Source organism: Canis lupus, chromosome 2 (assembly GCF_048164855.1).
Source record: "Canis lupus baileyi chromosome 2, mCanLup2.hap1, whole genome shotgun sequence".
Taxonomy (NCBI): Eukaryota; Metazoa; Chordata; class Mammalia; order Carnivora; family Canidae; genus Canis; species Canis lupus.
Genome location: NC_132839.1, coordinates 73505081 through 73793438, shown reverse-complemented (window position 1 = coordinate 73793438; position 288358 = coordinate 73505081). Strand labels below are relative to the sequence as shown.

The window sequence follows — 288358 nt, the reverse complement described above, 5'->3', positions numbered from 1 at the left end:
ATGTGGTTGATGGGGGGTAGGGGGGACAGGGAGGGAGACCGGGAGGGAGAGGAACAGGTAAATTTTTCAGGGCTTCCAAGAACCATCAAAACAGAGTTTAAAGCTCTGTAGAAGAGGCCAGGGGAGAACTAAGTGAGGCCTAGCAAAATCGGGCTTGGACCGGATCCCCTGTGGCTTTACCATGACCCTCTGCTCTCCTAGCTGCAGTGTCTTCAATTATAAAAGGAGGTGACTCGTCTCTATATATCTCTTCGGGTGCTCTGAGCTGGTATAGTACCACTGCAAGGTCTGTGGGTTGAAAACAATTTTTTTTTTTAAAAGCCTTTGTTTTTTTCTCCACAAGTAGGAAAGAATGTTTTGGAAATGAAGTTTATTTTGGAGCTCAATACTACATCCAAAGGATAATAACATGAAACTGTGTTTTCATTACTCTTCTAATGTCTCATCCAAGCTTTTTGAATATTTAATGTGATTTTCTATGATTTAAAAAATGTATTATTGAAATATAGTTGATATCCAATGTTTCAGGTGTATAATATTGATTGGACAATTCTATACATGACTTAAAGCTCACTACGATAAGTATAGCCACCATCTGTCACCATATGATGTTATTACCATATTTTTGACTATACTCTTTGTGTTGTACTTGCTGTCCTTGTGATGGACATATTCTATAACTGGAAGCTTATACCTCTTAATCCCTCTCATTGGGACACCTGGGTGGCTCAGTGGTTGAGTGTCTGCCTTAGGCTCAGATCGTGATCCCTGGGTCCTGGGATTGTGTTCTGCATTGGGCTCCCCACAGGGAGCCTGCTTCAGCCTCTGCCTATGTCTACCTCTCTCTCTCTGTGTTTCATGAATAAATAAAATCTTTAAAAAAGAAATCGCTCTCACCTATGTCTCTGGTCCCCCACCCACCACCTCTCTGGCAATTACCAGTTTGTTCTCTGTGTTATGAGTTCGAGGTCTTATAAATTTGCATCAAGGATATGTGGTACAGAGGTTAAAAGCCAGGTTTTAGCATCAGCAGATGATTCTGAGTTTATGTTCTTTCATCATAGCCATTTGTTAGCTGTGTGACCAAAGGCAAATTATGTGGCTTCTCAGGATCCTTGTTTTTTTTTTTTTTTTCCCCAGTATCAACTGGGGATAATGCAAATATCTTTCTTACAAGTTTTTGTGGGGATTAAGTGAGATAAATGCGTGTTAAGAGCTTAGCATAGGGTCTGGGACATAGCAGGCATTCATTAGCTGCTCTCCCCACCATCACCCCGCCACCTGTGAAGTAGGAAAGGGCAAAAAGAATCAACCTACTTTACAGAAGGGAAACCAGAGTCCATATGCAACTGGCAAGGTATAGGAAGCTCATCAGTGAGGCTGTCTTGAGTTAGTAGCTCCTCCTTCCATTGTTAACGTAAATCACAAATGCATTCTAGTCCTCCTCTGAAAGAATTTCAGGGTGGATGGAGGGGCTTGCACTCAGTGGTAGCATCCAGAAAGAGGAAGATCTTCCTTTTCATAGGAGTGGGATATGCTGGAAGTTTATTCAAAGCACTGTGCCCCTCCACAAATCACAGCTGCAGTCACTCCCCTGTGTCATAAATTGGATTTTTTTGAAAGGCCTTTTGGTCCTTGGTTAGTTGAGTTACTGCTGTTCTAGATCTCAGGTTCTCCATAAGTTTAGGTGGAGAAAATTACATTATTAAAGGGTTGATCCTTTCTGCTTGATGAGGAGCAAGTTTGACAGGCCTAATTCATTTTTAAAAGCTTAGTTTCCAGAACTAAAACTTCTCCAAGATAAAATCAATGAGCCTCCAAGTGTGATCCTGACTGCTTGTAAAAGTTACTTGGAAGAATTACGAGGATCTGAAGGTGGAGGGTAGGGTATTAAGAGAGGTTGCCTCCCACAGTGCTAAGTGATTCTTAGGCATAAAGAAGTGTTCTTTTTTTAACAACAACAACAAAAAAAATGATTTAAAATGCATAGAATGAAATACATAGGACTACAAAGGAAACCCATTATACTGCAATGCTAAGTGGAACTGAGACACGATGACAGTGGATGTTCTATCAGACAACTCCCAACTAGGAGAACTGGGGTCAGCCTGTCCTACCTGGTTGGCTGAGGCTGAACACCCTGACCTGTCCTCACTACAGAGTAAGTGACAAGAATGACACCTGTGCTCACTTCCCCTCATACCATCTGGTCTGGAGCTAGAAGTGTTGGAATTTGGTTTTGTTCCGTTTGGTTTTTTAATGATAAGGAGGGGTGGATGTGGGTTTGGGAGTGGGAGTGGGAGTGAGGGAGAGATCCTGAGTATAAGCATTCAGATTGCAGGTTTTAAGAAAACAAAATTATTTGCTTATATAATAGCTTATTCTTATGTCTACTGATAATCATTTAATTTTATTGACAAATACAAATATAAAATAGACTATGCTCCATTTTGAGTAACGGCTTATTAATACTTACACTTTTTATAATAATATAGTATAATGATCTACATTTTCCAAAATTTATAGTTACAGTATATTTGCTAATTTTTAACAAGTAATTAAAATTATTATTATTAAAATCTTATGAACTTAGAACACTTGTATTATACAATATTCTTTTCCAATCATTTTCAATGTGTAGTTATATTTTTGTAGAATTGCAATTGACATATTTATGCTATTTTGTATACATATGTTTTTTACTTAACATTATTTTCTGAACAAATTTCTATGTTTTTTCGTGGTGATATTTATTCTGTAGCTGAATATTCCATGGCCTAAGTGGATGCTGTAAATATCTAAGTGTTTTTGCCTTTACATTATTTCTCTGGGGTATTTTCAGAAGGTATTTATCCTTTGATCACAGACATAAATATTTCATAATTCTTATAAAATTATTTAATTCTCAGCAAATTGACATTGTTTTGGTCCCTATTAGTTCTCAGGGTAGTTCTAAAGTAATAGTCTTTACCATTGGCTTTGATAGGAATTTACTAGAACAAGGTACAGATTAGAAGTAATTTTTACAGATGAAAGAGGCTAAAGTAGCTTTATTATTCATCTATCAGAAGCAGTTTGCATCCATCTGGCACCATGCAAAGATTTAGTTAGTGGGAAATCTGGGATTTAAACCCTGGCAGTCTAGTTCCAGAGCATATTGCTAAACCACTATGCTATTCTGCTAAACTGAACTCAATTCTTAAAGAATCCTCTGAGGCATGTGTCCTTAACTTCATTTTACAGACAACACTGAAGCTGGGAGGTGTTGAATCAAGGGCTCACACTGAGAGGTTCATATACGGAGTTAGGGTAGTTAGCGTAAGAAGATATTTTGTCTTTCTCTCATTCTGCTTAGAATATGTAGCTCTCTTAATCTCTATTGATAGTCTTGATTATAAGAACTATTTTAGTTTGTTCTTAACACAATGATGAGGAAAACAACCACTCAACAATGGTAATTACTGTCCTCTATCACTCAGCTACTGGGTGAGAGAGATAATAGCGAACAGTGGTAGGAACAGTGGGGCGATGCAAAACTCATGCCTCATTCAAGGGGTTGCTCACCCCACCTAAGTATTGCCAAGAGGGACAGCTGGTCTGATGTGGCCAGGTATATCAGTCAGCTACTACTATGTAACAAATGGTAATTTGTTCAGTGGCTTGAAACAATAATCTTTTATTATTGTCCAAAATCTGTGGATCAGGTGGGTGGTTCTTCTGGTCTTGGATGGAGTCACTCATGCATGTGCTGTCAGCTGGTGGGTTGGCTGTGGGCTGGCTTTGCTCATCTCAGAAAGGCCCTCTCCCATGTCTCGGGCCTTGGCTGGCACAACTGAGACAACTTGTCTTTGTTCAGTACGATCTCTCATAGGCCAGTAGGCTAGTCCAAGCTTGTTCACATGGGGTCTTAGCAGGTTTCCAAAAAAAAGAGAGAAGTAAACAAGTCCTTGCAGGTCCAAACTCAGAACTGATTCACTGTCATTTCTGTCATATTCTATGACCAGGGTAAGTCACAAGGCTAAGCCAGAGAAAGAGCATGGAGATAGAGATTCCAACCCTTTATGGGAAGAACTATAAAGTGGCATTGCAAAGTGTATGGAAAAGAGGAAGGATGAAAAATTGAGGCTATTTTTGCAATCATCTACCAAATCAAGTCTTCCAAGCTTTGAGAAGAAGCCAGAAATCCAGATCTTTATATGAAATTTCCTGAGTTTTACGTATTATTAACTTATTTACAAACTTTTAAGACACTGGTGGACCAATACCCTGTGGGCCAAAGAAATCATGTCTGAGCTGGATGTAGTTTGTGGGCTATCCATTTGCAACTTCTGTGTAAAACACTGCTCAGTTTTCATAGTAATTGGCTAAGAAGATTTGAACATAAGGCTATTTAGACTCCAGGTCCATATTCATTCAGCAAACATTTGCATGCCTTCTAAGTACAAGGTTTCCACAAAGGAAGATAAATAAAACATAACTCCTTCCCTCAAGGGGCTTATGATCTTAAGAGGGAGACAGTATGTAAACAGACATTTAATTCAAATGATCAAGTGCTACATTTGCATCTTAGTGGGGGACACTTCTTTCCCACTTCTGATGCTTCCTTCTTGTGAGGGAAGCTTGGTTAATATAACTTTGGGTCTCTCTTTCTTTTATCAGTAAATATGGGGAAAACAACCAGGTATAGTTGAAAAGAACTAATAGAGAAAAGAACTAATAAAGAAAAGAACTAATAAAAAATTTTTTTTATTCTTTTGGGGCCAGGCCTGGTCAGGGATGGCGTGTGTTCTCCTGTGATATTTCATGTTGAAAATCCTCATAGAGCAGGTCTCCCTGGGCTGCCCTCTCTCACCCCCTGACCCTGGAGAGCACTGTTGAGAACGGGTGGGAAATCTACCTGATTCTGGGGTTCAGGAAGCCAGCTTGTTTAACTCTTACACCAACCTATGCCTTCCTATCCAGCTTTATCAGTAATAAGGGTGACATCCTGGCCTCTGGCTTTTTTCTTCTATTTTACTTCTTAACTTGTTCAGAATCTGGATAGGGAAGAGAAATGTTATTTATTGGGGGATCACCTCAGAGGCCTCAACGGTGCTGTGATTATGATCAGAGTGTACATATATGCATATATACAGACTTAGACATACATATACACACATACATGTACAGCATAAGTATCTAAGCCAGGATGTAAGTCTCAGACTCAGGCAAAGGAAACAGAAAAGTTTTTAACCCAAATAAAAGCTGGGGTTGAAAACGTGGAACAACACTTTCTATCACATTGCAAAATTACCCATTATATTTTGACACATACTTTTCCTTTTAGGAGGTTCTCTAGATATCATCTGCTCTGATCTCACTGTAGCTTCTGTTCCCACATTGTGGCACCTGTACTTTCCTAAGCTGAGAGCTATGCTTCCCAGGAGAAAATGGGTTTGATTCCAAAGGACTCTGGAGGCAACCTCCAGAGGTTCTCAGAACCTGGTCTCAGGGAGAATTCTGGGTCTCAGAATTTCACGAATGTACTCACCAAAAGGGGTCTGAGCACCCACTATGTAGGGGGTGCTGTGTTGGTGCTGGGAAAGCAAGTGCACGAAGCTGCAGGCCTGCCGAGGGGGATGGGGAGCTGCCGTCTCTGAGGAAAACATGAGGCCCAGAGAGGGAAGTGAGCAGCCTATAGCCCAAGGCTGAGGAAGACTCCAGGTCCTGAGGTCCTTGGTGAGAGGCCGAGAGAGCAAACTCAGCGAGTGGTCCCCCCTTTTCTTCTGACAAATTTCTTAATTCACAGTGTTTTTGGTCTTTTTTTCCTCCTCCCTCTGGTAGGGCTCAGGGTCTGTTTTGTTGTGAAGACAGCTTGAGGGGAACCATTCACCTCAGGACACAGTTTCCATCTGTTGAGCACAGAGAGGCAGATTGTCAGGTTGTGCGGGTTGGGGAAGCCCAGCTTCCTTGCGAGCTACTGCTACAAGCTCACCCACTTGCTCTTTTTCATTTTCTTTGCTCTCTCCTCCCTATGTGCTGCAGCCAAGATGAGTAGGAACTTAGTCCCGTGGAATGAATTTTCTTTTTCTCTAGCAGTTTGGCATGATAAGTTTGAGAGGGAAGCCACATCAAAAGAGGAGCTTGCTGCCAGCATTAGGCATCTGCCGAACGCATGAGTCAGTCAGAGCCTCGTTTCCATGAGATACTGTGGCAAGCCAAGGGGCAGTTAATACTTTCCAGTCACAAAAATCTGTGACCATTTTACGGTATATGTGTTAAGAGTCCCCATGACACAACATTGCCCGTGTCATTTCATTTTGACAAATCAGTTCTAGGCCCAGAATTAACTCTGGCCTAATCACCATCTCACCATCCAGCCCCATCCTTTGACTGGGCAACAGTGTCTGGGGAAGTAAGAACCGTGGAGTCAGATGACCCAAGGTCAAAACCCCCAAGTGAACTGGGGCAAGGGATTAAACTTTCTAGATATCAGTTTCCTGTCCTGGACGAGGTCATAATAGTACCCACCTCAGAATTTTATTAAGTTTAAATGAGGTGAATGTGCTCAGCACATGGGTGGGCCATAGGAAGACTCAGTAGAAAGTTCACCTCTGTCATTTCTGGGGCACCCTCTGGCCTGCTGGTGACAGTGAAATAAAAGGGGTAGGAAGTGGGAAGATGCACCTCTTGGTAAACTAGACTGGTCATGGTGCATGGCCTGAGCTTTGCTCCTGGCCCCCCACAGGGCCCTGGTGTGTCCCCCAATCCAGTGAGGTCTTAGTGAATTGGATGGGGGCCACAGAGCTGCTGATGCTTTTTCTCATCCCTCTCATTTCTGCAGCAGGTGGAGGCAGGGCTCCTCCTGTCCAGACACACCTGGATGAAGCTGGAAGAACAGATTTTCCACACTCTTGAGGCCAAAGCACCAACCGAAGGACATCTCCAGAGGCATCGAGAGAGGAAGGCTCTGAGGTCAGGTTGTTGGAGAAATGGCAAAAGGCGGAGAAAAACAAGAGGGTGAAAACAGAGAAGGTTGGACCCAACCTCACCCTCTGCCTGGTTCTCTCTCTCAGCTCCTCCACATTGGACAGGAGACACTATCTGGCTGCATTTGGGCTGTTTTAGAAAAGTGAATATAGCATATGCCCGACCCCTTATCTGGACCCTTATCTGCTACGGGAGAGAAATGTCTCTCGGGAAGTGCTCATTGGAGCTTGTGCTCTTAGAAAAGGATGGGAGGCCCCCGGGGGGGGGGGGGGCGGGTTCCTCTGCAGGGAGGATGCTTTTAGCATCTCAGGGTGCTGAGGCTGATGGCAACCAGTGTGTGTGTGTAAAACACGGAGCACTTCTCCTCCTTCCATTGATTTAGGCTGATTTTCACAGTCAGATTCTTTAATAAAAGCCCTGGAGTGTGTTGCCATGGTTATGCTGGTTTTAACAGTAAGGAAATTAGGGCTAAGTGGCTTCCCTCAGTCCTGGCAGCGTTTAGTTGCAGCATTTGGATTTTTCATCTCTCCTCCTGGGAGATGCTGCTCTGTCAAGGGGGAAAGGATCACAGACAGGTTGTGTCCTGGGAACCACCAGAGAGCTGGGTGAGCTTGATATGAAAGAACTCGTGCTTTCTCCCTAGAGAAGAAAGAGAAAAGGGTCAGATAGCTTCGTCTGAATTCCGGCTTTGTCCTAAACCACCTATGTGACCTTAAGCAAATGATCTAACCAACCTCTCAGAGGAATGGGGACTCCAACTGTATACACCCATGGGGTTGAATGAGATGGGGTGGGATCTGTGGGAAACTTCCATAGTGTGCTTGTCTACCAGGCCTTTCACTCACATGATCTCAAGGGCTTCTATAGCAGCCCCCAGGTGCTGGTCTCAATGCCATCCTGATATTCAAGAGGAGGGAACTGAAGCAGGAGTTCAAGGTCTTCCTACTCTGGCCTTTTAAGACTGATGTGTATGTACTTCCCCGATTTCATATCCCTTGTCTGCCAGGCTGGGCCAGGCTCTCACTGTCCACTCCCTTTGTGGCACCTCTTGGTTGGCTTCTTCTCAGACCAGATCCTTCTCTTTGGGGTTCAGCTGAAAAAGAAGGCTTTTTCACATCACTCTCATCAGGCACCCTAGTTGCTGGTTAATCCCTATCACTTTATTGATTTTTTTTTTTTACTTTTTTTTCACTTTATTGATTTTTATTTTTTATTTGACAGAGAGAGCACAAGCAGGGGGAGCAGCAAGCTCTCCCCTGGGCAGTGAGCCAATGCAGGACTTGATCCCAGAACCCTGGGATCATGACCCGAGCTGAAGGTAGACACTTAATCGACTGAGCCACTCAGGTGCCCACTTTATTGATTTTTTTTCAACAATTCATTATAATCTGAAGTCATTTTATTGTCTTTAAACAACTCAGCACAATCTGAAGTTATTGGATTATCAGCCTCCCCCCACCCCCTGCCACTTGAACATAAGCTCCTGTGTTTCTTACTATATTCCCCAGGTTTAATCTGATCTAGGGGACTCTCTGGAGTCTGTGGATAGAACTGGGCTCTATGAATTTGGATAGGAAAAAAAATGACATCTTTATTTTTACTAACATCTAACTGAAATTTAGCATTTCATTCCATTGTGAATGTAGGCAACAAACCACAGTGGTATGAGCTGTCCTTGAGACTTTGTCACATACTACTGTTTCACAGATCTCTTAAAATACCATTTATACTGATCACTACTAGGAGATTATATTATTTAGACCCATTGCTAGATTTTGTTATTTAATGCAATCATAAAATAACAGATATACTACTATATCACAATTTAAAAAGATTTTGGTAACTATTTCAGTACATTTGGTTTCTTTTGTAATCCTCCATATTTATTTTATGTATTTAGAAAGCATTAGCCTGGGACACAATTCAACCATAACAGTTCTCTTCTCCATCTTCACCACCAGCAATGGTGGGTCAGGTCCTCCATGTTTCAAATTATCTTTTACCTTTTCTTCCTCTTACCTTCCTCTTCCCCCTTTTAGGACTCATGTGATTACATTGGACTCAGGATAATCTTCCTATAGGGATAATCTCCCTATATTTAAGTCCTTAATTCTATTTGTAAAGTCTTTTTGCCATATAACATAGCATATTTACAGGTTCTAGAGGTTAAAGCATGGACTTCTTTGTGGGGGGGTGGCATTAATCTGCCTATTACAGTGTTCACTGTAATATTCTTTTCAACTTTGTTTGTAATATGTTGGGGAAAAGAGGGGCACAATATCTAGTTTATCTAACCATAGGCTTATGGTGAGGTTCAAGTGAAATAAGAAAACAATGATAAAAATTGATACTTAAATAAAACATCATCATCCTTAAAAACAAACAAAAAACAAAACAAAAAACCATTAGTCTCAGAAAAGGGTCCATAGATTTCACCAGATTGCAGATAAGGTTCATAGGACAGAAGAGGTTATTTACCTCTATGGCTTACAGTAGGACTTAGCATATAGTAGGAGCTTGATAAAAATGTTTTTGGATGAATGAGTTAGTTAAATGAGGGGAGGGAGAGAAGAAAACTGCTCAGGTAGAGGAAACAGCATTCAAAGGCTGGGAGCTCTGCTCTATAAACAGAAAAACTGGTGGTGTGAGTTTCAAGAGAACTAGGCAGGGGACGGGCATATTATATGTTGACCCAAAGAAAGTGGGCTGCTTGGATTTCATCCTGGGGCAGCAGGAAGCCAATGGGAAGCAGGGCCAGGAGTAATTACATCTGGATTTTTAAAAATCTCTGTGGCTGCTGAGAGGAGAGGAAAATGAAGAATGCAAGTGTGGACAGCAATGAAGAAGCCACGGTGGGTGGTTTGAAGGAGGCTGCTGGCAGAGGCAGGACAAAGAAGTGGATGGATTTGAGAGAACTCTGGAGATGAAATAGTGAGGACTGATTAGTAGTAGGGGGTGAAGGAAAACAGGAAGTACAGAACTGTTGCTTTCCTGCCTGAGTTCCTTGAGGGGTGGTAGGTGGCTTACTGAAACGGGGACACAGTGGGAAGGAAGAGAGGGTAGGCTCCAGGGCAGTGGAAACTACAGGAGAAGTGTTCTTGTTTTCTCAGCCTGGCTTTGCAAAAATGCCTTTGAACTCAAATGAGACACCTTTCTCAACTTTATTTCTCATCCGCACAATGGAGCTACTGATACTTGGTCGGGTACACCTTGAATGCTGGAGTGACACCCTTCTCCCACCCACTTTCCTCAGGTCAAGTCAGAAACATTTGAGCCCCTGACTCCACCAAAGGATTCTCAAAGTTAATGATTTTCCTTGACTTGAATAATAGGATCTCATATTAATATTGTGAAAAAATTAATAGTAGTAGTAAAAGCTAGTATGTGTTGGCTTCTCATTATATGTCCCACAATCTGCTGAATGCTTTATGTACAATATTCCTTTCAATTCCTTATGATAACACTATGAGGCAGCTATTATTATATCTAATTTATAGATAAGGAAACTGAGGCTTAGATTTTAAGTGACTTCCTTGAAGTCACATAGTTATAGGCAGTAGAATAGACATTGAGACACATGCCATCTGACTCTAGAATTTATATTCCAGGCTTTTTCACATCACTCTCATCAGAGATATTCCTGCCTTTTTGGATTAATCACTGTTTTGGTCCAAGTGTTCATTGGACTTATCCTGATCCCTAAGATCTAGATTGCATTGAAACATCCTTCCATTCTATATCCAGGCCTTCCCTGAGATACCTGTGAATTCAGGTGAGCTCACATTTTCAGGTTGTCCTTTAGCTCCTACTTCTATGGGGTTATTTCAGTCTATAAACCATCTTGCACACATTCTCATTCTTGACTGTGCTCTGTCGGCCCAGATACGAGACCCTCTCCTTGATTTCTATACAAGCTTCTTACTTATATAGGCCTTTATGTAAGTAACACATTTTGCCAAAAGTCAAAAGATGAGGGGTTTAGAACACTGAAAAATGTAAATTAAAAAAATGAATGATTGTTATCTCTGTTTTTCAAAAGTCCCCTCGTGATTTTACCATTGTATCAGTTAAGATTTAGGCTAAGCTGCTGAAACAATGAGATTCTTCCTTTGGTCCAAAGGAATAGCCGTCCAGGATGAAGGGCATCATTGCTCTCTGCTGTCACTCAAACAAGAGCTCCTTCTATCTTTTTGCTTTGCCATCCTCTAGGAGTGGCTGTGTCCTCATCTGCATGGTCAAAGCTGAGTCAAACCATGTTTACAAATAGCCCATTGGGAGTAGAGAAGAAGAGGAAATGGAGGCCAAGGATTTCCTTCTAAGCAAGCAATTGCATACATCATTTCCATTCTCATGCCATTGGCAACACATAGTCATGTGATCACACTGGTTACAATGGAGCCTGGGAAGTGTAGTCTCTAGCGGGCAATCAAGTGCCCAGCTGGAACTCTATTACTACACAAAAAATAAAACACGTTTTTGGAGACTGCAGGTCTGTGCTTCAACCAATCTGGATTCCAGCCTCTTGATCTTTGCTTAATCTCCTCTCTCTCTTTCCACTTTCCTTCAATCTCTGCACTCTCTCTCTGCCTCCCACTTTTGCCCCAATTCTTATTTATTTCTAAAGCAGAACAGTTTTGCCATTTCATTTTCCCCACACCTGTTCTCCCATGTCTCAGGGTCTTATTTTCCATCTCGAAAGACCCATGACACTATCGTCCTAAAAAAAAAGACATTTTATATTCAATTAAGAGTTGATATCCACTGTTGAGGTATTTTTTCCTACCCTACTACACAGTAAAAGTAAAACAAGGCATAATTTTAAGAGATTTCCCCTCAAAAAACACTAAGATTCAAAGAAATCTATTGGTTTATAGTGTAAATATCCAGAATCATAAGTGATTTAATAAACCTTCAAGAAACAACAGGCTGCTCACTGCTTAGAGTGAAGCAATTTCACACTACATCAGAGTGTAAAATCTGGATTTCTGAGAAAGTTTTAGAAGGGGCAGCTGTTATTCTTCATACTTGAAAAGCAAAACGATCTTCGTGAGAGAGTTCTGCACTCTTCTTCCCCACCTTCCTAGGGGCCACCAGCCCTCAGTTCAGCCAAATCACACAAGCATTTAAAGTTATTGCTAGGATGGGTATTGTCTGGTCTGATTGCATTTCATTGGGCAAAACAAGTTATGTGGAGAAGCCCAGAAATCAGTGCAGCAGGAATCTACACTCCTCCTGTGGAGGGACTATAAGTCATAAGGCAAAGGATGTGGACATACAATCTTCTTACAGGGAAGTGAGTGAAATCTGGTGCACAATAATCAATTTAAGTTGTGAGAGGTAAGACAGGGAATGGAGGTTGAGTCCAGAGATCCTTGACCATTATTAGACCATGTAATTGGGACTTTATTGGCAGGCTACGGAGAATCGTTGAAAATTTTAAGCAGGCTGGTGATGTAATCAGAGGTCTGCTTTAGGAATGCTGAGTAAGAGCATCACCTGCCCCACCTTCTGAACTCATTGTTGTGGAAGGAAGGGTGGTGAAGCTGAATTAATAAGTTTTTTTTTGAATTAATAAGTTGTTACAAATCAGCATTTTATTCCTGCCTCTATCTGGTCAATGGGGTAAGCCACTGTATTTTTCAGGATTCTCCAGAGAAACAGAACCAATAGATATAGATAGATGATAGAGAGATAGATGGATAGATAGATAGAAAGATAGATAGATGATAAATGGATGGATATAGATATGAAAGAGATTTATTTTAAGGAATTGGCTCACACAATTGTGGAGTCTGGCATGTCCAAAATCTGCAGCATGGGCAGGCAAGTTGGGGACCCAGGAAAGACTGCAGACAGAATTCCCTCTTCCTTGGGGGAGTCATTCTTCTTTCTCTAAGGCCTTTAACTGATTGTACGAGGCCTGCCACATGATGAGGTGTAATCTGCTTTCCTCAAGACCACTGATTTAAAAGTTAATATCATCTAAAATATACCTCCCAGCAACGTCCAGGCTAGGGCTTGATTAAATATCGGGTGCCCCTAGATATTGGCCTGGCCAAGTTGACACAGAATTAACCACCACAGCTACATACCTCATTGCCCTTATGTTTAAAACAGGCATCTTGAGATACCTGGGTGGCTCAGTCAAGCGTTCAACTCTTGACTGAAATCAGGTCATGATCTCAGGGTTGTGAGATCGAGAGCCACCCATGGTGGGCTCTGTGCTGAGCTTCAAGTCTGCCGGAGAGTCTCTCTCTCCCTCTCTGTTTTTCCCTCTGCCCCTTCCTCATTCACTTGTATGCATTCTCTCAATCTTTCTCTCTAAGCACACACACACACACACACACACACACACTCACACACACACACTCACAAAACCAGGCATCTCTTTAGGTGGGCTATTGGGATTGGATGGGTAAATGGCTGCTGGAAAGAGGTTGGTATGAATGATGTGCCATGGGAGTGCCCATATGGGCTGACATCCATGTAGGTGGCCAGACCTCCTATGAAACTTCCTAGTGGAAAATAATCTTCTGAAAAATAGTGTTAGTGATGCTCCAACAACCTACCCTCTTCTTGACACAATCCCTGTCCTAGTTCAAGTCTCGATGGTCTTTTCCCCAGATTAAGGCACTTTCCTCACATATTGCCACTCCCTTTTCCAAAGTACAACCCTGAGCACACGCTCCTCAGAGAAAAACCCCTCGGTGCCCCACTGCATTTCTACAAAGATAGAGTAAATCAGGCCATCCAAGACCTGGCCCCCACCAGTTGCTCTGGCAGAGTCGATTTGTCCTACCTCCCACTCCCCTTGGAATCTTGGGCCTTGTGGGGACAGGTTTCATGGGCCTCCTCTGGGGAGAGATATTCATTACGGCCCTTATACAGCCAACCCAATTTTATGTATTTTAGCTTTTAAGCTCCCACATGGGATTTTTGTTTGTTTGTTTGAAGAAAGGATTCTGTGTGTGAGATGGGGCAGGGAGGGTTTGAAGAGTACTCTTCTTGTTTATTGCACACACCAATGTCCTTTCACTCTTCTATTCCAGCCTCTGCGAACACCCATCTTTCTATCCCTGGGATTGACTCTTCTCTTGCTATAGACAGAATGTCATGCCCACCCCCACCCCCCATTCATATATCTAAGCTATATTCCTCAATGTATTTGAAAGTGGGCCTTTGGATTAGATGAGGTCATGGGCTCCTATGATGGGATTAGAGCCCTTATTAGAAGAGAAACAGACCAGAGCCCTCTCTCTCTCCTTCATGTGAGGACACAGCAAGAAAGCAGCTATGTGCAAGCCAGGAAGAGGGGTGCTCATGGAACACCGAATCTGCTGGCACATTCACCCTGGACTTTCCCATTTTCAGAACTGTGAGAAATAAATGTCTGTTGTTGAAGACACCTGGTCTGTGACGTTTTGCTTTAACAGCCTGACCTAAGAGATTCCTCAAGACTTTGCTCAAGAAACTTCACTTCCAATAAGTTGTTCTGAACCCCAGGATGGGCTAATATGTTTTGCCTGCATTTCCATCAAAACCTGCACTCGTATTTATATTAGTATCTACTGCATTAAATGGAAAAATTACTTCTCTATGTGTATACCTTCTCCATTAGGCAGTAAACCTTTTTTTTTTTTTTTTTTTTTTGGCAGTAAACTCTTGAAAATAGGGATTGTTTCCCTCAGCACCTGGTGTAGTTAGAGCTAAAGTTGTGTGTGCGTATGCATGCATATGTGTTTGTATGTGTATGTGTATGAGACCTGAGTAGAACTAGTCCTCTGGAAAAGGCTCCCATTCTCCTGTTTCAACCTTGAACTCTACCATCTCCAAGAAGTTGACCATGACTGCAGAAATCCTCAGTAATCTCCATCTAACGAGATAATGAAACCATGAAATCTTGGATCTGTACCACATGGCTGAGCCTAAATTCATCCTCCATCTGTATTTTCCTAGACCTAAAAATCCCACTAAGTCAATTTGAGAAAATCGAAACACAAAATACATTTAAAACATTAAGAAAGTTATCCATAATCCTATCATCTAATAACCACCTTCATTTAAAAAAATAGTTTCTATCAAAATATTTTTTATTTATTTTTTTATCAAAATATTTTTTAAAAAAATAATGAAAAAATTAATGAAACATAGGATGTCTTCAAAATATATGATTATAAGAAAGGAAATAAAAAGCATCCATAGTCTTATGGCTCAGAGATAACTACAATAACTGTTTGGTGCAATTTCTCCCATCTCTTTTCTATATGTGTTATGTGTGTGAATTATTTTAATAACTAATATTCACTGAGCCTGGTCTGCTCTAGTCATTTACTTTACAATAATCCTATGAGGAAAGTATTATCTCCATTTTAGACACAAAAAACTGAGATTGTAAGGTTAACTAATTTGTTCAAGACTCACAATTGGTAAGATAGTGGGGCCCTGTGTATGTGTGTGCTTATATATATGTATTAATATTTATATAGATACTCATTTTTGTTGTAGGTGCTGAGGGTTGGAAGCTTTATATCCAGGAGTGTTGACAACAAAACTGAATCCTAGAAAACACTTCACAGTTGGCTGATGATTTACAGAAAACCTCTGCATTATTGTTTCACAGCCCAATATGCTGGGGCTGCCTGGGGAATCAGGGCTCTGCTTCTCTGTTGGCTTCAGTCCTTCTTCCAAGAGGGCTTCAAGGGTCAATTCATCCTAAAGCTTCCCTACTTGTGATGGCTTAGGGAGCTAAAAAAGTCATCTCAGGTTTATTCCAAGGAAAGGCTGCCTACCTGCTTCTTCCTCAGGGGAACATACAAAGTGACTCTAGTTCTTATTACAGAATTATTTTTAATTTTTTAAAATTTTTAAAAATTTATTTATGATAGTCACACACACACAGAGAGAGAGAGAGAGGCAGAGACACAGGCAGAGGGAGAAGCAAGCTCCATGCACCTGGAGCCCGATGTGGGATTCAATCCCGGGTCTCCAGGATCGCGCCCTGGGCCAAAGGCAGGCGCCAAACCGCTGCGCCACCAAGGGATCCCTCAGAATTATTTTTAAATAAATTGATAAAATGAGGGCACCTGGCTGGCTCAGTCAGCTAAGCATCTGGCTTCAGCTCAGATCACGATCTGAGGGTCCTGGGATCGAACCCCACATCAGGCTCTTTGCTCAGTAGGGAGCCTGCTTCTCCCTCTCCCTCTGCTTGCAGCTCTACCTGCTTATTCTCTTTATCTCTCTCTTATTCTCTATCAAATAAACAAATAAATAAATAAAATCTTAAAAAAATAAATTGATAAAAATGATCACTGTGGATTGTGAAACTATTTGATATGTACCTAACAAAAATTATTAGACCTCATGAAAGTAAGTGCTAAAATAATAGTTCCAAAGTAACTAAAATCAATAGTAACATAGAGCTCTCAGTAGCTAACAGTGACCTAGAGGCAGAACTTTGTGAAATAAATTGTAGTGTCCAGCTATTTACTGCAGTATAATGAATCGCTCCAAATTCAGTGGCATAATGCAACAATCATTTATGGTTATGGGCTCAGGAGGCAATTCTTACTGGGAATCTGTCACTAATTTGAAGAAAGATGGTGGACTGGGCTGGAGCCATCACAAAGGCTGTCTGTTCTTGGGGACTTCAACTGGAGCTGAGGCCCAGAACACCTATCCCTGGGCCCCCATTGTCACTGGGCTTCCTCCTGCCATGGCCGCTGGATTTGAAGACCAAGCATCCGGACAGAGAGCCACGGCAAAACACCCTTAATAATCCAGCCCTAGAAGTCACGCAGTTGTCACTAAATCCAGTCCATATTCAAGGGTAAGGGATTAGACTCCACCTCTTGATGTGCCAGGTGTCAAAGAATTCACAGACGTGTTTGAAAACCATTATATGTAGAGATTCTGCAAACTCTATGTTTCTCATCACAGAGTGATCTTCCTCTGTTCACTCCTCCAAGTCAACTCATTCTCTAAGATGTCCTGGGGCACACATACATCATGGGCGGCTTGTTTTACAGTGGCCCCTTTTGGGGTACATTACCTTTTGTGACAAACAACTCTATGATACCATCTATCTCCCAGATTTTGTCACTGCCCTTACAAATCCTTGATGGTGCTGGAAGTGCTTGATGGACTTGTCATGATCTCCTGCATGCAGCTCCAAAGGGGAGAGGCTGTATGAGGAGGATGCCTCAGATCAGCCAAATCACATCGAGTGAGCCAAAAAGGAAGCTCTGTTTAGGTAAACAGCAGGTGGTAACTAGAAAGAGGATAGCCATTATGGAAGGAAAGAGGAAGTGGATCAATCCTGAAGGCCACAATTCTGTTGCTAATTATACTTGGCATTTATTGAGCTCTTCCTGTATGCTAGGCACCATGCAAAGCCCATCACCTGAATAACCTCATTTAGCTGCTTTTCATACCATCCTTAAATGATAGTCACTATTTTTATCCTTACTCTACAGATAAGAAAACAGTGTTCAGAGTGGTCAAGTGACTTGCCCCAAGTAACACAGAGATAGAGTCTGGATTTAGAGGCAGGTGTGTCTGCCTGAAAAGACAGCATAGTGGATATAGGTTTGGTCATTGAGGTCAGACCGCTTGGGCTTGAGTCCTTCCTTTGGGTCACCTTTGGCAGTTAACCTCTTGTGTTTCAAATTTTCTCTTTGGCAGAGAGGAATACACACACACACACACACACACACACACACACACAACCCGTAGGGGTTTTAACATTAAACAGGATGAGGCACTTAGAGTGTTTTGCATTCAACAAATGTTACTTATTCCTCCCCCTCCTCCTCCTCTTCTTATGTCTGCTAGGATGAGGATTAATTCAAAAGAATAGTATACTAGAGATCCAGAGGCCTAAAGAGGTACAGAATGAGGAATCTGCCATAGACAGGCAGTCCCATCTCAGCATTCAAGCCACTCATTTCAGTCCCTAGTGACTCTGTGTTCCCATCTGCAAAGTGGGCACAAAGCTGGGATTCTGTGATGATGAACAGAGGGTCTGAAACACTTCTTCACAGTGGCATCCCAGTCTTGTCTCTGCTTCCAGGTCCAACTACATTTGCCAGCCAGTTACCAAACCAAATGCAAACAACACGTGACAAAAATTGATTGAGGAACTCAGAATCAGAAAGGAGGGCTGGTGACAAGCCCTCTCCTCACCTCCTTGATGGCTTCAAAGCTCTCTCCAACTCACAGTGTGGCCAGAGTGGGCTTGCGCTGCAACAACCTTGTGTGGCCCTGCGGCAGCAGGACTTCAACCATGAATGACATGGGGCTGTGGCTGAAAGGCCCAGCTCAGAGGTGGCAGGGGTTGTAGCCTGCCCTTTGCTCAGCTCTGGGTCAGTGCTGTCTTCCGTACGCAGGGAGGCTGGGAGCTTTTTACACAGGGCCCATGTTCTCGCTGTGTGGTTCAGCAACCCCACCACCACCGAGGCAGGCTGATTTCTGAATGTGTTGAACTCCAGTGTACTAGGCAGCCTAACCACAGAGCGATGTTTTGTTTCTCTACCGGATACACCTGCCCAAAAAGCAGGGTTCACTCATGCTGCAGGCTCTGGTTTGTTTTACTTTTGAAAAATTGAACTCTCCAGAAAAACCAGAGGGTACAATTGTGAGTGCTGAGAACCTGCAGAGGCTGGAAAGGAATTAAATTGATTTTTTCTTTTCTTTCAGGGGCATGGGGCCATTGTATAAAGTTGCTTTTCTGTCTAAATGAGCCTTCTTCCGTTTCCATCACTCATCATTTCCCAAATACAACCACCCAAGAGAATTTTTCAGGATACGTGGTTACAGCATTGAAGAGCACTGAGTCCCAGACTGGGAAAGTTAGTCCCTTTTTAGTTTTGTCAATCTTTCTGGTTTTGTCAAGAAAAAAAAAATGTTTTCATTTGATGCTTACCACCTAACACTTACTGATCTACCCTTAAAAAAAAAAACAACACACAAAATGAGTGCAGACCCCAAATTTTGAATCTTTAGTTGGATATAATGTCTCCTTAAATGGTATTATATTGTCTGGCTAAAATTTGATACTATTGTTTTGTTTTTATTGTGATTACTTTTAGGATTAATTTTTGGCAGGAATAGCAGATTACCATTTATTTCAGGGATATCATGTCACTTTTTAAAGATAAATATAGTCAAGTTTTAAAAATCAGTTAAAGAGAAATTTTTTTAAAATTTACTTTTTCATGGGAGACGCAGAGAGAGAGGCAGAGACACAGGAAGAGGGAGAAGCAGGCACCAGGCAGGGAGCCAGATGTGGGACTCGATCCCAGGACTTCAGGATCACGCCCTGGGCTGAAGGTAGACGCTTAACGGCTGAGCCACCCAGGTATCCCAGTTAAAGAGAAATATTAAGTAAATACTTGTGCAGGTGCTATTCATGAATCACTTAAGTCACGAGGGTAATATGTGGTGATATTTGGGTATGGAAGAAATTGGGAAGGAATACACAAATATCCGATGTATGAACAAATGGGCTTTGGAATCAGACCAACGTGGGTTTGTTTGAATCACTGTCTACTTCTGTTAGACATGTGACCTTATGCAGGTTATTTAACCTAGTTGCACATCTGTAGAATCAAGGGAAATGGTCGTTCACTATGGACCTCAGGATTTTTGTAAAGACAATACATGTGAGGCTGTAATGCATGGTCCTGGAACATACTCAGTAAAGTTAGCCATTGTCATTATTTTTTTCCTGGAAGTTTTTCCTCTCTTTTTTTTTTTTTTTAAGATTATATTTATTTAATCATGAGAGACACAGAGAGAGGCAGAGACACAGGCGGAGAGAGAGGCAGGCTCCATGCAGGAAGCCCAACATGAGACTCAGGTCCCCAGGATCAGGCCCTGGGCCAAAGGCAGATGCTCAACCGCTGAGCCACCCAGGTGTCCCAGAAGTTTGTACTTCTTAATCCCCTCCACCTATTTTGCCCACCCCTTCACCTTCCTGGCCTCTTACACACCGGGTAAGCACCATGCCGGGCACCTAGCACACAGTCAAGTATAACTGCTGTTGCTCTCATCGGCCTCATGTGTTAGTTCACCTGCTTTGAAGCAGTTGTCAAGGTGGGATTAGATGTGCAAGGGATTTCTGAGGGGGAGAGCCTGTGAAGGATAAAGGAAGTGGGGGCAGGTGACGGGGGGGCAGGGGGGGCCGCGGGGGTGAGGGGAGAGTTCTGACACCTGCGAAAGGAAGAAGGTTAGGGTAGGAGGAGCCTCAGACTGCAGAACAGTTACAAGAAAGGTTTGCCCAGGGGGCGCCTGGGGGGCTCAGTCAGTTAAGTTCCTGACACTTGATTTCGGCTCAGGTCATGATCTCAGGGCTGTGAGCTGGAACCCAAGGCAGCGGAGCCTGCTTGAGAGTCTCTCCTTCTGCCCTACCCCCTCAACCCTCCCAGCCCATGCACACGCATGTGCACGGGTGTGCTCTCTCTCTCTCTCTCAAAATATTTAAAGAGGAAAGAAAGAAAGAAGAAAGGAAAGAAAGAAGAAAGAAAGAAAGAAAGAAAGAAAGAAAGAAAGAAAGAAAGAAAGAAAGAAAGAAAGAAAGAAAGAAAGAAAGAAAGAAGAAAGAAAGAAAGAAAGGAAGGAAGGAAGGTTGGTTTGGCCAGGCTGCTGAGGAGTCTGGGAGCCAAAGTGGATCACTGGAGAAGTCCCCCTTCTGTCTGGATCACTGGTTGGGAGAAGCTCACGGGAGATGTGGTCCTCATGTGAAGCGGTGGCAGAGCCAGAAGGGCAGCACGGGGCCCACAGCCATGCTCCCCACAGCAGGAGATCTGAATGGCAGGTTCATGGCTGCTGTGCCTATCATTTCCATCTTGCACTGAAAAATGGAGCCTGAGTGTTTCTTCCAATTCATTTATCTAGTTAAAGTAACTACCTGGTCATTGCAAACCAGATCGAGAGTACAATTATTTCACATCTAAAGTGAAACATGGTATTTGAAGGATGAAAGAAATTCATGGCCAACTCCTGATTTTTTTGTTTCAGTGCCTGACCCACAAGCCAAGAAATTATTTACTTTGAGGAGTTTGTCTTGATCAAAAAAATAAATAAATAAATTTTTTTTTTTTTACTAAATCGATTTGCCTTTTAGTTCTAATTTTAGATTTCTAAAGTTTAGCATTTCAGGCAGAGAGTTAAGCACAGTTGACACTTTCATGCAAATTGAATCTAACACAGGCGCCCAAATGTCAGTCTACAGATATGTTCAGCCTATACCATGTTAAACTATTTTTGAGCCAATGTTTTAAAGTTGGGAGATATCATATTTTTAAAAAGAAACCATTTCTGGTTTCTCTTGAAAACCAGCAGCTCTGGAACACTGGACCTGAATTTCAGTGTAACAGTATTATCTAGGGTGAACAGGGCTGCCCCTCAAATTGGGGCTCTCCTCTTTGCTCCACCTATGTCGGCTTTACTACCCACAAAAAATATGTCCTCATACCCAGCAGGTTTTGCTGATTTAAACATCTCTTTGATCCTTTGGGCAGAATGCTAACTGTAACTGTCCCCCGATATCACATTCTATGTGTCTTCTGTAGCAATGCTTTAGCTGGACTCCTTACTGCCCATCTAGGACTAAATTTCCCAGCTTCCCTTGCAGCAGTGAGTGTGGTCATGTGGCTAAGTTCTGGGCAATGCTATGAAAGTGGAAGTGATATTTGGAACTTCCAGACTTTATCTTTTTAAGATTTATTTATTTATTTTAGAGAGAGAGAGAGATAAAGAGAGAGTGCACACGTGCTTGCCAGCAGAGGGAGGAGCAGAGAGAGAGAATCTCAAGCAGGCTCTCTGCTGAGCACTGAGCTCCATAGGGGCTCCATCCCACGCCTGGGATCAGGACCTGAGCCAAAATCAAGAGTCCCATGCTCAGCTGAATGAGCCATCCCAGCACCCATGAAATTCCAGACTTCTTTTGAAGGAAAGCAAGATGCTCTCCCTTGTTTCTTTTCTTCTTCTTGCCAGCTGGAATGTGGCTGTGATGGTGGGAGCCAGAGCAGCCATCTGACACCACAGATAGGAGTTATATGTTGAGAATAGCAAAGCAAAAAGATAGGAAGCTGGGTCTCCAACACCAAAGAGCATGTACCAGCTCTGGAAAGCTTATGCTCAGACTGTTACATCAGAAAAATAAATTTTCATTTTTGTGTCTCTTACACAGCAGCCTCAACTGTATCTTAACTAATACATCTCTGTTTGCAATGGAGTCTGGCCTCTGGCTTAGTCGGCATGGAGGTATAAAGGGGAGAAAATGAATGATTTTGCAAGTTTTTCGTCATCAAAGAAATCTGTGTGAGCAGCCTCAAATCAAATGGCACTAAGAGTTGAGATGCAGCACAATCCTCTCACGGTAAAAGCAATACTGGAAAACCCTGTCCCTCTCTTACAGGATTTGTTTGCGGGTGGTTCCATTTTCTGGTTGCTAACTGGTTTGTGCAAATGACTCCTTCCCGGCCACTGTTCCCCACAGCTATGTGTCTCGGGTTCACAGGCTACTGCACCACATTCTCACCTCGTTTTCATTTCCACCTTGTCTTTGAGGCCACACTTGAACAGGCAGCCCTCCCACCTGTTCTCAGCAGTGTCCCCTCAGAGGAAGAGAAGTAGAAACTTCTAGCTCCCAAGGGGCCAACAGAGGCTTCCCAGAGCTGGGTATGAAACCATTGAGGATCCTCACAGTTTCAAACTGAGCAGATTCTGATGTATTATGTGAAGGTAAAGAGCCAGTTATGAAAATGATCTACGACTAAAAAAAGATGTCACTACCTCCCCAGAGGCAGGTGCCAAAAATGACATGTTATTGTGTTCCTTAGAATGATGAATGAAAACATTGAATGAAACCTGAGTAATAATAATGCCAAACTATTTAGTGTAATTGCTGACAAATAATCCTTTAAATCAGGACTATTTGGGGGAATAGACAGGGGAAGAAAAAATCCTGATGTTTAACATGCACTTAAATGTGCCATAGATGTTACATACATCTTCTAATTTAATGGCCTCAGAATTCCTCTGAGGTAGTATTAGAACCACTTTTTCTTAAAGTGGAAATGTTAAGTAACTTGACAAAGATCATGCAGCTAGGAAGTAAAAAGCCAGAATTTGGGCAGCCCGAGTGGCTCAGCGGTTTAGTGCCGTCTTCAGCCTAGGGCGTGATCCTGGAGACCCGGGATCGAGTCCCACATTGGGCTCCCTGCACGGAGCCTGCTTCTCCCTCTGCCTGTGTCTCTGCCTCTCTCTCCTCTCTGTGTAGTCTCATGAATAAATAAATTTAATGAATGGAACAAATGACCTGGAACAAATGACCTATACTCATTCCATATCGTGAAGCCTCATGGATGCTCTAAGATTGGCCAAATCAGGAGGAGGCAAGCGAGATCAAAGACAAAACTGTTGGGGTTGGAAGGATCTGGGTGAGGAGAGTAGTCTAATGGATGTGGGAAAGCAAGAAAAGAAAGTGGAAGAGAGGGACACGTTGCGGAGACTATATACCTGCATCAGATCATCCTTAGGCGTTGCAGCTTACAGGAGAATTCAAGATGAGTGCTACTCTCTGGTCCCTGAGGGAGGAGGGATCGTGGAAGGGGCAGATGGCAGATATGCCCGGGAGGGCCACCCTGGCATCAAGGTGAGATAAATCTGAAACATAAATTTTACCATACTCTTTACATTTGAAGGGTACTGATGAATAATTGGTTGGTATGATATGGAGTGGAGAGGAGATTATAACTTAGTAGTCAGACAGGAGTTAATGTTTCTGCTTATTTATATATGTGTGCTTTTCCCATTCCTGGCAAATTCTTTTGTTCTGCCCTATGTACCCAGGTTGTCCTTTCATATAGATGGTCTCCGTGTCCATTCATACTGCAAGATCAAAAGGAAAAATTATTCCCAAAGCACTGTTCTGGGACACTGAATGTCATCAAACATCAAAACAGAATTGTATCAGCTTTTCTATTTTTTTTTATTCTCTCTTACTTCTGCCTTTTCTGAGAGGCAGTTCATCTTTCTTTTCGTTTAGAGGTAAAATATTTTCTAACGGCATCAATGAAACCACATTCAAAGTCGATGACCGGGATCCCTGGGTGGTGCAGCGGTTTGGCGCCTGCCTTTGGCCCAGGGCGTGATCCCGGAGACCTGGGATCGAATCCCACATCGGGCTCCCTGCATGGAGCCTGCTTCTCCCTCTGCCTGTCTCTCTGCCTCTCTCTCTGTGTGACTATCATAAATAATTAAAATTAAAAAAAAAAAAAAAGTCGATGACCAGCTTTTTAGACGGAAGACAAATGTGAGTTCTGCTTTGCACAAAGTGACTACTAACAAATCTTTTTATGTATTTCTTTCTCTTTTAGCCATTGGCGAGTGAGTGTCTGACTGCTCCAAACTCCCTCAACACTAAGCTGATTAGACAGATAAAACCCTCAGAATTTGAGAAGTTGTTTAAAACGTAGCTGTTTACATATCAGATGTGGGGTGGGGTGGGGAGACAGGCTGGGGTCCCAGATATCTACATTTAGGCTATAGTAAGAAGATTGTTCTCTCCCCTTGGTCAATCAAGCTCTACAGAATGAGTCTCTGGTGATTGAATACCATTCTCCAGAAGGATCAAGCTACAGTATGACAAAGAGAAGTTGATGAGATGAAGAGAACACTGCTCCCCAGGCCATCTGTTTGTGCTGGCATTAGAGCAGAGTGGGGTTGAGATGAGTCTAGCAGAGAGCTATGGGGGATGGTAGTCATCCTGAGAGGGACAGGAACATCTGGTTTTTGGAAGGCTCTTGGTGATTTCATCACGCAGAAGCTTTCCAGAGTTGGTATGTGGTTCCATGAAGTTGGGGACCCAGCTGCCTTCCAACTTTATTTCTCTGCTATTTGCACTACGTAGCTTCCATCTTGTGAAGCCAGATGGTAAATAAGTAGTAGACAAAGGTTGCCTCAGTCATCACAGGTGGTAATGCAACAGGTGGCTTTGTTAATGAGAACATGGATGCTTGCTACACTCCGGGGTTAGGAAGGAAGACAAAAAAATGTGATGAGGTTCTAGTGTCATTGGCAGCTGGAAAATTCATTGCATCACCGAGCTCTCTGACTTAAGTCCTCCCTGCCTTGCACTAAGAAAAACAGAAATGCCCTCAGCGCCATGGGAGGCAGCTCTCCATGGCTGTGACTGGCCTGGTTGGAGAAAGTGAAACTAATTTGGGCAAAGTCATGTCCTGTCTGTTCTTTCTGTGGGGCCCTGGGGCAGAGGCAAAAAGTCATGCATATTGGGCTAGAATATTCAGGAAAGAGGAAACAGTGTCTGAAGTGAGACTTTGGGGCCAGGGGTATTTCAAAATTTAACAGTTTTTGGGTTGCTTTAGGACATGTTCTCTTTCTTTCTTTTTTCTTTTCTTTTCTCTTCTCTTTTCTTTTTCTTTCTTTCTTCTTTTTTGTTTCCAGAAAGACAAGGCAATATTTCCCAAGTGCGACAACTTACTTTAAGCTAACTGGGTTTGAACATGAAAACCCTTCCTGCTTAAGCTGTGGACCTGATTATTATTATGGCAGGGCCACATCTGTCCTTTCACATTTTGCAATGTATATCGATACAACTCTGATATCTCAAAAAAAGAAAAGGAAAAATTGGTTTATAATCTACATAAAAAAAAGAACATCCTTTGTACTTTCACAGTAAGTTAACATAATAACAATGATAGTAGCATGTTTTAATACTAACTTACAGGCTCCCCCACTTACTGCTAAGATAACCCTCTGGGACAGAGATCCTTCTTTCTGATTGAGGGTGAAACTGAAGCCCAGGGAGGATAAGGGGCTTGCCCAAGGTCACGCAGCTGGTAAGAAGCAGAGTCTGGGGTTTTCTCTTCGACCACACCTCTCACCGTGATTCTCAGGTATGAGCAGTCGCTGCAGATAAATGTTGAGGTTTCTACTCCCCGCCGTTCTCCGGGCTCAATGTGACAAGTGCACACTCCACAGCCTCCCACGGGTATGTTGTGAGACTCCTCCAGAAAGTTTAGTTCTCCTTCCCTACTGGTTTATCCAGGACTACAGAGAGCTGAATTTTTTTATCGTCATTTTAGAGATGATAAAAAAATCCCAAAGGACATTTCATTCCTGATGAGGAGTTGGCAGCCTTTATTTAGGAGGGATGCATTCTGGAATGTTCTGTTTTGGTGCAAAGGAGACATTCTTAGAACCTGAAGGAAAAGAAGAAATGGCAGCAAGTGAGGGAGAGCTGAGGGGAGGATTTCTGGTGGGATTGGGAGTCTTCCCTCTCATTCCTCCTCTGCTTCAGCGTTAGAGGTCTTCGCCTTCCTTCTCCTGGGAGAAAGCAAGCACTAGGCCTTTCAACTCAAACAGACCTTGGCTCAAATCCCAGCTCTGGTGAAAAACTCCCGAGGAAGCTGTTTAATCTCACGGAGTCTCAACTTCCTCATCTGTAAAATGGGGATAATATTGTTTCTTTCTTCGTTGGGTCATTGGGGGCATTGATGAAATAATGCAGTGTTTCTCTAAGCATACCGCTACTGGTAGCTAGAGGATTTTCTGGTAATACAGACATTTTTTTTTTAATGTAATAATTATGCCACCCCAAACCTGCTACTTCACAGCTGTTATTGCTTAGGGCAAAGCCAAGTGAAGAAAAAAAAAAAAAAGCAACCCAATATAAAGTCTATTTTAATAAGATGTTGAATGTGTGATGTAGAGATGGCAAAAAGTGGTAGAAGGAGGGAACGATTATTGTCAGGGAACCCTAAGCTGATGACTATGAAAGCTGCTGGTTCGGCCTCCTCCGCTTAGGGAAGCGACTCCTTTCCCACTCCCTCTGGTAAGGAGGGCGACTTTGGACAAAGAGAAGCAGAGAGACCCGGGTTGGACCAGCAGGCTGGGTTCCACTGGGGACCTGGGGTGAGTGACCATGTGGAGGCCCCTGAGGTTCACCTCCCACTGCTGCCCTCTGGTGGTCATGTGCTGTCCCAGCCTCCCAAAGACGAGTCCAAGTAGACCCACTGTGATGGAGCCCCCACACCTGTGCACCTTCCTTCCTGGCTGTGCTACCTCCTGCACTCCCATCCCGTCAGTCCCACATGGCCTACCCTCCCCGAGGGTAGTCACTTCCTCCTGAAGCCACGACACGACAACACCTGTTCCCCAAGCTCCTAATCCATCAGTGGAGGATGTTCTGATTTGTAGGTATGAACAGATAGCTCAGCTTTTCCACAGAACTCTTGTTTTAAAGGAGGAACTGGTTTAAAAACCAAATGAAGTCAAATCATCAGAGAGTGGCTCTATTTTGTAGATGGGATCTTTCCTTGGCTCTCACCTTTCTCTATGAAATAGGCGCTTCTCTTTAAGTAGGCACCAGGTCCAGGAAACGAAATCCTCATATTTCTTTCTGGGAAACTCTACAGGAAACTTTCTTTCTTTCTTTCTTTCTTTCTTTCTTTCTTTCTTTCTTTCTTTCTTTCTTTCTTTCTTTCTTCTTTCTTTCTTTTCTTTCTTTCTTTCTTTCTTTCTTTCTTTCTTTCTTTCCTTTCTTTCTTTCTTTCTTTCTTTCTTTTCTTCTTTCTTTTCTTTTTCTTTCTTTCTTTTAAAAAGATTTTATTTATTTATTCACGAGACCCACAGAGAGAGAAAGAGAGAGAGGCAGAGACACAGGCAGAGGGAGAAGCAGGCTCCATGCAGGTGCCCGACGTGGGACTCCATCCCGGGTCTCCAGGATCAGGCCCCAGACTGAAGGCTGTGCCAAACCACTGAGCCACCCGGGCTGCCCTACAGGAAACTTTCAAAAGAGTTTTGCTGCTGACATTAGAGTTGCATTATTTTTCTTGAGGCTGAACTCCACCCCCCCCCCCAAATAGCAGTGGTTTTAAAAGGATTAAAAAATATTTATCTCTCATATAAACAGAGGCAACCTAGGGCTGGTGTGGTAGCACCCCGATCACCTGCTTTGTTCTGTCTTGTTGTTCCGTCCTCTTCAACATCGGGCTTCTACCTCGTGGCCCAAGATGGCTGCTCCAGCTCCAGACCTTGGGTCAGCTCTTCAGTCATTGGCCTGGAGGATAATGTATACATTTGTCCTTTAAAGCACTCCCTACTTTCCTTTACATCCTGCTGACCAGGACTCAGACATGAGTTCATTGTAAGGCATACAAGGAAGTGTAGCTTTCTTTTTTTCTTTTTTTTCCTGAGTAGCCCTGTGCCCTGTTAGCCTTTGGCATTTTATTACTGTAGGATGGGAGAATGGATTTGGACACAATTAGGATCTCCTCCACAAGCCTATTGCTGGAGTTATGAGATATGCTCAGACTCGAGTAGGATTGGATCCCAGAACTAGAATTACCTTCTTGTATATTTCTTCTGCTGCCAGGAAAATGCCACTTGCCATGTGCAAGGGTTAATATTTTAGACCTGTAGCAGGATATCGAGGTGCTAATTTTGGCTCTACTGCTGGACAATGTGATGGTCTTGAGAGAGAAACCTAATGTTCTAAGGCCTCAGTTTCTCTAAAATGGGTAACTTTATTTGGTCTCCAGGGCCCCTTCCTGCTCTAACATTATGACTTCCTATAACACTATCTTGGTGTCTATAATCAACCAGTTGAATAGAAAATGAACATATTGCTTTTCCTTTCCATTCTGACTACTAAATGCTATGGATAATCAAGAATATATAACCAAGGGATGCTTGGGTAGCTCAGTGGTTGATCCTCTGTCTGCCTTTGGGTCAGGGTGTGATCTCAGTCCAGAGATCGAGTCCTACATCGGGCTCCCTGTGAAGAGTCTGGTCTCCCTCTGCCTGTGTCTCTGCCTCTCTCTCTATGTCTCTCATGAATAAATGAATAAAATCTTAAAAAGCAAAAAAAAAAAAAAAAAAAAAAAAAAAAAAAAAAAAAAGAATACATAACCAAGGGCACCTTGGTTAAGCATCTGCCTTCAGCTTGGGTCATGATCCCAGGGCCCTGGGATTGAGCCCCGCATTGGGCTCCTTGCTTAGTGGAGAGTCTGCTTCTCCCTTTCTTTCTCCCTCTGCCTCTCCCCCTGCTTGTGCTTGCACTGTCTCTCTCTCTCTCTCTCTCAAATAAATAAATAAAATCTTAAAAAAAAAAAAGAATGGACAACCGATTGCTGGCCCTAAATGTCCTTTCAACCTTGTCATCCTTCACCAAGGCTCCTTTCTGGAAGAACTGGCTAGAAATGGAGCTGTGGGCCAAGAGACCCACTTTATTTTCCCGTTGAACTTTGGAAGCAGAAGGGCTACAGCAACAACAAGGAAGCTTGTGGTTGTAAAGTTTCTGCTTATATCCGGTAGTCGTGGCTGCAATTGCCCATCTCAAACCCCTGGGACAGGAAGCACATACAGCCAATTGATAAAGAGGGTATCTACTGTGAGCACTCTAATCTCAAGGAAATGGGGATCCCAAAGTCACCTGGATTAGCCACAGATCAGAAAGGAGCCCTTTTAGAGTTCCTTTCAGTTGCTAAGTGACATTACCCTTGAAAATCACCTCCCACTCCCAATCAGAGGTGGAAAACCTAAGTCACCACTGCTTGACTTCCTTGTAAATAGCTAGCAAACGCTAGCATCAGTCTCTTATTAAATGGTTCATCTGCAAACAAAAACGACGCTTTGTCTGCTTCTTGGGGCCACGTGGTGAACGCTTAATCACCAGGGCTATGAGATATTACTTGTCTAGCTCTATGTGACATAGTGGATGAGTTGCGTGGTGGCAGGAAGAGGACGAAATTAGACACCTAACTAGGAAATGAGGCAGTGGTCCAGGTGCCTGTTAGACCCTCAGCCCCAGCTGAGCATTGCTTCTGATTTGAGAGAGGCTCCCCAGAGATTGGCAGAGGCAGTGAATGAAGACAGGAGCTCCCAAGTGTGGCACCTGGGATAACATCTTCCTTTTTACTAGGATGATTCCTTAGGGTCAGGAAGACCAAGCCTAGAATCAAAGAGGAGAGGACCTAGAAACTTCTAGAGCGAGGCAGAGTATATCTGAAACTCAAGTAAAAAGTATCTGGCTTTAGCCAAATGACAGCAATTTCTTTCCTGGGGCTGGCCAACATTTATTTGACTACCTGACTAGTGGCTTAGATCCTTTATGTGAGTCCTCCAACACACCTCTTTTTTGAATGCTAGATAACTGACATTGAAAACTAATACTTGTTGGGTTCTTACTATGTGCTAGGTACTGTTCAAACCTGTCTTTTCTTATTTAATCTGGCAACTACTATTATCCCCACTGTATAAGTAAGGTGCCTGAAGCACAGAGAGTTTAAGTCACTTGCTCAAGACCACACAGACAGTTCACGGCATAGCCAAGACTCTAGCCCAATGCCATCTAGCTCTGAAGTTCATGCTTCTAATCATGCTGCTTCTTCATTCAGCAAATGTATATCGAGCACTTACTATGTACAGATACTGTGCTTGGTGCTGCATATGATCCTGGGTTGGACACCTAGTTTTCCTACTCTGACCTGATATGCAACTTGGAAGCCAGTTGGGTAGATCCAGAGTCTTGACTATGAATAGATTTATTTTGGACAGAGCAGAGCACACAGGGTAGCTCTGCACCATGGCAGGTTGTTGATGCCGTTCTCTGCTCTGATGACTGTCCATGTTGTACTAGTTGTTAATTACTTTTTTTGTGTGTGTTAATTACTTTTAATGTCACCCTTGCCCATACAGTATTCTCAAAAATGAACTTGAATGCTTGAGTTGGTTATGAGAGCACACTCCTCTTCACTCATTTTGGCTACCATCTTCCATTGGGTTCATAAGTACTGCCCCATCCCTTTCTCATCCCAAGCCAGGCCTTGCACTGGCTCCCTGGTTCCCTGATGGCTAGGTAAAAAGACTCAGGGCGGACCTGGGGAGGTCATTTAGAGCGTGTGGGGGTGCGGTTAGATGGGCAGGGAGTCAATCCTGACTGTGTTGAAGTCATATTTAATGTTGTGAAATGCTGTCAGCATGTCATGGGGTATGGTGTTTCTTGGTGAGTTTGTTCATTCCTTCATATAATAAGGAGAACCAGAAATCAGAGGGGAAGGGAGACACAGGGTAAATACAAAGTGTATAAACAAGGAATTGTCATTGCAGGAATGAGATGCCATCTCCCTGACCAGCGCCCTTAGGTCTACCTGGAAGTCCTTTTTCTTCTTCTGGTCTGGCTCACTTGCTACTTCCTTCGAAACTCCCAGAAAGGTTACATTTACATCCTTTTTACAGCACTTCTATTTACTATATTTTAACAACAGCCAGCACTGATTGAGAGCTAACTGTGGACCAGACATTGGTTTGAATACTTTAGTACTAAGTCACTTAATCATTGCAGCAGACAGATGCACCATAGTGGTGCTCAGTGTACAAGTGCCGTGACCAAAACACAGCCTCGTCAGGTAGCCTGCCAAAGTCACAGAGCTGCGAAGCCAGAGAACTGAGTTCTCCCAATTGCAGCCAGTCCGGCTGGGGGTCTGTGCTCTCCACCACTGTACCACACTGCCTCTCTTTGCTTTGTCTGTTCAGACATCAGTCTCTTGAGCTCCATTCTTACTTGAGTCTCCATGCTCAATGCATAGTACTTGCCCCTCTGGGGGATGGCTGGAGGTTCAGTAATTAAGCCAGCACATACCTAAGTACCATGTTACTTTATTCATTCATTCATTTATTCATTCATCCATCCATCCATCCATTCATTCATTTAGAGAGACAGTGGGGGCAGGCAGAGGGAGAGGGAAAGAGAGAATCTTAAGCAAGCTCCATGTCCAGTGCATAGCCTGATGTGGGGCTCAATCTGAAGCCCTGAAATCATGACCTGAGCTGAGAGTTGGACACTTAACTGCCTGAGCCACTGAGAAGCAGAGACTGCTCCACATTATTTTTAACAGAGACTTTCATTCAGAGATTTTTCATGATGAATCTTTCTTTATATCATAGGCCTGTCTTGGGCAGCATGTTATTCTTTGAGAGAAGGCTCTAAAACCAGGGCTAGAAATGGGTTCTTCCTTTGGAGAGGTTGCACGGCTACAACTCAGAGCAGGGAAGTTACAGATTTCCCCCACTATCCAAAAGTAGAACGTTCCTCTGAAACCTTTCATAAGCCAAAATGGCATAAAGCAAAGGAGCAATTACCATTAATTTATATGGAGCAATTTTGAGTGTCCCCAGACTCAAGAAATAACCTCTCATAGGCTTTCCTGCTGTCTGGCGACACATCTTGCTAACAAATGCACAGAATAAATTGCAATAAAGTGCAGATGCTTGTGACCCAATTCACAACTACGGTGGCTTGACACTAGGATGCTGAGCGTGGTTCCTGGGGAAGGAGCCTGGCGGGGCCCCTCTCTCGCCGCTGGGCGCTTGCTGTCAAACAAACACCAAATGTTGTTTTTGCATTTCACCTTTTTCCACAAAAACAAAAATTCTCTTGGATTTCTTTCAATTAGTGAAAACAGGTACTAATGTAGGTCTTTTGTAAAAGCCAAGTGGCATAATGTAAACTTTCAAAAAACGGGGCATACTGCTGTATGGGATCTCATTTTCAAAGAAGAGCACAGGCACCCAGGCGGCTTCCACCGGGTAAATGGGAGGCAGTTTGAGCATCGAAGTAATTAAAGACAGCAATGGGTCACAAACTAGTGAAAAGTTGCAATCCATGCATCCATGCTGATAATAAGTAGATAAGGAGAAGAAAGGGCTCTTGCTTAACAGTAGAATGTCATATGTTGTCTGGTACATGTGCTGGTTGTGTTGGAGTTTGATAGGTACCCTTTACAGTCATCCAATAAAAGATCAGCTTAGGCAAGAATCGTCAGTGGTTGCTAAATCCAAGTGGAAATTTTGATGAGGAATAAGATATTTGCAGGGTCTTAAAATACCCATGTAAAAATTGCTTATTCGTTGCAAGGGGAAAAAATAGTTGCTGTACAGTGGAGAAGTCAGACCACACCTTGGTCGGCTGATTAAAATTTATGCTGCTGGTAAGGAGCAGATGGACTTTGTGTGCCTCCAGATGTGATACCCTGCCAAGGACACAGCATCACTATAATGTTCTGGCCAGGAATTCATAACCTGAATTTAATGGTGAGGAATCATCAAAAAACCCCAAATGAAACTAGAGGGTATTATGCTGAGTGAAATAAGTCAATCGGAGAAAGACACTTATCAGATGGTTTCACTTGTATGTGGAATATAAGAAACAGTGAAAGGGACCCTAAGGGAAGGAGGGGAAACTGAATGGGGGAAAATTAGAGAGGAAGACCTCTCTAATAAGAAACTCCTGACTCTGGGAAACAAACAAAGGGTTTCAAAGGGATGGGGTAATTGGGTAACAGGCACTAAGGAGGGCATTTGATGGTATGGGCACTAGGTGTTTATACTATATGTTAGCAAATTGAATTTAAATTTAAAAAATCTCAAATGAGAAAATTCTTTTAAAAATAGGGGAGAGAAGGGCACCTGAGTGGCTCATCAGTTGAGAATCTATCTGCCTTTGGCTCAGGTAGTTTTCCTGGCATCCTGGTATCAAGTCCCATGTCCGGCTGCCCTCAGGGAGTCTGCTTCTCCCTCTGCCTATGTCTCTGCCTCTCTGTGTGTGTGTCTCATGAATAAATAAATAAAATCTTAAAAAAAAATAGGGGAGAGAGAACTAGTATTCTTCAAAAATGTCAGTATCATAAAAGACAAAGTAGAATGTTCCAAATGAAGCAGAGTAATGAGTTCCAGCAAGTAAATATCATACCTGACCCTGATCTCAGACTGGATCCTGTTCTAAACAAAATAAAATGTCTTACAGAACGTCAGTGGGCCAACTGACAAGCTAGGAAGACAGATGGTAGCTTAGATAAAATTACTGTGTTTATGTTATATTTACTAAGGTCGGTAACAGTACTATGGTCATGCAAGACAATATTCTTATTAGGAAATACACTAAAGTGTTTTAGAGTAAATGGTCTACATATATGCCTTTTAGATAGGTAGACAGACAGACAAACAGATGGGAGAAATACTAACTATAGAGGACTATGAGGTAAGGGAATAGTTTTCTTTGTACTATTCTTTTTCTTGCTATTCTGTAAGTTTGACATAAAAAAATTTTTTTAAGGCTTGTACATGCTGCTGCTGTGATGCAGAGATTATGGAGGGAAAGGACAGACATAGGAAGATGGTTAGGGTGCTGTTGCAAGAGCTGTGAGACAGAACAGTGGCTTAGACCAGGACAGTACTGGAGAAGGGACAGGAAGGGCTCAGGTTCTGGATATGACCTGAAGGTAGAGCTAATAGGTTTCCTAAGGGATTCCATGTAGTGCTGAGAGAAGGAAAGGAAGCTGACGGAGAGACACAAGGATTCTGGCCTGATCAGCTGAGGGGCTGGAGTTGTCAATAATTGAGTCATGGAAGATGTGGCAGAGAGCAGGCTTGAAGTGGAAGATCAGGGATCTGGTTTTGGACATGTGCCTGGGTAAATGGATTTATGGAATAATCTCACCTAATTTTAGTTAAGCTAAAGGTTATGACATGGGCAACTAGCTTTTTTAAAAAAATATTTTATTTATTTATTTATTCATGAGAGATACAGATAAAGAGGCAGAGACACAGGCAGAGGGAGAAGCAGGCTCCCTGCGGGGAGTCTGATGCGGGACTTGATCCCAGGACCCAAAGATCACAACCTGAGCCAAAGGCAGATGCTCAATCACTGAGCCACCTAGGCACCCCTGGTAGCTAGCATTAAAAGATTCTTCCAAAGTAGCCATGAATCAAAGATAAACTAAATAATGTGAGCACAAAGTGGATTTTCAAAACAAGTTTGTATTTTTGGTTGGCAGGACTCCAAGTAGGGCCAGCAAAAACAACCCTTAAAATCAACTATTGAAATAAGCTGAACTTAGAATCAAAGCCCAGAATAACTGTAATATAGGATGTTAAATCAATATTTTTAAGTATGATGAAGTATATGCAATCACATGATCAAAAAGAGTAAAATGATCTTATTACATATATATTTTTATATAATTTATTATTAAATAAATTTACTGTTGTCTATTTCATCTTTAATTCAACCCATTAAAATGTCCATCTTTAGTGTGTGTCCTGTCATGTAAACATCGGTATATTCATAAAGTAGTATATGTGTATAACTTATAAATAGATAAGTATACATAAGTGGCAGGGGGAAACATGCTCAAAAAACAACAGGTGTGGAGATAAGAAAAGTTCGTAGAGGTAAAAACAACAAAACTAGAAATACACAGGTGGGACCACATCAAACTAAAAAGCTTCTGCACAGCAAAGGAAACCATTAACAAAATTAAAAGGCAACTATGGAACGGGAGAAAATATTTGCAAACCACAAATCTGATAAGACTTAATATCTAAAATATGTAAGGAACTCATACAGCAAAAAACCAAATAACCCAATTAAAAGATGAGCAAAGGATCTGAATAGACGTTTTTCCAAAGAAGACATACAAATGGCCAACAGGTGCATGAGAAGGTGCTTTACATCACTAATCAGTGGGGCAATGCAAATGAAAACCACAAAGACTTATCACTTCACACCTGTTAGGATGGTTATTATCAAAAAGACAAGAGACAACAAATGCTGGCGAGGATGTGGAGGAAAGGAAACCCTTGTGCGCTACTGGTGGGAATGCCAACTGGTGCAGCTGCTGTGGAGAACAGTATGGAGATTCCTCAAGAAATTAAAAATAGAATTGCCACATGATACAGCAATCCCACTTTCGCGCTGTTATCCAAAAGACATGAACTCACTATCTTGAAGAGATATCTGTACTCTAGGGATGTTGCGGAATTGTTCATATAGTTAAGTCATGGAAACGACCTATGTGTCTGCTGATGGTTGAGTGGGAAAAGAAAATGAGATGTCTATATAATATTATATAAATATACAGTATAATATATATTTCATATATATTTCATATATATAATAATTGAATGATATTACTCAGCCTTAAAAAATAAGGAAATTATGCTATTGCCAGATTGATAGGGATGAATGTGGAGCGCATTATGCTAAATGAAATGAGGCAGACAGAGAAGGGCAAATACTCTACTTAAATAGAGAATCAATCAATCCGGGATCCCTGGGTGGCGCAGCGGTTTGGCGCCTGCCTTTGGCCCAGGGCGCGATCCCGGAGATCCGGGATCGAATCCCACGTCGGGCTCCCGGTGCATGGAGCCTGCTTCTCCCTCTGCCTGTGTCTCTGCCTCCCTCTCTCTCTCTCTCTCTGACTATCATAAATAAACCAAAAAAAAAAAAAAAGAGAATCAATCAATTAATCAGAATGCTGAACTCATAGAGATAGAAGTAGAATGGTGGTTCCCTGGGGCTGGGTAGGGGTGGAGGGAGTGTGGGCGAGGATTAGTAAGTAAACTTTTAGTTTGAAAACAACCATAACAAAAGAGCAAAAAAGGGAAAAATTTGGAGACCTCTATAGACTATAATGCTAATTCCAGAGGTAAGCTGTTACCTGTGCAACCATGTGTTCCCTTTTTCGGCAAAGGTGCAGTGTGGACAGAGAGAGCAGCGTAGATTCAGACCCTGTGCTGGGTTCCCAGCTCACGGAGTACGTATCATGCGCAGTAAGAAGTACTGTCCAGGCATTTGAGTTATAGCACATCATCTAATAGGATATTGTGCAACTTCTAAAAAGAACTGATCAACTTGGATTGGTGTAGAAAGATCTCCAAGATGCAGTAAGTAAAAAAAGTAAGTAAGTGGTAGAACAGAGTATAGTGTCAAATAAACAAACACAGGTATGTGCTTCTATATTCCTAGAAACCTTCTGGTAGCAGTGATTACCTATAGGAAGTGGTACTAGATAGAACAGTTCTCTTTTACTTTTACTTTTACTTTTCTTTTTAATGGTCTAAGTTTTTAAAAAATTATAAACATACATTAGTTCAATTTTTTAAAAAAAGTTTCTAAAACACTCAACCTTTTTGAAATTCCTTTTATGACTTTATAATGAGGAAATACATAGTATTTTGGACTAAGATGACCATGACTACATCGATTAAAATGGTGTAAGATTGGAAATAACTTAAATGTGTAGCATTAAGGGAATGGTCACGTAAATAATGGGAAATTGACTGTAATATAATGCAGTCTTTAAAAAAAAATCATTATGAGAATTTTAGCCAGATGGGAAAGGCTGGTAATATCCTATGTGAAAAAAGCAAGATCTATGTAAATTCAGTATTAATATCAACAATGCTAAAAATACATAGAAGCAGAGAGTCTGGAAGAAAATATCCCCAACTGACAACAGCAGTTGCCTCTGGTAGTGAGATTATGGGGGATTTTTCTCTTTCTGGACCTGTGTATTTTCATCTTCTTTTCCATTTTTGTGCAATGAGCATGCATAATTTTGTAATGTGAAAGAAAAAGAAAGTAAAATACTGAGAAAACCATTACATGCATTCCTGGCATGAGTCAGGAGCTGAATTTTCATGTTTAAATTAGTTTCAGAACCACAGGAGTGGTTTCTAGGCAACCTGCTTGGGAAATCATGCTCCTTTCCATTGTTGCTGGAGTGTGCGTGAGTGTCTCAAAGAAAATGTAAGAGGGGAACTCTTGTGAAAGCAGACTCCTGCTAAGGAAAAACAAGCTTTGCCACTCCGCTTTGGTCACGGAGACTTGAGTTATCGTGACCCCAGAGGCACACAGGGACCTGAATTTTGTGGGGGCTTTTTTTGTGGTGTGTGTGTGTGTGTGTGTGTGTTGGCAAATGAGTGGTTGATTTTAATGAGGATTGCTATAGGTAGATAAAATACAATAGCTATTCAAGTCTCTCCCTGTGGTGTGAGAAATTGGGGTAGGGGGTAGAGGTGGGGGGAGGTACAAGAACCAAACCTATAACCCCAGGTTGATGGCTTTCCTGAGAATCCAGGGCTGTGAATTCAGACAGTGGCAGGGCTTTACAAGAGGGATGGCAGCTCAAGATGTGAAAAGATTGCCTCATCCTCATGTGAACCATTTACTGTCATTAGAGACAATCCTGCTGAGCCAAAGGGCTTTAATCAGGAGGAAACACTGAAAAATGGAATCAGAGCTAAGAAACCCTTGGCCTAGCCTGATGGGCTGTGGAGGATGGGTTGAGTTAAGAATGCTTTTTAGCCTCAAGGGAGCCATGTTCTTTACCAAGAGATCGCAGAAGGTACAGCAGGTATTGTTTTCAGCTCCCAGTGGATGTTCTGTGGACCCTGACTACTAACATTTTTCAGCAAGCACGGCAGGCGTTCTGCCAATAAATAGGGTCCGAGCTCCTAGGCCCCTCTAGTGGTTGTCTTTTGCAATTAAAAAAAATTAAATGAATAGGTAAAAATTAAGTGAGCAGCAGGCGTTTGGGATAATGATAGCATCTGACTAAGGGTTATTTATTGCCTTTGACCTTGGCGACTCCCAGGCTTTGTCAAAGCACAAGGGAGTGGGGTGGTGGTGGCCGCAAATCAGGACGCCTGGCCTCAGGGAGGAAAGACCACTTCGTAATAGAAGGTGGGACAGGAGGGCAGAAAAGTGGATGGTAATGAGCTTATTGTGTCTCCACACTTTTTTTTTTTCCTGTCTCTCCTGCACCTTCTGGACCCACATCTTGCATTTCACTGAGGAATAGTCTGCTGGGTCTGGTCAACCCTCCTTTAAGAGGACAGCCGTGGAGGGTAAAGGAAGAAGAGGACTAATATTTACTGGCCCTCCTCACGTTAGGTCTTCCCGTTTCATCTTTGTACGCAGGCCTTAGCACATGTGTTTGTGCTAAATGCTTGTGGTCTTGGATGCTCTAGGGAGGCTTGCAGGAAAACCGAGGTACAGAGAGGTTAACGAGTGCCTGAGATCTCTAGCTAATAAATGGCAAAATAGAAACTTACACATCAAATTGGAAGCATCTACTCTATTCTTTCTACCAAAATGCCCGCCACTCCCACCCCCTACCCTCCAGCTCGATGGGCTTGCTGGTCCAATCACCCAGCTGGTCCGACCTGACCTGTTGGAGGAGAGCAAGCTGCCCTGTCTCTGTGCCCTCTGAGTCCGCCCACCCTGGGGGCCATCGTCATCTCCCTGCTTTGAACTTCTTTGGCAGTGAGTCACCTCTTTGAGGCATATTCTTCTTGTATTACTTGTTTAACTCGCTGCTTATTTATTATTCAGCTTTTCTTAGAAGTTTATCTTTTTTCTCTATAAGCTCCTTGAAGGAAGAAACAATGTACTAAATCTTCCATAATCTCTCTGCCCAGCGGTTAGTAAATATTTGTAGTGAGACTGAATTAAGTAGCAGAGTTTCTGGTCAGAACTTACCTCCTGGGGCCTGTTTGTATTAGGAAAGTAGCAAATGATTTTTTTTTCTTTAAAGATTTCATTTATTTATTTAAGAGAGAAAGAGAGATAGCACCAGCAGGGGTAGGGTAGGGGTAGAGGGAGAGGGAGAAGCAGACTCCCCACTGAGCAAGGAGCACCACATGGGGCTTGATCCCAGGACCCTGAGATCATGACCTGAGGAGAAGTCAGACACTCAGCCAACTGGGCCACCCAGGTGCCCCCAGTAGCAAACGATTTTAATTTTTATCTAAAAATATTTTCATTCATCAAAAATAGTTAAGTGACTTGTCCCCCCTTGCCAAGGGTCTTGCTACCTGAGATGAGTTCCATACAAATCTTTCTCTAAGTAGCATAGAATCTTGAGCATCTATGTGGCTTTGCGGCAACTGCATTGCATTTGGGTCAAAGGTGGAGTCTGGACTCACTTAGCTCCTTCCGTTCTGACTGGAATCTGTGGGCTCCTGGGCCAAACAGAGCACACCCTTTCGGAAACAGGTTCTGACAAGCTGGACCCTGATGGAGCTTGGCAATAGGTAGCTTGGCTTCTCCCCATTTATATCCGGGTTCCAGCTCCCTCTTCAGGAAGCCATGCTGGCACTGGCCCAGGCCAGGGAAGGTTAAGACCCGAAGCACTCAGCTCCCACCATCCTTTCACAGAGGACCAGTCCTGGAGGGAGGCTGACCCAGGCTGCCTGGGGAGGTGTGGCGTGGCAGGAGGAGGTGAGCTGGCAGCCAGGAGCCTTCCCGACAGGCTCTCACTCTTGCCACCACAATTATGTATTTCTCGAGTGTTTATTGGGCACCTCTCGAGTGCCAGGCACCGGGGATACCAAGACAAATAGAGCTGTTGGGAAGGTATTCGGGCTGGTCGGGGGAACACCCATGTAAGCAATTAAACAGTAGGCTGGGCCTCATAATAGAAGCATGTATGGGAAACCTCAAGAACACAGAGGAGGAAGTACAGCACTCTGCCCGGGGATGCTGGAAAAAAGTTTAATTGATTGGGCAACTCTCAAAATGAGTTCTTAAAAGAGAAGCAATTGTTCACTGGTCAGGCAAGGCACGATGAGTATTCCGGGCTGAGGGAGTAACTGGGGCAGCAGCACGGAACCTGCGGATGGGCTGCAAATCCTCCCCAGCACTAACACTATGTGGGGAAGGTGGGGCTGAGAACATGAAGGGCTGGGTCTCGGAGTAGAGCTTCATTCTATGGATGATGGGGGAACATGGAAAGATTTCACATGGGGAGGGGGTTGTGTCATGGTGAGATGTCAAAAGATCTATGTAATTGCGATGTGAAGGAGGGACTGGAAGAGGAAGAGGTTGATGGAGAGGGACCAGCCTTGAGGCAATTTGCAATAGTCCAGGCCACACTATCTTGTGTGTCCACGGAGATGAGAAAAGGGCCTTATGGCCTTAGGATATGGGACCAAGGGAGACTGGTGACAGATGGGATGTGGTGGTTTGTGAGGGCAGGCTAGGACAACGCACAGTTTTGGCACAGGGAGACGAGTTAAAATCTGGCCATGTCTACAATGCATGTGGGACATCCGAGCAGAGCTATCCAGTAAGTGGTTGGTATGTGGGCATCTGAGCTCAGGGAAGATGCTGGTTTCTGATGGAAGAAAGCTGGATCAGGCTTCTCTCTCCATAGACATTCAATAAACATTGTTTTGAGTAGCTAATTAATGATTACAGGGCACTGGGAAAACAGAATGATGTTGCAATGTAAATGTGGACGCTCTTACAGTAATGGACTGATGGTTGCGGAAAAGCTCAAGCTAAATAACGCTAATTTTTTCTCCGCTATAAATAAACCTTCTTCTGCAGTCGGGGTTTTCAAATTACACAGTGAAAAGAAAGGCACCAATGGAAATGAGGAAGGGGGGGATATGGAAGGTGTATCATGCCTGCAGAGTGAAAATGTGAGCAAGTTCAGCCAAAACGGATAAGGTAGTAATTGGATCTGGTGGAAAAGAGATGAGAATCTAATGTCCTGGGTTCAAGTTCTGGTTCCTCAACTGGCTGCTCAGGTTCTATAATATTAATAGACGTGTAGTAAATGTTTGCTATCTCCTTTTAGAGATTCACTCATGTTTTAAGCTCTTTATGTGCATCATTACCTCATTCAAGCCTCACAACAACCTCACGGTAGGTCCTTTATTATGCTTTCTTTGCTGATGAGTCAACTGAACATGGGAGAGTTTAAGTGACTTACCCAAAGCCTCTCAGCTGAAACAATGGCAGCCCTAAGATTCGATCCCAGACAGTCTGGGCCCAGAATCCTTTTAGAGGCAATTAACTACTGTGCTATTCTGTCAATGTAAAAAAGTTAGGAGAGTGCACTGCGCTGGGCCTTTGATCATAGCAGTGCATGGATTTTGTAAAGGGCAAGTAGCATAACTTATATTAAGGCCTAAATTATAGGTGTGCATTTTCATTGTGTTCTCCCATAATTAGTCCTTCGAGGAAGCAGTGTTTAAAGATTTGTCCCAAATCTCCTTTTTGGGGAAGCTCTGAGAGTTTCCTGTAATTATGCGACTCTGTGTTTGCAGACGACAGCACACCACCCGAGCAGCATTATCACCCAGCTTTAGAGATCGCTGTTTACAGAATTCAGCATAATAACATTGATCGTGGGCTCACGAGTAAGAGAGAACTTGCTTCCATCCCAGATCTGCCACTTGGATATATGTTGCTCTCCATGCTGGGTTCCCTGGGTGGTTCAGTTGGTTGAGGGTCTGACTCTTGATTTTGACTCATGTCATGATCTCGGGGTTGTGGGATCGAGCCCCACATCAGGCTCTGCACTCAGCTCAGAGTCTGCTTGAGATTCTCTTCCTCTGCCTCTCCCCACACTCCTTGCTCCTACTCATGTGCTCTCTCTCTCTATTTTTATTTTTTTAACATTTTTATTTATTTATTCATAAGAGACACAGAGGGAGAGGCAGAGACACAGGCAGAGGGAGAAGCAGGCTCCCTGCAGTGAGCCTGTTGCGGACTCCATCTCAGGACCCCAGGATCATGACCTGAGCCAAAGGCAGATGCTCAACCACTAACTTACCCAGGGGTCCCATGCTCTGTCTCTTTAAAATAAATAAATACAATCCTAAAAAAAAAAAAAATAAAAACCTCTCCATGCCTCCTTCCTCATCTGTATATGAGATAATACTAATAACTTTGTGGGACTATAAGGGCACAGTGGTAAGGAATTCATGATCCAGGGTAAGAGTCACTGAGTGCACTAGGTTTGAGGCAAAGAGGCATATGAAAATCGGGGGTGGTGCATTCTAGGAAAAAGGAACTTTGGAAGGCCTGCTTTGGCAGGGAACTCAGAGCATGTGATAGACTCCAAGAAGGTCAATGAGACCATCCCATATATTTATTAAGCAACTAGCATTTTTTCTATCCTCAAAGTCAGCATTTCTCTCTTTATATAGTTACATATATAACTAATAAAGCAAAAGTTATGGTTTTAAGGAAATAATCTTCTCTAAAGATTTACGTGTTGATTGTAAGCCTAAATTAAGTTCTTCTATCCATTTAACTAAAATCACAAAACAAACACATTGGATGTTCTTAAATGCATCCAACATCTTGAAAACCTGGTAAAACACACGCTAGTTTTGCAATGATTACAGAAATTATTATGCAAATCTTATTTTAAATTGTTAGTGTGGATTTAAGGTTGTTCATTCATCATCTCCATTGTTACCTACATTTTAATTCTTATTTTAATTTTCTGCTTTCCTGGGATTTCTATTTCTACATCAACTTATGGTTGCAACAATCATATAGATCATCCACACACAGACACCAAAACAAACAAACAAACAAACAAACAAAAAAACACCCCCCCTCAGACTAGCTCATTTTGCAGATTCTGTTATCAAGTGATTGATTCCTGGTAGGGGTACCCGGTCTAGCAGTTCCGGCCTGTGTAATTAATCTTGAGGTTAAGCCTTTTAGCCTTTTATCACCAAAATTTTAAGTTCCTTTTAAGTTCAAATCGATTTTGAGTTTTAGAAAACAGAAACAAATATTCTTTAAAGTTCTCACAATCTCAGGGCCCCTGGGTGGCTCAGTCAGTTAGGCATCTACCTTCAGCTCAGGTCATGATCCTGGGGTCCTGGGGGTCCTGGGATGGAGCCCCCACATCCCGCTCCCTGCTCAGCGGGAAACTTGCTTCTCCTTCTCCCTCTGCCATTCCCCCTCTTTGTGCTCTCTGCTGTCTCTATGTCTCTGTCAAATAAATAAATAAAATCCTAAAAAAAAAACAAAACAGTTCTCACAATCTCTATTCCCCATCCTATAATTCAGCCATTATTATGTATGGACTTGGTCTGTCAGTTTAACTGGCAACTTAGGTGTACTTTATCAGTACCTCATTATAATTATTAAGTCATCTAGAGCCTTGTTGCTCAGAGTGTGGTCTGGGGACCAGCAGCATTAGCATCATGTGGGACGAAGAAGCTCAGCTTCACCTCAGACAAACTCACTCAGAGCCTGCATTTTAACAAGACATCCACCCACCCTGTGATTTGACTGCACTTTAAAGGCAAGAAGCACTAATCCAAAGAATTCATTTCCCCCTGCGAGGATGAGGGGTCAAACCTGCAGTTGGCACTCCCTTTTCAGTGCATGCAATCAATTTATCCTCTTGCAACCCACTCTTTCTTCTTCTTTTCTGACAGTTTGAGATTGTATTTTAACAGCTAAGATTTTCTGCTACACTAACCAAGAGTAGAGGGCCTGGGACTGAATCTGAGAAATCCCCACATTGAAGAAGGGGTTAGATGAGAAGAAGTTGCCCAGAAAGCTGGGAGAAAACCAGGTGAGCTTGACTGTCACGGGAGCGCAGAGCAATGACCTTTCAAGGACATAGTATTTGTCAGTTTCTCTTATTGTGCTGACAAGCATGTAGTGAGCACTCCATAAATATTAGCGGCTGTTCCTGCCATGGTTCGTAGTAGTAATTTAAGAATGAAGAATGGATGCTGTCTTGGGCAAGCTGGAAAAACTCAAAGAGCATCATCACAGAGGTTTTCCGCAACAGCCTTTTACCCGGCCCCTCTCAGATATGGAATGAAGAAGGGCTAATTTGCAGAATGACCTCAGAAAAAAACAAGGTCAGGGGAAATAGTCTATTCACTGGACTGTTTACATTTCCTTTGGACAGCAGGGTGGAAAATAACGTGCGTAGGTAAACTTACTTTTTCAAGAATGCTACAACTTTTCTTCCATTCTGTTTACTGGACATTGACCATAGAACTCTTTTTCTTTTTTTTAAAGATTTTATTTATTTATTCATGAGAGACAGAGAGAGAGAGAGAGGCAGAGACACAGGCAGAGGGAGAAGCAGGCTCCATTCAGGGAGCCCGACATGGGACTCCATCCTGGGTCTCCAGGATCAGGCCCTGGGCTGACGGCGGCACCAAACCACTGGGCCACCCGGGCTGCCCTGACCATAGAACTCTATGCATTTACTCATTTTTTTTTTAAACAAAAGCAAATGGTTTGAATGCTGTTTTCAAAATCCCCTGCCCAAGAGGAGTGAGTGGGCTAGTCCCGAAAGCCTGGGTGAAGAGTTGATTTCTCTGAGACCCTCCTGAAATACTGTTATGGTCTTGCAGAATTGTGCTTTGTTGGACATTAATCTGGCTAAGGGATGAGGAAAGAATAATGCAGGGACCTTCTAGAAAGGATATTGATTAGGACAAACTGATTCTAACAATCTATTTCATAGCTTGTTAATAGATTGTATTATCATAAGCATTTAGCTAGTAGCCAGCAATCCCAGACAAATGGATGGATCTCTGTAGATTTAATATTTGAGCTGTTGCATTTCAAACTGTTCTCTGGGTGTATGCCATCTCTTTAGAGCTGGTTAAAAACCGCAGATTTTACTTATGACGTTATCTTGAGTGTCTTGTGTGGGGACCGGCAGGGAGTTTACAGAGACACCTGGTGGTTGGTAAGGTGAAGTACCCTGGCTTTGTTAGAAAAAGAAAGGATCTGAATTGTGTCTAAAATTTGGGCCATTTTTGTGGTTGAGACTTTCATTCTTTCTTCTAAATCTTTTTTTGTAGGATTGCAGTTACATATTTTTAAAAAATGGACTTTGATTTCTATAGCCTCCAGCTTCTCTTTCCTTAAAGAGACCAGTGACTTGACCAGCACATCAGCTGGGCTAAATCTAACCAAGGGTAAGGCAAGAGCAAATCCTAAGGAGGTGCCATTCAGTAATGAATATATACAGTGTTTTTATGCAATATTTTAAAAAGTGAAAATTGATGCAAAAAAGTCATTATCAACAGAAAATGATAAATAGTCAAAATCATAATTAGCAGGATCAGTATTTTTTTTATAAATTTATTTTTTATTGGTGTTGTTTGCCAATATATAGAATAACACCCAGTGCTCATCCCGTCAAGTCAGTGCCCGTCACCCAGTCACCCCCACCCCCCGCCCTCCTCCCCTTCCACCACCCCTAGTTCGTTTCCCAGAGTTAGGAGTCTGTATGTTCTGTCTCCCTTTCTGATAGCAGGATCAGTATTGTTGATTTTCTCTTTTATTCAGGCTCTAGTATGGCTATAAAAGGCTCTGAAAAGAGCGAAGGTCTGATGGTCTTCCCTGATGGCCTATTCCTGCCCTGGCTCATCCATGGTCAGTGGATGCATGTCTACTCCCTCCCCCACCCCGTGGTTTCCCTTGTCTTTCCAATGGCTCCGCTGGTCTCCTCCAACTCAGATCAATGGTAAGGAGCCAGGGTCAAGCCAGGGTCAATGGCAGTGATAGGTGAGAAGAAGAAAAGGAGAATAGAAAATTAACAAGTGGCCCTGAGGGGAAAAAATTGGGAATTCTGTCTTCCAGTTTTCCTGTCTTATTTGTCAGGACTCTCTTTTCCACACCCTCATCCCAAAGATGCTTCTCAGAAGCAGGCACGTAAGCCATTCATTCCCACTGAGTTGCTTTTTGCTAAGGATCTGAGCTCAGGAGGCTCAGGCACTGAGGGCAGTTGCCCAATGTTGCTAAAAAATTGTTGCTCTGGTGAGAAAGCCCCTTCTCACACCTTTTCTGTTTTGTTTTTTTTTTTAAGATTTTATTTATTTATTCATGAGAGACACACAGAGAGAGGCACAGACATGGGCAGAGCAAGAAGCAGGCTCCCCTCAGGGAACCCAATACAGGACTCGATCCCAGGACCTCGGGATCACAACCTGAGCCAAAGGCAGATGCTCAACCACTAAGTCACCCAGGCATCCCACATCTTTTCTGTTTTAATATGTCCTTTTGGTTCCCTCTGACCAGGACTAGGGTGGAGGTGGGGGATAAGTGAGGACCTGGGCCCATGGAGACATGCTGCTGCTTCTCAGGGAGCACACATTTGTATGAGCTGTTGGTAGCCCAAAGCTCCCAAAATACCCTGGGAAGAGTGTGACTTTGGTCTGCTTGGTGCTGCCTCTGCACTTCCCCTTCCCTTCCCCTTCATGAGGACCAGCAACTCAAAGTTATGGTTAACAGGAGAAGTGACCCTTCCCGCCTCCTCCCTGCCTGTCTGTCTCTCACCTAACCCTTGCCATCAGAGAGATGGTCACTGGAATTAGCAGGAAAATATGGTGTAATTGTAACCACATGAGCTGCTATGAAAGGAGAAGTAAAGCTAGTGGAGGGAGAACATACTGGGGCAGGAAGGGATCAGAAACTTAAGAACAAAAGAAATTTCAGAAAGTCCCAAGAAGGAAGGGGCCTTTGGGTCTCATAGATGGGGGGTCCTTAGCACATGGTGAAGAAAGACCCCAGAAATAAGAGGAAGCCAAGGGGTACTCATCCTAAATAACTGTGTAAAGTTTTATGGCTTTCAAATATATTCCCTGAGGAGGTTTCAGGGAGAATAGTGTGTGTCCTCTGACAAAGCATCGACACCAGAGCCTGCCATGATCCCCGGATCATTCACCTGGATGCATCGGATACCCTGTCTCATATATCAGCTGTTCTCCTGACCCAGAAAACTGCATATCCCTTATCACCTGCTCATGTCTCTTCATGAACTTGGCTCTTCTGTTGGCAACGTAATGGGTCTCTTTTTACCAATGGAGGCTTTGGTGTCTACTGGAGCCTGTGAGGTTCAGCGGGGGAATCATATTGACATTTATTGAGAGCCTGCCCTATGCTGAGTATGTGCCGGGCACTTTACCTGTTTCCTCTTTAATCCTCAAAATACCCTTTGAAGTAAATATTGTAATGATCATTTTTAACAAATGAGAAAACTGAGACTCAAAGAAATTATGGGACTTGCTCAAGCTCATATAACTAGTAAGTGGTGATCCCAAGACTTGAACCTGGGTCACAGGACTCCTCCTAATGTCTTCATGTTTCTCCTGTTGCGTTAGGTCAGCAGGGACATGGGAGAGATGCCATCACTCCCTCCTCCTGCATCCATGGCAGATGCAGCTATCTGAACTTGGCAGTTGCTCCCCTTGAGCTCGCGCTAGGTATTAGGCACAGGGTACATATACAGAAGTAGAAATTATGATCCATGTTCTCAAGGAATTTTGCTTTGACCTAGGTTAAAACACTACACAGCACTAGAGTAGTAACGTAAGGTTGTAAATAATCCCCTAGCCATAAGTGCTAAAAAGATTCTGGGAAGCTCATGAATCATAAAATCCACCATCCTTTGTCTGAGAGCTGGCCTTCTCCCTACTTTTTAATTCCTTGGATTCTGTTCTCATTTTAAATAATGCTTATTTATTTCATCAATAAATATCTCCTCTGAATCTGAGCATACGGCACAGAACAAGGCCCTGTCCCCACTCTCATGGAACTTAATTTCTAGTAGGGAGACAGACAACGAGCAAGCAGATACACACACACCTGCATGTACCTTAGCCGGTCATAAGTGCCATGAGAAAGGAAAACAAGGAATAGATATAGGAAGGATTGAAGTGTTACTTTGGGGAGGGTCCTCAGAGGAGGGCTTTCTGATAAGCGTTTGAGCTGAACCAAGAAGGAAGAGAGAGAGGAGGAGTTGAGAGGATATGTTCCAAGGGCGCCCCAGGCAGAGGGAACCAAAGGAGCAATGATCCTGAGCAGAAGTGGTATGTTTGTGAAATAGCGAGGACATCAGTGTGGTTGGGATGAAGGAAGCCAGGGGAACAGGGTTAAAGATGGGAAATCAGAGACCTTGCTGTCACTGGTAAGGATTTGGGCTTTTGTTCTGAGCACGATGAGAATCCCCTAGGAGGGCTGAGCCCAGGGGTGACATGGTCAGACTTATGCTGGCCTTGTGTGGAGAATGGAATGTGGGGCAAGGCTTGCTGTCAGGAGGCAAATCTGGTGGAACCAGAGCGGGGTCAGTTAGGGCTTGAACCAGGACCCTGATGGTGAGAGGAATAGAGATGGCTGGATTCCAGAAATGCTGTGAAGCTGGAACAGCCAGGATATGTTGACCGACTGGTTGTGGGGTATTATGGTCTGAATTGTGTCCCCCCCACCCTCACATTTGTATGTTGAAGTCTTAACCCCTGGTACCTTAGAATTTGGAGATAGGATCTCGAAAGAGGCGGTTAACGTTAAGTGAGGTCATCGAGGTGGCTCCTAATCCAGTATGACTGGTGTCTTTATAAGAAGTGGAGATTAGGACATGGATACACTCAGAGGAAAGGCTGTGTCAGGATACAGGGAGAAGACAGCCATCTGCAAGCCAAGGAGAGAGGCCTCAGAAGAAACCAACCCTCGGGGCACTCTGATCTTGGACTTCCAGCCTCTAGAATGGTGAGGAAAAAAATTTCTATTGTTTCAGCCACCTAGTCTGTGGTTTTTGTAATGGCAGCCCTGGCACCATGTGAGAGAGAGACAGGAGTCCCAGATGATGCCCAGGAGCGGGGTCTGTTTTATGTCATTTTGGGAGTTGGCCATTTTTTTCACAATGCTCAGAAGCACCAAGAGAGGTTGTCCTGCTGGCTTTTGGCGTGAAGAGTTTCCAGTCTACTACACCTCTAGCAGTGCCAGAAGGCCATGGGGAAGGAGACATGTGCATTTACAAAGGGAGGCATGGCCCCACAAGAGCTATTTTGATGCTAGCACCCTGCTGAGATGCATAGCCCACTGCTCCTGTTTCCTACAGGTCCTCCTTCCTGCCTTTCCTGAATCCTTTTTGTTGTGATTTCACCTGCATTTCCCCAAGCCAAATGGATTTGGGTACAGTTGAGGGATAGGGGTCACCATCCTAGAAACAGAACAGTGCTCTGGGACTCAGGGAAATTCCTACAGCCGTGCCACCAGGCTCTGCCTGTCTCATTCATGGGGACCTAAGAGGGACATGTACTTCTGAAACACTCCCCTGCTCTCAGCCCCTCACCTGGCTGTAGCCACACTTTCTATCATCATGTATGTCACCCCTATTTGGGGACTCTGATTTCCTGCCCATGATGCTCTAACGGTCACCATGTGGAAGTAAGGAAGCTTCCTTGGACTCCAGACATCAAACAGGACTGCTCTGTGCTCTCTAGTTCCCAAGTGTTTCTGATTCTTCAGTGGAAAAGCTCATTTTATGTGAGAGCTCCCTCTCTCTAGTAATTTATATAGGCCCTTGGGCACCTGCACTGGAAGACAGTTTGGATTTCACTGGATGAGTGGCATTTGGTGTCAGCCCTGGCCTCACCACCCATCTGCCCACAGCAAGCTTGTGTATCATGACTCCCTTTTCCTTTGAGGGTCCTTCTTCTGGGATACTGACCCCTATTGCAGTTTGCCTGAGCCTGGCTAAGTGGACTTAAGGATTTGATGATGTATATTAAAAGTAGCAAACTATAGCCGGCCATCTATTTTTGTAAATAAAGTTTTATTGGAACGCAGCCATGCTTATTCATTTACACCTTGCCTATGGCTGCGTTCACAGCACAGATGCAAAGAAGAGTAGTTGCTACAGAGACCATATGGCCTGCAAAGCCGAAAATATTTACTATCTGGCCCTTTACAGAAAGAGTTTGCCAGCTTCTGTGATCGATTTAGGTCGGCTAACTTTCACAAAGTGGGTAAGAGGATTAAAAAGAGTACTGCAAAAAATAAGTAAGAAAGTAAACAAATAAATCCACCATGGATCGACAATAATAGTAACATTGCAGTAAAAAAGGACAACAAGAAAATGACGGGGCTGTTATTCTCCCACCTATAGTATAATGACAATCCTCTAATTAGGCCCGTCAAGAGGTTGGGGATGGAGGAACCAAGAAATGGGTGAGAAGAATGATAGACAAGACACACACACACACACACACACACACACACACACACAGAATGGGAGGAATTGTGGCTACAGGTTACATGCCTAATTTTTAAAAATGCTGGGGTGCATTGCCCCTCTTTCATTATCACATATTTAACTCATTTTATGGCCAAGCACTGTTCTTAGGGATTCACATATCTTAACTCATTTAATTCTCAAAACAACCCAAGAGGCAGGCACTAGTATAATTGTCCTTATTTTATAAAAGAGGAAACTAGGGCATAGAGAGGTTAAATAATCTGCCCAAAGTTACACAGCTAGTAGGTGATGGGCAGGACTTGAATTCAAGCATTTGGGACCCCAGAGTGTATTGTCTTAAACTCTACACCATATTGTATTTCTTAATTATGAGAACCGAGACAGAAACAAACTCCAAAATGTTTGGAGAGCCCTGTCTTAGTGGGTAGCTCTTTGGGGGGAGACTTGGCATCCCAGCTGGCAGCCCTCACCCCAAACTCTGGTGCATAATGAAAGAATTTGGAGACCACTCCTTTAAAGGAACTTTGAGTTTTTAATTTTGAGATGCATGCCCTGGATGAATCCAACAAATGTAGAAAGTAGCAGTGAAATAGGTGTTGGATGCTGGGGCATCTCCTGAGAATTTAATGAGTTGAGAAGAATTGGTTAGCAGGTGTCACAGCTCCAGGACAGTAGAGAGGTCAGGCCCCTAGGGGAGAGAGACTAAAGACCTGGCATGGCTCTTGGTGGTGAGTTGGCATCCTTTCTATCTACCCTCTCCCTAGGCCTCAGATATTTCATCTGTAAAACAAAGGAGCTCAGCTAGATGGTCCGAATGAGCTTTTCAAAAATTAAAACTATTCTGATTTCATATTTAATGAAATGGAGAGAAAATATTCATGTCATATTGATTTACAGGGGAGAAACCCTTTATCAGATATTATTTTTGACTTTGGCAATTAAAAAAATGCAGCAGCAGAAGGAAAGTGTTTGTCTTCTCCCTTCCCTCCTCTTTTGTTTCAGCTAAAGAATTTACTAGGGTTCTCTGTCAGGCAGGAGTCTATTCCAAGGGATGGAAACACTGCCTTCATTCTTCTGGAGTGGAGCCAGAGATACATTGGCCTTGACCCCAATGGGCAAAGGGTTCTCAGCAGTTTCAACTGAAAAGGGTTGAATAAGGTTGAGGGTGAGGAGAGGGGCAGGAAAGGATGAGAGACCATTCAAGGTAAACTGTGTGTGAACTACATTGCAACTGCATCAGAACACGAAAAGAGTATTTAGAAGCATCCTCTGCACTTGTGTGTTCATGAGCAAGACAGAGTTCTGCTAATGGCCCATGTCCTTCCAGGTCTCAAAGACATGACAACATGTTCCATGGGCACTTAAAAAAGATGGCTGCCATGTGAACCCTATCTATTTCTGCCTGGTTGGATGCTTCTGGGTGATTTTTCTTTTCCTTCATTGCGTATTTCTATGCTTCTTAATTTTTCTGCAACAAATATGTATCACTTATGTAATAGGTTATGTTAAAACTATGATTTTATGGAATGTCTATAATATCTTACTATCATATTTGGGCTATAAATTAGTGCCTCAAAGTTGGTCTGTCAGGGAGGATTTGGCTCCTGGAAACTCTGAAATGGCTGGAATACTTTGTGAACTTGTGACAAGTGACTGCCACTTCTCAAAAGGTGCAGATTTTTGAAAAGATTATTGTGCTCTCCAGAAATTCTTTGAATGATGGGTCCCCTTTTTCTGACCAGAGTATACTCCACTGGGTGGTGGTTTTGCACAGACTATGTGAGATACTGTTCAGAATTAGTACCCATGAGCTGGGGAAAGGTAGCTGTTGGCATGAAAATCATGAACTTCCAAAGTTCAATATTTGAGTGCTCTGTTAACCTGAATTAATATGCCAATGGATATGTCTGGTCCTAAGTTAATGAGGCACTCAAAAAATGGTGTATTCATGGGGCACCTAGGTGACTCAGTCAGTTAAGCATCTGTCTTCAGCTCTAGTCATGATCCCAAGGGCGTGGGATACAGCCCCAAGTCAGGCTTCCTGCTCAGTAGGGAGCCTGCTTCTCCCTCTCCCTCTGCCCCTCTGCCAGTGTGTGCTCCCTCTCTCACTCAAACAAACAAAATCTTTTTTTTTTTTAAAGATTTTATTTATTTATTCATGAGAGACACACAGAGAGAGGCAGAGGCATAGGCAGAGGGAGAAGCAGGCTCCATGCAGGGAGCCTGAAGCAGGACTCGATCCCAGGTCTCTAGGATCACACACTGGGCCGAAGGCAGGCACTAAACTGCTGAGCCACCCAGGGATCCCCCAAACAAAATATGAAAGAAAGAAAGAAAGAAAAAAAAAGGTGTTTTCAGAGGGTCCACATTTCTGGTTGGATATTTTATTTAGATTATTTTCATTGTCTGAGCCCCATTTTAGAAAATCACCCTAAAGCATACCTGCCTGCTTCTCAGCCTTATTTAGCCTTAATCCTAAATAGTGAATTCAACAGATTTCTTCTTCCACTTAATGTCTTGTAAATTATTACCACTATATTACAGGTCCATTCTTCATATAGTTTGGAGCTGAGTGGTTGGGTAAAGATAAGCAGGTCCCTGGGAAAACACCTAGTAGTTGTTTCTAGAATAAGTTTTAAACATATTTTCTTCCTCTGTTGAAATTCTCACTTCGTTCATACGTTGTTCTTTTGAAATGAATTTGGGTGGAGTTTGCTTTTAGTCATAAGCGTCTTTGCCCTAAGAGGTAGACTTGCCCCCCTGAAAGTACTGATTTAACTTGATTACATTAACATTGGAAGGTTAGCATCAATGGTTAGCTATTTTTAAAAAGTTTTAAGTGACCCCAATGAATGAGCTGAGTTAGTCAAAAGCAATCAAAGATCACCAGGGATGGTCACTTTCCAAGCAGCAGCCGAAGTAGCCAGCGCCAAGTATTCAGACTAGGTAGTCATGCACCTGCCACCAGGGACTGCTCTGAGTGTCATGAGGAATTGAAGAAACATAGGTAGTCTCTAACCATGAGAAGTCATCACCCAGCAGCATCAAGTGCCATGTAGATGAATGACAACAAGGAAGAGAGGCGGTGTTAGCGTGGTGAGAACATTGGGTTGGGACAGGTGGCCTGGATTCTGTCTCTGGCCAAGCACTGCTAGAGGCAAACCACTCACAACTCTAGACCTCAGTTTCCTCATGTGAAAATGAGGTATTCAACTCAATTTCAGAAGAGCCTTCAGCCTCTGAAACGCCAGAGCAGATGGTTTGTTGAAGGAGGCCTGAGGGTTTTCAGCAAAAACCGTGTCATTTGACAGGTGAGTCAGACTGGGGGCATCAGGAAAATAATGTCTTCACAATCCACACCCAGGCAGAGGCAATGAGGAAACACACTTAGATGACGGCTTGAGTGTCTATTCCATTCGGAGGATAGATTCCTGAAGAGGGACAGGGTGACTCATCAGACGGCTGTAACCTGATGAAATAGAACTATCCAATTTCCTTGCTCTGATTCCAGGCAACCAAATGATCTTAATTTGGTTTTCCAAGGCAGTTTCCCCAGGCAAAAAGAGGGATAAGTTATGGCAATTGGAAATTGACATTCTTTAGTGGGAGCGAAATTAGATCACACGTGAGAAATGACTGTGAAATTAAATAAAGTGGCATTCAAATGCAAAGAAACAGCATCATTAGTTATGAATCATTTTCGTGCTGATTTTGGTTAGCCTTTGAACCATGGTTTTTTTTTTTGTTTGTTTGTTTGTTTTTTGTTTTTTTGTTTTTGTTTTTTTTTAGAGCTAGTGAACTCTGGGTGACTTGGTGATTATAGACATTCTGAATCTGCAAAATTAGAGGCAAAAATTACTAACACTTACATGGTACCTTTGCATGAAATGTCCCAGTAGCTGTGGGGGAGAGAGAATACTATGTTCCTGGTCTCTAGCTCAGGAAGGCTCAGTACTATAGGGCTGAGAAGGGTTCAGGCTTGCAGTCAAACCCAGGTCTTGGACTCCAAATCCTAGTCACAGTGCTGCTGCTTCCGAAGGCAGTGAATGCCCTTCTCCCATGTCCTCCCCCCACACTCACACACATTCCCACACGAGCTCTGTGCCCCATCTTGAAGGAATTGAAGCAGAAGGTACACTGTTCTGGAGATCATGGAATTGCTTTCTTTCCCTCTTCAAATGCCACTTGAAGCGCATTCATAGAGCCTTTCCAGAGGATGCCCCGTGGGAGGGTCTGTTTGGCTTCCCTTAGTCCTTAGACTCAGGCTAGGTCTCTTTGCTGCAGGTGTAGAAAGTGCATATCCTGCTTCGGCAATGTCTCAGAGGGTGTTGGGCTCCTACCTCCTTTCCTCTGAAACTTTGGTCTGGATGTTCCTGCTGAAGGTGGCTAGGGACCCTCAGCTGGGACAGCTTCCCCAGATCAGCACTGCCTGACTTAGCCCACCCAGGCTCCCGCAGGTCTGCTGACAGAGCTGCGGGTCTCGGATTACCAGAGGGGAGGGAGGGCGAGTCTGGATCTCAAGACTTCGGGCCCTATGTGCACAGTAAGCCTGAGCTCTCCATCTGTTTTGGTGAGACTGTGGCAGAGTGGGATCTTTGTACCCAGACCCTTCCCATTCACAGAGGGAACTGGAAGGCTGCTGCCTGCTGAGAATTTCTGGAGGCTCAGGAAAAAGATGAACTGGCCCCATTCCTGCATCTCCTTTTGCTGGATTTACTTTGCTGTCTCTAGGCTGAGAGGTAAGAGGCTGATGGGTGTGTAATCATCTCAGTTCACCTGGGGCCCCTTCTTTGGTGGGAGTGGGCCAGCAAACAGAACAAATGTTCTAACTGCAAGGAAGTGTTCTTGCCTCTTCTTGACTGGCCGGAAAAATGACTCTCATATACCCAAAGCTTGTCCCTAGCTGATGCCAGGTCATGCCCAGTTCTAGTCCTCAGTTTGTTGTTCTTTACCTTGAAATATGCATGACTTTGAATGTTGATCCAGGTCCCTCTTTTTGAGCAGCTGTAGAAACAGCAGATGGAAAATATGCTCAGAAGTTGTTTAATGACCTTTTTGAAGATTATTCCAATGCTCTTCGTCCAGTAGAAGATACAGATAAAGTTCTGAATGTCACCCTGCAGATTACACTTTCTCAGATTAAGGACATGGTGAGTAATATTAAGTGGTGACTCTTTGAAATGGTGCTTAGGATGAAACTAACCGTGCTTTACAAAGAGATATCTTACCTGGAATTTGAGAGGGAATGAGAACAGACAGCAACATGAGCGGGCTGGTGGGGGAAGAGAATACCAAGGAAGGAAGCTCTCAGCGAAAATAATTTCACTAAATGTTACCTAATCCTGGCTATTAACAGTAACAGTCTTGATCATCTAAAAAGAGATGGTATCACATATCATATGGTTCCCTTTCTATGAAATGTCCAAAACGGGCAGAACCATAGAGACTTGAAAGCAGAGTTGTGGTTGCCAGAGGCCGTGGGAAGAACAGGGGAACAGTGAGTGACAGCTTGATTGTCATAGGGTTCCTTTTTTGGGGCTGACAAAAATGTTCTGGAATTGGATAGTGGTGATGGTTGCACAATATCATGAATATACTGTAAGCCACTGAATTGTGTACTTTAAAATGGCTAAATGGTGAGTTTTGTTACATGAATTTTATTCCTATTTTTCAAAAAAGAAAGGTGGTGTTTTAAGATGGCATATCTTTTTCAGTGCTTATGTGGGTTTAATTGCATAAAGTTATGAAACTTGAAAGACTTTCTTCTGTATGTTGTAGATATTTCCTGACCTTCTCATTAAAGTGGATCATCAGTTGATCAATTTTCAGAGAAATTTGGGCTGTTGATCCATGCAAAGATCTGATGGCTTAAACATCTGTCCACTTTACATTCAGAAAACTAAATCAAGCAGAAAAAAAAATATGGCCTTGGCAGTCAGTCAAAATGATAGATTAGAAAAGTTCTCATTTATTTAATGAAAGTAGATTTGTGTTCTTGGAATTTCTGTTGTGAAGAACAAGTGTTCTAGAGATGGAAGGCATTTGATTGAGGTGTCTCCTGGACAGAGTTATATCATGGTTACTTGTACAGGATGAAAGAAACCAGATTCTGACTGCCTATTTATGGATCCGCCAAATTTGGCATGACGCATATCTCACGTGGGATCGAGACCAGTATGATGGACTGGACTCCATCAGGATCCCCAGTGACCTGGTATGGAGGCCGGATATTGTGCTATATAACAAGTAAGTACAAGTCAGTCGTTTCTCAAGAATGAACTTAATGATTTAACAGAATTTAAACATAACGAAAAAAGAATGTTTAAAACATACCTGAAATTAAGTACCAATTCATGTACCTAGGCCCTGAAATGATGATCATAAAATCTTAGATAATAAAATAATAGGTTGTAAAAGCTTAGAGCTACATTTCCCTTTTGGATGAGAAACTATATTATAAGCTGTACTAGTTTCCTAGGGCTGCTATAACACACAAATTGGGTGGCTCAAACAGCAGAAATGTATTCTCTTCCAGTTCTGGAGGCTAGAAGCGCAAAGTTGGTTCCTTCCGAGGCTGTGAGGGAGAACATGTTCCATCCCTCTCTTCTAGCTCCTAGTGGTTGCTGGCAGTCTTTGTTGTCCTTGGACTTGTAGAAGCATCACCTTGATCTCTGTTTTCCTTTTCACATGGCATTCTTCCTGTGTGTTGTCTGTGTCCATTTTTTTCCCTTTTATAAAAACAAAAGTCACGCTGAATTAGAGGCCCAGTCTACTTCAGTATGACCTTGTCTTAATTAATTACATCTACAATGATCCTATTCCAAATAAGATTACATTCTGAGGTACTGGGGGCTAGGATTTCAACATATAAATTTGGGGGACTGGGAGACACAATTCGATTAATAACAGTGATGCTCCCTTCTCCTAGATCATGTATCAATAACAATGATACTACTCAGATTCAATCAGAATGGGCCAGCTAGTGGCTGGCCTGTGGAGTTTGGACATTGGAGGGGAGGATGGATGAACTAGATCATAAGATTAGCAGTTGCCCTTTCCTGGTTTCAGAGCAAGGGGCCTAGAGTAAATGGGTAGAAGGTTTATGTTTCTCAAACTGTAAAGTGCACATGAATCACCTGAAGAGTTCATTAAAATACAGATTCTGATTCAGTAGGCCTGGGGTGGAGACTGACATTCTGCATTTCTATAAGCTCTGATGTCAGTGCTGCTGGTTCATGGAGGAACCACATGGCTCTATCACAATTCACTTTCAGTTGCTCTATCACAATTCACGTTCAGTCCTGTTGGGTGGGAATGGTTCATCTTTGACTTAGAACAGGGTTAATGAGGGGCAGTTCAAGAGGGCTTTCCTGAGAACTGAACCTCCTGTGGGCATGGGTTTCTCTTCAGGAAGAAATACTGTCAGGTTGTACCCTGGATTTTAGTCTTGTCCCTTATTCAGAGAGCTCATCCAAGGGTCATGACCTATTGAATCATAGCACTGATCCTGCTGACTATTCTCAACTCTGAGTGGCCAGAGGGACCTTCCATATTCCTTTCCATGCAAGACAGCATTTCAGTGCTAGTGCTTTACTATTCCAGTTCACCCTTCTTCTCTCTCCCTATCTCTCTCTCTCTCACACACACACACACACACACACACACACATACATACATACAGAAGGCATGAGAACAAGCCTTGTTGTCCATGAGCTCCTCTCATTCACAGGATGCAAGTAATCAGAGAATATAGTTGACATAGATAACAGTGTTCTATCCGTTGTAACATTTCTCTCTGGGAAACAAGCAGAATGCTGGTTCTTCTCTTCCTCCTGCTTTGGCTGGTTGAAGCAGTGACCAACTCTTACTAACATGCTTCTTTGCGGGGATCCCTGGGTGGCGCAGCGGTTTGGCGCCTGCCTTTGGCCCAGGGCGCGATCCTGGAGACCCGGGATCGAATCCCACGTCGGGCTCCCTGCATGGAGCCTGCTTCTCCCTCTGCCTATGTCTCTTCCTCTCTCTCTCTCTGTGTGACTGTCATGAATAAATAAATAAAATCTTTAAAAAAAAAAAAAAATAACATGCTTCTTTGCAAGCTTGTATGGTCACCTAAGTTAAGCCTACTCCAGCACCCCCTCATTCCAGAAGCCAGTAGTGTGTTCATGAGCTCACATAGACCTACTGTGGCTTGGGTAAATTCTGTCCCCATTGTCCTCCATTCCTCCCAGATCACTGGCCTTGAGGTGTGAGAGTTCTGTTCCCTGTCCTTTTCATGACACTGATTAATCAACTCTTTTCTGTTTCCCTGGCTTGACTCTTCAGTCTTCTGTTCCCTCCTGTCTCAGATTGTTCTGTTTCAGATCCCTTATTCTGCTTTGTATTCTCCTTCTCAGTAATGCCATAGTTTTATTACTTAGAGGAAATTCTAAATGTGACTATGGTTGGATGTCATTTGCCTTCCTATAACTAGCTAAAAGGAGACTAGAAGAGGGCTATAAGATCAGGCAAAGAAGGGACCTCGGTCATAGCCATTTCCCTGACCCTGGTCCTTCCAGCTGAACCCCTGGACCTTCAGATTCTTCCAATCCCACATATAATATCCTCATTATTTCTCAGAAGCTTGCCTAGAGCCTTGTAGACCACAAAATGGGTTTTCTGAATGGTGGTGGGGAGATGAAAGAAGGACATGTGGTAGTGATCCAGTAAGATGTGATAAAGATAGTTTGGGCAGGAAGATGACTCACCTCTAGATTCACCACTGGTGCCTGAATCCATGGGGCCGGGTTGGACTTGTTAGGGTGTGATCAGGATGATGATGGATCTGGAAGCTACTTACTTCATGTGAGGGGCAGTTGAATATGTTGAAGCTTAGTTTGGAAGTGAGAAGTCCTTGGGAAGACTTGATGGTGATGGTAGGCAATCAAGGAGAAAATAAGCTAGAGAAAAGAGAAAATTGCTCTAGAGGACAAAAACCAAGACAATGAAAAGTTAAGGGGAAGATAAACAATTTAAAAAATAATCGTAACAAATAACTTGAGCGATCAATATTCCCAAGAGGTGGTGAGCTCTTTAGCAATATAGTTGTTCAAGCAGATACTGGCTCTGTTACCAAATCAGTAAAGGGATAAATAAATTTGGGCTCAACATTCTGGTGAGGTTGTTTAAGTATATGGCCAATATAATGGTTAGTGCAAGAGGCTGCAAGGATTCCTGACATTAGATTGGGTAGAAACTGGACTACAGAAATTCCGAATATGTATTTATTATCAGAGAGTTCTACTGATTGGGTTTTTGTGTGCCACCTTAACACCTGGATTTTAGAGCTAGTGAGGAATTCGGTACCCTATTGTATTCAGAAAGATTTGTCTAGAATTTAGCATTAGGGTTCACTTAAGTCTTCTAGTGGTTGAGAAAATGGCAAACCAGTCAGATGAGATTTGAAGTAGAGGAGAGGAAGAGGAATAGGTATGAGGAAAATGATGATGAGTTTGGTGTAGGACCTACTCAGTTTGGGGGACCAAAGGAACACCCACATGGAGACAACCAATGAAGGGACTGAAAAGGCAATCCTCAAGTCTGGTAAGAGCATCAGGGAAGAGCTATCAAAAACCCTAAAAGCCCTAACAGAACTACTCAAGAAAGGAGAGAAAATGGCTTCCGATAAAATTGGTGAAACTCTTCACTGCAGACATTTACAGAAGGCACTTAAAATAAATGGTTAAAGGGGTAGAAGGAGAAGTGAGAGACAGTTGTGTCATAGAAAGCACAGGAAGAAAGGATGTTTAGAAGCAACCTACAGTATGAAATGCTTGGGAAGAGTTGAACAGGATGGACCCTTAGGACACGTTTTTAGATTTGCGTGTCTGCAAGTCATGAATGACTTTTGAAAGATCACATGTTGGGAAGAAGCCAAATTACAAGAATAAAAGCAAAAAGAGGAAGTGACAGCAGCGTGTATCACTTCCAGTGTGTGGAAAGAGAGGCGGGATGTGGGAAGTGCCTGAGAGGAAGGGAAGTTGGCAGAGGAGACTGAGGAACAGCATTGGGAATGGTCTAGATGAACCAGAGAGAAAAAGAGGAACCAAGAGATGCAAAATCCTGAAGCAAACATGAGAGGAAAGGAATCACAGTACCAGTAGGGAAGTAAGCCTTGGAAAGGAAGAGGGGGTGCTAATTTTTTATTTGGAAGTGTCCAAATAGATTTTCTCTGATGCTGAGATCTTTCCTCTTACACCAGGGAAGGTAGGATGAGTGAGTGATATTCTCAGTTCACCAGAGTGCTCACTACTATTACAGCTAAATATACATTTCTTATTGTTACAGAGGATGGGTTCAGGGATTTTTGAAAAATTTCATCTTTCTATCTTCACAAAGACCCATATTAAAGATCCTTCTATTTAAACCCTCATTAAAAGACCCTCATTAAAAACTGAGCGTTAACTGTAATAGTCTGATTTGGTTCACTTCAATCAGACCATTACAATTAATGTGGCATCCAATTTTTAATAAGTGGAAAAAGTAATTTAAAAATTATTGATCTAGCACATCTTCTGGCAGTCTAATGTAAGGAAAGAGAGGATAAATGCAAAGATTCAACTACAGGGATGTTCACCATAGCATTGTTTGTAAATGCAAAACCTGGAAATGACAATGCTGAACATCAATGGATTGGTTGGATAAATATGGCATCTCTTTATAATACAAAGGAAAACTATTAGCCATGAAAATGATGTTGCAGGAGAATGTGAATTAATAACTACATTTTAAATTTTGTATCATCCTTTTTTGGGGAAAATTAACTTTTTAATTTCAGGGTAATTTTAGATTTCCAGAAAAGTTGAAAAGATGGTACAAAGAGTTCCCATATATCCTTCACCTGGTTTCCTCCAATGTTACTATTAATGTTACATCAAAATAACACAGCACATTTGTCAAAACTAATACAATATTATTAATTAAACTATAGGCTTTATTTGGATTTCATCACTAATGTACTTTTTCTGTTGCAGAATCCAATCCAGGATACCTTACACATTATATCTAGACCTAATATATTTTGTAGGGGAAAAAATTATAAGGAAGATTGGAAAATATGCATTAAATATTAATAAAAACTTATTAGTTAAGATTGTAAGAATTAGAAACTGACGTTAGCTACCTTCTGAAAAAAGAAATTTGTTGTTAGGGTATGGTACAGCTCACTGAATTAAAGGGGAAAAAATCAATACCCAGTTCTTAGAAAGAACAGACTGGGACTGCTTTAGAGTTTGAGACAGCAGGGATTATTGAGCTGATTTGTTTGTTTGTTTGCTTGTTTTATAAGGAGGCATCACCAGGGTGACTGTTTTTGCTCTTTGGATCACTCTGTTTAAGATCTAAACTCCAGGAAGAGTGAATCAGTTGGATGTAGCTCAGGTCACATGCTAATCCTGGCCAGGGGAGGCTGAAACACCTTGATCAATATTTCATCTGCCTTGCAATGGTGGTGGAGAAAGTCATTTTCTAAAGGAAAATAGAAATTCTATACCCAGGCATAAATGTTGATTAAACAAAAAGAAGAAATATCTAGAATAAATTATAATCTCTTAGATTATGGGTCAATGAAAAAGATTTTATTTATTTATTTGAGAGAGAGAGAGAAAAAAAATGGGTGGGAGGGAGAAGGAGAGAGAATCTGAAGCAGACTCTACACTGAGCATGAAGCCCGGTGCAGAGCTGGGCCCCATGACCACAAGATCATGACCTGAGCCAAAACCAAGAGTCAGATGCTTAACCGACTGAGCCACCCAGGTGCCTCTGGGTAAATGAATTTTTCCTGCATTTTTCAAATGAACATGTACAATTCCAACAGCATCAAAAGGCTATTTTAATATTCTTGAGCCCAAAGTTAACAAAATCAGGTAAGCAGAGCCTCCCAGTTAGATTTTAGCATTGATGTGTTTATTTTTTATCTAGATGTTTGAATCATTATACCAGGACTAAGAGAGTGGCTTGGAAATGAAGAGAAAGGGATATAGAGCAGAGATGCTTTAAGAGAAGAATCCAAGAAAAGATGGCCTTGAGTAGTTACAGGAGATGGAGGAGAGGGGAAAATTGGAGTTGATTCCAACTTCTAGCCAGGGTGGCAGGGAGAGTGGGCATCCATTGCCAGAGACACTGAAAGGATGGGCACAGGTCAGTGAGCTGTCTGGAGTAAGGAAGTTGATGAATTGTCTTGAGAAGCAGCTTTCATTTTCCCCCTCTGACCTCCAGGGCTGATGATGAATCTTCCGAACCTGTGAACACCAATGTGGTCCTGCGGTATGATGGGCTGATCACCTGGGATGCACCAGCCATCACCAAAAGCTCCTGTGTGGTGGATGTCACCTATTTCCCTTTTGATAACCAACAGTGCAACTTAACCTTTGGCTCCTGGACCTATAATGGCAACCAGGTGGACATATTCAATGCCCTAGACAGTGGTGATCTCTCCGACTTCATCGAAGATGTGGAGTGGGAGGTCCATGGCATGCCTGCTGTGAAGAATGTGATCTCCTATGGCTGCTGCTCTGAGCCTTACCCAGATGTGACATTCACTCTCCTTCTGAAGAGGAGGTCCTCGTTCTATATCGTCAACCTCCTCATCCCATGTGTCCTCATATCTTTTCTGGCTCCCTTGAGTTTTTATCTCCCAGCAGCCTCTGGAGAAAAGGTCTCCTTGGGAGTGACCATCCTCTTGGCCATGACTGTATTTCAGCTCATGGTGGCAGAGATCATGCCAGCCTCAGAAAATGTCCCCCTGATAGGTGAGTTCAAGTGTCTTATACTTTGAGTCTAGGATTGTAGTGAGTGGGATTGTATCTGGTCCTTTAAACTCAGTTAAACCAATAGGTCAACTTCAGACTCAGTCATACTTCAGTTAGTGTCTTCAGCTGGCATCTTTGAATACAGATATGGCTGTTTTCCAAAACTGGTCTTATGGTCTCTGGGTTTACACAAAAGAGGAAGGAGGGGCAATATAGTTCAGAGCAGTGGTTCTCAAAGTGTGGTTCCCGGACACAAGGTGCAGCATCATTTTCGAAATGCAGACTTTCAGGGCCCACCCCAGACCTACAAAATTAGAAACTCTGGGGCGAGGCCTGGCAATCTGTTTTAACAAGACCTCTGGCTGATTTTGATGCACGTTCTGTTTCGCTGGCTTAGAAGTTAAGGCCCTGATTTTGAAGTTAAAGAAATCTGCATTTGAACTCTGATTTCACCTCTCATTTCTTAACGATCAATCTTAGGCAAGTTATTTAGTCTTTTAGTTCTGCTTTGTCACCTGGAAAGCATGTGTAATTACTACTCATTATGTCATTGCTTAGCGTAGAAGGTGGCATATGGTAAGTATGCCATAAGTAGTGACTGTTCTTATCTTTTCACAGCACGGGATCTCTTCTCAGGAAAGAGTGGTAAACATGATAGAAATGGTTGACTAGATTTTTCCGCCCATCATCTACCCTTAATAGAATAATCTTTAACCTTTATTGGGTGTGGAAGAAGTTGGGAAAAGTTGGTAAAATGCAGGTTCCTACACCCAAAGAGTTTGATTTAGCAATCTTGGGCAAGAATTGGGAATCTCAGCCGATTCTAGGATAGACCATATTTTCAAAAGTCTGCACTAATAAAATGTCCTTCTAAGGATAGGCAAGGAGACAGAGACTATGACACCTGCCTCTCACAGAGACTATGACACCTGCCTCCTCTTCCTTTCCTTACCTTATTTTTTAAAGATTTAATTTATTTATTTGATAGAGAGAAAGAGAGCACAAGTAGATGGAGAGGCAGAGGGAGAGGGAGAAATAGACTCCTGGCTGAACAGGGAGCCCAATGTAGTTCTTGATCCCAGGACTCTGGGATCATGACTTGATCTGAAGGCAGATACCTAACAGACTGAGCCACACAGGTGCCCCTCCCTACCTTATCTGAGACCCCTTCTCACACCTTTCATACCTGCAAGCTGCCACCAAGGACCTACTCAGCTCCAACATCTCTGTTTCAATGACTTGCTCTTATAATAGATGCTTACCAGAATCAGAAGCTAGACCTAATTTTTTATTTTGCGAAGTAAACATGAGGAGGAACTTCAGAACACACAGAGATTTAAAGACCAATATGAAAGGGATACTGTATTGCCCTTTTATCCTCTACGGAATCCAGTATTACTTGATATTCAGACATTACTACGTTGGTTTCCCTGTTTGGAGATTTCTTCCTTGTTATGTGCCTCCAAGCAAAAAACACAGACACACCAACACATGGACACAAATACACACAGACACACATCTTTTTGAGAAGTGAACACAGAAAGTTCTCTCCACCCCTCTCCCCACACCACTAATAAAGAGAAAGAGGTATCTTGGCATTTTTATTACCTCTATTGAGACAGAAATGATTGACAGTGATGACCTGTAATCATAATCCTACTTGAGGCAAGACAATTGGCAAATCTCTCTCTCTTCTTTAGCAGTGACATTCAAAAGCAGGCTGGCTGAAGTTATAAAGAGAGATGTCTTGGGATGTGTCTCAGGAATTTTGCAAACATTACTTGTTCTGCTCCTATGATAATACAAAATGTGTCTTTTCAGAAACAATGTACACAGGAGCGTATGTTGATAATCACAATTTGTTATTTGCAGCACCTCCAATCTTATAGAAATGTGTTTAAGTTTTCTGAGTAAGTATAGCATTTGATCTAAGCTTCTGGCCCATTGTCTTCATCATATTAAGACAGGTCTCATTGATTCTTGGTTTATTTTGACCTTTTAACAAATACTATGTGGATGGACAAACATTATCAAATGCATTGTTTTTATCTGTTAAGATCATCATCTTAGTTTTCTCTTTTACCTCATTAATATAGTGAATTAGGTTTTCTGATGTTGAGTTAAACCCTGCTTTATCATGATGAATTATTTTAAGACACTATTGGATTTAGTTAGTTAGTAATCTTTATAAGACTTTCTCAAATACATCCATAAGTAAAATGGCCCTAATACTTCCTTTCTTGTTACTTTTGGAATCAAGGCTAAACTGACTTCATAAAATAAGCTAGATAGTTTTCTCTCTTTTTATATTTCTACAACAACTTAACTTGCATGATATGAATTATCTGTCTTTTAAAAGTTTGGTAAAACTCTCCTATAAAACTAACTCTGGGGCTTTTCTATTCCAATGTTCTTTCTTCTCACACTAAATTTGGTGTTGTCTGTATTTCTAGAAATTTATTCTAGGTTCTCAAATATATGATCGTACAGCTATTTATAATATTATTTTATTGTATTTTAATTTCTATTGTTATTTCTTCTTTTACAGTCTCCCTTCTTCTCCCCCTCACCTTGCCTCTATTTTTTTCTTTTTAAACTTATTTTACTTAAATTCAATTCATTAACATATAGTGTGTCATTAGTTTCTAATATAGAGTTCTGTTATTCATCTGTTTCATATAACACCCAGTGTTCATTATATCATGCACCCCTCCTTGATGCCGTCACCCAGTTACCCCATTCCCCCACTCCCCTCCTCTCCCACAACCCCCAGTTAGTTTCCTATAGTTAAGAGTCTGTTATGGTTTATCTCTGATTTCATATTATTTTATTTTTCCCTGCCTACCTCTATGATCCTCTGCTTTGTTTCTTAAATTCCACATATGAGTGAAACCATATGATAATTGTTGTTCTCTGACTGACTAATTTCACTTAGCAAAGTACCCTCTAGTTCCATCCATGTTGATGTAAATGAGATTTCATCCTTTTTGATGGCTAATATTGCATAGTATATATACACCACATCTTCTTTATCCATTCATCTGTCGATGGACATCTGGGCTCTTTCCATATTTTGGCTGTTGTGGACATTGCTGCTAAAAACATTTGGGTGCATGTGCCCCTTTGTATCATTATGTTTGTATCCTTTGGGTAAATAGCTAGTAGTGCAATTGTTGGGTCATAGGGTAGCTCTATTTTTAACTTGTTGATGAACCTCCATACTGTTTTCCAGAGTGGCTGTACCAGCTTGTATTCCCACCAACAATGTAAGAGGGTTCCCTTTTCTCTGTATCCTTGCCAACACTTGTTATTTCCTGACTTGGTAATTTTAGCTATTTTGACTGATGTGAAGTGGTATTTCATTGTGGTTTTGATTTGTATTTCCCTGATGCTGAGTGACATGGGGCATTTTTTTCATATGTCTGTTGGCCATTTGTAGTTCTTCTTTGGAGAAATGTCTGTTCATGTCTTCTGCCCATTTCTTAACTAGATTATTATTATTATTATTATTTTGAGTGCTGAGTTTGATTAGGTTCTTTACAGATCTTAGATACTAGCTCTTTATCTGGTAAGACATTTGCAAATATCTTCTTTCATTCAGTAGGTTGTCTTTTGGTTTTGTCAACCTACTTACCTCTATTTTGTGAGTGACTTTATCAAAGGTTTATTAATCTTATTCTTTTTTCAAATAGCTTTTGTTCATCTTTTTTTTATAGGTTTGTGCCTTTACCTTTATTATTTCTTTTCTTAATTTTCATTTTTTCATGAATATTTGGTTTATGTAATCAAATGTTAAAGACTAATAGTGACACAGTGTCTACTTCCTTATCCAATAGTAATGAGGTCTGAAGACAATTCTGAGAGCTGCCTGAGATCATTATTTGTTGAAAGTGGAATTTTTTCACATCATGATCTCAGCAAACATTTAGAAACCTTTAACACAATGTAAAGGACAGTGAGGAGAACTTTACATGGACTGTTTCAATTAAGCTTCATCCTAGTCCCACGAATTAGATCCAATTATCATACCTATTTTACAGAGAAGGAAGCTGTAGCTTAGCAGGATGTTAAAACTTGCTCCAAGCCACAAGTCTAATGAGTGACAGGATTTGAATCTAGGAAGTCTGATTTAGAAATTTATACCAGTAACCATTAGTGTATACAGCTTCTCTAGAAAAGGTGTTTGTATATTTTTGAGCCAAATGTGAAGACAATTTTAAGCTAACTTGGTTTTGGTTATTTTCCAGGCAAATACTACATAGCCACAATGGCCTTGATCACAGCCTCCACCGCCTTGACCATTATGGTGATGAATATCCACTTCTGTGGGGCTGAGGCCCGGCCAGTGCCACACTGGGCCAGGGTAGTCATCCTAAAATACATGTCCAGGGTTTTATGTGTCTATGATGTGGGTGAGAGCTGCCTTAGCGCCCACCATGACAGGGAGCGAACTCACCTCACAAAGGTTTATGGAAAACTTCCAGAGCCAAATCTGAAAACAGACAGAAACAAAGACCTTCCCAGAAAGAAGGAAATAAATAAACTGTTAAAGAATGACTTGGGGTGCCATGGTGAGAACCCACAGGATGCTGACAGTTATTGTGCACAGTACAAGGTGCTGACAAGGAATATTGAGTATATTGCCAAGTGCCTCAAAGACCACAAGGCCACTAATTCCAAGGGAAGCGAGTGGAAGAAGGTTGCAAAAGTGATAGACCGATTCTTCATGTGGGTTTTCTTCATTATGGTGTTCGTGATGACTGTTTTGATCATCGCAAGAGCAGATTAGTGGGCATTTGTTGTGTGGAAATAAATCAATAAAATTCCCTGTGATCTACTCTACCACTTTTCCAGGTAAGATTTACACACATACACACATACATGCAAATGTATATATGTAATTCATATATAAATAAATACATAAATAAACATATATATAAAATTGAGGGGTTATGTTTACTTTAAAAAAAAAGATTTTATTTATTTATTCATGCGAGACACAGAGAGAGAGAGGCAGAGACACAGGCAGAGGGAGAAGCAGGCTCCATGCAGGGAGCCCGACTTAGGACTCGATCCTGGGTCTCAAGGATCAGGCCCTGGGCCAAAGGCAGCGCTAAACTGCCAAGCCACCGGGGCTGCCCTACTATTTTTTTTAAGTAGGCTTCATGCTGGGTGTGGAGCCCACTTAAATACTGGCCCAAACTCATGTTTAAGACTGGAACCAAGATCAAGAATTGGCCACCCAACTAACTGAGCCACCCAGGTGTCCCTGTTGTGTTACTTTTTAACTTCAAATCAATATTATAGCTACTTGTTAAGCAGAAAAAAAAGTTAAGCAAGAGTTCCAAAATATCAAGGGTAGGAAATATAAAAGGATTCCTTTTATAGCCTACCAGAGTGTAGGTGGCTGTCTTGTAGATCACACAATTATGTTCCCTTTTAACAGGGCAGATAACACAGTATCTTACATTACTGTTTAAAATTTAAAGCAAAACATACTCATTTTCCCCTTAGCCTCTATTTTTTTTTAAGATTTTATTATTTATTTATTTATTTATTTATTTATTTATTTATTTATTTAAGAAAGAGAGAGTTCTCTGTTGCATGTGTGTGCGTATGGGGTGGGGCAGAGGGAAAGAACTTCCAGCAGACTCCTGGTTGAGCAGGAACCAGATCGCACAACTCTGAGATCAGGACCGGAGCAGAAACCAAGAGTCTGAAGCTTATCCAACTGATCCACCCAGCTCCACACTCCCACATAGCCCCTATTAAAACACACTTTGGAAAAAGGAAAACAGTCATAGATTCCTTAGTGTGATTTAAGTTGCAGTGTTACCTTTCTCTGGGCTGGCACATTTCAAGTCATTTCTCAAATGACGGAATAAAAAGTTCTGTCCCATATAAAGAAAGTCTAAGAATCAACAACATAATAGTTAAGGGAAACTTCTTCATGATAATGATGTTATATATAGTGGTTATATTTTATATGAACCCTAAAGATGAATTTGTTTCTGCCTTTAGTCTTTGACTTAAACAAGCTAATCTGCTAAATGAGCTCATTCATTTGTTGATTCAATTCTTCAACATTTATTGGATTTCTCCTACATATAATAAAGCATCATGGTTCACAGTTGCCTTGGGTGTCAGAGCAAATCTTATGCATAAGTCTGATTCTTCTTGATCTTCACAAGTCTGTGAGTCATCCAGGCAGGTATTTCTAGTCCTTTTTCTCAGAGAAGGAAACCATGTCAGAGGAAGGTGGATGAAAGTGACCTATCTCCTCAGCAGTGGTAAGTGGAACTGGGATTCAGACTCTCAACACTGTGACTGAGTTTGGGCTAGGTCTGCTAAAGTCACTTTTCATCATGCTAGATAATGATTTAGAAGAGGAGAGACTGAGGGATTCTTATTTTTAACTCCCAATTTCTGCCCTAAATTACTTCCTAGGCTTCTCTACTTTTTTCCTACTTTCAATCAAATGTGTCATCAAATTCCTCCCACTCCCACCTTGATTATAACAATCCAAGTACTAATACCCATTCCCTAACTTCCAACTCCGCTATTCTTTTACCAGTAGAACAAACAAAGGAAAGGAACAGAAGTGGAGAGAAGATAGGCATTTACCTAGGAAAGAGAGGATGATATTTGGTTTAAACATATAGATGTTTTTAATTCTTATGTTTATGCATTTGAAAGGCATTTATTGTGTACCTACTGTATACTGAGTGCTATGTCAGCTTTGGAGGTAACAGATACAAAACATGGCTTTTCACCCTCCAGTTGCTCACATGTTGTTCACAGTTCAGCAGAGGACACAGTCAAGAAAATATACAAATACAATGTAGTGTCTAAAATGAGTAGAAGTATTGACAAAGTGCTGCAGAAATAATGGTGATGGATCTATTTGAGGGAAAGCTTGGGAAAAACTGTGGGGCTGTAACATTTGAGCTGGACTTTGAAGGATGAGCAGGAGTTTGCTAAACTCAGAAGGAAGTAGAGTACAAAATTAGAGGGCATTAGGAATTAGAAGGCATTAGGGAAAAGAAAAGAGTATGAGAAGAGCTTAGAACAGAGGCCTTGGCCTATTCATGGAATGGATGATGAGGAATTAGAGAAATAGAACTTGGAATCAGACCACTTTTTCTTCTTTGTTTTAATTATAGAAGTACTTTTATTAATTACAGTTGCATTTGACCACAAATAACAGAAAACTCAACATAGTATGACTTAAGCAGAGAAACGTTATTCATCCACACAGAGGTAAATCTAGAGATACAAAGAACAGGGATCTTTTCATCTTTCTTCTGTGTTGTTTTAAGCCACTAAATTTGTGGTAATTTGTTAGAGCAGCAACAAAAAGCTAATATCATACCCAATGAACAACTCTGCATATATAACTTTTTTCCACATTTTCGATTATTTGTTTGGGATACATTTGTCTATAGCCAGGGTGAGATGTTTCCATTGATCATGGTTTAAAGATTTGAGCTTTATCCCAAGAACCCTGGGGAGCTACAAAAGGATTTTAAGTAACAGAGTCATAGCCAGATTTGTGTTTCAGAAACAAGACTGTGGTAGCAAAGTACTGTGGTAGAAGATTGTAGAGAAAGGAGAGAACGGGCAGAGACATCTGTTGGCATGCTTTTTTTTTTTTTTTTTTACCACTTCAGGGAATTGATAGTGAAGGCTTGATCTAAGATGGTGGGGATAAGTAAATGAGTCATTTATGACCTAAAACAAAGTATTTATGGCCTAAATAGACAGGGCATGGTGATGGGTCAGAGAGAAAGTGACATTGAGAATGATTCTGAGTTTTCTATCCCAGAAAACTGAGGTAAAGAGTAAAGGAGTTTTGGAGGAGAGAATTCTGTTTAGGACATCTTGTTTTGGAAATGCCTATAGGATATCCTGGTGGAGACATCCAAGTAGTGAACATGCATTCGGAAATTTGGACAAAAGTTAAAGCTTAAAAAAGAAAGATTTTACACTCCAGTTAATTGTTAAAATATTTATTAAGTTATTTCAGTGGGTAAGACACAGCGCCACAAACTGGGAGACTGAAATGATTAGAAACACACTCTTTGCTTGAATTCCAGAAGATGATAATCATTATGTGGCATTAAAGCATTTACCTTGCTATACTGTCATTTCTTCATTTGTGTGTCTGCATCCCCAAGAATACGGAGATCCTCTCTGGGCCTCACGCCCAGAAGTTCTGTCATTATTCTCTTTTTATCCTCTGGAATAAGGACATTCTCTTTGTATGCAATTAAGGGCCTAGTACAGGGTCATCAGCCATGAAGTTATTGTTAGGGGATGAGGGAGTGAAAGGTAGAGCTATAAGAGGGTACATCCAAGTGCTTTAAAAGCACAGGCTGTGAAGGGGCTCCTACTCTAGATGATAGACCAAAAATAAATCCCAGATGAATTAAAGACTTAGAGGTAACAATAAACAGAAATGAAAGGTTTGTGAGAGAATCTAGAATTTCCAAATAAAATTCCGAATGTCCAAATAAAAGAAGAGCGACAAAGGGGACGGTTCAGATTGAGTGGTCAGCCAGCTAAGGAAGTGGCATTTAAGATGAAATCTGAGGATGAGAAGGAGTTAGCCAGGATAAGAGTTGGGGAAAGTGTCAGGTCACAGGCAATGGAAAAGTCAGAATCCAGGCTCAATGGCAGAACAGGGCTTATTATTATTTAAGAGAGTGAAAGGAGGCCAGTGAGGTTGAGCTGTACAATCAAATCAGGCAACCGACAAAAGAGCAAGAGAGGAGATTGGCAAGGTGAGGAGGCTGGTTTACACAGCGCCTTGCAAAGTTTAAAAAAACACCAATGACTTTGTTTATTGTCCCACTGCCTTGGTGGCATTGAGGTATGTACCTGGGTTTGTTAAGGTCCTGACCTTTGTTCTTTCTCCTTCTTTAGTCTCTGTTTCTACTTTTCCATGAGCTCATTGCTCAGACCAACACTTGCCAACACAGCCATGGGCAAACCTGGCAAATGGGCTGTCTTGGTCAAACTGGAAACACAGGTTCTAGAAATGTCTTGGAAACGGGTGAGGCCACCAATAAAGTCATCAACTCCAGAGGCTAGCATAAGAGCTCTCTGCCCATTTCTTCTTTTCTATCAGATCACATCATTGAAATAGGCTCTGGCTGTTGAAACTTCATGAGCTTGTCAATATAGCCAAACCTCTCTAACCCTTACAAAATAAACCCCATGACAAAACCTTCCTTGTCTTTGCGTATCTCTGTCTCTTCACTCTTCCCAGCCAGGGTTCCTCCTTGCATAATTCAGGATTCCAGCAGGATACAAATGGTGTGCCCAATTTAGAATAATTCATGGGAGGTTTAATAAAGGACTCTTTATAGAGCTGTAGGCAGGATGTAGAGAAAACAAAGGGTGGTAGAGAACACTAGGACTAGGAAAGCAGAGCTATTACTGCCTGAGAGGAGTCAGGAGAAAGTGGTTACCTGAACCCAGCTGGAGAAAATTGTGACTTTTGGTTGAGTGAGTGCAGCGGACTCTGGAAGGAGGGAATTGGGGGAATATATATCCCCATCTCACTCTTTCTTCCCTCCAGTGTCCTCTCAGGGCTCACTGCTGGCCAAACTCAATGGAGTCACTCAGTGGTATTCTCTTGATATTGCCGTTGACCTGGGACAGAGAGCAGAGTGTCAAAGGATAGAGCAGGGATCTGGAGGGACAAAGGGGAAGCATCTGGCACGTTCCCTCACTCTTTGACTTCACTCTACCTTAAAAACCTGACTTCTTTTTACCTCACTTGACTGAAACTGCTCTAACGAAGTTCACTGTTCGGTAGTTGCCAAATCCATGGGGCACCTCTGAGGCCTCTCTGCTGCCTTCAACACAACTAACCACTTCCTCCTTCTTATACCTCATCTCTCTTACCTTCTGTGTTACCACTTTCTGTTTCTTAAATGACTAATTCTCAGAAACCCTGGCTGGCTCCAATTCCTCTATCCTCTGGTACTGGCTGATGTCCCTACTGTGTTCCATCTTCAGCTCTCCTCCTCCTCCATGGTGTTTATTACCACATATACCCTGGTGGTTCCTAGAACTACTTATTCAGTCCTGCCACTCCCTTTAGTTCCAAACCCAATATCATCTCCGTGTCAGCTGAGTATCACCACTTAAATGTCTTACAGACCTTCAAATTCAACATGTTCCAAACTAAGCTCATTATCTACATTTCACCCAAGTCTCCTCCACCTCTGTGCTTCTGTGTCATTTAGCTGTACCACCAACTCCATCACCCAGGTTAGAAATCTGGCAGTTACTCTGGATTCTTATCTAACTCAACATCAAATCACTCACAGATCCTGTTAATTCTACCTACTAAGTGGTTTCAAAACTGTCCGTTTTTCTTTATATCTCTAGTGGTTTCCTTATTTAAAGTTTTTGTCATCTTTGCCTGGACTGTTGCAGTAGTACATTGACCGGGCTTCCTGTCTCCAGTTTCTTCCCCTTCTATTTAATCTTCTTTGCCACTGCCAACCTGATCTTGTGACTCTCCCACCTAAAACTTTTAAATGACTAACTATATATGCACAAGTTGGATAAAGTCCAACTTCCTTCATACAATATAGCAGCAATTAAAAAATGTGTGCATAGGTGTTTTCTTTTCTGCTAGTAAAAGGTGTTCCTTTGTTCACCCTGGGAATGTAAATTATCTTCTTGGCATAAAAAGTAATCCCTCTACTATCTCTTGAAAGAGAAGTAATTAGACCTTTTTTGTTGTGAGAGTCTGAGACCCCAGGAAAAATTAAGGTCTTCATTATGAGAGGGGTTTAGAAATAAGACCTTTGGTGTTTGATGGTTAAAAAAGGAGTTGGAGTTGCAAAGATGGCTTCCCACTCTGTGCATGTGACTGAGACTGAGCTAGACATATACCCTTACCTGAGGCCTTGAATTTTAAAATTTATATGGAGGAATGAATACTAAACACTGATAGTCAAGAAAAAATAGGCAAAAGAAGATTGTGAGGGGGTATTTGCTAAGGAGATATTGGAGGTCATGATAAACAATTCAAATTAGGATTATGCTAGAAATAGACAAAAGCAAATAAAAGCAGTGGAAATGAATTGAGAATCTCGAAATGGACCTCAGTGTATGTGAGAATTTAATATACATCCGTGAGGGTAGATCAAATCAATGAAGAAAGGCCTATCTATTTAAAAAAAAAATGCACCTCTATCTTAAATAAGATACAAATACTAATTTAAGATGGATTAAACAAATCAAACAACAGCAATCCTGTAAGAAAATCTAAGAGGACTTCAGCAAGATGGTGGACTAGAAGGTCCTCTAATATCCCCCACTCAGCAACAACACTTTAGTAGCCATTCATAGACAAAAGTGCCTTTGTGGGAATACTGTGAAATCCAGATAGGAGACTGTGAAACCCTAATGGAGCTCAAGACTGAGAAGAGCCATTTTGAGAAGGCAGGCACATGTCCAGGTAGCAGACTCATCAAATATGGTCCTGGCTACAGACTTGGAAACAGTCCCCATGAATTTAACTACAGCCCATTTAGCCTTGGCCCTGTACCACCACCATCTGCCAAAGGGCCCAGAAGGAGACATACCCATCCATGTCCCCAGAGGTAAGCCTACCAACCTCAGTTTGGCTCCATATCCTGAAATGGCCCTGCATCTGGCCTCCATCTCCTCTCAGCCATGGGACAGAAATATTCCTGTCCACGCAAGGACCCATGAGGAGACATAGCCAACCATGCTTCCAGAGGTAGGCCTGCTGACTTCAGTCTGACCATGATCTTAAAACAGACTTATGACTCAGTTCTACCTCATGTCAGTTGCAGTCCAGGAGCAGTATTGCCATCCAGGGACCCAGTAAGAGACATGCTTCTCATGTTTCCAAAGGCAGGTCCAACAACTTTGGTCCAATCGTAGATTCTAGTGCAGCCCTATGACTTGGCTCCAATTCCTTACCTATGGTCTGGGGCAAATTCTGTCTTCAGAGGGACTGCTCCTCTTCAGTGACAGTGCAGGAAGCCCTCCTAATGACAGCAGGAGCCATATTCATCTACATGCTAGTAACAGTTCTGTCATCTAAGGATCCTGAAGCAGATCCTTGTTCCAGTGACAGCCTACTGACCAAGGTTCTAGAGGCAGTCCTGTCCACTGAGGAACCAGATAGAACCCATACTTGCCCAAGGGATCAGACAATCCACATCTTCCCAAACTCCTGGTAATAGGCCTGCCAACTGTGGACTCCATGGTGGACGCAGGAGGAGCCATATGACCCAGCTCCAACTCCACTTAATTGCCACCCAGGAAACAATATTATCAATCCGCAGGGACCTGACACAGGACTCTACCCACCGAAACTAATCTGTAAAGCCTGGAAGAGGTATTTGTTCCTTCAAATAAATAGATACCAGGGACGCCTGGGTGGCTCAGTGGTTGAACGTCTGCCTTCGGCTCAGGGCGTGATCCCAATCCCAAGATCAAGTCCCACATCAGGCTCCCTGCATGGAGTGTGCTTCTCCCTCTGCCTGTGTCTCTGCCTCTCTCTCTTTGTGTCTCTCATTAATAAATAAATAAAATCTTAAAAAAAAAAAAAACCAAAACCCCCAAATACAACCAATGTAAGACTACATGGACCATAAAAATTCAGACAATGTGCCACCACTGAAGGAAAATAATAAAGTACCAGCAAATGACCCCTCCCCCAAATGAAGATCTACAAATTGCCTGACAAAGAATTCAAAATGATCATCTTACAGAAGCTCAAGGAAATGTAAGAGAACATAGGTAGACAATTAACAAAATCATGAAAATAATGCATGAACAGAATGAGAGGTTTCGTAAAGAAACAGAAGCCATAAAAAAAGCCCATACACACAAAAATGCATAAAACAAAAAACAACCCAAAATCCTGGAGTTAAAGAGTATAGTGACAGAACTTAAAAATTCAAAAGAAAGCTCAACACAGACTGGATTATGCTGAAGAAAGAATCCGCAAACTCAAAGATAAATCATTTGAAATTAGCCAGCTAGGGAGCAAGAAAGAAAAAAATGAAATAAAGTAAAGAAAGCATGCAGAACATATGAAATACCATCAAAAGAATGAATATATACATTGGAATACCAGAGGAAGAGAGAAAGGACAGGGCAGAAAGTTTATTTAGAGAAATAATGGTTGAAAATGTCCCAAATCTTGGGAGGGATATAGACATCCAGATACATGAACTCAAATACCTCAAGCAGGATCAACCTAAGGAACATTATGTCAAGACACATGATAATCAAGGTGTCAAAAGTGAAAGACAAAGAGAATTTTGGAAGCAGCAAAAGAAAAGGGACTTGGGACATATAAGGGACCACCCATAGGCTACTAGCAGGTTTCTCAATATGAACTTTATAAGCTAGAAGGTAGTGGGAAGTTATACTCAAGGTGGTAAAAGAAAAAGCCTGCCAACAAAGAATACCACACCTGAAAAGGCTGTCTTTCAGAACTGAAGGAGAGACAAATAAAAGCTGAAGGAGTCTATCATGACTAGACTTGCCTTATAAAAAATGTTAGATGGATTTTTTTCAAGTTGAAATGAAAGGAGGCTAAGTAACAGCATGAAAACATCTAAAAATATATAATTTACTTGTTAAGCTAAATACAGTCAAATTCATAATATTCAAATATTGTACTGATGGTGTGCAAAGCCCTAACTCCAGTATAAAAAGTAAAAGACAGAGATGCCTGGGTGGCTCAGTGGTTGAGCGTCTGCCTTTGTCTCAGGGTGTGATCCTGGTGTTTTGGGATGGAGTCCCACACTGGGCTTCCTGCATGGAGCCTGCTTCTCCCTCTGCCTCTTTCTCTCTGTGTGTCTCTCATGAATATATAAACAAAATCTTTAAAAAAAATTAAAAGGCAAAAGTATTTGAAATAACTATAGCTACAATAATTTGTTAATGGATATACAATATAAGAAAGATGTAAAGTGTGACATAATAGCATAAAATGTGGGGTTCAGAGGAGAAGTAAAAGTGCAGAGAATTTGTATGTGATTGAAGTTAAGTTGTTATCATCTTAAAATAGACCATTATAACTAAGATGATTCAGGTAAACCTCATGGTAAACATAAAGAAGAAATCTCTACTAGACACACAAAAGGTAAAGAAAAAGAAATGAAAGCACGTCAGTACAAAGAAAAAAATCAACAAATCACAAACTAAGACAGAGCGAGAGGAGGAAAGGAATAAAAGAATTACAAAACAGAAAACAATGAACAAAATAGCAATAGTAAGGTCTTAGCTATCAACAATTACTTTAAATGTAAATGGATTAAATTATGTAATCAAAGACACAAGAGAAGTTGGATAAATGTAAAAAACAGGATCTTATAATATACTGCTTAGAGACTCACCTTAACTTTTAAGACACATATTGACTGAAGTGAAATGATGGGAAAAGATACTCCATCAAATGGTAACCAAAGGAGAGCAGGAATGATTATATTTAGTTATATGTATTTCCTGAAATGTATTTAGTTATATATATTGACTGAAATAACTGAAATAGATTTTCAGTCAAAATCAGTCATGAGAGAGATGCCTGGGTGGCTCAACAGTTGAGCATCTGTCTTTGGCTCAGGAAGTGATCCTGGGATCTGGGATTGAGTCCCACATCCGGCTCCTTGCAGGGAGCCTGCTTCTCCCTTTGCCTGTGTCTCTGCCTTTCTCTTTCTCCCTCTCTGTCTCTCATGAATAAATAAATAAATCTTTTAAAAACATCAGTCATGAGAAATAAAGAAGGTCACTATATAATGATAAAGGGGTCAATTCATCAAGGGGGATAACAACTATAAACATATATGCACCCAATATTGGAGTACCTAAATATATAAGGCAAATCTTAATAGAACTGAAAGGAAAACTAGATAACAATACAATAATAGAAGGAGACTTCAAGATCCTCATTAGATTATCTAGACAAAATCAATAAGGAAACAGTAAATGGACTAACACTATAGATCAAATAGACCTAGCAGATATATACAGAGTATTTCATCCAACAGCAGTAGAAAACAAATTCTCCAAGTACGTAGGGAACATTCTTTAGGATAGAGCATATGGTGGGTACCCAAAACAAGTCTTAATAAATTTAAGAAGACTAAAATTAAATTAAGTATCTTCTATGATCACAATGGTGTGAACTAGAACTCAATAATAGGAGGAAAATTGGAAAATTTTAAAATACGTGGAAATCAGACAATAGTTTCCTAAAATCCCAACAGATCAAAGAATAAATCAAAAGAGAAATGGAAGTGTACCTTGAGACAAACTAAAATGGAAACACAACATATCAAACCTTATGGGATGCAGCAAAAGCAGTTTATAGCAATAAATGCCGACATTAAGAAAAAAAGAAAAAAGAAAGATCTTAAGTAAACAACTTAACTTTACACTTCAAGAAACTAGAAAAAAAATGGCATAAACAAAGCCCAGAGTTAGCAGAAGGAAGGAAATAACAAAGATTAGAGCAGAAACAAATGAAATAAAGACTAGAAAGACAATAGAAAAGATCATTGAAACCAAGAATTTTTGAGGGGAAACAAAATTGACAGAATTTTAGCTAGATTAACCAAGAAGAAAAAGAATGGACTCAAATAATAAACTTATGAATGAAAAAGACATTATAGCTGACACCACAGAGGTACAAAGGATAATAAGAGACTACTACAAACAAAGACACCAACAAATGGGACAACCTAGAAGAAATGGATAAATTCCTAGAAACATGCAACCTTCCAACTCCCATCTTGAAAAAATAGATAATCTGAAATGATCATTTATAAGTAAGGGGATTGATCAGTAATAAAAAACTTCCCAAGAAAGAAAAGCCTAGGACCAGTTGACTTCACTGGTGAATTTTATCAAACATTCAAAGAAGAATTAATACCAATCCTTCTCAGACATTTCCAAAAATTGAGAAGGAGAGAAAACTTCTAAATTCATTTTACAAGACCAACATTACCTTCATACCAAACCAGATAATGACACTAAGAGAAAAGAAAATTACAGGGCAATATCCCTGATGAACAAAGATGGAAACATCCTCAACAAAATACTAGCAAACTGCATTCAACAGCACATTGAAAGGATCATGTGCCATGATCAGGTGGGATTTATCCCTGAGATACAAATCAATAAACAAGATACACCACAATGAACAGAATGAAGGATTAAAATCTTAAAGTAAAAAGTTTATATGACAAACTATATAATATAGTCCATGAAAAAGTCAAATGATAAATGATAGATATACTGGTAGTACTGTTAATATTGAAAACACTCATACAAAATGATCAAAAGAGTATACCACCCAATCAAAATCAATGAACAAACAATATGAAAAGACAATTCACAGAAAAACAAATTGACATGGCTAAAAAGCATATTAAAAGTTGCTAAAGTAGAGGTGTCTGGGTAGCTCAGTTGGTTGTGTCTGACTCCTGCTTTTGGCTCAGGTTGTGATTTCAGGGTTGTGAGACCGAGTCCCCAGGAGGGCTCCACACTTGGCAAGGAGTCTGCTTGAGATTCCCTCTCCCTCTGCCTCTCCTCTGCTTGCACATACACACAAACACACACACACAAACATGCACACGCAGACACACACACACACACTCTCTCAAATAAATAAATAAATATTTAAAAAATATTTGCTAAGGCACACGAATAGTTCAGGAAATAAATTAATGCTATGCCTTTTTTTTTTTTTACCCAGCTTGTTGGCAAATATTTAAAAAGATCTTGACATCTATGGCTGCTGGGAATGGGTTGGGTGGAAGAAAGCCTACTCTCATATGCAAGTAAAAACGTGAAGTGTTGTAGTATTTTTTTTTTATTTTTTATTGGTGTTCAATTTACTAACATACAGAATAACCCCCAGTGCCCGTCACCCACTCACTCCCACCCCCCGCCCTTCTCCCCTTCTACCACCCCTAGTTCGTTTCCCAGAGTTAGCAGTCTTTACGTTCTGTCTCCCTTTCTGATATTTCCCACACATTTCTTCTCCCTTCCCTTATATTCCCTTTCACTATTATTTATATTCCCCAAATGAATGAGAACATATAATGTTTGTCCTTCTCCGACTGACTTACTTCACTCAGCATAATACCCTCCAGTTCCATCCACGTTGAAGCAAATGGTGGGTATTTGTCATTTCTATGTTGTAGTATTTTTGAAAAGCAAACTGACAACATTTTAAAATATGAAAAGTATGTCTTTTGGCACAAAAATCCCTCTCCTGGGAATCTAACTCATAGAAATAGAAGCAGCAGCAGGTAAGAATATTTGTCTGAAGATGTCCAAATATTGATCTAAATGTTTGTCATTGCAACAGTGTGTATAATATCCATCAACAGGGAAATGGTTGGATAAAATACGGCATACTTACAGGTGGAATATTATATAGTCAATAAAAGGAATAATTTAGAGCTACATTGATTGAAATGTAGGAGTTTCTACATGGTATTGCTAAAGAAAAGGAAGAAATAGAGAATATCTACAATATGATCACATCTTTGTAAAATGAGTAATGACAACATATACATGTATGTGAGTATGATTGATTACCTAAGCTTGGAGAAAAACATGGAAAAATAAAAAACATAGAATTAACAAGGTTAACTGGAGTGAAGTATGCTGATTGATATAAGTGGAAAGGGGAGAAGATCAGGAAAGAATCCAAACAAAAAAGGAGGAAGAATTCACTAAAAAAGGCCAGTGCTTATCTGTATAAAGTAAAAAAAATTAAGAATTCAAAAAATCCTTAAAAAAATCCTTATTATTTTGCAAAGCTTCTTTTGAACTTTTAGTTTGCTAATTCTCCTTTGTGGTGTCTCTATAGTGTGTACAGATTTATATATTCACATTTATAACACACTCAAAATTTGTAATTTAAAAATGTCACAGCTATGACTTCTCTTAGATTGTGAGGGCCCCTGATGACAAGATTCATCCTGTGTTTATCTTCAAATCTCATTGTCAAGTTGGGCATTGTATTCATGTCCTGCTGCAACAAAATCCTACAGATTGGGTGACTTAAAACAACTGAAATTTATTGTCCTTCAATTCAAAGGCTAGAAGTCCAAAATCAAGAAGTCCTACATATCTGTAGGGTCATGCTCTCTGACGTTTTTAGGGGAGAATCCTTTCTTGTCTCTTTCAGCTTCTGGTGGTTCCCAGTCTTTGGTATTCCCTGACTTGAAATTATAGCACTCCAATTTCTGGCTCTGTGTTCCCATGATGTTTTCCTTGTGTGTCTCTGTCTCTATATCAAAATTTCTCACTTCTCATAAGGACATCAGTCATTGAATTTAGGGCTCAGCCTACTCCAGTATGACCTTATCTTAACTTGATTATATCTGCAAAGATCCTGTTTCCAAATAAGGTCACATTCACAGGTTTGAGGGTTGGGATTTCAATATATCCTTTTGTGGGACATGAGTCAATCTAAAAGAAGCATATAGGAGACATTGATAAAGTGATTTTTTAATTTAATTGAAGTTATAGAATCTTCATATTGAAAGTAAAATTCGTAGAACAAGCAATTACGTTTTAGTGATCAAAGGGGAAGTGCAATAAAGTATACCCTGATTTGTAGCCAATAATTTATGCCAATTGGCAGGAGAGTAATAAAAATAAATATAAAAAAAGTAACAATGGGGATGGGGATAGTGAGAGATGCAATAAAAGATCTTTCTTTTGTACATGTTTCCTTATCCAGATCATTATAAACTTAACTATGATACAATTTCTACTTGACACAGTATGCACCTTAATCACATTTAGAAATAATGATTAAGGGGGCACCTGGGTGGTTCAGTGGTTGAGTGTCTGCCTTCAGCTCAGGTCATGATTCCAGGGTCCTGGGATTGAGTTCTGCATTGGGCTCCCTGCAGGGAGCCTGCTTCTCCCTCTGCCTATGTCTCTGCCTCTGTCTCTGTGTCTCTCATGAATAAATAAAATCTGAAAGAAAGAAAGAAAGAAAGAAAGAAAGAAAGAAAGAGAAAGAAAGAAAGAAAGAAAGAAAGAAAGAAAGAAAGAAAGAAAGAAAGAAAGAAAGAAAGAAAGAAAGAAAGAAAGAAAGAAAGAAAGACTCCGTCAGTTGAGCGTCCAACTCTTGGTTTGGTTTAGGTCATGAGATTGAGCCCTCGCTCTGCTCCTTTTCCTGCTCTTGCTCTCTTTCAAATAAATAAATAAAATATTATTTAAAAAATGAAAGAAAGAAATGATTCATCACAGGTTTAAAGTGCAAGGACTAAGACATAATGCACAAGACTAGGACACACATTCTTGAATTGGGGAAGATCCCTCCAGGAGACCCAGGAGAATGAAGTGTCTTTGGTTCAAACGCAATTTTTCCACAAAGCTGCTGTTTTCATTAATCAGACTACAGGAAGCAAAACTGACTAAATCTTGGCTGGTGGGGGTATAAAGAACTCTGAAAAAGCTTTGAAAGGGGCCTGAATTTTAAAAAAGGGGGGGGCGGTGAGGAACATTAGGTAAGAAGAAACAAGAAACATAATTCAGAAACATAAATTGCAAAACAATTCTGTATTTTTACAGGGACAATGAAAGTATGGTTCATTTTTGATTTTGGGGGGAACAGCACTTTTACAAACTCTGGCTGCAATATCTCCTTCCTGGCTATCAGCAAAGGAAAGGTTTCCATTGCCCTGTCTCTGTCAGGAAGACTGGGGCTGAAAGCTTGAGACTTCAATCATTTACAGACTAATAACTTCACTTGCAAGTCCCAGGTTAGATGATTCATATATATATACCCAAAGCCAAGTGAATTGCCTTGTTTCAAAATCTTAGAAATTTGAAGCAGGGTTCTTCCCCTACCCTTGAGAGTCTCGGGCTGTGTTGAAATCAATTCCAAGCCAAAATAGATGCCATAGTCCTTGATTTCTAATTAATTCAATTAATTTGTGGTGCAGGACTGTAGTAGCAACTGAACAGTTGTTAAGGATCTTGATGCAGCCCACAGATGTCCCTAAAATCTAGAAAACCAACCTATAGATACAGATTTGTCTTATTCTGCACCAGCTGTGCTGAATTCTTAGTGGCTGGTTCTGTGGGAAGTTACCTAAGCCATAAGATTATCTGAGCCTTCATATGTAATTTAACTGTAGAATATATAATAATTGGGATTATCAATTAGCTGAGCCAAGGTCCAGAGACCAGCTAGCAGACAGAGAGAGCTGGTGGACATCCAGGTGTTCTCTGTCCCTAGGAGTGGACTCTGAGCATTCCGATTCCTGCTCCATGTTGGGCAACTGCTATCAGGTCAAGGCTACAGAGACCAGCTCTACCATTTGGTCTAACTCTAGGAGAATTAGTAACTTACACTGTTCTAAAAAAAGTTCTGTAAACAGAGTGCTATAAAAAAGATTTGTAATGAGAAAGAATAAGAAGGGGAATAGCTTTCCCAATTTTTACCAGGGAGCAAAATTTTCCCCAGAGGCCTCATTGGTGTTCCTCGTATGTCTCATTGGCGAGAATGTGGTCACATGTACACCCTTAGACCAGTCGTTGACAACAGTTAGTCCACAGCTTTGCATGACTGGCTTTAGAACATCAGGTTTATTCTCTGGGGCTGTGTCGGTGCCCACTTTTCTTAGTACTTTGTTGTGCTCACAATTCCTGAACAATAGCAGGGAAGAAGACCCCACAAACTCTGAGAACGATCAGCTGATGATAATATAAAATTAGCTTCCAGAGCCAGCTGAAAGTCTGAAACTTAAACCCTTTACTAGATTTTCTCAGAATTTTTTCTGGTTTGATAAGTTGAAAAAGAACTTTAGAGATGAAAGAAATATCCCAATACAAAAATTAGAAAAGAAAAAAAGAAGTAAACTTAAATGTTGAACAAGACTTTAACACCACATCCATTGAATTATCCTTAATGACTATAAATGACCAAATACTATCCAGTTATGAGTGACACAAACAATATAAAATGAAAGACACTGCCACAGAGGGTAAAATGTCAGGAGACATTCAGGACGGGGAATTAATTGTATTTTTTTTTTAAAGCCGGCTTCCAGAATTTTTTTTTTTTAAGATTTTATTTATTTATTCATGAGAGACACAGAGGCAGAGACACAGGCAGGGGGAGAAGCAGGCTCCATGCAGGGAGCCCGATGCAGGACTCAATCCCAGGACCCCAGTATCACACCCTGGGCCGAAGGCAGGCGCCAAACCACTGAGCCACCCAGGGATCCCCTTAATTGTATTTTTTAACATAAATATGCGTGTGTGATGTGTAGGAATCTATTAACAGAAATCTATTTCTCTTGCCTCTACTAAATTAACCAGCAGACAAATATTTGCTGAACATTTCTTTGAAAAGCTGCCCAGATATTACCCTGTCAAAGCACCAAGTCACTTCTGTTAGTGAGGCAGTGGGATGTGAAGGACAGGAGTGATGGCATTCAGAAAGCTGGACTTGAACTCAGGCTGTGGCATTCCCAAAACCCTATGAACACCAGGAGGTCCTCCATCTTTTTGACTCATGAATGCTCAGTTGTAAAATGGTAACATCCTCTCCTAGTATTGCTGTTCTTCTTCTTCTTCTTTTTTTTTAAATCTATTTATTCATGAGAGATACAGAGACATAGGCTGAGGGAGATGCAGGTCTCCTGAGAGGAGTCTGATGCAGGACTCGATCCCAGAACCCTGCACTCATGACCTGAGCCAAAGGGAGATGCTCAACCACGGAGCCATCCAGGCGCCCCACTATTGCTATTCTTGTCAAGCACCTGATTCAAAGTAGATGCTTGTGACACGGTGACTACCTTCACCTCCTTGTTAGGTGTCAATGTGTGGTCCTCAGACCTGCAGCATAGAGTACTTAGGAGTGTATTTGAGAAGCAGATTCTGGGTTCTGTCCAAGAACTACTGAATCAGAGACTCAGGGATGGTCCCACCAATCAGTGTTTTAACAGCCACTCCTAGGATTTTGATGTGCATTCAACATCTGAGAGCCACTGGTAAAAAGCAAGGCCAGTAAACTTGTCTGCTGGTGTTGAAATGGCTTTGAGTTCCTTTTCAGCAAGTTACTCAACTTCCCCTATGCCTCAATTTCCTCATCTGCAAAATGATGATAATGGTGATATCCGTCTTCTCATAGAGCTGCTCTAAGGATTGAATGAGTTCATACATATAAAGTACTTAAAATGGGACCTAGCCCACAGTAAGTATTTAATAGATGGCAGCGGGTACAATTAATTATTAATAGTCCTATTGTAGTTGTTCTGCTATGGACATTTCCAGGTCAAGGGTCATTTGGGGTGATGTGGCAGGCTTACCGTGGTCATGCTTTGGCATCCCTAAATCTGCCCCCTGTTCTGCAGCTTCTGCTTCACTCCCACCCAAAGTGGTTTGAGCAAACTAGGGAATAGCAGAAATAGGCCAAAAAATATATCTTTGCCAAGGAATTGCTAAGTCTTGTCATGCTGAGACATCCAGTGAGCTGTTTAGCCACTTTTGGACTGTTTATTATGAATCATGGGGTTTCAACCAAGTTGAACTGGTTCTTACGAGTTTAATTTTATCTTAGTAAATGCATAATATTTTTTAATTTAAGAAGTAATTCACAAAAAGGACAGATACTGTGTGATTTCACTTGTATGGCCTACCTAGAGTAGTCATATTCATAGAGACAGAAAATAGAATGGCAGTTGTCAGGGGCTAGGGGAGAGGAGATGCAGTGTTTAATGGATTCAGAGTTTCAATTTGGAAAGACAAACAAGGTTCTAAAGATGAGTGACGATGATTGCACAACAATGTGAATGTATTTAATGCTACAGAACTGTACACTTAAAAATGGTTAAAATGGTAACTTGTATGCTATGTGTATTTTATCACAATAAAAAAATTTAAAAAAGAATGCTAGAAAAGGTAATACATGGATGGTGAGGGGATAATACAGAAAATAATGTTTTTATTTACTTTAAAAATTATTTATGTAAATTCAATTTAGTTAACATACAGTATATTAATATTTTTGGGGGTAAAATTTAGTGATTCATTCGTTGTGTATAAGAAAGTAATGTTTTTAAAAATAATCTCATAATTGTGGGGTGTAGACAAAGTTCTGTTCTTTCACCTGGTTACGTAGGTACTGATTTTGTAATATTCCATCAAGCTGTACGTTTATGCAATTTTATATCTTTGTGTTGTATTTCATAATAAACAGGTGGGACAAAGTATGAGAGTGGTAAATAATTAAAAATGATCACCCATGAGCCTACAAGTTTATCCAGAGGCAATCACTATCAATGATTTGGGGTATTTTCTTTCTTTTTCCTCTGCATATAGCTGTGTAGTTGTTATTCATTCATTTATTCAACCAGTATTTACAGAGCACTATTTTTAGTGCTGAGATGTGTTAGTCATCTATTGCTGAATGATAAATGATTCCAAAACATAGCAGCTTAAATCAAAAAGCATTATTTCACAATTTCTGTGAGCTAGGAATTTGGGCATGGCACACTTAAATACCTCTGATTTAAGTTCTTTCATGAGGATGTACTCTCCTTTTTTTTAAATTTATTTTATTTATTATTATTTTTTTATAAGGATGTACTCTCAATAGACCATAGTTTCATCTGAAGACTCAGAAAAGTATCTACATCTGAGCTCACTCATATGAGCCTCTATTCCTCATAATTGGACTGAGAGCCTCGGTTCCTAGTTGGCTGGAGGCCTCCTTCACTTCCTGGCTACTTGGATCTCTTCACCAGGAGGCGTCACAGTATGGCAGCTGGCTTCTCTCAGAGCAAGTGGTCCAAGAGACAGAAAGAGAAATATCCAAGATAGAAGTCACAGTGACACTTCTGCTATATTCTGCTTGTTAGAAGCAAGTCAATAGATCGAGTCCACACTCAAGGGATGGGATTACCAAGGGCAGAACATCAGAGTGTGTGGTCAATGGGGGACATTTTAGAATCTGCCTCCTATTTGTGGATGTAGCAGTGGACAAAATTGTGGTTCCATTCTTGTGGGGAAAGTCACATACCTGGTATGTTAGAAGGTAATAAGTATAATGGTAGTCGGAATTTCCTACAGCTTTATTATAGATTCTTGGGGTAGAATGACCACACAAAATACCTGATTAAAAAAAAAAAGACCTCTTATATCAGAGGTCTTAGTTGTAGCCAAAAACCCCAACTCTGATTCATTTATGCAAAATTAATTAATAAGATAAGTTTTACGTTTTAAAAAAATAATTTTACTTTCTAAATGGAGGTATGAATTGACCTACAATATTCTATTAGTTTCGTGTATACAGCATAATGATTTGACATTTGCATACATTGAAAATTGATCACCACGATAAGTCTTGTTACCATCTGTCACCACACAAAGTTAATACAATATTATTGACTCTAATCCCCATGCTGTACATTAAGTCCCCATGACTCAATTATTTTATAACTGGAAGTTTATATCTCTTGATACCTTCCATATATTTTGCCTCCACCCTCCCCACCAACCCCCTTAAGTAATTTTACTTTTTTGAAAGCTCAATGACTCCATACACAGAATCTCTGGGACAAGAGAACCAGGCTCAGAGTTCCCAGCTGGGAACAATGCCTCCAATTGTACTACAGGGCTGAAAATACAAGTTCATCATGGCCATTACTGCAGGGGTCAACCTCTGTAGTTTGTAGCACAGATGTCATAAAGCTTGGACAGTGGACACAGGCCCCAGAACTGACTTCTGTTGCTGCCATGTTTGCCACCAGGTGTTCCCTAAAGTCCTCACTTTTATACATTGGTGGCACTGGTTCCAGGTCTGGGCCAGTATAGCTGATAGGTGAAGCCTCCTTCACATGCCACAGGGGAGACTAGGAAAGGAAGTAATTATCAAGTTTGACTTCTGTGGTAGGAAGCAGATTTTATGTTATCAGGAAGGGGGTTCAGATGCTGAGTGGTCAGAGGAAGGAAGAACGCCAACCAAAACTATTTTTAAGACCCTGGATACATACTGCCAAGGTGCTTCTTTGTACTGTTGTGTCGATGTGTATGGCCACCAAACAGTGTGTTTGAATGCCCATGTCATTGCATCCCCACTGACAATGATAAATTTACTGTTGTCTGTCTACACTTACTTTCTTGGTGACCTCATGTAAAACTCGAGGCTTTAAAAATTATTAACTCTAAAAATGTTTATATGCACCTTGATCTTTCCCTTGAACTTTAGACTCATAGATCCAACTACCTTCACCACCTCTCTACTTGGATGTCTAATGGGTATTTCAAGCTTAACATGTCTAAATATCGGAGATTCTGATATTACCTCTGCCCCCTCTACTCACACCTATACCTTCTTCTCCCATCAATAACCAGGAACTCCATTTTCCTGGGTGTTCAAGCTAGAAACCTTGGAGTTATCCTTGATTCCTGTCTTTCTTCTCTCATCCAGGTTCCAATCCATCAATCAATCCAGTCAGCTCCATCTACCTTCAAGATGATCCAAATCCAATCCCTTTGCACCACCCCCACTACTCCTACTACTATTATGTCTCATGTAGGTTGTTGTGACAACTTCTTAAGTGTTCTCTTGGATTCTGCTCTTAGAATCTATTCTTAACCAGCAGTGAGAATGATGTTGTTAAAATGTAAATTAGTTGTTATGGGCCGAATTGTGTACCCCCTACCCCCAAATTCATATGTCCTAACCCCCAGCACCTCAGAATATAACTATATTTGGAGATAGAACATTTACAGTGGTGATTAAGTTGAAATGAGGATTGGGGTGATCCAGAACCCAATCTGATTGGTGTCCTTATAAGAAGAAGAAACTTGTGGAATGTCTGGGTGGCTCAGTCAGTTAAGCATCTGTCTTCCGCTCAGGTCATGATCCCGGAGTCCTGGGACAGAGCCCCACATCACATCACATCAGACTCCCTGCTTACCGGGGAGCCTGCTTCTCCCTCTGCCCACCCCCTGCTCATACTCTCCCTCTCTCTCTCTCTCAAATAAATAAACAAAAATAAAATCTTGAAAAAAAAAAGAAGAGGAAACTTGAACATTCAGAGAGACACTAGGGATGTGCCTACACAGAGGAAAGATTATGGGAAGACACAACAAGAAGACAGCCATCTGCAAACCAAAGAGAGAGCCCTCAGGAAAAACCCAAGCCCACACACACCTTGATCTTGGACCTCTAACCTCCCAGAACTGTGAGAAAATAAATTTCTGTCATGTAAGCCATTCAGTCTCTGGTATTTTCTTACAGCAGCTCTACTCTAGCAAACTGACATATCAGATTGCACCATCCTCTCCCCAACTCCTGCCTGGCTTCCTATTTTATTCCAAGGTAAAGCTGAAGTTCTTATTGTGCCACGCAGTTGCCCTACACCACCCGAGTGTCACCTCCTTTCTTTAATCTTACTCTTATTACTGTCTCTCTTGCTCATTCTCTTCCAGCCACTTAACTTTATTGCTGTTCCTTACACACAAGCAGTCACATTTTTGCCTCAGGGTCTTTGCACTTTCTGCCATCTCTGTGGACAAGTCCTTTCCCCAGATACCTGCATGGCTCACTCCCTCATTTCTTTCGGTTACTTATTCATTCCTGGCCACCGTATCTAAAAAAGCACTCCCTGTTCCCCATCCTTAAGGCCCTCCACTCCCTGGTTTTGTTCTCTTTTCTAGCACTTACAACCATCTAACATACTATATATTTTATTTATTTATTTATTTTGGTCTATCTCCCACACTAGCCTGGAATCTCCAAGACGGCGGGATTTGGGTTTGTTTTGTTCATTGCTGAAGCTCCAAGGTCTGAATAGGGTCTTGCATGTAGTACATGCTCAATATTTATTGTTGCATGAATGAGTAAATGATCTTCAATTGAGATATAATTGACATATAATATTACATTAGTTTCAGGTATACAACATACTGATTTGATATTTGCATAATTAAAATGCTCCCCACAAAAAATAAAATAAAATGCTCCCCACAATAAGTCTAGTTAACATCCCTCACCTCACACAGTTAAATTTTTTTTCTTGTGATGAGAACTTTGAAGACCTATTGTCTTACAACTTTCAAATATACAATGAATATGAATAAATTACTGACAAAGTGTTCTTTAAATGGAAATTTACTTAATTAGCAAAGATGGGGAATAGTTTTTCCAAAAGGTTTTTAGTCGTTTAATTTACTCCTCTGTGTTTCATCTATTCATGTTCTTTGGCCATTTTTATTTTTATTTTCTTTGGCCATTTTTAACAATTAAGGCCCAACAGACAATGTTTTTTCCATATTCCTAGACTACTACTCCTTCAAATGTCACTAACAGTTATATATATATTAAAGACATTAAATTCTTTGCCATGAGTTGTGACATATATTTTTAGTCTGTGGTTAGTCTTTTTATGATTTTTTAAACAAAATAATTTACATTTTTATGTAGTTAAATCTATTGTGAATTCTTCCTCCGATGCAAGCTTAGACTCAAAGCAACAGTTTTTCATAACTGTGGCAGTTACTCAGGAAATCTCTCCTTATCTTATTTCCAGAGACCCCTCTGAAGCTTATTATCTGAAACTTGCTCACCTGGGGCAGATGACAGTAAGTTGTTTTTCTGCAAGAAGACACAATAAGGAGTTTTTATAGCGAACCACAAGGGAGTTTTGACCTCATAAAATTGCAATGGTCAGCAAACAGTCATGCGGGCTTAGGATTTTTTTATGATGCCATCTAGGGCCCAGTCTTACTCCATATGCCTTGAGTTATACGGATGATGGCCTATGTCAGCACCACTGTGCAGAGATCTCTCATTTTCTAAGCTTCCTTCTAGCCATCTTTAGGTGCCAGTCACTGCAATAAGTAGCTTCCCCTATTCCATCTTTTGCCTCTGGCAATCAAAATGTTTAATGACCAGCCTGATGTTAATAGCAAATACTCAGAATGGACAGTCCCAGAAACAGGCCATTCAGAACAGGTGCCGGGATGAATTCCAACCCATCCGAACAGAGGCCACTGTGAACTGGGCTGTTGGCATCCCTGCTGAGAGCTCGCTTTCACTGCAGGGCCAGGACTTGGGCTCCAGATCCTCTACACCGGGATACACTCCACTGTGCTGTCTCATCACCAGACTTCTCAGCAATCAAGTCTGATAGCCAATTTCAATCCCTCCTGTTAGTTCAGTAATCACCTGCCCCCTGACCTGTCCGCCCCCGCCCCCCCCTCCCCCCGCAAGCCTTCAGTAAGGCTGTCTGTATTCAACTCTGGTTGTAGTGTTCTAACGGAGAAGGTGGAGAGAAAAGAAGTCGTGTTTTGGGTGAACCACTGCCTGGAGAAAAGTAATGAGAAGGCAGGAACAATGGATGAACCAGCCTGGAGCAGCCATCTACACTGAGGATGACAGTTATCCCCATCCTCCAAGATCTTGAGATCTTTGGAAGGGAAAGAGATTTCCTTTATATCTATGTGATTTGAAGATGTTGTTGTTGTTGTTATGATTATAATTATTATGTTATGAAAGGAATGGGTGAGTGAAAACATTGTGAATACTTGATGGGTATGTTGAAAACCCAGGGGACAGATTTAAGAACACCATCTCTGGAGTGAGATGGAACTCCAGTCATGGCTCTGCCATACAGATTAAGTCATCTAAATTGAACCCCTTTCCCTAAGTTTCCTTAACCTGTAGAACCTATAAAAGCTGTCATAATAGTGCCCACCCCATAGGGTAGCTGCGAGGATTAAGAAGACACGTGTATCTAGTTGCTGAGCAGTGAAGGGAGCATTCAGTCCATGCCAGGCATTGCTACAGAGAGCAGTGACCCTACCACCACCTTCATCATCACCGTGATCTCTGAAGTATTTTGAGTCCTTAAACACATGCACACATATACACACCCCACAGGAGAAACACCCAGGTTAAGGATGCCAGCTTATTTACCCCTAATCTCCAAATGGCAGGAAGAGAAGCAAGGCCACAAACCAGGAAGGGGAGAGGCGGAAGGGGAGAACTATTGATGAAGCGGCTGTGGGCAGGGCAGTGGGCTCTGAATTCAGATGATTCCTAGGTCATTAATTACAAAAAAAAAAAAAAAGTCCAGCTTAATATGACATTAGGGGAGAAGAGAAGCCCTAGAGGCAAGGATTTGATTGGCCAGAGATCTGACAAGAGAACTGAGAAGCAGTTAATTGTGGTTATAAAAGACTAAGGCAGGGGAGGATCAGCACTTTTTTTTTTTTTTTTTTTTTAAGACTAAGATGCACTTTAACCTGTCAGATTTTATCCCTTGCCTTTTCATTGCCTCTCTGGAAAGTCAGAAGGTAGTGCCAATTGGTAGCATCTTTTACACAGAGTCATGATTCAAACGTTTTCAAGCTGATTTTTTTGTCAGCACTGGTGAGGTGAGGCCAGGTGAGGCCAGGTGAGGTATGTATCCTCATTCTCTGCTAGAGGAAATGTAAATTAGCAAAACTCTTTGGAAAGCTATTAGGGCAATGCATCTCAAAATAACTTAAAAATGATCATCTGTTGGATAAAGAAGTGGTGTATATATACAATGTAATAATATGCAGCCAAAATAAAGGATTAAATCTTGCCATTTGCAAGAACATGGGTAGATGTAAAGGGTATAATGCTAAGTAAGTCACTCAGAAAAGACAGTATCATAGTTTCACTCATATGTGGACTTTAAAAAACAAAACAAAGAAAAAAAGAGACAAACAAACAAACAGTCTCTTAACTACAGAGAACAAAATGGTAGTTGCCAGAGGGGAGGTGAGTGGGGAGATGGGTAAAATAGGTGAAGGGGATTAAGAGTACACTTATCATGAGGCACACTGAGTAATGTATAGAATTACTGAATCATTCATTATATTGTATGCCTGAGACTAATATAACACTATATGTTAAATATACTTGAATAAAACATTTTAAAAATTATCATGTTTGGGTGTAAACTTTGGAGCAATATTCTATGGAAATAATCAGAAATTTGACCAATGAAAGGGAGGCCATTATGCGGTGACAAAATGCACATAGGAAAGAGACTGTAAAGAAACTCATAAAAATGTGAGCACTTGTTATATCTGGGTAGTGGGATAACGAAAATGTGTTATTTGCTTTATTTTACTTTCAAGATTTTCCTAGCTTTCTCCACTATTTGCTTATAAGAACGATGTGTTTAAAAGTAAATGCAGGGATCCCTGGGTGGCACAGCGGTTTAGCACCTGCCTTTGGCCCAGGGCGCAATCCTGGAGACCCAGGATCGAATCCCACATTGGGCTCCCGGTGCACGGAGCCTGCTTCTCCCTCTGCCTATGTCTCTGCCTCTCTCTGTGTGTGTGACTATCATAAATAAATAAAAATTTAAAAAAAAAGAAGTGCTTTTAAAAAATAAAAAATAAAAGTAAATGCATTCGACAAGAATCTATTCTCTCCTTCCCATTCTTCCTCTGCCTCCTACCCCTTGCAAACCAAAAACCTACCTATTCTGGTAATAACAGGTACAGGATGATCCATCGTGGATTCTGTTTTTGATCCTCCTTTCTTCCTTTGTTGATTTTGCTATTGGCTTTGGACTGAGATTGTTTGCTTCTTCCAATGTGGATGGAAGCTCTGCAGCTTGTCTTTCGATGGCCCTGATCCACAGACACTCTGCCACACTGCTTCTCTTCACAGCCAAACTGGGCAGGGCACCTTACCAGTGGGAACACTCAGGCTTAATCCAGCATACTTTGCTGAGAGTTCATCTTGTTTCAGAGATGCTGATAGGGTTGGGGAAATAAAAAGAAGAGAGAGAAGAGAGGGTATTTTTCCTATCCACTCATATTTTTCTTTAGCAAGTCAAAAGTCATACCTGGTATCCTCAGTTGGATATATCTTCGTTAATGGTAACTTGTTTGGTCACTCACTCGCTCATTCATTCATTCACAGTTATTTATTAAGGTTCCCCGCACTGTGTCATTCACCATTCTAGGTGCTGAGAATATATCTGTAAACAAACTAGGAGAAATCTCTGCCTTGACGGAGCATCCATTCTAGTGGAAGGAAGAGTCAACAGTGACATGAGGAAAAATTAAGCAGGGTGATGTAGACAGAGATTGATGGGGTGAAGTGTGTGTGTGTTAAGTATGTGTGTGTTTCTTTTAATTGAGTACTTGGAAAAGGGATCTTAATAAAGAGATATTTGAACAGAGACCTAAAGGAAGTGGAGTGAGAGGCATGTGGCTATCTTGAGAAAGGCTCTCTAGACAGTGAAAGGAGGAACAAGTGCAAAGACCCTCCGGGGAAGAGCTCACTCAGCATCCTTGAGGGTTAGATAGCAAGAAGGCCAGTGGTCTGGAGATGAACTTGGAGGGCTATAGGAAAGCCAGTCCATGACCGGCTTGTTTCTGGTTCTAATAGTCCTAAGCTTTCTTGTGACTCTGTGATCAGGCTTTGCTTTTATTTATTTTTTATTTTTTTATTTTTTATTTTTTCAGGCTTTGCTTTTAAAGGGTTTGGCTTTTTTACTCTGGGTGAAAAGGGAAATCATGTGGAGAATGGTGCGAGCAGAGGAATGACACATCTGACTATACTGGTTTTCAACCTTGGCTGCCCAGTGGATATCCTGAGAAGCTTTGCAAAATCACAATGCCCAGGTCTCACCCCCAACTCTGAATTAATTGGTGAGGATTGGGATCAAGACTCGCCCAGGTGATTTTAGTGTCAAGCTTAAGTTGAGAACTAATGACTTAAAAGGCTCACTCTGGGTGTTTTGATGAGAAAAGGAGTGTGGATGAGGGTGGAAATCCAGAGACAATTAGGAGACTACTGCAGGCAGGATTCCAGGGGAAAGATGATGATGGCCTGGACTAAGTGGTAGTGATTAAGATGGTGAGGAGTGGCTGGATTACAGAAATAATTGAGGCAGAGCCCTAGTCCAGTGCTGCTGCTGGAGGTGGATGGGTACTGGGACTTAGCACCTTGACCAACAGCCCTAATGCCTATCTTCTAATCTGGTCTTTATTCACAATAAAGCTGATGTTTGGCCTCCCCATTTACTTTGCATTATTTCTCAACTTGTTGATAATATGATGGGAAAGAGGGATGCTATTAATTGAAGGACAGCCTCAGAGATTGATAATGTATCTGTAGTATGCGTGTGTTCACATGTGTGTATGTTTGTGTGTGTCTTTGGCCACATTCAGCTGCCTGGGGGAATTGCCAACTTGGTGGCAAATTAGACTTGACCAGGAAAGAAATGGGAGCAAGCGAGCCAAAAGTGATGATGACAAAGATATACTGAAGAATCTGAGCAAGAAACGTGGGAAAGCAAGAATATAGGGTGAATAGACAGGACTAATGGGTTATAGGTCCTGGTGGGATCAAAGACATGTTGGGGTCGGTGTCAAGAGGGAAAGACCTGGAAAAATAAAAGTTGTTGGTGATTGCAGGGTGCTTGGGTGGCTCAGTCAGTTAAGCCTCAGACTCTTGGTTTCAGCTCAGGTCATGATCTCAGGGTCCTGGGATTGAGCCCTGCATCAAGCTCTACACTCAGTGGATGGTCTGCTTGAGATTCTCTCTCCCTTTCCCTCTGTCCCTCCCACTCATGCTCTCTCTCTAAAATAAATAAATCTTTTTTTAAAAAGTCAGTGGTAGTTGAGATGCTTAAAACTAACATTATGGCAGCCCGGATGGCTCAGCGGTTTAGCGCCGCCTTCAGTCCAGGGCCTGATCCTGGAGACCCCGGATCAAGTCCCGCATTGGGCTTCCTGAATGGAGCCTGCTTCTCCCTCTGCCTTTGTCTCTGCCTCTCTCTCTCTCTCTGTGTGTGTGTCTCTCTCACGAATAAATAAATAAAATCTTAAAAAAAAAACAACTAACATTATAAATCAGTTACTAGTAATGACAAAGTCTAAGGTATGACCCTGGCAGTGGCTGAGATAGAATGGAGAACAAAATTATTGAAGAAGAGGAGGAAACAATGAAAAGTGAAAAGAGAACTGAACTTGGAATCAGAAACTGGATTTGAGTCCTAGTTCAGTTGCTAACTAGCTGTCATCTTTAAAATGCTATTCTGGATTCTTGGGCTGTAGAATTCCAGTTTAGTGAGCAAATGAGAGGCCTTAAAATGCATGCTAGACATGGAAGTGTTTCATACCTGGAAAAATGCTCTCTGGATGTAAAGGATCTTATCCACAGATCAGACGATGCAAGATAACTTTTATATAGTTTGTGAACCCAAGTAAGAGTCAAGAGAACTCCAAACTTTCAGTTTCTGGGACACTGAATAATCTGAGTCAAATGGATGGCCCTTTGGGACTGTCCTATTGACAATCTCCATTCCTTTCCTATGATGAATAGATCTAGAAGTATGGCGTTTGATGACTTTATTCCCTTTTGCAGATGAATGCCTTTGATGGTAAGGAGTAGGCACAGAACTGGGAGGAGAAAGGTGGTTAAGTAATGCAATCTTTCAAAAAAGAGTAATTGCCAGATTTACATTGTGTTAGAAACTATTTTGTTCAATTGTTTTAAAGGAATTTGATTTACCCTCAAATACACCCATTAGAACAACAGAGATGGAAAAGACACAAATGCAGAGAGAAGAAAGCAATTTTTTCAGAATGTGTTGCTGGGAAAAGTCAGTTAGCCCATCTGCTAAAAAAAGTCCACATGATATTGGGATAGGGAATCATAAATGTAGATTTTTTTGTCTTTGCTTCTGAATCTTCTGAACCACCGGCTGAGCTTGTTCTGAGGAGGCATATAGTGTGTGCTTTGATTCTAAAGTGTACAGATTTTAGAATTGGAGATAAGAAGTGAGAGACTCTTAGATTGAATTGTTAAAATGATAACAAGAAAACATCCTCCTCCCCTTGATCCAGTAATGTGTTGTCTGCAGAGCCATATTAGAACTAAAAGGAAATGGAGAACTTGAAAATAAGGAATGGAAAAACATGTGCAAGGAAGCCAAAGGAAAGGTGGGGTAGTGATTTCAATAATGGCTAAAATAGAATCTACGTTGAAAATGATCATAAGGGACAAAGGAGGACATTATACGCTGATTATAAGACCTGTATCAACAATTATTAACAAGTATGCTATCTTTCTATACCTAAAGCAGCAACTTACGGAACCATAGCAGCTTCCCCATAACACATTCCCCTAAGAAAAGATCTGTCAAACAGGCTTTGGTGGTGACTAAGCTGACCTGAGCTCACATCTCTTTTTTTTCTTTTTTTTTTTTTTAAAGATTTTATTTATTCATTCATGAGAGACACAGGGAGAGAGAGGCAGAGACGCAGGCAGAGGGAGAAGCAGGCTCTATGCAGGGAGCCCGCTGTGGGACTTGATCCTGGGTCTCCAGGATCAGGCCCTGGGCTGAAGGTGGTGCTAAACCACTGAGCCACCTGGGCTGCCCTCATATCTCTTTTCCACCCCTTACTAGCTGTGTGACTTCATGAACTTACTTAGCTTCTGCAAAGTTCAGTGTTCTCACTTAAAAGACAGGAATAACACCAGCCTTCCAAGATTGTTATAAGCTCTAAATTAGATAATGCATATAAATGATCAAGTACAATGTCTAGCTCACGATCAGTACTTTATAAATGTCTGCAATAAAAAAAAAATGTCTGCAATAAAAATTAGCCTTTGGGTACCTTGCTTCTTATCACCTGCCCTGTTCGTGTTGGATTCTTCTGATTTTTTTTAAAAAAATTCTTTTTCTTTCTTTCTTTCTTTCTTTCTTTCTTCTTTCTTTCTTTCTTTCTTTCTTTCTTTCTTTCTTTCTTTTTTCTTTCTTTCTTTCTTTCTTCTTTCTTTCTTTCTTTCTTTCTTTCTTCTTTTCTTTCTTTCTTTTCTTTCTTTTCTTTCTTTCTTTCTTTCTTTCTTTCTTTCTTTCTTTCTTTCGAGAGGAAGAGAGAGAGAGCCCAAGTGGGAGAGGCAGAGGGAAGCCTGATGTGGGGCTCGATCCCAGGACTCTGAGATTATGACCTGAGCCAAAACCAAGAGTCTGACGTTTAATCAACTATGTCACCAAGGTGCCCCTGGATCCTTCTGATTTTTGAGAACAGGCTATATCCTGTATCCCAGGTTTTTCTACCATGCGATCTCTAGGGATACAGCAGAAAGCCAAAATAGATTCTAGAGAAATACAACATCTTTGCACAACTCAGGTTACTCACTTAAAGCAAACCAGTAAGTCTATACTGGTTGTTTACAGCTGGCATCCCCTCTGACTGGCCAGGGCCTGTGCCTTTTATCAAATTATTGTCTTTCTGTTTCAAGTTCAACCTTCTTCACACAGCTTTGTGATATCAGAGCCAGACCCTGTAAACATTTCTCCTTTGCCAGCTGGCAGAATGTTAGGTTCCTTCAATAGGACACTGCAGGGGACACAGCCACAGAAAGAGAGCTCCCTTCTAGCTGCTGTTGGTTCTAGTTCCCTCCATTGTTATCAGTTAACATGGTGGCCCAACAGCCCCTGTGGACACGTTGGTTCCCGGACACCTTGCTCTCCCTACTGTGACTTTCAGCAGCTTTGGTCTGCCTAAGACCTCGGACCTCTTCCAGGGACAGCTCTAGCCTGGGTCTCTCTTTGCCCTGTCAGGGAGGTTTTCTTACAGCAGCCATATCCTGTTTGAAGAGGTCTCCCAAGCCCTTAGTCCCTTCTTTGTTCAGGCTCTTTTGACCTAAAGGTGGAAGCTGCTTCTTCTTCTTTTAAGATTTATTTATTTTTAGACAGAGAGAGAGCATGAGTGAGCACAAGCGGGCGAGGGGCAGAGGGAGAGGGAAAGGAAGAGAAACCCAAGCAGATTCCCTAGTGAGAGCCAAGCCCAATATGGGGCTTGATCCCATGACCCTGAGATCAGGACCTGAGCCGAAACCAAGAGCTGAACACTCAACCAACTGAGCCACCCAAGCGGCCCTAGAAGCTTCTTTTTATTGCGCTGGCTACTGCTGAACCCCTTAGGGGCTTCTCTTACTCCTTTTAGTAGTTAATCACCTTTTACTAATCCACAGTTCTTTAAAGTTTCCTTATTCAAATAATTGATGTAATTTCTTGTTCCTTCTAGAGACATAGCTGATATGTTTCTCCACTAAACTGCAATTATTACCAAAGATGATTACTGTGTGGTGTACAAGGAAGTGCTTTATCAGCACATAAGAATTCCTTAAAATAGCCCCTCTCCTGCCACTAAAGAAGAATCATTGCCAGCTCAGTTTCCTAGATTCTAGAAGGAATAAAGAAATAGTTAGAATAGACAGGATCTATGAAGTGGGAAGAAAGCGTGGAAGACAGCATAAGAAGGTAAGTTGATCTGCATACTTGAGAGCTAGGGGAAAGGGAAAAAGATAGGGGAAGGAAGAAAAAATATGGACCAAATATTGGAGAGAATTTGGATTTGAGACATTTGCTGAGGCTTATGAGTTAAATTTCTGTTGCTATTCTTTGAAGGATATGAGTAGAGATTAATATTTAGTTTTTATTACTTTTGGTTGCAGTTCCTGATTTGTGGCTCTGTGCACAGACTTGCCCACATGGGCACCTGGCTCTTACTAGGATTATACCTAATTTCTATTTTATGTTGGGGATACTTCCAATTTGTTCACACTTTTGTTTCTGACTTCCAAACACTAATATTATTGCTGAGACACTTAAAAAAAAAACTGGGGGCATTTTAGGCAATGTTGGAAAATTTAGGTGTCTGTTTTCCACAGTCTAAAGAAACATTCACTTCCTCTTGTTCTCTTATTTGGCTCTGGAAAACCCTTTCCTTCTGATTAAATTGATTTCTTTTTTTTTTTTTTTGTAAATTGATTTTTTTGTTTTAAAGACACAGACAGAGAGCATGTGCATGTGCAAGTGGGAGGGGCAAGGGAGAGGGAGAGGGAGAGAGAATCTTAAGCAGGCTCCATGCCCAGTGTGGAGCCTGACGCCATCTCACAACCCTGAGATCATGACCTGAGCCGAAATCAAGAGTTGAATTCCTTACTGACTAAGCCACTTAAGTGCCCCTCAACTGATTTTTTAAAAAAATAGTAGGCATTCACCTGAGCATGGTATAAACAGTACCATCATTAATCTGTGTGTATGTTCACGTGTATATATGTATATTCTCAAAAAGAAACACTGAAACAAAAATAAAGAAAGATAAATCAGAAATTAACAGAAATAATTTATAAAGGGGAAGGGGGAAGAGATGAAGGGACAGGGATGGAAGTGAGTATTATAAAACTAAAATACAGATACAGAGTCAGACAGGCTTGGGTTCAAATTCCAATTCTAATGTTAATTACCAATTGACCTTGGAAAAGTTATTTAATCTCTGTCGGCTTCAGTCCCATTAACAACATGCAGAGTGTCGTTGGGACTATAAAGTGGGTTACACCTGCTGAAGCAGTCCAGTGCCTGGTAAATAAGAAGTGCCTGGTGCATGTTAGCTATGGTTAGTATGGTCTTAGCTCAGGGTGCAGTAACCAGTTCTATGGGAATCTTCTAAGATTCTTAAGCTTTGTAACAAACAAACTACCTATTTGTATTATTCTTGTCTGCTGTTTGTCCTGAATTCTTAGGAAGAAAATCCTTGAGAGAATCAGGGCTTGTATTTGTCTTTAGGGTTAGCTGGAATGAGATGTTCTTCCTCCGTAGCCATTTTGGGATGGAGGAGTGATGAGAAGTCCAGAGGACAGAGCAGGTGAGGAATGGAAACAGTCCCTGGGGCTAATTGCAAAGAAGGAAAAAGGATCCTGGGGCATGGACCTAGAAAATGAGAGCCCAGTGGAAGATCAGAGGGTATTTCCTCAAATCCAGCTTGGATCTCTCCCTCTTCCTCTTTTAGGAACAGCAAGGAAGAGCAGGGACACTGCAGCTACGTCACTTTCTCTGCATGGCTTACAAATTGTGGGGTTGTCTTCCTTGTTTCAATCAGGAAACAGTTCTCAACTCCCTTTCTCCCCCAATCAATGCCTCATTGTTTGTGGGGCTGAGGAAGTCCTTGGTGCAGATTATATAATCCAGGCCAGACCTTTAGCATCTAATGCCTCTTTCAAGAAGGAGTCAAAGCCTCTTTTCTTCCTGACATTTCAAAGTTCAGTTGAACCCAACGTTTTCCATGCATCCTATCACTTAACTACCTGTGTGACTCTGGGTAACTTTCTAAGCCTTGAACGTGAGTGTTGGGTCTGTCCCTAATGGAGAGCACCAGTGCCAGGACTGTCAGGCCAAGCACTATCTCAGCATTGTGGAAGTGGTTTTGGCAAGAATAACATATGGGCTTGCAAATGTGTTTCCATAGCATGTGTTCCACTGTGAAGCTTTTTTATCGTCCATCATGCTCTCACATCTGCCTTTGTAAGAGTCACAGTTGAGCTGGGTCCTAGCCTTTTAAAACTTCATGGCTTCTGCTGTTCCAAGTAAGGAATGGTGTCTGCGTAGGCCAGGTATCTGTAGTCAAATGCTGGCCAACAATGGTGGAAAGTGAACTCATGGAAGGCTGCTCACAGAATCTGTAAGAAGGTAGGAGAAGCAGGCCTGGAAGCCAGGGAGGCTGGGCGGCTGACACAATGTGGCTGGGATGCCACTACTATCACGGACTGTGGTCACTATCCTTGGACATGAATTTTAATGCTAGACCACCTCAGCTGACATCATGGACCCAACACCACTATTTCTGTGACTTCAAAGTCCTGGGTGGTGGTGTCCTACAACCTTGTGGTTCCTTTGGTGACCAAGAAAAAGAAAGGCAAGGATTTCTGCTTTTTCACTTTTGTACTACACATGCATTGGCTAGCAACCAGAAGTGACAGAGTAGTTACACTGGTTTCATGTTTTCTGGTTGACTCTCAAGATGCTGGTGCAAGGGCCCACCAGCTCTGACTCACAGTGGGGGCTTCCTCAAAATTGGAAGGGAGATTTAGTTGCTGGGCAGGAAAAGAAGGAAGGAAAGAAGGAAGGAAGGAAGGAAGGAAGGAAGGAAGGAAGGAAGGAAGGAAGAAAGGAAAGGAAGAAGGGAAGAAAGGAAAGGAAGAAGGGAAGAAAGAAGAAAGGCAAGCCGATGAAATGTAGAGTGTTGTAAATAAAGTGAATTTTTCAACCAGGCCCTTTGCTCTGCCCTCCTCTGGCTTCTCTCCTGTTGGGGTCAGGCCTGCCCAAGTCCTGTCATGCTTCGGTACCTGGACAGGTGCATGTGCTGCCTTCCGGGGCCTGGAGTCCTGCCATCCGTTGCTCAACTCAGACTTCTTGCTGTTTTAACATTGGGCCTCCATCCCCAGGGCTTTCTCCTGGCTGCAGTTCTTGGAGTCAAGTTTCTTTTCATGAAACTGCAACCTGCCAGCTAACCAATCATAGATCTTGGCACTCGGCTAGAAATGACCTGTTTTTTTCCTTCTAGGCTCTTCCCCTCTCAGGGTCTGTAATCCCTGGATGTGGAAAGAATGCTAGATTGAAGTCAAGAGACCCAGATCTGTTCACTGTGGACTTGGGCAAGTCATCTGACTTTGTGAGCCTCAGTTTCCTTATCTGGAAAATCACGAGGGTGGTGATTAGATAAAGATTCCCGGAGCTGCTGAATCATGGCGATTAGGATTCTAACTTGAGTATCTGGGTTTTTTTTTTTTTTTTCTTGCTTTTACGTCAGGGATCCCTGACTTCCTTGGTTCTCCCATCCCTAATTCTGGTCTGCATTATTTATATATTTTTTTGTTCATTTTTAACCCACTAGTTAATTACGAGGCACAATAAAAATGTGAATTTCCCATTCTCCACTCAACCCGGAGTCCTCCCACTCAGTATCATGCATACATTGCCCCAAATCACTCAGCCTGAGGATTCTGACTTTCCTGGGGTCACAAGAGAACAGTGGAGGGGCTGAGTTCTCAGCATTTGACCCTTCCCCTGCAGGGTGGGGTCAAATATTCTTGTCATTTTCTCAGTGAACACCCAGATGATCTGGGTTACATTAGGTTCCTTTTTGACAACATGGGCTGCAACTTCAGAATCATCTCTTTGCTCCTTGGGTTTATCCAGGAGGGAGGAAAAAGCTATAAAAAAGCAATCTTTTGCTTATTTTGTATACCAGAAGATCCTTGTGTAGGTTTTTCTACTCTGCCTTGCCTGTATTGTTTTTTTTTCAGTTTCCCTAAAAAGAATGGAAGTCACAAACCAGCTACCATTTACTGACAACTTGCGACGTGGGCTAAGGGCTGGGTCTATGTTATCTCATGTAACTTGCTCACTAAATAGAGGAGGCAGGCACCAATATCTTTTCTACGGATGAGGAAACGGGCTTGGAGAAATCAAGTGACATCTTTCTCAAGAACCCTGGTTAAGGGATCCCTGGGTGGCTTAGTGGCTTAGTGTCTGCCTTCAGCCCAGGGCGCGATCATGGAGTCCCAGGATCGAGTCCCATGTCAGGCTTCTGCATGGAGCCTGCTTCTCCCTCTGCCTGTGTCTCTGCCTCTCTCTCTCTCTGTCTCTGTCTCTCATAAATAAATAAAATCTTAAGAAAAAGAACCCTGGTTAAGCAGCCCTCATAGAATCACCAAGCAGGCCCTCTGGTGGGATTGGTTCACTCTCCCCAAAGTACCCTTCAGCTTCCCAGTATCTAGGGGTAAAGGAGTCTCTGTTGCCTTTCTGATGTGCTTCTTTCCAGAAGCCTCTGAGTCCCCTGAAGTTTACAGAGCTTCAGTCCCCTGGCTGGGAAGAATCTACAAACTCTGTAGAACCAGACTTGCTGGTACCATAATGGTCCTGTTCTCACAGAGGCTACCGTGCTGGGTGTGACCCCTTTGGCCATGCACACACATTGGACGACAGAAAAGATGGCTCTAACATCAACTCCGGGCCTTCTTGGGATTAGGCAAGAAGGTGTGTGATCTACAAGAGATTTGCAGAGGTCATTTAGTTCTCTTCATCTTTGGCACCATTACCCTTTCTTACTCTAACTCCCAAGTATAGTCACACGCTCCGCTTCTCTCAAACTGCTCCAACAGTTTCCATTTTGATTGAACCCAAATTTTCCTTGTTCTACTGTATCAAAACAGGGGGATATTTGTTATTATTTTCAAATTATTGATTTCCTTCCTTCTTTTCCCTTCCATTCCCTACAAAAAAAAAAGAAAAAAAGAAAAAGAAAAAGAAAGAAAGAAGAAAGAAAGAAAGAAAGAAAGAAAAAGAAAGAAAGAAGAAAGAAAGAAAAAGAAAGAAAGAAGAAAGAAAGAAAGAAAGAAAGAAAGAAAGAAAGAAAGAAAGAAAGAAAAAGAAAGAAAAAGAAAGAAAAAAGAAAAAAAAACATTAAGCTAGAACTTTGGGGGAATTGCCTTTGCCCATCAAGGTGTACATACACTGTGGTAATGGGAGTTTTAATTAATGGGAATAAATGTACTTTTCATTTTTGGTTTATCCCTGCTGGCTGGAGGAATCCCTTTATCTGGAGAAGGGATTAGAATGGTTGCTAAAGGAATTCATAGCAAGAGAGAGGAAATATTCAGGTTTGACATTCAAAATAAGATTTCACAGCAAGACAGTAACTTGAATGGTAGGTTTGAGAAAGGAGTTTTCTAAATAACCTCAGCTGCCCGTTGGGTCAGGATCACAGAGTTTCCCTTATAGGACGGAGAAGATAATGCTGTTTACGATTTGAGTTTAACCAGCAGCCTGTAGGTTATGTTTAGGTTCAAGCAAGGAAACGGCAAAGCAGAGGGAGTAAATGAGTCTGCTGCCTCTTCTTGTCCTGGGGCATTGTGGGAAGAGGACACTATGAACTAAAGCGAGTTAAGAGGGGAAGTGGCAAGACGCATGCTCTGATGTCCCTTTAAAAGGCATGTCTGAGAAGCCCAGAGGCACCTAGAAGACAGGTTTCTTTTATACCACCTGCTTATTTAGGACTCCAGGAGGAGAACTCTGGTAGCAGGCTGTGCTCTGGGACAGGAGCCAAGGGTAGATGGGGCAGTCCAAAGTGCTACAAAAGGCAGATGCATGCTGGGCAGGCAGAGAGACAGCCTATGCTCTACAGTCCGTGCCTTCCTCCATTCCCATGGGTGAGCCCGTGAGCCAGCCCTGACGCCCACCACACCAGCATGGCAGAGGGAGGCTGGGGCAAGGCTCTGAGGGGTCCGTAGCTCCATGGTGGGGTGAGAATCCTGGGACGAGGGATGGGGAGCCCAGACACAGAGCTACGCCAGTTGCAGACATTAGTAGGGCACCAGCTGAACTTCCAGAAGTACCCACCTAAGGGCCTGCATAAAGCCAAGATGCCTTCTGCCCCCACAACAATGCCATCGGCCAAAGACTCAACCACCCCCTTAGGGAGAATGGGGGAGAAGCCAGCAGAAATCAGAGATCCTGAGCAAGATCCAAAAGGGACCAATTCAATGATCGATTTAAACTAAATTTTAAGGGGCGCCTGGGTGTCACAGTTGGTTGAGTGTCCGACTCTTGGTTTTGGATCAGGTCCTAGTCTCAGGGTAGTGGGATCCAGCCTGGCATTGGGCTCCAAGCTCATCTCAGAGTCTGCTTGAGATTCTCTCTTTCTCTGCAACCCCCCACCCCAGCTCACACACTCTCTCTTTTTCTTTAGAAACAAAAACAGGAATCCCTGGGTGGCTCAGCGGTTTAGTGCCTGCCTTTGGCCCGGGGCGTGATTCTGGAGACCCAGGATCAAATCCCAAATCGGGCTCCTGGTGCATGGAGCCTGCTTCTCCCTCTGCCTGTGTCTCTGCCTCTCTCTCTCTCTCTCTCTCTCTCTCTGTGTGTGACTATAATGAATTAAAAACAAAAAAACTTGAAATTTTAAGCTGGATTGGACATTCAGTTACATTTTTCCTCTTTGCTTAGCAAATAACAACCAATAAGATAATAACACAAAGAAAATATTTTCCCTGCACATCCAAGTTGTATGGTGAACATATTTAAACCTGCTACCCTACATTTCTTTTTTTTTTTTAAGATTTTATTTATTTATTTGACAGAAAGAGCACAGCAAGGGGAGTGGCAGAGAGAGAAGCAGGCTCTGTGGGGAGCCTGATGCAGGACTTGATCCCAGGACCCTGAGATCAAGATCTGAGATGAAAGCAGATGCTTAACCTACTGAACCACCTAGATGCCCCTGTATGTTTCAATAAGAAAATCAGCCTTTTCTATTTCAGGCCCAGTGATTAGTGTTCTCTTAACTTTTCTATTTTACATTCTTGGTTCTAGTTGCGAACCTCTGGATATTTCCTGAACTTTCATATTCCTTGGGATCCCTGGGTGGCTCAGCAGTTTAGTGCCTGCCTGCAGCCCAGGGCCTGATCCTGGAGACCAGGGATCAAGTCCCATATCAGGCTCCCTGCATGGAGCCTGCTTCTCCCTCTGTCTATGTCTCTGCCTCTCTCTCTCTCTCTCTCTCTCTGTGTCTCTCATGAATAAATAAAATCTTAAAAAAAATTCATATTCCTCTAAAATTCTAGAGCATGGTCTCCTCTCCCTCCTTTTCATCGACATCAGCGACAACGACAACAAAAAGAAACATTCACTCTTATGGGCTGAGATGTGGCCCTCACTACATATGTTGAAGCCCCCGGCACCTCAGAGGAAAACTGACTATATTTGGAGATAAGGCTTTTTTTTAAAGAGGTAAGTTAAAATGAGGCTCCTGTTCTGAGGACTTGGAGAATATATTGCTTGCCATCATTTAGCATAGAAGTGTGGCCATGGCATGATGGCTTGGTAAGCAGGCTGGAATGAATAAGAACACACACTCTCTAAGATGTCTGGTAGCTCTCACCCCTCTGGGTCCAGGAAGGAGACAGAGTGCCAGAAACACACACAGATGGCAGCTGGGTGTCCCCTTGCCTACTCAAGTCACTTTTCTGTGACAGATGCTTTTTTCATACTGACGGGGAGGCACGGAATTAGCAGCACAAATATTTGAGACAGTGTAAAAAAACCAAAGTGTGATCTTGAAACTTTATCACAGTCCAAGATGTGTAGGGAAAAACTTCAGGAAGTTTGCCATTCAGTAGAGACCTTCCAGCTGGGAGGGCGACAGAAGCCCTGTGACTTGTCATCCAAAGAAAGCTCCGAGGTCTTGTGAATATTGTTAATGAGCAACGCTTTCTACCAGCTGGAAACCAGCTCCTTAACTGACATCCGGAAATCACTAATGGAAATTAGTTGGGGGGAGAGGGTGGGCAGCAAAATAAATGAGGCTCTGGGAAAATACAGATTGTAGAAAATGTGCTCTGTGCATAATTGTAGGGCTTTTTTCTTGTCTTTTTTATGGAGAGAGGGTTGATCTAAGATATTCTGAGAATAAGTCAGTCTGAAACCCTTAGCATCCTGCCCTAGGGACCCACGTCTGAGGAAAAGAAGCCTCTCTGTTCTGTGTCCAAGGTCATCAATCTTTACCCCGTATGTGCCTGAATTAAGGACATTAGGACAACTCAAAATACTAGAGAGAGCTAAGCACAGTTATAGGGTTCCACTGTCCTTCAACCTACCCCATCATCCCCTCTAACACGGAGATGCAGCTTTGACTTCACCCACCCGCCTTTCTCTCTCTCTCTCTCTCTTAATTATAATTATTCACTGGGCCCCATTCAGAAAAGGAAGGTTTTGCCTCATTCAGCCAGAGTCCAGGGGAGAGTTTTGTTCTGAAAGTGTAGAGCTGTCTCATCCCCACTCTGTCACCACCTGTTTGGTCAACATCCAACGAGATGTTGCTGGAACCCCAAGGAAATGTTGACATGTCTGTCATGACCTCGGCCAAAGATCACATCTATTCTCACCTCTTGGCAGCATTTTAAGGGTGATTGTTTTAATACATCCTCCTGCCTAGCACCCTGTCCCCTTTCCTAATCCTGTGGGTAGAGAAACACCCCAACTTGCTCTGTCCCAGAGCCTTAAAACTCCACTCAAGGGGAGGGGTAAACAAGCCTTCTCTGCTGTCAAAGTTCTTTGCTATCTGAGCATTGCAACAGCAACAGCCAATGGCCTAATCTCTGGCCGTAGATAGGCAGGTCCAGAGCTGAGGCCAAGAATCCTGTTCGTCGTAGAATAATAGAAGGCTAGAATGAGAGATCCTCCGGGATCACCAGGCCCGCAAGACCTAAAAGGATGAAATAATTTGCCCGAGATCACCGAGGCAGTAGTAACAACACTCTTGCACATTACGTTACCTACCACTGAGCAAAGCATTTTACTCGAGTTATGTCTCCCCACAACCGAGGTAGGTTCTATTATCTCTAATTTACAGAAAGAGTAAGGAAGCCTAGAGAAGCCAGGTGCCTGGCTCAGGGTCCCCTAGCTGAGCACCAAGCCAGGTTTCCTGACACTCTCTTGGCCACCGATCTCTGAATTAAAATCCTGCTGGTGGGGCTGGCGGGATGCTGGATTTTCCATACCCAAATGGTGACAGGTTGCATCTGCTGTTTCATAAGTGGCCAGAAACTAGGGGGAAAAGCACCTGGCCTCCCCAGGGCGAAAGGATTATACTTCTCAGCTCATCTTTCCACATGCCTCTCCAAAGAGGCTATGAAATGTTGACAAACGAGTTGAAGGTGGATCAAGTGCCAGCCACTGTGCATTTACTTCCTGATTAACTGTGTCCCTGGCACTTGCAGTTGAGGACACAGAAAGGCAAAGAGGATGTTAGTTTTCTCACGGGGTGGTGTGAAATCAGAGGCTCCATGCAGCTCTGAGAGGTGGGGGGGAACAGGTTTTGTGTCTCCTCTTGCCTCTTTCCCTCTCACCATGGCTTGGTATCGTGTCCCGACAGCCCCCTGCAAAGCCTTCCTCTGTGCCAGAAACTGTCCCCGTCTCTCCTCCCTCCAGTCCATAAAGACATACTGCCACGTGACATTTCCCTGGGGCCTTGCTCTCTGCCCTCCAGGCTGGTTGATAAGCTGATTCCTGTGATGTATGCAGGGCCAACCCTTGTTCCCTTTAGGCAACACATTTGAAGGGGAAACGGTAGAATTGTCAAGTTTCTGAGCAGTCTGTCAGAAACATTTGAGGAGCCATGAAGGCCTTATAGGGAGACACATAATCAGAAGCTGACTCTCTGATTTCTAGGGTTGCCATTAGCCTGATACTCTGCTTCCCCTCCTCCCAAACTCCCCAGGGCAAGATTTCCAAGGCTCTGCCCATGCAAAGTGTATAATGAGTGAAATTTATTTGCATCTATGTCCTCACACAAATGCTATACCTAATGTGGGACTTGGTAACTCCCAATTGTACCCTGGGGGACTCTCAAGTGTCTCTCTGAGTCCAAAGGAAAGTTGAAGTGATGCTTAAAGCTACGGCAAAATAATGTTAAAATAGCATTTCTGAACACCTCTTATGGATCAGACTCTGTACTTATCTCTAATCTTTATCACAAACTTGAGAGAGTCATATTACCATCTCATTTTATTGATGAAGAAACTAGTATTCAGTGACTTGTCTAAATTCTCACAGGAAGTAAGTCTGAGAGAGGTCCATCTGACCTCCTTGCCCTGTGCTCTTTTGTTTATGTAAGGACATGTGTTCCTTAAGCTCAAAGGATGCCTCCAGTCCAGGCTGGAGCTGGTTTGTGTTCCCTCATGAGAGCTGATTGGTAAATTTTCAGTTTTGCAAGCAGATTGTTAAAAATAACCATTATTAAAAATCAAACTATATAAACTTATAATAAAGTAACTTATATTTTAAAATACCTTTTAAAAGGTAACAAATACTCAACACAAAAATAAGGCTTTTTACACTTATTTTATCAATGTGGTGGAAATGCCAAAAAATGCTGGATTATTGCACTTTGCTTCCAACTCTGAATTTGGTGATAGCATCGAAGATATCAGAGGGAAAAATCTTCACGACTTTGGGTTTGGCAATGGATTCTTAGGTATGACACTAAAGCACAAGCAACAAAAGACAAAAAAATAGAGAAATTGGACTTCATTATAATTAAAAACTTTTTCATCACAGGACACCATCAAGAAAGTGAAAAGATAATGCACAGAATGGGAGAAAATATTTGCAAATCATATATTTGAAATGAGTTTGGCACCCAGAATATATAAAGAACTTTTACAACTCAGCAACAAAAAGACAGCCCAATTAAAAATGAGTAAAGAGGGATCCCTGGGTGGCGCAGCGGTTTAGCGCCTGCCTTTGGCCCAGGGCGCGATCCTGGAGACCTGGGATCGAATCCCACATCGGGCTCCCGGTGCATGGAGCCTGCTTCTCCCTCTGCTTATGTCTCTGCCTCTCTCTCTCTGTGTGACTATCATAAATAAATAAAAATTAAAAAAAATAAAAATAAAAATGAGTAAAGAACTTGAATACATATTTCTCCAAAAGAGATAGAAATGGCCAATAAAAAAAAAAAAAAAGAAAGAAATGGCCAATAAACATGTGAAAACATTCTCAACATCGTTAGTCATCAGGGAAATGAAACTCAAAGCCACAATGAGATACCACTTCGCACCCACTAGGATGGCTATAATAAAAAAAAAAGAAAAAAGAAAGAAAGAAAAAGTATTGGCAAGGATCTAAAAAAATTGTAACCCTCATACATTGCTGGTGAGAACGTAAAATGGTGCGATTGTTATGCAAAACAGTTGGGTAGTTCCTCAAAAATTAAACATAGGATTTTAATAGGACACAGCAATTGTACTCCTAGGCAGGTATGTCCCCAGGGGAAATGAAAACAGGTGTTCAAAAACCTGTACAGGAATATTTATAGCAGTGTTATTCATAACAGCCCAAAAGTAGAAACAATACAAATGTCCATCAACTATTGAATGGATAAACAAAATGTGGTATATCCATACAATGGAATATTAATGAAGTGTAAAAAGAAATGAAAAAGTGTAAAAAGAAATGAAGTACAGATACATACAATAATATGGATAAATCTTTAACACATTCTAAGTGAAGGAAGTCAGTCATAAATGGCCACATGTTATGTGATTCCATTTATATGAAATGTCCCAAATAGACAAGTATATAGAGACAGCAAGCAGTTCAGTGGTTGCTGGGGGGCTGGAGGTACAGGGCGTGGGAGTAACTGCTTACTCCCATGGGGATGGTTTCTTTTTTTGCGGGGTGGGGGGTGTTAGTGATGAAAATGTTCTGAAACTACATAGTGGTATTTACCCAATGTTGTTAATATAATAAAAGCTGAATTGCATGTTTTAAAATAATTAAAATAGTGACTATTATGTTAGTTTTATCCTTAATAAAATTAAAAAAAAATAGAAGTGGGAGTATCATGTTTATTACTGATGGAGGAAACTGGAGGATATTGGAGGACTTGGTTTGGAATGAGAACCAGATCTGTTCAATAAACTCCTGAATTAGGCAGACTTACTCCACCCAGTCCCAGGCAACCCTGGGCCTGGGGGGAATGTAGGAGAGGGGAGAGCAGAGAGGAACTCATCTGCCATTAGGCTACTTCCCAAAGAGGAAGAGGGAATTGCTTAGCCCAGAATGCTGTTTTTCCCCCAAATTTATCAATCATATGTGAAACTATCATGCCACAAGTAAAAAGAAAAATGGGGCAAAGAGTTGTGTTCATTGAACTCCCTACACAAAAAAGGAAACATCAGGAGAAGGCATGATGTTTCCCTCACTAACATGATGTTTCCCTCACTAATAATATGCACTCAGATGTGAAGTTTTCTTATTTTTTTTTATTTATTTAAAGAGTTTATTTATTTATTCATGACAGACACAGAGGTAGAGACAAAGGCAGAGGGAGAAGCAGGCTCCCTGCAGGGAGCCCAATGCAGGACTTGATCCCAAGACCCTGGGGTCATATCCTGAGTCAAAGGCAGAGACTCAACCACAGAGCCACCCAGGTGCCCAGTTTTCTTAGTTTACTACAGCAGTTTACGCCTTTGTGTTCCTGGGGGGACACAATAATGGCAATATTTTGTCTTGCAGTGAAAGGTACCTCAGGCTCCTTTGGTTTACAATAATCTATTTTAGATTAAAAAGTCTCTTTTAAGTAAATAGCCAATCATTTAAAGTTCTCCTCCCCACCAGAGCTCTTTTCCTCTTCCTGTTCCACTTCCTTCAAAATGACGCTGTTTGCTGGGAGCTCTTGTAACATCACAGCAGGAGGTGAGAAGCTCTGGATCCTCAGGCTGGTCTGTGGGTCTTCGCTGGTTTCTGATGCAGGGGGCTGTTTAATATGATCTCTGGGGGGTTGGTCCTGGTGCTGATCAATGAGGTGTGTGGCCAGTGAAACTGTGCTTGGTTTTCTTGCCATGCATGGGGACTAAAGCTTGACTTAGCTCACCAGAACGTTCTGTGGTGCTTGAGCTGTGGACCCTTGGAATCTCAGTCACATCCTCTACCAGCCCCCTACCTTTGGTATCCATGGCAACCGTTGCTATGGTGACCCTGGTTAGGTTTTCTTCTCCACTGGGCAGGTGGGGCATGGCAGGAAACAGGTTGGAGGGAGGTGGGAGCATGTAGGAAAACATCATCATAAGATTGTGGAGAACCTAGAACCACTAACACTTTCTTAGGCATATCTAGCCAGTCACCTGCCTCCAAAACATTATTTTGCCTCTTGTGCCATGTTGGATCTGACAGGGAAGTAGGTACCAGCTACAATATTTTTTGACTTTCCTTGAACATATCTGGGGTCTGCATTGGATTTTAGATTATTTCATCTTGCTTCTCTGCACTGAAATATTTAAAAAATCTATGCCCATCTTCTTGCCAAGTTTTTTTGACTGTGGACTGGAACTTTTGCCCCTGATTTCCTGTCCTCCCTCCTATATTTTGCCTCCTCCTCCTTTCCTGTTGGACGGGCATGACCCAGAATCCACAGATGACAGTGGATGCTGACCAATCAGGGTGGGTATTGGCTGTTATAGATATGCTGTCAACTGAACAATCATGACAGTGCTCAGTGATCTGATTTGACCAAATTGGCCCTTGAAATGGGAGCTGTCATGATTCTGAGGTTCAGAGGTTCTGCTTCTCTTTTGATAATACCTGAGTTTCAAAACTATTGTCTTACAATGGACTGAAAAGAAACTGATCTTCTGACTGGCCTCTCACTCTTTAAACCATTAAATCTGGGGAGCCCCAGAACACTACGATTACAGCACATGAAAAATGTATCCATTGAAATTTTCCAGAAGTAATATTTTGTTATGAAGGGTCATCCTTTTAAAATCCATAGTTTTAACTCACCTTTATATGGTCAATTACCTTCTGGACTTTGCCTAGATTCTCTACAGGTGTTTCAAATTCAATACATCTCCAAATGAGCTTGTCAAAGTTCTTAACCAAATTTGCTACGGCCTCTATACTCTTTAGTTAAGTAAATTGCAATCCAGGGATCTGGTTAAGAATGTGGATTCTGGGGATGCCTGGGTGGTGCAGTTGGTTAAGCATCTGACTCTTGGTTTCAGCTCAGGTTGTGATCTCAGGACTGTGAGATCAAGCCCTACATCGGGCTCCACACTCAGCAGTGGGGTCTGCTTGAGATTCTCTCTCCCCCTCCTCTGCTCCTCCCTGTTCCACCCCACACTCTCTCTCTCAAATAAATAAATACAATATTTTTAAAAATTTAAAAAAAAAAAAAAAAGAATGTGGATTCTGTACTCTGATTGCCTGAATCTAAATCCTGTTTCTGTCACTTACTAGCTGTGTGACCTTGGATAACTTAACCTGTCTGTGACTCAGGTTCCTTATTTACAAATTGGGGATAAGAATAATGTCTTATTTAAAACAGAAGGACCAACTGAATATCTACTGAAAGAGTCTTTAGAGCCCCAAATCCCCTCCTTGCCTCAGTGGCATAGATGGCTGCCATGTTTATCCTTACCCCCACAGAAGTCTGAGGTTTTATTCTCTGGTGAGTTCTCTGACTGCAGGATATCAGGCACATACCCTAACCCAACAACAACAATAACAAAAATAATAATATCACATGGAGTTAAGAGGATTAAATGGGCCGATTTCTGTTAAGTGCTTAACACAGTGCTATGTGATGTTAGCGATATAAAACTGCACCACTGCCAGCCCAATTACCCAGGCCAGATACTTGGAGCTAATTCTCATTTCCCATCATCCCGTCACTAACTAGTCACCAAAGTTTATTGACTTTAACTTAACAACTCTCGAGTTCATTCTGTCACTAACCCATTTGCTAGTGCCTTAGTTTAGCCCACGTCACCTTTTATCTGTTTCCTGCAACCGCCTCCTAACCGACCTCCCTCCTCTTATCCTTCCCTTCCAGTCTATTCTCCATGCTCTGGCCAGAACATTTTCTCTAAAATGCAATTCTGAGGGCCCCTGGTTGGCTCAGCAGTTGAGCATCTGCCTTTGGCTCAGGTCGTGATCTCAGGGTCCTGGAATCGAGTCCTGCATCGGGCTCCCTGCAGGGAGCCTGCTTCTCCCTCTGCCTGTATCTCTGCCTCTTTCTGTGTCTCTCATGAATAAATAAAATCTTGAAAAAAAATGCAATTCTGATCAAATCACTTCCTTGATGAAAATGGATTACTGATTCCCCACTGTGGTCAGGATGGAATCTTACTCCTAAATGGCCAATTCTGCACTGCATGTACCTCCCCCCATAACACACACACACACACACACACACACACACACCAGCAGCCTCTCTCTTCAAACTCACCTCACTAGCCTCACCTCTATTTGAGCTTTACTCCTTTTGTGCTGTTTACAGGCCCATTGCTCCCTGTATCGAGATTCCTTCTCCCCCCCATAGCCTTCAGAACCCAGTGTAAATGGTTTCCCCCTCTCCAGGAACAGTTCCCTGAACCCTGGGTCTGGCTGAAGTACCCCTCCTTGGTGCCCCAGGAGCACCTGAATTTCTCTCTATCCTAGCACTTCTCCCCCTGGACCACAACTTTTTGAGAGCAGAGCTTTTAGCTCTCTATCCTGAATGCCTAACACAATGCTTACTCTATAGTTCATGCTCAATAAATGTTTGATGAATGAATGGAAGTTTGTTGGACAGACAGAGGTAAGAAGAGAACTTCTAAAAAGAATGAAAATATTTAAATTGGAGAGAATGGTAACCAGGTGAAAGGAGCATAGTCCAAATCTTCAGGCACCAGCATGGACTCTGGTCAGTCAGAAGGGCCACCAGAGATAAATGGCTGGAATGGTCCTGCTGGAGTATATTGTCTGAATATCAGTTCTGCCTGTATGTGACTGGCAGGAGATAATTCTAGAGGGATGCACAGGGTCCAGATTATAAAACACTATGTGTGCTGTAGCTACTGTCTGAACTTTGTGCTGTTGACAGATGCCACTGAAGGTTTTTGACGTGTCATTCAAGTTTGACTCCAGGAAGATCACTCTGTCTATGGTGTGGAAGGTGATTAGAAAGTGGAAGGGGTGTAGGAATGGAGGCAGGGAGGGGCACCTGGATAGCCCAGACGATTAAAGCATCTGCCTTCGGCTCAGGTCATGATCCCGGGAACCTGGGAATGAGCTTTGTGTCAGGCTCCCTGCTCAGTGGGGAGTCTGCTTCTCCCTCTCCGTCTGTGCCTCCCCCTCACTCGTTCTCTCTCTCAATAAATAAAATCTTAGAAGAAGAAGAAGAAGAAGAAGAAGAAGAAGAAAGAAGAAGAAGAAGGAGGAGGAGGAGGAGGAGGAGGAGGAGAAGAAGAAGAAGGAGGAGAAGAAGGAGGAGGGAGGCAGGGAGAGTCATGAGGAGGCTGTCCGTGCCACTGTTTTCCTCACAACATGGTACTAGGTACTGTTGGTGTTCCATAGAGAAAATATGATGTCTCTTCTTGTGGAAATCTCAACACACAAGGAGCCAGACACTCCTTCATATGATTACCCCCATGGTGAGACTAACCTTGGGGGGAAAGAGGTATCCAAACACCCAGGTTACCAGGGGGAACATTCTGAAAAGTGGAAGTGAAGTCTTCCTTGGCCAACCTCTCTTTTGTTGGTGGGCTATCCTAGCTCTATTTGGGGCAGCTCTATTTGGGGCAGCTCTATTCTTAATGTTTAAATGAAAACATTAAGCTATTGTGGCATGTTTTTTAAAACTTCAAATTCCAAGTTCCGTTTGAATGGATGTATTTAACATTTGGGTGAAAACGCTGTTCTGAAAACGCTGTTCTGATCCCTGGGTGGCTCAGCACTTTGGCGCCTGCCTTCGGCCCCGGGGTGAAGGATCGAGTCCTGTATCGGGCTCCCTGCATGGAGCCTGCTTCTCCCTCTGCCTGTGTCTCTGCCTCTCTCTCTTTCTCCGTGTCTCTCATGAATAAATAAAAATATTTTTTTAAAAAAGAAAACTCTGTTCTGAGAGATGCACTGAAGTATCTGTTTCACCCAAGAAGTAGGGCTGATGCTGAGCCAACCAAGTCAGTTTCCAGACTCCCTCAGAACCTTAGAGCTCTTACCCTTCTACAGCTTGCCTCAGAGTGAAAGCTCCTGTGAGTGAGTGAGTTAGGGTTCAGATGGGACATTGGTTGTTAAATCTGTAGGATAATGCTTACATGCTCTCATTTCCTGAATCGGCCCAACAAGGATGTGAATGCTGCCTCTTCCACCCACACAGCTGTGAGGCCTTGCTAGTTGTTTAACTTCCCTCTGCCACTGTTTGTTCATTCATGAAATGAGACTGTAAAATAATGGTAATGCTTCATAGAGTTGTTGTGAGGTCTTAGTGAGACACTATATTTAAAGTCTTTGGCACCACATAAACAGTCACACCCTATTATTTAGAGTGTCATTGTCATCTTGAGTGAGCCACGTATCCTCTTTGGGCCTCAGTTTCTCCCTTGATAAAATGGAAATAATGTTCATCATTGTTTCTTTAGGTTCCACCACAATGCTTGGCACACAACAGATGCTCAAAAAACCTGCCACATTTGTTGAATAAATGAATGAATGAGGAGAACAAGAAGAATGTCTAACTCTTATGGAATGTCCTGAGGCTTAAGTGAGGTAGAGCTGAAGACAGCTTTCTGTGGACAGTGAAATGCTATTCAAAGGTAAGCTAATATGTATATTAGCATTTTATTTTTTTATAAAATATATTTTTTTATTTGAGAGAGATAGAGAGTGGGGGGAGGGAGGAGGGAGAAGCAGACTCCCCACTGAGCAGGGAGCCCAACATGGGGCTTGATCCCAGAACCCCTGAGATCATGACCTGAGCCGAAGGCAGACAACTGACTGAGCCACTCAGGCACCCAAATAATATTAGCATTTTAGAATAAAATAAAAATTCCTTGATTGGCATGTCTTTCCAGGATTTTATTCAGTAATGTTTCATATTTGGGCCACTGGTCCTTAACATTATTCAATTAACACTCCAAGTTTCTAATTATGTGGCCCTTTGGCAACTGAGAATTCTTAGGCTGAGCTCCCTTCTGGGCTGCCTGTGTGGTACATGGGCAGGTGGAGCACCTCCTGATCCTTGAAGTTATTCTCTGCATCATGCTGGGTATAGCCTTAAATGCCAAAATTAGAACTCAGTTTACTGAACAAGGGATTTGCCCTTAGTGAAAAATGCATAACTCCATGTGATTTAGTTCATTCTTTAATCCCTTCTTGAGAGTGAAGTTTGATAAAAGGGATGCTGGAATGCCAGAGATTTGGAGGCCACTGGGAATAAAAGGACAGACAATCCCACAGGGCCCAGAAACTCCAAAAGGTTTTGCATCCCCTGTTGTGCCATGCACGCTGGGTTTTTATCTCCCCTTTCCAATGACCTTTATGGTGAAGTGACTCTGTTAGGTCAGTGCAAACTTCTAGAAGAAACAAATTAAGTCCTTAAAAATGTGTATATTATAATTACCCCCTACCTGTCCCCACTACCCACCCAAATACAAACCCTTGTCCCCAGCTCCAGATTAGATACTCTGGTTTCAAATTCAGGCTCTTTCACACCAGCTGCGTGACCTTGGGGAAGTTATTAAACCTCTCTCTGCCTCCTTGCTTTTTACCTCTAAAAGGGATAATAGTAGCAGCAATCTCAAGTATGAGAAAAATGACCCATGCGAAACTAATCTATGCTGTTAGAAGTCAAAGTGGTGGTTACCCTTGGTGAGGAGGCAGTGCCTGGACAGGGCCATAGGGAATCTTCTGGCATGGTGGTCATGTTTTTCATCTGGATGCTGGTGACATGAATATACTGTTTCTGAAAATTCTTCAAGCTATATATGACATGTGCACAATTCTTTACATTATTTTAAATAAAGTTTTAAAAAAATCCATGTCAACTTGCAACATACAGTGAGTATTCAATCAGCATGGGAGCAACTGTTAGCTCATTACACTGTTAAATTATTCTTACCTCCTGCCGAGTGATCACCCTCTAAGTCTTTAACATTATTTCCAAGCATAAGGGAAATGAAGAATAAAAAGAAATACTGAGGGCAGGGGATATCTGCAGTTAGGTGTCAGGAAATTATGCGAAATAGATTATTTTCTCTTATGCTCTGAATGCTTCCTTTTAGAAATGCTAGACCACATTTAGACTCAGTCACATTTTCATCATTTCTCCTCTTAGGGGTACATCTTATTTGGGAAGGGGGGCTTAAGAGCTTGTCAGGAGCGGACTCTGCTTAGCCCTTTGCGTAAGATTCAGAAACTATCAAGTGGCCATCTTTGACTCAGGGTTGGGGTGAGGTTGGCAGGGCTGAGAGAAATTCCTGGTGCCACCAGTCTTTAGAATAAAGGTCCTGAAAACAGAGAGGAAAATTTCCCACAAAAAGCAAACTGGCATGGCCCAGTGTTATCATAATACCATAAGCTCAAAATGTCTTGACCCAGCACCCCCAGCAAGGTCATCTTAGAAAGAACTGGGCTTCAGCAACACATCTTACCTGCCTCAGAATGACTAAGGCCTATTTAAGCCTCGTGGTTGGTTAATCATTAATGAAGATTTTTGACAAAGTGGAGCAAGCCAAGAGAAAAGGATGGCTAAAAATTAGCTCAGTTAAGGTCATATTTCTTGCAAATGCAGGCTTGGTATTGCATTTGATTGCAGGTATAACTCTGTGGAATAGGGTCCCCTGAAGAAGCCAGTTAGTCTTGGAAAATTTTACTTGAAAAAAAAATTTTTTTACTTGGAAACTTCCTTGGCTCTCACAGTCCTGTGGAGGACTATAGGCCTCTCCCATCTTTGCTGAGAAGACCTGCATTTCTGTAGGGCAGCCACGGGGAGAGTGGGGACGCCCTGGTCAGCACGGGTAGCTGTGGTATGATTTCTGAGAGGAAAGGGAAGAAGGGCTCCAGATGGGAAACTGGCCCTAAGCAAGGAAGGGATGGGGAACCCTAGGAGCTCTGGCTGACCCTACAAACTCTCTGCCAGGAGGTCAAGGTTGGTGGGCATTACCTGGGACCAGGAAGACAGAATGATGGGAGTTGTCCAGTAGAGGGAGTGCTCCCAGGCGCCATGCTGTTTATGGAGAATGAGCTCTTTCTCTGCAGTTCAGTAAATGAAGGCTTCCACCATTTTCTGGAACTCAACGTGCTAAGGAAGAATGATTTAGGGTTCTGCCCACTTCCTTGTATAGGTATCAAATCTCTTCCTTCTACAGTTAACACAGGACCATGAACCATGTTGAATGTTGAACAGAACAAAGGTTGAGTTTCTTCACTGCACACCCTCTTTCCCCAAGACAGCCATATTCAGCTTGTTCTGGGTGCCTGACTCTCCCATGTTTTTTTCTTCTAGACCCGGCTACTTCCTGTTCCCTCTTTTCTCTGCTCAGCTGCCCTAACTCCTGCTCACTCTGTAGATCTTTGCTCAGACACCGCTTCTTTCCCCAAGGCCTTTTTAACCCCGCCCTGCCCAAGCCTGTGCGGCTGCCCTCTCCCATTTCATAGCTCCTGCAACACGATCTTATCATGCTCAGAAGTTTCTGGAGGGCAGAGAGGGTCGGTTTTGTTGATTGTTGTCTCTGCAATGCCTCGTGCTGTGCTGGCACACAACTGGCATTCAAGAAATGTTTATTGAACCAATGAAAACAAAAAGGAATAAAAAAGGAGTAAGTGGAAAGGCTCAAGAGTTATAGCAGAATGCATTCACACTACAAGGGAAGGGAAATGTGTTCTCAAGTGCCTACAACATACCAGGCTCTTTTTAGATTCATTAATTCATCTGATTTTCACAATAACTGTGAGGTCTGGATTATTATGTTTACCACTTAAGAAACTGGCACTCAGAGAGGCTAGGCGTCTTTTCTGAAGTCCCATGTCTGGCAAGTAGCAAAGCTGGGGTTTTATCCCCTGGGGCAGGTGTACTGTAAACCCAGCCTTGTTCCACTAGGGCCACAGTGCTTGTCCAGAGGCAAGTCTTTGGGCAACCAGATTTCTTCCAGGTATATTGGTCTGAGTAGTCAGGAAACGGAAATACTGCATATCTAGAAAAGGATGACTGAAGAGGGAAAAGAGGAGAAAGGAAAGGCTGTATCCAGTCCAACAGCTTAGAACTTGAAATTAAAGCAAAACACCTGTGGATGTCTCCTGAACCTCATTTTATTTTGAAGCCTAATCCTGCCCTTGACCTTGGGTGGTTGGAGAGGGGGAATGTGTCAAGAAAGTGGTAGGGCAAGGATAAAATGAGTATATCTGTATCATCCTATTCAGTCATTTTTTTAAAAGCTGAAGATGTATTTTTTTTAAGAGTCGTGGTGTCAAAATGTCATGTCATCGAAACAGCCATGCCAAAATGTCACATTTCATATTTAAAGAAAAAACCCACCTCTGATAGAAGCTGAGTGCCCAGAAGACTTTATAATTAAAATACTATCACATAATAATTGAGGTAATATACATTTTGCTAAATAGTCGAGCACCCTAATATCCTTAAAACAGAGTTTGATAAGCCCGTAAGGTCAATTATGGCTAACAAAACACACCTAACACAGTGCATGTAACAGTATCCAGTGAATACTGGAGTGTCATGGGATTATTCTTCACTGGAAAAGAAATACCAGAACTTTGTTTTCCAACTATTCTTTTAACTAAATAATTGCTTGTGTATATTGCCATGACAGATATTTTTGAAATAAAAAAGTGGGGCACCAATTCTAGTCAAGAATCAGAAGGGTACAGCTAACTTCCTATGACAGTTCTTTAGCCTTCTCTATCCTCTCTGGTACAGCCTTATAGATGGAATTTCTTACTCAGTGTGTACGTTTTTAGCAGCTCTGCTTAGAGCTGTGAGGTCTCACAGGATGAGAATAGGCATTTTCAGCCATTCTGCTTTCAGTTCTCATCCAAGGAAAGAGGTCACACATGAAAACATACTAGAACTCAACCGAAAACTGCACTTGTGGAAAAGCTTTTCTTTTCTTTCTCCAGGCTCTGAAGTAGGTTGTTGGCATGACTGGTTTTATCCATTTCCGGGGTCAGTGTCCTGTTAGCAAGAATCTGGGACTTGGAATCTGAGCATAGATTTTGGTCCAGGTTCTTACCAGCTGTGTGACCTTGGCCAGTCACAATGCCTACTTGATTTATTGTGAGGTCCACATGAGATTATGGAAGCCAAAAAGCCAAATGAGTCACATAATCATAGCATCTGTCCCTACCCAACATGCTATCTGCTCAATCTGTGTCCTCCCATTGGAATGTAAGCTCTACTCGTGCAAGGTTTAGTGGGTTTGTTCATGCTGTAGTTGCTAAAGCACATAGAAACAGCTCCAGCACCTGGTAGAGGTGTGATACACATTTTGTATGATTTTTTTTCTAATGGAGATCAAGCAAACTCTGTGATTCTGTAATTTGAAGGGCATCCATACTCTTCCCCCAGAACAAAAAGCAATCAGATCTTGTTGCCCTTGAACATCTTGTCTAATGATCTGTCATCTTGGGAAGTCTCGTGGCTGCTCCTGCCTCTAAAAAATGCCATGATCTTAAGAGGAAGCAAGAAATTACTATTCCAAGAAATGTGAGTAGGAAGGCTATAGCCCAGACTGCTCAAGACTAAGAAGGTAAAATTCCTGGCCATTGGAAAAGCCACGTGGGCAATTCTTTAGAAGTAATTCCACTGACAATCTATCACTTGCCCTTGAATCATTTGATTGGCTTTGCTAATGGGAATTACCGGAAGTTAGTGATGCTCTCTAGAGAAAAGGGAAGTGTTCTGCTAACCTTGCTGTGCACTGTGAAAATGAGGAACACAAGATTGTGGTTTCTGAATGCAGTGACAGACCTTCAGGTCACCCAGTACTTTCACGAGACCACCAAACAAACTCAATGTCACATCAACTGTCTCCATTTAGGGGTCTGAGTGTGAAGCTCTTGGGATCATCAACTTCAGTACTGAATTCCATGACAGGCTTTGCCGCATCCTATTCCAGTCCAGATGCTGAGCAGAATTTCGGTGCTTAACCTTCAACCACCTAAGCTCAAGTTAATTCACAATTTTTACTATATAACTCACCTTCAGTGTAATTCCAAGCCAAAAAGCAAGATAGTAACTTGCTGCTTTCTTTGGCTGAAAATACCGAACTAGTTACTTCCTTCTACAGCGTTAAGGGTTTTTCTAATTTTTCTAATTTTGTTAGATAAAAAATCAGTATAAAGAAAACACAACTTAAAATAAGGTCTGGAAATTGCTTCAAAGAAAGCTTTATTTACTACATACATCCTAAGAATGTACTGTAAATAGAGGAAATCTAAATAAATTTAAAAGCTTTTCAAATACAAAGCAACTAAAGAGAACTAAACTGCTAGAATGTTTGAAAACAAAGAACACTAAAGCTTTTTTTTTAACATTTATATAGTTTGTTCTTACCCCTAAAAAAAAAAAAGTTCACATTTCAAGTTATAAACTTAACTCAGTAGTGTATGTGAAATGGTTTTGAAACAGAAACAAACAGAACATAGAGAGGAGGCTCACCAATATTTGTTTTTAAGGTAGTTTGGTAGTTAGTTGCCATGTTAAGATATCAATTTTTTTCTGTTCTTTTTATTATCCTCTTTTTTTTTCCCCCAAATAATTTACAGGCATATGTAAAATACAGTAAGACCGCTAGATCAGAGTCTCATCCAGTGAACCTCTGTGACAATCCTTTATTAGAAGGAGAGTACTTCTTTCACACAAAGTCAAGGGATGAGGATCTGATCCAAATTGCATTTTGTTGGATTATTCATTCCAACAGATTCGAGTCTGGATGCAGCTTGCTGAGTACATCATCAGGAACATTGCACAATTATTTTATGTCATTTAAGAATGATGGAAAGAAATGTTAGAAATGTTTAAAGGCCTTTGTAGGCACTCAATAATTTTATAGAACAGTTAAATAAATATTGCTTATATATAAACAATTCATCCCACCCTAAGATGGGGAGGGGGAAGGCATTTGGGAATGTCTTAATTTAAATTTAAAACAAAACTAAAATATTTGCTAAAGGCATGATCTTCTTATTAATCCATAAATAAGAATTCAGCCATTAGCAAAAATTGAAAGATTTTATAGATCTCTGATGTGGCATAAAAACACAACTGTGTACTTGCTACCTATTGCACACCTCAATTCCTCGATGGAGCCTTTAAAAAAAAGTTCCAAGTTGATGTATTTCATAAAGTAGATGACAATCTTAACATTTTACTGTATTTTACATTCACTCTGCTAAACAAAAGCCTTGAAACAGGCACAACACTGCAACAATACATTTACTTCCTAATAATAAAACTTTTTAATAACATTGAAATAAAATGGTTTTCACTCTGCATTAAATTCTATCCCATGAACTTCTGCAACATAAAACTAAAAACCAGCATTAGGAGATTATTTACAAGCTATCTTCTAACTCATACAGGTCTCTCCTCCTCCTCCTAGGTGTGCACGCCCTAATTCAGGTCACCTACCGCGAGCACAGCAACGGAGGAAAGCCCTGTTCAATAAACATAATATTTCCAACACCCTTGACGACCACAGACATTTTGCATTGAAACATGATAAGGCAGCTAGAAGCATAACTTTCTGTGACAAGTGCCTTTGGGTGCCTTGTCTACAATGACATTCACTGTCTCTACAAATTCATACTTCAAAAATGAATAAAATAAAAGCGTTAGAAAAGGAATTAAGGCTTTATAAGGAGACATTAAATAGCTATGCAAAAATGTCTTATGGAAACTATTAAAATCTTATGCTTATGCATACTCTGCTATTGAAAATACCTCCCCAACCGAGACAAAAAAAAAAAACAAACCCCACAACAAAACAAAAAAACCCAACAAAAACCCAGGAAGAAGTATAAAAACCATCAATGTTCTCTCTATCAGAGTAATTCATCTGCCCTAGACTTGCCAAACCCAGAGGTGGGACTGGGGAAATGAGTAGGGGGTTGGGGAGGGAAAGACACGTGGAGAACCAGCAGGGACAACAGGGCGACGGTGGCAGGTGAGAGCTTTCCAGTGTTTGGACTTGGAGAAGTGTGACAAGTCTTTTCAACGTGGGCTTAAGGAGAGATCGAGTGTTTAATTTCTCAAAAAAAAAAAAAAAAAAAAGAAAAAAATATATAACTGTCATAGATAACACGTGGTTAACACCGTCAACCCTTAATGCCAGCTGAAAGAGAGATTTTACTCGCTTTAAAATTGCACTTTCCAGTATAACTTTTAAAATAACATCTTATGTAGTATTTTAAAGCACTATTGTTTGTATCTTTAAATATTGAATATATCTTTTTTTGAAAATAGTTCCCTAGCTGCTCAAGTGTGCTTTTCAATATATAATTGATATATTATTGAAGATACTACAAAATAGAAATCTCTGGAGTGCAGAAGTTTAAGAAAATAACCTTCATACTGAAAATATATCCTTAAAAATACAAAAACAAAAACCTCTATACAAAGGTACTGCAGCGTACGAATCTTTTAGGAGATGGAATGAAGGGCGCGGGCCGCCGCCGAGTCTCTGAGGAATGTCTGCACGCAGGCCGCTACGTTGAAAATAGTCTTAAAAAAACAAAAACGAAAAGACAAAACGACAACGACAACAAAACTAGTGAAAACTTCATGAATATAAAATCTTTTCAGGATGATGTCTGACAACATTCTTCACTTTCGGGTTTCCGAGGCGTGCTCCCGCGGCACGTTGGTTCTTCATAAATAGCACAGTGTCCCGCGGCGGGGTGGCTGGGCCCGGCCTCCGCGGCCTCCGCGGCCTCCGCGCGCCCCGCCGGGTCAGTACGTCGGGTAGACGTCGTGGATCGGCACCTGGATGGTGGCGGCGGGGAAGGCCTGAGGTATGTAGCCCGCGTAGCCCCCGTACACGGCGGCGGCCGCCGCGTTCTTCTGTAGTGTGGCGAGCGTGGCGGTGGCGGGCGCCGCGAACGGGACGTACCCGGCCCCGTAGAGCCCGGCCGCGGGAATCCGCTGCACGTTGGGCGCCACCGTGTACACCGGAGTGATGGGCCGGCCCTGGGGACGAGACGCACGCACGAGGCTCGTTAGGGGGCCCGGGGCGCCACCCCGCGCGCTGCTCCGGCGCCCCGACCCTGAGGGAAGGCGGCGAGGGGGGCCTCCTCGGCGCTCCCGGGAGCTGCAGCCGGGCGAGGTGACGGAGCTGCCAGGCTGAGGGCGCCGGCAAGGACTCTGCACCCGGCAGCACGGGGTCGGCGGTTTAGCGCCGCCTTCGACCCGGGGCCTGATCCCGGTCACATCGGGTCCCACGTCGGGCTCCCCGCATGAGGCCTGCGTCTCCCTCCCCCCCCCCCACGTCCCTCATGAATAAATAAAATCTTAAAAAACTCTGCCTCTCTCTCTCTCTCTCTCTCCCTCTGTGTGTGTGATGTGTCTCATGAATGAATAAATACAATCTTTAAAAAAAAAAAAAAAAAGACTCTGGAACCTTCTATCTGCCATTCCTTTACATCACCGTAGGCCCTAGAGGCAGCTACAAGAGAGAGTGGAGAACCTACCCTTTGCTCAGTTGATCTCACTGTAATTAATATGTTTTCCCCTAGGGGTGCCTGGGTCGGTTGGGAGTCTGCCTTCCCCGCACGTCCGGATCTCAGGGTCCCGGGATCCAACCCTGATCAGAGACTCCCTGCTCGGTGGGGAGTTTGCTTCTCCCCGTCCCTCTACCCCTCCCTCTGCTCATGCTCTCTGTCTCTCTCTTTCTTTGCTTCCTCCCCCGCCCCCCCCATGCTCTCTAATAAATAAAATCTTTAAAAATAGATATTTTCCTGGGGCACCTGGGTGGCTCAGTGGTTGAGACTCCTCCAACTCTGCCTAAGTCTCTGCCTCTCTCTCATGAATAAATAAAATCTTGAAAATACATGTGCAGGGGATTCCTGGATGGCTCAGCGGTTTAGCATCTGCCTTCAGCCCAGGGCGTGATCCTGGAATCCTGGGATCAAGTCCCACATCAGGCTCCCTGCACAGAGCCTGCTTCTCCCTCTGCCTGTGTCTCTCATGAATGAATAAATAAAATCTTTAAAATAAATAAATAAAATACATGTGCATATGTGCGTGAGTGTATATGTATATATATATTTTTTCTCCTCTAAAATACATGCCAGCTGCCTCAACTGAAGGAACAGGACGCTTCAAAAACAAGAGAGGAAAACACACTGTGACAATGTTATGGAACAAAGTGTCTAGATCTCTGTAGGGGCAGCTTTTTAAGCTGTGACCTAAAAAAACCTGTGATCGTATACAATTTTCAGCAAGGGTGACTGATTGATGGTTTTGACCACCTCCCACCTGAGATATGACACCACAGTTGACCTGAACAACGTGAGTTTGAACTGAGTGGGTCCAATTATATGTGGATTTTTTTCCAGTAAGTTCAGCACAGTACTGTAAATGTATGTAGTTTCTCTTCCTTATGATTTTCTTAGTAGCATTTTCTTTTCTTTAGCTTACATATAACACACAGAATATATGTTTCGTTGACTTATCAGTAAGCCTTCTGGTCAACAGTAGGCTGTTAGTTAAGTTTTGGCAGAGTCAAAACTTACATATGGATTTAGAACTCTGTGGGGGGTCGGCACACCTAACCCTTCTGTTGTTTAAGGGTCAACTGCACAGATGGTTGTAGAAGCTTAGAAAAGGAACCAACTAACTTGGGAAGTTGGAGAGAGCATCTTGGAAGCAGAGACATTTGAACTGGGTCTTGAAGGATAAGGAGTTTCCACGGGAGAAGGAAGTAGGGAAAGGCAAGCTAACTAAAGCTGCCTCACTGCAGATGCCACCACTAGCTCCATCAAAGTCCCTGCTACTTGGCTCCTCTCTACTTGAAAGCGTAACATACTATGTTTTCCGAACAAAGAGGTGTAAAGAGGGAAGACTGTGGTTCAGTATTTCCCAAAGGTTTTGCCATGGAGCCAGTTCTGTGAGATGCTTTATGGAAAAGGGGATTTGTGGTAAAATAAAACACACATTTAACAAAATATCTAGTGCACCTTATGTTCCTCAGAATGCCCTGTAGTAAATGCTGCCCTGGCCTCTAGGTCTTAATGTACCTTCAAAATAAGCAATTCAGGATATATAAAATGGAGAATTCGATTTTTTTTAAAAAATGATTTCTTACTGGGTTTTCATAAGGGAATTAGTTATCATTCCTTTACAAAATCTGCAACTGAGAATCACAAAATCATGCTCAAAGGAAATTCACCACCTAAGAGCTATTTTTTCAACTGTAACCAAAATAATACTAAATATTAATAAGAATGGAAGGACTATGGTCCGCTGGGCACTATTCTAAGTGCCTTATTTGTGTGACATTTTGGAATCATCACAGCCACCAATGAAGCTGGTACTACGATTATATGGAGAGGTTTGGATGTGTTAAATGACTTGCACGAGGTGACACGGCTTTTAAGGTGACTCAGGAGCCTGCACATTTAGCCCTGTATTATCTCATCTACTACAACACTAAAATAATGACTATCTCATTGACAAGAGAGAAACTTCAGAACTGGGAAGGCAGGTGGCTTACAGCAAGACACAAGCAACCTTTGCCTAACGTGTGGACATATATTTAGTGATAAATGAACAAAGGGATGAAATTGAAGGGAAGGGGATATCTGAGAGAAACCTTTCCCTGTGCTATGGTCCAGCTCAACCCCTGGGCTTGGGTGGGTTGAGCATGGGGAGTTGGGGGAGGAAGGAGGAGAGAAAAAGACCTCATTGAAGGCAAATAGCTATCCCTACTCTACTTATACCATAGATTTGTAAAGACTGAAAATACTTTGAGAAATAAATCCAAAACACTGACTGCCCATGCTAGCAAATATTTTTTAACGTGATCTATAAAGGAAATTGAGAATACAAAATGGCAAAATGGGGGCTCAGTTAGTTACATGTCTGCCTTTGGCACAGGTCACGATCCCGGGGTCCTGGGACTGAGCCCCATGGCAGGCTCCTGCTCAGCAGGGAGTCTGCTTCTCCCTCTGCCCTTCCCCCATTTGTGCTCTCTCACTCTCTCAATAAAATTTTTTTTTTTTAAAGGCTAAACAGGGGCACCTGGGTGGCTCAGCAGTTGAACATCTATCTATCTTTGGCTCAGGTTGTGATCCCAGGTGGGATCGAGTCCTGTGTCAGGCTCCCTAGAGGGAGCCTACTTCTCCCTCTGCCTATGTCTCTGCCTCTGCCTCTTTCTCTTTGTGGCTCATGAATAAATAAATACAAATCTTAAAAAAAAAAAAAAAAAAAAAAAAAAAAAAGGCTAAACAGCATGTGAGCATGGGACAGACAGAGGACTATGCCTGAGGGTGTGCCACAGGAAGGTTCTAGAAGAAATGATGGGAACTGATTTCTAGCGTGGCTCCACTCAGAAGAGTGTTCCCTTCACCAGTCAGTATTGCTTAAAATGCTCCTTCCTTTGCTGTAATTTGGCAGAGAATACAGAGGTGGGTAGGTGGGTGGGGCACAGGGAACTGAATGTTCAGAAAGCACAGGGTCAAAGAATTCAATCACAGAGAACTAAGACTGGTAGGTGAGCAGCAAGGCCACACACACTCAAATGAAGTCATTCTCGGGTTCAAAAGTACATAGCTCCAGGCTTTCTGCAGGATGCCTTGAAGGAGGGGGAAAATCTCCGTTGGAATCAACTGATAAGACTCTGAACAAGGACCCTGGGTGGCTCAAGTGGTTGTTGAGTGCCTGCCTTTGGCTCAGGTTATGATCCCCGGGTTCTGGGATTGAGTTCCACATCCGGCAGAGTCAAAACTTACATATGGGAGCCTGCTTCTCTCTCTGCCTATGTCTATGTCCTTGCCTCTCTCTCTCTCTGTGTCTTCCATGAATAAATAAAATTAAAAAAAAAAAAAAAGGAAAAAAAAAAAAGGACCCGGATGGCAACATCTGGTGGAGACAGATAAAAGACAGAGTCTGTGATCAAGAGCATGAGTATGAGACCTGGAATTTGGGATGCTATGCACCAAGCATAAAAGTTCGCGAATTTCTTAGTGAGGAGAAATTATAAGAAATTATTACCAGAATCCCACACTAAGCATTGTTTGTAGCTTATTCTAGAGGTTTATAGTCAGTCCACAAGTAGTAGCTCTACTTAGCTGCCATTTTATAGCATGAGTCATTCACGATCTATTCCTTTCTGGCTTTAGGAAGTCCGGGCTTAAGGAATACTCGATGACACACTAACAGGTGAATAAATTTCAACTGGTGCGACCCTTTCTGAACAACACTGTCAAGGCTGGTGCGGAGAGATGGCAAAAGGGAGTGAGCAGCACTGCAGGGCGGTGACTCTCAAGTCTGACCCTATTTCAGCATTACTGAGGAGCACGTACAAGACATGCATTCTAGAACCCCCACAGGGTTCTGTCGAGCGGGAATCTTCTGGGGTTGGAGTCTAAGAATCTGCTTTTAACATACTCCCTGGATAATTCTTATCTAGTGGGGTAAGAGACCCCAGGCCTGAGTATCTGTGCTTGTCAAGTGATAAGGTATATGAGATTCACTGCCTCACAAAAAGGAGCTTTAACACGATTTTGTTTTGTTTGGATGAATGACCTATTCACCTATAGGTATTCCCTATGTGCTCTGCGCTGAAGATAAAATATAAGATGTAGCTCTTGGTCTAGAGGAGCTTCATTAGCTGGGGACATAGAATATACTGGCAACCATATGCCAAGTAATAATGTGGGAAATGAGAAAATACAAGAGAGAGGATTTCCAAGGCTGGGTGGGTGAGAAAGAAAGATTCTAAAGAAGTCATGAGACTACAGAGAACATACAGAAGAGAAGCTATGAGTAAAAAGGTGGGGAAGGAGGCTGGCATGGTAAGACTGGACTAGCAGGAGGAATGGTAATACCTCGATCTGGGTGGAGGAGAGGATGAAGGGCAGATTTTGTAAAGTTTCATACATCTGTGTCTCTACAGATAATTCTTTCTTTCTCCACACACATTCTTATATACGCATATGGATATTTCAATATTCATCTACAGGTGGAGAGTGGGGGAGGGAGAGGGGTAGAAGGAGGGACTCCCAAGCAGACCCAACACCGAGCATGGAGCTCAATGTGGGGCTCGATCTCATGACCCTGAGATCACAACCTGAGCTGAAACCAAGAATTAGACACTTAATCCACTGAGCCACCCAGGAGCCCTGAGAGAGAGAAAGAGAGAGAACCTATAAAAAAAAAAAAAAATCTTCAAACTGCAATTTGGAATGTGAAAATGTAAGCTATCTCCCTGGACTTTGTAAGTCGGCTCCTGGACAGTAAGAACACAAGTTAAAGATTATCCAGTGTCATAAAAAAAAAATCGTAGGGACGGTATTATGAGACCGTGAAGAATTACATGTGTCGTTTGGCATATTGCTTCCCATCTTTAATACAGTGATAACACTAAGGTGGTACGATTAGTATTTTAAACTTTTCTGTCCTGTCCTGATTCATAGGACACATTTCTTTCTGTCACCCCATCCTATGCTTCATCAGAGAGCTAGGCACACAGCTAATCGTCCTGCTGAACAGGAAATGAATCCACGATAAAGGGAAGCCTCACACACAAATGTCGATGACCCCAGCAGGAGCTCTACCTGGAAAGGTGGCGGCGTGGACACGGCAGGGATGACGGCGGCGGCGGCGGCAGCGGCGGCGGCGGCGGCACTGGCTGGGTCTGGCTGCACAGCGATGGGGCTGATCATGTGCTCCATTGTGTGGATTTTCCCATCCTCGATCATTTTAGGGGCTGGCGCTGCCTGGAACATGGAATACTGGGCCCCAATGGCAGGGATGGCCACTGCAAGAAAAAGGGACAGGGAAATGCACATCGCTTGAAAGTCCCTGAGGAAGATCAGTCGCTTTCTTGCTCGTTTTCAAACCAAGTTTAGCAGTCACGGGCCTCCCCTGCTAACTAACACTCCCTCAATACAGGTAACAAGGTGCTACCCAAAAGGAAGAGGGGGGAGCTGGTAAGGACGTCTCCTGCTCCCAACTTGCCAACAGGGGTCCCTTTTCCAACGAGTAGAAGTGTCCTATATCCAGGCTCTGTTTTATGACTTTAGACAGAGACGTGATCTGTTTTAAGTTGCTCATAGTGTCGATGGCATTTACGAGGAAATCCAGCATAAGGAGTCACTTGACAGAATTTACAACATTTTTTCATAGGTGAAAAAAAATTATCACTGGATTATAAAAAACAAAGCTCTATTGGGAAAATGCTTTTTGAGACCTAGGTGGCCATGCAAACCTATGGCCCGAATGCAGATTCTTTGAGTCTCAGCTAGGGAAAGGAACGTATAAATCCTCAACCAGAAGAAACTCAGAGTAGCTGAGCTTCAAGGGGGGGATTCTCTCAAAGAGCTCCTCAATCTCCCCCCATGAAACCAGGAAGAGGGCTGGAGAAGGGTCGCTCTGACTGTCCACGGATGAATTTTCCCTACATCCGGATGCTTGCAATGGTGTGCTGATAGGGAGCTGGTGCTATGACGTGATGACGTGCTTACAATGGAGTTCCTTGCACGTCAGGACCAGAAAGAAGACCTTCCTCCTGTTAGGTGACCAGTGGGCACTGATTACACTGGCAAACTGGGCTGTGGGGCCTGGAGGTGAAAGCAAAGTTCAAGGTTTCTGGCTTGAATCACTTAGGTGTCCCTACCTCCCACCTACTGACCGAGCAAGAGGGGGAAGAGGCGTGCTGGAAATCAGAATCCAGGACATGAGCAGCTGCAAAAACTTTCACCACTGCCTTGTCCCCATGTGTTCTGGTGTGTCGAAGAGCACAAGAGAAGCTTGTGTTTTGCGCTCCCGTGGTGGAATTTCCTACCCTTTCCACCAACTCACAGAACCAGCAATCAGCTGGACCCTCTGGCTTCCGACTGCTGGTGTAGCAACAGGCTTCAGGAAGGAGAAGACAGTCTGAGCAGGCCAGAAGGTAGAGAAGAGCCTCCTGGTCTTCTGTTGTCTTCCTCCGCCCCTCCCCGCCACTCCAACTCTGCCTACCAGGCCACAGATTGAGAAAGAGCCTAACAACTGGTGACACTTATTTGAAAAACCCACTACTGAAAAAGTGTGGCTTGAACATGGTTGGAGCTAGACCATTCCCTTAAGTTCTGGATAAGGGGGCCCAGGAGGCCACATTCTTGGCCTAACCTCTGGCTGCCTAGGAGAAGAGGAGCCCACGAGCAGATGAAAGCCTGAGGAAAGCCTGGGGTCACTTCAATGAGAGCGCTGAACGGATGCATTCTATCTCTGGTTTATACTGACCTGTACCAGGTTTAATGGCAACTGGATTGACGGCAGAGATTTCCAAATTCGGTACAAGTTCATATCCTTTTTCTTGCTGCTTTCCTTTTCCTTCGTGATATCGGCTATAAATACCACGGCCAGCTGAATATCCCCCAAGGTAGGAACCCCTGGGCCCTGGGGCTCTGCTGCCAGCTGCACCTCGACCCCGGCCTCTTATGCTGCCTGCTTATGATAACAACACAAAAAATGATGAGCATCCAACAGTGACCAGACAAGAGGCAGATCTGAAGCCAAGGTTCTTGGCATCTCGAGGTTTGCCCTGAGCCTAGTTACAGGTGGTTACACTACTCTGCCCCCTTCAGTGAGCTGGTAAGATGCTTCCCACATTCTGCTCTGGCCTAGAATCGTACCCTAAGTGCGCCTGCTTAACGCAAGAGATGAACTTGCATGGGGAGTTCCTAGGATTGCGACCACCACTTCAATAAAGAAACACATTCATAGGCTGCAAAAACAAAAAAAGTTAGATCTGCGAGGGGATCAGCTGGTTCACCTTCCTCATTCTCTGCGTGAGACAACTGGCTGAGGGAGGTTCAAGGGACTGATGAAAGGCACAGGGCCAGTGCATCTGATGACGGCAGGACCCAGAGCCTCAGTATCGGTTTCCCGGTGGAAGGCTTGCTGTCCGTCTTACCCTGCCCGGTACTTCACAAACATCACAAACACCACCACCCCGACAATGTGACAACGTTGTGCTTCCTACTTCCCAACATCCTGAAGCGTTCATTTCCCAGGGAGGCTTTAAGCCCTAAGTACGCATCGACTAGCGGACTAGCCCCAGACTGGGTAGGCCCTGGGAAGAGGCGGCGTGCAAGGAGCGGCTGCCTGTGCCTGTGCCTGTGCCTGTGCCTGCAATGCTCGGCCCGTGCGTACAAAGGATCTGCATTTCCCTCGCTGCCAGGGCGGCGAATGCCCCAAGTGCCAGCCAAGGGCAGACCCCAGAACTGACAGGCAGAGAAGCGTGGGAGGGTGAGTGGGGGATGGGGCGCACCTCCCAGCTCAGCAAGTTGCAGCCAGGGCAGCCCCGCCGCTGCCCGGGGCGCGCGGCCCCAGCGCCCCGCTCCCGGCCCTGCACAGCGGTCCCCACTAACCTTTCACAAAGTAGTCTCTGTTGGGCCCGATGAGCGCGTTGTAGGGGTAGCCGTAGTAGGCCAGCGTGTAGGGGTCGCAGGAGTACACGTAGCCCGGCTGCGGCGCCGCCGCCTCGGCCGCGCCGCCGCCCTTGGCCGCCTTCTGGTAGCGCGAGTACTGCTCCTTGTCCACGGGCTTGGCCAGCGTCACCTCGAGGCACGAGCCCTCCAGCTCGGTGCCGTTGAGGCTGTTCATGGCGAGCACCGCGTCCTCGCGGCTGGCGAAGTGCACGAAGGCGTAGTCGCGGATCTTCTTGACGCGCTCCACGCAGCCCGGGTTGAACTGGCCGAAGCTCTTCTTGATGGTGTCCTCGGTGGTCTCGATCATGAGGTTGCGCACGTAGAGGATCTTCACGGTCTCCATGACGTCCTCGTCCACGTCGATCTCGGGCTCGGCCCAGTCCACGGCGATCTGGTGGCCCCACAGCTGGATGCGGCCGGGCATGAGCTTGCGGCGCGCCATGGCGGCGGCGCGGTGGCTCTCGTACTCGACGAAGGCGAAGCCGCGGTTCTTCATCTTGTCGGCCGCGCTGGCGTAGACGATGACGTCCAGCACGCCCTCGGTGACCTTGGCGATCTCCTCCAGGATCTCCTCGCGCTTCTTCATCTTGGGGATGCCGCCGATGAAGAGGCGGCAGTTGTCCACGCTGCAGCACACGCCGAGCAGGCGGCCCGGGCGGATCTCGTGGTTGTTGAGCTCGCGCACGGCGCGCTTGGCCTCGCCCTTGTGGCAGTACGTGACGAAGGCGTAGCCGCGGTTCTTGCCGTCGAAGTCCATCATGAGGCGCAGCTCGTAGATGCGGCCCACCGCCTCGAACACGGGCACCAGCTCGTCCTCGTACACGTCGCGCGGGATCTTGCCCACGAAGACCTCGCAGCCGCGCTGCGGGTGCGGGCCCTCCCAGCCGGGCGGCGGGCCGCCGTACTTGCGCTGCCCGTTCTCCTGCACCATGCGGTAGCCCGTGCGCGCCAGCAGCGCCAGCAGCGCCGCCTCGTTGGGCGCCCCGGCCACGCCCTCGGGCGCCTTGGCCGAGGCCGCGCCGCCCGCCGCGGAGTCGCTGCTCATGGCTGCGGCGGCGTCCTCTGCGGTCATGGTGTCAAAGGCATCCACGGCTGGCGGAGACCTGCGGCGGAGGCAGGAGGGGCGGTGAGCGAGCGCGGGGTGTGCACCGCGCGGGGTCCCCCCCGCCCCGCCCCCAGCGCGGCTGCTCCAGCCACACGCACGGCACGCGCGGTGCCCCAGCAGGGGCCTCGATGAGAGCGAAGGACAGCAGCTCTGAGTGAGTCAGCTGGTTTTGCAGGAAAAACCAGAAGTGACTCGGGGCAGGAGGCGGGGGAGGGGCACACGCACACACACACGCACACACACACACAAATCAGAATGAGCAGGTACTTCCGCCTCATCAGTACCCCCAACAGCTCTGAAGCGCAGGGAACCTGTTGTAATGGTCAGCGGGAACCTCACACTCTTGCAAGCAAATGGCAACATCTTTTGCTCAATTCCTGCACCGGCAACTCAGATTGATTTCCTTTCAGTTCTACCATTTTTACCCCATGTGTTTTCCTCTGGCAGACAAAGCCTCTTTCTTTGCTTGCCCTTTTTTTTTTTTTTTTTTTTTAAAAAACACGGTCTTGTCCATTGAGGAATGGAAATCGAGCAGTGTATTTAAATTGTCGAAGAAAATTTTGAGGTGTTATTTATGCAGCATAGATACAGACATGTGTGCTGAAGCTTTTTTTTTTTTTTACAAGAGTCAAATGGGACATCCACATTGCCAGGAACTTGGCCTAGGAACTGTGTGGTAAGAGATGGTAGTAACTCTGATGTTTATGGTGTCATTTAGGCTGACGTCTCGGTAGAAACCATTCATGGATTCCGCCGGGAGTTTGTGAAGCAGCTACTACCTGGTAAACCACAGTTCAGCTTTGGAGAACTGGCACATGCATTATTTTATCCCATCTTCTTAATCTCCTTACACGGAAAGTGATACTAACTATCATTACTCCTAATTTGTCTATTGGCTCAGAGAGGCTGAGTGAATTGCCCACGTGACACAGCAAGTGTCAACTCCTACCGGGACTTGAATCCAAGTCACCTGGCTCCAGATTCCATGTTCTCTCTTCAAAAGCAGGGCTGTGCAATAGACCTTTCTGTGATGATGGAAAAGCTGTCACTAGCCACTTATGGCTACTGAACGTTTAAAATGGGGCTAGTGTTAACTGCTGACCTCAGTTTTTTGTTTCATTTAATTAACTTAAATAGCCCTGGGGAGCTGGGTGGGTCAGTGGGTTAAATGTCCAACTCAATTTTCAGCTCAGGTCATCATCTAGGGTTGTGGGATCTAGCCTGTACTGGCCTCTAAGCTCAGCATGAGTCTGCTTGAGATTCTCTCCCTCTCCCTTTGCCCCTCTCCCTACTCACTGTCTCTCTAAAACACATAGGGGTGTCTGGGTGGCTCAGTCAGTTAAGCATCTGCCTTCAGCTCAGGTTGTGATCCCCAGGTTCTAGGATCAAGCCCTGCATCGGTGTCCCAGCTCAGTGGGGAGCCTGCTTCTTCCTCTCCTCCTGCCTGCTGCTCCCCCTGCCTGTGTTTTCTCACACACATGCGCGCTCTGTCAAATAAATAAATAAATACATAAAATGTTTAAAAATAAAATAAATCTTAAAAAAAAATAGCCATGTACAACAGTGCAATTCTAAACCATGCCACCTTCACTCATATAGTACAGGGCTCTATGGAGATGATTTTAAATATACAATAAGGTTATTATTAGGAGCTTTGTACTGTGCTTTTGCAGAATGGTTCTTTGAAAAGTGGAGTTTATTTCATTTTTTGGGCTACAAAAGTATTCAGGTAAATTTTATGGAAAATTAAGAAAAGCAGGAAAAGAAGTAATTCCTATTATTCCTATTCAATGACAGCCACAGCTAAACTTTCCCACCTTTTTTTTAAAATAGGATTTTTGGGGGGTGGGGTGGGGAATAGAACTTGGCTTCCAACAAATTTATATCTTGCTGCTTTGCTTCATTTTATAAGCATGCCTCCACATTCTTAAAACTCTCTGTAAAAAACAATTTTAAATGGCATAGTTTCAACATCCAACTGGAATCTGGAACATTATTTTTAAGAATTTACCAAGAGGAATTGTGTAGAATACTAGGGGAAACTTCAGGAATAATTAGGTAAATTTGATCTTTGAAAGAACGAAAAAAAAAAAAAACCAGAAAAATTATAGGGACACAATAGAAGTCTGAGATGCTTATTTGCCAGCTGGCTAAACCATACTTCCTTGGTTCATTTGCTGTAACATCAAGGGGCAGTATGATTTAGTGAGAATTGTGAATGAAGAGAATTGTAACACATGTTATGACTTGGATGTACCGTGAAGACACTGTGCTAAGTGAAATAACCCAGACACAAAAGGACCAATATTGTATGATTCCACTTGTATGAAATATCTAGAATAGACAAATTCACAAAATTAGAAAGTAAAATCATGGTTGCTGCAAGATGGGGAAGGGGAGAATGGAGCATTAGCGTTTATGGCGTTTCAATTAGAGATGATGAGAAAGTTCTAGAGTTGGATGGTGGTGATGGTTATTATACAACAATATGAATGTACTTAATGCCACTGAACTGTATACTTAAAAAGTTAAAATGGTTAATTTGGTTACGTATATTTTACCACAATTAAAAAAAAAACTTGAAAGTGACAAAGATGAGTGATACAAAAAGGACAAAAATAAAATCCAATAAAATTAGGATTTTGTTAGAGGCCAGTAAAAAAAAAAAAGGCACAATGAAGAGGCTTAACACATTCAAGAAAATCTTGTGGCCTACAAACTCCATTCTCCGTATCTTCCTGTCTAATAGACTGTCGTTAAATAAATTGTATGGTGTGCCGCTCAATGAATTTTTAAGGCCTAAAGCTTAGATACATAAATCATATATCTCTTATTTAATGCCTTAAAAAAGTGTACTATACCACTAATATGACCCTTCTCTCAGAGATGTAGCAAAATACCTAACTTATTACAATTAAACAAGCTTTAGACCAAGGGCCTGGCAGCTATGGCCATGGGCCAAATACAGCCTGCCATTCGTTTTTTTTTTTTTAAGATTTTATTTATTTATTTATTTATTTATTTATTTATTTATTTATTTATTTATTCATGAGAGAGACACAGAGAGAGGCATAGACACAGGCGGAGGGAGGAGCAGTCTCCCTATAGGGAGCCCGATGCGGGACTCCATCCCAGGACCCCGGGATCACGACCTGAGCCAAAGGCAGATGCTTAACCGCTGAGCCACCCAGGTGCCCCTATAAATAAAGTTTTATCAGAACACAGCCATACCCTTAAAAAAATATTATCTATGTTTGCTTTTGCAGTACAATGGCAGAATCAAACAGTTCAGAGATTGTATGGCCCACCAAACCTAAAATAGTTCCTGTCTAGCTTTTAGAGAACAAGTTTGCTGACCTCTGCTCTAGATGTGCAGAGAACATCCGTGGTACTAAGTAGCATAGATTGCTATTGATACGTATTACAGTTACATTTTCCTCGGTTTCCTATGTGGAGCAATGTCAGGACCAACTTTTAAGTTCTAACGTATTTTAAAGACAATCTGGGGATCCCTGGGTGGCGCAGCGGTTTGGCGCCTGCCTTTGGCCCAGGGCGCGATCCTGGAGACCCGGGATCGAATCCCACGTCGGGCTCCCGGTGCATGGAGCCTGCTTCTCCCTCTGCCTGTGTCTCTGCCTCTCTCTCTCTCTCTGTGACTTAATGAATAAATAAATAAAATCTTTAAAAAAAAAAAAAAAAAAGACAATCTTCTTGATCTGCCCCCCGCCCCCCACCTTGGTCTAAATAGTTTGCCATTTAAGTGTATGGTCACATTTATGAGACCTGGAAGAAGAGAAATCTGGTGAGGGTGGCTGGCTCGGCTTCTAACACTTAGATGTGCACAATAATAATTTCTTAAGAGGCACAATCACAGAAGGGTTTGGGTTCATTTATATTCATTCATTCTGCAAATATTTATTGAGTGCCTACTATGTGCCAGATGCCAGTGACCTCATTCTCATGGAGCCTACCTTGGAGTTAATGGAACTAGAGAATTACGCTTCAAATCCTAAAAAGCTGAGAACTAGGGCAACTTGTATTTGTGCTCAATGACCAGAGACTGCTTCAAAAGAGTTGTACCTCAATATTATTAACAATTTGTTTCTAATAAGACTGTAGTTTCCCAGGGGATCCCTGGCTGGCTCAGTGGTTTAGCACCTGCCTTCAGCCGAGGGCGTGATCCTGGAGTCTCAGGATTGGGTCCCTCATCGGACTCCCTGCATGGAGTCTGCTTCTCCCTCTGCCTGTGTCTCTGCCTCTCTCTCTCTCTCTCTCTCTGCTTCTCTCTCTCTCTCTCTCTCTCTCTCTCTCCCCCCGTCTGTCTCTCATGAATAAATAAAATCTTAAAAAAAGACTATAGTTTCCCAACGTAAAAGCATAGCCACTATCATTATCATGTTTTAAAAGATTAATTTAGAATACCCTCTTTAGAAGGGTAGAGAGTGGGAGTGTATATGTGCATGTGGGTGTTTAGAGGGGGGCGTCTGAAGAGTGAGATATACTATCTTTAAATAACAAGATTCTTCATGTGTAGAGGATTGAACACAATGAGTAGTAAGTATACTTTGTAAGTTGAACCTTATCTGTGAGTAAAAACCAACAACAAAAACTTGGATAAATGGCACAGAATTATCCACTAAATATAAGATAGTTTAAGATTTCATTTATTTATTTATTTGAGAGAGAGAGATGGGTGGGGGGCTCAAGCCGACTCCACCCGAAGCCCAATGAGAGACTCAATCTTATGACCCTGAGATTGTGACCTGAGCTGAAACCAAGAGTCAGACACTTAACCAACTGAGCCATCAAGGCACCTCAATGTAAGATTTTTAAAATAGATTGGGTAGTCTGATTTAGGCTGCCTACCATGCTGAATAAAGGCACAGTTTCTGGAGTTAGAGATCTAGAGCCAAAACTTGGCTCCTCTGCTTACTAGTTGTGAACCCGGGAAAGCTACTTAACCTCTTAAAGCCTTAATATTCTCTCATCTTTAAAATGGTGACAATGATGGCTAATGTTTATCGAATGCCCATTATGTGCCAGGCAGTGTGTGCTATTCTCTTTACATGCATTAACTCACTCCAAGCCTCAGAAAGTCTGTATGGGATATTATAATCTTTGCCTTACAGATAAGGAAACTGAGGCACAGAGAGATTAAGTAGATTCTCAGTTCATGAGCATCAGAGCTGATATCTGAGTGTTGAGCGTCTGGTTTAGAGTCTGTATGTACCACAGCTGCCCCTAAGTGATTCTTATCACAGGGCTGTGGTGAGGAGTAAATGAAATGATCCATGTAACGCTCCTAGCATAGAATGTAGCACTAAATGTTCAAAAAATGTTAGAAGAAATGTGAACTTTAAAAAAAAGATATTTGAACTTGAGGTGAGAATCTTGCTCTTATGCAGGACTCTTGTGTTTACAGGGAAACAAGAGGTTTATCTCAGCCAACCTCAAACCAGTCAGTATGAGAAGCCTAGCCTGTGAGTTCTGGCATGGACCAGCGTACTAGAGTCTCCCAGATTCCATTCTTAGCAGGTAAGCTGTCTGGCAGTGTGATTCTCCACTGGCAATGTGGCAAAGGCATCCAAGTGTAAGCCTGTTTTTCACCTAAACTTTGGCTATAACAGTCTGCAGAGGCTTTTCCAGAAGGAACCTGAAGAGACTTGCTGCATTGGATGTAAAAAGGTCCAGTCATCCGTATGGATGCCAGGTCCCCCGAGGCAGGACCCTCCCAACACAACGCCATCCTTGCACACGCAAAAAATGCATCTGTCTTCATCGACTGCTGCTAGCTGACAAACGTGGCAATATGTTTTACACGTTTATTCACAGTTTGACGTATCAAACAGTGAAAAATATATTTTCAAATCTAGCTATTATTCTGAACTATTAGCTAGAGTTTTTGTTGTCTTTGTTTTAGGTCAAGTTTGAGCTTGTCAGGGTAAAATACAATTTCAAGGCTAAATCGGACTTAAAGCAGACATAAATCAAGGAATTAAATACTCTTTTGAGTAGTGGTTCAGAGTATCTTTCAGGAGGATTTTAACTTTGAACTGGTACATTTTAGAGGGCAAGGAACACCGCTATACGGGGAAAGCATTTCCAATGTTTGCCAACAAGTCTTTACTTAGGTTTAAACACAGAATGCATACACTCTAGAATTATCCAAACTACTAGTTAACTCTGGTTCACAGCTGTAGGGATGTGTGCGTGTGCATGTGCGTGCATGCACGTACGTCATGTACTTGGGATTAATGTGCAATTTGGAATTCAGGGGAGAGTTTCATTTGCTGACGAATGGACACATTGCAATCTGAAGATAATATACAGTGGTAAGCAGTGTCTCCCAGCACCAGCTGGAACCTAATTCAGTGGAAGGTTTTAGAATGTATTTATTCAAGAGGTAATTCAATCTCTGTTTGTGGTTAGATTTCTATTGTGATGTCCCTTATTTATACCACAGAATTTTTGTCTTTACTAATAGTCACTTCTTAGGCAGGGCCTAGCAGATAGGTATAACAAACTGTACAATATAATAAAACACGTAACCTACTGGAAGATTCTGGAAGAGTGAAGACTTTGAAGTCAGAGAAATACGAGTTCAAATCATTACTATGCCACTGTCAAATGAGGCAAATTACTTCAGCTCCATGACCACAGGTTAGGATGGTTCTAGTAATAGCACCCGTTTCAGAGGTTTGGATCCCGGATCAAGTGATATTTAATGCCACAAATCAAGGGGGGGGGGTGTTATATCAAAGGCCAACTTCTGCAAAAAGCTTCCAAGATTTGGCCTCACCCTGAGGGGTTATCTTACTGCCCTGGGCCCACGTGACCACCACCCATTAGAATACACAACAGAGAACATTCCCACCACCAGCCAGAGACCTCTGGCACTGGGACATTTCTATTACCTCAGAGTTTGGAAAGCACTGAAGGAGTTCCACTCAAAATGGAAGCAGAATACTTGGAATTTACCTGGAGGCCCAAACAATAAGCTGAAGATTGGAGTACAGGGTGCCCCCGCCCCCCATCTCCACTAGCAACCTCCTGCTATTTGAAGGCATGGGCCTCGTGACACATAAAAATCCTTCCGTGACTCTCTCTTACTTAGGTAAAATCCCAAAAGGATAAAGAGGTGATATTCTGGGACATACCTTTGTCAGCTCCTGGCTAATCTGAGAAGAGTTAATTCACAAAGGGTCTTAAACTGTGTTGATGCTTGTACAGATTTTGTTATGGCAAAGCACACCATTCAATGAATGATTGTGTTTGATAAACAGATACAAAGCCAAGAGACTCACTTTTCCCAGGCATTTCTATCAACACATCTCTGAAAATGAAGCATTTTGCTGTGGGTTCCCAGGGAAGCTGGCTGCAGAGGGGAAAAGCTACTGGCTTTTTGCAGTAGGAGTGGGTGGGTTTTCTACGGGTGTTTGGCAGCACATAAATACCTGTTAAGAATCTGTTATCAGGTTCCCTTTAAATAAGCATTACACGCTTACATTTTTTTCTTAACAGGTTGATGGGGTAATGCTAAAAAAAAAAATGAATCCCACAAAGTCGGCACACATCTGCCTCCTGGATTAATGTTTTCTCAAACTATAAACAAGCAGTTGAAGGGATTTCTGGTTTCACCCCTTATCTTGGCTCCTTTGACCCAAACTTTTGAGGGATCTGGCAAGGAACAGAAAGGCTGATGGGCAGATACAGACAGGAGAAGGAAGAAGGAGAAGCAGTAATGGCTTATATCATATAACAGTAGCTTGAAATTATATAGTGTTCTGCAATTTGTAAAATTCTTTCACATAGATAATCTAATTTCATAAAATCCCAGAATTTGAGCTGCAAAGGGACCTTTGGTATCATTTAATCCCAAGTTTCTCAACTTTGTTCCTTATTGACATTTGGGATGTGATAATTCTTTGTTGTGGGGTGCTACCCAGTGCAGTGTGCCATGTCCTAGCATCCCTGACCTCTACCTACTGGATGCGCAAGCCCCTCCACCTGTGACAAATCAAAATGTCTCCTGGAGGCAAAATTGCTCCCTGTTGAGAATTCCAGATCAAGTCTGACTATCTTGGAGTGATAACCAGACTATATACTTGCACGCGGAAAGTATTACTTAAATAGTAAGAGAAGTTGTTGTTATTTTATACTTGCCACTCCCAGTATGGGCTTGGCATCTCCTTCTGGGTCTTATTGTCAAAGCTGTCAAGACTGAGAAGTGTGCAACATCTTTCAAAGGTCCAGTGTATCTCTGATACCAAACTGCTCATTTAATTTGTTTGAAATTCTATCGATTTTCAAACCAAACCACTACCATCATACGGCCCCGTCAGGTGGATTCTCTTGTCAAACTGATTTGTCAGCACAGGCAAGCTGATGGGAGTGGGTCACACAAACACTACTTCTGAAATCAGCCTAAGGGACTGCCAAACTATAGAAGTGCCTCATTTAAATTCAGACCTCTCTGCTACATGGGCACAGGAAGACTGCTGGCATCTGCAGGGCCCGTCTCAAATGTCACTGCTGGTTTCTTTAATAATGTAGAAAGCTTTACTTAAGATTCAGAAGACTTCTGTTTTGTTTTAAAAGATTTTATTTATTTATTTGAAAGAAAGAGGTCACACTCAGGTGGAAGAGTAGAGGGAGAAGCAGACTCCCCTGCTGAGCAGGGAGCCCAATGCAGGGCTCAATCCCAGGACCCTGGGATCATGACCTGAGCTGAAGGCAGATGCTTAACCAACTGAGCCACCCAGATACCCCTAGAGTTTTGTTTTTTTAAAAAGAGATACTGTGGGGATGCCTGGGTGGCTCAGTGGTTTAGCGCCGCCTTCAGCCCAGAGTGTGATCCTGGGGACGGGATTGAGTCCCATGTCGGGCTCCCTGCATGGAGCCTGCTTCTCCCTCTGCCTGTGTCTCTGTTTCTCTCTGTGTCTCTCATGAATAAATCAACAAAATCTTAAAAAAAAAAAAAAAAAAAAGAGAGAGAGAGAGAGAGAGACACTGTGAACAATCTCTAAAAATATTCTTCTGGAACAGCCAATTCGCTGGTACTAAAATCAGCATCTGTACCCTTTAGGCAAAAGGTAGTGATGTGATGGAAAAGATCATTCAGCCATATTTATGTATGCATTCATTCATTCACTCATTCATTCAAATGATGATTGGACATTTGGCTACATGCCAGGCTATGCTAGGTCTTGGGGATACAGTGGTGACTGCTGCATGGCCTTTGGGGTTCCTAGTCTACCAAGGGTAGACAAGGGAAGACAGGAAAGAGGCTGAGGGAAACCAAGAGCAAAGATGAGTAGCCACATATGATCATTCAACGCCAGGAGGTCACATATGTCCTTTCAACACTGTACTGAATGCCAGAGCTTGATACTGCCAATAGCTTAATAAAGTGTACGAGCAACAGAGACCATGGGTTGGGAGTCGCCCTGCTGTAACAAGGACTGAAAATCTGCACATATCTGCTTTAATCATATTTAGAGACCGCTGGAAATTCTGCAAGAGTGAAGTCCTCCTTATCCTCCTATACTTAGAACTAAAATGTTATCATATGATATTAACTTATAACAAACCCGATACATACGTAATGACGATGTGATCCAATAAATTCATTAAAATCATAAAAACCAAAATCCATTTTATTGAGCATCTTTGTGACACACACACACTCTGGTGACTGCCATTCTTTCAGTACAGTGATCATTTCGGAGGAGGAGGACACAGCTTCACAGAATGTCTAGTATTTCCAGAAAAGTGGCTACAGAGTGTGCTTTTCACTTACATGCTGAGAAGAGAGCAGCAGTGAGAGAGAAATAGGACTTCGATGCAATCCTCTCTAGAGGGAAAGAGATGGACTAAAAATAACATCTCAATGAGTTTCTGAAATGTTTTAAAACTCTTGAGTGAATGACAGCTGCCATTTTTGAGCACCAATTTTGTGTACAATACACCTAAAGGTAGATATTTGATTTTTCATGACATTCCTAGGAATTGAAGTTGACAATGTGGGCTCTACATTGGGAGAGCTAGAGATCTACTGGCCAAGTACAGCCCCCAGGGCCAAATTCAACCCTGTGGCCATTTTTACAAAGTTTTGTTGGAACGTGGCCATGCCCATTTGTTTACATATTGTGTATGGCTGCTTTCATTTGAGTTGCTGCAGCAGAGACAGTAAGGCCTCTGAAACCTAAAATATTTACGGACTGGCCCTTAACAACAAAAGCCTCCTGCTCTAGGGTCAGATTTCCTGGGTTTGAGCCGCCAGCTCTTTATTTGTGTAGCTGTATGATAGTTAAGTCATTTATTTTTATTTTTCTAAAGATTTAATTAATTAATTAATTAATTAATTAATTAATTATGAAACAGAGAGAAGCAGAGACATAGGCAGAGGGAGAGGGAGAAGCAGGCTCCCTACAGGGAGCCCGATGCGGGACTCAATTCCAAGATCCTGACTTGAGCCAAGGCACTCAACCCCTGAGCCACCCAGGTGCCCCAGTTAAGTCATTTAAATGTTAGCTGTTACTGCCCCTTTCAAAGATCAGGTGAGCTTAAGGCTCAGAGACATCAAACAGTTCATCCAAGATCACTCACAATTGAAACTTAGTTGATGACAAACCCACACTCTTTCTCCATGGTACTCTGCAATTTCCTTAGTATTAACAGGGTCAGCTATAGCCATTGTCAACAGAGTAAACCCACGATCAGTGCAAAATGGACATTGGTTCAAGGAGGCCCAAGCACAGACACTCCACTGTGTGCCTCAGTGCATCTCCCCACCCCCCGCCCCTTCCCTGGGCTTTCGGATCCATGCACAGCCTATTTCTGGCCCTTCGCAAAGTAGTTACATGTTCAAATTGTATTTCTAGACATAAAAATCTATTGAATTAAATTCTTAAGTGGAAATATAGAAGGACTAGAATTCACATAATCCAGATGTTTCAGTAAGAAGATGGGACCATAATGAAGCAGTGGGTACCGTGGTTCCACACCCAGCCTCTGGAGCCAGGCTGCCCAGCTGCACATCCCGGCCCCACCACCTGTGAAACAAGGGCCATCACTCAGGCCACCTACTCTCCCTGAGCCTCAGTCTCATCACCTATGGAAGGGTGATAATAGACCTCATGATGCTGTGGGGATTAAATGAGACAATACATATAAAGCACCTAGAAAGGTACCTAGCTTAGGTAAATGCTCAAATCCCATCATCATCATGATTATTGTTTTAGTTGGGCAAAGCTGTAGATGTGTTTCAAGGATGTTCTCTTTGTAGAGCACTATATAGCCAAAGCTTAGAATCACACATTTTCTGCTTGATAATGCAATTTTAAAAGCTAAACAATTTGAGGGACTTTGCTCCCAAATTTTTCTGGACAAACTGAAAGGGAACTTATATAAGTGTTGCCTTCTTTATTTATATGGGCAAGTGTTTTAAGACACTACATGTGATGGGCGCCTGAGTGGCTCAGTCAGTTGAGCATCTGCCTTCAGCTGAGGTCATGATCCCAGGGCTCATGTTGGGCTCCCTGCTCAGCAGGAAGTCTGCTTCTCCCTCTGTTCCTCCCTCTGTTTTTTTTTTTTTCCTCTCTCTCTCTCTCTCTCTCAAATAAAATCTTAAAAAGAAACCACTACATGTGAAATATGTGGTTATAATGATGCATTTTAAAGCTAATGATAATACAAAAAGTAAATATTATGTTTTTAATATTTGTCCAACTGTGTAAGTATCATATATTTTTATTAACACTAAGTATACCTACACTGATGCTTTGTGAATGCTTACTTATTGAATGTAATAGGTCCTAAATATTGTTTGGGATATTAAAACTACTAGCATACATTTAAGAAAGTAATGTGGGCACAATATTCTCAGAAAAACTCTATGTGCCAGCATTTGAATATATGAACTGGTAATTTAAGGGAAGGTCATTTTTATTATAAAAATATTCTTTGGGATCCCTGGGTGGCGCAGCGGTTTAGCACCTGCCTTTAGCCCAGGGCGTGATCCTGGAGTTCTGGGATCAAGTCCCACGTCAGGCTCCCTGCATGGAGCCTGCTTCTCCCTCTGCCTGTGTCTCTGCCTCTCTCTCTCTCTGTGTCTCTCATGAATAAATAAATAAAATCTTAAAAAAAATTCTTTAATTAACAAAAGGATTAATATCAGAGTTCCTTTAGAAAGGAAGTCCTCTATGTCATTTAGAATATGACTGAAGTTATAGAAAAATTTATTTCTCCCTATATATGTCCTGTATATACCTTTCCTATGTATCCATATATGCCTACGATACTATGTAAAAGGATCTGTCCCATTTTCTGATGGAGAGACTGAGAACAAGGATGATCCTATGTTTAAGCTCAAAGTCACAATTCAATGGTGGCAAATTCGGGATTATAACTTAATAGAGAAGCTTTATCTTTGGGATGATAGTCTCAAGTTTAATTTCTATTTGACAGTAGTCCGTTTATATTCAAAACCAAATCAAACCCCAGCAAATACAGCAGAGTTTTAGATATAAATGGGCTTTTAAAAAATTCTAGGGTGTGTGGGTGGCTCAGTCGGTTAAGCATCTAACTTCAACTCAGGTCATGATCTCAGGGTCCTGGGATCAAGTCCCCCACTGAGTAGGGAGCCTGCTTCTTCTCCCTCTGCTGCTCCCTGTTTGCGCTCTCTCTCTCTCAAATAAATAAATAAATAAAATCTTTCAAAAACATAAGATAAATGAAAAATTCTAAAATTTGTGCACAAAGGATGTATTTCATTCATTTAGTTTCTTGAATTTATCTCAAAACAGATTTAGAAAGTGAACTTCCTCAAGAATTAGCTTCCACAGTCTTTATAATGATGTGTAAATGCTATTCTTTCCCCCCTCCCTCAACTGCAAACCGTATTAGTAGTTTGGATGTAGTAGTTATAGAGTAATAGTATGGCCTGTTATTGCTATGCCATATTATATCAGAGTACATGCTTTACAGGATATGTTCTTTCATTACCTCCTGGTGGTATGCCAGATGGTACCATACAGGAAAATGCTAGGTCTCTTTGTAAGGAAAGTGACAGACACACTGCCTGTCTTGAAACAAAGACTCTGAAATGGAGTTACACAAATATTAGCTTCAGTTTTAGGTGTGACCTTCTGATTTATTTGGCTAACAGTCAGTTTGGTTGTGACTATGAAACATTATCTGCTCCCACAGAAAAAAAAAACAGATCCTGTTTAATGCTGATGTCCTTATAGGTCACTGACCAATAGTATCTCAAGGCAATAGTGACAGGGAACTAGCATTTGGTCAGGAATACCCTCAACGCTGAACAAGAAGTAGATTACTATCTCCTCAATGTTTAAGTTGAATGAGGGGTATTTTTCGAGTTAAAAATATTTTCAAATACCACAACAGTGGTTCTTGACATTATGACCAACGAGAGGCTCTTTGTGAGACAAGAAATATAAAAGGAAGTAAACCTTTCTAGTGGGAGACGAAGACAGCATGCATTAGAATGAGTCTTTAATCAAAAAATATTTTGGGCAGCCCTGGTGGCTCAGTGGTTTAGCGCCGCCTTCAGCCCAGGGTGGGATTCTGGAGACCTGGGATTGAGTCCCCACATCGGGCTCCCTGCATGGAGCCTGCTTCTCCCTCTGCCTGTGTCTCTCTGCCTCTCTCTCTCTCTCTCTCTCTGTGTCTCTCATGCATAAATAAATAAAATCTTTTAAAAATTTTGTTTTCTTTCTATTCACTAAATGTTTAAAGTTTTTTTTATCTTTACTCAGCTTTCTAGCTTCATTTTCCCTCTGGTGATGGTTATCATTATCATCATTATTATTATTATAATTTTGCATTCAGAGGGATACAAAAATGATAGTTTATTGAATAGGCCCTTCTAGCAAAAGTATGGCTAACATCAAACCCTAATGCCCAATAGATCATTTCTTTATTATAAAGAACTTGGAAAAGGAAGAAAGAGCCATGAGTTCATTGATACGAAGGAACTGGAGTTATTCTGGGTGGGTATTTGTGAATATTGTGGTATGTTTTATCAACCTCATTTGGTTTTCAGTTTTCAAAAGACTATGAGACAAGGGACCATCTGAGAGAGGTCCTTTAATAACAGAAAAAGTAAACTTCATTTTCTATCATGGAGGGATTTTAGGTTATTTCCACTTTTATCTATACCATTTGGAATGTACTAGAAAAATCAAAACAGTATGGTTTATGTCATCAGTTTTTTTTTTTAATTTTCTTTTGGGATTTAATTCAATAATGAGTTCTAAATGAAAATTATTAATATTTTAAAATTCAAATTAGTTAACACATAGTGTAGGATTGGTTTCAGGAGTAGAATTTAGTGATTCATCATTTACATATAACACTGAGTGCTCATCCCTAGCAAGAGCCCTCTTTAATAACCATCACTCAATTAGCCCACCCCCTACATCCCCTCCAGCCACCCCCTTTTGTTCTATTACCTATAGAGTCTCTTATGGTTTGTGTTTCATCAGTTATAATTGAAGCTTTCCAAAGGCAAGGACACTTATTTTGGTATCCTTGACACCTAACACTGAATGAAGGAATGTTCTAATAAAGGCATCAATGAATGAAAGAACCAATGAATAAGCACATGAGCATGGTCTTATAAGAAACACGGTAAGAGGGATCCCTGGGTGGCGCAGCGGTTTGGCGCCCGCCTTTGGCCCAGGGCACGATCCTGGAGACCCGGGATCGAATCCCACGTCGGGCTCCCAGCATGGAGCCTGCTTCTCCCTCTGCCTGTGTTTCTGCCTCTCTCACTCTCTCTCTCTGTGTGACTATCATAAATAAATAAAAAAAAAAAAAAAGAAAAAAAAAGAAACACGGTAAGATAAAGCTACAAAGAGAATTTCACTGTCATATATAATTATCAGTAAATTGCTTTGGGCATTTTTTTCCATTTATCTATTTATATTTAACTTTGGTGGTTTACCTACATCCAGAACTACGTACAAATAGCCATACCAAGTATTGTGCAGTGGTCTATGTGACCAAAAGTAGCCCCCTAAAGAATGGATAAGCAAGCCCTGGAAGGGGAGCTGGCATTTCTGATACACAGCTTGGACAATGGTAGCGTCAAGGGGAAGAGCTACAGGGTCCCATTGATGGACTAACACTAGATGTAAATGTTAACCTCCTTAGAAACTTCTTGGTAAAGTAGGCATTGGTTAAGTAGCTATAGGACTTAAGTGACGCCCCCCACCCCCCGCCTTTTTTTCTGCATTAGCTGATATGCTTAACTTCTACTATCCTGTTTCAGGGACTTGGTAGAGATTTTATGCCACAAGGAAATAGGCACAGACCATGCCTGAACATGAAGGCAGTTTCCAAACGCTCCTTCATGCGCAGGTATTTCAAGGGGCTGAGTATTACTGTGCTTGAGCTCATGAACACTGGCTGGGATACAGTCCTTTTCTCCCTGGTACTCCTGTGGTCCGGGCCAGTTTCTGCCATACAGCACTGAGTTTTAATGAATTGGAAAACAGATCAGAATTAATCTGATACTGAATATAACACAGAAGCTCACAAATGTTTATATGTGAAATCCAACCTTCTCGATCCAATAATGTCACACACCTGTTTACTTCCCATGGAAGTGTGCCACATAGGGACACCTCTTACTGCAGAGTGAAAAAGGTGGGGATGAAGCACCTGGGTGGCTCAGTGGTTGGGCATCTGCCTTTGGCTCAGGTCATAATCCTGGGGTCATAGGATCGAGTCCCACTTTAGGCTCCCTTTGGGGAGCCTGCTTCTCCCTCTACCTATGTTTCTGCCTATGTTTCTCTCTCTCTCCATCTTTCATAAGTAAAATCTTAAAAAAAAAAAAAAGAAAGAAAGAAAAGATAAAGAAAAAGAAAAAGAAAAAGGTGGGGAAGCAGCACAGAGATCTCTAGTTTCAGTGGAGGGAGAAAAAAAAAATCATTACTGCCTGCCATTGTTCTTCCTCTTTTATGTTTCTCTCTCCATTTTTAAATTCTTTTCCTCTTGTCCTCATCTTAAATTCTCATTTAATATCCCTGGTTTTCAAATGTAATCACCTCGGTTAATAAATACCCAGAGTAACATACAGGGATAGAGCAATGCTACTGTGTGATTAGCTAGTTGCTTTAATTCTTAAGTCACACACACACACACACACACACACACACCCTACTTTTTAATGAGTATTCACCATTTGAACAAAATATAGGAATATACAGTCTGAAACTAGGGAAGGGAAGAGAGATTGTCAATTATAAATTACTTAAATGCTAAATTTATAGTTTTTGGGGGAAGAATTTGTAGATATTTGGAAAGACACAATGTTGCTCTATTCTGAGGAAAGATATTTATTAAAAGAAGGAAGAAAAGAAAGTGAGGGGAAGGAGAACCAGTTTTCCCAGTCTCTATAATTTAACTAGGCAGTTAAAGTTAGTTGAAAATTTACATAAAAGTTCCGTAGGCTATAAAATTTCCATGGTAGTACTACCATATTAAAGAAATTCATAAAAATATAGACTTGCACTTTAAGAAAAGAAATGAACAGAAAATATATATCTAGAGTTTTACTGAAACTAGAGCATTTAGAATGAAATTTTCAAGTGTGAGGAAGCTTATGATTTTCCAGGTATATTAAACTCCCTGGGATCATTTTTGTAGACATAATTCCTGCTCGTGTCTCACATACTCTGTAATTTCACCGTGTGCACTTGGAGTTAATATTTCAATTGAAAAACGAACATGCTGGTACAAATGCTCCCAATTTGAGCTAGTCATTTATTACCAGTCTCACAGAGAAATAGTGGATATCCTTTGAGTTAATAAAGTGTGAAATGACTTTAATGCTTCAAGGGAAATATAGTATACCAGTCTTACCAACGGTTTTTAGAAAGCATGGCTTATCTTATCCTACCCTACATCAGAAAACTTAATTTGCTTATTTCCTTTTTCTCCAAATCCCCTTTTATGGCAAAGAGAAAATGAGGACCTACAATAGCAAACAGCTTATCCCTCATAGATCAGTCCCCATGAAAACCAAGAGAGGGCAGATTGGGTCACAGTTTGTTTCTCATAGGTCCTGAAGCCAGAGCCTTAGATTTAATAAGAATGTATTTGCGATTTGGGCACCCAACTGCCATAGTGTGTTCTAATGCTAAGAATCTAATTCACGTGGAGAATCTTGCAACCCGTGAGTTACATTAGTGTGGCACTGTTGTCTATAAGCCTGTGAGAGAGCAGCCAGTCCAGCACAGACCTTTGGTCCTGGTGATACTAGGTGAGGCAGCTTCCATAGCCTGGTACTTTCTTCTTACTTCTCAAGATTCTGCAAGTGAAGGCTAAGCAGACCTTCACATTTTCTATTGTTAGCCCACCTAGGTTCTATCCACAACAAAAACAGAACTAGGATAACTGGAAACACGGTTTGCCCACGTAACTGTGGCTAATCTAATTTTGTTTCTCTAAAGCAACAAGGAGAGAAATCTATTTTTGTACAAAAATAAATATTTAACTGTAGCTCACAACTCACAACCAGATTCAGTGTGGTGTCCCCTCTGTTTCCCTGTGCTGCCAAATATCTACATAAGCAAAACACACACATTCTTTTTTGTTCTTAGCCTAAAATGCTTCTAGCTCTGCTGTTCTTTTGCTAGGAATTTCATCAAGCATGTTTACATCAAAATGCTTGCTGATCCCAGCCACCACCTCACACCTGTATCCTAGTTACCAGAGCTGAGCCAGCTGAGCTGTTAGTTCCCTAATTGCTTCAGCTTTCTCTCACCTGTCTGTTGGGAAACCACCTAAGCCTACACTAGGAAGAAAAATAAGTGAGGATGAGCATTTGGTGTGAATGTGTGTGCCATTTGCTTAACAGGCTGACACATAACTACTGAGACTTGATGGGATTGAAAAGTATCTCTTTAAAAAGAACTCTAGTCCTTTCCATACACCATATACAAAAATTGACTCCAAATGGATCAAACACCTAAATGTAAGAGCAAAAACTATTATTAAACTCTTAGAAGCAAAATACATATAATATAGTTTGATATTTCTATAAAATATAGAAAATCGTGACCTTAATTTGGCATTAATTTCTTGGATATGGCACCAAAACCACAGGCCACAAAAGAAAAATAGATAAATTGGACTCCATCAAGATGGAAAATTTCTATGAATTAAAGGATATGATTACAGCATCAAAAGGCAACCCATGGAATGGGAGAAAGCAATCCTTTAAAATATTTAATACACTGGGGAATTAATACCCAGAGGCTATAAAGAACTCCTACAATGCAACAACAACAAAACCAATGAATTTTAAAATGGGCAAAGGGCCAAATAGGCATTTCTCCAAAGATGATACAAAAATAGTGAACAAGCATATGAAAAGATGCTCAACATCAGTAATCATTGGGGAAATGCAAATCAAAACCACAGTAATATACTACTCATACCCATTAGGATGGCTATTAAAAAAAAAAACACGGACGCACAGAGAAAATAAATGTTGGTATGGATGTGGAATGGGAATGTTGCTGGTGGGAATGTAAAATTGTACAGCTGCTGTGGAAAACAGTATGGAAGTACCTCAAAAGCTTAAACATAGAATTAGCATATGTTCCACCAATTCACCCAAAAGAACTGAAAGTGGGAATTCACAGATAAAGGTACACTGTGACCATGGCAGTATTATTCACGTACAAAAGGTGGAAATAACCCAAATTTTCATTGATGCATGAATGGGTAAGCAAAATGTGGCATATATTGATAATGGAATATCATGAGCCTTTAAAAGGAAGGAAATTCAGACACATGCTATCACATGGATGAACCATTATGCTAAGTAAAATAAGCCAGATCCCAAAGGACAAATATTGTATTATGTAATAACTAAATGAGTTATCTGGAATAGTCAAAATTCATAGAGACAGAAAGTAGAATGGTGGTTGATAAGAGCTGGTGGAGAGGGAAGAATGGGAGTTATTGTTTAAGGGGTATAAAGTTTCAGTTTGGGAAGATGAGAAAGTTCTGGAGATAGATGGTGTAGAATTTGTACAAAAATGTGAATGTATTTAGTGCCCCTCAACTGCACACCTAAAAATGGTTACTATGTCTATCTTACCACAATAATAATAAAAAAATAGAGTCATGGAAAACCAGCAGAGTTAATATATGGAATAAAAAGGAAGAGGGAGGTAGCTTTTTAAGAGATGGGGAGATGATTAGAAAAATGATGTTGTAGGCTACACAGCTTCTTTTTTTTAATGTTTAGAATTCAAATTGCAAGGAGAGACAAATGACCCACATATTAGCTTTTTAACTAATGAGACTTTTTTAACTCTGTGAAATCTAGTCAAAAAGTGTCCTTATACCAAGGATAAGATTAGAGCTAGTCTAAGGAACTATTATAATCTCTTCATGCTTTTTAGATTTTGGAGGCTTATTCTAACATATATGTAAAAATAATTTTTTCAGTACTAAACAAACCAGTATTACAAAGTAGCACAAAACCTGAGTAGAGAGGAATCCAACAAATATTTATGAAGTTATCTACTCTATGTTGATATGCGAAGGATAATCTACGTCAGAGAGCAAGATCAACTGGCCAGTGGCAGACTTTCTTGCCAAACTTTGGCTTGGTCTCTTGAAATCACTCAGCACAGCTCAGTAGCTGAGTCACACATTAACATTTCTGGTAATGGTGAAGGATAGCCAAATATTCAAGAACTCAGTTACTCCTAAAACCTTTTGGTGTGTTCCAGAGTTTGAAAATCCAATGAAAACCCATGAACAGGGCAAGTGTAGACTTTTCCTGTGGCTGTTTGTTTAGGGACAACTGTTTAGGTGCCAAGATGAGGATGAAGATTAGAAAGAACGGATCTGTAGATTCTATCACTTTAAAATTCTTGTCAGGATTCTACAAAGTTCTCCGTGAGGTCCACTGCCCATTCCTTTGCCTTAGGAGTCCTCAGCTTTTGGTATTTTATTCATTACTCATGAATTATAGATGTTAGAGCTATAAGACATTGTACAGGCCATCTTGAAGGAGTTTCCTTTGCTTTGTTTACATAAAAAAGAAATGATTAACTTGAAAACTTTTCCGAGTATTTAAAATGCAGGGAAAGTTTTCTCAAAGAACAGATGTGTTTTCATTGCTAGATAATGGAGGTTATACAACACATCATGTTGTTCAGTTAAGTTTAGATTATCTACATAATGATACCCCTTGATGTTTCCCCTACCTTGAGCACTCATATATTTTTACTGAAAACCACCTCAGACACCCGTTAAATAAAGACAAATTGAGCCTCTCACGTTAAAGAAGAAGAAACAGGCCTCAAGAGGTTAAGTGACCTGTCCAAGGTTAAGTATTTTTGAGTTTGTTGTTTGTCTGGACTCATCAACAGAATTAGGCTTCTTGTAGACAATGAAAAGGTCTTCTTTTGTTCTTCTGAGGCACATTGTACAGAAATGAACAGAAGTGGTGACAACAAATAACAAATTAATGAATACAAGGCTCATATATGCTTTTCCCCATAAATAGATCCAAGGGATGGAGGTTGGTACACAGTGTCAATTGGATGACATTATCCTTATATTTAGAAACCTGATATTGGTAGGTTTGGGATAGGGCTGAGGGGAGGGAAGAGGCTTTATTTCCTGACCTTCTGTAGAAATATTTATGATTTTAAAGCTTAAAGTGATAGAACTCAGTCTTTACATATATGCATGAAATGAACGTTGTCATATATAATGGGTGAAGAAAAGGGAGGGCAAGTATAATTTGGGATATTTCTGGAAGACAGGTAATAGCAAGAGTTTTACAAAGTTCATTAAAATAGCTCATTTTCATTAGCCCAGTGATTCCACTGATAGAAATATATCTCAAGAAAATAATCAGAGACACAAAATTTATGGTCAAGTATGTTCACTACACTGATATTTATAATGTAATGGACATAATAGCACATATTTATATGTGAATGCAACAAATACAGTGTACAATGTTATAGAAATGGCTAAATAAATTATGGCATAGTTGTAGGCTAAAATATTTATCTTATGTCTCCAACTCTGTTAAACCTATTAAATAACATTTTAGAATATATATGAAATATTTTTTAAAAAACAAAGAAATAAATATACCATAATGCTAATCGTGGTTATCTTCAGATTGTGAGATTATAAGCAATTTCATACTTTAAATTTCCAGGTTTTCTTTAATGAATATGCTTTTACAAAAAAAAAAAGTTAGCTGAGTCCTTGAATTTAGTAGACTAAATCTAGAACCCAACTTAGAGGGTAAGAAAATAAGAGACTTGGTGGGGGTGGAGGTGTTGGGCACATCAGTGTCAATGCTAGCACCTCCTCCCTATATATACAAGAATTATTGTCTCTGCCTTTCAGAGCTTTATGAGGGCTGTGGCTATGGTTGGGAAAAGCTGCCCATTCAAGGTTCAGCTTCCTTCTTTCATACTCCCCATCCCTGCTATAGCACACATGGGACTGTCACCCATATAATACTAATACCTTCTATCTGTAGAAAATTATGCCCTTGTCAGAGCGCATTTACATGGGTTATAATTCACTGGATTGCCAAGATTTGGAGAGTCTGACATGACAGTTATTTTTACATTATACAAAGGTAAAGAACAGAAATTAGGGAATTCCATGAGGATTGTTCAAGAACATACAATTGTCTCTTCTAGCTTGTGCAAAGGACCCTTTCTTGTGTCCAGCACTTTTGAAAGACCACTCTGATGGAAATACCCGTGACCTCTGTTTTGGGTGGTGTAAGAGGCAATTTATAAGCAATACATAATTATTCCTTGTCTCTTAACTCCAAAGACTCTTACACATACAGACAGCTGTAGTTATTTTTCCTCTGAGGTCACAATGATGTAAACTGAATAAAGAAAAAAAGGATTTTTGTTGTGGGTTTAAGATGACTTATTATGTCGTATAAACCACCAAGGGTTGTCACATAAACACACACCGGATACATATTGTCTAAGCAACAGATATCTTGGTTGATAGGAATGAAAATTTAAGTTTTTTTTTTAAGTGAAGAAGAAAAGGACACTGGGAATATACTCAGCAAAAACCCACTAATTTGGTTTGCTTGGTCCTTTATAGGACATAGAACAAGAATGAATATACAGGGAAATTCAGGCAGCTCGCTTGGGATTTTTCAGTTCAATTTTTGGCATGCCCTTTGAGCCAAATCCTGAGGGATTAAAAAAAATGCTAGAAATGCTTTTGATTTCAGTATTATTTTCATAAATGTGTTAAAAATTGGGGATCATTTTCTTTAAAAATGGACTACTGTTACTCTATCATGCTCTCTACAAACCAAGAAATGCAACCATTTATCCTTTGTCTTATTCTTGAAGCAGGGAACAGTAATAAGAAACTGTCCAACTTCTTCCATCCTTTGTATTTTTCCCTCTGCCTTCTTTACAGCATCCATGACTTCAAGATGAACAACACAATGCTTAGGAAGAAATACGGATATAGCCTATATTTTGATGCCCTTTAAAGAGATGCTAATATCTAGCTGATAGGCTGCCTCTCCCCATTTGGGGGCTTATGCTACACACCACTAATGGATCGGTATACTCTCTCCTGCTGAATCCAGACAGGGTCTCAAAACAAGAACTTTAGCCATCCACTACTAACTGATTAGAGTGGCTATAAAGACAATGTCCTATTCTGCCCTAAAATGTGTAGTTAAAACTCTCCTGAGAATGCTCTTTACACTGAATTCTACAAAAAAAAGGATATGGGGTCCTAGGATAACCTTTAAAGTCACGATACAGAAAATGTTCAAATTAAAGAGAGTTAAGTTCAAGATAAAGGTATTTCAGATGAGACATTAAAATACATGCTAAGCACAAAACTTTTACCTTTACTTCACATCTGGAAATATAGTTTGCTCCCTTGAATAAAATTAAAGGAGTTGGATTACCATTTTTTGGTTTGTATTGCTTCTTCTTCTTTTTTTAAGATGTAGCACCCTGTCTTCCACCAAAAATTTAGCTGGGTGCAAAAACAGAACTGATAAACAGGAAGCTGGCTGAAGTGGGGGCAAGGGAGGCATCCCCATCCATTCTGCTCCATTGTCCACTAGGGCCAGATGGGGAGCCTAGAGAACCTGTAGGACTATAGAGGGCACAGTTTACAACCTGCCAATTAAATGGTCTCTAAAGTTAGTTACAGTTCCAAATTATTTTGCCTTGACTATATTACATATTGCCAAGAGTGTGAAAAAGCTTTTGATGAAATCCATAACCTTATGGGAATACAAGCAATAAAACTAAGCCATGAGCTGGTTTTTCATCCTTATCAATGATCTATGAAAGACAGGAGAGAGAGAGAGAGAGAGAGAGAGAGAGAAAGAGAGAGAGAGAGAGAAGGAGGAAAGGAGGAAGGAAGGGAAGAAAATCAGCCATACCCTCAAATAAATCATAAAGTAAAAGCTGGTAAACTAGTTCTTAAAGCATATAATCCTTACCCAAATCTGTGAGGACAATTTCCTAAATGCTGTTATCCTGGATAATACCTAATGGTCAACATCACAGTATTTGGTAAATAAAAATAAATGTGCAGATTACAAGGTGTGTCCTGAAATTAATTCTGCCATGTAGGGGCAACAGAATAAAACTTAGATTCATGCACTGTTCACTTACTAGCTAAGTGAATCCAGACAAATTTGTTCAACTTTTTGAGCCTTGATTTCCTTATCCATAAAGTGGAGATTTTATGGAGAACAGAGATTGTATGAGAACAGAAGAAGGACTGCATAGAGAATAAAGAATATAAAGTACCATTTCTGGCACACATTAGTTGTGCAGAATTGTGAGTTTTCTTTCTATAATGGCAAAATTTCCCCTTTTAAAAAATAGTATCATGGCAATGGATGAATTAAAAGCAAATTACTAGCCTATAAATAAAATTATAGGCTTTATATAGTTTTGTGCTATATTATGATGACTGAAAGAAGGATTATTGATGTCCCTTTCATGGGTATATAAGCAACAGAAAATTTCCCCCAAATAAAATACTTCAGCTCAGCTGTTTATTTCCAGAAAAATCTGATTTTCTAGACTGACTCCAAACAAATCCCATTTCATAAAAATGTTAATACTGTTTTGAAAAATCTTCAAGCAAAACCCATGTGCTTCTTTTGTCCTATGGTTTCACATTCCTCCTGATACAATACTGGGTGCCCCAAGGCATCTAGCTTGAAAAGTCCATCTCTAGTACAATTCCTAGGTTTTAGAGTAGAGGTAACTGTCTTACTGAAGGTCACATAACTATATTAAGACTTGCCGGGCAGTTCCTAGAGAAAGAAATGGTTTCCAGACATTAATTGGGTTAATTAATTCACTTCAAACTCCTCACCCACTCCTCAGTCTGTGGAACAGCTAGGGATACTGCTCACTATATCATGGGGTCTCTATGAGGACCTAATCAGGAAATTTTCCTAGATTCTGGAAGAAGGAAAAGTTATTCTGAGCAGTACATTTGGTTTGTTTTAATTCTGGGGGACATGTGAATCTTAGAGTTGCTTCCCCTCTTCAACAAATGGCAAGTCTAAGGGCGAATATTCGCTGGATTTATCCGCCTACGGCACCATCTGTTTGCCCACCCTGATTTTCATCCTTTCTCCTTAATCTTGTCTTTCCATATGTAGCTTTGAAAGCTGCTCCAAATCCATTTTTGGAATGATAAATACATGAAATTAATAAATTCATTTTTTCCAAAAAGACACCCCAGTCTAATATCAAGTTCCAAGTCATGTTCTGCTTCTCTGCTCTGTCATAAGCTTAGGCTAAAAATAACTTTCTCATCCTTTCTGAAGATAAGCCAATCACCCATACTCAGGGATGCTAGTACACGGGCCTAAAGCTACCAGAAGACCACCAGGGCAAGAGTCAGAGTTCAGATAAGAGAATCCTTACTCTGCCACCAACAGTATTTGAGCATGGGCATGCCACTTAACTTTCTGGGCCTTAGCATCCTCATCGGTATCCTGAAGCTGATATTAATACCTCATGTGAGAGCTGTTAAAAGGATAAAAAATACTACATTTGAAAGCATCTTATAAACCACCATCCATCAGCTTCTACCTGACGATTGCATTACCCTCCCAACTGACTCTATTTTATCCACTGCAATCAATCTAGCTCTCATGGCAGGCAAAGTGATTTTTAAAAACAAAACAAAACAAAACAAACAAAAGCACAACCACAGTCTGAGCACGTCTTGACACCCTCCTGCTTAAACTTTACCCTTTCTTATAACAAGCCCTTAGAATAAAGTCAATAGCCTAAGGACGGCCTGTAAAAGGAAGACTTAGACTCCTCTTCGAACCTCACGTTGTATCACTTTCTTCCTTACACACGCTGTCCCCGATGCTTCAAACTATCACCAGTCCCCCTGCCCAGCCAGCTTGTTCTCATCCTTAAGTGTCACTCCTCAGAAGCCATCTCTCGATTCCCCAGGATTATGTTCCCATAACACCATGTAATCTCTCCTTGTACTCCTCATAACACTAAACTCAACTATATGAGATTGCTATTTTGAAGGACAGAAACAGTAGAATATTGGCAAATTTATATGGTTTAATCTTACAACAACTGGTATAATAATAAACTTCCCCAGTCAGTTGTAAACTTTACCAGGGCAAAATCTACTACTATAATCCCAGTGCCCCACAACTAATCCTAGCACGCAGCAGGTGCTTAACTATTTAATTAATGTGAGATGTTACCTTTTTAACGCTAAGCACATCATTTATATATTGTCACTGGTAGTAAAATATGTTTTTATTATTCAAAAGCTACTTCTATGTTCTTCAGGAATAAAATGAAATGCAATGGAAAAATTTGTTATTTTTTTTAAGATTGTCACGTCTGGCATTTCAGGAAAGCACAGTTTCTAATAAGTATAATATACCTCATCAGGGACAGAATTTAACCCACTGGTGTGGTATCATTTACAGATTTGCGATTTTTCATTCAATGTTTCTCACCAAAGGGCAGAATGAAAACAATTCTCAAAGGAAACCAGATGATTTGCATTTATTTCTTTTTACAGCTTTTGCCACACAATCGCAGATCAGCTAGGGGGAAAGGACAGCATCTAAGAGTGCTAGACTTGAAACTGAGGAATTTAAAAATATACTTCCCAGGGCACCTGGGTGGCTCAGTGGTTGAGCGTCTGCCTTCGGCTCAGGGTGTGATCTCGGGGTCCTGGGATCGAGTCCTGCATCAGGCTCCCCAAAGGAAGCCTGCTTCTCCCTCTGCCTATGCCTCTCTGTTGCTCATGAATAAATAAATAACATCTTAAAAATAAAATACATTTCCCTGTGATATTCAAAAGGAATGCATCTTAAAATGTCCCCAGATCACCTTATCCAACTAGAGCATAGCTTATGTCCCTCATGAAATGAACAGAGCAAAGACTAAGTCTAAACTAAGGGTGGATGATATACAGGGTAGGCCAGGCTTATTCACTAGTGATGTAACTTAATAAAATTAATAATGTTAATAACAGCTAACATTCATTGAGTGCTTAGTATGCATCAGGTACCATGCTACGCATTTTATGTACACTGTCTTATTTAATCATAGAGCATAAAGCGAACTCTGGCTGTACTCATCCTGAGACTGCCCATTGGCTGAGGTCCCTCAGCTGTAAGTGATGAAGCTGGAATTCAAAGCCAAAAGACCTGAGACCAGAATTATTTTAATTTTTCTGCTCTGTGGCAGAATCTGATTGCTTCCAAAGCATCCAAGTCTGGAAGAGTAGAAAATTAAAATTTGAGCTGTAACCAAAATGATAAATTATTCTGTGTGTACTTAGCGCTTCGGGGTCATTTATGCGTCAAACCTGTGAATGGCAAATCCATGATTTGTCAAAGACAACTAAGAATTTTTTCAAGAATTCCAATATTCAACTTTAAACAGTAAAAGATATTTTCAACCTGGGTTGGAAATAAGGATAGAAGTGTAACTTCCTGGATGAAGAGTAGAGAATGTCAGGTACTCATAAATATCATGGGCTCAGAAAACCCAGTTATCCAATGTGCTCCCTAGATTCCTGAAAGGCAGTTATGCTTTTTGAAAGCATAACATTTTGGCAGGCTTTTGAGAAATCAGACTCCTCAAAAGGAGTCAACAGCCTGCAATTTCACTTTCTATTGAACGGTCAACAATCTCTGATCTGACTGTTCTTTCTTGCAAACATCTAAAAAAATTATCTACCTCTTTTAGTAGCAAAGAAAATGAACACACTGGGATCCCTGGGTGGCGCAGCGGTTTGGCGCCTGCCTTTGGCCCAGGGCGCGATCTGGAGACCCGGGATCGAATCCCACATCGGGGTCCCAGTGTATGGAGCCTGCTTCTCCCTCTGCCTGTGTCTCTGCCTCTCTCTCTCTCTCTCTCTCTCTGTGACTGTCATAAATAAAAAAAAAAAATAAAAAAAAAAGAAACATAAACATTTAAAAAAAAAGAAAATGAACACACTAACATTCACACCACAGAAATATGATTTTTAAAAATGATACAAGTTATTAATTCTTTGCATATGATTCACAGGTGGTAGTTATTGAGATATCACTCCCCACGCCCCTCCATTTTTGCGCATTGACATTTGACCCTTTTTATAATATGCACCTTGTACCAGTGAAACCTAAGGCACCAGCTAGTTACTCATTAAACTCGGGTGCCAAGGGCTGACTTGTACAAATTATACTGTTAACTGCCCGGCCTGGCCTGTGTGCAGAAGTGGAAAAAAGCAATCATCGTAGCTGTGAAATTCTGTCATATAGGCAGAATTGAACTACAAATTGCAGCAATTCGTGCCTGACCTCTGATCTGTGAGGTTAGTCTAAACCTTTGAACCTCGGCTTGGAATTGAGAAATAGCATTTACTTGTACTGGAGAAGATGGCTAGCAAGTATTCCCTGCCGTGAATAGTTAACTCTGGGACAGCTGGTCGACCCACAACTGCCTCCCCTAAAAAGTCTCCTGGAGGAAGGGACTATGAGGGAGATCTTGAGAGCAGACTTCTCATAAAATCGCATTTTTAATGAATTTAATGGCATTTTGAATAAATCTGATAAAAGTGGAAAGTTCCAGGATGCAAATCTTATAAATACGTAAAAAACAAAAAGAAAGGGGGGGACTGTGAGAGAACTTGAATTATTGGGCACTTATACTTAGTGGTATATACACTAAAAAAAAAAAAAAAAAAGAAGAAAGAAAGAAAGAAATTCTCCTTATAAATTGGACATAGTTTTAATTACTCAAAAAACTTACCAAATGGTGCCATCTCTCATATACTAAAATTCTAAACAAGCATATTATTGAATTTCTATATTAAAATACAAACCATCCTACGCCATCCCTGGGAAAGAGCAACCAAGGAAAATCAGACCCTTCCTTGAAGTCAAACTTAGCTTCTGATACTAAGCATTAAATGGAGAGGAATGAATGAGTATAATGATAGAGGAATGAATAAGTAGGCTTTTCTTTTGAGAATTAGCCTCAAATACTATTTAAATTGCTCCATTTCCAGGTAGAAAGCAGCAAATATTGTATTTCTCTTGTTTTTTTTTGAGTTAATATTAGAACAAATCTCAAACAGCACACAAAATATAAGTGAACTATTCTTTATAATGAAAGTGAAACTTACTTTAGTCTTTAAAGCATACAACCTACACTTAACTAATTTCATTTCATAAACTTTACCACTGGCTTGAAAAAATGGTGCTATAAGAGTCTTCTTATACCAGACCTTTGTTCAGAGAGGAAATTGCCATTATTGCTAAATTTATGTAGCAAATATCATAATGCCAATTCCGTTTATTTTTCATGATCACATTTCTTAAAATCACAAATCTCTTCTCTCCAGACTGACTGAATTGATTGAAAAACAAGGGTGGACATTCTTGATAAATTCCTGCTTCTTATCCCAGAGTTAAAATAGCAGCGATCTATGAAAAAATGACTTTACTTTATGAAGGCCTAAGCTTTTTCAAGTATGCAAAGTGAAGAGCTTCCGGAAGAACTGATTAAAAAAAAAAAAACAAAAACTTTCATAACTTAAGAAATTTGGCTTTGCTGCTGGTAAAGCAAACTACAGTATTTGAGACTATTACAAAGCTCTAATATTTTTTTTGTCTTCAATTAAAAAAGGGATCATTTGTTTATTCAACTTGATCTAAATTACTGTAACCAAACACAACCATCTCGTCCTCTCTTCCAATTAAAACAAATAAGGGTGTCCCCTACCTTTCCAGTCTTGCAATCTGGATGCGACAGGCTAATAGTAAGTAACAGAAGCTTTGCAACCTTCTCTCCTGATTCAGGGAACTGCGTGACTCCGTTTTACATGGTACATGTCCCCTCATTGGTCAATGAGCTTTGGCCATTTAAATGCCTTGGGAGTCATTTGCTAAGGGCACCTGGAATGAGCTTTGAATGGGTGGTACAGAAAGAAGGGAGGTGTTAAAATTGCCTGATATAGAATGCTCAACAGCAGTCTGAAAACTTAATGAAAACCTACTGTAATGGATGGATTCGGGGAAGGCCCAAGAAGACAAAAGCTCCGGCATTTTATAGAGAAAGAAATTTAGCTGATATCTTTTATTCAAATGCCAAAACTGACTACAAGAAAACAAATGATCTTTTAAATCCGCCTTCCTAGAATAAGACAGGTGCCCATTATCTTGTGCTGCTTGATGCAGACAAGAAAAAACAGTCATCACTACTTCATCTGGGTTGTTGTGGAAATTAAATGAACGAATACATGTAAGTGCTTAGATAGAGGCAAAAATTACACAGGAATTAAACCCTCATTTGATCTTACTCTACTTCAAATTTGGAGCTGGAAATGGATTTTCTGGTAAGAAGTAGAGAAAAATAGAAAGGCGATTTGCAAAGAAGGGAGTGGTAAAACATGATTCACGGTAATGGAGACGGTTCGTACATAACAACGGATCTGGAGGACCTGAAGCACCCAAGCAGAGTAAATACACTCCTTTTTCAGGCAGTTAAGAGATGGAAGCTCATCGAAAGTCTCTCTGGAGGTTGGGTTTGTCAGTTCTGGCAGTGGGGAGGTTAGGGGAGCAAAGAACAGGAGGAGGACTGTTAGAGGGCCCTCCTGAAAGTGAGGTGACATCTGGAACCCAAGGTCTTCTGAACAAGGATTAAAATAAGCTCCACAGCATAGAAAGAGAAACACATCTGTAATTTCAAAGTTGTGATTTCCAGTTTTCCCTTAGGGGTTATTCTGTAATTGTTAATCTTACTAAATTCCATAAAACCTCAGCAACTTGAAGTTGCCAGAGTGAGAAGTAAAAAGTCCAGAGGGACAACAAAGTTCTAAATCTGTGTATCTACCTTAAAAAAAAAAAAAAAAAAAAAAAAACAGGAGCAGCATTATTACTCCTAAATAAAATAATCTAAAACTATCAATAGAGACTAGAAAACACCAGCAGGTTAGGAAAGGGCCAAAATCCAGAACAAGTCTAAGATTACCATCACGTTAAGTATTACATAAAACTAAGTTCATAGGTTCTGGATGGAGGAAAATTGAAGCAATCTCCCCAAAACACCATGGCAATGGTTCCAAAAAACTGATTTGAGACCAAATTCCTCGACTACAAATGGGACCTAGGAAATCTGCCTTTTATGAGTTGAGTATTTTATACAAGAATTTTTTACAAATTCTGGGTGTGTGGCATGCCTTAAGCATTAGAGAGTATTCTCGGTTTGGATGTTTGGCATGAGTGCGAGTGTACGTGCCTGTGTATGTGCACGTATGTTGGTATGCATTCTTACACCAAACATTATCAAGAATGCAAAGACTCAGGAAACAAACCATCTCAACATACACCTTAAAGGTAAGTTCAGGGTGGCTTTTTACTGAACACCTGAAAGCAATAATTACAATTACAGCCTGCCCTAAAACAAACAATAAAAATAAACAATATTTTCCTGCTTTTGCTTTGAACAAAGTTAATTTTTAAAATACAGGTAAATTAAAAAATAAAAAATAAAAATACAGGTAAATTGCACACAGATATTCATTAGTTATAACCCAAACAATATAGAAAAGTACACAGAAAAAGTAAAAGCCACCCTTCTCCTACTGCCACTGACATTGACTGCTACTATGTAGCCCTCGATATAAGCAAATGTATAAAACTGGTAAGTCAATGCCATGTGGTAGAGATGTCATGCTACATTCCCTGTGTTAACTTCTGATACATCTGGCTTGCAACCAGCTTAAGCCATCCTTAGAAGAGGGCTCTTTATCTCAACAAAGTACCTTTCTTTTCAGAGTGAAGTGACAGCAGACAGATCCAAGATATGAGACTGGATAGAATAGGAAAAAAGTACACATACAAAATAGAAGCTTGAGGGCAGTCCGGGTGGCTCAGCGGTTTAGCGTTGCCTTCAGCCCAGGGCATGATCCTGGAGACCCGGGATTGAGTCCCACATCGGGCTCCTGCAGGGAGCCTGCTTCTCCCTCTGCCTGTGTCTCTGCCTCTCTCTCTCTCTCTCTCTCTCTCTGTCTCTCATGAATAAATAAATAAAACCTTTTTAAAAAAACACAATAAAATAGAAGCTTGAGACAAAGACAAACTCTAAGGTAATTAGAAAAAGGAACGAGAAACAAGACTCAGATAGGTCTGGAAGAGCAAGAAATGGAGTACAGGTGACGACATGAACATGAAGCCAGGAAACTTATGTGGGGCTATTTTAAATATAGGTAATACCTATTAAGGTCATTTTTATATGCTACTAGAGAGCATTATGCTTTATTTTAATTTATCTAAAGCCTAAGATAGGAGCACCTGGCTGGCTCAGTCAGTTAAGAGTCTGCCTTCGGCTCAGCTTATCATCTCAGGGTCCTGGGATCAAGCCCCAAGTCCGGCTCTGTTCTGCGGGGAGTCTGCTTCTCTTTCTGCCCTTTTCCTCCACTTGTTCTCTCTCTCAAATAAATAAAATCTTTAATTTAAAAAAATTTTAAATAAAGGCTAAGATATAGCCAACATAGAGAGCAAGTGAATGTGTATTTGCTTTGTATAACATAGTAGTCCATAGGTTTCCAGAAGTAGATTTTATGCTACTTAGAATTACACTATTTAGAATTTCAAAGTCTTTGCTGTATTAATGTATAACTAAAGGATAAAAAAAAGAAATTGCTCACATATACATGCACATATTAAAGTACTAGCTTCCATGTGAAAAAGTATCATCCATTGGCATGGAAGCCCTATAACTGCATTGGTGGTGTCAGCAATAATTAGTAGTGAAGCTAATTAACCAGCATTGGAAAAGTAATCTCAGAGAGATGAGGGCATGTATGTAAATATAAGAGTCCTTCTAAAGAATGTATGTGACACAAAGAACTCACTATAAGAATGGGAATATTATACCAAGGGTTAATTCCTTCAAGACACCTTTTGGTTCCACACACACACAGCATATGCAAGGTCTCAGTTAGGCACTGCTAAAATCCTTTTGCCTTCCCTCTTCTACCACCACTGTAGACCAAAAAGTCTTCCTCTGCTTTTGGAGACCAGTGTCCACAAACCTGTATGATCTAAAGCACCCCAGTATTCCCTTTTGGTTAATTTGGCAAATAGCCCATTGTGGGATCAACAGGGAGAATTAAAAAATGGACACTGCCACATTTGGGATAGTTTATCTTACCTAGGTATTAGGAAAGGGCTTTAAATTTATGGTATCCTCTCAGTACCATTGCTTTAAAAAGTAAAATTATAACAGTAACTAATGTGTATATCCCATCCACTAGATCACTATTTATCAAGAACCTTCTAAGTGTCAGGCACTGTTCTAGGTTGCTAAGGCTTTAGCAGTGAACACAACAGACAAAAATCCTTGCCCTCATGAGCCCTCTAGTCCTATGGGGGAAAAGACATTTAATAAGTAAATCAGTACAATAGATAGTATGCTAGGTTGTGAAAGAGCTAAGGAGAAGAAAACAGAAGGGAAGGAGAATAGGATTGTGTGGAGGGAGGAAGAGGGTGGTGTCCTGCATGGTCTCTGACTTACATTTACTATTTGTTACTTATTATAAAATTTAAGCATGTGAATCCATTATTTTTCTAGTGGGATACGCTTTTCATCTAAGCATATATCTAAGCTCATTTAAACCATATGTCAAGGGATCCCTGGGTGGCGCAGCGGTTTGGCGCCTGCCTTTGGCCCAGGGCGTGATCCTGGAGACCCGGGATCGAGTCCCACATCGGGCTCCCGGTGCATGGAGCCTGCTTCTCTCTCTGCCTGTGTCTCTGCCTCTCTCTCTCTCTCTGTGTGTGTGACTATCATGAATAAATAAATACAATCTTAAAAAAAAAATAATTTAAACCATATGTCAAGTACTTCCTGTTTACACAGTAGTAGCTAACGTGGACACAGGCAGGGCAGCAGACATCTTAAATGCAATAGTTAGGTGCCAGGTACACAGTGCTGTGGAAAGAAATCCAAGAGGGAACGTAATGTTTTTGCAGGATTGTTTTGAAGTAAAACTAATTTTGCACTACTTTCTCAGCTTAGCAGGAACTTCCAAGCGTTTAAATAGACCAGGCTGGGCAATTCAGACATCTCCACACACCCTCACTGTGGCTCATTCCATCCCCGCCCCCGATTATGGATGTGCTTGACTGAGTCCCTGTCCCCTAGAAATGTTCACTGTGACAGGGACATCACTCAGAGAGAGAAAGAAGACAGAGAGCAAGAAGACAGAAGATCGGGTCTACTCACTTTTCTTCAGAGTCTAGGGTTCTAAACCTCCAATACTGAGTGAGTTCATCCGAGAGCCTTGTAACATCATACATTACTGTGCCTACTGTGGAGCCTCTCTGTGACTTCTCAGGCAACTCGAATGAGAGAATTAGCCAATAAATTAAATAACCCCACCCCATCTCCAACCAACTCCTTTTTTTTTTTTTCCAACCAACTCCTTTACTCAAGCAAGGGACATTTCTTTTATTATTTTTAGATTTAAATTTGTCACAGAAGCACAGCCTCTCCTGTGTTCTCCACTTTCCTGAATGGGCGGGCAGTCAGTGAAGAGCCCAGAAGCTTCAAGCACCTGCGGTTCTTATAGGTAAGAGAACACCTGGTGAGGCAGCCAATGAAGAGGTACAACACTCTTTTCCTGTCTAACTTTCACTGAAATTTCATCACCTCCATCTGTAATAAAATAACTGTAGGCTAACTCCTCTCTATACCCCTTGTCATATACCAGGCACTGTTCTAAGCGCTTCACATAAATTAATACATACTGTCCTCCTAAGTATATTTTGAGGTTAGGGACTAGTACTATCCCCATTTTACAGATGAGAAAACTAAGGCACAAGGAATAAAGTGATTTGCCCAAAACAAACAAGTTAGCAATAGTGGAGGGAGGAATTGAACCCAGGGACTCTGGCTTGTAGAGATCACACTTTTCCACCTCCGGATAGATAGATAGTATTCCTCCCTCCCTCTCTTCTTTCCTTCATCTTAATCACCTGCCTCTCTCATTACCCACACATCCTTCACCTTGCTGCTCTGACCCTGCCAGTGACAGGCATTTCTTTATTTACCAAAAATGCTGTGGAACTTTGGAAATGACGTCTTTGAAGTCAGGGGGAGAAACCTTTAATACTTGGTGAGCGAAGCCATAGCTTATAAAAGCCCCAGAATCCAATTTAACTCTAAGGACAATTCTCTTTGCATTTTCTCCCTAAACTTTTCCTCTGTCATAGGCAGCATTCTTCATTAATACATTGAAACCTGTTAGATTCCATAGATCCCTTTCTGGCCAACATTGCAAATGGTGGTGTCTCATAAGCCAAGAAATTACCTGTCTTTACCCTATATATCCCGTGGTCAAACTAACAGACTTTTTCTTTTTAAAAGAGGAAGTTCAGAATATTGAATGCAGGTGGAAAGGAGATGCCTATTACAAAGTCATAAATAATGTGTAAAATCCAAGCTCTGTGTTTATGGTTTGCTAGAGAAAAGCCAGCTATATGAAGTCATAATGTAAAAAGTAGATTTCCTCCCCTTTAGAATGTGCAGTCAGGTTAACCAGAACTCAGGAAGCGTGTGGTTTTGCCAAGTATTATGTGAGTTTTACTCTTTAATAATTACTGGAGTTTTAATAATTTCCTCCAAATTACCACAGAAATCCCCTACCATTCTGGATTTACTGAGTACTCTGTTTTTCGATCTTGAGAGGGGTTTCCTGAGCACGTTCGGTAAAACTCCAAGATGCACTCAAGTACTGGTGTGTGTGGGGGAACTGTAGTCAAAGACCTGGACCCAGATGTGGTCTCTCGTAACTAAGAAAGAGCTAATCATCTTTTGTATATAACACATATAGGTATGTTTGGGGGAGGGAGCATAGACACCTGCAATGAGGGAGAATAAAGCAGGGTTAGGAGGAATGGTGGGGGGCTGTTGCTTATGGTGGTCCAGGAAGTCCTTTCTCTCTTGGGCAGAGACCTGATGGAGTAAGGAACAAATGGTCTGAAGACCCAGAGAGAAAGCATTCCAGAAGGAAGGAAGGGTTACAGAAGGGTCTTTTTCAGGGGTATCTGAAGAAGAGCAGGAAAGGAGCAACACGGCTGATGAATAATGTGAGCAAAGCTGGCAAGGGTGAGGTGAGGGCCGGATTGGCCAGGACTCTGGGTTCTATTGGACCTAATGGAGGATTCTAGGCAGAGAAGCAACGTGATCTGATTTTGCTTCCCTTAAGATCTCTCTGGTGTGGAGAAGAGATCACAGGTGAGCAAAGGAGGAAGTAGAGAGACAGGCTGGAGACTGTTCTGGTCCTCTGGGGATGGGATGATGGTGGTTTCTGCTAGAGTGGTAATCCTGGAGGGGTTAAGAAGAGAAGCTGACCTTGAGTTGTATCCTAAAGGCAGAGTTGATGGAATTGGCCAATGGATGGTTCGGACGAATGGCAGTGTCCAGGATGACACTGAGCAATCAAGCAGAGTGGTGCCATACTACCACGTCAGTAACATGGGGCAAAATCTTATTTATGGCATGGCATTCAGTCATAAGCAGTAAAAACACAAATATATAGTGTGTTAGTACTGTTACTCATCAGGCAGCATGTTGGAATATTGTTTTTAAAAACCTAAGTTTTAGCCAACCAATGCCCTCAGTCCTTAACTTCACTGCTAAATATATTGAGCATGAACTCTGCAGTCCTGTGTCTAGTTTCCTCTGACACTTTTATGGTTCTTTAATCCAAAACAATGTATGCACTATGGAAAACTGACCTCAGGGCCAACAAACAAACAAACAAAATACACAAAATGGTCTCAGTGACCTCCATTAGTAAAAGCAATAAACCACAAATTTAAGAAACACGCTGGGTAGGTGGGTGGGAGAGGGGATATACAAAAGGTCCATACTCTGGAAACCCTGCCAAACTTCAGGGAATCAAGGATTTGCATAAACAAGTGCCTGCCCAGAAAACTCCCAGGAAACTCCCAAGGCTTCATGGAAGGTAGAGTTGGGGGTGCTAATGAGTGGGCGCCCCTCTCATTCTCCACTTCCAAGATCTCTCTCCCCTGTGCCCACTATCTGGCCTTCATCTCCACCTGGCTCCTCCCTTAGTTTTCTGCTCTTTGATAGTCCATAATTTTTCCATTTAGGCTTCATGATCCTGTTCTTAGGTAGTTCCACTTGTGACTATCATCTTTTGCAGGATTTCTGTGATTGACTTCCCTTTTCTCTGTCCACCAACATTGACTAAAAGTTAAAACCTTCTTCCCTCGTCCTTCTAGATCTCCTCATAATTATAACACTTGGCACTTGCTTTCCATCAAAAAAAAAAAAAAAAAGATGCAATCTATTCAGATGTCCTGTTTAGCTAATAATATGAGGTATGCCAATTAACTTATATATCATGCATGCAAGATGTGTATTTTTATCTCTCACTTCTATGAATTAAAATGCCTCAAGCCCAACAAAATGTTGTTCAACCTCACTGATAAGCAAATAAATGTAAATTAAGGGAAAATATATAAATATCACCTTTAACCAATAAAACCAGCAGATATACTTAGTGAATAGCGCTGACATATCACTCTTTAGGTAAGACAATATCAATTGATCAAAACTTTTCTTTAAAAATAGTAGTTTAAAATTCTACATGAAAAGCCTTGAAAATGTTCATTCTCTTCACTTAGCAATGGCATTAAGAATTTATCCTAAAGAAATAATAAAAAATGAAGTTTATACACATAGATGTTTATCTCAGAATTCTTCATAATAAATTTAGAAACTAACCAATACTTGACCTTGAGGAAGTGATTAAATAAAAAATTCTATTGTAACTAAAGATTATGTTCATTGTGCAGTCACTAAAAAATACGGAGAATTTTACTCCGTATTACATGAGTAAACGTTTATAAGATATGAGATTAAGAAAATAGTATGGATAACTATGTACAGCAAGCTTTCAGCTGAAACTAAATAAAAGCTAGATACATATAACAAAATATTGACAGTGGTTTGTTTCTGGTTCGAGTATTGAACATGGGTGATTTAAATTTTTCTTTTTATGTACTTCTGCGTTTTAACATTATACACACATACATTTATGTTATATATCTTTGACATATACAACTTTGATCATTAGAAAAATTTAAATGATTTGATCAAACAAATCTCTTTGTTCAGGCCCATTCTCCCCTTTACAGCCCATCATTAAGTTCTGACAATTTTTTTCCTTTCCTTTCTCACTGATTTTGCTCAGCACTAACCAAGCACAACCTCCCACCTCCATGCCTTTGCTTCCCTCCCTTATAATCACTTTCCCTGGTAACCATCCTGAGAGCAGGAGCAAGAATGATCTACTCTATGTATGGCTGGGATCATGTTACCCCTATGAAGGGGATTTGATGTGATCCTTGGTCATCCATAACACTCTGAGCTTTTGATCATGAACTGCAAATCTTTAACTTCTGACTACAACCCACTGCATAATTTCCCTTTGTTCCTCTCAACCTCAATAGACACACACCCACATGCAAAATCCCCAAGACTACCTTTCTACCTTCTCTAATATATCCTTGTTTGATACCCTAACTCTCCTCTAGAATCATCTAGAAAGCCTTCTTTATCCAGGTGTCTACTTTTTTCCAAACAACTTTACTGCCACATTGCTTCAGCACCCCTTTTATATATGTGTGTGTGTATACACACACACACACACACACACACACACACACACACATGCATTTGGCAATTGTATGTTTGTCATTTGCAATCAAACTTGCAAAATAGAAAATCCTGTTTTAGCACATTGCCTAAATACCAAATGCTTCTAGTGTGTGTAAACTATAATTGTACTTTTGAAAATTAAAACTTATAGACAAAATTTAAGATAATCTCTTATGAAAAATGAGATACACCGGTAGTCAGGTTGTTTGCTTACACAGTTGCCAGCTGCTTGCATGACAAGACAATAGTTCCTTATGAAGTATATCGAAGGCATTTCCTTTTGATCTCTATCCCCTGCCCAGTGCAGAAACACAGAAATTCACTAACTTGGATACTCAATAATCATTCTTCACAAGAATTCCAAACTATTGGTAAAATATTTTTGACATATGACATGGAAAACTTTATTAAAGGATCACTGTGTAACAAAGCCCTCACAGCTCAGTCTCTTCAGATGTTTGGTGAACAAGTATGGAAACAGGAAGAAGTCACATGAACAGCTTTTGTCTCTGAATTGTCAAAATATGCATGTGGCTGCCTCTTCAGTCCTCCCACCATATTTGTTTCAGGCTTCCGATGAAATCCAGCTAAGTCCCTGACACCTCAGTGCTTTGACAGACACCTCATTTTTCCAGCTCTGTTTATTATAATCAAGGAAACCAAAAAAATGGCCAGGAAGCAGCTTAACACAGCATGTTTTTAGACATGCCAACACTAAAATGACCAGTTTCTGAGTTTCAAGTGAAACCGTGGTAAGAACTAGATAAGAATCACTTTGATCTAGTGTTAATAAAAATGATAGTGTCACTCATGACTCCTGATCGTGACTCAAATGAACGAATATTTTAATTGAGAAACACATTACTGTGAAAACCTACAATTGTGAAGAGGAAGTAGACACATCCCTCAAACATACAAACACATGATTTGCAGTCACAGCTTATTAAATTTCTTATGAGTGGTTGTCAACTAATGCATTTATTGGAGGTAAAACTGTAAAATAATAACAATTAATTGAAAAAACAGAATACCATTAATGGTACTCAGTTTTCTTTCAGAAATGAATAAGGAAAAATGATGATATAAGAAACCTCCATACTAGACTCCTTATGTGCACACACATGTGCCAGAAGACAAATCAGTTAATAATTGACCTTAGGTTGGAGAATTAAATAACTAAAGATAACTAAAGATAACAAAACTAATAATTTATCTAAATTTCATTACTTTTCTTTACTTTCTCCCAAAAGCTGAACATTAAATGGAATGTGGAAATATTTACTAAGACAAAATCAAAAACAGACTACAAATATGTGGATTAAACATATATAACAAAGAATCAATTTCCTTAATATGTAGGCGCCCTTACAAGTCAATAAGAAAATATAATCCAATAAATATGAGCAAAGATATGAACAGGGAGTTTAGGGGAAAAAAAAAAAACTCCATGGCCAATAAACATAAAATTACGCTCAACTTAATTCAAACTGAACTTTGTTCGATTAAGTAAATGGAAATCTAAACATCGAACAGGAATTCAGGTCCCTTTTTCATCCCAACAATTAACGCCAGTGCTTCTTTAAGCACTCACTGGAATGGAAGGTTCCTAAGAATTTAAGAGCCACCAAAAGGTATTCCCTGCTCCCCTCACCAAGAGGGAAATATACCATGAGGAACCTTAGGATGGTCAAGACTCATTTGTTAGCTCTTTTACACCAGAGTGGAACTTTTATTAAGGATTGGCAGACGGAAGTGAATGATACAAAAAAAAGAAAACAATAAATCCGTGTCTTAAGAATTGAGATAGTCCAGGAAGCCCAGGTGGCTCAGCGGTTTAGCGCCGCCTTCAGCCCAGGGTGTGATCCTGGAGACCTGGGATCGAGTCCCACGTCGGGCTCCCTGCATGGAGCCTGCTTCTCCCTCTGCCTGTGTCTCTGCCTCTCTCTCTCTCTCTGTGTGTGTGTGTCTCATAAATAAATAAAACTTAAAAAAAAAAAAAAGAATTGAAATACTCCTTGTGGTCTCTACCATCTGATGATGTTAGTGATTTCACCTCTAAATCATCTATTTCCTTCCTATCCAAAATCCAGTGTCTGAATTTGATATATAATAAATATACTCTCTCTCTCTCACACACACACACACACACACACACACACACACAAACACACACACAAACACACTCCTTTATACCTGCCTCAGCATGTGTGGCTTACCTTGATATCCTGGCACTCTGAAAATTATTTAATGTGCTGTGATCTTTGTTGGCCTAAAGGTTTTGGGAAATAGTAGACAGCCAATAAAATTTACTGATTGACAAATTAGAGCCACAAAATGCATTTAACCTGATAACTCTCAACACTATATTCTCAGTAGATCATAGAAACTTCTGTGGTATATTTAAGTGTTTAAGAAGCCAAAACCTAGAGGGGTGCCTGGGTGGCTCAGTCGGTTAAGTGTTTGGCTCTTGATTTCAGCTCAGGTCATGATCTCAGGATCATGAGATTGAGCCCCACATGGGGCTCTGTGCTGAGCATGGAGCCTACTTGGGATTTTCTCTCTCTTCTTCTGCTACCCCCCTCCCACCAACTCATGCTCACTTGCTCTCCCTCTAAATAAAGTGTTGTAGTTAAAAAAAAAAAAAAAAAAAAAAGGCCAAAACCTGGAGAGGTATTTGTGCTGATTCCAGGCCACTCTGTCTAATCTAGAACCCACAGCCAGCCAGTCTCCTGAGCACCCTGTATGCACCATCTTTCACATCCTTATATATTATATGTAAGTATGGTTATACAAAGAACAAGTGACACAAGCTCCGTGTATGAAGAGATGAATGAAACTTAATCGTTTTAACTATATCTTTTACTATTTATACTAAATTCAGTCTTCTAAAATATAATCTAATCTATCCTTGGATAAAATTCATCTTCTTGATGTATATACAGTTTAGAAAGCTGATTATCAATTCATAGGCTCATGACTTATTTTTTTCACTTTTTCTCTACATATAGCCTATTGTTTTCTAATTTTTCTGCACCTATAGTCCACATCCTTTCTACTACTTAGTGATGCTCTTGATAAAAAGGTTTAATGGGAAAAGATGGAAAGAGAAAGAAACAGAGGGAGGGGAAAAGGGAGGGAAGGAGAATACTGAGTAATCGAATACTGGTTGTACTGATTCTACTAATTAGATCTTAGGAAAATTCCCTTTAGAACATTTTATTTCTTCTTTCTATAGGTAAAATGTAAATAATTATTTCTCTGTAACAATATCAGAGATGCTGTGAGGGGAAAAATATACAGTATGAATGAATATGTCTTGCATTTTCAGAAAAAGAATATATATTATTAAAATAATGCTTGCCTATTGTTTCAATATTAAATATCAGTGCTTATATTCAAATGGTAACAACCTAAAGCTATTATCTAGCTATAGTTAATAAAATATTTGTATTAAAATGTTACTTTTTGTGAAGGCTTTAGGATAATCTTAGCTAATATCATTCATAAATAACTAGAGGTTGGTTATATTTTCATTTTCTTTTCTTTTTTTTTTTTTTTTAGATTTATTTATTTATTCATGAGAGACAGAGAGAGAGAGAGAGAGAGAGGCAGAGATACAGGCAGAGAGAGAAGCAGGCTCCATGCAGGGAGCCCAATGTGGGACTCGATTCCGGGTCTCCAGGATCATGCTCCGGGCTGCAGGCAGACACTCAACTGCTTAGCCACCCAGGTGTCCCTATATTTTCATTTTCAAGGATGCTAACTGAAAGTTTCATAATGAGGACTGATTCATACCCTTTTTTCTTCTTGTAAAATTAAATGGCCATCCTTTGGCTAAAGAATTAGACGAACAGGACTTAATATTAAGCTCCTCTAGCAAATCTACAGAAGGGCATTTCTATCCCCACCTCAAGAGGAGAACTTAAGGTACTATCAAACTTAAATTAGAATTTTTTAATGATACTAATTTTCATAATTTATGGTACTCCCATCCTGAGCTTGTTTCAAATTTGTTCAGGAAAATACATTTCCTGCCTTTGTTCTTATATCATCATTTCAATATGGGTGGATACTCAAATAAGTCAAGTCTGCAATCTTTCAGAGAACGAAAAATCTCCTGTTTGGAAGTAACATCCAGAGCTGCCACACCTCAGTGGGAAATGTCTCTGAGCACCTGGTAGCAAACGCAGGTGAGGTGCATCCTGGTAGCCTATGCAGGTGAGGTCATGGATGATTGGCAAAGAAGCACAAAACTAATGGAAACACAGCTCCAGGCTCCGAGGCTACTTTACACGGTGCTGGCCCAGCATAGACCATGGGACCTAACAGCAACAACAATAAAGTAAGAATAGCCAACCCTTACCACGCATCAGCCAGGTACCACCTCTGAGCTAAGGACTTCATCCATACGGAGCTCGTCTAATCAGCACAACAACAGTATGAAGTAGTAACCATCTTTATGCGTATTTTACACACATGGAAACTGAGGTTTACAGAGCTTAAATAATTGTCCCAAATCTCACAGCCATTAAAGGCAGAGACAGAACTCACAATCAGGCAGCCAGACTCCAGACCCCTAAGCCACAGCACCACATACACTCTACCAGTGAGAAGTCAGTACTTCATCCATTGCTCTGTGCACTTGCCTCATGAATTCAGTTACCTCGTCACTCTATCCCCAAAGGGGAAGGTCTGATGTGAACTGACTCAGCCTCAGCATTGATCATTCACACTTACAAACTGTCTTGTGAGATGAAGAATGGAGACAACAGTTACGATGCAGTAAACAACCTAACCTCCCACTTTATTATGATTTTTTTTTTAAAGCTCTTATTTAATTATTCGTAAGAGACACACACACACAGAGGCAGAAACACAGGCAGAGGGAGAAGCAGGCTCCCTCCCTCCGGGGAGCCTGATATAGGACTCATGGAGGATCAAGGCAGACACTCAACCAGGGAGCCACCCAGGTGTCCCCTAACTTCCCACTTTAAAAGAGAACAGCTATGGAAACCTTAAAACCATGTAAGGAAAGAATGGAAATCAATAAGAATAAAAATCCAAACGGAAGTAAAGGAAATGAAGAACAGAAAAACAACAAAGAAAAATCAATGAAACAAAAAATTGGTTCTTTAAAAAGATGGACATTGGCAAACCTTTAGATAGAATGACCAAGAAAATAAAGACTCAGTTTAGCAAACTCAGACATAAGAGAAGAGATATTGCTCCAGGCATATCTTGGAGATACTGCACATTCAGTTCATGATTACCACAATAAAGAGAGTATTGCAATAAAGCAAGTCAAATGAGTTTTCTGGTTTCCCGGTGCATATAAAAATTATCTCTATTGTAGTCTATTAAGTGTGCAATAGCATTATATCTAAGAAAACAATGTACATATCTTAATTTTAAAACTTCTTTGCTAAAACATGAGTTTTATCTGAGTTTTCATTGAGTCATAATCTTTTTGCTGGTGGAGGTTTTGCCTCGAAGTCACTGGCTGCTGACTGATCAGGGTGGTGGTGGTTGAAGGTTGGGGATGCTGTGGCAATTTCTTAAAGTAAGACAATGAAGTTAGCCACATCGATGGACTCTTCCTTTCACATGAACACACAGAAGCCACTGCAGTGTTTTTTATTGGCCTAACTTCAATATTGTGTCTCAGGAAATAGGGAGGCCCACAGAGAGGGAGAGAGATGGGGGACAGCCAGTCAGTGAGGCAGTTAGAACACACACAATATTTCTCAACTAAGTTTGCCATCTTATATGGGTGTGGTTCATGGTGCCCCAATTACAACAGTAACATCAAAGATCACTGGTCACAGATCACCATAACCAATATAATGAGAAAGTTTGAAATATTGCAAGAATTACCAAAATGTGACTCAAAGAGACACAAAGTGAGCAAATGCTGTTGGAAAAACGGTTTTGACAGACTCCTACTGCTTAATAAAAAGACAACTCAATTAAAAGCCAGGCAAAGGATCTGAAGTAAACATGCTTCGAAGAAGGTATACACGGCAGCCCAGGTGGCTCAGCGGTTTAGCGCCGCCTTCAGCCCAGGGTGGGATCCTGGAGACCCAGGATGGAGTCCTGCTGTCAGGCTCCCTGTGTGGAGCCTGCTTCTCCCTCTGCCTGTGTCTCTGCCTCTCTCTCTCTCTGTGTCTCTCATGAATAAATAAATAAAATATTAAAAAAAAAAAAACTAAGAAGGTATACAAATGGCCAAAAATCACAGGAAAAATGTTCACCATAATTAGCCACCAGGGAAATGAAATGAAAACCCCAGTGGGGAAATAAAATAAAAATAAAACCCCCAGTGAGATACCACTTCACAGTCACTAGGATGGCATCAATAAACAAACAAACACAAATAAATAAAGGATAACAAGGGTTGGGATGGATGGGGAAAAAACTGGAACCCTCATATACTGCCGGTTGGAATGGAAAATGGTGCAGCCACTTTAGAAAACTGTCTGGCAGTTCCTCAGATTGAACACAGAGTTATCATATGACCCAGCAATTCTAACTCTACATATACACCCAAGAGAAATGAATACTTGTGACCACGCAAAAATTTGTACATGAATAATCATAGCATTATAATAGCCCAAAAGTAGAGACAACACAAATATCCATCAACTGATGAAAAAGTAAAATGTGATACATTCATACAACAGAATAGTATTCAGCACTAAAAAGGAATGAAATTTGATACTTTCTACAATACAGATGAACCCTGAAAACATTAAATTAAGTGAAGGAAGTCAGTCACAAAAGCCACATATTGTATTTATATGAAATGTTCATAAAGGCAAATCTATAAAGATAGAAAGTACATTAGTGGTTGTAGAAGGCTGATGTGGGGGGCAGGAGATAGCAGGATGGGGAAAAAAGGGGGAAGTGAGTGGTAATGCATATAGGGGATTTGTTAAGGAGGTAATGAAATGTCCTAAAATTGATTATAATGATGGTTACACACCTCTATGAATACCAGGTAATTGTATACTTTAAATAGGTGAAGTATATGGTATGTGAATTAGACCCCAAATAAAACTGTTAAGAAAGAGAGAGAGAGAGAGAGAGAGAAGAAGAAGAAGAAGAAGAAGAAGAAGAAGAAGAAGAAGAAAAAAAAAGGAAAGGAAGGAAAGAGAGATGGAAGGGGGTAAGGAGGAAGAAGGAAGGCAGGCAAGGCAGGCAAGCCAAGCATATCAGAGTGGAAGTATGGCAAGTGCTGCCACTCACCATGCTCACTTCAGAGGGATGTATTTCAAAAGCTTACCCCAGATTTCTCCCATTGCAACCCTCATGCCCAAGAAGCAAAATCTGGACATGCAGCTGTGGTAACTGGGATGTTCACGTTACATGTTATTCCCTAATTTCATTTCAGACTAGAACTTTACAGGTGAAATCTCACCACACAGAATAACATTACAGAGGAGGTTGGGACAATGATATTTTTATGTCCTGGTGGATGGCTTACTGTTCCAGCTCTTTGTTACTCTTACAGTGAATAGCTTTCCAAGAACATGCTTTTTCTGGTCCCCACTCACTCAGCACTCCCTCTGTGACAAAAGTCCCCGATGGTGTCTGTGTGCACGTGGGTGTGTGCTTTATTGGAGATGGGAGTCTGGGGGTCAGAGCATTGCTAAACCAAGCAATGTATAATTAACCTCCTTTCCCAGCCCCAGCAAACAGTGATTTTTCTTCCACTTATGTTTTCCTCCTGGATCATCCTCATCATTCCAGCCAACTATGCTTTCCAATATCCCAGAATGGTTTAGAAGAAAACATGCTTGAGAGTCTGATAGACAAGAGGGTATAAAAAAAACTAACCTTATCACTTTTCACCTCAGGCAAGCCTCAGTTGTCAAATTTATAAAATGAAAATCACATGGTGATTTAAATTGTTAAAAAAAAAATTGTAGGGGGCACCTTCTCTGTCTGTTAAGCATCCAACTCAGGATATCAGCTCAGGTCTTGATCTCAGAGTGATGAGTTCAAGCCCCATGATGGGCTCCAGGCCCGTGGGGAGCCTACTTAAAAAAATTATTTTTTTTAGAGTTCCACTATGAGCTGGGTACTGAGAATACACACCTGAGTAAGATACAGACTCTGTAGCTGGAAAGTTAAAAAACTAGTAGGAGACACCGAAATATACATAAATCATTATTACAATGCAGCGTGATAAATGCAATGATAGTATCACGAAGGAGGGAGTGATTAATTCTCCTAATGGCAGAAAAGGAGGAAGAAGGCTTTATGGTGTGGCTCTGAGACTTTAATAAGACAATGTGTCCACAGAACCCTTGGCACATAGCAAGTGCTCAGAGAGTGTGAAGTTCTTTCCCCACGAAGGGCCCTAGGAATTTAGAAGAAAAAAATTAAGTTTTGTCAAGAGAGGTAAGAAACTGGAAAGGATTGTTCACTGCTCTGGCCAGGGTATTATCAGGGGCTAAATTCAACTAAAGAAAGCCGGGCCTCACTTTTTTATTTCTTTCTGCCTATAAATATAATAAACTAGAAAGGTATTATTCATAATACATTGATATTATAACAAATAAATGCAGATGTCCTGGGGTCAGTACTGTGTATTTTAACCTATAATTCTAACTTTGCCAAATCAGAACACCCAGGAAAATGTTCAAAACAAAAATTCTTGACTCTTCCTTCAATATTAAGAGACATATTTTCTGGCCCCCTATTATGTGGCACCAGGCAACAGAGACATAAAATTGAGTATATAACAAGCTTACAAATGACTGGTCCCTTGATAATTGTAACACAGGGCAGAACAACATGTTGTTTTTATTCCCCCACAATAATTGCTCAAGAGGTTTAAACTTGTTCTTGAAACAAGCAGGAAAATAATGTTGATAATAATGGGCTCTTCTTGATTGGACCTGTGCTTCTATTGTAATTTCTAGAACTAGATGTTTGCAAATGGGCTTCCCCTCGGTGAAAAAAAAAAAAAAAAAAGACACTGATAGTTTCTCAATGGAGACAAGTCAAGTACTCCGTGTTCTCAGAGCAAAATCTTGCTGAGATGATAAAACCTCCACGGGTTCTCAAGAGGCTTAGCTGTGCAGATAAACCACCTTGAGAGTCGGTAAATCTATGGTGGTTCAAGGAACATGGTATAACTCGACTCTGGAGTCTGTGGCCTAAGATGTGGGGATGCCTAAACCAGTGAGGGGACAGGTGCCTCCTCCGCCCTGCCTATCTGCCTTCCTGTGTTCTGGGCTAACAGATCCCCCTCACCCCAAACCCCACATCCCACAACTCAGGAGCAGGTCCATGCAGGTAGTCCTCCTCCGGATAAGAAAGCTGTGAGGTTTTCCATAGGAATAAAAGCTCTAAGAACAATATTAGCCTGAAATTGCCAAAAAATGAAACCAACGCAGAGGACAACAGATGAGGAGATAGAGAAAAGCCATCCTGATGGCCTATTTTGAATCCCTTGATCCAGTCATGTGCCACCCTTTGGAATTTCTAGTTAAGTCAACATGTATGTAGATATGGAACTTCACGTGTAGAATTTAGTTCGATCTATTTGTTGGTTGATCCTTGAAGAGATGTGGGATTAGAATTCTATCACTTGCGACCAAAAGAGTCCTAATTAACAAAGGGTCTCCCTTCCTGGCTCGTCCTCAGTGTGTATCTTATTATGTAACCAAGAAGTTCACCCAGTAATCCCACCTGACCCGCCTGCTCTTGGCAATCTTTTTTTCCAGGTCATCGAGCGTATTCTCTGGGTGCCAGAGGAAGTTGCTATTTTCCCTCCTGAATTCCATCAGTAAAATTTGAATCTAGGCCTCTTTGCCTTTATTGAAGAGGGTATTTCACCATTTTTGGTATAACGGAAGAATGGTCGCTAATCTCACGTATCTTTGAAGAGAAGTGCTAGACTTCAAATGGAAAAATGACAAAGGACATTCTCACAAAAGAGGGCTCCTTCTAGAAGTTCCTTATTTTTAACTTCTGAAAAGTGGTCAGATCTCTCTCTCTCTCTCTCTGTAGAATTTTACAGAAAATTCTCATGTTCACAGAGAGAGCCCTTTTGCAATGATTACAGCCGAATGCCACTGGAGTGCGGCCCCTAAAAGGCTTGTCTCTCTTGAGTCTGTCAGCTGTCCTTGGCAGTGTTAACTGGGATTGCTCAAAGAACTCAGAAACAATTGATCATCCTCACTTCTCTTTTTCCTTTTATTTTATCTGCCTTCTCCTGCTTCCCTCTTAGAAAAAGAGTGTAGATAAGAATAAAGAACAAAACCTATTGGGGGGCAACTCTGACAGGAAGCCATGGAAAATCCACTAAGAGAATTTTTTTAGATCAGGGTTGAACCAGATCGGCACCTGTGGGGGCTAAGCAGTGGGTTGCCCATCAATCTGTTGTGTATAGTGCAGAGCAAGGCTACTAGCAGGAAGGATGGCTTCCAGACCATTACTCAGTCTAAACTATTATACACCAATCTGGGTTGGAGAGCTAAAACAAATTAAAAACAGAAAGACCACCACAAAAACTAGAATTTTTGTAGTGTCCTGGTGGTTTTTAAAGCTCCTCCAAGTGATTCTAGTATGTAGCCAAGGTCAAAAACCACTCGTTCATATAGATATCTCAACCATTGCAACTGTTCTGGGTGATCTGGGCCATAACCAAGCCTAGGGTGTTCTTATTCTTTCTTCTCCACAAGCAGATAATTAAGCTGTCACTTATGAAGTCTGGTAGCAGCCTGACACTGGTAGCAGTGTTTTATGTATATCATCTCTAATCTTTACAACCACCCTGGAAAATGGCACCATTTCCATTTTTAGCACAAGAAATAGAGACATGGAGAGGGAAAGGAATTTACCCAAGATTGCACAGCAAGTTAAGTGGCACAGAGAGATCTGATCCCAAGCTTACCCTCTCTCTACTATAAAGATACCCCTCATCGCTGAGTGTCTTTACTCCTGACTTTTCTACCTTCCTTTCTTTCTCTTTCTTTTGCTTTTGACATAATCCAAAGTTGATAACCTACTAACATCCAACCACAGATACGACATTTAAAAACTAGTGAAGGGATCCCTGGGTGGCGCAGCGGTTTAGCGCCTGCCTTTGGCCCAGGGCGCGATCCTGGAGACCCGGGATCGAATCCCACATCGGGCTCCCGGTGCATGGAGCCTGCTTCTCCCTCTGCCTATGTCTCTGCCTCTCTCTCTCTCTGTGTGACTACCATAAATAAATAAAAATTAAAAAAAATAAAATAAAATAAAAAAATAAAAAATAAAAACTAGTGAAACCCAGAGAAATACTTATAAATTCAAAACAAGCTTCCTTCATTTTATATTATGAACTGCAAATGTTTATTATTTTTTAAAAATTCTCCAATTCTAGAAAACAGACACAAATGTCAAGAGCTGTTACCAGCCTGCCTTCAAAACCCTAATATGCATCTGCAATTTGAAGTTACTTCATTGAGCAATCTAGTTTTGCTCAATTTGATAAATATACAATTGGTTTGGGCCAAACAATCAGTGGTGAGTCTTTTAATGGGGCACCATAACACCGTTATCAAACATCGAGGCTCCTTTAAATGCCCTTTCCTAAAATACTTAAATTACCAGGAAATCTGGCAGTTCTCCCTCAGGGATTGTTGGAAAGCAAAATATGGTGCAATATTCTAATAAAATTTTTAAGTTTGACAGTTGACATGATAGCTTCTAATTGCTAGAAGACATAAGGCATACACACACACACAAGTTTTCATTTCTAATACAATGTATGAATGTGACTGTGATTTGGTACTTTTACAAACTAAGGATGTTGCAATTAGCTTCAGATTAGTCCAATTCAGTTGGTTTACACCTCTCTATGGCATTACCATCTTATACTTTATGTTAACAGTACGTACTCAATAAATACTTGTTGAATTAATATATAAATAAGCAAGGAGGATGGCAGTGCAAAAATCAGGGGGAAAGGCTACCCCACCTGGACTCATCTCCATTCCAGACAGTCACCGTTTTTCCATCAAAAGGGCCCACAATCTCACTGATGGATAGGACCCTCTGCACCTATGACTTGACCCCATGGCAACCTAATCTGGTTTTCCTACAGCTCCAAGAGTTAAAAAATAATCCCGGGGTCCCGGGATCAAGTCCTGCATCAGGCTCCCTGCAGGGAGTCTGCTTCTCCTCCCTATGTCTCTGCCTCTCTCAGTCTCTCATAAATAAATAATCCCATCTTATAAAAAAAAAAAAAAAGATTGGGGGTTATATACATAGAGTACCTGGTACAATGTTTGACACATACTAAGTGCACAATCAAATAGTATGATTTAAGAAGCCATCAAAGACCAGAGTGTTGTTGAAGGAGTGCCATTTCTAATGGCTGACACAGCTCACCAAATGCTGTCTGGTTGGCAGCGTGGGCCAGTGCGGAGAGCTGGGCACGGTGGAGATAGAAAATCTGAGTATTTGGGGATCCCTGGGTGGCGCAGCAGTTTGGCGCCTGCCTTTGGCCCAGGGCGTGATCCTGGAGACCAGGGATCGAATCCCACATCAGGTTCCTGGTGCATGGAGCCTGCTTCTTCCTCTGCCTATGTCTCTGCCTCTCTCTCTCTGTGACTATCATAAATTTAAAAAAAAAAAAAAAAAATCTGAGTATTTGATTTCACTAACCAGATGTGTGCCTTAGTTTCTCTATTTCAGCTTTCTTGAGTACAAGATAGGTATATTTTATATCTCAGAATTTTTTTAAAAAGGTAAACCAAAGAATGGAGAAAGGATTTTAAGAAGTATACAAATAGGGATCCCTGGGTGGCGCAGCAGTTTGGTGCCTGCCTTTGGCCCAGGGCGCGATCCTGGAGACCCGGGATCCAATCCCACGTCGGGCTCCCGGTGCATGGAGCCTGCTTCTCCCTCTGCCTGTGTCTCTGCCTCTCTCTCTATGACTATCATAAATAGATAATTTTAAAAAAAGAAAATTAAAAAAAATTATTTAAAAAAAGTATACAAATATACAATATTCTTCCTGTAGATACTCTTCCTATAGCTGCTCTTAAAGTTAAAAAGAATCAAGTCAAATCTTTGATGACTGCTCTCAAGTATCCCATATGAAAAGGGTTCTATTAACTGTGAGAATAATAAAGCAAAGAATCTGGGCATCTATTGCTTTTTCTAGAAGTGACTTAGAATTTTTTTTTCCTTTTTATTTTTTTAAATTTTTATTTATTTATGATAGTCAGAGAGAGAGAGAGAGAGGCAGAGACACAGGCAGAGGGAGAAGCAGGCTCCATGCACCGGGAGCCCGACGTGGGATTGGATCCCGGGTCTCCAAGATCGCACCCTGGGCCAAAGGCAGGCTCTAAACCGCTGCGCCACCCAGGGATCCCGTGACTTAGAATTTTAACTGAGAGTGTTTAACTCAGAGCGTTTCCTTGTCTGCCCTTGGGCAAGGGTGCTTGCCGAAATGATGGCGTGACTGCACTGAACCACCTATCATAGTAATGCAAAGTTAAGAACATAAAGGATGGCTTTTGGGGCACCTGAGTGGCTCGATCAGTTCAGAGTTCAGGATCTGCCTTCAGCTCAGGTCAGGATCTCAGCTCCTGGGAGAGTCTCACACTGGGCTCCCTGCTCAGCAGGGAGTTTGCTTCTCCCTCTCCCTGTGCCCCTCCCCCTGCTTGTACGCTTACTCTCTCTCTCCCTCTCTCTTTCAAATAAATAAGTTAAATCTTTTAAGAAAAAAGCCAAAACATAAGCATTTTCATCCACAACTGGAAAAAAAAAATTAAGGGTGTATGCCTCCTTTTGCTATTCTAAGTGAAAGACATTCTGAGCAGTCTCCAGTAACTTTTGATAAGAATGGAATATTTGTGAATGCATATATTTGTAGAATAGGAAATTGAGAAACTGTATTCATCTCTAAGATATTCAGTTGAGTCAGAGGCTTTGACACCCATAGGATCAGCACATAGAGAGCCCTGCGTGAGTTAGAATGTAAAGCACTTCTAACCCCATTTCGAAAGACATGACCTTTGTCTCCCAGGAAATTTCTCAGCAAGTCTGACTTGAAATTCACCTACCTTTCTTATGGTGACTGAATATTTCTTCATGCATAAATATTAAAACATGAGCTTTAAAAAAAAAACCCTCAAAAGTTGCTATCTTCAGATTTTAGAACGTACCATGTACATCTGAAAATAAAAACTATTCATACGCAAAAAAATTTATTCATAAGTAAAGGTGAGAATGAAAAATACACAAATGTGCCCTTTTTCAAAGCAAAACAAACGTTGAGGGGGAAACAGAGAGAAAATGACTTAAGAGAAGTCTGGTCAATGACCAGCTTTCCAACAGGAGATACGCAGCCTGCACTGTTTGCATAAAAGCTGAGTAACAAGGTGGCACATCTGGCGCAGTCTTTGCCAGGACAGGGTTGCCCCCAAAATAATCTACAATTTAAGTGTTTAGTTCAGACCAACTGATGGATTCAGTTAAGTAAACAGTCCATGCAGAGCACTTAGTAAACATACTCCCAGAAACAGACTTTTCTTCTCTCCACCCCTTTTAGGTGATAACATTTCCACTCCACCCTTTCTGAGATCACTTGAAAGCTCTGGCACTAACTAGGAATGATTTTCAGTCCATATAGCCATGTTTTTAATTCCCCCCCCCCAAATGCATGAAATGGTGGTCTGTTCTTACAACAGAATATTATGCAGCAATGAGGAAATAGAGTCCAGTTACGTGAAACAATATGGGCAAATGCCACAGGCATAATATTGAATGAAAGATGCCAGATACAAAAGAGCACGTATGATTCCATTTTTATGAAGTTCAAGAACAGCCGAAGCTAATCTATGGTAAAAGAAGTTAAAATAATGGTTATCTTGAGCCATGGGGTGACAGAGGGGAAGCACAAAGGCACCTTCTAGGACACTGAAAATGTTTTGTACCTTGATCTGAGTGCACATTTATGTAAAAGCTCATCTAGCTCTAAGAGTTGTGCATTTTACTGCCTTTGTCATACCTCAGTAATTATGTTTAAAATAATATTTTTTAAAGATTTTATTTTTTATCTCTACACCCAACATGTGACTCAAGTCCATAACCACAAGATCAAGAGTTGCATACTCCACTGACTCAGCCAGCCAGGTGCCCCTAAAAAAATCATACTTTTCAAAGCATTTATGGGACTTTAATCTTATCACATGGAAGTTTCTCTCTTGTGCATTCTTCTAGGCTCTTTTTACATTCCCATGGGTGATAAATGTATTCACTGGTACCTTGCAATTGTAGAATAAAGAATTACTCAAATATGAAATTTTCCAAATAATTGCATTTCTCCACGTACATCAGAAAACTAGTACTTTCTTGGATAAAAATCTTTATAAAATGATCTGTAGTCCTCACTATCATTTTAAGTAGACATGACTGAGCACATTCCTCCTGGTGAACCAAGGTTATCCTGAGAAACTTACCTGGTCAAGGTGGGCTAAGACTGAGTAATAACTTCAGAGGTCATAGCTTCTATACTGATGACAGTAGATTTTGCCTCTTCCCTGTTATCTGGGGCTATTTCTTACTGTCATCACCCGCCTGTCTCTGAGGACCCCCAGTCCTTCTCGTGTGCTTTCATTCATGCATTTATTCATATAGTCAGTACTTGTGTTTTTGAATGCCTTGTATGTACTAAGCACTGGAGAGAATGGTAGTGAAAAAGACATTCATGACCTATGACCTAAGGGGACTTACGTTTTAGCAGAGGAGTCAAGTATAAAATAAATGTGATGACAATCAGAAAGAGGGAAGTACAGGTAATAATTTAGGAGGTCAGAACACCAAGTTACTAGACTAGTGAAGAATTTTTACTCATTGCTCAACTAACCTATTCGTAGTTTTCATTTCATGTTACCAAAACAAAACCAGCCCAATGTAGCCCAAATCTTTATGATGATTCCTCTAGCTTGCCTGCAGAGCTCTGACCCCCAGGTCCTATGAATGTGACTTTTCTGGTATTGTCACCCAAAATCATCTGGATAGGCAGTTGTCACCCATGCACACTTCTGTGTGACGGCTCTGTTCAAGCAAGCGAAAGCAGCCCCAACTCCTTGGGCTTTATTGGAGGCTGCAAACTGCCACCTAATTTGGGGCCTATGCTTGTCCCTGAAGTCCACCTTCATGACATATGACAAATCAAGAACTTACATGCAGGAACAGATGACAATACCCTTTGTGGAGAGACCACAGAATAATATACCTTTTAAACCCAACCTGATCTAGAAACACTATTATCATATCTCATGTAATAGTAGTAAAGTTTGAAATGACAGAGATAAAAATTAAAAAATAAAATAAAATAAACAGAATGACAGAGATGGGGCACCTGGAAGGCTTGGTTGGTTAAGCGTCTGCCTTCGGCTCAGGTCATGATCCCAGGGTCCTGGGATTGAGGCCCATGTCAGGCTCCCTGCTCAGTGGGGAACCTGCTTCTCCCTCTCTGCTCGTGCTCTCTCTCTCGCTCTCTCAAATAAATAAAATCTTAAAAAAAAAAAATTCATGTAGATCTTTGGGACTCGGAATTTGAAAAAGCTAAACAAAGGAACTATACCAAATAAGGATTTTCCCAACGAAATAAAGGGAAACAAGGAATGACAAGTATCTGGAAATGGTACATTTTTAGACTTTTTCCCAGAGTCTGTCAGTTCATCTGATAAGATTTCAAGCCTAAAACTTCCCCAATGTAGTTTAGAAATGGTGGAATTAATGCATGAGCTCCTTCACTGGTTAGGATTTGGATTTATGTGGCATCACAGATGGTGAAGTTTCACAGACTCTTAAGCATCTAAGTGCAACTATGGGCCAGGAAAGCAGAAAGCGAGTACTCTTCCCTCTGTTTTGGAATCTTAAAAGAGTGGATATGAAAAAGTGAATCCACTTGCCGAAAGTTACATTAACTTTCAGCCATCAGGGGAGTATAACAACTCGCCGCTAAACCCAATTTTCTGATAGACACACACAAATAATCAAATCTGCTATCCCTCGGGTGAACTCAAGGTCTTTTGGCCTCTGTGGCTGTTAGATTTAGTCCTATTTGCCTAAATACACAAAGCCACAGTGAAATTTTCTCCATGAAGGAAGTTCCCTCTAATTGTGAAACAATCATTTCTTCCAGCCATTTTGCAATGACTGGGAAGTTGTAAGAAGAAAGACTGTTGGCTTCTTACTGCCAATGTCACTGGGCAAAAATGTCCACAAATCACATTGTTTCATAATCAATGGGATTTTCACTTTAGTGCTGTCTATCCACATAGTGGGAGACGATAGTATGAAGACAGTCCAAAGATCCCATGTTTGTTAAATTGCAGATATTATACTGTGATTCCTTTCCCCAAGAACTGGGCATTACAGAAACCTTTCAGAGCTAATCTTTTTCTAGATTTCTCCTATTTATTGTCTGGGGTTTTGTCACTAGTAACATGGTTGCAGGTATCTGTGTCCAGGATACCATTACCACAGTTGATCAAATGTGAAATATTCAATTAAGGCTCTAGTTTTATAATATGTACGGATATTTTTTTTAACCAAAGGGCGGGGGGAGAAGCTAGAATATAAATACTTAGTATTTCCAAGAAGTACTTAGTCATTAGTTTTCCAAAAGTGATCTATGAACAGTATATAGTCACTCCTAGTGACCTTGTTCTAAAAACACAGATTTGAGGATAAGAAGCAGTCTTTGAAGCTGACTTTTACTTTGGTATCTTGTCAAAATTTAACAGAAAAGGTGGGGAGGAAAGAAAGCTTAAAAGTATTTTCATGAAACCAGAACCACCATTTAGCAAAAGTTTTTAATTAATGGCATGAGTCACGGGGCACACAGAAGTGCAAATCACAAGGTTACAGGTCGCCTCTTAGAAACACCACACCTGGTTCCGAATTCTTTGCTAAAGCAAACGCTAACATCTGATTCATACTGCTGGAAAACCTCAAGCCCGGGAAGGTACTACCCCACTCTCCACGACACCCCAGTCCCTCTAGTAAAACCGAAAACAATGCTTGACCGAGAGGGAAGATTACAATTTTCCGGGGTCTCTGGGCCACCAAGAAACAGTTTGCAAAAGAATTATTTTTGTCTCTTCCTCCCCTCCCCAACTCCTGCCCATTCGGCCAAAAGCAACCCAAATCGTATGTAATCCGAAATCTTAAATATTTATAAATACGAAAGTATGAAACAAGTACCTGCCAAACACCTGGAGCTCTCCTTTCCCCGGCTCGCTCTCCTCCCACACTCTGGCAACGGAATGCCCTTCAAAACCATGGCTCAGTGCTTTTGGTAAATGTTTTACGAGACACTAAACAGCCTTGTGTCCCACCCTCAGAGCAAACACCATTGAGAGAACACAATATAATGGTTGCAAAGATATCGTGTGATGTACAATAATGCAAATGAACAGGCAGGCTCTATTTCTACACTTCCCCTTAAGGCGGAAAAGAAATTCCAAACTTGTGAGGGGCAGGGGTAGGCTGGCAGGAAGGGCTTGCAGAACTAAACCTTGACACCAGAAGCATTACAAGTTGTGTGCGTGTGTGTTGGAGCGGCATTATGATAAGCCATTGTTCTAATCCCCCAGCAAGTCTTGGCTTGCTAAACCAAAAAAGTGTCAAAGGCAAGAGCTAATAAAGGGTAGAGTTCACCAGTGAGCCTGGAGACAGACACAGTAGCAACTTCACATTTACCACCTATTTCTACTTATTACAGAAAATACAACCTGAAAAAGCTTTTCGAGGCCACCTTGCACAATAAACCAGATGTACTCCCCATTTGCTATATTCCTCAAGTAATTCACAGTTAAAACCCAACTCTGCTCCAAACCAGAAGTTTTGCATTCCATTCAAGTTAACAATTACAACCAGAGGATAACAGGAACTTGCTGGCACTGAATTATTAGCATACCCAGAAAGTCAGGTGCCTCTTGGTACCACCAGGGTTAACACGAGAAAGAGGAGGTGCTCAGGGATCGGCTGCCTGGTTTTAGGAAAACTACACACGGAGGTTGCTGGAGTCCAGGGCCCATGGGGGCAGCATGCACCTACTTACCTGCTCTCGGAGCTCTGAGTGGGACAGTCTGAGAAAGGAGACAGTAAAATCATTGAGCAACTATCAAGCCTCCTCGCTAAAAGGAGACCAAGCAAGGCCGTCCAGAGGAGCAGAAAGAATTGACTTTGGCTCCGAAGTCCCACACACAGCCAGGGTAGGCAAATAAGAAAACCCATTCTCTTACCCCAGCCCCTGGCCCCCAGTCTCCAGGAATACTCAGAGTTCTGCATTTAGGATTTAGGTTGTCTAGTGGGGCAGAAAGAAAATTGAGCCTAGGACTGTGATCATGGCTTTTCTACACACCAGCTGTGTAACCTCGAGTAAATCACTTAACTTCTTGGAGCCTGTGTCTTCATCTCTATCATAAAAACATCTAGAACCTGCAAAGATATCCCAAAGAACTGACAGCTGTCCCAATCAGAACCTAAACAATGGCCAAGAGCAGTTCTTTACATTTTCAAAACTTAAGGTGTTCAAATCTTCAGGGTTGTTGCGATTTTTTTGGTCCCTTGACCTTCAGTATATAGGTCCCATTTTATTTTCGGTTTCCCCATAATACAGATGCCTCCAGTTGGTGCTATGTCTAAGGACAACTGACTTCACTTCCCTTTGGTCTAACTGGCTAATCTACCTCGGGTGGGTATCCTAAATGGTGGTTTATCCACCTCCCAGGGGCAACCTTGAGGCCTGAACTCTTTACACCTTTCCCCTCATCATGAATCTACCTGCCCTTGGGCACAACCAGCTACCGCCTTATAAAGCTTCATCTTGGCCTCACCTTCCCTTTCCTTCTCTTGCCTTTTTTTTTTTTTTTTTTCATTTTTTCTCTCCCCTGCCCCCCTTCCCTTTCTGCCTTGCCTCCCTGAGCAAAAGGATGGGGATGTGGTGGAGAGGAATTACCCTCTCATCCTATTTTTTCTATTATTTTGTGTGTCATATCAAACACCCTGGTGAGGGAGGGAAGTCAGATGTTTTTATCACTGAGAAATTCTTTTTAAAGATTTTATTTATTCATGAGAGACACACAGAGAGAGAGGCAGAAACACTGGCAGAGGGAGAAGACTCCTCATAAGGAGCTTGATGTGGGACTCAATCCCAGGACCCCGGGATCACAACCTGAGCCAAAGGCAGACGCTCAACCACTGAGCCAACCAGGTGCCCCTATCATCCAGATTCTACTGACAAGAGCCTTGAGATTCAGAGATTAGATTGGTCTCAGGCCAACTGCCGATGGGGCCCTACTGCTCGGGTGTCCCCACAGGCCAGGACTTCCCTGCTGCCACTCCAGCGTGGGCCAACACCCCAGCCGCGAATGCCCCTTTCAGTACCCCAAAGTCCCCCCTAGTCTAGTCAATTCTCCCTGCGAATTGTGCACATTTTCCCTTTGGATCACTCATCTCCTCATCTCCTTCCTTCTTCCCTCCTGGCTGGTCAACCTCTTATTGTTTTTAGGGTCTATGTCACTGAATCCCTACAACCCACTTCTGACTACTGCTACCCCTGTATGCCTTTCTTTAGGCAAACCCAACAGGAGCAAATCTCCAAACTGACAAACCTGTAAGCCTGGAGGATAGTTATTCACTTCCTAGGAGACTTTCCTCACTAGTTCTCCTTTTGGGTCATGTAGCTCATGCTATCCTGCACCTCACTATTTGTGTATATGTCAACTGCTTTCTGGACCACCAGAGCACCCACCTCTGCCTCCCATGCATGGGGTCCAGGGCTTAGGATTAAGGAACATATTAGAATTTTGATGAAAAAAAAATGTGAGGATGTAGTATCTGAATCTAAGGCAGTGCCTTAGTGGAGTACACTTTAGGTATAAGCGGAGGCCGGAGTTTGGGGTTTTGACACAGTTGCTCTGCATTTTGGTTTGTCTGTGTGTGTGTGTTTGTGTGTATGTGTGTGTGTGTGTGTGTGTGTGTGTGGCGGGTGGGGGGGCTGTACTCAAATAAGGATAAGAAAAGTGAGTTATAAAGATGAGATAGCAAATAAGCTAACCATCAAATTGTGCCCTGAAACAAGCATCATTTACTAAATGTCTGCAATTACCAGGTACTCAACATATGTTACCTCATTTACTGTAATCAGACAGGAAGAGACAGGTTCAGAGAGACTGCCCATGGGCAGGCAGCTGATAGTGACAGAACTGAAAATCAGAGCAGGTCTCCATCCTTGCTCTTTGCCTGAGCTGTCCTTGTGCCAGAGCCACTCTGCAGCCTACTCACTCCAAGGACACGACTAGTGCCCCAATCAAGAGCCACCTGAGGGAGATTTCTGCCACTCTGTGCTCAGAACCTGCTTGACCCTGTTCTTCTACTCTTCTTTTCCTTGGCCTCCCTGCTCTCCTCTCTCCACCTCCTCTTCTTATCCCAAAGACAATCTGTCCTGTTCACTTTTAAAATCTATTGACAAACTCTAATATAGGGGCCCTCGTTTGACCACAAAACCTTAACCAAATAGACAGTATGGACTGTCCCACTTCTGGGAGGCCATTTATATTCATTTCTTCTGGGACTGCGAATCTGATATTTGACTTTAAACACTGCAGGCTGTGTTAAAATTCCCTGTGCAATATGGAGAGCATTTGGTGTGCTATTGTATTCAAATAATATATTTCATACTGCTCAGAGACCAGATTCTGTGCCCTTAAGACTCGTGCTTTCTGTACAATATAAATGTTTTATAACAACATTTCCCCATTTCTAGCTATATACTTCTAAGTCAAGTTTTTGCTCTATTGTTTATGCCAGTGTCCAGGTATACCCCTGAAATTTTTTTTCAAAGATAATATTTATTTATTCATGAGAGACACACAGAGAGGCAGAGACACAGGCAGAGGGAGAAGCAGGCTCCATGCGGGCAACCCAATGCAGGACTCAATCCCAGGACCCAGGATCATGACCCGAGCCAAAGGCAGACACTCAACCACTGAGCCACCCAGGTGCCCCCTATGCCCCTGAAATTTATAACTGCAAAGTTCCAACAGGGCAGAATAATCAAACTCTAGGCAAATGCTACTCTATTACCCTGGAACTGTCCCAAGCAGTTCTAGAGGCCCCCCCTTCTAGCTTAGATATCCTTGAGTCTCACATATATTTATCCTGCAGGATGGTTCCAGACTCTGGAAGGGATTTTGAGTTCCCTTGGACTCTAGGAGATAAGAGAGAAGGAAGCAGCAGAAGGTGAAGGTTTTATTTGGAGCTGCTAAGACTCCCAGAATCTGCCAAGGGCCTTGGCATTCCCCCTGAATCACCCATGCTCTTTCAGTTTTCTGGAAGGTGGCTTCAAAGAACCTTCCAAGTGTGGCTCAGAAATTCCTCATCACCCAATCCAGCTTAAACTCAGATCTCAAGCAAGGTATCCCAATAGCCCCTGATGTTTTCCCAAGTTGCCCAAGGAAGGAGAGGCTGGAACAGGTCAGAAGAATACATGATGAATCTTCTCTGCCCAACATGGTCTTTCACTGAGACATCATCCACTAGACCAGCAGTTCTCCAGTTGAGGTCCCTGGGCCCTCTGAAGGACCAAGACCTTTTCAGAAATCTATAGGGTCAGGGGCGCCTGGATAGTGCAGTCAGTTGAGCGTCCATCTCGTGGTTTCAGCTAAGGTCGTGGTCTCGGGGTTGTGGGATCCAGCCCTGCATAGGGCTCTGTGCTCAGTGCATAGTCTGCTTGGGATCCTCTCTCCTTCACCCTCTGCTCCTCCCGCTCATTCTCAATCTCTCTCTCAAATAAATAAATAAATCTTAAAATGAATAAATAAGAAGTCTATAAGGTCATAACTATTTTCATAATAATTCTAATATTTTTACTTTTTTCAAGGAGTTGACATTTGCCCTAAAGATGTAAAGGCAGTGGTGGGTACAGCAGCGTAAGATAAGGAAGAGGCAACAATGTGTACTAGTAATCACAGTATTTTCACCACCAGGCACTCCAAAGCTTGCTTTGTTTTGTTTTTTTTAGAGCCTATTTTTCCCTTCCTTGCAAGCCCTTACTTGACGATGCAAGAAAATATTAATTTTATTCTACCTTGACTCCTAAGTATATATCTTTGTAATAGTCTGTGTGATGAAACGGGAAGTACGCACAAAGCTCTCTTGCTCCATGCCAAATTATGATGATAGTCTCAAGGAAAATCACTTTTGTGGGCCTCAGAGTAGATGAATTAAAGCTGTCTTTGTCATAGAACACCATTTTTACCTGAATGAATGACTGATAGACAAAACCATGGTTATTCAGACTTGGATATTTGGCAGACATTTTCTGGAAAATGAATGAAGTGTGCCTGTCACTTCAAAGAACATAATTGATAGTATTTGTTTCCAATGATAAACTTCCAGTTTTCAAGTCAAAAGTTAAAATGTTGGAGAACCTGCACTTGCCACCATTCACTTGAAGGCTTGCCAATAACTAAAGGCTTTTCTGATGAGATTAGTTGTGATGTTAACAAATGTGATTTTTTTTTTAAGTATCATATAACAAAATGTGTCAATATTTAGGAGATCTTCACAACCCAGTAAACCAATATTTTCCAAATGACCAATTCATAATGTTACAGAATCATGCATGGGTAAAAGAGCCATTCGATGTACGAAATAAACCAGTGGACTTTCATGTTATAGAGTAAGGAAAGTTCATTGATACTGTTTCAGATTCCATATACTGCAACTAACTTTTAACAAACTACCTCTTCTTGAGAAAATGGATTTTCTATCAAAGAAGAATGTTTATGATTATCTGAAAAGGCTACTAAAATACTCTTCCCTTTCCCAACTACATATCTTTGTGAGGCTGAATTTTCTGGATATAATTTTGTGAAAATAACATATCAACAGATTGAAGACAGAATCAAATATAAAAATATAGCTCATTTGTATCAAACCAGTCATGAAAGATATTTGCAAAAACAATGTACTCTTCTCACCATTTACTTGTTTTTGGAAATACAGTTTTTTAATAAAAATGTTATTTATGTTTTTAACACAAGAGTTCACTACTGCTAAAAAAAAAAAAAGTTCACTACTGCTATTTTTGAAGGAATTAAATATTTTTAATTTATCGGGCAGCCCTGGTGGCACAGCGGTTTGGCGCCGCCTGCAGCCTGTGGGATCGAGTCCCACATAGGGCTCCCTGCATGGAGCCTGCTTCTCCCTCTGCCTGTGTCTCTGCCTCTCTCTTTGTCTATGAATAAATAAATAAAATCTTTAAAAAAAAATTTTTTTTAATTTATCAGTTTGAATTTCTAACATGCTCAATAGCAATAGGTACAATCCACATAAGCAAGAGTACTTTGGGTTCCCTAATAATTTTTAAGAATGCAAAGACAGAGTTGCCCCCGATTTAGCAAATGAAAATGCAGGGCATCCAGTTAAGTTTGAGTTTCAGATAAATAAGAAATGATAATTTAGTAAGAGTATCCGTGAAATATTTAGAACATACTCATACTAAAAAAATTACTTATTGCTTACCTGAACTTTATCTGAAGTTATCTGTGCATTTTTAAATTTTCTTTGCCTGTTTTTTCTTAAGATCTTACTTATTCGAGAGAGAAATTGAGAGAGAATGAGAATGAGTGGGGGGAGAGGCAGAGGAAGAAGCAGACTCCCTACTGAGCAGAGAGCCTAACATGGAACTCGATCCCAGGATCTTGGGATCATGACCTGAGCTGAAGGCCGACACCCAACTGACCAAGCCACCCAGGTGCCCCTTTTCTTTGCCTGTTAAGTCATATGGAGCCCCAGAAGTTTAAGAAACACTGCACCAGACCACACCCCTCACATTTGTGCTGAAACGCTAACATTTATTAGGCATCCACTGTATACAAAACCCGGTGCTAATTTCTTGACATAGACTACTTCTTCAGTCTCCCCCTGCCCCCGCCCCATCCTATGTGGCATGTACTCTTACAATCTCTGTTTTATAAATGAGGAAACAGAAACCCAAAGAAGTCAGATGAAGCTAATTACTGGTGGAATGCAAGCCTGGAACCCACCCACTCAGTTGCCAAAATCTCAGCTTGTAACTATTAGGCTTAAATTGAATTCTGAATAATGGGAGATGTTTTTTTTTTACTTATTCGCAATCCAATCTCTGATGCTTCTCTTCTCTCTCTCTCTTGCTCTCTCTTCCTCATACACACACATATACACACAGCTCTCACACAGTTGTGTGTTCTGTTATCAGAGCAACGGTGAAACCCAAGGCTGTGTGTCAAAGAGTTCTATCCAGAACTGGGCATCAGTATTTTGACCCAGAGCCAACTTCTCTGATAGATCCTCCCCTGGGCACGACAGCAGTGCTGTTCCAGGCTAGGAATTCTAGAGTGCAGCTATGGCACACTGGCGCTGCTCATCACTATTAATTAGAAGCCACTGGGATTTGGTGCTGAGCTAGAATCATCCTTGAGAATAAACTGGGAATTTCTCCAAATGAATCTGTACCAACTGAAGCAAATGCAACCACTGTTGTAAGCAAGCCAAGGTCCTGTTTTTTGTACGATCATGACCCAGGCCACTGGATATATTTAATGAGCTCAAGCTCAACAGTAAACAAACTAGGGAAAGTAAATTTTTTTATGAGCCAGCATGGGGCAAGAGTATACACTCACTGTGCCACATGATCTGCAAATACAAAGTGAATTTGCCTGCAGTCAACTGGAGGCCCTCCCCCCAATCACCCATGGCTATAAGGTAGTGTCCAAAGTGGTAAACATAAAGGGAGGGAGAGATATCAGTCTTTCATATGCGGGAAATTTCTTTAACAAAGGGAAGATTTACGTTTCAAATCTTTTTTGTTTTGTAAATTTGGATTTTTATTAGATGTGAGGCAAACTGGATTAAACTAGGGGCAGTTGTGTATACAGAAGCCAATGGTGATAGGACTCTGACAATGAGCCCAGGGAATAGGGAGGAGAAAAAAAAAAGGTAGATCAGAAAAGGAAAAATATCTAAACAGGAGTGTTAGATAATTAAGAAGAGGTGCATTTTTAGAAACCAAGACTTGGGTGAAAGCCAACAACAGGCCAAGGTGGCCTAGGTGGGAAGAAGGTTTGGGGAGGCCCAAGGCCATGGGTCATCCAAGGGAAAAAGGTCAATGTTTTACTTCTAAAACCCTCCACTTCGCAGTTCGCCTCGGGTCCACCTGGCAGGGCTGTTGAGTGCAGACACTGGCCCAGCCCTGCCCAAAACCCTGCTGGCTGCGTTGGCCTCCTGGGCTTGGCCCCTTTATCTGCTCACTCAATCTAGATCCCCCAAGCCCTGAAAGGGCAAGGGGTGAGAGAGAAAGAATAAACTGAGAGGCAAGCCTGGGCTCTCTCCCTAGATAAGCGCAGGAGGTGGAGGATTCTCGAAAGTTTTCCCCTTCCAGGGGCCTTCAGAATTCACTCTCTGAATGCTGAATGTCAAGGACACAGCCAGAAACGATGACTCATCAACTTTCTGAACTAAGGACAGGAACACACAGTCTCAGGCTCGAGGACTAGCTTTTCCACCGTCACAATGGAGCCAACGGTCCTGCCTGCTTCAGACACAAAGGTGACAGAGCTGTGTGGCCCGCCCACTGTGCCCCAGCCCGGCGGCCTTTCCCGTCTTCCGGGTTCTCGAAAGCACAGAGAACATGAAGGTTTTTTTCCCATTTTGTTTGAGACACAGGCCCTATGACATTTCAGAAAGCGATTTGCCTTGAAAAGTGCGGGGACTGTATGTGGTCACTAGTCATTAGTGTGGCCAGATAGTAAATATTTTAGGTTTTGCAGGTCATACAGTTTCTGTTACATGTTTCCCTCCTTCTCTCTCTCTCTCTCTCTCTGTCTCTCTCTCTCCCCCCTTTAAAATGTAAAAACCATTCTCAGCTACAAACAGAACCATTCTTAGCTACATACAAAACGTATAAAAACAGACAGAGGAGCAGGCCAGCTGGCTGGTTCCTCACTCCGAGCAACAGCAAAGGGCCGGCGGGGTCAAAGGGTGACGCCTGCATACAGTTTGGACGAATACAGTGTCAAACATGTCAGAATGTAGATGTCTGTCCCTGTCTTGCTGACAAAGGCTATCTCCTTCTCTGTCCCACTTGCCCACATCTGACATTCTCTACTTACAAGGTCATCTCGCCTTTGCTGTGATTCCCTTCAAAAAAAAGAATTTAGGAAAAAAAAAAAAAAGAATTTAGGGCAGTTCCAGTGGTCCGGCGGTTTAGCGCCACCTTCAGCCCAGGGTGTGATCCTAGAGCCCCAGGATCGAATCCCACTTCAGGCTCCCCGCATGGAGCCTGCTTCTCCCTCTGCCTGTGTCTCTGCCTCTCTCTCTGTGTGTCTCTCATGAATAAATAAATAAATAAATCTTTAAAAAAATAACAATTTAGCTGTAGCTCTGGCAGGGAATTAAATCCTGAAATGCTAGTCTTATATATTTGCAAAATGAGATAAACAAGTTTTAAAATCAGAATATTTTAAAAGTTTTCATTCTTTGCATGCGTGTGGGTATATACACATTTTGCTTAAAAGTGAACACTCCAGGGGCATCTGGGTGGCTCAGTTGGTTAAGTGCCCGACTCTTGGTTTCAGCTCAGGGTCATGATGTCAGGGGTCCTGAGATCGAGGCCCACACTGGGCTCTACGCCCAACAAGGCGTCTGCTTGAAGGTTCTCTCCCCGTGCCCCTCCCCCTACTTGCAATCATGCACATGCATGTGCACACATGCACGCTCTCTTGCTCTCTCTCTCTCAAATCTTTTTAAAAACTTTTTAAAAAGTGAACTCTCCATATGTATCACAAAACTGCAAGCCTGGAAAAATCTTCTGGTATAGCCTAGACTTTAACTGCATATCCTTGAGGAAACGGACCTACTTCAGTTAAATGAGATATTCCAAATCTAATACTAATTGTCAGAACTACAGCCACAAACTCTTGATTTCCAAATCAGTTCTCTTTTATTGTTCTACTTTACTGCACATTGCCAAATCAGTACTAAATACTAACTCAACAAATACAGTGTATTTCCAATGTGCCCAGCACTGGCTAGGTGCCCTAGGGATACAAAAAAGAGAAGATATCTTCCTATAAAAGGCTTTTGGCCTCCCTGAGAAAACAACAACACAGGAAACAAATATTATTGTCTTAAATTATTACATAACTATATGAGTAAAACATCTGTTCAATATGACAGCCAGTAGCCACATGTGGCTATCGAGCACTTAAAATGTGGGTGATATGACTTAGAAAGTGAACTTTTAATTGTATTTAATTTTAATTTATCTAAATTTAAATAGCCATGTGTGGCTAGTGGCTGCTCTACTGGACATCATAGATCTAAAAAGAAAGGTTCCAGGTCTGGATGGAAGATATGTAACATACATTTTGTCACTTTTTCCCAGCTACGTCTATGACAGGAACTACAACTGATGATAAAACTTTCCCTCTGAGCAAACATTGACTCTCAGGATCCTCCGTGCAACATATTTTCAACTGCCTGCACCTGGTAATAGGTAATGAAACCTATGTGCCGCCACTCCTGATACTCACATGGTGACAAAGGTGAGCTGGAGGAGGAAGTTCTCGAGCTGAGCCTAGAAAGATAGATTTGGACAGGTAAAGAGGAAAGGACAGAGCAGAACAGCAGGACCAGAGGAAATGGACAGAGTTCTCCTGGCTCTCGGGCAAGGAGGATGCTGGCCCAGCAGAAAGGGAGGATTGTGTTGGGTGTGTTGGGAGATAAGGGGGACAGGTAGAGGGTGGAGCTAGACACGGAGACCTCTGGATTCCAGGAGTTTGGACTTTTCTCAAGAGTGCCCCTGAAGGTTTAAGCAGGATAATGACTGGAATAAAACCTGTTTTAGGAAGGGAAATCAAGCCAGAGAACTGGTTGCATAATGAATATATACGTTCAGAGACTGGAAAGAAGGCTATTCTTCTAATGGTTTTGGTTTTCCTTTAGGAAAGTAATACTTGTTTATTTAAAAAAAAAAAAAAGTATATATCACAGAAAAACAGGCCTCTCCTGTTCAAACTCAACCACTGTTGGCATTTTGATGTAGTTTGTTTTTATCTTTTCATGGCTACTGCAGTAATTCAGGAATACAGATATGACCAGACCTAGAAAGGTGGGAGTATGAATGAAGAGGAAAGGCGACAGAAGAAAGTTTTAAGTGAGGCACCATGATGCAGGGAAAAGACCATTCGCATCAAGGGACCTGAGTTCTAGGCCTGGCCATTTCAGTGAGCCTTGTCTCCAACTCCAGATTTGATTTCCTCACTTTAGACTCATGGTACTGGTCTAGGGGCACCTGGGCATTCTTGATTTCGGCTCAGGTCATGCTCTCAGGGTCCTGGAGCCCTAGGTTGGGCTCCATGCTGGGCATGCAATCTGCTTAAGATTCTCTCCCTCCCTCCATTTCTGTCCTTCTCACCCCCACTTGCATCTTGCACGCCCACATATGCACTCTCTTTAAAAAAAAAAAAAAGAAAAAAGGTACTAGTCACTTAACCTTTTCTTATGGTCTCATTAAGGGTCAGATGAGATTTTTGAGAATATCCTTCAAACATAAAATGGAACTAAAAAAAGCATATGTATATATGTTTGTATTTTAAGTGATTACCATATATAGACAGAAGTTGTCATAAGACAAAAATGTTCCCTTGTTCTTGAACCTGTATGAATGGCATATATAGCCTCTGGCGGTCTGTCTATAAGATTTTAGGTGTAAAGTTATTAAACCATATATTCTGAGCAGTGTTGACAGGAGGATGTATGGGTGTGGTTCACAGGACACATAATGGGGTGGTATCAACAGGGGATCCATTCTCAGCTGGGATTGCAAAGGATTTTAAGGCCCCATCCATCCTCACAGGGCCTAGGAAAAACAAAAACAAAACAGCTGCTGGAGAACACAAATTATTTTCTCCAGAGAAGGTAATATACCACCATTTGCCAGGTTAAGAAGCCAAGTCCAAACCAGTGCTTGTCCACACCGGACATACATGAGTGTCAATTAATTGCAAATTTTTCAAAAAATACTGATGGTTGGGCTTCTCCTGAGACCAACTGAATCAGAGTCTCAGTGAATGGGACCTATGCATCAATGTGGGGTTTTTTTCTTTTTAAGTTCTCAAAATGGCTGAAATCCTAAGTACAAGCAGATGCCCCAGAGCAAAAACAGTTCAAGGGGCACAGGAACAGTCTGGGATCCAGATCTGACATGATGCTCCTAACCACCCAGATTAAGAGTTGTAGCCAGGTCCTTAGTGAGGGGCAGTGGAGGCCAACACGGTACCCACCAGGACACTTTATAATTTGCATAGTAAGCACTATATAGTTTCTGTTTCTGGGTGTAGGATCTGTCATTTTCAATGCATCCCCTTGTCATTCTCACTTAAGCATGTGTTAGAGAACTCCTGTGGACTCAGGTTAGGCAACGGATTCTGGTCAACGAGTGTGCCTTTGTCTGAGGATCCCTCCGCCCTCTGGGGAGCTATTGGACAGACCTAGATGTGTGAGCCAGCTTTGCCAGGGGCCTGTGTGATCCTGTGCAAGTTACATATTCTCTTTTATACTTCAGTTTTCTCAGTTGCCAAATAGCTAACACATTTTTTACAGGATTTTTGTAGAAATGAAATGAGGCCCTGTGAGTAACAGGGTAAGTAAAAGACTTCTTTTGTGCCTGGAGCACATGTAAGCACTCTAGAAATGTTAATTGTCATTATTATTATCATCATCATCACCTCTAGAGTTCCTTCTAACTACGATGTTTTATGACTTTAAGAATCATTTGGTGACGGCGCATATGGAAATAAACAAAAATCAGCAGCTACTAACACCCCTAGATTTCAAGACCCAGTGGGTGTGGGGCCTCCTTTCGTGCCAGACTGACTTCTCAATCACCACTCCATTCTTTGCTTGAGATGCCCCTTGTATCTTGCTAATCTTGGACTTCGTTTCGAAAGGACCTCACTTATTTTGCAGACACTGCGTTTTGGCCATTCTTGATGAAACAATGTAGTTGGTTCATTACTGTTATTTTTGGGTAGCGCAGACCCCCACAAGTATGGCTGAAGGGAACGTCAGATATTCGATTCCGGCCTGCTTCAGCAACTGTGGACACACCTGGGGGAAAACCTGTTTGAACCAAGCCTCCAATGAGGCTCCAACTCAACTCAACGTAACTGTGATGCATGTCTAATGACTGAAGTATCTTGTTCTTGGAAACTTCAGAGCTGACATTTGATTGACACCCATGAAATTTGCCTAAGAGTTCGATGCCATCGTTAGCCACAGATGTCAGCCTCATAACCTTGGAGTATTCGTTCTGTTTGCTTTCCAGAGGACCAAATACCCTCCCCCACAAAGCATAATGCCACCATCGACCTGTTATTCTGCCAAGAGACACACACATCTTGTTGATGCCCACAGCTCTCTTTTTCCTTGTCCATGGCGGGAACGAACCTCTTCCTTTTAGGAAGACAGTCATCCTTTTGTCAGCAAACATCCGTTTGTCTGCCATTTGTTATTGGCTGAGTCACAACCCACATCCCCTTTCTACCTTTTTTCAGTTTTGAAAAGGGTCACCTTGTTTTGCAAATATCAACCCATCAAGGAGCACGTTGCCAAAGGAACACTGGCTCTCTGAGACTTTTGCCCATATGATTGAAATAATTTTAAAAGGGAAAATCATCCAGTTTAGGATTAACCAAAAACTTCCTGTGTAAACCAGTTTTTCCCTTTGAAAACTAGTTTTTCCAAACACATGTTCATTTGGGTCCAGGAAACAGATCTCAGTATTATCTTGGTTAAAGGAATACCTTGTTATAAAGTCCCTGATTGTACAAGAGGCTAAGTATGAGTAGAGCCCAAATACTGACAAGTCTTGGAAAGTTCTTTAGTTATTATCAATTACACATTGATAATTATAAACAGTAAAGGACTTCAGGGTTACTTCTGCATAAGTCCTTACCAGCAGTGGGCCTCATATTTGAATTAGCACTAGTATTGAACTGGGTCAGAGATCAAACAAAAGAAAAGGAGAGTAAGAGATCCAGACAAGAAAGCGATGAGTTTACTCCCTGGTAAATCTTGATATAGGTGAGAAAAGAGATCTACTAATTTCTATTGCATTTTCAAAAATGCCATTAAATATTTGAGTTATGATGTTGCTTGTTCTAACTCACCCTTGTTTTATTGTTAATATTTCTTCTTAACTAAATATTTAAACTTTCATTTTTTCCCTCAGGAAGCTCTATGCCCAATGTGGGGCTTGAACACACTACCCCCAAGACCAAGAGTTGTACATTCTACTGATTGAGCCTGCCAGGCACCCCTAAAACTTTTATTCTGAAACTCTTAAGGAGCAAGGATCATGTCTGTTCATCTTTATATCCCTCATGAACCTGCCCCATTATCTTCCTTTTAGTTATATTAATTTGAATCAAATTAAATTACAGGCCTTTTCCCCACTCTGTGTAGTAGTAGGCCATATGGCATAAGGCAAATAGTAGGAAGTAATATGTAATAGGAAAACTTCCCTTCTATTTTCAGGTGAGGAAACAGAATAGTTGTGTTTAGAACCTGCCTTTGGAAAAAAAGAAAGAAGAAGAAGAAGAAAGAAGAAAGAAAGAAGAAAGAAGAAGAAGAAGAAAAGGAACCTACCTTTGGGAATTGCCTTGAGCAGTGGGAGGTCATTTTGTGACAGGTTCCTATTAGTAGCTGACTAAATGAAAGAGAATCTATTTCAACTCACTTGCTTGACTTTTGTATGTATGTTTTTTAGCAAGTTTCCTTCATATGGACCACATGAGAACTGTGCAACAGTTAGGAGATCACCTATGTTCTATTGGAATTACAGCCTGCCTTCCTGGAAGAAAAAAAAAATAATGGGAAGATCATTTCCAAAAGAGACACCTTCTGGTCATTTTCAGGGATTCTGGAAGAACTGTCGCTAAAAAATCTGTTATCTAAGTGAAAACTTCAATTCAGAAACATGAACAGCATGTTACTGCAGAAAACAATGTTTCTCACAGCCCACCTTTTCCTCCTTTTCAAAAGCAACATGAATTTTCAAGTTATAGGTTAAACAATATCCATGTCTTAGTTTATTAACTTACTTGGAAGGGGATGCTAGTCTATGATGTATAGGAAAAGGTCAGTACTCAAAATCTCTTACTATTTTATGTCAAGTTTCCACCAGGGGCTATCTGGGTGGTGCAGTGGTTAAGCATCCACCTTTTGATCCCAGGGCCTGGGATCTAGTCCCACATCAGGCTCCCTACAGGGAGCCTGCTTCTCCCTCTGCCTATGTCTCTGCCTCTTTCTCTCTCTGTGTCTCTCATGAATAAATAAATAAAATCTAAAAAAAGAAATAAGTTTCCATCAGGAACTCCATAATCTACCCCCGCCCCCCTTTGGCTTTCCTAAGGATCTCCACCACTCCACCATAATCCATATCTTGATGGGGGAGCATAAACTTCCTGTTGCTTGAAAAAATCAGGTAATAACCTAGACACTAACTTTTTAAGAGGATTGGCCAAGGAGGTCACCAGCATTTCATTCTAAAGATCAAATCTGTTCCTATCAATCATAGCCAGTGATTCTTTTTCCTTCTATATGGAGAAAAGAGACCAATCTTATCTTGTACTGCGATTAAAAAAAAACAAACAAAAAACCTCCTCAAAAGACTATAAGCCTGTTAAAAAGGTCTTTAAAAAAATCTAACTCTGGTCACCCCCTACACTAAACAGAACTCTTAAAAAATGACCACATCAAATTCACCCATGATTAAGAAATGAGCAAGCTTGACATGGCTAATTAAATGGAATCGGGATTCTGTGTGCGGATATATGTATGTTTGTACATATACAAGTATGAGCTTCTGAATCTGCCAGTTTAGTTACTAACCAAGGTGCTCAGCTCGGCAGTACTCTTGATAGAAATGTCAACATAGAACAGTAAGACTTGAAACCTTAGTAACTCATAATGGTCCAAGAGTAGAAGCAGGGTCAAGTAGCTGGCCTCTGTCCTGTTTAAACTTTTTTTTTTTTTTTAATCTAGCATTTGGATGGTATGGGGGGAGGATCATATACAATGCCAATGATCACCCTTCCCCAGTCACCTTCTTATGGGAGGGTGAAGGAAATTAAGAACGTAGATTTGGAGAGAATTCAAAGGGTTGGCAAGAAAACAGGACTTGGGATCCAGCTCTAGAATATAATGCTAATACAGAAGGAAGAATTGATGTCTGAAACACAAAACCAAAACATCTGACCAGTTTGAAATCAATCTCTAAGGGGCTTCACAGATCCTTCCAAAAATTTAAGTTAGTCCTTATTTTACAAAAGACATCTTCTGTTCATCTGGAACCCTCTCCCTCTAGCTCTTGCCCAATTAGGTTCATTGCTTACTCCTGGAAGCTGACACTCTTCTAAGTTGAGACCCTCACAAAGGTTGTTCCTCATTTGGTGCATCACTACTACCTGCCCCCAAGTTCCCCCTGCCTAGCAAATCATTCTTTCTTCTTTGGTTTAAAACACCACTTAGATTCTAAGAAACCTTCCTTGCTGGTCACAGCTCTTACTTAAGTTAGGTCCTCTGGTTTTAAACCCCCTGAACTCCTTATAATTTTTCAGCCCACTCATTACTCTTTTTTTCTTTTTTTAAGATTAATTAGAGAGAGGGGGAGGGTGCAGAAGGATTGAGAGGGAGAGAGAATCTCAAGCAGGCTTCCCACTGAGTGCAGAACCCGACACGGAGCTCCATCCCATAACCCTGAGATCATGACCTGAGCCAAAATCAAGAGCTGGATGCTCACCTGAGCCACCCAGGTGCCTCTACTCTTTATTTATTTATTTATTTATTTATTTATTTATTTATTTATTTATTTATTTATTTATTTATTTATTTATTTTTTCTTTTTTTATTTAATATTTGCCTTGAATCTTAGACCAGCTGCCGAGGAGCAGAAATCTAATCTTTCTGTCTTAATCTCTTAATTACCCAATACCTGGGCACAGAGCCTGGCATGTAGTAGGTGCTCAGAAAATGTTTATAAACCAATTTTCCTGTATCCATACTGATTTCGGGATTAGTGTAGTATCATTCATGGGGCCCTATAATATGGAGGTTATGCAAATGTTAACGCCTATATAAACCTGATCCATGTGGCTTGAGGAATCCTGCTCATTCTATGACACTGACTCTAGAAAGATGTATTTTCCCATGCATTTAACACGAATGATGTGGCTTCGGATTCATTCACAGATAAATGGATGCTAACAAATCATTCTGAGGCATAGGAAGAAGTATTAGTTGCAAATCCTACAATGTTGATTGCTGGAGGGGAACCTGGCCTTGGGTAAGAGTGTCTGATTTGGGGACTGGCTGCCTGGGAGGCTGCTCCATGATCTCACACAGGCTGTCCCAAGGGACAGTACCACTGCTTATGAGGTTCTAGGGCTATGAATCTCAAAATCATTGTATGAAGTCATCAAAACAATTCGTTTTTCTTTCAATGTTAGAATCAAATTTCTTTCTTTGAGAAATACAAAGTCATTCACATGTAGTACTGTCATTTGTGATTGTGGGAGTCTTCTGGGCCATTCATGCTTATACAATAGAGAGCATGCTGGCCTGGTTAAGCTAAGCAAACACCCAAAGGCAAATACAATACGGGCTGGTTTTTAAAAAAATAATCATAAAGGATGAGCATTTGAATGTCACCACGTAACGTTCACCTACTTTTTTTCCACCCTTGGATTACGTTCATTTGAGCCATGGTGAAAATGAAGCCAGCCTGACTTACCAAACTGCCTTAGTGAGACCAGGAAGGGCTGTTCTCCTTTGGGTGACCTGATGCAAGGTGCCCCCCAAATGCCTGTTACTGAACTATGAAATTGAAAGGATAACTCTATTGACCCAGAGATGGCGAATGAGGAGGATGCAACTAGTGGCCACTAAGAGTAATGAAGGAGGAGGGGTAAGAAGAAATGTGGGGTTTAATTATCATCATATACCCTTGGTGTGTGCATGGCACAAGGAGAAGCACATAACCCAGCCATATAGGAAATTTCCACTGGCCCAAATACACAGAGAAAATAGGACACGTGCTTTTGCCAATTCTACAAGGCTATGTGGGTTCATATTAGCTAAAAGAATGTTCAAGGAAGAAAATCTGACTCTGATGAGAAGAGAGTAATGTAGAGAGAGGTGGCGTAACAAGGAAGGGAAGCTCAAAAGTTTGCCCACATGCTCAAAACTCAGACCTACTGCCTGCTAGCTGGGTGATCCCAGGCATGTTACTCAACCCCTCTGAGCCTTGTATTTCTCATCTAATATGGGCCTAATATTACCCACCTATTAAAGACATTGTGACAATAAATAAGATGACAGATATGAAGCCCTTAGGGTCTCATGAGAGAAAACTCAGTGAAGGACAGCTGTGATTATTAGTCATTTAAATTTCCTTCTGCAGAGGTGCATTTGCCTGTGGTCTTTTAGGGTAAATCAACAAACACTGAAAATATGTTAAAGCATTGTGAGCTGTCAGTGTTTTAAATGTCTCTTTACCTTTGGAAGCCCTAGAATACCCTGTAACTATTCAGCTTCATCTGTAAGTAAATACATTTGATTAGCCAGGCTCTGTACCACTGATTTTCTTTTATTTTTTATAAAGACTGGATTTGTTTGAGGGGGAGGGGGGGGAGAGAGAGAGAGAGAGAGAGAGAGAGAGAGAAAACACACGAGCAGGGGGCAGAGGGGCAGAGAGAGAGAGGGAGAGAGGGAGAAGCAGACACGCCACTGAGCAGGGAACTGGACCCGGGGTTCGAACCCAGAACTCCAGGATCATGACCTGAGCTGAAGGCAGGCATTTAACCAACTGAGCCACCCAGGCGCCCCTGTACAGCAGGTTTTATTATGCTATCACTCCACCAAGAATGAATGAAACCCAGTAAGAGTCTCATTCCCGCACCCTCCAAGAAAGACCACAAGCCCACGACCAAGTGCTGGAAACCAAAATCAGGGTTCTGTTAACTCCTGCAGCCCAACTCAGTGACCATTTGTTCCAAAGTTCTTCCCAACAAAATGCCTAATTAACTAAGGTTGAGCTTTTGATTAACATACAGTGTTTGAAGGAACTTTGACCCACAGAAACTTGGCATTTGACTTGCTTCCCGAGTCCAATCTGTGTCACGAGTGCTGGTTTCAAGGGTAATAAAGAGCCCGGCTGTTTGCTCACAGCACACGGAGGCGGGGCTATGTCGTTGGACGGCTTTTACCTCTACTGTCCACTGATTCTGTAGTAGAGACAAGGGTTGAAACCTAGATGTCAGTTTTTGGAGTGCACAGGATGAAAGGATATAGATTTCCAAACTGAAAAGCACCTAAATTCTACTTGGTGTTTTAACTGAACATCAGATGTTTAAGAAACATGAATATGGTCCCAAGATCGAAGTGATTGCAGGAGAGATCAGGTGTCTGAGCAGATGCATGACATGTGTCTCCAGATTCTGCCTGGGTGAGCAAACTGCTCTCGGACGGTTCCTGCACTTGCCTTTATTAACTTGTTATAAAACACCCATCAGACACCAGGCAAAGAGCACAGTAGTTGCCAGTTTGTGTTTCTGCCTATTACGAGATGAAGTGTTCCTGCCACCCAAATTCATCTGAAGTCCCAGCCCCCTGCATGTTAGAATACGACTATGTTTGGAGACAGGGCCTTTAAAGAGGCGATTAAGGTTAAAGGAGTTCATCTAGGGGGACCCTAATGCAACATGACTGGTATCCCGATAAGAGCAAATTAGGACATCCGCACACAGACCAGGGGATGTTCATGTGAGGATGCAGCAAGAAGGCAGCTGTCTGCCCACCGAGAGGAGAAACCTCAGAAGAAACCAAACAGGCTGACATCTTGATCTTGGACTTCTAGCCTTCAGAACTCCAGAACCATGAGAAAATAAACTTCTGTTGTTTAAGCCACCCAGTCTGTGGTACTTTGTTACAGCAGCCCTAGCACACTCATACACCCTGCAGCCTTCAACCTTATGTCCCAGGACCAGGCAGGTAACAAATAAGTGACCCAAGGACAAGAAATAGGGTAACATAGTGGTAAGCAGGAGACAGCAGGCTCTACCTACAGGTATCAAAAATACTGTGAGGCCGTACAAAATATGTCCATGGCTTGATGATGCCGGTGACCTGTCAGTTTGCGATCCCTAGGCTATTGCACTGCAATCTGACATTTAAAAATACCTACCATTGATGCTTCCAATAAATATTAATTGAACACCTACTACAGGTCAGGCTCTGTGCCAGACACTGGGCACAGCAGTGGTGAATAAAATATGCATCTTGTGGGCCTATATGGTATAGAATGGTCTGGATGGGGGAATCCAGGTGCTGAGCTAGTCTAGAAATGCACAGAGGTGGGGGGGGGCATTATAAAGTAATGTGACACTGGCTATAATACACAAGGGGCAAGGTCAGTGGGGAAGAAGATGATTCCAACTCTGTCAAGGTTAATTGAGGAAGGTATGAGCCAAGTTCTGAGGGCCTGGCAGACAGGGATGATGGAGGAGAGGGCACTTTCCAGGCCGAAGGAACAGCTAGTCCTGGGTGTGGGGACCGGAGAGCACAGCATCTTTGGAAAATGACAACTAGCTGGACTCAGGGTGGGCCATGGAGAGCAGCAGGGAGTACAGCTGAACAAGGCAAGGAACCAGGAGCTCACATTTTATTGCACAGTGAACCAATGGAGAATTTTAATCAGGAAGGCGACTTTACCAGAACCGCCTGTTAGAAAGATCGCTCTGACCACAATGCAGAAGAGGCTCAGGCAAGGTGACCCGTCAAGGCAGGAACCAGGGAAACAGACATAGGGATACTTAGTGGTCAAGGTCAGGGATATAGAAGGAATCATCATGGGGGGATGGGTGGCCATGGATGACACTGCCTGGGAACATTATGTTTTTAAAGAGAAGCACTGTTTTTATTTGATTTTTTTTTAAAAGCCAGCACTACTTTGATCAATGAGATCATGCATTTCTTAAGAAACTTTGAATTTCATTTATCTTACATTTCACATCAGGAAATGAACTTCACTCATGTTTTTGATCTGTCAGAGCCATGTGTGCCTGTACCTCAGTTTCCCCATCTGTAAGATGGTAATGGCACTTCCCTTACAGGGAGGATTTCTTCAACTCATTAATAAAAGTATTTAAGTGCAATAAATGTTAGCTATTATGAAAGCATAGATAAACTTTAAAGAATAAGTGGATAATTAATGCCTGTGCAATTAAGGACACTGCTCCCTCTCAGTGAATATGAACCAGGTTAAAACAACAACCACAACCGCAGGATAAAAAAGGTATATGATTGCCTTGGAAAGGAGCTGCCTCTGATCCCCTTGGTCTCTCCAGAACACTCATACCACCTCTTTAAAAAGTCCTAGTATTTGTGCATGACCATTACTTTAAATTTATAAAAACGCTTTGTCTCTGGTAAACATTTTTCAAAGATTAAAGATTCAAGGGGACTGTAAAACCTGCAAAAGGAGACACAATGCAAAGGGGCACAGGAGAGCTTTCTAGAGAGACGGAAATTTCTTTATCTTAACTCAGGCAGTGGTTCCTCGGCTGGATGTATTCCACATAGCCCTAAAGATTGTGTGAATTTTTTTATATGTAAATTATATTTCAGGAAAGATAGAAGGAAGCTGGGCCACCAGGAAAAAGGGACACTCAAGGGAAAACAGATACTTATTCCAAATAGATTTGTGTAAAAGAACTTGCCTTAAATCTTTTAGTCTCCAGGGATCCCTGGGTAGTTCAGTGGTTGAGCATCTGCCTTAGGCTGAGGGCATGATCCCAGGTCCTGGGATAGAGTCCCAAATCAGGCTCCCTGCAAGGAGCCTGCTTCTCCCTCTGCCTGTGCCTGCTTCTCTCTCTCTCTCTCTCTCTCATAAATTAAAAAAAAAATTTTTTTTTAAATCTTTTAAACTCTAAAAACATTGTTTCTTGGAGTGGACAAAGTTGGCTAACAATGTTTAAAAATAAAATAAAAGCTTCCTTATGCAAGAAACATTTTGAACAATTTCAAAGGCTTCCCCCCTCATCATGCCATGTCTGGAGAGCAGCACTTTTTACCTCCAGATTCACTGCACAAGCTGCCCTCTTGTGGCTTTGACATATATTTCCTGAGCACAAACTGGACAGTTATTAACTCAGGTGGCCGTCCCAGCCTGGCCCCGGATACTTCTCAGGGGAAACGGAGGGTGGGCGTATAGGCCACCACAAGAGTGTGTGTGGGGCCTGATGGGCTTGTGTCATGGCCAAGCAGTAAATACCTAAGAAAACAGGGTTACCACAAAATCCATCTGGTCGGAGGCTGCCAAGTTCCAAAGGCAGTTTGGTGCAGTCTAAGTCGTTGCTTACTTTTAACACACTCTAGCACACGCTTTCACTTTTGCAGCATGAAGCCAGCATCACAGAAGCAAGCATATGTCTCAAACAAGATGGGTGTCCAGAAAACAGAACTGAAAATTTCAGTTCCACCACCTTGTACAATATTCCCAAGATATCTATGCATATTGAAAAAAACTACCGCCACCACCAAGCCACCCTCCCCAAACACTGGCCTCTGTTAACACTGGTGTGCAGGGGATCCAGGTGTCTTAGGAAACACAAAGCATCTGTTTAAAAGAAAGAAGGGAGGGACGAAAGAAGCAGACGGGAAAGGATAAAAAGCAGGGAGGAGGGAGCACCGAAGAGCCTATCTTTTCAAAAGTTGCACTACAGAAGAAAAAAGCTGGGGCACCTGGGGGGGCTCAGTCGGTTAAGCATCTGACTCTCAATTTTGGCTCAGGTCATGATCTCAGGGTCGTGGGATTGAGCCCCATGTCAGGCTCCAGGCTGAGTGGAGCCTGCTTAAGATTCTCTCCCTCCCTCTCCCTCTGACCCTCCTCCCTTTTCTAAAATAAAATTTTTAAAAATTTTTTAATTTTAAAAAAATAAAAGGACAAGCATTAGCTCAAAAATGGCAACATTTTCCCTTTAGAAAGCAATCCATCTTCATATAAGGCCTTTTATGAAAAAAAAAGGAACATAGAGAAAAAATACAGATATAGATGCTGTATCTCAACTGTTAAAAAATTCATCTAGTCCACACTGTAACAGTATCACGTTGGACTAAATGAACTTACATGAGGGTTACACTAACTCCTGATAAATGGCTGCTGAATCCATATTCTAGTAGAGTGATCTTTTAAAAAAAAAAAAAATCCTATCATGTCACTTTCCTTCTCAAAATCTTCCAATGGCTTCTCCTTCTACTTGGAATAAAACCCAAAGTCCTTCCCAGGGCTCCCCTCCAGGAGCCTGCAGGGCTGTCTCTGCTTCCCTTCTGCCCCTCTCCCTACTTCCTTACTCTCTCTGGGCCCACCACCAGCCTCCTGGCTGTTCCTCCAACTTGCCAACCCCTTCTCACCTCTCTGCCTTAGCACTCATGGTCACCGCTGCCTGGAATTTCCTTTCCCAGTCTGCTTTCTCTCAGACTGGATTCAGGTATCTGCTGTAATATCACCTCCTCTAAGTGTCATTTCTGACCATTCCTTGAAAACAAGCCTCCAATCACCAAGCCTGCACTCTCTCTCCTTTTTCCTATCTTTATTTTTTTCCTTTGCGCTTGTAATCATCTGAAATTACATTATGTATTCATTTTTGTCACTTTTAATTATCTCTATGCCCTCATGAAATATAAGGTCCATGAAAAAAAGGGGCTTTCTCTTCTGAAACACAGTCTAAAACTAGTCAATACTCATTTTTGTGAGAAAGAAACATCCCTGCTTGCAGAGATTAATAAACCTGAATGAAACACGTTCCAACACTTTGTCGCTGTCGACCAATCCTTCTTAAGGTCTACTTGAACAAAGCCTCTCTTACTGCAATAAAAGTCCCTATGCTTTACTTAAATCCCAGAGTGGTGGACAGTGCTTGATCAACAAGTCAGTTTAGTAATTCTTTAAAACCACAGGTCATTTATTTATTTATTTTTTATTCATTCATGAGAGACTGGGGCTAGGGGGAGGCAGAAGGAGGGGCAGGCTTCCCGCAGAGCAGGACGCTGGGATCATGACTTGAGCCCAAGGCAGACGCTTAACAGACTGAGTCACCCAGGTGCCCAGGACCACAGACTTTTCAAGGTAAAATGGGGCCTTAAAAAAACTTATAACCTACTCCAGCATTTTTTTTTTTTAAGATCTCATTTTTAGGTAATTTCTAAACTCAACGTGGGGCTTGAACTTATGACCCTGAGATCAAGAGTCACACACACTACCAACTGAACCAGCCTTTGTTTTGAAGGTTAAGTACACAGGTTTGGAAAGTTTGGCTGGCTTCTCCAGACTCACGCCAAAATCGTGAACATCAGCAAATACTGGGTCACTTAAAGATGCACAGAGCCTACCTGATTCACTTCTATTAATCTCAGGATCCAGCACAGTGCCTGGTACATGGGATAAGCTCAGCAGAAGCCTGTCTGAGTAACAACTACACTCAGTCTTGCCATCAGTGCTCATTCAACAGAAATATACTTCCTCTCATGGCTGTCTCAACTATAATTTCCTGCCCAAGAACCATTTCCAGTTACATATGTCACGTGTCATTATTTCCTGTCCGCTTTCCTTTTAAAATGCAGTTTGACAACGTACCACGCATGACAGTGTATCTAGGGGATAGTCTGACTCTAACAGAATTCAAATAGCCCAACATGGAAAATACCTAGGAAAAAGTAGGATATGCAAAGCAATATAAAAAAAAAAAAAAAAAAGAAAGAAAAGAAAAGAGCCAGCAGTGTATGTGGCCACAGGTGCAATGACTGTAGTATAAGGCAGGGGCCCTGTCTGCCTGCCATTTGTCGTCTTGTAGCACCTAGCAGTGTGCCTGGCACACAGTCAAGGCCCATTTGTTGGAAGGGAGAAGAAAATGACATATAGATTGAATTTCTACTCTGTCTATAATGGCTTTACAATAACAAGTGTGATTTATAGTAACAGTTCACATGTGCTGGGTGGGTGCCTCCTGGTCTCAGCACGTTACCTATGTATTCTCACTGAATCCTCCAAGACATACACATCACCTGTAAGGGAGATACCACAACTCTGAAAACCACGTATTTTTTGGAAGTCATTTAGCAACCAAATCTAGACCCTCCAGACTTGAACGAGACTCCACAGACTACCTTTCTTCTAGTATGTCTGAGTATCCAAAGACTTCACTGAAGAAATAGTGATGGGTTTGATTATAGGATGTTGCCCCAGACCCAGCCAGTAGCATTAAGCCAAGTAGAGTACATGCAATCTATTATCTTTCTAAAATCTGAAATATTCTGGATTCCAAAAATACATCTGACCCAGAGAGTTTCAGGTGACGATGTCTCAGATTTATACTCACGCACAGAGAAGTGGGCTGTCCACAGGTAGGCAGTGCCAAAGTGGGGATTCCAGCCCAGGCAGTCTAATTCTGCAGGTCCTGCTTAAGGCTGCATACTATACTGTCTAATCGATGATGTCAGTGTGAGCTGAAAAGTCATTATTTCCTCAATTATTTCTTGATATAGCTCCAGGACACAGGATTCAGCAAGGCGAATGGCTAGGGTGAACTTGTGACATCACACATAAGTCTGACGTTGGACTAGCAAAGACTCCAGCCAGTGGGGGCTCAGGGACAGTAACCTGAGCATAGTGAGCTTCTCTGGAAGTCATGGCCACACTCAGGAAGGGGGCACTCGAAGCTTTTGGCCATCAAAAGTTCCAGCTCTCAGGAAGCCTGGGTGGCTCAGTGGTTGAGCGTCTGCCTTTGGCTCAGGTTGTGGTCCTAGAGTCCCAGGACCGAGTCCCACATTGGGCTCTCCCCAAGGAACCTGTTTCTCCCTCTGCCCTATGTCTCAGCCTCTCTCTGTGTATCTCTCATGAATAAATAAAATCTTAAAAAAAAAAGTTCCACCTCTCTGAGAGCCTCCCCAGGAGTTTCTGAGAAAGGTTGAGGTAGACCTGCTAGGCATCTGGGATGATTTTCCTACGTTCTTATGTAAAATTACTCTATGAAGTGGGATGGGAGAGCTGTGGGTGGGGTGTGAGCAGGAAAATGTGTGAGTAGAAAGGGTGTGTGTGTGTGCATGGAAGCATATGCTCATCACAAACAGACTTTTTCCTAATGCCCAGAATGCAAAACAAGTATAAATTGTGTTAGGGCTTTTATTTCTATCCTTCAAACTAATTATTTATGGAAATAAAAGATGCTACTGAAACTGGACCAGTGGTAGTCTTTCTTCAACAAGTCCTTGGGGGGTAAACTCCATTCTTAGATAGCAGTTCAAATATTAATTCCTCAGGGGAGCTTTTCTAACACCCCAAATTGATTGTTCCCCCTCCCCCATTTTCTCTTACATTTTGATGTAAGCTTTCTCTCATAGGGTTCATCGTGATTTATAATTAAATACTACAGAGTTAATTTATTCACTGTCTGGCTGTCCCCAACCAGACTGTAATCTCCATGAGGGCAGGACCCTTACCTGTTTTCTTACTTCTTTTTCTTTTTCTTTTTTTTTTTTTTAAGATTTATTTATTTGAGAGAGAGAGAGAGAGCTGGAGTATGCAGTGGGGGAGGAGCAGAGAGAAAATCCTCAAGCCGACTCCCACTGGGCCTGGTGTGGGGCTCAATCCCACAACCTGAGCCGAAACCCAGTCAGACACTCAACTGACTGAGCCACCCAGGTGCCCGTCTACTCACTTCTACATCCCTAGCATGTAGCATAGCACCGGACACATCCTAGTAGCTCAATATATATTTGTTGAGTGAATGAAGGAGTCTAGAATTTCTACAGATAACCAGGAGTTGGCCAGCACTTCACTAGCAGACATAAACAAGGTCTTCTCTTACCTGTGATTTATGAATGTCTTCTTGCCGGGACAATTCTATTTGGCAGTTCATCATTCGGTGCCCTATGACATGTTCTCTATGGTTTTGAGCTGTTACTTCAATTTATTATTCTTATTTAACTTTGAACCTGATTAAAAGGTTCAACTGAAGCCCCAAGGTGCTGAAGAGTATCAAGTGAGAAAATCTGAAGTGAACATTGGAGATTTTAACTAAAAAAAATTTTTTTTAATGTGTCAAGAGTGCCCCGGAAGATGAGTTGTTTAAATATAAAATGCAGGTTCTAACTCTGCTCATGCAAGTGACCAGTACAAGAGCAGAGAAAACCTTAATTCAGCAAAGTTCTTTTTAGTTTCATGAAATATCCCCTCTACCGTCCTTCAGGACCCACCCAAATCAGGAAAACTCTTGGTGGAGCAAAAGTAGGATTTGTGTTGTTTTGCTAAGTCAGGCCCTTCATTACTGGGTGGAAAGAACACTTGTTCCTGATTTCTTAATTCCTCATTCCTCCTAGCAGCACAAAATATCCCCTAGCTCTGATTCTCAAGCACACCAAACTACAAATGAAATATATAACTCAGTGTTCCTTCAGTCTATATACAGTTGACCGTTGATCAATGAGGGAGTTAGAGATACTGACCCCCTACAATACCAAAAATCCACATAAAATTTTTGACTCCCCCAAAACTTAACAGCCTATTATTGACCAGAAATTTAACTGATAACAGTCAATTAACACATATTTTGTATGTTATGTATATTACATACTACATTCCTACAATCAAGCTAGAGAAAAGAAATTTATAGTACCTTCCTGTGTTACTGGAAAAAAATTAATGTGTAAGTGGACCCATGCAGTTCAAAGCTGTATTGTTCAAGGGTCAACCGTATTTCAAGCAGTTTTTAATGTTTACTTTTTTCTGGTCAAATTTATGATAGATGTTAGATAGATTAGCGAGTAGGTCTGTGAATCATTCACCCATGGCCAGGCACTCAACTCTGGCAGTACCCTGTTCTCATTTTCTACCCTGACTCTCAGAGAGGCACAACAGTTAAAACCAGACCAGTCGGCTGAAACGATGTTGTCAAAATACAAGCCTACCACTCAGAATTTTCAGAGTTGCCAGGAATTTCCTAACATGACCAGGGTTGCTGACAGTGGAAGGTTTCACCAACATCACCTGCAGAATCTGAATCCCCTGCATGAAAAGTGCAGAAAACCCCTAAAATGCATTAAGCGCTCACTAAGGTCAGACTTTAAAATGAAGGGGTGTGGAAATTCTGCTCTGTGGCTGTCTCCATTTTTCCAGAGCAGAGGTGTTCCAGAGACGTGAGATTTCACATGGCCCAGCACTCTCCTCCTACCCTCATTTGACCAACAGGGCTCAAAGCGCATTTGCTGGGTTGAATTTTAAAACTAACCAGAACTCATGATATGATCAATTCCTCGGGTAGAATGACACATGCCCACTCCCACTGCAGCCTCAGGGTGGCCCCACCCCAACCTTGTGCATCTCAAGTTTGAATATACTTTGTGCATTATATTGCTCTAGGTCCTCTTTGCTGACCGGCAGAACACATCAAAAGTTGATGCCGTTCCCTTTTCTTTCACTATTTGTCATATTTTTAACACTGGCTATGTGCTGGACACTGCATTAAGCGTGAGGCACCTGGCTGGCTCAGTCCATACAGCAGGAGACTCTTGATCTTGGCATTATACGTTGGGAGTCCCATGTTGCGTATAGAGATTACTTAAAAACATATAAAATAAAATAAAATACTGGGCGCCTAAGTGGTTTAGTCGGTTAAGCATTTGCCTTTGGCTCATGTCATGAGCTCAGGGTCCTGGGATCGAGCCCCGTATCAGATTCCCTACTCAGCAGCGAGTCTACTTCTCCCTCCCTCTCTCCCTCTATGATCTCTCTCACTCTTTCAAATAAAATCTAAAAAAAATAATAAAATAAATAAGATTTAAAAAAAAGAGGATGAAAGGAAAACCAGACCATGTGTCTTGTTTTAATCCTCCCAACAACCAGGCAAGGTGGGAAATTGTTAAACTCACTTTCGGTGAAGGAAACTGATGCTCAGGGAGAATCTTTTGTTAAAAAAGCCTTCTCAGGGGTAGGCTGAGACTTAAAGCTTGATCTTCTTGAAATTATCCCACTGTCTTAAAATGAGAGATCCTCCCACTAGGAGATCAGGAATCTCTGCCATTCATCCATCCAGTCAGTAACATTTATTAGAGGTCTACAATGCATGGTCTACTCAGTAGCTTGAAGCTTGCTTCTCCTACTCTACAACACACCAAATTTTACATTTCAACCTCTCTCACATAGCGAAATGTATATATTTTCTCACTTTAAAAGCTGTTATTAAATCAATTTCAAGTTTTACAATCTGTACAGTCAGATTACAATTCAGGGAAAGAGTCCCCGAGAGACAATCTTCTAAATCCACTAGATTTAAAGATATGCAAAGTCAGCTAGAAAGAGACCACCTGGTGTTCTTGGTTCTCTGACTGTAAGATTAACATAATTAAAGAAAAATTGTGACTATCAGAGGGAAGGGTGGTTCCCCTTTTGGAAGCCCAGAAAAAGCTGGCCAGGTAAAAGTTGACAGTGCCCACTGGCATACAGATCAAGAGAGGAAACTTCTAAAGTCACTGGACTCCAGAAGGGTCCCAGGCCCAGAGATAACATAAGCCTACTGTGAAACAGACTGAGGTACACCAGGTCAAGGAGGTGGGTGCCATTAAATTTTAGATGTCTCTCCTCCAGCTGTGATTCCATGTTCACCCAGTGGTCTTGTGAACATTGTTTGCCTCTCCCTGTATACCCCAGGTTGAGAGAGAACATGCTCATTTCCCAAAAGTAACCTTATTTTCAATTGACAACACACATTGATGGAGGGCCTATGACAAGCCACCACCACACTAGATGTTCACCCAGACCTTCTTCCCCAGGGACTTCCCCTGGGAGAGCTTCTCATCCCCTGGTATCCCTCATAGCACCCTCTTCTGAAAGGCTGGAGACTAGTGCACTCCATAGTTTCTCAGGCTTGCCCATCACCTGAAGAGTTTGTCCAAATCAGATTCCTGGGCCTTGCTGTAGACCTTCTGCATCAGCACCACCAAAGGAAGGGTCTGGAAATCTCTCATTTTAAACAGTGTTCCAGTAATTCTACTCATTGGGCAAGTTGGTTGACCCAGTTCTCTGGCAAGTCATTTAGCCTATTGTGAGTGTGGGCCCAGTAAGAGGCAATGTATTCAAAGTGATACACTGGGGATTCAGAATTTTTAAAAATGTGTCTTGATAAATAGTACAACAGCTTTTATTATAACCAAGGCCCCCTTTTCTCTTCATTCCTTTGCCCCAAGTATAGTACCAGAAGCTTATACCCTGTCCCACTGAATCCCACATGGCATAATATTCAGATTAGCTAATGTTAGGTAGCCCAAGCTAATGGTAATATTCTAAATGTGAACACAATGCTTAACCCATTGCTTTGAACAAATGAGCTCTTAATAGTTTTTTCAATAGCCAGGCATGGCTATTTTCTAGGCCAAAGCTTATCAAAGTTTTTATGTGCACAATACAGTGCTCCTTACAACATAGTGGATAATAAACACACAAACATATAACTTGCCCATGAAACACCTCCTTTCTACTTATGACTACCCCTTAGAAACTAAAACTGGTTTCACAGATATATTTTTTCCATATGGAATAATATTGGCTGTTCAATATTACTGCTCAGAAGCAATATTATTCTTAGATAAGGAGACATCAATGAAGAATTCACTGCAAGGGGTGAGAATCATATTGGGTGCATGTGAAGGTCCAAATGCCATATTCCAAAGAAGGTGAAGTTCAATGATAAGACAGCATTAAGTAGGCAGTTTAAAATTATGCAGAGTGAACAGGTCCATATGTTGTATTAGATTGGCATTCATTAGCCCTTCCTTTTGTAAAAAAAAAAAAAAAAAGAAAGATTTATTTATTTACTATTTGAGAGAGAGAGAGACCACACAAGCAGTAGGGAGGGGCAGAGGAAGAGGGAGAGAAAATTCTTAAGACTCTTAGTTGAGTACAAAGCCCCGTGTGAGGCTTGATCTTGAGAACCTGAGACCATGACCCAAGCCCAAATCATGAGTCCAACGCGCAACCAAGCCCCTCCTTAGTCCTTCCTAAAATCAAAAATATATTTTAATGTGGTTGCTGACCTCTGACCTCACCATCGAATGAGGCTGACTCAGAATAAATCCTTTTGCTTCATAAACAGCATTTAAACAATGAACACTGATGATCTGTGCAGTTTTCCTTTTCTTTCTTTTTTTCTGAAGACTGAATGGCTATAACAGTTATAATATGCTCTCTAAATTTTGTGGCTTGCTGTAATTATCCAGTAGGATCTCCAGAGGCCAAATTCTTAGAATCATGCCATCTTAAACCAGTGAAATACCTTAGATATCTACTAGTTGATCTAGATAAGAAAACTGAGATTTAGGCAGGTGACTTGCCCAAGGTCACAAGGCCAGTCAGTGTTCAGCAGGACCCAGAACTGAGGCCTCTCCCAAGTGATGCATGATGGTATTCAGTGGTGTCCAGCAGTAAGAAACTGGGTGGATGCACCAACATGTTCACCTTCCCCCTGGTCAACTCTTTGAACCTGCCTAATCCAGAGAGGTAACAAAAGCTCCTCTCAGTATGGCTTTGGTATCAAGGTTCCTTCTTTTATTTCCTTTTTCAAAAAAGTTTATTACATCTTTATTTTAATTCCAGTATAAAAAAAGAAGAAGAATTCCAGTATAGTTAGCATACAGTGTTATATTAGTTTCACATGTACAAATTCAACACTTCCATACATCACCCGGTGCTCATCATAAGTCCCTTCCTTAATGCCCATCACCTATTTCACCCACCCATCCCTAACTCCCCTTGGGTGACTATCAGTTTGTTCTCTAGAATTTAAAGTCTGTTTCTATGGGCCACAGCAAGACCATAGTTCCCACACAGCAGGTAGGCATCACCATTTGACTTAGCCACTGGACGGAGAGGAAATCAAGCGTGTGTACCATGATGCCTGGCCCTAAAATATTACCAGACACTCTCCTCTAGGCTCCTTCCTCTTCTGGCTGACCGAGATAGCAATCCCCAAGCAACTCTGGACCTTGTGTGTTGGAAAAGGCAAAGCCACTCTCAGTCTGGATCTCTGAGTCCATGGAAGTTAGCCACCCTGCCAATCTGCACATCACCAGGATTGCCAGAAATAGATTTCTATTGAATAAGCTACCAATATTTTGGGGTCCATATGTTACTCCTACTTAGGTTATCCTAACTAATACACAGGGTATCTCTGAGGATTGGCAAAAGTAAAAACTTTAAAAGACTTTAAAGTTGGAGAAATAAGAGGCACAGGTAACATTTCTAGGGGTTTATCATCAACCACAAAACAATAGGAAGGAATCAACAACATTTGGGCAGAGTGATATATCATACTTAATCTCCTTCCAGAATATTAGAAAAATTCCTATCTTGCTTTTTAGAAAAGTTCATTTGTAAGTTGCTTTTTGAAACACAGAATACCTTCTCCAAAGAAAGAATGTTAGGAATGAAAACTCAACCAAAAAAAAATCTTTTTTACCCAAGTACAATAGAAAGGATTCTAAAAATAACGCCAGGCTTGTGGGCCTCTGAGGCCTGAGGATCCTCAGCAGGCAAAGGAGGCAGAAGAGCTTCTAAGCAAGGGGCCCAGAGGCTGAATGCCTAGAAGGAGGGCCCTGGCATGAGCGGCTTGGGTAGTGGGAGTGAAGACTGGACTGGAAACACTTCCTCTAGTAACCTCAGTCTTGGTAAACATAAAATCTATTTGTCCACAGATGCAACATTCCTCATTCTGTACTTTGTCAAAGGAGGCAGTGAATTCAGCTAAGCCTCCACAGCATTTCTGATTTGATACCAAATGGCAGTTTCATTAATGAGCTGTTATTTTCTCATTCATCCTGAGCTGCCCCAGTGATGTTAAGCAGTACTCAGCATGATACTTGATACTACACGGTGGCGGTGGCGTGGTTCAGAGCAGGAGTACCTCAAGGGCATGGATGCATCTACCAGCCAGCTTGGTGCTGGAGAACGGCCCTTGATGCCCCTGCTAGAGTGGGCATGAACCTTTTACTTACTGGCTTATGGGCAGGTCCAGGGAGGCCGGGGGGCATGGGGGGGGGGGGCAGGTGGGGAGGGGAGTGAGGAAGGAAGAAGTTCACATGGGAGGCTTGGGAGAAGCTATCCACCAAGAGGTACAGAGAGATTTCAGTATTTTAACAACCAACATGGCTCTACCAGTGCATACAATTATTTATCAGCCCTAGTGAAGACAGCAAGCTCTAGAAACAGACTTGGACTCAAATAGTAATTCTGGTACAATCCAATGGTGTGAATGTGGGTAACTTACTACTTATACTCTGAGCCTTAGCTTTCTCAGCTGCAAAATGGGGGCGAGAACATGGACATGAGGGCACCCGATGCAATGCCTGAGGTTTGGTAGGTGCTAATTTCCCTAAGTCCCCATCCCGGCTCACATTGTCTGCAGGGCAAGCCCCCTTCACAGGGTTCAGATAAAGGAAAAGTAGAAGATAAATGATACAGATGTAGAATGAAAAGGACACGACTGAAGGAGAGACAAAAGGGAAAAAGGGCAAACAGGAACCTGGAAAGGTTGCTACAGATTCAAAAGCCCTACCACCAGTGGTAGGGATGGCCTGCCGAAATGAGACCTTCGGACTCACTGGGGGCTCATTTTCAGAATGTTACCTACCAGACGCTCTTGCTCTGCATTATGGTAGAAACTGGACTATGGAGCCTGTTCTGAGGCCAATATCATTAGGAGTCTTTGGCTGCCTTGGTTCAAATCCTAGCTGCCATTACTAGCTGTATGTAAATCATTCAACCTCTCTGTAACTCAGTTTCATCATTTGTACAATGGAGATAATTATAGTATCTATCTTCTGACTAGTAAGGATAAACTGAGTCAACAGAGGTAAAGTGCAAATAACAGCAAAAACAAAAACCAAACCAAACAAACAAACAAAAAAACCCCAAAACCCCGCAGAGGTAAAGCACTAAGAATGGAGCCTATGCAGTGGGACCATATATCTTGGTCATTCTATTATTCATTGGTGGCACCATGAAAAGAGACCAAAAGCTCTGCCATTTCCACTTCAGTAATTGAACCTGGGAAAATCTATCTGTACAATGTTGCAATAGAGCTAACATTTAGTGAGCACTTGATATGTTGTTGTCTATACTGTAAGCTTTCTCATTTAATGATCACAAATATTTCGATGAAGATTCAATTTCTTTAATGAAATTCTTTGCATTTCCCAGAGAAAACTATGGCTTTGAAAGGTTAAGTATCTAGCCCAAGTTCATAAAGAGGCCCAGCTACAACTTCACTCCAGTTCAGTCAGACACCAGATCCTGCTGTCTTAAATACTGTGTTCTATTGTCTCTGACTCCAAGACTTTGTAAAAGCATAGTGAGCATGCTTGTTGGATAACACACACAATTGTGAACAACACAGAAAAAACATCTGAAGAAAGGATTGCAATCCAGTGTCTGACAAAACCAAAGAAATGCAGGCTAGCCTAAGAGAATTAAGATAAAGGTCAAAGTTTTTGGTTGTTCAACATGACTCAGTACAGGAGACAAGATGAGAAAGGTACAAAAACAAAACCTAATGCTAGAGGATCAAGAGGCCACAAGTCTAATATCACAGTATCATTTATTAAGTTATCATGCTGTATAAATGAAGCCATCTAAAATGATTATTTATATATTAAACCATACCTATTACTGACTTCTCTTATGATCTCAAAGAATAGTTCTTAAGTCCATGAATAAAATACCCAAGAATGCCAACATTTTTTAAAGTGTTATCTCTACCATATTCTTTGATGAGAATATGTAACACTGTAAGATGCCATTTTGAATCAATGCATAAATTAGCACGTTCTGCTTTCGTAAAATAATGAACCACTGCGACTTTGAGAGAGAGCACACGCACGCGCGCATGCACATGCAAGCAGGGGGGAAGGGCGAAGAGAGAATCTTAAGCAGACGCCATACTCACTGAGGAAGGAACCCAACTCAGGTCTTGATCTCACAACCCTGAGATCACAACCTGAGCCGAAATCAAGATTAGGATGCTTAACCAACTGAGCCACCCACGTGCCACCAATGCAGTGTTTTTTAAGGAGGAGAGGCTTGGAACTAAGTTGATAAAAGCTGATCTTAAGTACATAACCAGGACAATCCTGACAGAAAGGTAAATGGTACTATGAGATATTAAAATATAATATAAAGCCTTAATAAATAGTATGATCTAAGAGGAGCATAACTAAATGCTAGACTTCAAATTATTTCACAACAACAGTTTCAAATATAAGATCCAGCATCCAACCAAAGAGAAACAGGTGCATCATGACAACATGAGTGACATCATGTAGAAATACAGAAAACAAAACTAAACTCAGAAGGACTCCAGATACGGGAATTATTAGACAGAATGTAAACGAGGAATCTTATTCCAATGGTGACTGAAATTATTCAATAAATATTGCTGGGACATCTAGAAAAAACAAAGTTGGATCTCTACCTCCTATCCCATACCAGGATAAATTTCAAATGGATCAAATATATAAATGTGAAAAAATAAACCACAAAAATTCTACAAGAAAATATGGGAAAATTCTTTCATAACCTTGAAGTAAGGATGATCTTTCTATTATGACTCATAAACCAAAAGCCATAATGAAAGACTGTTAAATTCAACTACATACAAACATTTTTTAAGCTACAAACAAAATCAAAAGATAAAGAAAAATATCCATAATTCACACCACAAAGAGCTCGTTTTGGTAATATATAAAATGCTTGTACAAATCAATGAAAAAAATGATCAATAAAGCAATAGAAAAATGGGCAGAAGAGATGATCAGATAGTTGGTAGAGTACAAATAATCTATAAAATTATGCAAATTAAAAGTACACTGAAATATTTCTCATCTATCAGATTGGCAAAAATCCAAAAGTTTGATAGTAACATATTAACATAATATATTGGAAGGCTGTAGGGAAACTGGTACTCTCATACATATCCAATAGGAGTATATCTTGGTACAACCCCCATGGAGGAAATTCATCTATATTACATATCTATTAATTATTACTATATTATACATTCATTATATCTATTATAATTACTATTGCATATACTTGCTAATCTGGCAACTCTACTTCAGGGAATTTAACCTACAGATATATTTTATGCTTATGAAGTGACATGTGTACATGATAACTTATTACAGCATCATTTTTAATAGTGAAAGACTGGAAAACAGCTAAATATTCATCAACAGGGGATTAAATAAATTAGGGTAAATCCATACAATGGACTACTATGTGGCTTTTTAAAAAATCAGGGGCACCTGGGTTGCATACTTGCTGAAGTGTCTGACTCTTGGTTTCAGCTCAAGTCCATGATCTCAGGGTTGTGAGATCCAGCCCCGTGTCAGGCACCACACGTAGCATGGAGTCTGCTTGAGATTCTCTCTCCCTCTCCCTCTGTCCTTCCCACTCACACACTCTCTCTCTCTCTCAAATAAACATTTAAAAAAAAAAAAAAAAAGTGGAAGCCCTCAATGTACTGAGATTGAGAGATCTCCAAAATGTATTGCCAAGTGAAGAAAAACACTTCAAAACAATTCACCTAAGAGTCTACTTTCTGTGGAAAAAGGAAGAGGAGAGTAGAAGCCATAAATGTACCTACTTACACAGAATAAATTCCTGAAGGACAGATAAGAGACTAAGAACAGCAGACATCCATACCTAATTTATTTAAATAAAACCATAATGAAGAAGTTCTGTCTTCATCATTATGCATTCTTTGTCAATTTAATTCCCCTGTGAAACTCTTTGTTTATGCATTTAAAAGTACAATATATTAAAATTCACCACAAAATTGCAGAAGTGTTTTCTTTCCCTAGTGAAAACTGAATAGGAGAAAAGTTAACCTGATAAACACATATTATATGCATTTTTTAAAGATGCCTAATTCCAAAAACATCATCTGCATTATCTCTGGGTTGTGGGTTTACCAATGATTTTTCTTTTCGCCTTTGTGTTCTTCCCCTCTAGTGGCCCATGTTAGTTTTAAAATTAGACTAACTTTTGTTCTAAGAAAATAAATATTATAAAGAGGAATTGTCTTCAGAAAGTAAGAAAAGGAAGAAACTTTGCCTTTGAGGGTAAGTAAAAAACTGGAACAGTTCACTAATAAAGATAATCGAAATTTCCATTTCTGCAAAACTTTATGAATAGTATTAAGCATCTTTGGTTTAAATATTCATTTTTTAAAGGCCAAAAGGTGGATCTGATGACCTCTCCTTACAAAGGTGTTATAGCAACTGTAGAGCATTGTTCAGGATATTTTTTCATTAAGGGTTAGCAGGAAAGGGACTGACTGAACAGGTGAAGAATCGAGGCTGTACAAACCATCTACAGTCCCACAGCCTCTCTGCAGATGTTTTGAGTTCTTAGACTTTTAAGATTTAAAATCTTCTCCAAGAAGGTAAAGAGCTCCTTTTGAAGTTTTTACACAGATTATAATTTCATCATTTCAGAAGCTGCCTAAGCAAAGCTAGCACCATGAGAGCAAACAAACTTTCCAGTAAGAGGATCGAATTTAATTATGGTGTTCTTTGTTTTTTTAAGAAACCTTGAAGACTTTTATGTGCTTGATTCCACTGAACCTCAGAAGACAAATCAAGAAGCCCAGAAAGAATTCCCAGAGATTCTAAAAAAACTCAATGAAATGACTTCTTCAGACTGTTAGACGAACTTGTGTTCCGTAGGTATGTTTTAGAATTTCACAAACTTAGGAATCACACATGATCGTGGAGGATAGGAGGAGAGAAGAGTGGGGAGCTATCAGAATATTAGGAGGGGCAAAGCTGGAGGGAAAGAGCAAAAAACTAAGAGTTTACAAAGATGATGGGGTGGTCACTTTCTCAATACGTGGTAGGATATTGGAGCAGTGGTTCTCAGCTAGAGCCATTGTGCCCCCACCCACACCCCAGAAGTTATTTGGCAATGCCTGAAGACATTTTTGTTGGCAGGTGCTAGTACATCTGGTAGGTAGAGGCCAGGGATGCTGCTAAGCATCCTACAATGCACAGGACAACATCCCGCAACAATCCAAAATATCAACTGTGCCAAGGGTTGAGAAACCCAACCTGAGGCAGGCTATTGGCCCCACAGAAACACTCAAACACTATCGTTCACAAAGGGAATATTATCACCGTGGCTACCTACAAGGAAGTATCACCCGAGGAGCTATCTACAAAGAAGTCTCACCAAGTTATCTGGCTTTGAGTTATAGCTTTGTCCTTAATCCCCCTCGGGCCACTGTGATCCAGGCCTACTATGTGCCAAGGGTACCAACCCCTGTGGGTTTGCCCGGGACTGTCCTATTCTATTGATCAAGAGCATGGTGCCATTTGGTCATCTGTAATTTCTCTCTCTTAAAGAGAGAAATCTGGTTTCTTCATGGTTTTCTCACATGTAACAAGTTCCATGGCCTGGCTCCAGGAAGGAAAGGGTTTGACCTCTCAGATACTCTCTGGGCCTAGTGGTTGCCTCTTGGCAAACAGGGGAGAAGCTTCTTGGGGCCTCTATTTGTCAATAGTTCACCTCATTCTAGCCCCACCCAGGTCCGTGGTCCATGTTCTCCTTTGGACAGCATCCTTAGGGAAACACTCTTACCCTGGAGGCCCACATAGCTTGCTAAGAGGCAGGGTATGCAATCAGCATCGGTGGGGCCACCTTTCCTAAACTCCTCCTGGGGTAGAACACCAGGCAATGGAATACATTCCTTTCTCCTTATCTTTCCTAGATTATACTCTCATCAGCCTATTATAAATGTGAAACATTTTTACTACTATCCTCTGATCTATCCTCTTTGATCCATGGACATAATACATATGAAAGCATTTCACAAACTGTAAAATGCAAAATAAATGTAACATATTAACATCCTAATGAGAAATCATTTGTGTTTGAGGTTAGCAATCGCCATGTTGTTTCTCTTTTTTGCAATGGCCAGTACTGTGCTACATCCACACACTGTGCATGTGTGACCTTACATAATATTCACAATCCTAGCAAGTATTATTATGATGATGCCCATTTTACAGATGAAAAAACTGATGGAGGCTGATATTAAATAACTTTCCCAGGGTCACAGTGAGAGCAGTTTCAGGCAGGCTGACTGCAATGTTCATGCTGGATGGTACCTGTCACTCAAGCCACTCCAGGAGCTGGTAGGGAGTTGCTCAGATAAAGGGCTTCCCCCCTCCCACAATGAATCATTAACTTTCAGCCCACTCCATGCATTTGGTGGCCTGAAGGTCACATGCTGGAGCAGAAACCCTGAGTGAGTCACTCATGAACACATGACTGCGTTCTTAGTTCCTTCTGGGTTTGCTTCCTGAAATAGCCTTCCTCGAGTGCTGAGCCAACAAATGGATTGGGACCAGTTTCAGTTCTGGGAAAAAGGCTAAATTCCATCTAGCCAATCACTGAGTCCACACTCCAGCCCTCCACACACTGGTGACCTCAGTCTCACACTGGCCACGGGGACTTCCTCAAACTGGGAAATGCCTGCTCACCAGGGTCCTTGGCCAACAGCAGGTTTGCAGACAGCCTCAAAAAGATCACAGAGTTAATACTGACATGAAGATAGTTCTGGAAACAGCTCGTGTGTCCATCCAAATAGATGCAGACAGTATAATAGACACTAGGGTCAGATTCCTTGGAAAAATAAAGATGTTCCCTTCTGCCATTTATTTTCTCCTCCTACATCCCTTTTTTTTTTTTTTTTTAAAGTCCTGTGTTCCTTTCCCTGGTCCTCTCAATGGTGTCTCACGCTTTCAAAACAAGATGTCTGGGATAACCTGATAGTTACAAAGAGACAGGAATGCAGCCAAACAAGAAACCAAAAGCCCCAAATCTCTGTTCTTATCAGGGACACTTTCAAACTCTGGTGTTTTCTCCTACTTCTGCAGAAATCTTATGATTAGACAGATGCAGCCCCACGGTGTTATTCCCCGGTAAAGAAACCCACAAACACACACTGATTTTCTCCGTGGCACCCAGCAAACAGTTGAATAAATAAATGGTCTCCCTCTGATTCCATCTTCTACCTTTATCCATTTTCAGTTTTCTTAGCTTGATCTTTCTACGTCCTTACCTAGTGTCAGAGCCTACTTAAATTTCATTGTTCTTATAACTGAAAGCTTATCTTTGTGAGCCTTTTCTATAACGTTCTCTTCCACCTTACGTTCATTAATTAATCTCCTCCTCTGAAGCATTTTTCCCTGGGGAGCCTTCCCCAGCCATATTCTCCAGTGGTCTTGGAGTTACTATGTTGGGAAAGTGGACTTTAGGGTAATTACTGACCGGCAGAAATACAAAGCGTTTTCTCTCACACCGACCATTACTATACAGAAAATCTTATGCAAAATCAATATATTTTCCTTGAAACCAGACTTTTAGAGTACCAGCAAACCCTGTCTAAACTCTAACACACCAAATACCATGGGCCTCTCTCTACCAAGAAACCTTTCTTTCTCCAACTAAACTTAATTTAGTTAGCAAAATCAAATAATCAAATAACTCCATCTCATGGATATTTTCTGAATTTGTTTACTTCCACTTAACAAAAAAAACCCTTAGAATCCAGGGGACTTAAAAATTAAAAAAAAAAAAAAAGAATACAGGTGACTTATCTGTGTGCCTGAATCCTGTTTCCTTCCCCATCCTCCTCCTCCCAGTTTCTAATACATTCTGTTAGTTGTGAAATGACAACATGAAATGAGTTGAGGTTCCTCATTTGGAACCTAAACCCTATGTCCTCTTCCTGGTTTCGAGGTTCCAGGAATTCCTCAGAACACTACAGGATAACTAACCTTCTGGATCCCAAATGAGGAACCTCAGACTCGTGGAAGCCTGTGGAAACCTTAGGACCATAAGCACAGGGACAGGTGATCTCCAAGAGAAGGGGCTTGAAATCGTGGTTGCAGCATCCCCAGGGAGTCATCGACTGGAGGCTGCATTCACTGGCGTTCCCTGCTGGTATCAGCTGCCTTCAGCTTGCCTCTTCCACATCTTTCTCTCATCCGGCTCTGTCGTGGCTTCCTTCCCACCGCATGGCCAAGCAGAATGATTCATGACCACCCTCAGTCATGTCCTCCTTTGACCAGCTCTGTCGTCCCACCCTGACTCCGCAACAGGCTTTACATGGCAATCCCAGCAGTCATCTGAGGGCATCTCCACATGCAGCAAGAACCCCCCCCCAGTCTTTGCCTTTCTGAATCTCCCTTCCTCGCTGATGACTTTAGATCCAACTCAACGATAAAACTGCATTAATTATACCAATGACATGAGATTGTTGGATGTTATGTCAAGTCGTTCAGTGCCTGGTATGCAGTAGGCGCTCAATCAAGGTAGGAGCTATTATTTTTTGTTACATTTTGGGACCCATGGTCTATACCATGAGATCTCAACAAATGGTAAAGAATGTTAGAACTTCACTCTTTATCTTTTTAACACAAATAACTTTTTTTCTTTTTTTCTCCTAAAATATATTAGTCGGCAGGAAAACACGGCATCACTATCCCTTTAGTGATATTATCAGCCCAGAGTAGAGTAAGCTGAGATAAAGAAAGGGCTCTGGAAGATTCATCGACTGTCTCCTTCCCTATGGAGAATTTTTTCTGACTTGGGAAGCAAATGGAGTCTTAGGACTCTGGCCATAAATGATGCACTAAAACAGGCAAACCAACACACGAAAATGACCATCTGGCATTCTTGCGCACCAGGCACGGGGGTACTATGGAAATGCTGCCATGGAGGATTTAGCTGTTGCTTGTCATTCCTAAGATTTGCCCAAAATATTCTGGTTTCGTATCATGCTCACTTAGCGAGTTTTCACCTATCATTCCATTACACTCAGAGCTCACACATACTGAGGAATCGCCCCCTATCAAATCACTCCAGGTTCCTTAGAGGTGTTATAAGCAGGCCAGCCTGGGTGGCTCAGTGGTTTAGCGCCACCTTCGGCCCAGGGCCTGATCCTGGAGACCTGGGATCGAGTCCCATGTCGGGCTCCCTGCATGGAGCCTGCTTCTCCCTCTGCCTGTGTCTCTGCCTCTCTCTCTCATGAATTAATAAATAAAATATTTTTTAAAAAAATAAAGGTGTTATAAGCATGTTCCCTGTCTTCCCATACCTTTCTCTCACGGGCATCACATGTAAGTATAAAAAATAATTAAATAATGGTACAAAATAATGGTACAAAATAGTACAAAATTAACTAATGGTACAAAATTAAATAATGGTACAAAATAATGGTACAAAACAGATCATTCAAATAGTTTGAATCAGGGACAAAGGAAAATGGCATGGACATCATGCGATTTTCTGATCTTGCCACTGTACATGTCCTCAGCACCCCCTTCCACTGCCACTTTGTCCCTGGATGCTGACCCATGTGGCCTAGGCTCCCTTTGCCTCGGCAACCCCACTGAACTAAGCCAATAGAGGCACAGGCATAAGACCGAGAGGCTGGGGGTAGAACAAGGTCAGAGTATTTATCCCCTAAATTCTCTCCCTTGTGGGTGATGAAAGGGTGGCCACAGCCTGATCCAGGCTCCTGACAGGGCCTCTTCATTTAACTATTTTCTCTAGGCTCTTGGCAGTACTTCACAATCTCTTGTTGGTTTCCCTAAACCCTGATAATCCCTTTATTAATTTCTCCTCAATTATCCTGTTGAGTGTCCATCTGTTTCCCATTGGGCATCTGACTGGGGTAGCCGCCTCCCCTTCCTCCCACCAAAGATAAAGTCACTCTAGAAACTGGAGTTTGTTGCAAAACAACTTAGCTGATGTGGGGAGGGGGAGGGAACACCTTAAATCAGGGATGTTTAACCAAGATTTCAAGCTCTTAGATCAAATATGTAATGAATGCCTGCTACCTGGAAGCTCTCTGCCAGGTGTTGGGGACATGTGGGAACCAAGAACTTACACACTTTTGGGGAAAGATGACCACACATAAGCCATCAAATGAGATCATTTCAGGCAGCGGAAGTGCTATGAAATCAAAAGAGCAGGGCACTGGGTGGAGACCAACAGGGATGAGTACATGGAGGCCACCCCAAGATACCAGCACTGACAACTGGATAAAGAAAAGGAGATAGAAAAGGAGGGAGCCTAGTGAAGACCTGAGGGAAGAACATTCTAGGCACAGACAAGGGCAAACATCCTGTAGCAGGAACAAGTACATTTGTTTGTGTGTTTTGTGTGTAACTCCAAGAACAGGAGCCTATAAGCTGGAATCTGGTGAGGGAGGCAGAGGTGTGGCAGCCGAGGCTGGGGAAGTGGCCAGGGTCCTGTGGCGGAGCAGTGAGGGATGCCATGGGAGAGTGTTAAGCTTTGCAGAGGGACACTTGGGAAGATGAAGAATTAGGAAACATCACACAGGGGTGGTTCGTTTGTGTTTTGGAGGAAGACTCTCCCTTGGTTGGTACAATCTACTTGTGAGAGGATGGGGGACGGGGTGTATAGTGAGATTAAGTTGTCCCTTGTCAGAAGAGAGCCCATAACCCCAACAGAATGTGATTGATTAATTGATTGATTGATTGATTGATTTGTAGGCTCCACAACTAACATGGGGCTTGAACTAATGAACCTGAGATCAAGAGTCACACACTCTACTGACTGAGCCAGTTGGGCACACCCCCACCCCAACCCCGACAAAAAGTACTTCAAAACATAACCCTGAAAGCATTCTGAGCATGTGTGTGGGTGGACAGGGCTGGTGGTGGCATCAGGGACAACAGTCCCTCAAGAGGGTAAAGCACAAGAGGAAGCAATGGCCACTATACCCGAGCCATCCGCCAGCCTCACTCTCCGTCTCCAGCCCGCAGAGCACTGTCCTCACCACAGCCCACACAGACCTCACTCTTTATCCCCTAGGCCTGCTTCCCTTCCCCTGTGCCCACCTTAGCAAGTGGAGCTCCATCCCCCAAGTCACTGTGCAAGAATCCTGGCTGGTGTCTGACTCCTGCTCCCTCCCTGCCTTCACTCAGTCAATCACCAAGGCTTTAAGCCAGTTCCCCTCCTTGCTCCTCTCCTCCCTCCTGGACACCACCATCATCGTCCTCATTGTCATCGTTGTCATCTTGTTCTTTTTAAAGAAACTGACTAGTTACAATTTTAAAATTTAGATATAGTTGACATGTAACACTCTACTAGTTTAAGGTATACAGCATAATGATTTGATATTTGCATATATTGCGAAAGAATCACCACAAGAAGTCTGGCTAGCTTCCACCACCACTGCAGAGTCACCTTGACTTTCCAGATCTGGCCCCTTCCTCTCTGTCCCAAAGCCAACCTCTGGGTTCAGATTCCTCACTCATCTCAGACTCCGGCTGTAGCCTTACAGGATTCCACCTCTAATGCCAGTCCTCATTGCCAAAGTGATCTTGCCAAAACTGGGACTGGGTTGTATCACTTAATACCAACTAGTTAGCAAAGCATACCAAGTCCTCCAGGATCAGTTCTCCAGGCTGATGTGCTGGCTCAACTTCATCTTTCCATATGGTGACCCAGCTATTCCGTTCAAGCTACTGACATCTCCAGAACACACTGTGTTCTGGCTGCAGGCTGTTCCCATGTGTCTATCCCAGGCCCTCTACCTGTCTCTTCTCCAACACAATGCTGACTCTCAATACCTGCTCGTTATCAGCCAATCACTTGTCACGTCAGTCTTTTCTGATCATCACCCTTGTGGCATCTCATTCCTGCCCCTGCCCACACAGGACTCTGCCAAATTCCATTGCGACACCTGTGACACTTGTTACCCGGATCAATAAACTCTCTCTCTCTTGACTATTTAATAAGCTCTTGGAAGGCAGGAGCTTTGTCACTCATCTTAGTATTCCTAGTGCCTATCAGAGAACTTGGCACATAGTAAGTGCTCAATACATACTCATTAATAAAATCTTAGTAGAGATATGGAGTGTGCCAAGTACAGAACACAAAGTAAGAGAAGAGAAAGTTCAAGATCAAAGGCTGATTGCAGAGTGGGGCAAAGAACAAGAAAGGAGAAAAGAACAAAGTAAGGCCAAGGATAAGCTCAAGGAGAGCAAGTAATTTTCATAAGACACTACTTGCGAATGAATGGCAGCTCTGACACAGCCTTCCAGATCCAACAGCAAGATAGTAGGTAGGGTCTTTGAGGACAATGGTGGATACTTTACAAGGAATAATAATAACAACAATAAGGCAACTTCATAATCAATAACAATTAACAACAGAGCACTTCTCAGGTGCCAGGCACTTTACATGGGTTATAACTTTTAATCCTCATAACAACCCTATCACATAGGGACCACTATTGTCCCATTTTATTGATGAGGAAAACCAAGGCTAAGCACGTTTAAAACACTAGTTTTAGGGCAGCCCCCGTGGCCCAGCGGTTTAGCGCCACCTTCAGCTGGGGGTGTGATCCTGGGAACCCGGGATTGAGTCCTACATTGGGCTCCCTGCATGGAGCCTGCTTCTCCCTCTGCCTGTGTCTCTGCCCCCTCTCTCTCTCTGTCATGATAAATAAATAAAATCTTAAAAAAAAAAAAAAAAAACACACACACACACTAGTTTGAGGTCACACAACTAAACAATGCAGATCAAGAATTCAAGCCCAGGTATGCCTGACTCCAAAACCTGAGCTTTGAACCACAATTACTCTAGTGCTTATAGCATAAAATATTATTTAAATGCTTTGTAAAGCTACCTATAACTAGAGTGATTAAACCATACTGTTGAATGGCTCTCTTAACCAGCTGAGTTGTTTCAAACTTTAGATGAGATTTCCCCCAGGGTAAGTGGAATTAAATATGTGATGTAGTTTTGCAGTCAAAAAGTATCTAAGACCACTTGGGTTTGACAAGCTTAAAAAAACAAACAGAATTATTAAATATATTTTGTGATTTGCTATGGCACAGAATTTGTTGTTCATGTTTTTAACCAAGCTCATTGTGATGTTCTCACCAGGTAAACAGGTGAGAGAACTTTGTGGACCATGGCATGGAACCTTTTGTTCTAAACACAACAAACCAACAGTGCTGTCCGTATTAATATTATGCAAGACACTTACATGTTTTAAATTTTGTGGTAGCCAAATTTAAAAAGTACAAAAACCAGGCAATATTAATTTTAATATATTTTTTAACTCTATGTATCTGAAACATTATTATTTCAACATGTAATCAGTATAAAAAATTATTAAGGGGAGCCTGGCTGGCTCAGTGGGTGGAGCATGCAACTCTTGATCTTGGGGTTGTGAGTTCGAGCCCCAAGTTGGGTTAGAGATTACTTAAAAAATCTTTAAAATATAGGCTTACAATTATTAATTACTAAATGAGATATTTCACATTGATTTTTTAAAAAAAAAGAGTTTATTTGAGAGAGAGCGAGAGAGGGGGAGAGAGAGAACGAACAGGAGGGAGAGTCAGAGGGAGAGGGAGAAGCAGACTCTCCACTGAGCAGGAAGCTGAATGCAGGGCTCGATCCCAGGACCCTGGGATCATGACCTGAGCTGAAGGCAGATACTTAACCAACTGAGCCACCCAGGAGCCCCTTCGTATTTATTTTTAACAAAGTCTTTAAAATTTGGCCATGTATTTTACATGTATAGCACATCTCAATTTGAATGCAAAATTATAAGAAATCATCTCTATGACATAAAATTTATAGTTAAAAAAGTGGATTCACACATTCAAGTTGCTCCAAACATACATACAAGCCTCCCAGTAAAGTTGCATTCAACAAAAAAAATACTCTACACTGGAACACCGGGGTGGCTCAGTTGGCTAAGGCTAAGCGACTGACTCTTGGTTTTGGCTCAGGTCATGAGCTCATGGGTTGTGGGGGTCAAGCCCCACATCAGAGCTCACTGCTCAGGATGGGAATCTGCTTGGGATCCCTCCCTCTGCCCCTCCCCCCACATGCACATGCTCTCTCTCAAATAAATAAATAAATATATCTCTAAAAAAAATACACTGTTCCTGCTTTTAGATTTAAATTGAAAAATTCAGCTCAGTCACACTGACCACATTTCAGTAGCCACCAGGAACCAGTGGCTATTGTGTTGGACAGTACATCTATATAACTCATGGGGTTTGTTGGGGTTTTTTTTTTGTTTTTTTTCCTACCTGCTCAAAAGGGAAAGGTCAGAAAGCTGACAGGAGGGCTAGCTACAAGGTGAAGTGACTATTCCCTACTTATGGGGTGAATACTTTTTCATTTACTACTTCCATTCAAGTCATGCAACATGCGTTTGAAAAATAAGGCAGAAAAATATCTGTGAGGAACATTATTAATTCATTAGTTTGCTTTTCTAACAGGTTGTACTTGGGGTCATTAAATGAATATCTAGTCCATGTGACTGGACTACTTAAAGATTTTATCCCAACAAATCCTTGTTTGCAAAAATCAAGAAAACTAAGAGGATTAGGTGTTTCCATGTTAGCTAAACTAGGAAAACAGAGTTGCTGCTGTTTATTTTAAAACTTTACTGTGCACAGGAAAAAAAATTGTATGGAATGAAATTCATGTGCCAAATAAAAAATGAAAAGGGGAAAATAGGATCAAGTTCCTTTGAGCCTAAAGTTCTTATGTATCCTTTTCATTTCAGAGCCCCAGAGCAAGCCTGAAATCACCAAGACCTGCGACTTTTATTGCAGAAGTAAAGAAGCAACTAAATTACCCCATATATATACCTAATTGTTTCATTAGGCTGTAATAAACTGACCTTTAAAGGTCTTGTGTAAAGAAAAAGTGCACACATTACACAACAGCCTATTATTTCCTTGCCTCATACTGGCCGTCTTGGTTAACCGGGGTAATCACATTGGTGGTGCTTCTGGGGCAAAACTCGTCTTAGCATCCGTACTTCCCAACGAAATCAAAGCAAACGCAGGCATCTTCAGAAGACAGAGGTGTCTCAGCACAGGATCAAGCAGGGTTTATTAACAATGCTCCTACTGTTACTAATGAGATTGGACAGATCATCCATCAACCACCACGCAAAAAACATAGCTCTTTAGGGCAGACACAGAGGCTGTTTTTATGCACTGCTGATGCCCAGCACCAAATATAATAGCTGGCATATAGTAAGCACTCTAGAAATATTCGCTGAATGAATGAATGAATGAATGAATACACCCCAGGGGGTGAAAGTGGAATAAGCATTCTTCGGTAGCCTAGAAGGTGGTAAGCAGGATGGCAAACTTTCTCTCTTCCCACATGACTCATGTCCCTAGCCCCACCCACCCACCCAAACTCCTTCCCTAAAGTACACCTGATGTATCAAATCCACCCAATTCTAAAAGGGTTCACTGAGTGCCCAACACTGGGCTAATGCCCACAGGACAGAAAAAACAAGAGAAGAGAGGGTACACATCGTAAAGAATTAACATGTTAGGGAGATGCCCTAAATGCCTGTCCTCCACCTCCCACTCCTCTGTAGAACATGTTAAATGTGGACACAACCATGTTGTAATCTGCCAGCTATGTCCTATTGAGGTTTGGGGTAAAGAACCTTGATGAGGGACACCTGGATGGCTTCAGTGGTTGAACGTCTGCCTTTGGCTCAGTCATGATCCCTGGGATGGAGTCCCACATCAGGCTCCCTATAGGGAGCCTGCTCCTCCCTCTGCCTAGGTCTCTGCCTCTCTCTGTATGTCTCTCATGAATAAATAAAATCTTAATAAACAAAACAAAACAAAACAAAAGAACTTTGTTGAGTGGTGGCAGTGGTGGGCACCTTCCCTAGAGAATGTGATTATTCCTAATGTTACACACTCTGAAACAGAAAAGGCTCCTCCAACCAGAAAAAGAATCCGGAAGATGAGACTTTGACCACCAGGAACAGAAACTGCCATTTGGAGTTTTCTCTTGCGTGGAGATTCAGACTTTGGAGGATGCTCCTGGGGAACCAGACTAACAGCAACCCCTATTTCTTGGAAATGAGAGGGAAGGAGACTGGGAGCAAAGGCCCAACTACCAGCAACAGTGGAAAAGCCTTATCTTATTAATCAGAATATCTAGCTGCATATAACTTTCTGCATTCATCCTACCTCCTTCAAGCATCCTACATCCAGTCTAGACTCAAACTTTAAAGTCAGAACAGTGCTCCTGAGAATAGCCAGGTGGAGGTAATATAATGGATGAGCCAAGAAGATGGTCCTTAGAAAGAAAAGTCAGAGCTAGGAGGATCCAGCCACTCCTCTTCACTAGTGACACTGCCCATTGTCAGCTTGGAAGATCTGAGTTCCCTTCTCAGGGTGCTTTGTGGGTTTCCTTACAGAAGACCGTGCCTACACCCTAGCCACTGAAACATACAGGATGATGGAGGCGATGCTTTCAGAACAGCTGTGCACAGGCAGTGAACAACTATTTTAGGTAAAAGTGTGATCTTAGGCCTATCACAGGACTACCTTGGACATCAGTGTCCTCTTTCATAAAATGAGGGGTCTGGACTGAATAGGACCAAAGGGAAATTCCTACTCTGACATAAGCTACCATCCTAAATATGAAAAATGTGATATTACACCAAGTGCTTGAAGAGCTGAGAATGGAGGACTCTACCTACACTGGGGCAGGGGCGGGGGTGACACTGAGAGAAGACCAGGGACCCTGACCCCTCACTCTTCCCCATGGTTCCTAGTGTTCACTCACCAATAGACATGTATTAAGACCATGTGCCAGGCACTAGATTGAGGGGTGAGGCGGGTATGGGGAGAGATACCAAACCTATGAAGACAAAACATGTGGATTCGCCCTTTCCTTCCACTTCTATGAATTCTCCAACTGACTTCACTAAATAAAATACTGGAGGGGCTGGGTGGCACACTTTCCTTAAACCTTCAGAGCCTTGGCTTCTAGGTCTATAGTATGGGCATAATGACCCCCTTCAAAGGTCATTGTGAGGATTCTCTGAGATGCCCAGGGCAGGGAGTTAGGAGGGAAGTTCCCCTGATTAGGACTGCTAAGTAAATTAGAGAAGTAAACAGCAGTGCCTGAAACAAATGCCGGTTACTGATATTTTCACTGTTCTCATTTCAGGGAAGTGAAAACATGGCAATTATGGTTCCAAAGAATTACAGTGACCTGCCCAGGTTCAAGCTAATGAAGCCAGGACCTAAAATTGAGCCCTCTACCAAACAGCACCCTAAGTGCCACTACTGTCTATGTTTTTCTTACTTGTCTGGAACTTGCCAGAATCTGTGTTTGGTCTGGCCAGTTTGTGGGGCCCAGCTGTGTCAGCTGGAAAGGGGTCACCAGCCCTATGGCTGCTCTTCTGAGTTCCCACTTCCTTGAGGTGCGGGAAGCTCTTCCAGACCTAGATCTAAGGACCTGCAACTCAAAGGACAAGTGATGCGCAGCACAACGATGTCCTGGAGTGGAAGCAAAAATTTGGACCTCAGATAAACAATCATTTTCCTTTGCTAAATATGGCAACCATAGGCCAAGAGGAAGCTCAAGACTGCCAGCAAGGTGAGTGCTGTAGGCTTTGTAGGGGAACATTCCAGCTTCCCAGAGGCTTGGTCATTTAAAATTCAATGCTTCTCCGCCAAGGTAATTATTTCTGGGGTGGTTTCCCTTTAGGATTTGAAGTGTCACAAGCAATGATTCAATGAGAATAATGACAACACCTGGAAGGTTCTTACATGTGTCAAATGCAAATTGAAATTCTCCATAAGAAGGACCAACTAACCGAGAAATGTTAGGGTAGGAGACAAAGGCAGGACACACTCCCTTAAAAACACTAAAGCACTGAAAACCTAAGCGATTTTGTTCCTGAAATTCACTGACTGGGATGAGGGCCTAGAAGCTTCTTAGGTGTGACAGTAGCCAGACCGTGATCAAAAAGACAAAATAATTTTTGTTCCCACTATGTCTGTTCTCTTGGCTGCTAGTCAGAGACAGCTGCCTCCCTTGGTCTTAATGCAGTGATGAGCTGCTTACAGGTATAAATTACTGTGCTACAATTAAGATTCCAAAGAAAGATCCTGTATTCACTGGCCCAAAGGAGTAGATTGCATCATTAATTTATTAAAAAAAAAAAAAAAAAAGAGTGGGCGGGGCAGAAACCAGGGCTTCCAGGTGACAAAAAAGCAGTAATGAAGTGCTATAATCTCAATCTCACCATCCCTCCTTCCTTTTTCTCTCTCTCTCATTGGCAATGGAAGAGAGACATTGTCAAACTCCAACAATGTCACACTCCAACAGCAGTTGGGTTGGAATTCTGGCTGATGTGCTTGGTGTTGTGTTCCCTTCCAATCCCTTTTTGGTGTGCCATCAAAAATTCCAACATTTGATTTGTGGTTGCTTAGGTCCAAGGAAGGGGGACAGAGGGGCAACAGCCAAAGGGTTTCCTTTTGAGATGATGAAAAGGTTCTAAATTAATTGTGATAAATGACTGTTTAATGTTAAATAACTGTTTTGTCTAAATGTTGTAGAACTAACGGTGGTGATGGTTGCATGTACCTGCGGATATACTAAAATTCACACTTCAAATGTGTGAATGGTATGGAATATCTCAATAAACGGGTTTTAAAATTTTGGTATTAGGGAAATGAGGAACACTTGGTAAAATAGAGGACATAATCCCAGGTGCTTGCAGGACCAAGAAAGGCAGTTGGGGGGGGGGGGGGCAACCACTTGCATCTCTTTTCAAATGAATTTTGTTTTTTGATAGAGACTGAGCCCATCTTTCACATTCTTCTAACTCCATTATCAGAAGAAGACAGCAACTCAAACGTCCTGACCGTTGGCCTCACTGAGTCAGGGCTATGGCAAACTAGAGAGGACTTTCCCAAGAACAAGCCTGCATCCAACTCCAGCTGGCAGTTGCCAGGTAGATACAGCTCAGGTACTGACAAAGCTTTGTTTTTGTTTTTTGTAACAAGACAAACATTCAGGGGCGCCTGGCGGGCTCAGTCGGTAGAGCCTGCAACTCCTGATCTCAGGGTTGTGAATTTGAGCCTCACATTGGGTATAGAGATTAGAAATTTTTTTAAATCTAAAGAAAAAAAGACAAATATTCAAGTGTATGTGTGAGAGAGACTGAGAAAGAGGGAGGGAGAGAGAAGCAGGGGAATCTTTTAAATTTAAATGTGGACAATGGATTCAAGTTTTAAAGATCACTGACAAAACAAACAGGGGTGCCTGGCTGGCTCAGTCAATACAGCATGAAACTCTTGATCTCAGGGTTGTGAGTTCAAGCCCCACGCTGGGCATGGCGCCTACTCAATTAAAAAAAAAAAAATCAAGTTTTAAAGATTGAACAGGACAACAGTGCACGTAAAATCAAACACATCTTGAAGGCCTCATTTTGCCTAAGAACTGCCCATCTGCACCCTTTCATCTAGGGTCACTAAGCAGTCTTAGTAGAGGTCCCTCTTTCCTGGACAAGGGCCCTAATTTCCAGACTGAAGACACACTGTCTCACTTGGTGATTATCATTTAGCTTAGTCATGATTACCTTAAAAAAGCAACAGCCCAAAGGGTAAAAACAACTCAAATGGTCATCAATGTATGCGTGATAAACAAAATGTGGTATAGTCATATAATGGAATATTATTCAGTCTTAAAAGACAATGAAATACTGCTACATGTTATAACATGGATGGACCTCAAATACATCATGCTACCTGAAAAAAGACACAAAAGACCACACATTGTATATTCCATTTATATGATATATACAGACAAGGTTAAATCCAGAGAGGCAGAAGGCAGATTAGTGGTTGCCAGGGGCAAAAGGAAGATAGAATGGGGGTGAGTTCTTCAATGGATATGGGGTTTCCTTTGAGGTGATGAAAATGTTTTGGAACTAGATAGAAGTAACGGTTACATAACACTGTGAATGTACGAAATGCCACTGAATTGTACACTTTAAAAGTTAATTTTACGCTACATGAATATCACCTCAATTTAAAAAAGAAAAAAAAAGGCAATAGCATCTGGGTAAGAAAATCAAAGAGTGGCAGATGTGTGAGGCAACTTCACAATCATCTTGGCGGGTGATGGGTTTTACCTGTGACACCAGAAGGGCTCCCCAGTGGAGGGACATTGGAGGGAGTTCTCTAGGTAGGAGACACATTGCATTGGAAGACATATGGCAGAAAGAGCATACAATGTTCACGGATTGGCAGGAATTTGGTGTGAGGTAAATGTGTATAGAAACTGAATCTCTAAAAATTTATATATATACTTTTTTTTTTTTTTTTGGATGCCTAGGAGAGATTCACTATGGTAATCCCAGAGAGAATCACTTCTAAAAATATGTTTTACAACTCAGGAAAAATGTGTATTCATCAACCAAGGGGTGCTACGCTTGTTGTTAATAATGTCTCCTCACAAGGCGCTTGGGTGGCTCAGTCAGTTAAGTGCTTGCCTTCAGCTCAGGTCATAATCCCAGAGTCCTGGAATCAAGCCCCACCAGTCCCTGCTTCTTCCTCTACCACTCCCCCTGCTTGTGCAAGCACGCTTTTTCTCTCTCTCTCAAATAAAAAATAGTGTCTCCTCACTTTTACCATTTCCCACTCAGACTTCAAACACAGAATCTTAGACCTTTGCTTTAAAAGTCCAATGTTCTCCACTACTACCAAATACTTCATTTCTTCAAACCCCCCCCCACCCCTTTTCTTAGCTCTTCCTTGGACTGAGATTTCAGTAGTAGGGAGTCTGCAAAACTTAGCATCAACAGGAAATACAGGGGAGGCATCATTTCACAACCAACAGCTTATTTTCCTCTTACTTACACCAGCTCCATCACACTTTAAAGAAACTATACTATTAGATAATGTAAAGCTAGATTGTGTCCTTCAGGGTGCTTTCCTGACTTTTTGGTTTACTAACCTCTCTATTCAATTTAACTTCAATGAAAACAATTTGGGACATATTTGAATATAAAAACACGAGGTAGGGACCCCTGGGTGGCTCAGCAGTTTAGTGCCTGCCTTCACCCTAGGGCATGATCCTAGGGGTCCAGTCCGGCATTGGGGGTCGAGTCCCGCATCGGGCTCCCTGCATGGAGCCTGCTTTTCCCTCTGCCTGTGTCTCTGCCTCTCTCTCTCTCTCTCTGTGTCTCTCATGAATGAATGAATGAATGAATGAATAAATAAATAAATAAATAAATAATAAATAAAAATCTTTTTTAAAAAATGAGGTAATATTTTTTATAACTTTGTGAATTAACATTTTCTTATCAAACTTGGCACAAAAAAGAATCATCTCAATCAAATCACTTTACACCCATGGGGCTGGCTATTATTTAAAAAAACAAATTAACAGGAAATAACAAATATTGGTGAGGATGTGGTGAAACCAGAATGTGTGCACTGTTGGTGGGAATATGAATGGTGCAACTGCTATGGAAAAACAGTATGGCAGTTCCTCACAAACTTAAACATAGAATTACTATATAACCCAGCAATTCCAGTACTAGATATACACCCTAAAAGGACTAAAAGCAGGGACCCAATGGATATTTGCACACAAATATTCAGAGCAGTGTTATTCACCATAGCCAGAAGGTTCCTCAAGCCACGTGCTCATCCCCCAGTAAGGAGATAAAACGTGGCATATACATGCTATGGAGTATTACTTAGTCCTAAAAAGGAATGCAATTCTGACACATGCTACAACATGAATGTACCTTGAGGACACTATGCAAAGTGAAATAAGCCAGTCATAAAAAGACAAATACCATACAACTCCATTTTTATGAGGTATCTACACTAGTCAAATTCAGAGACCAAGTAAAATGGCGACTGCCAGGCACTGGAGGAAAGAGAATGGGGAGTGATGGTTTAATGAGTTTCAGTTTGGGAAAATGAAAAAAAGTTCCAGAGATGGATAGTTAAAATGATAAATTTTACCACAATAACAAGTTTTTAAAAATCATCTTTCATTTCAGGTGTGGTCCAAATGCAGATCCCCAGGCTCAACTCAGAGTGACTAGGAAGCAGGACTCAGGCTGCACATACTCGAAGAATCCCTGTCCCTTATGTCAATATATGGACATGCAGGTGTGCATGTGAGTTGGGGGGAGGGGCAGAGAAAGAGGGAGAGAGAGAACATCAAGCAGACTCCTCACTGAGTGCAAAGCCTGACATGGGGCTGGATCCCAGGACCCTGAGATCATGACCTGAGCCAAAAGCAGGAGTCAGATGCTTAATTCACTAATCCACCCAGGGGTCCTCTCATGTCAATATTGAAATGGCATTCTGAATTTTAGTTTGGTTTACTAACCTCTCTATTCAATTTAACTTCAATGAAAAATATTTGGGACACCCTTTCATTATAATAACATTAAATAATCTTTCTATCCAATGACCCATCTTCATAAATGGAAGCCTAAATAATACCTGAGTACAGGAAAGAGACCCATGGAAGGCCACTTCAGATGTGCCTGAAACCCTGATAAATGTATATCCCTACTGATCCAAGGGAATACTTTAGAAAATCATTTTTCCTCTCCTCCCCTCCTCTGCCCACTTCAAATATGAAAGTTTCCACTCTGGCCTCTTTTCTCAGCCAGAACTGTGGCTGAGCAAGGAACAGAAGAGACAGTATATTCTGCTATAGTCAGAGATATTTCTCCTGATTTGAGAGTGATAATGGAGAGATGAGGGCCATTGCGCAACGCTTCTTAGATTGGCTCTTTTGGAGATGTTTTGTAAAACATGTTCCGGTATCTTTCACATTTTTTGTACCGAGATAGCAAATCTGCATGGAGTGACATTGGACCGAGATAGGAAAAGTCAAGGCCTTGTGGGGCGGCAGTCTTCCAGAGCTGAAGACAGAGCTGAGACTCAAAAGTCATAATTGTACAAGTACACATATTACTGGAAGGGGTGTATCAACTGTCATTGCTACTAAACTCCTCTCCTTGGCATTCAAGGCCTTGCCTTGCCAGACCTAAATACTCCCCTCCATTCTCATCTCTCTATGACCCTTCATATATGGGCAAACTGAACTCTTTTCTGTCCTCTATTTTTCCACCTGATATCTCTGTCTCAGCACCTCATGCTGTCCCAGTGGCCTAGAATGTTTTTGCTCTAAATTCCATTGATTCAAATCCTTGTCTCTCCCTGCTACCTCCTTCGAGAAGCACTTCAAATTGTCCCAAAAAGGAAATCACCTCTCCTGTCTTTCCCTTCCAGTACCTTTTCTGTACCTCTCTGATAGCCTTTATGACACTCTAGTTTTTTTACCCTGTAGTATTTTCCATTTTCTGTCATTCCCTTTTTATTTTGCCAACTCACTTAAAAGCACCCTGAGATTAAAGTATCATTATTCTTTGTATTCCACCTTTATTTCTTTTAAAATTTTATTTATTGATTCATGAGAGACACAGAGAGAGAGAGGCAGAGACACAGGCAGAGGGAGAACCAGGCTCCCTGCAGGGAGCCGGATGTGGGACTCGATCCTGGATTCTAGGATCACACCCTGAGCCAAAGGCAGACACTCAATCATTGAGCCACCCAGGTGTCCCTGTATTCCACCTTTATTGACAGTCACCACGGATGGCCATTTCCTTTTCCTTTGCTAAGAAAACTACAAGGTCTCTTAGCTAACAGACGGACTGCCTGACTTCAAAGCCCAGAAACTCACCACTACACTATCGAGCATTATTCAGCTATTACTGGAAGAGAAAATTATCAGTTGGGACAATTATCTGCATAATTCTGGCTTTGGAAAGGGGAAGATCATACTAAAGAAATAAGGAAAAGGTATCACTACTATCACTTCTCTTTCTGCAAAAGAAATTGAAATAGTCTCATCAACTCTTTGTATAGTTTGTTTAAAAGAACATTTGTTCAGTCACTCCTTGCTGACTTTCGCCTATCTATCTGCAGCCAGTTGTAGATGTGATCTCTTGGTATGTGGTAAGCCAACATTCTAAGAGACAGAAGACAAGGAAAGTGCAAGGGAACGCAATGTGCCAAATCGGAGACGCAAGCAAAGCATATTGCTAAGCTAAGAACTTTCAGGAGAGGGGAGGTGACTATCCTTGGAACTGTTCTTTCTGTCACAGGAGAAATGGAATTTGCTGGTTTTATAGACACAAGGGTGGGAAAAGTGAGAGCAAAGGGGAAACCTTAAAGCAGAGGAATAAGACATTCAGGGATGGGGGCTGAGAGGGGAAAGGTCAATCATTGCTGGTCTCCTGAGACCAGAGAAAAGGAAAAAATATCTAGGTTATTTAAAAAAAAAAAAAAAAAAAGGCCTTTTGTCCATATGAGCCTGCTCCTGGCCAAAGCATGTATACCTACATACCAATCTTGCCCCAGCCAGATTATTTACTCTGTGTTTGTGTGTGTGAATATGGTAGACAAGGGGTCAGCAAACATTTTTGTTTGTTTTTATAAAAGGCCAAATAGCAAATATTTTAGGCATGGTAGGCCATATAGTTTCAGTTCCAGCTACTCAAATCTGCCACTTTGTACAAAGGCAACCATGGATGATACATCTTTACACTGAATGTCAATAAAATTCTATGTATGGACACCAAAATTTGAATTTCACATAATTTTCAAGTGTCACAAAAGACTGTTCTTTTGATTTTTTTTCTCTAACCATTAAGAACGTTAAAGCCTACGTATTATTTATGTGTATATGTCATATATAGTAAAGGTAAGAAGTCATGTCGGGAAATGGTAATCCTGCATTTAGAGTAGAGGTCACTACTGGGAAGAGAGGAAGAGGGTTGGGATGAAGTCCACAAGGAGCTTCAGGTATCTCTCTAATGTGGTCTTTTGTTTTGTTTTGGTTTTTTGTTTTTGTTTTTGTTTTTAATGTGGTCTTTCTTATGTTGGACTGTGGACACAGGAGTGTTTGGCATACCACTCCTTGTCATTTTCAGTAGGTCTGAAATACTTTAATAAAACAAAGACTCATCGGGATCCCTGGGTGGCGCAGCGGTTTGGCGCCTGCCTTTGGCCCAGGGCGCGATCCTGGAGACCTAGGATCGAATCCCACATCAGGCTCCCGGTGCATGGAGCCTGCTTCTCCCTCTGCCTGTGTCTCTGCCTCTCTCTCTCTCTCTGTGACTATCATAAATAAAAAATAAAAAAAAAAAAAAAAAAAAAAAACAAAGACTCATCAAGCATGTGTGCTCAAGTTCATTTCTATTTTTGCAGTAAGGACCACATCAGTAAAAAATAAATAGCATTTGTGCAGGAAAAACCTATTATTTCAGCTTTTGAATCCTCATATAAGATTTTCATTAGGTTCTCAACAAATAAAAAAACAAGGTACCTGGCAACAATGAATTCACACCTCTTATCCAAAGCATCTTGGTTTTACTTCTGCAAAAAGCATTTTGTTTTCTCTAACAGCACCTTTTTGATCAATTTAGCATACCAGCTGCTAGCATAACTCTACAAAATGGCATACTCTTAAGGCAAAGAGTTATGCTAGGTCCCCAACAGTTGCTTTCTGAAAATTCTTTAGTGTATTATTGCATAGCAGAGTAGTGTGACAAGGATCAAAAGATTAGAAACAATTTCAATTAAGTCCTTCTGCCAATATAGGTAGAGGAATAACCCTTTAATTTTGCCTCAATTTCCAGTGAAAAATAAAGTATGCATTTCATTGACCAAAATTACAGAACTTTAAAATGCTGTTTTAAAGACTCAAAAGGTCACAAATTCTCTGCAGGAATGAAAAACAGAAAATGATATAATAGGATAAGAGTACAAATTAAGCTACTTATAAAAACCCTTTTGATTTAGGGTCTCTACATTCTTCTTCTACCCCATCTCCAGTATCCTTCTGCCCTCTACTCACATGTGTTTAAACTGCAAATGAATTAGGTCAGAAAGTCCTTTGTCCGACAGCCTGAAGGAAGATCTGTCCTTATTGAACTGTAATATTAATGGGCTTACCATCTTTAAGTTCAGCAAACAATTAGTACTGAAAAAGACCGTGCTCTATAACTAAAATAATTAGTTAGAAAAGAAGCCCTTTAAAGTTCAAATGCCCCAAAATAGAGAAAATAGTAACTTCAGAAGGGGGACTTTCGCATCTGAATAAGTAGTATCACCTCCAACCCAGGAAAATGGGGATTAAGTTGGACTAATCTTCAGTGTGGCAAATGATAAATGGCTGCAAAACTTTTGACACACTCTTCCCACTGAGAGGTGGGGTTTTCGTCCCTCCACTCGAACTTGGGTGAGCTCTGTGCCTGCTCTGACCTGAAAGCGACAACCTTTCCAGCTTCCAAGGTCACGCCTGAAGAGACTGGCAGATTGATGTCCTCTCTTGAACACTCACCCTGTGAGTTCTTAGCTGACATGTAAGAAGTCCAACTACTTAGTAGGAGAGACCTAATAGAAAAGTTTGAGACTGTCCCTGCCAAGGTACCAGGCATGAATGAAGCCATCTTGGATTCTAGGACCACACTAGACACAAGTTGAATACTACCAACAGATCCCTGTTGATGCATATATATCAAAATAATCTAAGCTAAGCCTTACTTAAATCATGCCAAATCATGAGAGAGGATAGGTACTCATTGGTGGTTATTGGACTTACTAAGATACAAGGTAGTTTGTTGTACACCAATCAATCATTGGAGCCATTGCAACATTCTGGAACTAATGTAACCGCACACTTTTAATTTCTGGACATATGGCTTTCACTGGAAAGGAGGGATCTTAAGTGGTATTACTCTTGAGAGTAAAACTAGGTCCCACTGATGAAAATTAAGAGAAAGAGGATTCGACATAAATATATGAAAGACTTTTCCAGTATGGTTTTCCATTCTCAGCGTGGTGTGTCTCATGGAAATGATGATCTAATGATCACTGAATGAATTCAAGGCCAAGATAGAAGCAGTGAAGTAACACAGCAACAAAACCCTTCAAGTTTAGAATCAAGAGGACCGTCTAGATCTCATTTGCTCTAATTACCTGTATGTTTTACGGCAAATCTATTTGCTTACTTGTCAAACAAGGATATTAACAGCAACCTCAGAGAACTGTAATCAGTGCCTGGCCCATGGGAAGCTCTGGGTGTGCATACTTATTAGATCACAATTATCACTAACGCTGCAGAAGTATTACTGCATTGGATGGAATGTTGAGCCAGAAAGCCCCTGTGGTCCTATCCAACCGAAAACATGCTAGATGATTTCACGGCCACTCATGGAAAGTTTGTGTTTGCTGAAAGCTCAATGAAAGCAGCCCAAAACACTTTCCATTATAACTCAATCAAGTCCATGGCATTTTCTTTCTGTTAACTTGAGGTCATTTAATTTGTATTTCAGACCCCTAATTATTGAAGCAGAAAAACAGCAAAAGAACAATGGATTTAACTCACATGTCAAAAAAGCTTTGTTTGTTTGTTGGCTTGACATAATTAATTACAAAGCTTCCATTGTGGATTTATCATATAGATCATTCACCACTCTTCCCTCCATTAATGTCAACCCCCTTCCACTCCTCTCTGTTCCTGGAGACTCAAAGTCCAAGTCCAACTGCCAATCCCATGTGGCCCAGAGTCATGGACAAGACTTAGATGAAATAGTTTCAGTTCAGTCACTTAACCAACTCTGTGAGGACAAATTAAGAAATCTCTCTGGGCCTCAATTTCTCCATCTGGAGAATGGGGATAATAATGAACCATCATAAAGAAGTTCTAAAGATTAAACGGAATAATGACCCTATGATTCAAATGTTGCAAAACAAAATGCAATTATGAGTAGTTATTATTTTCATAGCCAAAACACAGCAGTAATAAATCCCAAGACAACTGAGACAAATGAAAACTGAGAGAAACAGCTCAGGATCTTAGATTTGTCACTAGTTTCTCTGCTTATTTTTCATAACTGCTGTTTATTTCTTTTTGGAAGAAGCCTTTTTAACTTAAATTTTTTTGCTAATTACTTTTCTTTCCATTTCTTAAAAGACAGACTTTTCATTGAAGTACAACACATATGAAGGAAATGTATAGGTTAAGAGACTACTTCTTAACTGAATTTTCACAAACTGAACATATATGTATCCCCAACCACCAAAAGTCCCCCTCGGGTTCCCTCCCAGCCACCATCCACCCAAGGCTGATCTGCTATCCTAACTTCCAACACCATAGATTTGTCTGTTTTTGAGCTTTATGCAAAAGGGGATCTTACTTTTTTTTTTTTTTTTTGGATCTTACATTTTTCAAGGTCTGACTTCTTTTGCTATTGTGAGTTTTAAGCCTTTTTTTTTTTTTTTTTACATGCAATAATGCTGTTCATCCTCATTATATATGGTATCCCATTGAATGAAGAGACCATGTTTTTTTAACTCATTCTACTATTGATGGATATCTGGGTTGCATCCAGTTTGGAAATATTTTTAATGATGCAAAGGACATTGTTAAACTTATCTTTTGGTAAACATACATACAGATTTCTATTGGGAATATACCTGTGAGTAGAATCACTGGTCCATAACGTAGGTATATTTTCAGATTTAATGGATCCCCTTTTTGGCACCAGGCATTTTAATCAGTGCTTATTTTATATTTCTCTCCCTGCTTCCAGGACCTCACTCCTTCATTTGACTTCTGCACACAGCCAACCCTACTTAGCTTTGTTTAACAACAAAAAAAAACAAACAAAAAAGTATGGACCATGTTGGTTGTTTCAAAACCTTCTATGATTTAGGAATGCTGTAGTTTTAATACTATCACATTCAAGGTCTCTACTCTTTGGCCTTAACCAATCATTTATTCATTCAACAAATAATGTCCTAATCTCGAGGCACCTTACAATCTGATAGGGACACACTAAATAAGTAACAGCAATACATGACAAGACATCTCAAAGCCAAATTCTGGAGGAATCCAGAGAATCTGAAAATATTTAAAGAGGAAAAATTATGTGAGCTAGTCCTAAGAAAGAAGGAAGGGAGGAAGGGAGGAGGGAGGGAGGGAGGGAGGGAGGGAGGAAGGAAGGAAACAGCGAAGATGAGGACAAAGGAACAACATATATATTTTTAAGATTAATTTATTTATTTGAGAGAGCGAGCATTTGTGTGGGGTGGGGGGTGGGCAGAGGAAGAGGGAGAGGGAAAGAATCTCAAGCAGGCTCCCCACTGAGTATGGAGGATGATGCAGGGATCAGAGACCCATCTCATGACCCTGAGAACATGACCTGAGCCAAAATTAAGAGTCATTTAACCAACTGAGCCACTCAAGTGCCCCAACATATTATGATGAAAAGGTATGATGACTCCAGGCAGGAGGCAAGCATGTTTGACATGACAGCCACATGGGGTATCACTACTAGATATAGAGCTAGAGTGCAGACTGAAATGGAGTCTTGAAGGTCCAGTACAGTGTTTGAACCTTATCCAGCAAACCCCGATATCTCAATAAATATGACACACGTGCCAGTGTACAAGTTGCTTTAGGTGCTAATGAGTACAGGCATTTCTTTTTTTTTCTTTTTAAAGATTTTATTCATTCATTCATGAAAGACACAGAGAGAGAGGCAGAGACACAGGCAGAAGGAGAAGCAGGCTTCATGAATGGAGCCTGATGCGGGACTCAATCCCAGGACTCCAGGATCAAGCCCTGGGCCGAAGGGAGGAGCCAAACTGCTCAGCCACCCAGGGATCCCCCAGGCATTTCATTTTAATGGCTTGGTCTACTTAAATACCTATTAGAAAAGTACTGGGTTTTCTTTTACGGTAGTGAAGTAAAGTTCCACTTTAAATAAATGTATTTAGGAGTGCCTGAGTGGCTCAGTCCATTAAGCATCTGCCTTTGGCTCAGGTAATAATCCAGGAGTCCTAGGATAAAGCCCCATGTCAGGCTCCCTGCTCCCTGCTTGGTGGGGAACCTGCTTCTCCCTTTCCCTCTTCCTGCCTCCCCCCCTCCCCGCCCCCCACCACCTCCACCTGTACTCTCTGGGTCTCTCTCTCAAATAAATAAAATCTTTTTTAAAAAATAATAAATGTATTTAAGCAAAACAAAATGGAGCTGAGTTTTAAAAAATATTAAATGATGATATAAGTGAAATATGGGTATGGGAAAAATGGGAAAGGTAGTAGGAAATGGTTGGTATTAGGAAACTAATATAGAAAGAAGGAGGAGGAGAGGTGCTTGGGTGGTTCAACTGGTTAAGCATCTGACTTGGTTTTGACTCAGGTCATGATCTAGGATCCTAAGACTGAGCGCCACATGAGAGCTCTTCACTCAGCACAGTCCACTTGGCTCTCTCTGTCCTCCTCTGCCATCCCCACCCCGGCCTTCCACCTCAGGTTAATTAATTAATTAATTAAATTTTTAAAAAGAAAGAAAGATGAGAGAACAGGGAGCAGTTTTGACATTGGAGAATGACACATAGATGACTCACAAGAATGAGTGCTGAGTGGAGGACACCCCACCTCTGGCCTCATCTAACATTCTCTCCTGCACCCCCTTTGCCCTTTAACCCCACCTAGACAATTCTACAGACTGCGCTTGCCTTGCCCCATGACCTCACCTTCGTAGCAGAGCTGGATGGTGGTTGAGCAATGCATTCTGGAGCCAGCCTGCCTAGATCTGGACCTCCACTTCCTGGCTAGCAATCTGGGTTAATCCTGATACATTCTTTGTTCCTCATATGCCATCTCACTAGGTTGTAACAAAAATTTAGGGGCAGGCCCAGTGGCTCAGCGGTTTAGCACCGCCTTTGGCTCAGGGCATGATCCTGGAGACCCAGGATCGAGTCCCACATCAGGCTCCCTGCATGGAGCCTGCTTCTCCCTCTGCCTGTGTCTCTCATGAATAAATAAACAAAATATTTTTTTTTAAAGAATTCAAAAAGTTACTATTTATAAAGGGCCTACGATGTGCCTGGCATTCAACAGGTACTATGCTATGTACATGTGTTCATTAAAATGAAGAGTCTTATCCACCCTAAAATCCACCATCCCTTCTATGCCCTGCAAAAACCCTTCTATTTATTCAAACTCCAGCTGAAACCAAATGCCCATCAACTGATGAACAAATGTGGTACATCCATAGAACGAATTATTTTCGCCCATAAACAGGAATGCAGAGCAGATACGTGCTAACAACACGGATGAACCTTGAAAACATATATGCTAAGTGAAACAAGCCAGATATAAAGGCCACATATTGTATGATTCTGTTTATAAGAAATGTCCAGAATAGGTAAATCCACAGAGATAGAAAGTGGGTTAGCGGTTACCAGCGGGTAGGGGAGAGGGAAATGGAGAGTGGCTGCTTAACAGACATGGGGTTTCTTTTTCGGGTAATGAAAATGTTCTGGAATTAGATAGTGGTAATGGTTGCACAACTTTGTGAATAGACCAAAAACCACTGAATTTTACACTTCAAAATGGAGCGATTCATGGTATGTGAATTATCTCCAAGAAACAAACAAAATCCAGCTGAAAGCCCATCTCTCCTCTGCCCCTTCCTCTGGGCGCTCTGTGCAGATCCCACGCCTCGTGATCCGGCAGGTCAGCTCTCCCCGCTGGAGCAGCTTGAAGGAAGAGGGTCCTGTTGATCGACAGCGCCCCAGAAGTTAGCAGCATGACCAGTCCCTCCGAGCTGCTCCAGTAAATGCTTGTTATCATCAGCAGAACGTTACCACTTGAGGGAAGAGCAGGTGTAGGGAGTAATTTATTTCCTCCCATGTGCAGGCTCTGAAGTTCCAACCCAGTAGCAAAAGATCTCATGCCCCTACACAGAGGCCCAACCCTGTTCTGTATTAAGATTGTGTACAAAACAGCCTAAAAAGCCCTTTCTTTCGCCACTGAGATTGAAACAAGCTTAGACTTGGATTTCTTTCTCTCTCCTGTCAACTAGGCTTGTTTGTGCTGAGCAAACATGCAAATCCTGAATTTGGAGATTGTTGGAGCAGTAACAATGTCTGCTCTGACAATCACTGACCTGCCAAAGCCATTGCTAGCAAAACAGGTACAATCCAAGACCCTGGCTTGGAAGCCACACTCTGGGCGTGCACATGTTAGGAAGTAAGTACGCGTAGCAGAAATCCCACAAGCACCGCTGAATGAAGGCGAGTGTCTTATATGTACATTCCTTAGAGTCAGCCTGCTAATCCCGCTGTCATCTCTGATTTGGAAAAGCAAGATGACACAAAACATGTGAGCTGTCTGCGACGTTTGATACACTTCCATCCTTTTCTTTTTATACATCCACTTGGGGAGGCAGGTGTGAAAGAGAAAGCAACGAAAAACCTCAATTTACAACGCCTGGATTAAACTGTGGGTTCCATGTGAACTCAGCAATTTCTTCGAGGAGCCTCAGTGCCCACCTCCGTAAAAGGGAGACTTTGAACATCACAGGGATGGTGTGAGGATCACGTAAAGGGAGGGACCGTCATTTACAGAATTGTAGGGTGGTGTAGACAACTTTGTGAAAAAAGACAAACACATTGTAAAAGAGCTTAAAGAAAAAGTACACAAAATCTAAGAAGAATTCAGATTATTTTTCGTTTTTTAGTTTAGTTTTGTTTTTTAAATGTCTATAGCATAAAGTACATGCTTTGCCTATGAGACAAAGTCCTTGTGATTAAGTTTCTTCCCACTCCTTCATCTCACCTCTCTGGACTGCCCCTCAAAGGGCAGCTACCTACAAGACTCATTCAAGAATCACCTCTAGGGGCGCACCTGGGTGGCTCAGTTAGTTAAGCGCCAGGATCCGGGGATCCTGGGATCAAGCCCCACATCGGGTTCCCTGCTCAGCAGGGAGTCTGCCTCTCTCTCTCTCTCTCTCTCTCTCTCTCTCTCAATCCATCTGCTTCTCTCCCAGCTCATGCTCTCTCTCTCTCTCTCTCTCTCAAAAAAAAAAAAAAAAAAAAAAGAATCACCTCTAATTCTGGAGCCACATTGCCAGGTTTCTAACTCTAGCTCTGTCAGTGGCTCTGTCAGTATTTACTAAGCTACCTAACTTGAGACAAGTTACTTAGCCTCTGTGCACTTCAGTGTTCTGGTCTGTGAAATGGGGATAATAATTGTATGTATCTGACAATGGGGTTTTTTTGCAGATTAAATGAGTTAATCTCTGTAAAGTGCTTTGGAATAGGACCAGGCACTTAAGACATGCTATGTAAATGTGAAATACATTAAAGGTCTTATTTTTATGAGGACCTCCCTAAACATCTCCCTCTTCCCCTGCTATGCCTCTTCAGATTAAACTGATGCTATGGATTCCAGTAGTATCTAGAATATTTCATTTGTAATGTGTCTGTCTATACCAGACCATAAGCTCTTTGAAAACAGATCTTTTCTTATTTCTAGAAGATAAATGTAGGCACAAAATAGTTTTTAGCAAATCAATGGATGAATAAATACCCCTAGAAATATTCTATAGATACTCTAGAATATTCTAGGAAAAAAAAAAAAAAAACCAAAGTACTATTTTTGTTGGTTTCTATGTCTTACCTTATCTGTGGACTCCTTAAGAACCCAGAGTATTTCTTACCCATTTTGCACCTCCAATGCCTGGACTAGAACCTACACACACTCAGTGAATAAATGGCTTAAGCTCAAGAATGGCTCAACCTACACACACTCAGTGAATAAAAGGCCAACAAAACACATTGCATTTTCAAGAATAGTTTTGCGACCAAACTTAAAAGCATTACTCAAGACTTGGGGAAAACCACAGAGCATCTTACATTAATTTGTTCAGCATAAAGATATCAGGAATTCTATATGTACATATATATACCTGAGTATATACAATATACATATATAATATGTATATATGCATATATAATATACATAATATGTATATATAAAATATCATGAGGAACTAAAATAATCAAGCATTGGGTGTTAGCTTTCCATACAAGACATATGCCTCTTCAAAACACAAAGGTGAAGACTGAGATAAAATGGAACTCAAGAGGGGGCGCCTAGCTGCCACAGTCAGTAGAACATTTGACTCTTGAGCTAAGGGCCATAAGTTCAAGCCCCACATGGAGCATGGAGCCTACCTACCTACAAAACACACACACACAAACAAAAACAAAAACAAAACTCAAATGTCAAAAGCATGAAGGAACAAGAGGGCCAGGGTACAATTTAAATCAGCTACATCTAGAAGCCTCGAAGTTAGCTTTTAGAGGGTAGTAAATTGTAGAACCAACTGTTCCTAAAGATAGAAGGCAGGGAAATGGACAGAAGTTCTCCAGAATGCAAATGAATTTTACTTATCGTGGACCAATAATGTGTGGGTGTATAGAGATAATGGTATCTAGGGTCTTGTATCTAACTGACATTCAAAGAGCTGTAACTAAAAATTCCAGGAATTACCCTAAATGACCTGACCTGGCATAACACGAAGGGTGTTCCCTAATTGTAATTAATTTCTTATGGTAACTCGGTGAACTAAGCCTCCCTCAGCTAGGAACAACTGCAAACCTAAACATTTTCCCTAGATCTACAGGACGTTTATCTTTCTTCCCTAGATCTACAGGACGTTATATATCTATAAAAATGTTTCTTCAAAGGAAAATCTCAGCCTAGTACATGGAATTCATTTCTAGCCATCTTTTAATGTTTGTTGTCTTTGCAAGGCTGTTGACAGTGTGCCTATATACCAGCATGTATTTCTTTAATAGAGATCTTCTCTCTCCGTGGAGTTTAAAGCATTGTATAAGGATTTTCCATTTTAAATGAATTTAAGATCCAGACTTCATAAAACACAGGACATCTTCATTCTATTTAACCTAAAGCTTTCAACTGAAGGCATCTTTTAGGTCTGAAAAGATTCTAACAAACTTTCTCAAAGCCCAGCTCTGTTAGGAATTGCCAAGACACCTCTAAAAAAAGAAGAAAGAAAGAAGAAAAAAGAAAGAAGAAAAGAAAGAAAGAAAGAAAGAAAGAAAGAAAGAAAGAAAGAAAGAAAGAAAGAAAACCTACCAAAATTATGTATTTTCATGATTTTCATGACATGAGTAGGACCTAAGGAAAAATTCTCAGAGCCTGAGAGTGCGCATTAAGCACTAAACCCATGGCAAGGAGAAAAATAAACCATTAACTGCGGATTTTTTTTTTTTTTTTCCAAACTGTTAATTGGGGTCCTGGCAAACACCTGCATCCTAGGAACAGAATTCAGTTCAACTTTGTCCTAACCTTCTCCTCCAAATCCCTTCTCTGGCCTTTAATCTTCAGAAAGGAGATGGGTGTTAAAAACTAAAGGAAGAAAGAGGGGCACCTGGATGGCTCAGTTGGTTAAGCAACCAACTCCTGATTTCCACTCAGATCATTTCAGTGAGCTCGAGCCCCACAGGGCATGGAGTCTGCTTAAGATTCTCTCCTTCTCCCTCTGCCCCTCCTCATGGGTGCGCTCGCTCTCTCTCTCTCTCTCTCTCAAAAAAAACCAAAAAACAAAAAAACTAAAGGAAGAAACACTATCTGTTCAAGGTGTATGGGGCTGTAGCAGTTGCGAGCAAAGGCTGGTCTAGGACAGCATTTCCCAACCTTAGCACTGTCCCCCCCAATTGACATTGGGGGACAAGTATTTCTTTGTTGTGAGGGGCTGTCCCATGCATTGCAGGTTGTTTAACAGCATAGATGCCAGTACTACCCCACCCCCCACCAATGGTGGCAACCCATGTCTCCAGACATTGCCATGAGTACCCTGGAGGACAGTCTTCCCCAGCCGAGAAGCACTGGTCTAGAACCACCCTATATGTCACCAATATTCTCTATCCCGAATGGGATCTAGGAATCAAGTCTGTAAGACCTTTGCAAGATGTGGACAAGCCATGTAACCTAGCAGTTTTCCTCCTAGGATTCAATGCCAGAGTGATCACCCTTCTAACTCAACTCCCTTCTGCCACTTGCTCCTACCACCTCCATCTTCCCTTTTGAGATTCCTTCCCTTTTACAGGTTTGAACCATGGAAGTAAAAGGACTTAGAAAAATTGGGAGTTGTGTAAAACATGTCTCATCTCAAATCTTTTTTTTTTTTAAGATTTTATTTATTTATTTGTGAGAGACACAGGCAGAGAGAGAAGCAGGCTCCATGCAGGGAGCCTGACTCGATCCCAGAACTCCAGGGTCACATCCTGAGCCAAAGGCAGACGCTCAACCGCTGAACCACCCAGGCTTCCCTCTTCCCCCCTTGCTACTCAATTTTAAAGGCAGGGAAATCAAAAGCCAGAAAAGTGAAGTGCCATGTCCAAGGTCACATATCTGCTAAACCAGCAGCAGATGTTGGTAAGAAGCCTGGGTCCTGGTGCAAGATTTTCCCAAACTTGACCTTATGTAGGCAGCTTTGCAACAGTCTGAATCCTGACCACTCTTTACTCTGGGCAGGTTGCTTGACCTAGCAGCACCTCATTTCCACACCTGCCAAATAAGGATCATAGTAGAACCTACTTCTTAAGGGTACTTCTGTTGGTTGAAGAAGCTCATGCCCAGCATACAGTAGGTGCTCATTCAATGTCAGCCATCATTATTAGCCACTGTTATTTTTTTGCTTTCAACTTTCAACTCCAAATATTTTCTTACAGATAGCTGTTCAGCAGTAACCCAGGGCAAGCCTCACTTCTTTCTTTCTCTGATTATCAAGGGTCCACAACATAGCAGCTCCTCACCAGTCTTTCGTATTAAACACAGAATTTAAAGAAATGTGAAACCTTCAGACACTACATATCCTTTTGGAAAGTGACCCGTCTTGTGCATAAACCCAAATCACACCACTTGGCCCAATTAAGCAATAATAAATCTGATCATGCCTCATGGGCTCCAGGGTGTTGACACACCAGAATGCAAGGCTGCAGCCGTTGATGGTTTCTATAGGCATGATGACAAAACATTATCCGCTGTAACTTCTTCTCCCACTTCCACTCACCCACCATTAATAATTGATGACTTTTTAAATCATTACATTTCTGGGCTGAAGTTTTCCAGTGCTTTTTAGTAGTATTTTATTCCTACAGATTTAAAAATATATGTGTGTGGGTTTTTTTTTTTTTTTAGGAAAACCACTGATGGGGAGAGGGCTGGCGGTGGTGGTACTAAAACATAAAACAGATAATGCTTCCCATTCCCCTAAGCCCCCAAAGCCATATGCCTCATTTGCAATCACACCCCCAGGACTTGCTCTACAAGTCCAAAAAATGGGTTTGCTAGAGATACAAATCAGCCTTGCACAATGTAGTTGAAAGTGTGTCTACATTGGCCTCCAGTTCCCACTTACATAACATGCAGAAGTGCAGAGGACTCTTTGTAACATTAGGTAAGGAAGAGACAAGAAATATATTTGTGTATTCCAAATGGATCCATTTTTAAGCATCAACATGTACAGCCCGAATTTGCATGCCTGTAAGTGGTTATAACTCACAAGGAAATCCAGTTTCATCCCATATTTTTCTTTTGTAATATGGGATGAATCTTTGTTCATGCATGATTTATACTTAGTTTCCAATATTAAATGTTCTTCAATACTGATTGGAACATAATGTGAATCAAACATGTTTTTTATATTAAATATACATTTAATTATCTTGGCATATATATTTATCATACATCAATATATAAGATATTAACTATATAATACAAATGTCAAGCATTTAATATTGAAATATTAAATACATATAGGATTAATTTGAATTAGAAAAGACTTTCAATGGCTAAAATCATACTTTAGATTTTTTTTTTTTTTAAGATTTATTTATTGGGGATCCCTGGGTGGCTCATTGGTTTAATGCCTGCCTTCAGCCCGGGGTGTGATCCTGGAGACCTGGGATCGAGTCCCACGTCAGGCTACTGCATGGAGCCTGCTTCTCCCTCTGCCTGTGTCTCTGCCTCTCTCTCTGTTTCTCTCATGAATAAATAAATAATTTATTCATGAGAGAGACAGAGGCAGAGACACAGGCAGAGGAAGAACTAGGCTCCTTGCAGAAAGCCCAATGTGGAACTTGATCCCAGATCCCAGGATCACACCCTAAGTTGAAGGTAGACACTCAACCACTAAGCCACCCAGGCAGCCCCTACTTAAGATTTTTTTTTAATTTTTTTACTATTTTATTTTTAAGTAATCTCTACACCCAACACAGGGCTCGACCTCACAACCCCAAGATCAAGAGTTGCCTGCTCAACCCACTGAGCCAGCCAGGAGCCCCAAGATTTTTTAATGTTAACCCACCACCCCCACCATCAGTTTTCCATACAGTAGATACTCAGTGTTAGAATATTCTTTTGTCATTTGGGATATATAAATAAAGGTCACACACTTAACCTGTATTTGTAAATCTGGCCATAGTGAGAAAGAGAGAAATATTAAAATATAAAATAGTTGCCTAGAAGAAGTGCCTCCTGTTTTGCTAATGGCACTGGATACAAAGGGAAACTGAACATCTCCCTGTGAAGTTTAACAGGCAACTCAGTAAACATGCCCAAACTAGAGCTCTTGATTCCCTTTGCTCCCCTCAAATCTGCTCTCCTTCAGTCTCCCCACTGCACCCAGTAACTTAAGCTAGAATCCTCATTCCTTCCCTCACTCCTATGTCCAGGCCATCACCAAATCTTGCTATTTCCACCAGTTGGTGAAACTCCTGCCACTGCTGAACAGACACTATAGAAAAAGGCAGGAGGAGGCACAGAAGAATCATATGCTTCTCTCCATGTTCACTGCCAGTCTTTCTTGCCACATCTGCTAGGACAACCTCCCTCCAATCCAGGCTTCACCCAGCAGTCACTTATCTTTTAACTAGCAAACCACCTCTCATGGCTTTCCACTGGGCTCAGGAGGAACAAATTGCAGACTCTTTCCCATGGTCTTGACAAGCCTAAATACTCTAGGTCTCAGTAACCCCCAAACCCTACCTCATCCCCCTCTGCCCTTCACTCTAGCACTGCAGCATATCAGCCTTCTTTATGACCCCCAACATGCCAAGCTTTCCCAGGCTTAGGATCTTCATAAATGCTATTCTATCCAGTGAGGATCTTCTCATCCATCAGATGCCTTCAGCATCCAGCTTCCTGGAGGAGACTTCTTAGACCACCCAGGTAGGAGAGTCCCACCTACGATCATCGATTTAGTACTTGGTAGTTCCTTCAGATTACTGAATCCCAGCTACACCCCTAAGAAAGCCCCTTGAGGGCAAAGAACTTTTATTCTCCCCTGCATACCTGGTACCTAGTGTCTGGCACATAGCAGCTACTCGACAAATAACAGCTGAGTCTCTGTCTACATAAGAAAAATAGGTCTTTCACTGTCTAGTTTATTAAATCATTTTAGTTCATATTTACCTTTTGTTTTCAAGTGTACCTATTTACTAGGTCTGTATTTTGATAATTTTTTCTCACTTATAAATAATGACACCAGCTCTGTCTACATAGTACATTGTTAAAGATAAGTCTAATTTAACATTTGTGTGTTATTCTCTTTTTTTTTTTTTTTTTTTAATTCATGATAGACACAGAGAGAGAGGCATAGGCAGAGGGAGGGAGCCTGATGCGGGACTTGATCCCAGGATCATGACTGAGCCAAAGGCAGAGACGCTCAACCACTGAGCCACCAGGTGCCCCTGTGCTGTTCATTTTTAATGTCCCATTCAGTACATATAGTAAGAAGATGATTTGCAGGAAATACTAGAATTATTAGCTGTTTATTACGTATATTTAGTTTTTTTAATTTACCAACAAATTTTCCAGGGACTCTTAATTGCAATGATAGCTTCCAAACCAACTTGGAGGTGAAAAAAAAATCCAAATAATTTTCACTGGGCCACAAGCCATGATCAACAAAGGTCCAAAGTAAATCCAGGATCTTCACCGTACCTTCAGCAGAACGTATATACTATTGCCTTTTTAATGCAAAGAACCTTGCTGGATGGAGTAGATGCTCACCTTGAGAGCAGTCCTAGTGTTTCCAAGCCTAATAGCCACAGTTCTACCAGCCTTTGGAGAAGCTCTTTCCAGTGCCATGGGGGAGCTCTAAAAATGGCAGGTGGACACACACAGAGAGCTTGCCACCAAGGACCAAGAAGTGCAATTTTGCCAAACCAAGTTAACCATGCAAAGGAGACAAGGAGGCCAGGGCCAGCAAACAAATACAACAGATCAGAGAGTTGTTATGCCACTCAGTAGAAGGCAAGAGCAAGGTTTTGTGCAAAGGTGCTGGGGAAATATTAAAGATACAGACAACGACAGTACCACTCTCATTGCATGTCATGTCAAGGCAAAATACCTAAATGAGCTCTATCTACAATCAAGAAAAATCTAGATGGAGTCCTGTAACAGCAATAGGTATTTTTGGCAGAATCTCAAAAGTTAAAAGAGATAGTTAAAAAAACAACAACTCAACAGTTACTTCCAGAACAATCATTAATTATAATTAAATGACAATAGAAAAAGTAATAAACTATATAATAACATGAGTTAGACAAGTAATTATCTGTAGGGCATGCAATTCACAAGACTGGTTCAAAACAGGGCTGTAAGAATTAGATGGAAATCACAAAAAGATTGCCAAATATGAGGCTTTGATTTGGAAACAGAGCAGAGCTGAAATGATTGCGCCATCCCCACACTCAGCCCTACCTTGCTCTTTACTTAGTCATCAGCCTCCATCAAGGGCTCCTGGTGGCACAGAAAATAATGAAACCAGAGAAAAACATGGCAGCTTCATAGGGGAGGTCTGGGAGAAAAATCAGGCTTATTCAGAAAGATGTGTTCATGGCTGTATTTTGAGTAGAACACTCAGTCATATTTGTGCTGTCCCAAAGCCTGTGTGTTTTCTTCATTCATTCATTCATTCATTCACTCAACAAATATTTACTGAGTAGCTACTTTGTGGTAGACTCCACTCTAAGGTACTTGGGATACATCAATAAATGAAGCAGACACTCTACTGGGAAGAGACAATCATTCTATCATCATATAGCATGTTAAGAAGTACCAAATAAAAAAATAAAGCAGGGTAGGGAGATAGTGCCAACAGGAAGGAGAAAGTGCTGTTTTAGTTAAAGGAAGGAAGAACAAAGACTTGAAAGAAGTGAAAAAGTGAGCCATGCAGATATTTGGGGGAAATGGCTCAGAGGGAGGGAGCAGCTAGTGCAAAGGCCCTGAGGCATGAAACTGTGGCTAAAGCAGAGTGAGTAAAGGACTGAGTAATAAGAGGTAATGGGACTAGAAATATAGTGCCTCACTGGCTGTCACTGAGATGCAGAGGGGGTATCTCAGCAAGGGACTGACATGATCTGCCTTCTGTTTTTAAATAGTCCTTCTGGGGGTGCCTGGGTGGCTCAGTCAGTTAAGCATTTGCCTTTGACTCAGGTCAATCTTGGGGTTCTGTGATCCAGCCCAACATGGGGCTCCCTGCTGAGCTTCTCCCTCTCCCCCTTGCTCTCGCATGTTCTCTCTCTCTCTCTCCCTCTCTCTTAATAAATAACATCTTCAAAAAAAAATTTTCCTTCTAGGGGTACCTGGGTGGCTCAGTCAGTTAAGTGTCGGACTCTTGATTTTGGCTTAGGTCATGATCTCAGGGTCGTGAGATCGAGCCCACAAGGGATCCGCACTCAGCTCAGCTCGAAATCTACCTGAGATTCTCTCTCCCTCTGCCCTTCCTTCTGCACTCGTGCTCTCTCGCCCTCTCTCTCTCTCAAATGCATAAGTAAAATTTTTTAAAAAATAAACCTTTTAGGCACTATATCGAGAACAGTGTAGGGGTAAGGGCAGAAGTGAAAGCAAGGAGAACAGAAAGCAGATTCTGCAGTTCCAATGATTAGTTCACCGACTAGTTCTAGTCAGTAGAGAAAGGGAAGACCCGTGACAAATTACTAGGATGTGTGAGAACATGGGTGTTACCATTGATGTCAGGGTCTGTGTGCCTCCTACAGTCACTACCGGGGAGCGACTCCTTCTAGGTTCCCCTCTGGGAAGATTGCTGAGAGAATATTCCATGATCCCTGCCTTCCCAGGCTTGGTCTCAGGGCCAGGAGTGCGTCTCTGCAGATGGAGCAACTGCAAAGACAGGACACACATCTGAGCTGGTAGTTTGTGTTTACTCACTGGCAAATCTACATAGAACTTGAGGTGGATCCTGGAACACACAATGAAGGGCAAAGAGCAAAGGAGGTGCCTGAGCCAAACTATTGTTTGCACTGAGTGCGAAGAGCTAACTGCTAGCCTCTTCCTGGATTCCCTTTGCTAAGCAAATAGGATTTTTCACTACAGGCAACTCTCTCAATGCTTCTTGATCATCTGTCCTCCTTCCTCACCACTTTTCCTCAGCCAAGAGTACAGTACCAGGCCACTGACAAAACCACACCATTGTGGCTCACGGATCTGTGGGTTCACCTAACATTATTTCCTCTCCTGGAGCTCTCTGTTCATTTCCCCTAATTTGGGGAAGATGTACTTTTCCCTAATAATTATCTAATAAATTTCTCCTAATTTTGAGAAAATGCCTTTCTTCCTTTTCTCATAGTTACCTAGCAACAAGTCTGAGCTTTTTGAAGGATGTTAAAAAGCAGAGAAAAGAAGTATAAACTTTTAAACAATGCAGTGGGCACCCAAGCACTGTAAAAATTCAGCCCTTCCCTACCCCTGGCCTCCCCCACCCTGCCAAGCTTTCAGAGGCTGGGCAGTGGATAGGGCTTCTGTTCTGGCTCAGTCCTGTCTGAGTTCACTACAGCTCTAACATATTTCCTCTAACAACTTTTGGTAAAATGCTTGTGGAAAAAGAAAGAAGTCCTGCAAATACAAGGCGCCCGGCTGGCTCAGCCCATAGAGCATGGAACTCTTGATCTCAGGGTCCTAAGGTCAAGCCTCACACTGAAGCTAGAGCTTACTTTAAAAGAAAAAAAAAAAAAAAAGTATGTACTACATACCCATGGAATGCAAATATGCCATTATTTTACATTGCAATGCATCCGGGCAAAGAAATTCTTATTTATTGGGCACTCAACTATAAACTAGAGACATTGACAGATACAAATATTATTTAGACACAAATCCTATCTCCAAGGAACTTAATTTGGGTTTGACAGGGAAAACAGTGAATCTACAAAAGTAAGAAGTGATATAAAATGCCATGAGAAGTACACAGATAAGGCACTGTGGCAGTTCTAAGAAAGTCCCATATTATATAGCATGATCATGACTAGTTAATACTAACCAACAAAAGTCACAATAGGAACTATTTAGGTTTGCTATATTTAGGTTTTTTTTACACAGAATATTTCTATTTACATTAGCCCTGAGAATTTTTTTTAATTTTATTTTTTGAAGTAATCTGTACACTCAATGTGGGGCTTACACCTACAACCCCAAGATCAAGAGTCACATGCTCTACTGACTGAGCCAGCCAGGCACCCCACTATTTCTGAGAATCTATACTCAGTTTTCAGCATAACACCCAGTGGTCTCTCACCAAAAGATATAACAGTATTATTCCTTTTGTCTCTAATCAACATCTTTTGTTTCCCTAGAGAAAGAGGGGGAAAAAAATGTCCCTTGGTGATTCTAGATAAAATTTTCTCCATACAACTAAATACAAAAACCAAAAGTAACTTAGCAAAATAGTGCCTGTGTACAATGGCAATGGCCACTTGTTCAAAGCCAAACAGCGAGGTTAGGAAGAGAATCCTGGCTTCCAACCAGCAAAAGAGCTCGTGTGAAAAAACTCTTACATGAAGTAGGGTGGTGAGATAAGAATTCAAACACAGAAATACATCAAAACATGATACGTATGCATATCACGTTGACTATGTACCAGGTTATATTGACTACTCGCCCTGTGGCATTCAAACTCTGCTCATACAGTAATCTGTTTAATCCTATAACAGCCCTGTAAAGTGGACATTTTACAGTTGGGGAAACTGAGTCACAGGGGGGTTGATTTTCTTCTTTTTTTGTTTTATTTTTTAGGTAACCACCTAACGTCCCCTGGCTCATAAGTGGCAAAAGCAGGATGTGAATCAAGGCAGTCCATACCTTAGCCACTCTGCCAAGGAGTTTGAATTTAGCGCAATCGTCATCTGTTTTCCCCAAACTGTCATTTTCACTCTGGCTAACCATCTTTTCTTTCTTTTCACCTATGACCAAATTTTGCTGATTACCTTATGAACAAACTAATCCACAGAAGTGAGCTCTCCTCTGCATCAGCATGCTGCAGTTTTGGTCTTCTATCCTCTAACTGAACTCCAAGGAAAACCATTATATTCTTCCCTGGGAAAGTCTAATATAGTGAGATCATCTGCATGGAGAAATAGATCATAGATAGCAGCTGGCAGAGTAAACACACACACACACACACACACACACACACACACACACACATCAGGTCATTGAATTTTCTGTTAATAATAAGTTTCAGTGCCCCATTGAGTTTCCTGTGCCACCAAATCCTCCCAGTTACAGTTACACAAAGGCAACTTTGTCTTGGGAAGTCCACTGAGAAGATGGGCCTAATCTTGGCAAGAGCTTGGTGTACTGAGGACTGTGTTATTATTTTTAAAAATAAATGACAACAAACAGAAAGAAATATTAGTTAAGCTGTCTTTTCAAAAGTCACAGTGCTATCATCATCCTGGACATAGATTCCCACTTTTAGAAGATGAATATTTGACCTGAGCTGGAAAGGCCCAAATAACCATTTTCAGAATGGGTGTCAAATTGATCTATGAGAATTAGCACCTGAAAAAAAAAAATCTTCTTCATTTTATTAAATACTCTTTTTTTCTTTTGGCACGATGTAAAATGCTTTACAAAAATGATTGAGCCAGGTCTCAGCGCTCTGAAAGGTAAATATTTTTATTATAATTTTTACAGGTTGGCATTTCCTTGGTCAGGTAGGGGCATCCTGTTCCTGTTTCAGTGCACAATGCCCCACATTCATTGTACCCCCACCCACTGCCCATTGGCACATATAGTTAACTCTTGCTCACCCACGTGTGGATTACCCATAGTTTCTGGGATCAAATTGTCTTTCTCCCCAGGGGATTGAGGAATATGAGTAAAATTGACTATTAGCCAAAGCAAAGCACAATCCAGAGGCTAAAACTATGAGCAACTCCCCTTTCATTCAACATGTACACACCTGGCATTTACCATGGTCTTGGCACTGGGCCACCATGTTCCTAAGAATCACAAAAGTACAGCACCCCCAAAGACAAATATCATGATTTGAGGAGGCTGGAGATTTTGTGATGAACGTGAATGGCTGTAACTTATAAATAAGATATTTTGCACTACCAGGAATCTGCTGAGACTAAAACATTGACATTTTCCCAAAAATCACAAAGGGTTTTCAGGGTTACCCCAGCACTTTGTTTTCTCCTGATGTCATCTCTCTTAAATGGCCTTCGAAAAAGCAGAGATAGTACTTTTGATTTCTAAAATGACTCTACTCTTAAGACATGATAGGGTTTATCAAAAGAGCAACCATAAACTACAATCAATCATTTCTGGCAGAGTATCAGTTTACGTATGCTCTGTATTTCACAAACACATAAACCACGTACTTCTAAATGTACCTACAAATCATTTTTGCACAAATGAAATTCCTATGATGACAACAACTGAATATTCACAACAAAACAGAATGCTCGTTTTATGCTCATATGCTATATAAACTGAGCTGTGATTTTTTTTTTCTTCTGGGTGTCCTTAAACCACAGCAGAAAGTAGAGAAAAGACAGAGTGGAACGCAGTAAGATGGATGCGAGTTTCTTTTGTAATCAGTTTACTTATGGTCCTACCAAGGGATATCTTGAGCCCATTCAAATTAGCCATCTATTGCAGTGTGCTGGGAACATTTCAATTACAAAAGGGGGGCAGAGGTGAGCCTCAAATTCCTATGGTTGCCAGTTCACCTGCCACGGTTAGAGGGCATTAATCTCCATGGGAGCTTTCTGGTGAATTCCATGTTACCAACAGTGTTGGGAACTCACCTGTTTCTTGACCGTGTACTCCTCCAGACACTCTCCCCCTTTCTACTTTTCCTAGAAAATTCCTCCCTCGCCCCTTTTTCAGGACAAAATAGAAAAGGTTCTAAGAAGAAGGGACACATCAACTGTAAGGGGAGATGATCTTGGCCCTCAGTCTCCTCTCCCCCATACAGATGCCAATAGAAACGAAAGGGAAGCAACTCTGAGATAAGTAGAAACCACCAGAAATCAAGTGCAGTCCACCTTGGGAGAGTTTTCCTGACAAGATGGTTCAGACCACACACAACAAGTGGCAAGGCGCCATTTCCCCCTAAATCCCTCCAGCCTGAGGTGGTTCCAACAACTCGAGGTGGCAACTGAACAATCACCCATTGTCATTCCCACCACAGTTCTCTCCTGGAGAATCTAAGGCCTCCTACCTCATAATCCAAGTCATTCCTGCCTTGCCCCTCTTGAAAGTCTTTTTCCAGTTGTTCTTTGAGGCAATTACTCCAAGCAGGTGGTTGTTTGACTCACACGTCTCTTACAACACGAAACCAGAAAATTGACAGCATCATAAGACACAGAAACAGCTCCCAAGAGGAAAACTATATCTCTTCATCAGACCAGTGGTTGAGACATGCCAATAATCTCTAACTCGGAACCATTCTGACAACCACTTTCAAAACTGCAGTCACGTCTTCCTAGTAACTCAAATGTTCAGCACACAAAATCTAGATTCAGGCAAAGCACATCCTTTTTCTAAATCTTATGAATCCCAAACCTAAGCCCTCGTCAGAGTAAGTTTTTTCTAGGATCATGCATCCTCTGGGAAAACCTAATCACCGTTTCACTTGAACCTCTTGTCCATTTTTGAACTCCCCTACACCTATTCCTCTGCCTGTTCCTGAAAAACCAGAAGGGCTTGGAAATGTGGAGCTGGAATCTTGTCTGAAACAGGCAAATACTTTCCTATAGCAGTCAAAGCTCAATCATCTATCTGAGACTCTTGATCTTAATCTTCAGATCAAGAGTAGGATTTGGAAAGTAAATGCGTTTGTGAAAAAAATAATAATTTCATCTACTTTAACCTTCTAATCTTTGTTTAACTTACCTAGAACAGGTTCCACTACTAATAAACCAAAGAGAACAGTCCAATCTGAATATTCTTATCATGTGAGGGAAAAAAAAATGTGAGTAGTCTTAAACACTAGTTGGAGCAACTATACAGGACTCGTGTCCAGAAGCACAATTCCCTTGCTTTCTCTCTTGAGTCTATCTTCGGTGTCACCAACTGTTTTGGTCAGAATCTTTCCAAAATTTAGCGCAGAGCAGAACAGGAGGGAATCAAAAACAATATGTTGACTATTAAAACAATAGAGTTTGGAGTATAATGATAATGCCATAATTTCAATTCTACAAGTTTCAGAAAACTCACTAACCAAGAGGAAGCTAAAGTGTCTTCAAAATTTAACTCATTTTTCCACATACGTTCAAAAAAGACCCTTGAACAGATGAATTTAGGAGTAGCCTAGTCAGGTAAAGAAGCATGACAGACAGGCTAGCAGCTTTGTCGTTGTCAGCTTATTTCCTCATTTAACAACTATTGAACGTTAATAACGAAGCTAGGCTTTTGTGAAATTTCTGATTCCTCATTCTCCAGTACGCAGTTATTAAGACAAAGAGGCCAACAGTACGCATATCAGAACAGGGTGAATGAAGGATAAGGTGGACAAGAAAAGATACAAAAACCCACATTTCTTTCTCTTCTTCGTCCTGTCTCACTTTCAGACTGAGATGGTTTTGTTTCCCTCCAAGATTTCAGATCATCAATCTGACAAAGATTGTTTAAATAAATAGCAACACAAACTCCCACAAAGCGCTATCTCATTGCCATATCCAAGAGGTTGTGTTTTCCGCCACTGACAACCTCTCACCGTTTAGAATCCAATGGGCACCTGCAGTCCTCAAACGCTCTTGGTCTGAACACAGTCCTGCTTAAAACTGTGGCAACTTCTTCACGTTTTGGGCTGTCAACCCTTTGCTTTTTTGCTCCCCCAAAAAACGTGTGTGACTCTGGCATTAAAACTTTTAAAGAACGCTTTTTTTTTGCTAAGTGAAATAGGTTAGAGAAATAAAGAACACATTTCTAATCTGCATTCCTGCTAAAGACAAACGAGTGAGTCATTCAGATGCCACTACACTAGAAAAAAATTGCTTGATTTTTCATAAAAACCAGTGTGGCCTATAAATAAATACCTTGAGGACACTATCTTTCTATCACTTTGATAAGCCTCTAGAAAGAAGCCACATCCCCAAATGTCCTGGGACAGTATCCAAGAGTAGATAAACTTTTACCTAATTTAAAAAAAAATAATAACTTATTTATTTGAAAAATTCCCACGTCATTTATTTTAACTGATTTCTTAAATATCCGGTGACTGGTGACTCGTCAGCTGTCATAATCCATCAGGCCTACGCTTTTACACAGATTCGATTCCTAACTTTTAAACAACTAAGCCCCATGCTCAGTGTTACCTTTGGAGGTAAATTACTGCAAGAAGACATTCCTCCTCATTCCGGCCCCCCTCACCTTAACACTTAAATGAGATAGATGCCCGCCCGAATATTTCCTCAATCTCACTTTAATGGACTGATTCTACAAGTCACCTGTGCCTCTGCATGGCCCAATTATGTGTTTTCAAAGGTGGGGAGGGGAAAAAAAAAAATCTGTTTCTTGCATGGAAGAGGTTTCATCACCAGAGGAAACATGAGGGGGCTGACTATATGATTTTTCTGCTTTTCCAGAAGCTGACGCTTTTAAGATCCTTTTTTGAAACTATTTCTTTCCCACTAAATATATCAGAGTTTGCACGGAGAGTGTTACCAGGAGATCAGAGCTGAAGAGAGAAAAAGTAAAAAAAAAAAAAAAAAATTTCCAAAATTGGGACCCTGACCTTCGGGTGCAGGGAAGGTAGTCCGAGGGATTGGCAAAGCCCACCTTACCTTTGCAAAGTATCTGGAGTCGCCCACTTCGGAAATGAACACCATTCACAGCCCCGAAGCATCGGACACGGCTAGGAAGTAACCTACAACATCTTCTCGGCCTCCCTCTTTTTAATGTAAAACCAGAATAAGGAGTGTCCAGCTACTCCCCGCCGCGCCGCTTAAAGCAACAGATCTGCGGAGGCTGAGCTCCCGGCTCGGGGCGCTCGGGTTGGTCGCAAAGCCCGCGCCCCGGACACCCGCGCGGGGGAACTCTCGACGGGGCCAAGTCCCCGGGCGCCGGCTCCTCCCCGGCGCGGAGCGGGAGGCGGCAGCGGGGACCCGAGGGCAGCTCCCGGGGGCGCGGGGGGCGCGGGGGGCGCGCAGTCCCCGGCGGGAGCGCGAGCCCGAGCCCGAGCGCGAGCCCGAGCCCGACAGCGCGGGGTGCAGCCCGGGGGCAGTCGCCGAGCCGCCCCGGGAGCCCGGCGGCGTCGGGTCCCGGAGCTCCGCGCGGTGGCCTCCGCCCTCCTCCCGCCGCCCTCCCCCAGCCCAGGCCATTCGCCTCACAGTAGCCAGGTTGTCTCTCGTCTACTCCCTTCCCTTAAACTCACCAAACCAGATTTTTACTCCCAACACCGGCAACTTCCCGTAAATCTGCACTGAAATTTTATCCTGCTCGCTGAGCCTCCGCTGGCGAAAGGCCAGTGCAACATTCCTGTTGTTTTAGGAGCGCAGATACCTTGGCTGAAGGTTACCCCCACCCCACCCCACCCCCACAAAAAAAAAAAAAAATTTTTTTTTTTTTTTTTAATTCTGCCTGGATGGGAGAGATTTGGGGACTTCAGCAGACAGACTCCTCTCCCCGCTCAGAAAGTCCCATCCATCTCAGGCATCCAGAAACGGCCCCAGGAGTGGCACCTGCTCCACCTGGGGACGTCTGTCCTCCGACGTCGGGCCCCCTCTGGGCTGATCAGAGAAGCGAAGCAGAACCATGTTTGCGGAATAAGGAACCTGCTGTGGAATCACGAGCCTCCCAGCACCAGTCCCCCCCCCCCCCGTGCTTCCCCCCTGGCACCGAGGTCGCCGGGGCAGGTAGTGTCCCCGCCAGCCCCGCGGCGGGCCTGCAGCCGGGGGACCTCCCGGAGTGTCCTTACCTGGGGCGCCGCAGCGCTCGGGCGGGCGCAGGAAGGAACGTCACGCGGCCGAAACCCTGACCTTTGCCGGGGCCTTCGCAGCAGGGCCTGGGGCCTGGGCGCTGCTCGTTCAGAAGTGGCTCATTTTAATGCGCCCTGACCTAAAGTTACAGCTGGTTTCTAGAAAGGGAACAAAAAACACTGCCTTTAAAAACAGCGGCCAAGCCCTCCCTTAACCTTGCCTGATCTCTGGGGAGTTGGCTCTAACCCCCACCCCATCCCCATCGCAGAGAAACCCGCAATCTGGGCCCCACCCCTCCGCGTTACCTGTTTATACAAGAGTTAAGGAGCCTCACGCATTTCAATAGAGCGCTAAGCCTGTTTGTAGGCGCGTAACCGGCCAACAGGAATCGAATTCTGTGACTAAACAAACTAGAAGAGGAAGCAGGCACCACCAGGAACCTAAAACGGAGTTGTGATTTCGGGTTGCAATGTCACCAACTGAGAAAAAAAAGAAAAAGAAAAAAAAAGAGTAGTTTCTCAGTGGGCTATTTTAATCCAAAAATGTTTTTTGCTGGTTAAATGAGTTAGTACATACGAAGAGCTTAGAACAGTGCGTGGCACGTAGCTAGCAGCCACTATTATTATTATTATTATTATTATTATTATTATTATCATCATCATCATCATCATCATCATTTGCATTTGCATTTGTACTGTGGCTTTTTTTCGGAAGTGGAGACGGCATGATCCGAGGTAGAAGTGGACTCCAGACCCAGCACGGCTATTCCCTAGCTGTTAACGCTGCGAGCAGGGTTTGGGGTTTTTTGTTTTTGTTTTTTGTTTCTTGTTTTTTAACTTCTCCCAGCTTCCGGAAGATTCTGATGATGAGACTTTAGCTCAGTTTCTGGAAGATTCCGATGATGAGAGTTTTGCCCACAGTCTTACACTGTAGACAGTTACGAATACAATGGAAAGTAAAGCTTCTGTAAAGGGGTGTCCAACTGATTTTTATCTCACTTAAAAGTTGCAAGATTGACAAACTACATGGAGATAAATTGGCCTGTGCATTCCACAAGTTCACTAATAGGAAACCCAGGACCAGCAATCAGCCTCAGATGTGTGCTTCATTCTAATTTAAATTTAGGCACTTCATTTGCTGTCTGACCCTGGAAAAGTTACTCATCCTGTTCAGTTAGAAACCGATGCAGGCCAAATAATGGTCTTCGCCATTTGAAAAACAGTGTGAAATCGGGGGAAATAATTTTAAAACTCCTCATAAATATGAACAAGGGATTATTGAAGGCCGAAAAGTATGATCAGTGCTGATGCGACACCCTTTTCCCTCCACTTAGCTTCACCTTGAAAGAAAGAAATCACCACCCCTTTTACATTCATGAGGCCCTTTGTGCTTTACCAAGCACTTTCACCCACCTCATCTTATCTGATCTTACAGATCAACCCTGTGAGCTACTTTACCCCCATTTTGCAGATGAAGACACTCAGGTCCATAAACCATTATGAACCATAATGAACCATTAGTTCAGGGTTTCACTGCACAGTGAGACCAGGACTAGTTCCCAATTCTAGTTAAATCTAAAAGCAGAAAAAAAAATATCTAAAAGCAGCATTTGCCACCTTTAGGAAAAATGATTCCTTAAAACCAGCAAAGAATTCTGAAACATTTTAGATTCCTTTGGGTTTTATTATCTTCCCTATGGGGGCAAGATTTAACTCAGATCAGTTAAACATGTTTTGGGTTCATTCCTTGTCAAGCAGGATGAACTAGCAACAGCTGGCAGTGAGAGTACATGGAGGTTCTCTTACCATCTCTAAGAGTTGACTCTGCCAGTCACAAACAAGGGCCCATGATCTTTGGACAGTGTAAAAACTGCAACTCTACGTTAGCCTGGATTTTTCTTTTTCAGAAGTGTCTGGATTGTGATCTCAAGAACCTTTCACTGTCAAGGATGATCAAGAGAGAGCATTCTTGGGCTTACTGATTTTTCCACCTGAGAACAGGATTTTCCACAGGAAGCACTGGGCCAAAGCCTGGGGAATCATGACCAGGAATAATAGAGTGTGAAAGTGTGGAGGTCAGTGACTGCAGATGAACTGGGCTGGCATCAGAGAAGATGGCCCTTGACAAGGCACAAGTCCTGGAAAGAAGTCCTTATGGCAGCTCTGAGTCCATTACTTTCTCTCAATTGCTGCCTGGCTGTTCCACTTCTTCTTTCTCAGTTTTGCCCACCACCACCCATTAAACGGTTATAATATTTGTAACTACTTTCCACTATCCTCCCCAGGAGTACGTGAAAATAAAACTGACTCTTTAAGCCACGGGCTATAACAAAAGAAATGTCAGCCAACATTATTTTTTCTTTGTGGCTGAGCCCTGATGCTTGATGATGATGATTATTATTATTATTATTTTTAATTTTAATTCTCAGGCAAATCCCAGGACCCCGGGGTATTTTAGGTTTGCAGACCCCTACATTTTGCTTTCTGCTTCCATCTTTCCCTTCTGCCTATGAGGCAATGTGCTAGAGTGAATGCAAACAGCATAGAGTTTGGTTACTCACAGATCTGAGTTTGAAGCTCAGTTTTATGCCAGCTATGAGGTGCTGGGCAAATTGCTTAACTGCTCTGAGCTTCACAGTGTCTTCATTTATAGCTAGCACCTACCTCCCCAGATTTCTTGAGTGGTTAAATGAGAGGTGAAATCTTAGCACAACTCCTGGCACATGTGGGTACTCAAAAAAAAATAGTTATTTCCTTTTGTACCCAGAAAAAACCTAATCCACAGCTTACAAAGGATCTTCCTGCCCATGTTTAAATCTCAGGTCAAATAACATTATTCCAAGAAACTCTCATCAACAGAGGCAAATTGAAGGTATAATAATAACCACTCATCTCCATAGCATCTCCAATGAATATTTTCATCTTTGACCTCCTCGACTGCATGAGGTCAGTATGGGTAAAGCACAAATCATTTGTATTGCCCCATTGATCAGAGGGGGAACCTGAGGTTCTTAACAGTTCTTAAGTTGTTTCAAGTTGCTACAAAGTAGCAAAGTTAGGTTTCTACTGCTTTTTACTCTTCCCTAGGACTAGAATTGTGATTACTTTACTGGAACAGACTCAAGAAGTTCCAGAAGATGGTTTTAGCTCACAGTTGCAGGGAGAGGGCCAAGAGAATCTGCCCAGAGTATCTGGACACTTCTCATTTTGGAAATCCACAAGGAACCCCATCAAGGATCTGTCCGCTATGAAAGTGAGGTATGCTGACCCTATGGAAATCTGGTTCTGTGACAAACACAAGGGTGGCAACAGAAAGACGTTGGGCTTGAAGTCCATGAGATAGAAGCTTGTGTCCTGGCAGTGATACCTGTCTCTCTAAGCCTCAGATTGCTGCTGATGGCACATACCTATCTATTGGGCCATCTTGAAGATTAAATGAGATGATACACATAAAAGCACGGTGCTGGACATAAACTTGTTTTTAATATCTGTTTTTTTCTTTTTTTTTAAGAAAGCGAGAAAGTATGAGTGTGGGGGAGGGGCAGAGGGAGGAAGAGAGAGAGAATCCCAAGCAGACTCCATGCCCAGCACTGAGCTAGACACTGGGCTCAGTCTCATGACCCTGAGATCATGACCTGAGCTGAAACCAAGAGTCAAATGCTTAACCGACTGAGCCACCTAGGTGCCCCTCAATATCTGTTTCTTAAAGACTAAAGACTATGTACTAAATAAAACAGTGCAGCTGAGGCCTAGATGATGCATGCAATAAATAAATGTAAAGAGCTGAGAATAATCCCTGGCATGTGATTGCTGTTTACTATTTGCTATTGTTGTTATTATTATTTCTTCATAAAGCAATTCCCTGTGACCATGGTGAAGTCATAGTAAGCAACTGACTTTTGGGGAGGGAGAGGTTTCTATTATCTATTTCTTATAAGAGCTGAACTTTTAGGTACCCTTTTACAGTATGAAAAAGGGCAATATCTTTTAAGTGGTTTTACTTTCTACCTGTTTCCTTCATTTCCCCTAATTTTACCTGAAACAGAAAAATTACTGCTGAATGGGATACTAACCCAAACTTTCTGTTGAGGCTGCTATCTTTCCCAACAGAAATTATTCAGAAAATAAACCCTATTTTGATCTAGAACATGCAACTTTACCCAGAAAAACCACAGTTTTCATAGCCTCCCCTTCCTTTATATGGTGGCTACAAGCTACCCACAGAAGAATTTTTGTTTAATCTTTTTTCTCTTCTCGTTTTTATATAAAATCTGCACTGGATCTAATTTGTGCAAATTTAAGACACATTATTCCTGGGCACACTTGAATGCAAATGATTTGGCCCAGCCACTAAGTCTAGAACACAGTCGTCAGCTCATAGGTCAAAGGATGAGGGACAGCCCCTGAGGACTCTGTCAGAGGGGCATCTGGGTTTGTGGTCTCCATGCCACACTACAGGAGGGCCCCTCACTGAATTTTAAAAATGCACTGAGCTCACAAAAAAGGGAATTAAGTATAGCAGGGGTTCCCTCTACACATTAATCTCAGAAGCCAAATCCTTCATTTTGAGAAAGGCCTTCAATACAAGGAGTCCCTTGACCTTCGTCCTTCCTGCACAAATAGCTCTGCCAGAGCCAGCCTCCTTAGACTGAAGGCTTTTCCCACCCCACCTGCCTGCTGAGACAGAAGGAACACGAAAGTCAATTATAGGCCCCTTAAAGGCCCACTCGAGACCAAGAAACGGTTTTGTTATGGCAACAGATGCTGTTAATTCCTTTATATCCCTTTAAGACAGATTCCCCACCAGAGATCTCCAGACCTCTTTTTATTTCATAATGGAAAACAGCCTCACATTAAGAAGCTCAATCATTCAGCAATAACTTACCAGAAATGATTGTCAACATAAAATTACTGACGTTTATTAAGTGCTTACTAGCATATTTGCCAGATACTATGTTAAGTACTTTACGTGTATTAGCTATTTAATCTTCACAACAACCCCATAAGATAAAGACTGTTGTTACACCCACTTCATATATGAAGAGACCAACATGCAGAGTAGGTATGTGATCCTGCAGAAATCCCACAACTAGAAAGTAGCAGGGCCGGTAGGTCTAGAGCCTGTGATCCTCACCTTCTATGGACTCACAAAAGATTCTATATATGTCTATGATTATTTTATATATGTATGAATTCTGGTAGTAGGAATGCCACCCTAAAGCCTGTATCTGGCACATGGTAGGCACTCAACAGCGTTTGTTGAATGAATGAATGAATGAGTGAATGAATGAATGAGGAAATACAGTTGAATGTTATCAGTACTTAGAAGCATGTGTCAAGAGAAGTAGGGTTTAACTCATTGAGAGTCTGAGATTTAGGGTCATATTACAGGGTGAATGCAAGTATGTTTTCAAAGATATGGTTAAAGTTTAATTTGACATATACTGCAGGGGATATTTTATAGGACAGAATTAATTGCAGATGTGGCTAAATTTATTGACCATAAAAGCCATGTAGAAATAAAGTGAATATTCTTACTTTTGTCTGTTGTTTCTCTGCTTGGAATACCCCTGTATATCCATCCATTCATCCACACATCACCAGTATAAGCATAGTAAGAACCCAGTTTGGAACCAGCTGCCTGAGTCTGAATCCTGTTTCTGCCACCTACTAACTATGTGACTGTGGGCAAACAACTTGACTATCTAGTGCCTTAACACTCCTCATTGGTGCTCACCTCATTAGGAGTGTTTGAAAGATCCCATGCATTACTGTAAATGGGGTGCTGAAACAGCACTGGGCCTTTATAAGCCCCATGCAAGTATTCTGTTACGATCATTCATCCAACCATCCATTTTTTATCTAATAAACATTTATCAAGTACCTCCTATGTGTCCTGTTCTGTGCATCACGCTGAATATAGAAAAATAAATGAATATGGTCCTTATCTTAAAGGACCTAATATTCCATAGTGACAGGTGAGCAACCAGCCAATGGCCTTTCCATGTTGCAAGCCCAGGAAGTTAGTGGCAGTCTAACTTAGACTTGTTCAACAAGTATTTACTGAGTTCTACCAAGAGTCATGCAATGGAGATGCACAGATGAACAAAAACACAGTCCACTTCCTCACATTAGAAGAGATATATATATATATAATAAAAGGGAGGAGGTCAATAGAGGTGGAAGCAAAATACCAGAAGGAACCCATTAATTCTGTGTGTGGAGGAGGAGGAGAGTAAGAGCAACTTCCTAGAGGTGGTAACATTTGAATGAAAAATGAGAACATGAAGGGGAACTTCATGAACAGTAAGATGGGGGAAGGGTGGCAAAAGCATTTAGCATCTGGTGTGACTGCAGCCTGGAGGTGCAGAGTGGGGGCAGGATTTTGCAGCTGGCAATTGGGGGTTGGGGCCAGATGGCTAAGAGACTTGAAAGGAGAATGGCTTTTATTATGGGTGACATGATTTTGAACAGGAAATTGATACAATCACCAGTGTGTCTTAGAAAGAAAACTCAAGTACAGTGCAGAGGATGGATGGAAGGGGAGGACAACTTGAAAGCAGAGAAACTAGTAGTGAGAAAATGGCAATGGTTCAGGTAAGCGATGACAAGGTCCATAGGGCCACGACTGTTCAAGAGACATTAAAGATGCTGTGGATTATCTCATTCCACTCTCCTTCTTGTACTGGCAGGCTGGAAAGCTAAACACTGTATTTCCCAGACTCCTTTGCAGTTCAAGTTCCAAATGGAATGTGAGTTCACCAATCCATCTGTGCAAGATTTGAAAGGTGAAAGTGAGGAAGAGGCCAGTTCGTAGCAAGCCCAGGCATAAACATGTAGAGTGTTCCTGTGGCAACATCCCAGGGTGCTGCTCTGGCTTTGTAGCTAGGGCACAGAGCACAGGGTACAGGGTACAGGGCACCTATTCTTTTCCTGGCGTGGAATTAGAGACATATCGTGTCTAACATGGCCATGGTCACTTTTTGATCCCAATTGCAACAGAAGTGGTGTGTCCCTGAACCACCACTAGTGGTGGTTTTCTGATTCCCAACCTTCCTGGTTGTGGCACATGCCACAGCTTTCCCGGCAGGCCAGCTCTGCAATGTTCCTATGGGAGTCATACCTCAAGGTCCAGCTGAGTGCCTACTCTTCCAACAGTTGTGTAAGTGCTTCATTGCATGTATAAAATCCCTTTCTGCTTAAAACGGCTAGAGTGAGTTCTCTTGACTAGAGTTGAACCCTGCCTGATATATTGAATAAATAGAACTGAGGGAGAATTTGATGACCAATTGAATGTGATGAGGAAGAAGGGAGAGAGTAGCAGTGAGAGGAAGAGAGGAGTCAACAACTTCCAAGGTTTCTAGCTTCATGTGGTCATCAATCAAAATAGGGATTTGTGGAGAGAGGTGGAGATCTGCAGGTGGCAGAGTGGACCATCTCACAAGTTGATTGGAACAAGTGCTCCACAGTGTCCAGCTACGGGGTGGACAGTTGAAACTAGGTCATTACTGACTACACAATAGGGAGGTGGAAGGAGATTTAATATTGAACCTAAGTAGATTTTTACTGCAATGCATCATTGACCCACACCTTCAAGTTCAATTCTTGAATGAAGACCCATATAAAATAGCAATGGTGGATTTAGTGAAATTCATACACACTTACCCATCTGTACCTAGCAGCATTTTCTCTCTCATGTTTTACTATTCAGAAAGCTCTCTTCTTGGTACTATCTCCTTTCTTAACTTTGGTAAGACTAGTGAATTTTTTCTTTTTAGAATGATAAGGACTAATATCTTTCTTTCAGTGCCTAAATACTGCAGTATTACTCAAATAAAATCAAATTCTAACCTCAACTGATTATTTTGGCAATGACAGCCAGTCCATGGGCCAGTGACCCACATTACTCCTCCATTCATATTAAGTATTTCATTGTTTTTTTTACAAATCTGGACAAGTAGTAAGTTGTCTTTTTGCTTTGGTTTGGTTTGGTTTGTTTTTTTAGCACAGTGGCCACATTTCTAAGGCAATAGAAAGGTAAATGGACCTCAGCCCAGCTCCTTTGAACTCTTTGGACAAATAATAGCCTGACATTGCAAATTCAAGATGGGAACTTATGTATTCTGCTTTTACAATAAAGCTCAGGGATTTACACAATTGTCATTAAATGTGTGCCTAAGTGAATCAAATAGTGAATCTTTCTTTTTTTTTTTGTTTTTTTTGTTTTTTTTTTTAATCTTTCTTAATAGGTATGAGGATTGGAGGGAGAAGGTAGAAGTAGAAGCTTGTGCAATCTGTTATAAAAGCACCCATTTTTCTATTAAAAAAAAAAGCAAAAAGGACCCTTGGTAAGACTTCAAGATGCATTTGAACATGTTTTTATTATAACATTGGTGACAGTTACAGTGAATTAAAATGCAAATATTTGTTTTATTGGATTATGAACCCCTTCCTCAGAGTGCAGAAACTGTCTTATTGGGCTATATTTTCCCAGATTTAAGTAGAGGTCCTGAGGGTAGGCACTCAAGGAATATTCTCTGAGTGACTGAAGGAAGTTTCCAAACTAGGGGTCAAGGCACAATGTTTTAGTTTTTTGTTTGTTTTTTTTTTGTAAAGATTTTATTTATTTATTCATGAGAGACACAGAAAGGAAGAGAGGCAGAGACACAGGCAGAGGGAGAAGCAGGCTCCTTGCAGGGAGCCCGATGTGGGACTCCATCCCGGGTCCCCAGGATCATGCCCTGGGTGAAGGCAGTGCTAAACTGCTGAGCCACCTGGGCTGCCCACAATGTTTTAGTTCTGGCTCTGCTTCAGTTTCCTCAGTTATGAAATGAGTTTTCAGGCCTTAGGTTCTATTACTCCTTTGAAGGGCTTCTTACCCATAAGAATGTTTTTTGGATCCTTGATGGAAAAAGATACAGAATCACTTTTCCTAAAATGTTTGAAGTACAATACAATATTTAATGAATTCAATTCGGTTGTACCTACAGCGGGGGGTGGGGGGGGGGTGGATTGAATGTGACCTCTAGAAGTTCCTTATGAATTCTGTGGTGGTGGAATCCTGTTAATTCTCCTCTACCTTGGGACGCCTGGGTGGCTCAGTGGTTGAACGTCTGTCTGCCTTTGGCTCAGGTCATGATCCCGGGGTCCTGGGAGCGAGTCCTGCATCCAGTTCCCCATGGGGAGCCTGCTTTCCCCTCTGCCTATCTCTCTGCCTCTCTTCTCTCTCTGTGTCTCTCATGAATAAATAAATAAAATCTTTTTTAAAAAGTCTCCTCTACCTTAAGATCTGGGTCAGAATCACTGGGTGTGGAGCACCATTCCAGAAAAGATTTTGGCTACTGAATGCTTTCTATTTTCCTCTTGTTTACCATCAGAATACTTCCCCTTTCCATGGGGATTTTCTGAAAAGGTCACACAGCCACTTCAGAAAACCATCCTCTTGCTGAATGACAAGGATAGCCTCTTTCTCTGGTTGGCAACCAGAAGCAACTGCTGTCAGATCTGGGCAGAAAGCAGGGCCTACACGACGTAGTTGGCCAAACCCAGAGGGAAAGTCCAGCCTCCCGTGATGATACTAGGACTGTGGCAAAATGTCTTCTGTGGAGGTGACGACTGGGCAAAGTTCCACCGAGGCCTTCCTGAAGCAGCAAAGACTAGAAGGAAGCACCTTCTGAGACCAGCTCTGGGCTTATAGGGAAGGAGTTCCGAAATACTTCAGAGCACCCCATCCTTACTGCCTTTCTGGTCCACTTCCAAAATGTGTACATGGGATGATCTGGTGCCTTTGGGATCAAGGACAATCCTGCTACGAGCACAGTGAATAGCTCTGGGTAGAGCTGTGAGTATAAGCAACCTAGTCGTCCATCAATCAAATGCGTTCTGAGTCTTTGCCATGTGCTAGATCCTGTACAAGCTGTTGGGCTCAGGATGGTGCATGAAATCACAACCCATAGACTGAGGGTCTGGTGTGTAAGCACAGATATGCATGACGGATCATTCCAATAGCATAAGGACCCTGCTTTGCCTGGGAATACAGAAAAGGGAACAATTCACTCATATCCCTGTAAGTGCCGCGGAGTCATCCACCTACGGGCTGGCAGGGCTGGTGTTGGTGACTCTGCCTTTCCACGTTCAACCTGTCCTGCTTATGGGGCACATGGCTCCTCTGTCAGAGCACTCTGCTGCCCAGAGCCCTGTGATTCCCATTCCCTGTTGAATAAAGATCCACCCCCACCACCCCCCAGCAAGGTGTACAATTTGACTCCCACTTTCCTTTACAGTTTCATCTCTTCGCTGAATGTCCATAATTCAGGATGCTCCTTTCACATGCCACTGGTCCCCTATAGCAGATGCTATGGGGGCCTCACTCACATCAGGCCACATTTACCTGTTGCTGCAAACACCTGCACCTCTCTTTCTGTAGCTTTACCTTGGCTGCAGGGGCACCCTGGGCCGGGCAAGCAGGACTTGTTCCTTTCCTGGAAACCATCCCCTCCATCTCGGTTTCTTTGCTTTCTGTTGACAGAACTCTGAGACATGCTTTACACTGAATTCCAGAGCTGCCCAGAGGGGATTGAGCTGCAACTACCCGCAATGGCAACTGTCCTGATAACAACCTTTCTTCCATCCCTTGTTGCATTCCCCACTCCCCTGTGGCTGTTTCCTGGAATCATCTCCCAGATTAGCTATGGCATTCAAGTCCTTGTCTGAGGGCCAATGGCTGGCTGGCTGCCAAACGGTGTCTTCATTCTCCTCCCCTCCTGGGCCCTTAGACCACTGGCCTCCAGTTGGTCGAGCTCCTCATTCTTAAAAGTTCTGCGGGACAGTCACCCTTTCTGTGATGCCATTTCCCATCTACCACATTCCACCATGGACAGTGTGAGGGTCTTCTTCCCCTGAGATCCGTAGATCCCTGGCCCTTTACCCAGACGTCTCTTATGATGTGCGTCACATGGCGCTGTCATTCTATGTAGGCATATTTGACTTTGCTCACTTGGAACCACGACTTCCTCCTTAGTCAACTCAGGCCCTGGCAGAGTGCATTGTCCAGAGAAGATGCCTAACAAGTATCTGATGAATGAATACGTGACCCTTCTGCTGTGGTTTCCTGGCTCTCAGCCTTGTGTACACAGCAAGAAGTTGAGAGCCACGTTCCCAACCGGGCACTTCTGGGTAAAAGGGAGGTCTTACTGTGCCTTGAGAGGGAGGCCAGGAAACCTTTCGTTGCCCCCCTCCCCACCTCTGCCCCCATCCCCCAACCCCCACCCCTGCAATGTACTTACTCTGGTTAGAATCTTATTGCCTGAAGAGGCTCCCTTTCAATGCAGGACAAGTGTCTAAGCAGACTTGTCCAGGTCATTAGGAATCCATGGAGCAAATTCCAAGGGTGTGAAAAACCAGTGACTGAGGGGCCTGAGGGCTGGTGCAATGGCCACATAAAAATTGCTACAGATAAGCCCGAGGCAACTCAAAGATGCCATCAGTCCCTAAGACAGCTGCTATCTTTGTAGTTTTTATCACAGGGTAAAAGCCAGCCCCGCGGTAAGCTGGGGGCTGAATAAAGAGCCCAAAAGGAGATATAATCCTAGGGAGGAATCCAAAACTGTTGGTTGAGCAGATAGCTGGTCTTTGGGGAAGGCTGGTTTCGGCTGACTTTCTGTGCTTCGCCAGCAGTGTTATTTTAAAATCTCACTGCCAAGGAAGACCTGACCCCTCTGAAGAACCAGGCCGAGCAAGGATGGAAGGCACAGGCTGATCCCCTGTGATGTGAGACTTCAAACAAACAAACAGAAACACAAATTCCAGAGCCACGAGAAGGAAAGTTGGTCTTCCCTGCTGAGCAGAAATGGAAATGAACTAAGCAGCCTGAAGTGTAAGAAATGGGAGTTGGCACAGGAAAATGAACCTATGTTCCACTAGTTGTATGTGGAAATCAGGAAAGAACCAAGGAGGGTTTGAGGAGAAGAAGAAGAAGAAGGGGAGTAATAATGAAAGAAAGGTAGTAAAGGACTCAGTAGGCAAGGGAAGAAGGGCTTAGGGACTGTCATGTGCCAGGCAGGTGGCACTTACTTATTTTTCATATTGGAGACATTTGAGCTGTTATTATGTCAGTATTAGGAGTACTATAAACTTGGCCTCAATAGCTTTGAGCCATTCCTATTGCCATTCTGCAGATGGAAAAACAGAAACTCAGAGAGGTTAAATGACTTGCCTAAGGTCTCTGAAATGGTATGGCATGAAATCTAGGTCTCAATGCCAATAAGCATTTCAAAATAATTCATACTCAGGTCAAAACACAAAGTAACCATTGCTGTCTGGGTAAGGTCAGGTGCTGAAGATTGTCAGGAACCAAAACTCGAAATCGTGTGTACACCATCTTTGTTCCTCCTCCGTGCATTTGTAAATTCACTGCCTTTCGATGCACTATTACTGTGGGAGAAAAGAAGGGAAAGGATCTTTTAGAGGATCAAGTTTAAAGAAGCCTAACTTTTGGAAAATCTCCAGATTTGGGTTTAGCAGTGTGCTTGGATTAAAAAGAAAGGAAGAAAGGAGGAAAGAAGAAAAGGAGGGAGGGAGGAGGGGAAGGAGGAAAGCTGCAAGCCTAAGATTTAAATTTTCACCCTTCCTGATATTGGTGAGGACCAAAGGGAAACCCAGAAATACCAGGGGATTGGCAAGTCCTGCCCTACTTTCAATTCAGCCCCAAGCAGGAAGGCTTAGGTTTGTCACGAGAAAGCCTCTTGTTACACCCTAAGACCAGAACAAAACCCCTGGGAGGAGACTCTCATCTTGACAGCGTGATTTCCAAAGAAACCTTTTCAGTCTTATGACTGCGATGTCTCAAGTGTCACAATTGTGTAACCCGCTGATATTTAAAGTGATCCTGGAGTCCAACATATAGGATTAGGAAGACAATGTCACAATGTCCATTAGTTTGACTACAAGGGGAGAGGTGAGAGAACTCTCCTTGAAGAGCAAAATGAAGAAGAAGGAAATCTGGATTGGAATCCTAGACATGTGGGTTCTAGTCCTGACTCCGTCACTAGTTTGAAATTCCTGCAGTAACTTTTCCTGTGTACTTTCCTCTGCTTTCATGATGGAGCTGTGCCTAGATGACACAGAAGAGAACTGAGAACTTCCAGCTCCAAAGATCTCAGGGAACGTTTGGAAGCTTTCAAAGAGGTAGGCCACTGAAAGTAATCTAGAGCTGTCTGGTATATGATGATGACTCAGAAACCAATCCGAGGGCTGTTTTTATTGTTCTTCATTTCCAATTCCTTATTTGGGTTCTATGAAAAGAAAGAGAAAGAGAGAGGGAAAAAAAACTATCAAAAGGTACTCAGAAAAAAGGAAAACAACAACAACAACAAAAAAACCCCAACAAATATCTTTTCAGCAAGTCAGATAACTAAGCTAGGCACTTTTAGTGTAGAAGAGTTCTTTTTTTGAGTGGCAGTGTCACACTGTAGAAAGAACACAGATGGGTTTTGAGTCCAGAAGACATACAATTAAATCATAGCTTTATCACTAGTGACATAAACAGCCTTGAGTAAAGGC

At 41.7% G+C, this 288358-nt stretch overlaps 2 protein-coding genes and 3 long non-coding RNA genes across 7 annotated transcripts; 2 read left to right on the top strand and 3 right to left on the bottom strand.

Annotated features, from left to right (window-relative positions):
* Positions 1-2444: 2444 nt before the first annotated feature.
* On the bottom strand, positions 2445-18438 carry LOC140610509 (uncharacterized). Of its 2 annotated transcripts, XR_012012139.1 has the most exons (5): positions 18151-18438; positions 7815-8062; positions 6859-6949; positions 5531-5891; positions 2445-3906 (listed from the first exon to the last, which is right to left on the bottom strand). It is a non-coding gene; the product is annotated as an uncharacterized lncRNA (long non-coding RNA). The 2 variants fall into 2 exon arrangements; XR_012012138.1 differs by lacking the exons at positions 7815-8062; positions 18151-18438 and having other exon boundaries at positions 6859-7200.
* Positions 18439-24104: 5666 nt separating this feature from the next.
* LOC140610504 (uncharacterized) lies at positions 24105-36732 on the bottom strand. Its single transcript, XR_012012133.1, has 3 exons — positions 36495-36732; positions 27945-28054; positions 24105-26195 (listed from the first exon to the last, which is right to left on the bottom strand). It is a non-coding gene; the product is annotated as an uncharacterized lncRNA (long non-coding RNA).
* A 17758-nt stretch (positions 36733-54490) lies between these two features.
* Positions 54491-68399, top strand: CHRNA9 (cholinergic receptor nicotinic alpha 9 subunit). The gene is made up of 5 exons (XM_072786644.1): positions 54491-55348; positions 55614-55759; positions 56701-56855; positions 62862-63394; positions 67642-68399. Exons 1-5 carry the CDS (start codon positions 55144-55146, stop codon positions 68181-68183), a joined length of 1581 nt encoding a protein of 526 aa, XP_072642745.1. The 5' UTR covers positions 54491-55143; the 3' UTR covers positions 68184-68399.
* Positions 68400-122951: 54552 nt separating this feature from the next.
* On the bottom strand, positions 122952-273979 carry RBM47 (RNA binding motif protein 47). 2 transcript variants are annotated; one of them, XM_072806811.1, is made up of 5 exons: positions 273666-273979; positions 134155-135317; positions 133025-133228; positions 131356-131558; positions 122952-125767 (listed from the first exon to the last, which is right to left on the bottom strand). In XM_072806811.1, exons 1-5 carry the CDS (start codon positions 273725-273727, stop codon positions 125531-125533), a joined length of 1869 nt encoding a protein of 622 aa, XP_072662912.1. In that variant the 5' UTR covers positions 273728-273979; the 3' UTR covers positions 122952-125530. The 2 variants fall into 2 exon arrangements, with proteins under 2 accessions (XP_072662912.1, XP_072662907.1); XM_072806806.1 differs by having other exon boundaries at positions 133025-133231; positions 273666-273977.
* Positions 130130-239533, top strand: LOC140621588 (uncharacterized). The gene is made up of 6 exons (XR_012021336.1): positions 130130-130257; positions 140742-140854; positions 169385-169492; positions 202070-202229; positions 229376-229515; positions 239421-239533. It is a non-coding gene; the product is annotated as an uncharacterized lncRNA (long non-coding RNA).
* Positions 273980-288358: the final 14379 nt, after the last annotated feature.

Excerpts from the sequence above, each read along its gene's own strand:
- CHRNA9 (XM_072786644.1), top strand. The coding sequence starts at position 55,144 with ATGTGCACAGTAAGCCTGAGCTCTCCATCTGTTTTGGTGAGACTGTGG. Across the intron at positions 55,760-56,700 it reads TTTCTCAGATTAAGGACATG|GATGAAAGAAACCAGATTCT; the intron begins GTGAGTAATATT and ends TTACTTGTACAG. Across the intron at positions 56,856-62,861 it reads GATATTGTGCTATATAACAA|GGCTGATGATGAATCTTCCG; the intron begins GTAAGTACAAGT and ends TCTGACCTCCAG.
- RBM47 (XM_072806806.1), bottom strand. The coding sequence starts at position 273,727 with ATGCTTCGGGGCTGTGAATGGTGTTCATTTCCGAAGTGGGCGACTCCA. Across the intron at positions 135,318-273,665 it reads ACTCCAGATACTTTGCAAAG|GTCTCCGCCAGCCGTGGATG; the intron begins GTAAGGTGGGCT and ends CCTCCGCCGCAG. Across the intron at positions 131,559-133,024 it reads TGCCATTAAACCTGGTACAG|TGGCCATCCCTGCCATTGGG; the intron begins GTCAGTATAAAC and ends TTTTTCTTGCAG.